General features: G+C 42.5%; 11 protein-coding genes and 4 long non-coding RNA genes across 24 annotated transcripts; 10 read left to right on the top strand and 5 right to left on the bottom strand.

The window, feature by feature from the left end:
- The first annotated feature begins 23,976 nt into the window (after positions 1–23,976).
- Positions 23,977–39,525, top strand: LOC121693748 (uncharacterized protein C14orf132). Its single transcript, XM_042073396.1, has 2 exons — positions 23,977–24,140; positions 36,638–39,525. Exons 1-2 carry the CDS (start codon positions 24,114–24,116, stop codon positions 36,875–36,877), a joined length of 267 nt encoding a protein of 88 aa, XP_041929330.1. The 5' UTR covers positions 23,977–24,113; the 3' UTR covers positions 36,878–39,525.
- Positions 30,152–41,072, bottom strand: LOC121693749. The gene is made up of 4 exons (XR_006025560.1): positions 40,803–41,072; positions 40,031–40,121; positions 31,975–32,084; positions 30,152–30,328 (listed from the first exon to the last, which is right to left on the bottom strand). It is a non-coding gene; the product is annotated as an uncharacterized LOC121693749 (long non-coding RNA).
- A 17,387-nt stretch (positions 41,073–58,459) lies between these two features.
- Positions 58,460–63,593, top strand: LOC121693743 (B2 bradykinin receptor). Of its 2 annotated transcripts, none has more exons than XM_042073387.1 (2): positions 58,460–58,530; positions 59,303–61,761. In XM_042073387.1, exon 2 carries the CDS (start codon positions 59,310–59,312, stop codon positions 60,378–60,380), a length of 1,071 nt encoding a protein of 356 aa, XP_041929321.1. In that variant the 5' UTR covers positions 58,460–58,530; positions 59,303–59,309; the 3' UTR covers positions 60,381–61,761. The 2 variants fall into 2 exon arrangements, with proteins under 2 accessions (XP_041929321.1, XP_041929322.1); XM_042073388.1 differs by lacking the exon at positions 59,303–61,761 and adding an exon at positions 62,251–63,593 and having other exon boundaries at positions 58,494–58,530.
- Positions 63,594–69,311: 5,718 nt separating this feature from the next.
- Positions 69,312–70,662, top strand: bdkrb1 (bradykinin receptor B1). Its single transcript, XM_042073136.1, has one exon. The coding sequence runs from the start codon at positions 69,312–69,314 to the stop codon at positions 70,359–70,361; it is 1,050 nt and encodes a 349-aa protein (XP_041929070.1). The 3' UTR covers positions 70,362–70,662.
- A 5,557-nt stretch (positions 70,663–76,219) lies between these two features.
- Positions 76,220–77,753, top strand: LOC121693364 (G-protein coupled receptor 4-like). The gene has a single exon (XM_042072742.1). It carries the CDS (start codon positions 76,384–76,386, stop codon positions 77,362–77,364), a length of 981 nt encoding a protein of 326 aa, XP_041928676.1. The 5' UTR covers positions 76,220–76,383; the 3' UTR covers positions 77,365–77,753.
- A 71-nt stretch (positions 77,754–77,824) lies between these two features.
- Positions 77,825–91,272, top strand: LOC121693566 (G-protein coupled receptor 4-like). 2 transcript variants are annotated; one of them, XR_006025535.1, is made up of 4 exons: positions 77,825–78,250; positions 81,035–82,421; positions 85,717–85,723; positions 91,263–91,272. XR_006025535.1 is itself a non-coding variant. In XM_042073101.1 (2 exons), exons 1-2 carry the CDS (start codon positions 78,231–78,233, stop codon positions 81,999–82,001), a joined length of 987 nt encoding a protein of 328 aa, XP_041929035.1. In that variant the 5' UTR covers positions 77,825–78,230; the 3' UTR covers positions 82,002–83,296. The 2 variants fall into 2 exon arrangements, 1 of the variants encoding a protein (XP_041929035.1); XM_042073101.1 differs by lacking the exons at positions 85,717–85,723; positions 91,263–91,272 and having other exon boundaries at positions 81,035–83,296.
- Positions 89,996–106,332, bottom strand: kcnk10b (potassium channel, subfamily K, member 10b). 3 transcript variants are annotated; one of them, XM_042073100.1, is made up of 7 exons: positions 106,287–106,332; positions 103,360–103,769; positions 95,696–95,813; positions 94,485–94,645; positions 93,809–94,001; positions 92,529–92,671; positions 89,996–91,893 (listed from the first exon to the last, which is right to left on the bottom strand). In XM_042073100.1, coding segments are annotated over exons 1-7 (1,737 nt in total). In that variant the 5' UTR covers positions 106,288–106,332; the 3' UTR covers positions 89,996–91,182. The 3 variants fall into 3 exon arrangements, with proteins under 3 accessions (XP_041929034.1, XP_041929032.1, XP_041929033.1); XM_042073098.1 differs by lacking the exon at positions 106,287–106,332 and adding an exon at positions 105,652–106,130; XM_042073099.1 differs by lacking the exon at positions 106,287–106,332 and adding an exon at positions 105,652–106,130 and having other exon boundaries at positions 93,809–93,998.
- Positions 106,333–108,017: 1,685 nt separating this feature from the next.
- spata7 (spermatogenesis associated 7) lies at positions 108,018–113,951 on the top strand. 3 transcript variants are annotated; one of them, XR_006025342.1, is made up of 11 exons: positions 108,018–108,186; positions 108,765–108,857; positions 109,252–109,299; positions 109,393–109,508; positions 109,787–110,247; positions 110,432–110,477; positions 110,884–110,987; positions 111,085–111,124; positions 111,250–111,327; positions 112,551–112,608; positions 112,700–112,780. XR_006025342.1 is itself a non-coding variant. In XM_042071658.1 (11 exons), exons 1-11 carry the CDS (start codon positions 108,141–108,143, stop codon positions 113,600–113,602), a joined length of 1,998 nt encoding a protein of 665 aa, XP_041927592.1. In that variant the 5' UTR covers positions 108,018–108,140; the 3' UTR covers positions 113,603–113,951. The 3 variants fall into 3 exon arrangements, 2 of the variants coding, with proteins under 2 accessions (XP_041927592.1, XP_041927591.1); XM_042071658.1 differs by having other exon boundaries at positions 108,018–108,180; positions 111,085–111,135; positions 112,700–113,951; XM_042071657.1 differs by having other exon boundaries at positions 111,085–111,135; positions 112,700–113,951.
- A 733-nt stretch (positions 113,952–114,684) lies between these two features.
- On the top strand, positions 114,685–128,953 carry ptpn21 (protein tyrosine phosphatase non-receptor type 21). 3 transcript variants are annotated; one of them, XM_042071655.1, is made up of 20 exons: positions 114,685–114,824; positions 116,249–116,549; positions 117,102–117,271; positions 117,402–117,499; positions 118,299–118,366; positions 118,587–118,657; positions 119,264–119,351; positions 119,499–119,587; positions 119,802–119,889; positions 120,180–120,259; positions 120,391–120,498; positions 120,891–120,951; positions 121,171–121,249; positions 121,451–122,988; positions 125,264–125,404; positions 125,951–126,169; positions 126,810–126,938; positions 127,130–127,364; positions 127,565–127,725; positions 128,291–128,953. In XM_042071655.1, exons 2-20 carry the CDS (start codon positions 116,370–116,372, stop codon positions 128,417–128,419), a joined length of 3,732 nt encoding a protein of 1,243 aa, XP_041927589.1. In that variant the 5' UTR covers positions 114,685–114,824; positions 116,249–116,369; the 3' UTR covers positions 128,420–128,953. The 3 variants fall into 3 exon arrangements, with proteins under 3 accessions (XP_041927589.1, XP_041927588.1, XP_041927590.1); XM_042071654.1 differs by lacking the exon at positions 114,685–114,824 and adding an exon at positions 114,849–115,045; XM_042071656.1 differs by lacking the exons at positions 114,685–114,824; positions 120,391–120,498 and adding an exon at positions 114,850–115,045.
- Positions 128,954–131,627: 2,674 nt separating this feature from the next.
- On the bottom strand, positions 131,628–140,724 carry fam98b (family with sequence similarity 98 member B). 2 transcript variants are annotated; one of them, XM_042071660.1, is made up of 10 exons: positions 140,713–140,724; positions 134,813–134,818; positions 134,528–134,602; positions 134,043–134,185; positions 133,820–133,945; positions 133,559–133,731; positions 133,346–133,426; positions 133,126–133,242; positions 132,811–132,978; positions 131,628–132,463 (listed from the first exon to the last, which is right to left on the bottom strand). In XM_042071660.1, exons 3-10 carry the CDS (start codon positions 134,563–134,565, stop codon positions 132,146–132,148), a joined length of 1,164 nt encoding a protein of 387 aa, XP_041927594.1. In that variant the 5' UTR covers positions 134,566–134,602; positions 134,813–134,818; positions 140,713–140,724; the 3' UTR covers positions 131,628–132,145. The 2 variants fall into 2 exon arrangements, with proteins under 2 accessions (XP_041927594.1, XP_041927593.1); XM_042071659.1 differs by lacking the exons at positions 134,813–134,818; positions 140,713–140,724 and having other exon boundaries at positions 134,528–134,691.
- LOC121693592 (NACHT, LRR and PYD domains-containing protein 3-like) lies at positions 135,550–148,849 on the top strand. Its single transcript, XM_042073135.1, has 19 exons — positions 135,550–135,630; positions 136,644–136,875; positions 138,477–138,587; positions 138,734–138,799; positions 139,083–139,220; positions 139,417–139,524; positions 139,694–139,801; positions 139,971–140,078; positions 141,539–141,646; positions 141,791–141,847; positions 142,288–142,401; positions 142,746–142,814; positions 143,235–143,263; positions 143,445–145,242; positions 146,088–146,261; positions 146,838–147,011; positions 147,141–147,314; positions 147,576–147,622; positions 148,005–148,849. The coding sequence occupies exons 2-19, from the start codon at positions 136,688–136,690 to the stop codon at positions 148,541–148,543; spliced, it is 4,110 nt and encodes a 1,369-aa protein (XP_041929069.1). The 5' UTR covers positions 135,550–135,630; positions 136,644–136,687; the 3' UTR covers positions 148,544–148,849.
- Positions 148,850–159,031: 10,182 nt separating this feature from the next.
- Positions 159,032–192,129, bottom strand: spred1 (sprouty related EVH1 domain containing 1). Its single transcript, XM_042072314.1, has 6 exons — positions 191,474–192,129; positions 177,232–177,442; positions 173,977–174,145; positions 171,187–171,233; positions 164,774–164,926; positions 159,032–164,295 (listed from the first exon to the last, which is right to left on the bottom strand). Exons 1-6 carry the CDS (start codon positions 191,500–191,502, stop codon positions 163,627–163,629), a joined length of 1,278 nt encoding a protein of 425 aa, XP_041928248.1. The 5' UTR covers positions 191,503–192,129; the 3' UTR covers positions 159,032–163,626.
- A 25,513-nt stretch (positions 192,130–217,642) lies between these two features.
- LOC121693259 lies at positions 217,643–219,591 on the top strand. The gene is made up of 3 exons (XR_006025441.1): positions 217,643–218,755; positions 219,300–219,395; positions 219,493–219,591. It is a non-coding gene; the product is annotated as an uncharacterized LOC121693259 (long non-coding RNA).
- LOC121693258 lies at positions 219,401–220,071 on the bottom strand. Its single transcript, XR_006025440.1, has 2 exons — positions 219,972–220,071; positions 219,401–219,769 (listed from the first exon to the last, which is right to left on the bottom strand). It is a non-coding gene; the product is annotated as an uncharacterized LOC121693258 (long non-coding RNA).
- A 39,208-nt stretch (positions 220,072–259,279) lies between these two features.
- LOC121693293 lies at positions 259,280–287,175 on the top strand. Its single transcript, XR_006025461.1, has 3 exons — positions 259,280–259,427; positions 266,167–266,235; positions 287,052–287,175. It is a non-coding gene; the product is annotated as an uncharacterized LOC121693293 (long non-coding RNA).
- The last annotated feature ends 1,183 nt before the right edge of the window (positions 287,176–288,358 follow it).

Here is a 288,358-nt window from a genome sequence, read left to right as displayed (position 1 = left end):
GCTGTGTTTTTAGCCATATGTAGACTAACAGAGTTACTACAGAAGTGTGTTGTTAGGCCACACCATTGGTGTACCATGCAGGGAAAGCGTAGACTTCAGATGGCATGAAAATGACAACCTGCCCCACCTGGAGAGCCCCTCAGTAGCTGTTTAAACTATATGGTTCCACGTACTCGGCCACTAAAGGGGCCTTTGGGCAAAGTCCAGATCTTTTGTTTGAGATGAACAGCTGCTCTCTCCCCCTCTCTCTGGTGACACTGTCTTCCTATGTGTGGTTGATTATTTTGGCTAGTCCTGGATAGCACTCCTGCCACCATGGTGTGTATCAGCACAGAGCAGCCGTCTTTATGCATGAGAGCACATCCAGTGGCCCTGCATAAAGAGCGGTGTTCGGCTTCAGCTCCATCCCATCCCGGGTGGCGTGGGGAGAGACTATTGTTGTGGTGCGGATCACAGACAAGCAGTCTAGTGCACCAACAGACACAAACACACACACACACACACACACACACACACAATTGTGCTCATTTGTGCTTTCCAAAGAAGAATCTGATGGGAGCGCAGAAAAAATATGTGATGACTTTGTTTTCAGCAGTAATACATGTGATGACTGTGTCTCCATCCGAACTGCACTGGTATGTGGTTCTATATGTGGTTCTCCTGGCAGAGCTTTACATTTTATTCAAGCAGAACACAATTACATTGCCCACCTCTGAGATTCATATCCAATTGATAAATGCTATCACACAACTTACAATGGCAATGTAGAAAAACCTGACTATTCTTTCGAGGCTTATACTAGGTTTCTTTGTAACTCACTTAGAGCTAAGAATCTTGGTCTCAAGGGACTCTGGGATCGGAAGAACCTTTGGGAGGGCATTGACAAAGCCCCACCAGACCTAGAAGGTCACAGATACTTTTTCAATTACACCAGGGGAGGATTTGCAAATTAGCCTTAATAATCTGGATGTCACAGATGTTAATTATGGCAAACAATTGGTTGCAAATGGATTCATACTCATCCAAAGAGGAGGATTTTTTTTTGTCCAGTCATTTAGATGGATGGGTCCTCAGATGCTAACTGAATGTTAAACATAGGCTTACACGCAGCAGGGCACAGCTATGAGTTGCATACACGTATAATATTTGTGCTTCGCTCTAAACCTGGCATCGTGTTACGATCCCTGGTGGTGTCGAAATATTGAATACATTTTCCATTAGTGTGCTGAGGTTATCAATTATTTATTGTATAAAATATAACCCTGGCTTTATGATTACTGTACAACCCACATTTTTTCTCTTGTATTACCACAAGTGTACACAGCAAAACCACTCACTTCTTATAAGTGGGCCAATCCTTCTGGCTGTGTCCAGAATGCGAACCTGCTTGGTGTGGCTTCCCAATACTTGTTGGCCACAGACTGCTGCTGCCATGGTGATTTGCAGGGGCATATTGTATCGGGCAAACCTCTTATCCCGAGAACCGCCAGAGAACTGTCCTCACGATGACTAACGTGTCAGTCAAGTCTGCCCGGTACTTCTGGAGAGCTGGCTCTTTCGGTGTGGTCGGGGGCTACTTGTATGCTTGGTTAACCATCCAGTGCAAATGGAATCAGACTCACTCTGATGTGTCGAGGTAAAACTGAGCTCAATGTAGGACAGTAATGTTGTGACTGCTGTCTTGGGAGAGGAAAACAAAGTAGACTCCTGGTTCTTAAGATAATCAGATTTTGAGTTTAAGTTGTCTTATCTGAGCACATCAAAGTTGCATGATTAGTTGGCAGTTGACCCTGTACTGCAATATTAATTTTCTGTCTTTTAAAATTGAGAGCTATTAGAGGAGTTATTGTTTATACTGGGAAACAGTTAAACTTGGACCTGAAAAAAAGAAGTCCAGATCTTTTGGGAGTTACTTAATTATTTACTTAATATTAATTCATTCATTCATAATAAATCAATGGGATTTAAGAACAATGTCCAAGTGTTTGACATCTTACAGCTTTGGCAAAAAATCAGATGATCATATTTTATTTAGTGGAAGAAAAAACATATTTGATCCACACATTATTGAAAATCTTTTCCACACTCTTAAATAAAACATTACCCTGTAAAAGCTGTAGGAAATCTAATGCAACATGCAAAGAACATCTATGTAGGAAAAACCCATGCCTGCAGAGCTGAATAATCAAATATTATTACTCTAGACAGTGGATTATATTTACATTTACACAGTATACTTTGCAGTTGCACACAGGAAACGATGAGAGAATTCTATGGCTAATGAATGCCTGAATGGCACATCCAGCAAGTGGAAAGCTGGTCAGGATTCCTGTATAAGTTACAGGAAGGTGTAATGTTTGGATCACATGTGCCATGTTAATGATGGCAGTGTGAAGGGAGGCCTTCCTGGAATTCCCATGCCGTCTGTTGGTGTTTCGCTGCCCGTGCTGACGCTCCAGCAAACATGGTGATGCACATATACCTGACGCCCCTCGCAGGCCTGTGTGGAGCGAGAAGCCTAGTGAGATGTCACATGCCTCTAGTGTGGACCATTGGCTGCATTATTTAGCTGCTTTCACACTCTCCCCTGGCCACCCCTGAGCCCAGAGCCATAGTCTTTTTTACTCAACGATCTCTGACAGTGTACAGTATGTGAGCATTACTGTATGCTTTCCTGCCTGTTCTCCACCATGGTTGGGAATTGAGTGCAGATTGTGATAGAGACATATGTAGACTTTTGTTGGTGGTATTTTATGCTGTTGTCATTCAAGGGGATTTGTGAGTCTCATTCATAAGCACATCAAAGGGTTTGTATGCAGCTGCGCGGCCTTATCCTTCATTGTGGATGTCATTTTTTCACAGTCCTAATCTCTGTCTCTCTGTCGATTCATTCTTCTGTTTGTTTGTTTGTTTGTTTGTTTGTTTATTTATTTATTGTTTGTGTCTTTGTTGTTTTCAGCAGATTGGTCTGAGAGGAAAGCTGCAGACTTTTTCTGGGAAAATGGTAAACACTGTCATCAGTGATGAAGAAAAGGGCATCCAAGACAAGGAGGGCAAGGAGGAGTCCATTCTGGCCATGCTGGGCATCATCGGGACCATCCTGAATCTCGTGGTCATCATCTTTGTCTACATCTACACCACACTGTAGTCCCGCTCCCAGAGACCCTTTGCTCCCGGAAAGGCAAAGAGCCCCCGATTTCCCACCATGTCTAATCGTTCCGACTCCAGACTGGCGGTTCAGGACGTTGACTCGCCTGACTGCCACATAGATCTCAGCCAATGCCATTACGGCCAGAGTAACCCGCCGCTGCATCAAAGAGGCCCAAGAGGATCCCGAGTGTTTCCCGTTACTGGGTTACGAGTGTCGTCACTGAACGACCCTTTTCTCCACTGTAAATATGCATGAAGGTACTTTATTGCTGTGATGATGTCCTCATCACAAACATGGACATTTTCCAAGGAGCCTGTAAAACATAATAGACTTGAAGTGAGCGGAATGAGCTTTCTAGCATTTTTTGATGCACTGTATGGTATGCCACTGATGCTGTAGGGTCAACACACTAATACAATCTACAAATGACAACACTGTGCAGTAGGTTGCTCACCTTGTCAAGGACATATTGAGTACAGTTGTAAATGCTTTATTTATACAATACAGTTTGCATGCCTAATCATGCATCTACACCTTGTTTTTTTTTTACAATGACAGAGAATTTATCACAAGGCATTGCTCTCAAAGAAGTTCTTTCTAGGAGTTGATTTTGTCATGGTCTCATAATTTGAAAGCAGCTGGCTGCAAAAGAACTCTACAGGAATCACTAATTTTTTGTCTTGATGATCAACATAACTTCTGTGTAATGATCAGGTCAGTATCTGAGCTAGTGTTCAAGTGTGATGTAAGGATGCCTAACAAAGGCTGTCTAAGTCTGGTATTTTTCTCTTAACTGCATCACTGTGTTTCATTTTATTAGGTTTGAAGTAGGCTTACTGTTTCTAGCTAGTTTTTAAGGTATGATGCATTTGTGTTCTACACAGTTGTGCCAAGCTATCCCAGTATTTTTATGCTTATATTGCCTTATGAAATAAAAAGGAATTTGAATATTATAACCATGGAATAGTTGTATGTAACTTTGGAGGAAGTGTATTTTCTAAATTTTAGATATCTCTTTAATCATGGGTGCAGTTTGCAAGATGTATTTTATTAAGTTTTCAACATATGGATACATGTAAAATGAATTTTACAGTTAGTGCTGTTATTATTGATCTTGTTTGTTTCAGAGGTATTTCATTTTTGTTGCAAATATGTACGTAAAGTTTAAAAATGCTGTTTATAAGATGTAGTGGGTTTCTTCCATATGTAAACACATTTTGCTGTACATTGAAGTAACATTCAGACATTGTAGATTCACTGCAGTCATTGATTCAAGTTGTTGATCCACACATTATGTCAAAATTCTGTCTATTCTTAATCTGACGTTCCAGACATCCTTTAACTTCACAGTGTGCAGCTTCGGCACAACAGAACCTATCTACAACCAAGAGAATGTACAGATTAGTTGAAAATGGGGAAATAAACATGTCTAGGGTGCACCTTTAATTGGTCACGTTAGACATTGACTATAGCATTGACTGGTGGGAAGGAACGTTACCTTTTTGACACGTGTACACATCACATGTACAGCAGAGCCACCCACACTCTGTGACCATTTGATGCTCTAGCTCTTTTGAGAGCGAGAAAATATGTGTCCTTAATTTCAACCCACATTTTTTAGTGTAAATTGCATAAACACTGTGGAACCTACCAGCATTTAACAACATGTTTAGCAGCCATACTGTACCTTTTTTGAGCAGGGTTGTGGTGAGGAAGGACTATAATTGGCTATTTTACATTTCTACATGAATAAATGAGTAATGTCAAATGTCTGCTTAGGGCATTGCTGCCTCTGTCTGCTCATGTTGCACACTGGCTAAATCTTTTGAGAATCGACTACCCCTGAGTATTCATTTTATCCATTTCATTGTACAGACCATTTGTTTTAATGCTTTATTTTGTTATTGCATTGTAGATCATCCCTGTAATTTGGAGACTTTTATTGGCCTAAATTGATTCTGAAGGTGTAGGAGTTATAATATATGGACAGATACCAGCTGATTAGCACGACACAGATAGAGGACACAAAACCCAATTTATGTAGGGTCTGTACGGTATGAATGTATGTTCATTGCATAGGCCTACTGTACATGTTTACAGTGTGCTAATGTGTGTTACTGTGAGAGTCTCCCCTCCTGATGCCTCATGTGCCTGCACTCAAGTCATCACTGTCACTCTGGACACTATACAAAAACACATCACTTAACAGTGTCAGTGTGTGCCCAGAGCACCACAAACTCTTCACATCTTTACATGTGTTATAAGAACTATTTCCAATGATAAGAGTTTAGTATATCCTCTGATCATACACACACACCTTTTGTTGGTTTTGAAAACTATGGGGCGAGTCAAGTAGCATATGTTTGGAGACATCTGTGCCTCTACACTTATAGAAGGAAATGGAGGTCATTGGCAATGCCTAGTTAGTTATGAGAATGTATTTGCATTAACTAGTTCATCATGTACATGGTCCATGTAATCTTCTTTGTGAAACCAGATTGGTTAGATTGTGTCAGTCATTGAAACTAGAACCACAGCCCTAGAATGTTTGCATTGACTGTCGTGATCATTTGATCATCATGAAGTATTGCATGGGGATGCAAGATTTAAATGCTTTCTGTTAGGATTTGTTCACATCTTCAGTCAATTATTTACATACATCCTCCAAAGTTTCAGACTTTGTTTAAAATAATGTGAGGTAAATTATGTATTGTTTCCCTTTGAAACAGGGATTAATCTAGTGTGTTTTTTTTGGTGATGGTCATCAGTTGTACAATTGCAACATAGCAAAGTTTTACAGCTTGCTGATTTGTTAACAACAATGAAAACCAAATAAAAAATGATATACCAACATTCCTTGTACATTCAAAATGTGTATAATTCACTACCTAAAACTGGTGACAATGTGGGAAACGAATGTGTTTGGGGCCCAGGCGCTATTTTTAAGTGCCACAACCACAGAGCAAACATATCCAGCTCAGGTCCTACCTTAGAGGAAAGATAAACACTCTATTCAAGTCACACAGACAAAACTGTGCTTCAGTGACTACACCATTTCACACAATGAGACAGATCCCCCGTCAAATCTCAAATCAATCTGAAGGATGGGAAGAGAGGAGGGGGGGGGCATATCGGGCTGGGACAAAAGAGGCAGAAACCAAACAAGTTTATTTTTGTCCTGTCTCTTTCTTTTTGCCTGCATCATTTAGGTCATATATGTGTCAGAATAATTTTTCTCCTTCTGCAGAAGCCCCTCAAGATTTGTAACAGACTGGAATAATCCTGTTTGGGGGAGAGAAATAAATATAAAAAATAAAACAGCTTAACTCCATATTTTTTGAATATATTGGATTAGGCAGTGAACCAAGTAAACAATGTTGTTTGAAGTTCCACAGCTGTTGGAACTCACACATGCCCAGGAGCCTGTGTTCCATTGTTTCACCTGGATATGGAACATAGCCTAAGATCACTTTGTAGCTCTAACATGTTCACTGGGAGAAAAAAAAAAATTCAGGGTTTTCGTACAATATGCTCAGTTTATGAATTTAAAGAAGCAATTATGCCCCCGTAAGAATCAAATGGACCAGTGTTGATTCTGTGTGTGTGTGTGTGTGTGTGTGTGTGTGTGTGTGTGTTCACTAATACAAATGAGAACTGATATCTAGAATTTTGCTTTTGTATTGTTTCTTATGATTTTTTTTTTTTTTTGCTTTTCAGCAATGATGAATCATATCCTGACCACTACTTCTCTTGAGGTTTGTTCCAGTCTTGTGTATATGCCATATGTGCACAACATCCATCAATACATTCCACAGTTTCACAGAATTTAAGAATGTTATGGTTCTGGCTGACCTAATTCCAGGATCCAAATGTTGAGGAACACAGACCTACATTTTCACTTTGAGATCCTGGTATAGGTAGACTGGTCTGTGGGGAGAGTCTGGCTTATGTGAGACGGGGACTGTTCTATTCTATTGGGCTGTTCTTCCTGTTCATCCCTATGCTCTTGTGTGTCTTGGCTGCAAATCAACAGAGACTGGTGCTTCTCTTTGATGTCATTCCATTTACAAATCTTTTTTCTGTCTGGTCTGTTAAGTATCTGTCAAACCAGGCCTGGAAATTGCTATATGGGACAAAGGCTCATTTCAATGGCAGGACAGCAAGAATTAGTGAGGCACTTAATTACAAAAACATTTATAGATTTAGCTCACTACACAGTTTTTGCTCTGCTTTGCAGGATAACAAGGAATATTAACACTGTAAACAAGCTTGACTAACAGGTCAAATATGTATACTGTATCATATGATTGTGTACATAGACTGTCATTGCAGTTTTGCTTTTCTAAAATAAACTAGCACAGACATATCAGAGAGGGTTGAAGCAGAGTTACTAATCAAGGATCGTTGGATATATCAGGGCATCATACACGATTATTCCAAGGCTGGATTGCATTTGTGCCAAAAGGTGTCCAAGTTCAGCAAGACCATGTACCAAATTTCGTGTTTATTTAGTAAATAACTAGCATTGATAAAGAATACATGGCGAGGAAAGTATAGAGATGGCACAGAGCCTAATTTTGTAGCCTCCATTGGGCTGTGCGCTGTCCATGGTCCTGTCTGTGGAGCGATACACATCAGAGTGTTAATGGGGTGTGTTTCAAAAGCACTGGTAGGCAGATATACAGCATAATACTGTATTGTATGTCAGAATATAAGTCCATTGAATATTACAGCATTGCCTGAATCAAGTTGGTAGGTATCAGAGGAATAGTTTCTTGTTTTAGATTTGTACACAGAGGGTGGCAATCCCATTTGCAAGTGCATGTTGACTTAACATTATGACTGTTTAAACAGACAATTTGGCAGTTTGCACAATGAAGGTAAATCCAGTCAACTCACATGCAAACAGACATGATATATTATGAAAATAAAAAATATTCAAAATAATTGTAGAATATAATATAATTTATTACACGGCTCTCCATAATGCTGCAGAATGCTCCATTCACTTGAATGGGCCTTCCCAATGTTCGGTGGTCTGCTAATTCTCAACAGACCGTTGCTAAGTATAACAGACCGCTGTCAAGGAAAATGGGCTTTGTGCTTCTATTTCACGTCTTTCATATCACTACGCAATGACTGGAACTTCATTCAAAAGTGAAAGCAGACGGTTGATCAGCTGTGTTCTAAAGAATGTTGGATTCAAGTTCAGCGTGTGCTGTTGTCGAACTATTTGTTTCTCACCAAAAGCCACGATGAAACGGTAACAAATAGGCTATAGCCTAGGCTATGTAGGCTAAAGAGTCACATCGTGGGGAGTTTATTGTTTCGTTTTGGCAAGTAGCCGTGTAATAAGCGGGATAATGTATAGAACGCCGGTCATTATTGGGAAAATAAGTCCCTTCAGGGCGGAACAAGGTTCGCCCTGTCGGGACTTATTTTCCCAATAATGACCAGTGTTCTATACATTATCCCTTACATAACATAATACAATTTAAATCATATTGCTTTTTGTGCACCAATACTGTTTGCCATGCTGTGCCTTATGTAGAATTCTTAATATACTACTAGAGTATACTCACCTAAAAGCTAATATACTGTATGCGTTCAGTTGAATACCACTGGCGACAGCTCATGAATATTTGCCAATTACAGTGATCACAACCTTCACACCCTTTTTCTCTGTACTTTGTGTTTCACATCCGAATTATTCATCCTCACCAACCTTGGAGCAGTTAATAGTACGTTCCATATTTTAAAGTATACTATCACCCAGAGCTCTGCATCAGGAGTTCTAAAAGAGTATCTCACATATGTTGCGTTATTCCATTTAATCTATTTTCTCCTCATTAACAATACATTCATTATTTCCTTTGCTCTGTTTTCCAATGCAGCCTTCATCACTGTACCAAATATACCAAGGTCTTTCTTTAGCCGAGAGCTCACTCTGATTTATCCAGCCTGTTTCCTTCAGAAGGAAAATAAAAATGGGCTGCTGTGAGAAAGTGTGGGAAAGAACGGCAGGTTATCTCTTTTATTTGTTTTTCTTCAAAGTGACTTTATAATTAGGAGTTATATTATTGGGTTACACAGACTGTTTACAGGATCAGATCCTAGCACAACACAGCACAACATATCTAAGTCAGCCCACTCTAGAGCATGTTTGGTTTATGTCATTACCTAACAATTACCTGGGTATACCTAATAACATGGACTACAATGGAAAAGTTAGAGTAAAGAACCTTCCAGAGCTAGACAAAGTACCCCTAGAATTCAGGCTTAAAAGCAGTGACTCTGCCTCAGCTTTCTCACTTCACACAAAGCTAGTGTGTGTACTCGGACACGGTGAAATCACAATTTATGTTTATTTTCATTAACACTTCAAAATCATCCCACATGCAGCAGCCAATGAGAAACAAGTATATTCAAGAACCAACCAGCATATCAAAATTCCTCTTACCTCTAGATGCCCTCATATGAAAAGATGGGTATTCCTGTAGTAACGTCATCTTTGCTCAGTCTAATCCTTTGAGGGGAAAAAAATCTATGTGTGAGGATTTTTTGTGCATGAATAGTTATCCAACTTCACAGGGTTATTTTAAATCTCTTTGCAAAAATTAAGGATTTCATTAAATATTTTCTGCTTATACAATTTGAGATTTTAATATCTTATTTTAAAACAACCTTTTTGTTGTTATATAAATATACTGTTGATAAATATCAATCAGGCATATTTGTTTCACACCGGTCAAAGATTCATTGACCCATCAGGGGGGACTCATGAGGGTGAAGAATATGAATGGCAATAAACACATGGAGAGTTTTGATGAACTTTTTATTGTCTATCCCACCATTAGATGGTTAAACAAATCACCCCATGGCACAAACACTACCCCAGACTAGTATCTTACACAAATTTCATAGATGTTGCTCAAATTTCAGCAGGATCCAATTTTAACCAACTTCTACTGGAGCATTACAATAAATCCTGTGATCAAAACGAGTGGTGCTAAGACCCATGACAAATCCCAATGCAGCCCATATGGAGGAAAAAATATGAATATCTAAATAAAATCTGGATCACCGAAGTTACATTGTATGTCAGAGTCCAGACTTAGTTCCTGTTGTGTCCCTTGATATTTACTTGGAGATTTTACTCCTCATCGTTCCCATAAACCTTCAGGTCCTCATAAAACTCAAATGTCTATAAAGTGATATTAATTTTCTATTTTCTTTTTTATTTACCATACTACATATATTAACACATCCAAGTACCATAACTTTCAATAACTTCTTCTCAGCAAAGAATATATAGTACTAAACTGTGTTGTCCTGCTGATTGAGCTAAAATAACGTTTTAGAATAATGGTGTTCCATACATGAATAGAAGGCTACAGAGCAACTAAGACTGTTAACTGCTGTGAGCAGACTCCTGCTGAGAGTGGACTGAACTCCCATCGGCTCCGTGGATCCGTCTCCGGAGACGTGTCCGTTATTAAGAGGAGACAAAACAGCCCAAGTCATTAAAAGTTGCCTTTCATCAAAGTGCTGCATTATGCATTCAGAGGGCCTTGCATGTTTCCTCCAACAAGGATGTAGAAATGTGGGACACTTTTATTAGAATGTGTAAATTAGCTCAAGGGAAGATGTAAAATTAATACATTTGCTTGGCATGTTGTAGAAACAGATTTTTAGTCGAGGCGGTCAAAACAAATAGCTCATAATAAGACATATGGTGTGAATCAACTTCTGTTTATTTAGCTGCCTGAGCCAACCACACTGCTAATTGGAACAAAAAATCTCTAAAACGTGTTTCCCAAGTCAGTTTGTTTAATGATTAAAAATGATTACCAGTAGTGTGTGAGTGTGTAAATGTTTATTATGACACATTAGTAGAGACGAGGTGTTTTTGATCAGACCCACCACATAGAACCCTCATGTTCACTGCGGTAAGGTAAAAAACTGCCAAATATGACCTTGACTAATTACATCCTGCAGGAACAGGCCAGGAGGGGGGGATGCTTGAGCGCAGCATGGGGAAAGTGTTTGCCTAATCTCAGGGGGGAACTCTTTTTAACGTGACTGACGTTTGGACAATGATTAATTATGTTAATATTTACTCAGGACCATGTAACGGAGCGAGATGATTAAAGAGCTTTCTTTTCATCCGTCCGCCCAGTTCTGCTTTTAATCTGACTAAATCTTCCCCTCCTCTCTGTTGGCGCACACTGCAGACAGGAGTTAAGGATGAACATGTTGGGTGCGAACAACACTGTGTGTGTGTGTGTGTGTGTGTGTGTGTGTGTGTGTGTGTGGGATGTGTGTGTGTGTGTGTGTGTGTGTCTGGGGCTTTCAGCTAAGTGGCTCTCACTGAAATGTGTTTTCTCAGACCAATTTGCCTCAGAGTTCACATTCAAGTTCAACCGTTTGAAAAAAAGTTTATCTTCAAGTTTCAGGGTTCACACAGCACACTCAACCATTTGAAAAATAAACTTGTGTTTGAGTTTCAAGTCAAGCATGGTTTTGATTTTTGTTGATGGATAAAATTCAGCTCCATCCCACAACGCAATTCATTTGATTTTATGCTGAATGTTGTGGGGTATGTTACTAGATTAAATGGTAGGTACCACAACAGCAATAACAAGCACAGTAGACACACACAACTAGCCAAATGGGTACAGATGAGTTTTTAGCTACTTGATAAGTCTCATTGGAGTCTACAGAGAGGCAGTTTGCCATTAGCCTCAGGTTAAAGTAGGCTGATGCACATGGAAGAACCATTGTTAGGTAAATGTGTTCCTCTCAAGAGTATTGAGATCTGCTGGGTTGCAAGAAGACCATGATTTATTTATGCTGTGGGTTATTTGTGGGTGCGAGCCAAGGAGAGCTCAATATTGTCCAACTGGATTATTGCAGTCACTTTTTCCTCCTTTACACGTTTTTATTATCCTCACTTTTCTCCTCTGCTTGTTCAGAACAGCAGGCTGCTTGGATGGGTAGACAAGCTGAAGTCGCAGAGTTTGCACAAACTAGTTAGCATGACGGCTATTAAAACCCTACAACCACACATCCCTTTAGCCCGTCCTTATTTACATCCCAATATAATGCATCACTGTCAGCACCCTAAATTGATACAACACGAGTATCACATGCATGCGTCCAGGGGTGTCTCTATTAATCACCATTTGGGCGGCCGTGTCTGGAAAGCAAAGGACAGATCTCAGCAGGTGAGTTTTTAATGAGGAGGGGAGGGAAGCTGGGGGGGGGGGGGGGGTGCTCCCTCAGCTTCTGCTCCCCAACTGGATCTGTCACCAGAACGGCGCAGCTTCAGCGTTAAAGGAAGCGCTCAGTGTCGGCGCATCAAGCGAGTTGACCCCTGACCCCGGACGTGCCTCAATCAAGCGACGCGTGGAAAGAAAAATGAGTGCTCAGCATTTTTTTCTCAGCTGTTGAAATGAGGATTGAAAATTACCATACATGCTGTGGTGTTGAGTGTGTGGATGTGCACGTATGGTTTGGATCCAGAATGTGGTTGTTCTTAGCGGAGGGAAATCAATGGCAGATAGCAGGGCACGAGGCCTGCGTGTTTTTGTGCTTACCAGTCAATTAGCATGTGATTAACACTTGGAACTGTAGATTGGTCAGCTCTGTCTTGCGCTGATGGAGAGGTAGTCCTATAATGATAGAAACTAAGAGCTGAGCCAGAGAAAGGCTTTATGTTGAGAAAGAGACAATTAAAAAACAGACAATTCAGGGAAGAAATCAAATAGGAGGCCTACCTATAGGTACTACTCTTCAGTCCTTTAGTGATCATCATCTCTCTATTTGGGTATTTCAGTGCATGACTAACATGTTTTGATGTTTTGAGTACTGGAGAGTTGTTTTGAGATTGGTAATATTAGACCAAATATTTAAACTTCAAAGAATGACTTTGTGTAGCTGTAATGGCAGGGAAATGTAACTACTTACCACCATCTCACAATGCATCTATGATATGTCTCACCGTTAAATGGACATTGGGACCCACCAAGCCAGCTCACTGGTCACATATGGAAATCTGTGATGGATGGATTCAGCACTAGGGAGGGATGACCACCACTTCATACAGTTCTGAATTTGTGGCCTATGACTTTTTAGTGTGTGCCACCACTGCAGGTCAAAATGAATTTGAACTAGTCGCAATAGAATTCAGGAAGTGAGTTTGACTCCGCGTCTGAACTTTCTCACTTCGTATTCATCACATTAGATGCGGATCAACGTGGAGAGGAAGTCTGTCTTAATTAATGCCGGGGAAGAAAAAACTGCAATACAGCCCCGCGCAGTTTCTCATTTAGCCATGAGCCATGTTGTAATGAGGTCAGTACGCGCGTAGCTGGGCTCTGTCACAGGCTGTGCTGTGCGTAAATCCAGATCCTTTCAAGGAGATCACAGCGGGGCTGGTTTCTTTTTGGGCGGGATGGGGAGAGCGCCGATAAAGTGTATTAAGTAGGCACACGCGGGGGAAGCGAAGCGATGTCTTACTTTGAACTGCCAGAGTGATTTCTCAGCCTCAGAGACAAGCCTATTCTTTTGCCAGGATTGTAAGAGCTGGCAGTAAACAGCATCTTTAAAAAGCTATTATCTGAGAAAAGAGGCAGTAAGCTTGTTGTATAACACACTGCCCTCTACTGGGTATATTTAGTCACAATATTAGTTTGAATATTTTCAGTTCGGAAGATCCACCATATTGGACATGTAGGCTATAGGAATATCACAGAGCAATTTACACATGTATATAGCTTACTGACAGACATAAATTCCTCTCTAAAACTGCATTTTTACACTCGTTTAATAAATTCGTAGTTTATTAAGTAAATGTAACGATTTTTTGACTGACATAACATTCCAGCTTACCTCAAACTTGTGTAAATTAAAACTACATTTATTATTCTTTTCTATTTCTATAATATCTTATTTCACAGGACAATAGGTGAGTCGAGCAGTTTCAGGCCCTCATGAATAAATATCTGGCATAATAATAAAGCCACTGCTGACCTCTAGTGAGAGACATTGTTATGACACTTTCTTTCTTCAGCTGATGAGATTGACCTAAAAGGCACAGTGAGACTAATGACGGCAAACCCAAGGAATATTAGCTCAATTTTTAATTAGCATTGATTGTTTTAAATGTGCCCACCACTTACATGTTACTTTATGCACCTCAGTGCACACTATGCAAGCAAACTTTGTGGGAAGACAGCCAATGTACAACCCACCCTTTGAATGACAATATATGAACTTGATATACATTGTATTGTATGTATATTACCATCCGTATTTAATGAATGATGACACCATAATGTTGCTGTGTGGAATGCAGAGCCAGTGTTCTCTCTCTCTCTGATGGGTTAAGTCACATTGTACCAGTAGACTGGTTGGCAGGTGTTGGTTTTGGAGGTTGTTGTTTCTGTTGTGCACAGAAATGCTGCATTATCAGTATAGGCATCCCCTGTTCAAGTCAAAAACAATAACAAAGTCCTGGCACTGTAAATGAGAAACAAACACCGGGCCACAAACAATTTAAGCCAATGAACATAGCTTCAGAAGCATGGTATCATTTTTATTGGTTGTCATGCTCAAATATCCTTCTGCAATACTGAATTGCGGACTGTACCTTTAAGTGTTTTTGCTCGACAGTTTGCATCTGAAGAACGCGTGCTACACAGACAAAAATGTGCCACACAGATAAAAAACATGATTTTTGACAGGAGAGGATGGAGAGCCTGTAGAAGAGAAGAGAGTGGGTTATCCCTTAAAGGTGCACCGTCACATCGGTGTGATGGGACTGTTGGAAAATGAACGTTCTAAAGAACATCTGGGTTCATTGAATTCAACATAGAATTTTAGAACCTTGAATTGTTGCGGAACGGAATCTTATGTTAGAATGTTCAAAAACCCACACCTTTAAGGGTTGGCAAAACTAGTAGACTTGTTTACTTGTTTACGTAGACTGGAGCAAAGGCTGTCAATAGAGGAAAACAAACAGAGCAAACTAAATTTTAGGCATTTCTCTGTCTGGTGAGAAGCAAAGGCTCTGGCTCTCACAGAGGAGGACCTGTCTGCCCTTCAATGTGTGCAATGTGTATCAAAGAGCATTCATGTAAGGTCAGCACAGGCTATTTTAAGTAATTCAATTTTCCTTCAATGCCGCATCTAAACAGGAGGGAAATTGGTGAAAAAGTAAAGCTCTTTATAGCTGCCTCCCGAAAACAGCTACTAAGACCTCCTACTGTGGGGACAATATTTATGATATCTGACACTAAACCAGAGAAAGATCACACCATGGGCATGTTAGTTCCAATTCCACAGTTAGGATGGTTGGAATTACTACGGATACAGCTGGATTACCATTTGAGGAATCCCTAATTCCTTATACGAACACACACACACACACACACACACACATACACACACACAGAGTAAGAGAGAGAGAGAGAGAGAGATCATTTGATGCACACACACAGCTGATGCACCAAGTGAACTTGGTCTATGCATTTTTTAAGCAAATGACAATTTAATCTGTAGAGAATCTGGCACCCTCTAGGCTACAACTCTGAAAACCTGATGGATTAGTTATCCTCAATGCAAGGGTAATTACATCTTTAAATGCAGTTAATCATCCTATTGTGTCACCTTAATCACCTGAGTCATGTCAGTCTCATTTTTCTGCATGATATTAGAGTATTTTCCAGACCATGCTCATCTTTTCCACGACTGATCAGCTGAAAAATAGCTGTATTGATATTCCAGATTACTGTATCGTTGCAAACAAAAATACAGTAAAGGTCAGTAAAGCGCTTTGAGTGTTGAGGAAAGCGCTATATAAATGTAACGTGTTGTTGTTGTAAAGCAACTGAATTATTAATGGAATCTGTATCTATATCTATATCTTCACTCTTTATGTATTCATATCCATAGTGTGTTCTGTGGGATCTGTCATGGGAAGGGAATGAAGATCAGAAGGGCTTCATTCAGCACATGATGATCCATCTCTGGCACCAGCTATCATATGCTGGAGCCGACCCCGGGCTGGGGAACAAGAGAGGGCGTGACCTTATCAGTGCAGCCATTCCGGATTAGCTCTGACAGCCTTTTAGGCGCCACTCACCATTCATCTTGCCAATCAAATAAGCCGCTCCAACAAAACCCCACCGTGATTGAATCACTGTGTGCATGCCTGCCTTCGACATCTGAGTGATCCTGCAAAAAATCAATATTTAACCTTAGGACACACATGTACAGTGATACATTCTTGGCTTTGCTTGTGAAGGAGATACTGTATATGGTAGGAAAAGAAAGCTAAAAAAAGCTAGGAACAAAATAGTTTGTGTGTCTGGAAGCAGCCACATAGAAAATAGAGGATGCTGAGGGAAACAGAAAGAAAGGTAACAGAGAAAGAAAGAAAAAAGGAGAAAATGTGTGTGTGAGAGAGAGAGAAAGAGAGAGAGAAAGAGAGAGAGAGAGAGAGAAAGAGAGAGAGAGAGAGAAAGAGAGAGAGAGGGGGGGGTAGAGAGAGACGCAAAGAGGAAGGGGGTGTGAGAGGTAGCGGAGCTGTTGCGCTCTTCTCCATAGCCTACCTGGGCCAGCATCCGTCTTCCCGCGGTGACGTTGAAGGTGACACGGATTGCTTTCTCGCTGGCTGTGTAGAGGCGCATGTAAGTTTGCAGAGAGCTTCTCAGTCCCACTCATTTGGTGGCTCGTTTTATGCACCAGTGGAAGGAACACAAGAAGTGCATACCGGCACCCAATCTAGAGAGTACGCAAGCAGCTGCTCCAGGGTGGGAGGGCACGCAAGCACTCGACTCAGCAGAGACAAGCTCTCAGCCACCCGCTGCCATGTTCACAACATAAAATATGAAGCAATTACACACCACTGCCCGGGAAACTCTGACTCCACCACACGTCTCAACAGCGAAAAAAGAAAACAGTGGAGATTCCCATCATGACTTATCTTTTTTTAGTATAAGGAGAACTTTACAGATGACTCGACGATAATGTCTATGCAGTGGCCATACTTTTGACACTTCCCATATTTTTTTTTTTTTTTTAAGGTGAGAGGATCTGAGGATGAAGAACTTAGCTGTCAAGATGTGCGTTTGAATGAATAAGTTAGTGTGCAAACTGAAGGAATGCATTTGCATCCCGATGAGATTAAGAGCCTGACGTGGGCTCATTACCGGCCTCTTCTCCTTCCACTAAATATCATCACCGCTCTCTTTCCCATAACTCATTCAAGGGACACATCCGGTGCCCACAACAACGAGTATACTGGAGAGATACTGTCATAAATCAAGACCGCCACAGGCAGCTTGATAGCTTGGGGAAAAAACATGTAGCAAGTGCTCAAAAGGTTAAATTGCATTGTCACAGCAACCCTTTGTGAGCTTGATAAAACGCTGATTTGTCCCCTGGGCTCTTGGAAACGTTTATATAAAGAGAGAAAACAGGGAGCCCTGGAAATCGATCAGTTCTAATTTCCCCTATATATCAATGTATACATTACATCGGTTATCACACAGCTGTGTGAGCATGTTTTTTTGGATTTGAAGATCAGCAGCGTATGTCATTTACAGATTTCCTCTGATTACATTTTATCACATGACGCAAGTAAACAGCCAATAACATTTCTATGAGCGGATAGATCTACAGATAAGGTCAAGCAAGACCTGACAAGTTGTAAACAGATGTTACAGAAATATTGGATTACTGACATATACTATTATCCTCTGAATTAAATCTGTGTCACATAGTGAATCGTGCTTTATGGCTTTCAATATTACAACATTTAGTCTTTTACAAGTTATTTTCCAAGCTGAGATGTATTGAACTTCAGTAAAAGTACCACTCAGAAATACTCTGACTTGGGCAAAACATCACATCACACCACTGACATCAAACAACCAATTAAAATGGAATAGAATTAGATGAGACACTGTCCCATAAAAGGCCTTTAGCCAGTAAAATGTTTAAAAATAGCAAGTCTCTTGTTTGTGGGGTAGCCTGAGGTGAAAACTCCTCACCTCACCTCAGCTCACATTCCCCTCCACCTCCCCTCTCCCTCATCTCCATTCCTTCATCCCAGTGAGGTGCACTTTGCCAGTGTGCTGCGCTCAGACACGTTACCGACACGGTCATGAAGAAAAAGATGAAATCCTCTTTTAGCCTTTTAGCTGCATCTGAAACCCTAATTGAATTGAGAATGGAGGGGGTCCTTGGAGAAATCTCCTGTGAAACACAGAGATTGACTCACATTCTGCCATCCATTATCTTAGCGCCCCTCTACAGATGTCTGCCTGTCAGTATGAAGAACACACTGCCTCACGCCTACAGCTCTCTGGATAGAAGCATACTGGTCAGACACAGATGACCTCTAACAGCCCGTATTTGGCCTTGCGTCCTCAGGATGGCTTGGATTGTTTGGATATTTCTTTGGCAGACCACTGGAAGACCATGTAGGACCATATGGAGTGAAACAGTATGCCTGTCTTCTCTGAATCAGAACCAACCCATCATCATAGGCGCACTGAAGCCATCTCCTGATCAACGCGCTGGAGAGTCTGATGGTTTCTGGGTGAATTGCTATCTTCTACCTCCACCTCTTCCACATCATGTTCATTTCATATTGGACGTGCTGAATAAAGGGTCCCAGGTGCCGTACGAGGTTGGAGGAACTGAGACACAAAGGGAAAAAGGGCGCCTGCGCTAAGGACATCTCCATCATTGTCCTCCTACATATCCATAAGACATTTACTGTCATGACCGATATAAAAAGCATCCGCCAAACCAGCCGCAAGTTCTGTGCAAAAACAGAAACATGTCATGCCAACCGACGCACCGGCCGAGTCAGCAGACAGTGATGCAGGCCAGAGAGGACAGGAGACACACACGCTGAATACAAAGTGAACTCAAAAGTTGCTATTGTCTCGCAAAAATTTCAATAGAAACTTTTGAATGGATCTCTTACCCGAACACAATTCTGTCAGCTTTAATCATCCTGGGAAGCAATGGTTCACAGGGAATTACATTTTCCACCATCGAGCTGTGAAAAAGGCTGATTGATATCATAGACTTTCTAGCACTCTTTATTTTTGTCAATGGTGCTTCAAAACAGATCTTAAATTTCAGACAGCAAAAAGAACATATGCAATATTAATCTAAAGAGGTGGGCCTATAGACCCGTAAGACAAGGTGTAATAGGAAGGCTCTTTGAAACAAGAGTGGAAGATGTAATGTGCTGTATAATGTTGCGGAGAGTGCATAGACAGGTCAGGCCTGTGTTACATGGCAGCTCTCCTTATGTGCATTGTACATTTGTGTCCTCAGCGCTCATGGTGTTGTCAGGTTATATTTAGAAACAACAAACAGTCTCTCTATCCAGTTAAAGATAAAAGACCATTTCTGTGGTTGTCGTTATGTTGACTCACTAAATCCAGTACAGTACACATTATAGTTCTAAAATCTTTTGATGTTTAATTAATGTGTAGAGGAGGACATAAATCAAACATTTAATTATTTTCTGTTGTGAAGGAATTATTAATGAATGCAATTAATTGCTTTACTTACTAAATGTGAGAGCACAGTCATATTGAAATTGTGACAACCTTCAAATTTCTAAGATTCAGAACAGTACAGTTCACATACAGTTACCTTTCCACCCATTTGAATCAGGTGACTATGAAATGTATCTTTTCTGTAGTCTAGCTGTTATCATAACTTATTTAAGGAAGTGCAGACACCCACAAAGCAGAAGTGAGAAGTAGTGTTTGTTTAGTTTTGTGCAAAAGCATACATGTGGAGGTTTGCAAAATGTATCAAGTCATTGACAAAAATAGGTACATTTACAATGACATACTTTTACATGGCATTAGAGTGACCTTTCCTGCATGGCCTAGTCTTACTCAGGAACCTAAAAAAACAATCTGATGTGATACATCTCACAAGGGACCATATGAGTGACAAGTCACCATATTATCATAGGAAACATAACCTATTCCAGTCATTCATTCAAAATATCCATATCCGAGATACACGTAACCCGTGCAGATTACACGATTTCAGGGCGATTTTGTCGTAGCCGACAAATGTCCAGTGTCGTGCCCGAATATGATAGGTCAGGAACGACACCGAAGGAGGAACGCTTCTTGTAATGTGACTTATTCAATGACCAGCGATTTATTGTGTGGTAAAAAATCTTAAACACAAGGCAACACAGACAGGAGTGAAAAGGGTCCCATCTTTACTCACAATTGGAGATGAAAATCACGAGTTTTCTGGGGCCCAATCTTATACAGGTTCAATTACATTGTTTCCAGGCAAAACAAAGTTTTCTGGGGCCCAATCTTATACAGGTTCAATTACATTGTTTCCAGGCAAAACCCATGACTGTCATGCTGTAGTTTCAGCAGAAACAATAGACAAATAGACTCAAGCAAAATACCACATATTCATCTTTTCTGATGTTGGAGACCATCACATGATCATCTGCAGAAGTATAGTCAATGCATATCACATAGTCACGTGTCTGCCTCAGGGAATTCCCACACTACTGTAATGGCTGTCGCATGATCTTTATTATACTAAAGAAGAACATAAATTCTTCCCAAACATAATACATTGTATGTAAACCATATCCTATACTATATAACATAACAAATGAAAATGTAATGTTCAACACATTCAATTTAGGGATAGTCTAAACATTTCTACCACAGTATGACGACACGCCACGAGTAGGTCACGATGGGCTACATGATCTAGTAATGTGGCCAATCTCCCGAGCAACACGCGGCAAGAATTTATGTTTCTATGATTGCCTAGTCTGACATGGTCAATCATAAAAGACCATCATGGAAGACAAAAACATTGTGTAATCTGCATAGGCCATAAGACACACATGCCTTTATACTTCAGAAATACATACTGTATTGACAAATACATGTCATATGTTAGTATAAAGGTGTTTGCTTGTTTGTAAAAGGATCAGATCTGAGAATCTGACTGACCTTTTGAATCTGATCTGGCCTTTGGACAAGTGCATAGTCCTATCATTTGCTGAGAAGGCCCACCTGACACACACCCTTTCTAAGATGGGAAAACATACAAGTCAGTCCCTAATTACACAGCCTCCTACATGTGTATGTCCCATGTCTGTAAGGACTCCCAGTCAGTCACTTAGTCATACTGTAAGCATGGCCTAGATCAGGATGAGGAGTGCATCTCTATTGGTGGAGCTCTTTGCTTTAAGCAGTCACACTCGCACAGTATGGGTCACCGCCACAAAGAGAGACAGGCATGGCGCATGACAAAATGCCAACCAGAGTGTGAAATCCAGACGCACACATCAGTCTCACATCACGTGTGGGAGATACAGGATATCTGGAGACAGGCTAAAGAAACAGCCAGGCCTTTCACTCTGAGATAATGGCCATTCATAAAGGCCATAATGCCCATCCATAAAGGCACACTATTGCCTTAAGGATGTGGTGCTAGGGATGTGAGCCGTCCTCTGTTGATGTACGGAGGATGGATGAGCCACAGAGAGCACCTCATGGAGTGTCCACGACTCGGGATGAGTGGAAAGGCCAAGTGGGCAAGGCCCACTCCAAGGAGACTTCGATGCCCGCTTCTTTCACATGCAATGTCCTACTCGTGAAGGATGACAAATGGGGCAGCGGAGTCACCCATGCACTGTGACGGTCAGCGGGTGAGCGATGTCGCCTCGGAGCACGGCTGCCAACGGGAAACTGCTGCGTCGGTGGTTTTCCGCTTTTCGCTCCTCGTTAAGAGGAGCGGAAGAAGACGTTCCAATCCACAGGAGAATAGTTATGACACATACTTTGACATGTACAGTACATGTGCTGTACATCACACACACACACACACACACACACACACACACACACACACAAACACACACACACACACACACACACACATACACATACACAAACACACACACACACACATACATACATAAACACACACACACACACACACACACACACACACCATCATCACTTCACACAGCGGAAACTGTCCATAAGGGAGCTGCAAATGATGTACAGCACTCTGATGTTGTCCTCCTCATCTAAGACCCGGCAAATGCAAGCTGATGGGACGATGGAGAAGGTCAGACTAGAGCGCTGACCCATGGTTTCCTCACACAAACCACCTCCAGCTGAGAACACCCCATCCCCATCTCCACCCCCCCCCCCCCCCATGGTGGAGAGCACAGGCCCAGGCACTCTGGAGCCACAGCGGCAGCCGCATGTGGTTGCTTCTCCAGTGGCGGATGGGATGGAGCCACACTGCGTCATAAAGGGCAGCACCAGTAGAGTACAGGAGCAGGAACCCTGTGCTCTCGGCTGCCTAGGATGCACGAGGCTGTGGCTTATACAGCCATCCAGGGAGAGATAGGAGCGAGATGGTTAATTTAACCAGCTGCTCTGCAGAGCGACCAGCAGAGGAGAACTCCATGAGCCAGCTATTACACTTTCAAAGCTGCCCACAACCCAACAACAACCTGATACCTACACACACAGAGGGAGATAGATTAATAAACAATATCATGTCACAAAAAGATTTTGTGAATATGGTTACATATAATAAGCAAAACTGGAAATTTCTTCAGTAGAATCCAGTTTTTGGCTATAATGCATCACTTAATATTTTGATGATGCATTGATGCATTAAATATGCATAACAACAACCTCTTATAAAGGGTTACTTCGAGTGACTTGTTCCAGTGACTTCCAAGTGAAATATGTGGATTTTGCATACATAAGTCTTCAGTAGGTTCATTCTAGTTCATTTAGTCAGTTCATTCTAGTTCTCTCAAGATGCTGGAAGCTGTCTACTGTCCCTCAAGCCGGTGCCATGGAGGATTAACAGTAAATTATGCTAATATACAGTAGCCTGAATATGTATGTGTACTGAGGAAGCTCTAAGTGACACACATGGAATAAAATGCATAAGGTTTGAAAGAGCATTGTGATTATTTGAAAGACAAATATGACAGTGCCACAGTGACCCTCATTCTCTCTCTCTCACACGTCACTTCTCACATGTGCGCACATGTGAGAAGCTTGCTATGCTTTTTGAACGGAATAATAATAAAGCTCCCCATGCAGGGAGTTTTGAGGATGCGCTCTTTCCCTTGTGAATTTTTAACTGAGTTGTTCTTAGTTGAAGTCAGCTCAGTTGATTATGACTATGTCATTTTTAACATTATCCAATTGCAAACAAATGCAATTATCTTGATTCAATATTGAATCATTTCATTAGAGGTAACATGCTGATACTGTTCAAGCCATTTAGCAATGGTTAGGGGAAAATATAGCATACCTGGTATTGTAGATTGCTAGTCCTTCAGTAGCCTATAACATGAAAATAATGTTTTGTTTTCTTGTTGAAAGGAAGATTTGAATATTTCTGACGGGGCTGAGTGTAAGGCTAAATGCATTTAAGTTATTATGATTTAAATCGAACCCAAGGAGTGTGAAGTGTTAAGTATCCTAGAATTGATTTGGTCGAACTCCTGCCATAATATTCTCACACAAACTTCAGTATGAAATCAATTAATGTTCGACACAGCGTGGCTGATCGACAGAGAAGATGGGGAAAGAGGGAGAGAGAGAGGAAGAGAGAGACACAAAGAGAGAGAGAGAGAGAGAGAGAGAGATTAAGCGCACCCACTGACTGCTGACTCCCGCCTCGGCATCCCCGCCCGCTCTCGGCTCACTCGCCTTCGGGTTGTGCTGACGAACTGACGCCCGTCAAAACTGCTCTTACTACGACATAATTTCCATGGAGCGAGGACCTTTAGAGATTCGTGGTCGTCGATGTTGTTTAGAGGAGTAAATCATACTAAGACATCTTCAAGCACCCCCACGTAACTTCTATTCGGGTTCTCCAGTCAGTAAATATGGATCTTTCATTTATGGCAGCACAGGTAAGATACACGTTTGTTCTCAAATCATTTCCCCCCCAGTTCGACATGGTGCAGACTGGAACATAACTTTTGTATTTTTATGTGGGCGTGGTTCGAAAGAGTTGTTGGACACTATCTTTCTTGTAAAAGTCTAGTCTACCCTTATTGAGTAAATACCAATGATCAGTTATGGTAATTCTGAGGGAAATTTAGAACAGGTTGACTACTTGTGGTTTAACAGTGTAGCCCATGGTTGTTTGGATACTATCGAATGAAAAGTTGTATGGCATGACAAGCTAGAAATAAAGTTAAAACCAGCACAAAATGTGTTTTTTAAAAATGGCTTCTTGTGTGATACCTAGGCCTACAGTTTGTCTTTAACAAAAACAATCTCAATTTTTTAGACTGTTGAACATTGTGCTACTGAAGCCTATGAGGAAAAACGCCCTCTGGCTGCTGTAAGCGGTTAAAGGAAGTTATACAGTACATTACAGCATCATCATGTGCACAGTTGTTTCATTGATATTGTAAAGGATGGCGTTTTATTTGGGATTTTTCTGTGGAAGAGGGTCTTTGAGTTTTTTTCAGCATTCACAGTTAAGGGAGGAATCTATCTTTGATGGTACTTATCTTCAGGTCTAGGGTATCACACACACACACAAACACACACACACACACAGAGAGAGAGAGAGAGAGAGACGCACACAAACACACACACACGCACACACAAAAAGTTGCAGTCAGTGAGCAGATATTCACTACCCCACAGATCACCAAAATGACCCACAGTTGATGGAACACAATTCAGAACCTGGATATCTGGAAGTGTATTCAACAGGGAGAACACAGGTTTTATCTCTGTTTATCCACCTCTGTCAGCAGAAGCAGCATGCTGACTGATGGGTTCTCTCCACATGCCATGCCTGAGAATATCTCCTCGAGCCAGTGGAGCTCCTGTATTTGTTCTAGAGCAGAATGACTTTATATAGGCCAACTCAGACTTGAGATGGGTGGGCTATGGGGATACTGTATAGATTCTGCCTGAAGGGCCAGCTGCCAGTGTGTTATTTGGCCAATAATCTACGCAGGTGTGTTAGCATTCAGGTCAGTGCTGATGTTTAGTGGAGGAGCACCAAAGTTTCTCTTTTTTTATTTTCTTCTTTGCACTTTGTGTTTGGAGAGCATGCCTGACCACACATCATTGAACTAAACCAACAGTTCATCCATGTGTTTTGATTACCAATTAAGACGCCGAAGCAACACTTGAGTGGTCGCAAATGAAACAGTCACACTCCATTAAGTTGAAGGCGCACATGCTGTCACATATAGTTGAAGCACAGAGAAATGTTGCCCTCGACTCATGAGTAAGCCCAGTACAGTCTTGGTCACCAGTGTCGCTTGAGAGGCTTGTCATGTCTGTCAAATGCTGTGGAATCGTCTCTTAAGGATGACAAGACGCTTCAAACGCATTGCAAATTATGACTGCTGACATAATGTCTGACGTGTTTTGTATTGTTATGACGTTTGACAGAAGAGTCTCTGACTCATATTTCTCAATATGACTGAACACATGATGGTGGAGAGTTACCTGCCAAAGCTGTTACATGTAACTGAGCAGTTCTTCTCCAAGATTTCTATCATGGTGCTTTATTGTGGTGTATTATGGTGTACAGTGTTGAAAAAGAGTTCACCTAGTGTCCTACTTACAATCCATTGCACAGCAGAGTTCCAATGACAAAGTGTGTTGAATCTGTAATATTAACATAAATCTGATCATATATCAAAATGATGACACAATCATTAAAAAGCATTAGTTGACTTCAAAATCTTTCGTATTGTAGTATTGTATCTCAATTGCTGATACGTGGGTTGTAGTTAGTTTCATACTGGGTTTAGATGTTAGGTCTTTATTTAGACTGAATGTAGAGTTCACGTGTAGAAGCCATCAGTCTGTGGCCAGTATTTTAATGGGCCTGATTTCCTCGAGGCCATCGGATGGTTCAGTGTGTATACACCCCACTATATTCCATGGAGACATCACTGCACAGATGTTGTCCTTTGTGGCTCCAGCATGCCTTTGATTGATGGGCCCATATTTCAATATTCAGATGCGTGAAATTGACATGTTCATCTGTGTTCATGGTCACGTTGCTTAGATTTATAGCTGTATTTGTATTAGACAATTAACTTGTTTGAGAAGTGCTGTAATATGTCAACGAATGGATCTGGCAAAGACAGGTCAAGGAAGACTTTATTCTATGGAATGTTTACTTGGCATGTTTACTCTGTGACATAGTGTAACAACACCCATATCCAGTTGCATGACAGAAAAACAATAATTGTGACGGTAGAAAGCTGCTGTGATTTTGGTAGGAGATAGAAATGCTTTCATTAGAGCGGTTGTGTGCTTCTGGTATTTCTGTTGCATATTGCCATGCCTGAAATAATCTAGGGACGGAACCACTAAACTCAATTCAGCAATTCATTAAGCAATTCATTTATGTCAGTTCAGCAGTTCCTGGATATTTCCTTGTTTGGTTCCCAAAGTTGCATATTTTCTCTCATGATATCTCAATAGCTCTGCATGACAAGGGCACCATACTACACTGGGGGTTTCATAGCATATCCTTTCTCCTCTTCAGAGGAGCATTTCTTCTATACAGCTTGAGAGAAGAATGACCTCAAAGACTTGGCTTCAAAGTATAATTTGATTTGTGCTCTGCTGAAACTGTACTATAGTTTGCTGAAAAAGTACTATATGTGAGTTCACACACAGATGAGCTATCCCATTGTCCATGTTTGTCCTGCAGCTCAGTGGCATCTTATGTAAATTGAATACTGCTTTGGCCAGACATACCAATACTATTTTCAGAATGACCCTCGTACATTCAGTCAGAGCATTGCATGTGTGTAAATTGGCATGACATGAAAAACATGCTGTGATCCCTGCAATCATTGCTGCCACCATGGATATACTAGAATCAAATTTCACCAAGAGATGGAATGGATTTGGATTATTTGTTTGATTATTACATTATATTCTGAGATGACTGTGGTTTTAAGCACGCCATCCACACGCACTTTTGTGTCTACATACGAAGGAGGAAGTGCGAGGCAGGCTGATGTGGCGTGCGTTTGCCCGGGGAAGCTCTGTAAATGATGTGGTACATAGTAAATGAAGGGGTTTGTGTGTGTGTGTGTGTGTGTGTGTGTGTGTGTGTGTGTGTGTGTGTGTGTGTTTCATTCTCATGACGTTTGGCTTTGCATCTGAATATATCATAAACCAAAGTAATCAGACAATAGACACATCATTACTGTCTGTTTAAATGTGTAATTTTTCAACATTGATAGTGTCAATTATGGCTATATAGAAAAACTTACACATCAGATATAGCACGATTAAGCATTTATAATTACTCATATTTATAATAATGAGTATAACATATATAGTTTTGATTTAATTAGGCTAACATATGTGCATTCAATCTGCACAATGTCATTCTTAACCATACGTAATAAGGCATTTCATGCTTTCCCAAATCTGCTCATCTGCACAAATTTGAATAAGGGATGATAATAATCTCTAGTATTAATTAATATATTCACTTCACCTTTCACCGGTTAGCTGTGGCTAATGTGTTATGACACACTGAACCATGTTTGAGCTTAAAGATAGAGACAACAACCATTTTCATAAAGCATGACTACTTATACCAAGTCAGAAAAATTGCAATGTGAAATGGCCATTAGAGGAAGAAAACCCTTTTTCCCATGTGTAGGACAGCCTTGAACTCAATCTGGAGCTGGTGGTAGAGAGATCACGTTGCCTCAGCAAGATGCGCAGGTACTGTATGGGTCATTGTTCCTCAATTGGACAGCTTTCCCATTACACAAGTTCAAAGAGGTTATGTAAGGGGTCTATTTGGGCCCCAGCTGTGGCGCAACTGGCTGGGGCACCTGCCCCGTACACCGGCGACCCGGGTTCGATTCCCGCCTCGTGGTCCTTTCCAGATCCCACCCTGACTCTCTCTCCCACTCACTTCCTGTCATTCTTCACTGTCCTATCAAAATTAAAAGCATAAAAAAAGACCAAAAAAAAGTAAGGGTCTATTTGACCTCACTGTTGTCTGTGTTTATATTACTGGCCCTCTGTGGCCCAGTTGGCCCACCAAACGGCACTCGTCCTCTGAACATATTACCCCGTATCACTATCTGTTCATCATTCATTTCCTGCTTCCAATCTTCCCTTTCAGACATATTTGAATGCAGCTACTAAAGTTAGCAGTTTTGCAAGATGCTCCCTCTGAGTAACCCCCAAATGTAAGCTAAAGCAGCCAATTTCCTTCCTTAAACTGAAAGTTTTACTGAATAACTCCCTGCCACTGAAAGACTAATATCGTTATGCAATGGACTAAATGAGCCTTTCAGGGAAGTTGCTGCTGTCTACAGAAAGCAAGCTGCCACTGAGGGAACACCAGACACCACACTGAAGCATTTCCTTATACCGGTCTCGTAGCTGACGTCCAGGGTATTCACATCTTTGGCACTGTGCTGAGGGTGCATCACTATTTAAATCCAACAGCTGCACAGATGGCAAATAGCTGTGGACTTACTGTGTGAGTCACCACCACTGTTGTGTCTCACATATTATGTGTCTCTCCGTGACTTTCTAAGTGTAATGTGTATGATTTTGAATGTGTGTGTGTGTGTGTGTGTGTGTGTGTGTGTGTGTGTGTGTGTCTGTGTGTGTACTGGATAGGATGTGTGTGGGTGATGGCGCATCATTGCTAAGAGTTTAATCTAAACCAAGGTGGATGAGCTCAGATCATCAAGCATTTGCTGGGACATTTTTCTCAGCAAACAGCTTCATAAGCTGTCTCTCACATCTTCAAATGTCAGCCTCGTCTGACAGATCCCCAAACATCCCCGCCCTCTCTGGCTCTCTCTCCATTCTCCACAGATAGGACTCCTGCTTTTGTAAATAAGATTCTAAACTAGCCCCAATAAACTGATTAGTTTATGTTACCATGTCTGTTTTCTTTTTACTGAGCATCCTGGTTATGCTGCTTTCACTATACCTGGTACATTATACACACCCCCACCAGGAAAGAATTTCTAGCTCATTTGTGACAAAATAAATAAACGTCCATTTCTTTTCACCAGCCAGCGGCTATTTTTCCTGGAAGTTGCGTCGAGGCTGCTGTCTATGCAACTCTGTGCCCTTGGGCAATTCTTTCAGTTCTGGTCATGTCACTCTTTTGTTCATGAACTAGCCACCTAGCAAGCCTGATGATCCTATAAGACAAAGGCTAAGAGGAAAGTACTGCTTTTTATGTTCTCCCTAAGGGAAATATACTCTCTGTACAGTCACTTCTTATGTATGCACACCCAGTAGTTACTTTAAGCCCCCAAGAGATAGTTCCATATAGGTCTGAATACATTCATAATAATAATTCAGAAATTATTATATACTTTAATTATACCTATAGTTCTTTATATAAATTATATGCTAACTACATTCCACTCTAAGGTGGTCTACTATTACTTTTGTGTCTGTAATTATTTTGCAAGTATTTTTGGTTGTTATTTGTGTCCTTGATCATATGTTGTTGAAGATCAAGGTCAGAGACAAACCTACTCCACGCAAAACCACAATGACAGGAATATGTGCTGATGCAATGCTGTGGGTTCCCAGTGAGAAATGAGAAGTCAGAGAAATGGCCAAACACCTGCGTGGGCCCTGTAACTAAATGTGATTGTGCAAATGAGCTAATTATCCCTCATTGGCAGACAGGCAGGACGTACAGTAACGACTCTGGTGTTCTGAGACACACACAGTTTGATGAATTGCTCTGTGAGCAGCTGTGTTGTTTCCTCTTGTTGCTTAAGTTTAATCACTCATTTGCGCCGTGCACAATCCTATAAAAAGACATTCTCCAGACCAGGTTCTAACAAGATCATTCTCATAATATGTGGCTTTTATTCCAGTGTAGTAAATTACAACAAAGGATACCAAGCATGCACTGAATGAACTCTCCACATATCTATTTTTCAGAGCGACTGATTCAAGTCGGATGGGGCCTCTGGGGCTCTGTTCATGGTTGGTGAGTGCTTTAGTGTGGCCAGTGCCTTGGAGCTGTAGCAAGGCAGGATGCTGTTGCTTTCTCATTCCTCTCTTCCCCCTGGCCAGCATGGAGAAGCAAGCAGTTCTGAGTTCAGAAATAGTAAACAACTTTCCTTTAGAACATTAGTCAAGGACACCCAAGGAACAAATGTTTATAGATATTTAAAACAAGAACATCTCAAAAAGCAAATATTTTTAACAGACAGGACTGTCATGAATACTGATGGAGGCCAAATGTATCAGCCTCTCTCCTCTCTTCTGTCGTTCTCTTCTTCTTTCTTGGCCTTGCTTTTCTTTTCTCTGGATGCCTCTCCACCTCCTTTCATCCCTCTCTCCCAGTGGCTACCCCCCACTCTCCAGCACCACTGTTTAACAGTGATGTATGCTGTGTGGGGGGCATTTGACAGGTGTATGCTCTGGAGAGAACCTCAGGCTGGGCTGGCTGGCTGGCTGGCAGGGAGGGATGGAGGGATGTAGGGATGTAGGGATGGAGGGGAGGAAGCAGAACGCTCCAGACACAAAGCCTCCCTCAGCACACCAGAGTAGCGCTGCTCCAGAATGTCCGCGAGGCTCAGCAGGGCAGCGTATGTCACCAGAGACACCCCGGCACCCTCGGCCACCGCCGCCTCCGTGTGATGTGCCTCCCATGGAGCCCTGCAGCTGCATAACTCAAGTGTGTTATCTGCCAGATGCTCGCCAGAATAGCAATGGGCTTCATGCAGCTCTGGATGGGATTGTGGCTACTTTCATATTACCATACCATAGGCATGATCTCCTTTCCATCACTGCTGTGGTATGTTAGGTTGAAACTCGCTCATACCATACACGACCACTTGGATAGGTCTTATGTTCAACTCAGGCTTATGACGCAGAGATTTGGGTTATGTCATTTATACATATACAGGTTTTCACATCAGCAAGATTGCAATTCAGGACTGTTGCAAGCATCCCACCTAAACCGCAGTAAATCTCCGATGGTGAATGGTGATTGAATGAAAGTAAATATGGGGCTTTAGATTTTCTCCCCTAATCTTTTTTGGTCTCTCCATGTGTGGGACGAGTTGAGATCACCACAGTTCTCTAAATGAGATCTTACTTGAGTCCAGGCTCAATATATATTCCCTACCTCAGCTCAATATCACTCTGAGCCCGGCCAGATAAGAGAACCGAATGTGGACTCAGATAAAGGCACACAGAAGACTGTGTGTTTTTTTTTCTTTCTATTTTGTATTCTCAGCATCCTAGGCTCTGACATGCTATACAACATGATTAAATTATCCCTTTCAGTCACTCTATCAAGATACCCCCCATTACATCTCACAAAATAGATCCCTTTTTTAAAAAAAACGTGTACACGGTAAATTAATTATTTGTATTAAGAAACAGGCACACACTGTCTCATGATGCAATCTCCACTTTTATGTTCTAGGCCTTTCTAATTTTCACAATGAAAAGTTGTGTTGCAATTGAGGAGGCAATCAAGCCATTTTCATATTGACCAGTTATAACATATTGCCATGTGTGCCATAAATGACACCAGAAGTAAAATGGCCAGACAGGGAATACCTTGTGCCATAAACTAAATGCTCACAGATCACAGAAAAATAATGAGTTGTCACTGAGGAAAGATGTGAGTTTCAAAGTCATTTCACTTTAAGGAAAAGACAGGTCTTCACTCTTTCCAATGGAACCACTGATACACCAACAATAAAACTTGTAAACAGCACTCACTGATGTATGACCACATTTGCCCATTAGGAATGGATGATGGGGCAATGGTTCTCCCTCTCTCTTAGTATTTCCTAGTCCCATGGACAACATCCTGGATAGGTCATTCTTTTCTGTAAGTGTAAAAGTGTGTATGAATTATTGTAGTATTGTTGATATTGATCTGAATCACTGAAATTCCCTACAGTCACAGGGGACTGTATTTATGAAGACATTGCAGTAGATGCAGGCTAGCTAGAACCAGATAATAGGCTACTTTTAGTGTCTGTATTATGTTCAGCCTATGTGATGTGATATGTGGTTAACTTGATATCATCTTTGAGCATATTAACAATGTAATCCCTCCCAAAAAACACCTTTAAAACCACACAACCTCCAACCAGAAAAAAGGAAGCCCTCAGAGACACAGGCTGCCTTCAATGTTCAGACAGTTTGAAAGGCATCAGAGTTACTCCCACTGGACCAGAAGTTGGAAGCACATTTCAGAATTTCATGAGATCCTTCAAAAAGCAGAACACAAACAGTTTTTCGATATCTCTGGACCCACACCTGATTCAGATATGCAGAGAGCTCTCAAAAAAGCATGTATTCAGAGTTATGGACTCAGTCAAACTCAGTATTTGGTGAGAAATAAGGAGCAGAGTCGGACAGTAACGAGTACATTTACTTGAGTACAGTACTTGAGTACAATTTTGAGGGATCTGTACTTTACTCGAGTATCATTTTTGGGGTGTACTCATGACTTTACTCAAGTACATTTGAGAGGCAAATATTGTACTCTTTACTCTACTACATTTCTATCCATAACCGTGAGTACCCATTACTACTTCTAAAAAAAAAGGAAAAAAGAAAAATCTCGGAAACCCTCAATTTGTTGTTTCCCTCTCAAACGTGATTGGATTGTGCAGGCGCCACTGATTGGGACAGCCCGACAACCCGTGGCCCCACCTCGCCAGACTATTTCAATTTTCTGAACAAGTTAATGATAGTGTTTGCTTCAAGTGTTTCAATTACAACATAGTATTTTGTATTTGAAATACGTATTTTAAATACATATATTAGAAATACTGCCCATCCCTGGCAACATGGTAAAAAGATGAAAATGACTTGATTTTACTTTCAATTCCTTTTGCATTCTCCAAGGTATTAACATTAACATTTTTCATAACTCCATGTAGGACGTTTCTGTACATAAATGTAAGCACTGTGCCAGTAGTAATGCAATATTTAGAAAATGTACTCTTGTACTCTTGATACTCAAGTACTTTTAAAAAACAAGTACTTCAGTACTTTTACTTAAGTAGACATCTGACTGTTGTACTTTTACTTGTACTTGAGTAAAATTTAGCAAAGGGTATCTGTACTTTTACTCAAGTAATAAAGCTGTGTACTCTGTCCGCCTCTGATAAGGAGACGTTACTATTTATTTACACTTCTCAGACTACATAGATCAATATGGAAGTCCATCAGAGTAGCTAAAACCGCTAGTTCTGGAGGTGGTGATAATGGCATCGATGAGCGCTCAGCAGTGGTTACCCACCTGAAGGGAAACACACTCTTCTCTTAAAAATAGCTTGCTGAAATATGTAAAGCTCTGAAGTTCTTCAATGAGCAGACATTTTTCTCCCTGGCATCTTAAGCCCTCTGTTCGTCGGGGTTGTGAAGGCAACACAGGCGCCTCACTGGAGATTAAACTTGGGGCTCAGAATCTTTGGGAAAGCTTAAAGGGCTTTAATTCCCCACTGGCTCTCCTCAGCCTCATGCATTTATTTAATGTTAGTCACCAGCACCAGACCTTAACTGGGTGTGGGCTCCACCAGTATGTTTTGGTAGAGGGGAGTACGGTACAGTCCAAGGTCTGCAGGTTGAATATTTATAGCTACTCAGACACATATGAATTAGTAAGATTAAAGGCATATAGACTAATGTCTATGAGAGTTGTAGACAGTTCTTCACTCCATAACAAGACCGTCTGGGCAGAATGGGAAATCATCTTTAATTGTTTGCACTGTCAATTTTCCATTGTTTTGTTGTCAGAGCTTCACCTCCTCACATAACTCAATTACTCACACAAAACACTTTACCACTGACAGGGATTTCGTCTGCTGAATGTTCTCTCTCTTGTTTTCTCTCTCTCTCTGCACTGTAAGTTTGAGCATAGCATTGGAAAAAAAATCAAAGCGAAACAAATTAAAAGTATTCTTGATAAAAAAAAAAAGAAAAAGAACCACAACAGCCTTCCTTTTCTCTATATATCCTACGGAGGATATGGTTGTCATCTGGATTCGTCTACTCCCCCACTACAGGGAGATTATTGAGTGATCATCAGGCGCAGGCTGAGGAATCACCCTTCTTTTCATGTTCTATCGAATGGCGCAGCTCGCAGCGAAACACTCTCTCCTCTTCAGGGAGAGGAAAATCGATTTGCCTTTGTGGGAGCAGGCAGAACCCAGTTTGGCTTTTCTGACTAATTCAAGAACTATTTCTCATGAATGTTAAGTCTGCCATCTTCCTAAAGTAATAAATGATGTCCATATGCAAATGCAATCTAATGCAGTGCAATAACAGTCATTGTTGCTTTTCACTTTTTCTTTGCTTTTTGCGTCCTCATGTGTATCCATATGAATTGAGCATTTCTTTCCATTGCAGTTTTCTTCATATAGCCCATACTGTGCTTTCATTCTCTACTGAATAAAACTAGATTTGACTGTAGGAACTGTGCATGTAACTCATATTAGTATGATAAAGAATACAATGAAACACAAACATATTTGTGTTTACATAAGCATTGCTTTGATATGTTTTTGTGTAAAAGCATCACTCTAATATGGTTATGGTTTCTCCTGCACAAGTGCTGACACAAATTGCCTTGACTAAAATTAATTTCAATAAAACAAAAAAGCCTGGAATAAAATTAATTTCAATAAAACGTTTTCCTGATTCCTATTTCATAGTTCATAATTCAAATGTAGAGTATGTTACATCCTGTAGAATCAGGAAATGCAATAAGGCTCTCAACAAGGATTTGTTTTTTATTCATAAAGTTTTATGAATCAGATCTTCATTGCTAACATATATTTCTTTGCCTTAAAGGTGCCATGTGTAATGTCCGCCAAAAAAATCAATTCATACTCCACATTCCATAAAAGATGGGGGCAGTATACCTCCAGAAAGTGAGTTGGTCTACCCTAGAGTAACAACCGAGAAACACGTAGCCTATTGCAGTTTGGCTGGTGGTTATGTTCCCCGCATACCGCCTCCCATGGCCGAAACTGGTATTATGACACCTGGCGGGCTGTGGCTAGTAATTTAGCATACTAATTCAGGTTGATATCTCTGCAGCACATTTTTTTAATGACATCATCACCCTTATTTCTTTTCATTCTTTTGATGTGTGTAGCTCATTTTTTGGATATTTTTACCTCAATTCTTACACATGGTACCTTTAATGTTTGCAAATCCATGGTATTGGCTGATCAATGCATTTATGGTCTGCTGAGTTTTAATTTGGGTTCAGGCTTTGTAATGGCTGACATGTTAAACAACCTGACTGCACATAGATGCTAACTGGTAGCACTATAAATATTGATTTTTACAATGAAAACCATCACTATTGTGGTACAGCGATGAAGTTAGTATTAGAGTGGATATTCATGGGCTATTCTACAGACATTAATTTCTTATGGTTGTATAAGAAAATACTTTTGGCAAAGACACCTCCAAAACATTTTGTCATGTCAGCAGCAATATCTGACCAGAATGTCTCCCTATCATGCTTAGCCTACTGTAGCCTGCAGAGAGATGGACATACAGTGTGTCCTTAATTGTCTCCGTTCATAATCAGCTTGGGAATGCAAAGGTTGCCTGAGAGAGAGAGAGAGAGAGTGTGAGAAAGAAAGTGATGTGTAGACAGCAGAGGCATGAGTGTCTCATCTTGCCCTGAGGTATTTTTAGCATTGTTTTCAGCAGTGTTTGTGCAGGGAAGAGGAGGTGGAGGAGGCAGGCAGAGGAAGCGGTTTCTAGTGTGTGTGTTTTCTAGTGTGCAAGTGATGGAGGCTGCACTCAGCTCTCTCATACAGTATGTACAGTAACTAGGAGCGCACGCTCCACCACTCTGGCCACTAATTGTCTTGGGCAATAAATCACTTTACCTTACCGCATCGTCAAATATTTATTTATGTCTTAATTAAGCACAGGTTCCTGTGCCTGACATTGCCCTGGTAGAAATGTGTTCCTGTGGTGGAATCCATGGCAGTTGTGTTCAAAACTATGGTTACGGAATATAACCTCTTAGTTCTATGCATTGTTATTCACTACAAAAGTCATCTTTCTGTTTAGATACAGTACTTTGCAGTACTGCCATACATTTGATACAGTGCTGAACTCTTAGTTCAAACATCTGGGTCTGGGTTTTTCATGCTTGTCCATGGAGCCTGCCTGTCCATAGGGAAAAGTGGGTAATAGATCTCATTAAGCCCTAATGATCATCATATTGTATTGTATACTACCATGAAGCATATACTGAACAACCACCGCACCACCACTGTAAAGTTATGCATTTTTTATGACATAGATCATGTCACAGATCATACATATGCAATATATCTCACCACTCTCGTCTTTTTTCCCCATCTCTCTCTCTCTCTCATCTCTCTCTCTTTCTCAGATCCCTGTGATGACAGGTGCCTTCATGGATTCCTCACCCAACGACGACTACAGCACGGAGCACTCCCTCTTTAACTCCTCGGCCAGCGTTCACGTGGCGACGGCATCTGCCTCCTCTGCCCAGGCCCCGCCTGACGACCAGCAGCAGATGTCCTGCGACGCCATCTGGCTCTGGATCGCCATCGTGGCCACCATCGGCAACATCGTTGTGGTCGGGGTGGTCTACGCCTTCACTTTCTGAACACCCCCCCCACCCCCCCCACCCCCACCCCCCTGACCCTGAGAGCATACGTGACAGCGACCACACAGGGGATGTGCTATAAAACTTTACAGCACCACCAAGTTCCCTGGTGGTCCAGTGCCGTGACTCTGTCTTGGATCTATGGAGATACCGAGACCCTAATAACCATCTGGCTCCCGCAGATCTTCACTGCCATGCGAGTTTAGCTGGAAGGACTCCCCCCTACCCTCGACTCAAATCGTGTGTGCACACTTTCACTAGAGCGGAGTGTGGGGCTTAAAAGAGGATTATGATGTAGTTAGTGAATTGGACCTACTTAATCGCCCCCCAGATAGATGAGAGGCAATTAAGGAAAGTGCAGCTTAATTATTTGGATGAAGGGACCATGAATCTTGAAATGTTCCAAGTGAATCGGGTCATTACTGTTGCATTGCTCTGCACTTGGCAAACTTATTACATAATAAATAACTTGTAAATTTAACTGCCGGAGGTGGGTGACTTGAAACAACAGTGCTGCCGCTGTGGTGGGTGGCGCTTTTTGCATGAGCCCTGTTGTTCTTTCTTTAATGAGGGTTCGATCTGAGAACTCCATGGAGTGCATTAAGCCCCAGCTCCCGTTCCTTGTTCAGCCACACGACCAACACGGAAGTGCAGCTTCCTAGGCCATCCCCAAACATGTACTATAATGCTCTCCTGATGTTCCTTTGTCACAGGCTATTAAACTATCAGCGCTGAATGGACTTGGGACTACAACAACAGAAAACTGCAGTCATAATTGTCTTGTCACTGTATGCAAATAGTAATGAAATATTTTATATGATAAAGAAACATTCCTCCTCATGATAGAGGTTCTGTGGCAGCTGTTGCCATAGTGATTTTACCTAATATGGCACTTTAATAGTAGGCTATTTCTTCAAAAACAGACAGGGCTCACTCACTGTGGGTGTTATTTTGATCGAAATCAATATGGGTAGCCAGTCATACTTTAGTCAGTTCAGAAAGATGGCAAAAAAATAAATATTTTGGAAAATGGTAACACATCTCTTCAGATTAAGTCAGTTATTGCATCTATTTACAAGGTTAGACCTAAGTAAGAGCTTGAAACATTTCAGTCTATGTTAGTACGACACAACTGCTTCCCAAAAAGATAGTTTGAACTATGGTGGTGCAACTTAGACCTGCATAGTCCGATGCATCGTTAAGCTACACAAGTGTTTCCCAAAACCATAGTTCCAATGAATGTTCGCATACACTGTTGCATACAAGTTATGTAGTTACAACTACACCTCTCAACGTGTGGTAGACCGATGAGTAGGAGCATAGTTCTGGGGATCTTAATGTCAAAGACTTCACTAACATCAAAGGTTTATGGTTGATATTTACACATTTAACCACCATACATCCATATTTTTAAAATGTCTTTTAGGCAGAAAATGCATAATTTAAAAGTCGATATGCAGCAACGTGCACACTAGTCAGTCACACACCTGCAGATAATAATACAAGGTGCGCACTTGGTCAGTCAGTTGAGAATATGTAGCTTTTGATTTGAACATTTTCATAGAGTGGGAGGATAATATGCTCTGCACAATAGATAGACTTATACATTAACAATTGTGAGAATATTGTAGTCAAAATCCCAACCCAGATTCGAACTCTTGGACAGGTGACTGTCAATTGCTGCACACCGCAGGCTATCACCAGCCAGCCTTAACGCACTGCGCCACAGAACTGATGGCGTTGATGAGTGAATAGGGGGTAAATAATAGTACACAAGAGTACACAACTGTTTCACCAGCACATTTGAATGACATATGTTTAAAAGTTAATTCAAAGCATTCGTTAAGTTACAAGGTCAGTCATTTTGAACCAATTAATTAACTTGATGACACTGAATAAAGAAAAACAGAGATGATTCACGGATTAAACTAAGGTAGTCCATCATTAATTCTCTGTTATTTGCAGGTGTGCCAGTCCACGTTACTATACGTCATTAACCACCTTAGTCCAGACTACTGAAGTTTGGAAACTATCATGGTCCAAACTTACAAAGTACTATGTAAGTATGATGGTTTTGGGAAACAGTTGTAACATAGATGTTGGTTAGTTGAGCGATGCATCGTACCATGTTATTAAAAAGGCTGGTTATGTAAGTAAGTAAGTAAACTATATGATCATGTGTGATGGCGGAATGAACATGGACTTATAGTCCAACACCAATAGCTGGATGGTGCTGGTTATTAGAAATGGCCACAAACAAATGACCAGATGTTACATTTTCACCATTAAGCTAATTAAATGACTTGACGTAACACAGAGAATCTACTTTACAATATCTTTGTTGTTTCCTGCTATTTCCACTTTTAATAACTGGCTAAAATGTTTGTCATGCAAAATTATCCTACTTTCATATTTCAATATGTGGCTGTGTAATCAGTGCCAACTCAAAGGGTAGCTCTTAGTGCCAGCTAAGCGTACTGTATATGAATGATTCAGTCATACACTCAAATAGGGTCTTTGAAAGACCAGTTTTTATTTTTCATTTGAAAAAGAGTCTAATGCCTGTATTTGTGCTATATTATGACACACGCATACAAGAATAAACTGTTTTGTAATAAGACACTATTAAGATTCATTGATGATTGCAGAGACCTTGATCTGTGGTCTTTTGGGCCCCCACCATCGACTTCAAGGCAGTTCTGCCTGGAAGGCGCTAGGGTCAGGCAAGGGTTATGGTTAGGGTTAAGGTTACAGTTAGGTGCCTAGTCAGGTGGCAGCAATGCCTTGAATTTGACGTTGGGAGCCCAAAAGACCATCAAGCAGTGATCTCAGATGTAGTGCGCACAAATTATGAGGTTCAAACAGTAGTTGGTATTTGCTGACCAGATATTAACTAAAAAAAAAAAAAGACACACAGCTTCATTCTACCAATAATAAGGGCCGGCTTTTTCATTTAAGTCTGGTTCATACAAGAGGTCCACCATCGGAGAGTTAAATTCATTGCTGTCCCAGAGTATTGTAATTGCCACATGTTGCTAACAATCCAAACACTAGCCTAATTGAAAAAACATTATTAACTGAGGGACATACAATTGCACAAGAAAGTATAATATAAACTTATATTAGGCCCATCTTTACATCTTAGTGTTTTACCTCTTTCTCTGCCATGTCCAATCCCTACTGTCTGTGGGGGCGTGAGAGCTGGAGGCAGTGATGGTTTGTTGATGGTGCACATCACCAAAGGCTGAAGGTCATAAGCAAGGACATCCATTTTATGTCATCACAGGCACATAATCCCCTATGCAAAACACCTGCATGGTCTGATTACATGACTACAATGGAGAGCTGCTCGCTCATTGTACCTCCTGGTGGTTAATTCTACAGTCATTATTGTGAGTCTGGTTATTTTCCATTTCATGATGCTGTTATATTAAGCTATAATGTTATTAATGGGTGTTGCATGGGCAAGTGTGAATAGGAACATTAGTCACCCTTTCTTTCAATTGCAACCATATTAAAGCAAGATGTATTATGGTCTTATCCCCACATCATCTTGATAAGTATTTCATCTTTATTCAGCACTCACACAGTTATAATGTGGTCATATATATGCACATGGAACACTAGTAATAATGCCCCTGGGGTTTATGATTATGCCATGTAATTCCCATACCCATCAGGAAACAATTATCCCTGAATGTACATCTCGTAGACAAATGATATGACTGGATTGTATAAGTGTTCATCATCCTTCAAATTGTGTCTAAGACACACAATGAGGTATACCACTATCTTCAATTGGGAATTGAACTCATGTCAACTGCTTACAAAGTAGTGGCAGTAATCATTGCATCATAAAATATTGTGAATAATACAATTTAAATGTAATTCTCTGATCCTTAATGACTAGCTATGTTGTGCATACTTAGCAATACCACCTCCTCCTTCTTCCCATCGTGTCCTTGAGTATGGCATTCACATGTACTCCATCTGTGAACATAAAAGTGCCTTGTCATGTCCTGGCTTGAGCTTTCCCCAGCTTATCATTATTGCTGGGTCATCTCCAGGCCTCAGTGGCGCTACTGTGAGCCCATCTCTCGCTCCCGTCCAGCTCCCAGGGGACTGGGAGTCTTCAATAGGCCACCAGCACCATCAAACACCACAATGACAGAGGAAGAACCACAGGGGCAAATCAACACATGCTAATTTTGCTAGCTCAGGGTTAATTAGTGCTTGTTGCAGGTGCAATTGGGGGGAGTGGACCCTTCAGCTGCCACTCAACTAATTTCTCCCAGTGGATTCTCACAGATTTTGTTTGCATACATTTTTTTTACATTCTTGGAGTTTCTGGGTGGGTTACAGGAAAGTGAGGTCTTCTAGAGCCTCTACTGTGTTGTTCTAGTTGTTGTTCTGGAGTCTCCCAGAATGCACCTCTGGTGATCTTTGGCTTGATGAATACTGACAGCACGGCAGCGAGGTGTTGAATATGCTAATGATTGTCAAGCAATTTGGACACATCTTGTCAAAGTCTGTCAACTCTAATACTCAACAGAGAGCCACTTCAGAGGCATAATCCGACGTGTGCATCAGCGGAACTCTATGTTGGCTACACTTAACCATGAAAACTAGCACATGTTCTATATTTTTATACACCAAATATTGCAATTTCTTTGCCAGCCTATAGCTTATGAGGATTCTCCCTGAAATGACACATGCATGATATCTGTTGGCCCTTTTTCTCCACTCATCACAAGTTTCTGCTCACAGCGAAGCCTCAGAATCTCCTCCATGATGTGCCCACACAGTCCCTGATGTGTCAGTGGAGAGACGGAGGGACCTGAAGTGCGGCAGACACCTGGAACCAGCCTGTCCTCCCACCCGCTTCCCTGGGGGTGGACAACCAAACTGTTTTCCCTGTAAGGTCTGAGGTGATAATGACTCCAGGTGGTAAATCTTCGCAGCTCGTCAGCAGCAGAGGTGGTGGATGCAATTGAATCTAATGGGCCTTGGTGTCTTTCTGAGGAGCTGTTAGAGAGAGAGGCTCAGATGAGCTGGACGGGGCAGGGGTCACTGCAGCATCTGCCCCCAGGTTGACCACTATAAACAGCAGAGGGTATCTTAGTCTTATGATCTGTACTAGATTTCAGTCTCTCTCTCCCTCTCTCTCTGTCTGTCTGACCCTCAGACCTCACTACCCTTCAATGACCCTTGCTTAGGGTAAGAGTTAGAGGAGGAACCATAATCACATCTGGGCCTCTCTTTACCTCTATATGACTCTCATTCAGATCAAATAAAATATAGATTTTCCTCCTGTCATTCATATATTCATACCAAACCAGAGCAGTAATATCAGCAATGACCATTAAAAAGCATTGTGAACTAAAATCCTAAAATCCAAGAAAGAAGATGCAAGGCAAGACTCACCCACATTGAGTTGTTCAACTTCTCACCACTGGAGGGCACTAAATGACATGTGATGCCCTTCCTGGCTTGGAAAAATATTTACATATTTAGCCAGATCACTAGTTAAGATATCACTAATGCGTCATCGGGTAAATTAAATTTGGCTTGATTAATGGTCAGTCCCTCAAGGATTTTGGCATTGCACAATTTTGTGCAACACTTGCTATGGTTTGTTACATTCTTTCATTCTTGCAACGTGTGTGTGTGTGTAGGCTGTAAAATCTTGCTGTACACTTTCTATGTTGTTCATCCAATTATAGCTTCTTCAGATCATCTTCAGTGTCATGTATTTCATTACAATCTGTGAATGTGAACAGTTGACTTAATTGTCCATAGTGTAGGTCGCTGTGCTCTACCTTTCTTAGCTGCTCTAAGCACCTCCTTATCAAATGTCATTTAGTCAATCAACAACAACAACACATTACATTTATATAGCGCTTTTCTCGATACTCAAAGCGCATCACATGGATGGGGGGACCTCACTAGTAACCACCACCAATGTGTAGCAACCACCTGGGTGATGCACAGCAGACATTATGCGCCAGAACGCTCACCACACACCAGCTTGAGGTGGAGAGTGAGGGAGTGAATAAGCCAATTACAGTGGAGAATGATTAGGGGGCCAGATTGGGAATTTAGCCAGGACACCGGGGAACCCCCTACTCTTTGCGATAAGTGCCATGGGATCTTTAATGACCACAGTGAGTCAGGACCTCGGTTTTTAACGTCTCATCCGAAGGACAGCATCTCCTACAGTGCAGTGTCCCCGTCACGGCACTGGGGCATTGGGATCGATCTTTTTTTTGGCCAGAGGGAAGAGTGCCACCTACTGGCCACCCACCAACACCACTTCCAGCAGCAACCTAGTTTTCCAAGAAGGTCTCCCATCCAAGTACTAACCAGGCCCACACCTACTTAGCTTCAGTAATTCAGCTAAGACAAGGTATCCATTGGTCTGGCTGCTGAGCTCAGAGTTGAGGTTTCCTCTCTCTTACTGTATTTTGACTAATCATATTGGTGGAAGGTGGGATCTGATTCAAATATGTGTTATCCTGCTTTTTTTTTGTTTTTCGTTCATTTCTCATAAAGAGTTTGCACACACACATTGACTTGCTGTTTGACGTCCTACTTCCTTTTTTAGAGGTGTTTAGTCTAGGGTGTTAGGGTGTGAGAGGGGAATCGATGTGCTTTGATTCCCGCTTGGTAGTTGTAGTCTGTGAGATTAAAAAGCACGTGTGTGTGAAGTATCCAAACAATGACACCTTCATTTCATTATGGCATTATGCCAACCACCTTGGCCAATGTCAACCGAGCGAAGCTTGAAGCAGCGAGGTGTTTACAAGACATCACCTCACATTTAGTGAACAAGAAGCACAATATATAGCTTACTACTGTGTGAATACAAATTAATTAAGTTTAATAAATAATGAAAAATAATTCATAATAGTGCCTGACCTGGCACTAACGTTAGCTATCGATAACTAGACTGGCCTAACGTTAGCTTTCACGGGCTAAACACTGACTAATATCTAAGTTTCAAAAAAATAGAAAGTTTCACTAACCATTCAAAAGCATCTTGCTGAATTCTCTGAGTCTTGGGTAGTGCAGGAGACTCCCTCCTTCAGGATCAGATTCTGGCTCGAACATGTATGGTTGAACTACTGCTGCCATGTCTGTGTGAAAGTTAACGTAGTAGTAGTGGTAAGAGTCAGTGGCGCGTGGGCAAAGATTCTAGAAGCTTTAGGCGTGGCCAAATTAGTTGCAGATCATGAATATGTAATGAGCAGCAGAAAACAGCACACTCTGAAAGTGGCTGAAACAGAGGGTAATAGAGGTAGGTAACTATCGTTTCCTACATGCTATTTCCACCAAACAACTTCAGAAACATGTTTTCTGGAACTCAAAGACCTATTTTAACTTGTTGAAAAATAGTCATAATATGGGCACTTTAAGCTACTGTGTAGTGGGTCCCATTTAGAAGTGGCTACTTCATTCACGCTTTCCTTGACTCATGGAGCTGCGTGAATGTTATTACAACTTTTCGCCACGATATGGCAGTTTAAGTCCGCTTGATACTGTAAGGCGTAAGCCATTGGTTTCCAAAGGAGATTTTATTTGTGTCGCCAGCATAGCCTATTGAAAATTTATGTTGTAAATAGACCTACCTTATAGGCCTACCTGTAACTTAGGGAAGCTAACAGCTTTCTATTAGGATCTAGTTTGTTACTTACAGTTTTGTCATAACTCCCTGATGCATTTTTGCATTTAGAATAGCCAGAGCGTGGATATCTCAATCAGAAAATTAAACAATATCGGGTGCCTATGGATAGGCTGGGTGAACCCAGCCTGATCTGCCCGCTATTTATTTTTTGATTTCTTAAAAGATTGAGCTTGGTGTGGTGAAAGCCAGACAAGCCATGGACCTCAGTTACACAATGAAAGGGAACATGAATCAGCCTATATTTGCACGAACAATAACGGACAACAGCGCTTCAACTTTGGCCCGTTAAAATGTGTATGAACAGTCTAGCGACGCATTTCATCAAGGCCCATTTGGACATGTCAGTTATTTGCACCACTGGTTAGATGTAAAACAGCATTTCGTTTCAGACTACTGTTACTTAATTTGTGCATTGACAATAAAGTATCACATGAACTAAAGATGACTAAAATCTTATGTAGAAACATTCACAAAAAATCCATCCATCCAAAAATGACCTTTGTTTTTGATAGCTCTTGAAAACGGCATGGAACTGACAGAGATGTTTTTGTTATTAATAAATAAATAAATAAATAAATAAAAATATAACATTATGCTGATACCTTTTGCTTTTCCCAAATACAATGTAGCCTACAGGTGTAAGTGACCTTTCATCAATCCAGTTGCAATGGATGAACTGTATTGAACTGCCCTACTTGTGATTGTTTAGAGATTTTAAAGGTTTTATAACAATGCTACAACTTCTTTGGCTATTCTACAATCTATTCACCTTTTCAGCGCTAGTAGGCTACTTTCTGTGCAGCCGCACACACACACACACACACACACACACACACAGGCATGCCAAACAACCATACACAAAAGTTTCAAGAGTGGGGGATGGAGTAAAAGATGGAGACAAATTGATTAGTGTGATTTATTTTCGCGAAACGGATGTACAGGACTGAGCGGCGGTCATATTTTGTACTGCTATGCGGTACATCTAGTTATTATTTAAATTACATTGTGTGATCAATATGCCAGGGTAAATGCACAGGGGTGCAAATAGGGGTGCACTGATATTTGTACCAGACGGGGTATTACTGTAATAGAACACATTGCTGTGTGCACTGGGGTATGAATAGCATACACTGCTAAATGTACCAGGAGTGCAAATAGGCTCACCCAAAAAAAAAAAAACCTTAAGGGTGCCTTAACTCTAGGGACCAAATGGATGAGAATCTATGAAATGTTTGTGTGTGGTGGTTTGATTTGGAGACCATGTGCTTCTGGGCCTATTCAAAATGTTGATAGGCCACGTACCAGAAATTGCATGCAAAAAAGTAAAAATGACCATTACACAACTTTAGACATTACAGTAAATGCAGAACTTCTTGCCCCCATGTACCTCAATACATCCTGGAAACATGATGGTGTTACTGACTGGATTTCTGTGACTTCAAATATTTATAAGTTCAGAAATGTGTGATGATTGTTGTCTTCACTTTGCTTCACAGCTGTTGCACAGCACAGGGTGGCCAACCCAAAACTGAGGTTGTTTTTTTTCAGTGAAAGGTTGTTACTGACACAAACTTAACATACATGCGTATGTCCTAATGGAAAAAATTGTATGTCAGACAGATCTATTTCTGCCCTAATCCAGACAGCGCTTGTTATACTCCGTATGGTGAAGTGGGTGTACAGTAGTACTTTATAGGCCTGACAAAGAGAACAAATCTCCTCAGTGTACAGTCCAGAATATTCAAACTCTGTCCAAAGAGTGGCCTAACACAGCGTATCACATGAAATACCCCAGAGAAACAAGGTAGAGCTAATGGAGAGTTTGGTTATTAAAACAGCAGTGAGGAGTTTAGGTTTAAGCTATCAATCTCTATCACCCAAAAGGCGGTGATCAGAACAGCATATAGTGGCTATAGACAGCTAATTGGAATGATGTATGTGTTAATTATCCCCCTACATGAGTTTACCACGAAAATGAGTTAGAAGATAATACCAGTATCTATTGCCTTAAAATGCTTCAAAAAGTTATATTGCTGCCTACTGTCTATTCTAGAAAATATAAATGTGGTAATATGAAGGAATATGAAAAATATACTGCTTAAAATGTATATGAAATTTCGTACAGTGAAGTCTTTAAACTAACTGCATAACACTGATGACTTCAACTAAGGTATTAGGCCTACTCTCTTTGCTCATGAAAGTTCAGTCAAAACATTTACTCTGTTTTATTTTAAAATAAAGAAAGAGAAATAAAGAATATAACACATTTATATATTATTCTTTGGAACCATTATTATTTCTATCATGTATGTATAACCACTTTTCCTCTGCGGTTTGGCTGTGACCACCTCTGTGACTAATGTGGGTCTCATTAATGCCACTTAATGCTTCCCTCCACCCACTAGCTCTTGCATCATATAAAGCTTGTGGTTTATGGACTGTTAGTTTACTCAGAACTCCTTGTAAAACCAGAGCAAGTTAGAGTCACTGCGGGGGTTGGCTGGGTGTTGCAATAATGATTTCAGTCAAACATTGTGGTTGAATTGATATGGTTAGTACGAGGACATAATTACTGAACAAGGTCGGGTTTGATAAAACCATCAAAACATCTGAGTGTTTTTTATATTTGTTTTGATCAAGACAGTTATGACATATTGGTTACTGCCAATAATGTTTCAGTAGAAGCAGGTTGTGGATGTAAAATGTATGTGTGTCTTTGGACAAAGTCAGTGCTAATTGTATCACTTTGTGTGCACAGAAGTCAAGTGGCTTTGATACTTGTCAGACACTTGTAAACAACACTGTCTCTTGGACCAATCAGGAGTCTGTGGTTGTATATTTTTGAGGTCAAGGTCCAATGGAAAAAATGTGTGTTTTGTTCATGACGCCACATGTACGCAAAAAATCATTTGCGTGTGGGAAAGTTGTCTGTGAGGCTTTTGGATATGCTCAACAGCCACTAAGATGGGTGGATTTATTTAGGATTCGTTTCAGCACCACCAAAGGTCTTGAAAAGTATCTTTACTGTGACCATGGATAGTCTTTAGAGATTTGTTTTTCACCACCATGGAACTAAAAGACTTATCCTCGTTGTGGCTCTGCACATACATTTTCTGCCCAAGCAGAGGAGTGTGTTAAACTTGTCTTATGGTTATGGAAGACGGGGATAGAAATACAAGTTTTAGGGGAGAAGTTGCCAAACTTCCACTCATTATGGCGGTTACGGGGGCCCAGGCGTAAAGGTCTACCTCTATGGTGAGGGTCTGGAAAAGAGCCCCAGGGACAGAGTGGCAGTGTGGGCATGAGCAGCAGACAGAAAACACCACAAATTAGCATGTGTGACAGGCAGTCTGAGCTGGTCGCCGTGCCGTCCAGACAAGACTAACCACACCCATGCTGCTGGCCCACTGCCAGTCCGGCTGTCTACAGTCACTCTTTCTCTGTCTGCATGTCAGGATAGATATTTGTTATCAGTAACTGTTATTTGAATAATCCTGCAGTTGTTGATATTTGTAGTCAAAGTTTTGGTGTCTATAGTTTGAGTACTTTGCATTATATGAAGAGTAGATTTATGTTAGGCCTATATAATAGGTGTACTTTTAGATTAGAGCCCAAACTCTAATAGACAGATAAAGGTGAAGAGAGAATAAACTCATTTGTCAGTGGAGATTGTTGTGAACCGGTTGAAAGCAAGTTTTACTTCCATGAAATTCAAGGTTGACAGGCAATTAAATTGGTCCAGTATTATGTGATCACTGATGTTACATGACATGATGTAAACATGAGCCTGAGACAGGATGTTGTAGAATACAAACTCAACTGACATGGAATGCATTGGACCCTATTTGAAAGATGTGCCAAATACATCTACAGTACCAAGCATAATTCTCAGTGCCGGCCGGGTAAATATAGCCTATACATATTCAAACATTTTAACTTTTAACAGAACAGAACAATTCAGTTCAGGGATGGATTACTGCACGGGCCTACCGGGCCCAGGCCCAGGGGTCCAAGGGGTCAGGGGGCCCTGAAGCCATGGAATCATTGCCTCAATATCAACAAATCAGGATGTAAGCTATGAATCTGATTGAATTTAGTATTCACCATCCCCAAAATGCACCAGAATACAGGAAATTACATCAAACAAATTAAAAATGTTCTGGGGGAGGACCCCCAACCCCCCCCCACACACACATATACGACAATAACTGGGGGCCCTTAATACAACCCGAAAGTTCATAATCCACCCATGATTCAGTTGCGCATTCGGTGTAGCCCTGTCTTGCCTGTCTACCAAATTAGGGCCCGGCCCATTGGGTTGCACAGTGCAGCCAAATATGCAGCCTTGATTTAAGAGAATGGACATGGTAAGAACTAAAATGCCTTTAACGTTACCATTGTTTCTTTGAAAGAAAACAAAAACCAAGAAGTTTCTCTTGTGTGTAACATGATCACTATCTCAGAGTATTTTTCTCATAGCCAACTTATTTCCTTTGAGGGCATAGCCATGGCTGATTGTCTTTGCATAGGCTATCATTTTGAGAGATTTTTATGAGTCAGACATTACACTAAAAATAGATTTGTCTAAAAGCAGGAACCTATGCGCACAGTTCATGCTTCTGTTTTTAGGTGTTTTTCTGACTGTTCTGAAGATTGGAAAATGTGATCAGTATCTTCATAGATACTAAACACATTTTCACATTGTACAGTAGGCCCATAAATAACCTCCCCCATTAAAATAATGTTGCAATGTTTGACTTCCCTTTCAAAAACGTCAGAGGTATCCTAGCAGAACAATTGAAAAGCATTCCTTTCCGTCTGAGTTCTTTTATGTTAGAGTTCTACAGACCTTTTTAATGAGTCCATTTGTATCATGCAGACTTTATCCGTCTTTCGTGTCAAGCGTGCAAACATCCTTGTGTACTCTATGAAGGAAAATCATCTGAAGTGGAAAAACATTAATGCCATGCGTGTGGAGCTGGATAAGTGGAACACTTACTTTCAAGGGAGGGTGTTTTTGTATTTGGCCGGCAGATGACTAAATTGTTGACTAAGTTGATGACTAAGCTGATTTATTAAGGGTGGACTGCACTATTTTGGATAGGCCTATATCGCAACACCTCTTCCTATAATTGTCCTTACATATTTGTTTTTTTCATATACTAAAACCCACCCTGCCTCACCTGACGCTGAGCTAGTTGCTAATGAGACAGTTTAAAGTAACCTATAGGCATCATTCAAGAGAGCCCAGCTATATATGCAGCATACAGCGAAAAGATGTTAAAGAACTTAAAGAGCTGAATTTAAAGAACAAAATGGCACCCATAACAATATAAGCCAACAATTGTCTCCAATTGTCTCCAATTGTCTCCAGTAAATTGGCGCCAGAACGATCTCATTGTGTGACACAAGACATCATCAATACCACTAACAAATGCTAAGTCCTCTCTCGGGACCTGCTGAAAGTAGCCACTGTCTCTCTACTAGGACAGTCGTCAGTGCAAAGGGCAGCATTTCAGAGGGAAAGACGAAAGGCCATCAGCATCACTCTCGAGACTTGATGAGGACCAGTTTGACAACCTGGGGTGGAACAAAGTCATTTTCTTAGCATTACTCCCAGTTGTAATTTATGTCCAATGTTGTTGATACACTGTCTTAAACTGAAATGAAGGCATGATTAATGATATTTCTGTATAGAACAAACTGTTGGAAATAATCTCATCACTCAACAAATGCTTCTAAAGAAAGTGAAATTCTCATTTTAGGCATGCTTATGTTTCCTGCAATTTATCTCCATGGTCTAAATAGGGATTTATCATTTAAAACAACTAATTTACTGTAGCATTGATCTAATTTACTGTAAACAATTTTATTTGAAATTCCCAGATATGGCCAGTTGATATGACACACAAAGCGGTGAGTGACTGATGCTTTGTGAAGCTGTGAGAGTAGGTATTGAATGAATTGATGAAGCCAATGGTCAGCCATCATGGTTATTCAGCCTCCGGTCATGTCTGGTCCTGAGATGAAAGGCCTGTCCACACTGCTAATGATGACCAGAAAAACAACTATAACAATATGAATATCCACACTGACCAAAGATAAGGAAAGTCTCAGGAGTATTGTTGATATTCATTGATGTTCATTTCAGGGGATTCTGATTGACTGTCGGTGTGTCTGTCATTCACAAAATGCTCTGGGATGCTCTGAGAGTCATCTCAAATATCGTTCCTCATTTCTTGTCATTATATAGTATGCAGCCAGTGAGAATGCTGTCATCCTTTTAAGCAAGAGAAATCATTAAAATGGTAGTTGTTTATGTTACTGTTATAATTATCTTTGGCAGTGTGGACCATGTGTCTTAATGCAGAATCAACAAAGAGTGATTGTTCACATCCTTCACAGTGTGCTGCCATTAGCATTCCTCACTAAAAGGGAAAATTCACACAACAGAAAAGCAATCAGTTACTGTCTCTCAAAGATGAGTATTTCTGCATGGAAAATTAAACATTTTCTGAAATCGTTTCTGTAGGTTATCTCTTGCCAACAAGACAAACAAACTGTGTTTTTGGGACATTTGCCAGGGATCCATTTTCTGACCTTCCATCCTTTGGAATACAGGATATATGCATGTTTTTTCTCTACTGTTTCTTGTTATACAAAAACTGTCTGGAACTAAAGCTCTACTTACTAAACTCTATTCCAGCAAGTAAAATGGTACCTGTTACACTAGATCTGAATCGCCACCTATACAGCACCCTCAATCATATAACATAAGTTATATTCACACTGATATTTAAACGGGGCCCCTCAGTCAAAAAACACAGGTCACGCTATGTGTGATAATCATGCTTTGTAATTGCCATCTTTTTTCACAGCAAGATGCCTAAAATGTGATGATAGTTATATTTGTTAGTCTCAATCTGTCATTTATTTGCACAAAACTTGCCAATAGTCAAAATTTAAGGTGTTATTGCCTTTCAGCACAACCAACCACAACCCAGCTAAAGAATAAAATGGATGCCTATTTTTTCCTCTTCATGTGAGTGGTTTTGTGCAGAAATACAAGAGCAGTAGATAGTCATAATTTGTGTTAAAAGGGGAAGTAAAGGCTACATGTATGCTATAATGTAGCAGAACTAGGGTAACCACCAACCAGACTCTGAAAAGGAGGACAAATTGTCTATTTTTTACTGTTACGATGGAGAAACCTGAAAGACTCAAATGGGTTAAGGAAAATACAAAAATATTTGTATTAAATATTGTTATATGACAAGTTACTTGTAGCAGGTAGAACTTCTCTGCCTGCTATTTCCAATAGCAATACCTGTGAAGACCAGCCCTCCAGTCAACCAGGCTACATGCACCCGCTCCGGATGTGGTGGCGGTGAGGTCACAGATCCACTATACTATAAATACATAGTTAAAATATCAGTATGTATGAACTTGCAGCGACTGTGTTGCATAAACTAACATTAAGAAGCATACCTGAGCTGGCAGGAAATAGGAATACCCTCAACAGGAGTGGTGGTGGAGGCAAACTGTTGTCCTTACATATTTGTTTTTTTCATATACTAAAACCCACCCTGCCTCACCTGACGCTGAGCTAGTTGCTAATGACACAGTTTAAAGTAACCTATAGGCATTATTCAAGAGAGCCCAGCTATATATGTAGCATACAACGAAAAGTTAAAGAACTTAAAGAGCTGAATTTAAAGAACAAAATGGCACCCATAACAATATAAGCCAACAATTGTCTCCAATTGTCTCCAATTGTCTCCAGTAAATTGGCGCCAGAACGATCTCATTGTGTGACACAAGACATCATCAATACGACTAACAAATGCTAAGTCCTCTCTCGGGACCTGCTGAAAGCCACTGTCTCTCCACTAGGACAGTCGTCAGTGCAAAGGGCAGCATTTCAGAGGGAAAGACGAAAGGCCATCAGCATCACTCTCGAGACTTGATGAGGACCAGTTTGACAACCTGGGGTGGAACAAAGTCATTTTCTTAGCATTACTCCCAGTTGTAATTTATGTCCAATGTTGTTGATACACTGTCTTAAACTGAAATGAAGGCATGATTAATGATATTTCTGTATAGAACAAACTGTTGGAAATAATCTCATCACTCAACAAATGCTTCTAAAGAAAGTGAAATTCTCATTTTAGGCATGCTTATGTTTCCTGCAATTTATCTCCATGGTCTAAATAGGGATTTATCATTTAAAACAACTAATTTACTGTAGCATTGATCTAATTTACTGTAAACAATTTTATTTGAAATTCCCAGATACGGCCAGTTGATATGACACACAAAGCGGTGAGTGACTGATGCTTTGTGAAGCTGTGAGAGTAGGTATTGAATGAATTGATGAAGCCAATGGTCAGCCATCATGGTTATTCAGCCTCCGGTCATGTCTGGTCCTGAGATGAAAGGCCTGTCCACACTGCTAATGATGACCAGAAAAACAACTATAACAATATGAATATCCACACTGACCAACGATAAGGAAAGTCTCAGGAGTATTGTTGATATTCATTGATGTTCATTTCAGGGGATTCTGATTGACTGTCGGTGTGTCTGTCATTCACAAAATGCTCTGGGATGCTCTGAGAGTCATCTCAAATATCGTTCCTCATTTCTTGTCATTATATAGTATGCAGCCAGTGAGAATGCTGTCATCCTTTTAAGCAAGAGAAATCATTAAAACGGTAGTTGTTTATGTTACTGTTATAATTATCTTTGGCAGTGTGGACCATGTGTCTTAATGCAGAATCAACAAAGAGTGATTGTTCACATCCTTCACAGTGTGCTGCCATTAGCATTCCTCACTAAAAGGGAAAATTCACACAACAGAAAAGCAATCAGTTACTGTCTCTCAAAGATGAGTATTTCTGCATGGAAAATTAAACATTTTCTGAAATCGCTTCTGTAGGTTATCTCTTGCCAACAAGACAAACAAACTGTGTTTTTGGGACATTTGCCAGGGATCCATTTTCTGACCTTCCATCCTTTGGAATACAGGATATATGCATGTTTTTTTCTCTACTGTTTCTTGTTATACAAAAACTGTCTGGAACTAAAGCTCTACTTACTAAACTCTATTCCAGCAAGTAAAATGGTACCTGTTACACTAGATCTGAATCGCCACCTATACAGCACCCTCAATCATATAACATAAGTTATATTCACACTGATATCTAAACGGGGCCCCTCAGTCAAAAAACACAGGTCACGCTATGTGTGATAATCATGCTTTGTAATTGCCATCTTTTTTCACAGCAAGATGCCTAAAATGTGATGATAGTTATATTTGTTAGTCTCAATCTGTCATTTATTTGCACAAAACTTGCCAATAGTCAAAATTTAAGGTGTTATTGCCTTTTAGCACAACCAACCACAACCCAGCTAAAGAATAAAATGGATGCCTATTTTTTCCTCTTCATGTGAGTGGTTTTGTGCAGAAATACAAGAGCAGTAGATAGTCATAATTTGTGTTAAAAGGGGAAGTAAAGGCTACATGTATGCTATAATGTAGCAGAACTAGGGTAACCATCAACCAGACTCTGAAAAGGAGGAAAAATTGTCTATTTTTTACTGTTACGATGGAGAAACCTGAAAGACTCAAATGGGTTAAGGAAAATACAAAAATATTTGTATTAAATATTGTTATATGACAAGTTACTTGTAGCAGGTAGAACTTCTCTGCCTGCTATTTCCAATAGCAATACCTGTGAAGACCAGCCCTCCAGTCAACCAGGCTACATGCACCCGCTCCGGATGTGGTGGCGGTGAGGTCACAGATCCACTATACTATAAATACATAGTTAAAATATCAGTATGTATGAACTCGCAGCGACTGTGTTGCATAAACTAACATTAAGAAGCATACCTGAGCTGGCAGGAAATAGGAATACCCTCAACAGGAGTGGTGGTGGAGGCAAACTGCAGTTACAAGGCTACAAAACAAAAGGTAAGCCCATAAAACAAAAAGTGTGAAAAGCCAACACAATCCGCTAAGAAAAGAGACCTACCACGCTAGACAGGAAGCCATCTCAACAAGGGGGGAGCAAGAATTACAAAAGCTGGTCACTCACTACTTCCAGGTCTTTTAAAGGTGTTTGGGCAGTGGCTGCTAATCAGGGGGATTGGCAAGTAATTAGGCTCATAGTGATGTGACAAGCAAGGAAAGTTCAGAGTGAGCAAGTGAGCAATATAACCCCACTACAATCTACCCCTGGGTTTTGCATCGGCACCCCGACGATGGACTAAGGGCATAGGAGTTAGGGCACAGATTTGGGAGAGTAGCCCCCAATGCAGCCCCTCCTGCTACCACCTCTACCTTCTTCAGGTCAGCTGAAATGCCCTGGCTGGAGATTACGTGACCCAGATAACCCACTTTTTTCTGGAAAAATGCACATAGCTTCTAAGCCCTCCTGTTGCAAGTGGCCAAGTACCACTTCCAAACGCTGCAGGTGCTGTGAGATAGAAGAAGAGAAAACAACCACATCATCCAAATATAACTCCAAACATTCACTGCACAAGCCTCTGAAAAGTACTAGGGGGATTACAAAGCCCAAACGGCATTTTGTTCCACTCAAAGAGACCGAATGGGGTACAGAAGGCAGTTTTAGCTTTGACAGACTCTGCAACAGGTACCTGGTTGTATCCGCTTGCCAGATCGAGAGTGGAGAACCAGCAGACCCCAGAAAGAGTATCCAAGATTTCCTAGATACGAGGAAGCAGGAACGCATCCTTACATGTCTTCCCATTTAACTGGCAGTAATCCACACACAAGCGGGGGCTCCTATCTTTCTTCTTAACAAGGACGATTGGGGACGCATAGGGGTTGCAACTCTCCCGAATGATCTGTGCCTCAAGCAGCTGTTGGATGTGAGACTTTACCACTTCGTATTCGGACGGGGGAAGCCGGCGGTAACGCTGCCGGACAGAGACATCGTCCACTAGTGGGATCTCATGAATAATGAGGCAGGTGCAACCCAAATCCCCTTCATGAACAGCAAAAACTGAACTGTAATTCAGCAGCAGTGATCGGACCTGGCTCTGGTCCTGATCCGTCAGGGCGGACAAATTTTGGGCCCTCACCGTCGACTTCAAGGCAGCGCTGCCTGGAAGGCACTAGGCAAGGTTTAGGTTTAGGGTTAGGGTTAGGTATGGAAGAGCTGACTTGAAGTCGACGGTGGAAGCGCTGCCTTGAACTCAACGGTGAGGGCCCAAAAGACCATCAAGCCGTATAATTCAGACAAATGGTCACCCTAGACAAACAATGGCATTAGCTAATGCTATCATTGTGGCTAACTATCTTAACTACTATCAGTAGCTAACATTATTTTACTGTTGGACGTAATGTTAAGCTGGAAAGACAATACTGGAAATTTAAATTAAGGATCAATATTTGCCTTTTTATTTTACTTAATTTTAAAATAATTAGCAGACTATACAAACTCACATACTGATAGTTCGGCAATATCAGCACACGATTCAATCATTCCATCGGTCTCTAGTTGTGAGCCTGCTCAAACTACACAACAAATCAGTCACAAACCTGATTCAAAAGTTTGTTGGATCCAACTGATTCAGGGCTACAATCAGGTCAACATCTCAGTGTCTGCCTGGCATAAGTTAGCACCAATTAGCTTCCATGCATAATTCTGTGCTTTTATGACATCACAGAGATTGGCAGTATTTTTAAAATGCAATTAAAAAAGCAATTATTAAAAGCAATTCACAAAAGATTCACTGAACAAAAATGCTGATGTGGTACATGAAAATTTAGCTAAAAATGTGGAGAATGCAATGCAATGAGTCATTTTCTTCAACCCAATAAAGTACAAATTACAAAATAGTATTTTGTATTTGAAATAAGTATGCTGTCCATCCCTGAATACATAACATAGCTCTACATCATGTGGTGAATATACAGTCGGAAAATTAAGATAAACCCAATTTGGAGTAAATGGGCACGGAATATAGAAGACACAATGGCAGTATTTTACCTATCAAGTAGGCCATCTTGCACCCCCAACACATACTCGAAAACACACACAATCAAGGGCCTTTTCAATACACCTTTTTCTCTATCAATTCGTCTGAGCCAGACAAAAAAAGTCATGCTCCTACCTGTGAGAATGACATTACATAATGAAATTAAAGAAGGCATTCTGGGCATGCATTGGTAATTTCAGACATGCTATTCTCCGTACATATCAGTGTAGCATCAAAATGATCTTGATTGAATGTCTTTTTGTGATTGAATGTATTTCATTTTTGAGTTTTTTATCCATCATCCAAAGTCATCCAAAAGTCATCCAAAAGTATTCAGATTACGTTACATTATTTTTGTAATCCAATGGACTACGTTACTATGTTATTGGCATGTAGTACTCAGTAATAGATTACATTTCAAAGTAATCTGACCCAACACTGGAGATATACCACTGAGAGAAATGGGTGGAAATGGACAAAGCGCTGTGTGCAGAATGGAATATAAGGAAATATGATGAAATTTCATGTATTTTCACGTATTTCATGTATTTTTAACTGTTTATAAGCACCTAGCTCAATATCATTGGGAAGTTCTGGTTCTGCTCTTTCACGTGGTTTCTGTGATTTATGTGTGATAAGTACTCTGTGAGCAATTCAACAGAGAATTAATTTAATATAGTTAATATAATATTTTAGGGGGCCTTTGATTATCTTAGGATGGCTTTAGCCCACCCAAAATAGGCCTAACGACGTCCCTGCTCTCCATCACACCAAGAGACAGTGGCTCAGGAGGTAGAGGAGACAGTTGGCAACTGGAGGGTGGCAGGTCTGGGCCCAGCTCCCCCTGACCTTGTTAAAGTGTCCTTGAGCAAGACACTAAACCCCCATAGTGCTCCTGATGCGCAGGTTGGCGGCGCCTTGCATGGGCCATGGCAACCTTTAATCATCAGTATGTGTTCTGCATCCTGAGTGACCATTGCACTTTGGAGAGAAGTACAATACAAATGCAATCCATTTACTTCCTTGAATAAAATTGTTGAGTGCTATTTCCCCATCCTGCTGCAATTCTCCAGCCTGCTATGGGCACAAATCCAGGTCTTTGAATGAAGGTTTGGTTGCAACAATACAAGGAAACAGTCAACCAACCTCTAGCATTTTGAAATAACTGGTTGCACGATCCCTCATGCATGAGGTTGTGGTAAAGATGATTTCCTTTCTTAAAGGAACAGACTCAGGAGGAATATGAGAGAAGTAAGAGGAGAGAGAGAGAAATCAGGGAGAGAGAGAGAGAGAGAACCAAACTGCTCATGCCTAGCTGCAGATTATATTATGACCTGCCATAAAACAAGAGAAAAGTTGTAACTTTCATGTACCGGTATGTGGCATATTGATGAGTTTATCCTCTTTGTGTACATGTAAATATTATGTTACTATGATAATTCAGCTATTTAATTAAAATTGATTTATGTAGATGTATGTGTGTAAGTGTAGGCATATAATATGTGTTTACATATGTTTTTTTGTTTTGTTTTGTTTTGTTTTTCTACAGTATAGCATTATTGCTGAAGCTATTACTGTCCTTTTAATACCATTTACCATTTATCCTTTTAATATTATTATTATTATTATTATTATTATTCATTGATTGATTGTTAACATGTTATAGGCTACTTGTAGCTTTGGCAACAATGACTTTACTCATTCATGCCAAATAAAGCACCATTTGATTTGATTTGATTTGAGAGAGAGAGTGAAAGAGAGAGAGAGAGGCAAGACTGAGAGGGAAGAGACATGAGAGGGTGTTATGTAGGAGGGAAAGGATGTGTTCCGCTGGATGATGTCACACCCTAAAATCCTGTCTTTAAAACCAGTGAGCCTTTCAGGGGCGTGTTTCCACAAGCTCAGAGTCTGGACAGAGGGAAGGCTGCTCTCCACTTGCTCCACTTCATCAGTCTGCTAGGTATGTTTATCGCTGATCTGACTAACCAAATGCCAGCATGACTTTCAAATCTGGCCTTTGAATGCATGAACGATTAAATCAGTGTGCATGTACAGTATACTAACACTTATTGACATTGATTGAATTGATGATGAATAAGAAAGATGTAAAGAAAAGAAGCCTTTGATTGTGCTCATGACTATGTACTGTATAGAATAACCCCAGTAGTCACGTTTTCAACAGGTCTTCTCAGTGAATAAACAGTCTGTTCAGTGCATGAGTAGATGTTTGATTCAACAGGCATCAAACTAATCTCACTAATGTGAGAACAGAAATGTCACTTAGCAAAGCTCACTACATTATGCGTCATGTGATATGTTGCACTGAGCTAATCTTGTGTGTTTATAAGCTGTTACTGTCACACAGTTAATCAGAAAGTGTCTCTGTGAGCTCACTGAGTCCTCTTTAACTGTGATGTGATAAGATGAATTAACACGCATGAGTGAAATATACTTAGGAATTATAAGCACACCTGCATTTAAGCACTTCATCCTGTTTTGTTTTTCAATAAATGTTTGGCATATTGAAACTTCTCCAGCTTATACAGCATGTTTTGGTTGCTTCTATAAACAGCATGTACTAACACAACTCACAACTCACAACTTGTGTTACTAACACAACTCATCTGTGACTGTCTCAGTCATATTTCCTTTTCCTCTTTGTATGGACATAAGGTATGTTGTTTATCTCACCCCGTGAACACGGTTACAATGAAACACCTGTGTCTCGACAGCTTCCAAATGGATACCAACTATACAACACCAGCCCACTCAGTCTTGCCCTTAACTGACCCTGACAACATATGGAGCAATGGCACCAGTAACGGTAGCCACTGTCCAGATTCCGAGGCCTGGGATTGGTTGTACACCATGCAGCCGGTGTACATGGCCGTCCTTTCCGTGCTAGGCATTATGGGAAACGTATTTGTCCTGGTTGTCTTCTGCTTTCATAAGAAGCCGTGCACCGTGGCCGAGATCTACCTCAGCAACCTGGCGGCGGCCGACTTGCTCCTGCTCTCCTGTCTCCCCTTCTGGGCGGCCAATGTGGCCAACAACTTCAACTGGCAGTTCGGCGGCCTCATGTGCCGCCTGGTCAACGCCGGCATCAAGATGAACATGTATGGGAGTATCCACTTCCTGGTCCTGGTCAGCGGCGACCGCTACGTGGCCCTGGTCCACGCCATGTCGCACGGGCGCATGCGACGGCCGCGCTACGCCAAACTCAGCTGCCTGGCCGTGTGGAGCCTGGGGCTACTCCTCAGCATGCCCACTCTCAACTTCCGCCAGGTGCGCTACCTGGCCCAGTACAACGTGACCGCCTGCATCATCGAGTACCCCAGCCTGGAGGTCGAGTTTGCCTGTGACGCCATACTCCTCCTGCTGGGCTTCGTGGCGCCCCTGGCGGCCATCTCGTACTGCACGTACCGCATCGTCCGAGCACTGCATGGCCAGCGTGTGGAGCGCTTCAACGCGGAGAACACCGAGCGCAAGGCCACCTTCCTGGTGCTCGCCGTACTGCTGGCCTTCCTGCTCTGCTGGATCCCTTTCCACCTGCTGACCATCGTGGACATCCTGTATCGCCTCGGCATGGTGGGCGGCTGTGCCCTTGACCAGGCGCTGGACATCTGCAGCCAGCTGTTCACTTACCTGGCCTTCAGCAACAGCCTGCTCAACCCCATCCTCTACGTGATCGTGGGGAAGAACTTCAGGAAGAAGGTCTACGAGCTGGGTAAGCAGATCAGCCTGATTAGGAAGAAGGCCGGCTCCACCAAGTCACAGCTGTCAACGCTGAAAACATTTGCGTCAAATTGATGAGCAACATGCTGAATGATCAAGTGACCTTCAAAGATACATCCAAGCAAAGTGTTGGATGTAGATTACAGTCCTTTGCGCTGACAGGAATCTGCCCGATTGCTGCAAATGATTTGCCATTTTTCAGTATTAATATGATATGATCAAAAGTCTTACATAACAAACACTGAACAGTATTGAATTGTTTTCAAGATGTTGCAAAACATATTGCACTGTATGTAGTTCCGTAAAATTGTACAATTTACATTTAAAAGTCTTTAAGCTGGCTTTAAGAGTTAATTGCACATATTTGGTAACTGCCCTTATGGTTGGCACTTGTCTTTTATGACCATTTTTATGACATAAATTCTGTTATAGTCATCATATCCCTGCTCTGGATAGCCTTTTTTCTTTTAAGCTCGCAATGCCAGTATGTCACCCCGGCATCCCTGTCTCTTTCTGGTCCAACAGTTATTGACCATTTCGTGAGTTGATGATGATGATGATGAAGGTGACGACAATGATGATATTAAAGGGTGTCTCAATCTGCTCTGCCTTTTCTAAACTCCAATGTTACCTCAGTTAACTAGATGTGTGGCCTATTGATATATTGATGCACAGTTTCATGTGTTTTTGTTGTCAGCAATATTAGGATCTTGCATTCATTCAAAATTATATGTGTTGTTGTTGTTTATCACTTTGCTAAATGGACTGTGGAATTGTTACTTACAGTACTAGCGGAAATATTATATATCAGTGTTACTGGTGATTTAATAACAATAATACTGTCTCTGTATATTTTCTATCAAGATTTTCTAAACAAGAGAGTATACATTGATAACAAAATGTTGTTTATGTATGTATTGTACTGTATCTGTTCATGTCAGTTATTTATCATTGCCATTTTTTGACATTTTGAGTTTTAAATAAACAATTTTTGACAGCATGGTAGTGAAATGAAGGAAACCATGATCAGATCCCATCTGAAAAAATGAAAACTCTATACTTAGTGGTGAACAAGCCTAAATGTATCTAAAGACAATATGAGTCATGATGTGGTGTTTTTTTTTCCGGGAACAATTTCCGGGTGTTTTTGCGGCACAGTCTGCTGGTACCTTGTAAAGAGTATGTCGCAGAGTTTCCACTAGTGACACAGACAGATTTTTCTTGTGGGTCTGGAACAGCAAACTTTGAAAATTGTCCTCCTTATTTTTGTTTGTCGGTCAGACAGGCGTCCAGACATGTGGTCGGCCCGCAGATTCATGCTTTCTTGCCAGACAGGAAAAGACTTCTGACTGTGTCAGATTTTTTTAACCAATGTGTGGGCATATAAAAAACATACTTAATCATCTGCCATTGCTTTCTTATGTATTTTTATCTCTAATAAAGCCCCTCTCCAGGAGTGGTGTCACCAGTTCTTCTCTTTTCATTTGACCGTGGTTGTGGTTTAAGTATTTTAATCTTAGATCTGCAGCACTGGAGCAGGGTAACAGAGTGGTCTCATCAGACTGGGAGGGGCTGCATTGTGTAACATGCAGAGCGGTTTACGAACAGACATGGGCCATCTGTTGCCTCTGAGCCTATCTACAAATCATCAGGTTATTTTATTTTAAAAGGTCCAAGGGTGATAGCAACCTCACGTACCACCTCCATTTGCTCCCACTGCTCAGCAAAGTGGAAAAAATGGTCCTCTTCAGCAGAGCATGTAGTAAATTGTGCAGTAAGTCACAGTCTTTGTGGTTGCTCGGTAACAGGCCTTGCACAGGGGTCAGTGCAAAAACAAGTGATTTATTTTCTTTTCTTTATACTGTATGACGGTTGCTGAGGAGTTGTTTATGAGAGGTATGATAGGAGTTGTTTTTTAAAACCCATCATTTCTCTGTTGAAGCAGTAACAGCATGACATTGAATGCCTCTGAGAATGTGCTGTTTGGGATCGTCCACGGCGACGAGGGCGACTGCAATCACACAGAAGCCTGGGAGTGGGTCTACACCATGCAGCCGGCCTACATGAGCGCTATCTGCACGCTGGGCATCGCTGGCAACGCCTTCGTCCTCGCCGTCCTCTGCCTGCAGCGGCAGCACCGCACCGTGGCCGACATCTACCTGGGCAATCTGGCCGCGGCCGACCTGCTGATGGTCTGCTGCCTGCCCTTCTGGATCAGCACCATCCTGCACCACTTCAACTGGGCCTACGGGACGGCCGCGTGCAAGCTCGTGGGCCTACTGATCGGGATGAACTACCTGTGCACCGTGCTCTTCCTGACCGTGGTGAGCGTTGACCGCTACGCGGTGTTGGCCAAGCCGCTGACCCACCGGCCGAGGAGGCGCGTGACCGTGGCCTGGGCCGTGTGCGCCGGCGTCTGGGCGCTGGGCGGCCTGCTCAGCTTCCCAGCCCTCCTCTACCGCTCGGTGGACTTCATCCCCGACCTGGGCGTGGAGGCTTGCCAGCTGGACTATCCCCACCCGAGCTGGCGCATCCGCTTCAACGTCACCGCCAACCTGGTGGGCTTCGTCATCCCCGTGCCCGTAGTGGCGTTCAGCAGCTATCACATCGTGCGCATCCTCAACGACAAACGTGTGCGCAGGAGCACCACGGGTCATGTGGAGAGAAGGGCCGCCTTCCTGGTGCTGGTGATGCTCGCTGTGTTCGTCCTGTGCTGGCTGCCCTTCCAGCTGGTCATGTTCCTGGACACCTTGCACTACTACGAGATCATCTCTGGTTGTCACCTGGAGCACAGCTTGGACATTTGGACCCAACTGGCCACCTACATTGGCTATAGCAACAGCGCCATTAACCCCTTCCTTTACGTGATTGTTGGCAAACACTTCAGGCAGAGGGCTGACACCCTTTTAAACATAGTCCTGAGCTGTGATAACAGACAGGCCATTTTTGTAGACAAATCTAGTGTAAGGTCTAAATACACTGAGTGCAGCACGGTGTGATCTCTGCTCCTTATATTGTTCTGCATTATATCTTCATCACTACTTGAAAAGCATTTCACGTTTTTTCATGACTGTTAATGACTATGAATGTTTAATGACTGTTGACCCAAATACCTTGCAATTCTATTACAGTTTGTGGTTTGTTGGAACGATATTTCCTATCCAAACAGTAAGTTGTAGATACTCTGAGACATCAATGTGATTTTACTGGCATTATTGAATTTGAATTGAATTGAATTAAATCGTAATCAATACTGTAACAGTTGACTAAGGTTGCATAAGTGTAATGTTTCTTAAAGGAGAATTCCGGTGTGATATTGACCTAAAGTGTATCGAAACATGATACCGAGTGTGAACGTATGTCTCATAGCCCATCTCGGCTTGTCCCCTGCACTCCAAAATCTGGCGCTAGTTAGCTGATGCTACCAACATCTTTTTCAATAGTGGTGCTTCGGCATCGGGCTAGCCATGCAAATAAATCACTGTTTTACACCCATTTACGAGGCTCAATGTATCTCCACACTTCATTGGTAGACTTCCGAGGGCCCTGACATTTAAAACGAGACATTGAGAACTTTGAAAAAGCACTGGTAGTTTACTTACAAGACGATTTATACAGACAGTATCTTCACGAAGTTTAGCGTTTGCAGCCATCTTGAATTTAGTCACGATAAGTCGAGCAACGAGTAAGAATGAACAGCTATGATAAGGGATCAGATTCCAAAAATAATTCAGTGGAAATGCATGGATTCCAGTTGCTGCTACTGGAAGAAACTGGAATCCATGCATTTCCACTGAATTATTTTTGGAATCTGATCCCTTATCATAGCTGTTCATTCTTACTCGTTGCTCGACTTATCGTGACTAAATTCAAGATGGCTGCAAACGTTAAACTTCGTGAAGATACTGTCTGTATAAATCGTCTTGTAAGTAAACTACCAGTGCTTTTTCAAAGTTCTCAATGTCTCGTTTTAAATGTCAGGGCCCTAGGAAGTCTACCAATGAAGTGTGGAGATACATTGAGCCTCGTAAATGGGTGTAAAACAGTGATTTATTTGCATGGCTAGCCCGATGCCGAAGCACCACTACTGAAAAAGTTGTTGGTAGCATCGGCTAACTAGCGCCAGATTTTGGAGTGCAGGGGACAAGCCGAGATGGGCTATGAGACATACGTTCACACTCGGTATCATGTTTCAATACACTTTAGGTCAATATCACACCGGAATTCTCCTTTAAGAGACATACTTTTGTGTATATCGTATCTATTATGTATATATTTCATATCGTGTTTGTGCACCCACTGTACACCAAATATGCTAAATAACAGATGGATTATATATGAACTTGAATGTAGAATTAAAACAAAGTTACTAGCTGTTAAATGTTCTTTTCGGTTAATTAGAAACTTGAATGAGAGACTCGCTAGTGTGCATCTCTACACTTTATCTCTGACTCTCCTTAACAACACACATTGTACCATCCCTCCTTTTTCTCCAACTAGAAAGACAGTGTATTGTTAAACTAGGATAAACCAACTAAGTTGGTCATATTAAACAAGCACAGAACAACAAGCACCTCAAACACAGAAACATTAAAAAAAAATCCCTGAGCTGAGCAAGCCATTTAACTACCTGCCCTATCTTCTTGGAACGACATCCATCTGGCCTGTGTATGAGATGTGATGTATGTATACTATATGTTGTCATCCCTACTCTCTTTTACATTACATTTAGCAGACACTTCTTGACCAAAGTGACTTACATATGTCAGCTATATTACAAGGGATTACATTGTCTCCGGAGCAACTAGGGGTTAAGTTCCTTTAAAGGCACAACGGTGGAAGCTGGGAATTGAACCAACAACTTTCAGGCTACTGCACGCTAGCCCAGCTCCTTAACCACTACACTACCACCGCCCATCTCTTAGGTGAGTCCCTTGGAAGTGACCTCAAGGGCCCTATCGTGCACCTGGTGCAACGTGGCACAAAGTGTGACGCAAAGTCCTATTCATATCGTACACCCAGTTAGTGATGAATTTGTTGCCATGTGCTCCACTTTGATTAAACCTTGCACCCAATTAACAACGTAAGGTGTGGTCTGGCACATCCAAAAATCGCTATCTTACACACTCTAAAAATCATTACGCCACTGATAGTGACACATTACACTCTATAGTGAAAGTCGCATGTAAAGCAAAGCTGCAGACACACTGTCACGAGATGTAAGCAACCCTTAGCAACCAGTCCCAAACAATTCCTCTGCAGGATAAATATCCTCAGGATTTTTATTCAGTCATTTGAACATTATTGGCTGGAGTAAGTGTTGCTTTTTTCAGGCTATGCTTTCGATTGTAACCCCTTGCCAGTCAATAGTGAAAGTAAATAACTGTGTAGAACTGTCTTGCCATGAGACAGTGAGACCTTGACTTGACTATGAGGTCACGGTGAATGTAAATGTAATGTAAATGTAAATGTAAATCAGGTTTCTTGGCCTAGTATATTGCGTATACAAGGAATTTGGTCTTTGCATTTATCCCATCCATGAATTAGTGAACACACAGTGAGGTGAAGCACACACTAACTCGGAGCAGTGAGCTGCCTTGCCACAGCGGCGCTCGGGGAGCAGTGAGGGGTTAGGTGCCTTGCTCAAGGGCACTTCAGCCGTTCCCACTAGTCAGGGATCAAACCAGCAACCCTCCGGTTCCAAGCCGGAAGCCCTTACCAGTAGGCCACAACTGCCCAGTGAAGTTAGTTTCGTTTTGCCTGTGAGTTCAAATAATAGCCGAGTACAAAATGCATGTAGGCTATACTCTGCTAATCATACACAGGTTTTAGTAAAGCAACTAACAAGCAGATTCCCTCGCGTTGACTGTCCAAATTTGATATTGCGCTGCTGCCCTTTTAAAGGGAATGACGGATGTCATTCTCATTGGTTTAAACAAGGATGTTATGCCCAAAACACACCCATGACCCTCAGATCGCCAAGATAGGGCCCCAAGTGTCTCTGGTTCTCTCCGAACAGTCTCCGCTCTCCAGTTTGACCATGTGTTGCTGTCCAGCGCCATTACCGTGGCTGGTGTCCAGTGTATAGCAAGTTGCTTCCTACAGCAATCTCCCCTGGCCCCAACTCCCTAGCACAGCAAACTTTAGCAAACTGTCATTGTCGCATGACATGTTGTAGGACTGTTTGTGTTCTTCTGCTTATCTGTGTCTACTGAGTGTGACAGCTACATACATCCGTCTGCCGGAAATAAACACCACCTCTACTTCTGGAGTCTCTCCAGCATTCTTTATAATATTTTGGGTGCACTGAGTGAAGGTGTCTTTGTGGTGGTCTGTTGTCAGGCTGCACCACTATTTTTCTTCCATATGTGTATTGGGGACATTTCTTCATCTCAAACAGTATACAGTAGCTATAAACACATGCCCTCTCTCTGTGGTTGTGAGTGCTCTGCTGACTTTATGCTATCGTCTGACTTGCCTGCGTGCTGCTCTAAGCCCTGTTTCAGAAGAGGACGAGGTCTATTCCTGCGTTGTAGTCCTCCATTCATGTTGATTTCCTTAGAATCACCATATCATTTTCTCTTTAGACCATTCTGCCACTCTGCATATCTGACTGAGGTATCTGTTTTGTTACTTTGTTATGTGATTCTTTTTTTAATATCTGTCAGATTGAAAACTTTCCATCACTTGAATAAATCTCCATGAAAAGGTATTCTCCGCTATTTTAAAAGATATTTGTGATTGTAAAACACATGTACATAACTGTTGATAATAGTCTGTAATGTAATGTACAGGAATACAAATCTAAAAGGACCCACAATGACCACACAGCCCTTTTACATCCATTATCTCCCTCTCACTCACTGATGGTCTTGTAATTTATCACCATGGTGTCTACCATATAATACAGTCTACACTCTCTTTTACCCTCGCCACTGATGCACCCCCTTAGTCAGCCCACTTATCCTCCAGTCTATGCCCACCCTCAGATGCCTATCAGGTTTCCCCCACTAATATCAATTGTCCATTTCCCACTATCCATGTCAGTCCATTCATTCATCATTTCTGATGTCCAACATAACCTCCCCCACTCACATTCTCCCAATTCTTATTACCCCATCACCATTTACAGAGGCCATCATTGAAATATGCCTCAGGTTTAGACTCATCAGTCATATTCAAGCTCTTCAGCGGGCATTCTATCCATTGTTTACTCAGCTGAAACCACCATAATTGTTATGGCAGCAGATCCAGTATCTGTGTCATTCAGGAATTAGGAAAGCACTCTGGAAAGTAATGGTCGCGTGCAAAAATCGTGTTTTCAACAAAAAATCTTTATCTAAGAAAATGTCTATTTCAATTTACATAAACAATAATAAAAGGTTTCTTCCTATTACAGTTCCTTCAGTAAGCTCTCAACACGACAAGCACGGTCCAAAAACTGTGTGCATCCGTGCTCCCCAATCCATCCATCTCTCATCTACCAGTCTTCAAGCCCAAAATGCGTCTTTACACACGCTATAAAAATAAATGTCTCAATTTTTAAATTACTATTAATTTAGACTGAGATTATGCTTTCTTTCATGAAATGATACATAAATTACAATAATACTCATACACAAATAAACAAATATGAAATCTTATCTATGGCTCTAACAATAATAAATAAATAAATAAATAATGACCCAAGGTCATTTCACAAACAGTTTGGTACTAACAAACACACAACTATGTAAAACAAAGCAAAAACAAGCAAAAAAGCAGATCAACCTACCCGTTAACACACTAACCTACAGTACAGTGTGTAGATGTACTTCCATGAACTTTCCTAGACTTACACTAAGCCTTGTGAAGGGAAACAATTCACTGGTGCTTTATGTATCCATGTAATGATTTTGATTCAAAGTCAATGTAAGAATACAGTTAATCAGTAGCCTACAAGACAGCATCCTGTTATATTTCAATGTTAGAAAGAAAGAAAGAGTAGCCTCAAGAGTACAGTAGCATGGCTCTATTTATTAATGATATCTTTCTAGCCAACTCCTCTGTTTGGGTGTGCATTCCTTCACCATGTTTATTCATGATATTTCAATGCTGTATCATAAAATGTATCACTGATAAGAGTGAACCATCACACATACCAATCTTAATTGATATGTCCTAAATATTCTCACATTATGTTAACAACAATCAGGCTTGCCCTGTCTAAAGACTGATATCTTCAGAGGATAACTCCTTAAGTGTTAAAGCGTATGTACCGCCCCTCAAGTGTTTAGGCCACAGTCTCTATCCAGCCAACAAGAAGATACATCTGAGTTGCAAGCAAGTCGAGCCTGGCTGAGGCTTGGGGTGAGGAATGCTACATTGTATACACTGAGCTCCGCTCTGTAAGCTGCCTGAACAGGAGGAATGAATGTGAATTAGAGGCTCTTCATTTTCAACCAAACACTGAACTTTGTCCCCCCAAAAATCTCCAGGTATGCCGCTGTTTGTTTATCATGCATGCTACTTTAGGAACTAGAAGAGTTGTGAGTTGGCTTTTTAGCTTATTAAAATTATGTGGTAACCACCGCATGATCTATCATGGTGTGTTCGAATGGCCCGTAATTTTTTACTTTGTGAGATTCTCTGTGTTGATCCTCACTTTATGATGATGTTTGTAATTCTGTAACTTCAGTGCAGGCAACGGCCAGGTTTTGTTGAGGCATAATTGAGATTTAGAATAGTTTTAAAATCCCAGCACACAAATTAATCTTCAGAATTCACAGATTTTTAAATAGCCTATGTTGCATAATTGAATTATGTCTTCAAATTGAAAAAGATAAGCTGATTTAGTCAGATAGGACCTATTGGATCTAGAGACAACTTAGAGATAGACAAGATTTTGAAAATCCCAGACAGTAGTGTAAATACAGCTTTCACTCAGATTTTTGGAAATGGTTTCTGAGAGCTGCGCTTTGTTTTGCCTTTCTACAGTAGATAGCAGAGCCATTACGGTAAGTGAGTATGGATATGTACCAGACCCCAAACATCAGCATTCCCACATTCCCTACTATGGCAGAGAATGACACTGCCTGGGACCTGGTCCATGCTATCCTCCCACCCTATATCTTCACCCTCAGTGTGGTGGGAATTCTGGGAAATGCCTTTGTTCTTGGTGTGTTCCTGCTTCAGAGGGCCAAGTGGAGCGTCCCGGAAATTTACCTGGGCAACCTCGCACTGGCTGACCTTGTGATGCTGGCCCTGTTGCCCTTCTGGGGCGTCAACGTGCTCAACGACTACAACTGGCCGTTTGGGGAATTCATGTGCATTGTGGTCAGCCTCTCCCTCACCACCAACATGTACACCAGCGTCTTCCTCCTCGCCATGATCAGCGTGGACCGCTACCTGGCCCTGGTGCAGACCATGAAGGCCCGTTGGCTGCGGCGGACATGCTACGCCAAGGCGATCTGCGCCGTCCTGTGGGTCCTCGGCGTGGCCGTGTGCGCCCCTGTGCTGCCCCACAGGAAGCTGGAGTACGACCCCGAGTACCGCGTCATGTCCTGCTTCCTCGACTACCCGCACGACTCCTGGAGGGTGGCTCACCACGTGCTGCTCAACCTGATGGGCTTCGCCCTGCCTTTCCTGGCCATTTCCTTCTGTAGCGTCAACGTGGTCAGAGCGCTGAACCAGAGGAGGGACAACGCGTGCAGCTCGGACCGGTCGGACAGGAAGGCCACGACACTGGTGTACGCCGTCACGCTCTTCTTCCTCGTCTGCTGGGGTCCGTTCCACCTGTTCACCTTCTTGGACGTGCTGTGCGACTTCCAGGTGTTGGAGGTGGCCGAATGGCAGGAGGTGACGGCCATCGGGAACCAGTTTGCGACGTACTTCGCCTTCCTGAACAGCAGTCTGAATCCAGTGCTGTACGTCTGCACCGGGCAGTACTTCAGGAGGAAACTCAGCGAGATCTATCGCAGATATGAGCGCTCCAGAGGATCGGACGTGACAACGCAGCGCTCAGTTGTGTCGACGCTTCTGCACAAAACGGATCACATCAGGCCTGTTGTCTTATAAAGTTATCAAGTGAGCAGGGCATGATGCGAGCTGGGTAGTTAGGGTGGGTTTTCAGGCCAATAGGTGCACAGTGAAAAATAACTTAAAGTTTATTTCAATCTGTGGGCCCTAATTTGAATGATGGGCAAAGTGTAAACTTTTATGTCTAAGTCTAACTGAAGCTAATTTAATAACGAGGCAAAATCCATTTGCTAATGTAAAACCATGAAAAATATCCAAAGCATGAACATCAAGCATGCCTGTTATTTAAATTAGATTCTTGTGACAATTTACTCTTTATTAACAATGGACCCTTCTGTAATAAGGAGTCAGAATAAATATTTTTTCCATCATTTATTATTTTTTTGTTGTGAGTGTTTTTAAGTCTTTCAGGAGCATGCTAGCTTATCTCTCCTGGCTGTTGGAGGGGTGGAGAAGAAGCACAGATGTGTGCGCTTCTGTAAATAGTTTCATTAAAGCCAAAGCTCAGCGGCTTTATGTGACAAAGTGCAGGGCCTCCGAGGGGAAGCTTGCTGTTTGAGCTGTACAGAGATCACGGTATCTTAAAACAGATCTTAAACCTCATCCTATGTTTATGATCACTCCTCCACATCCTGCATATTTGACTCAGTCTCTCTCAAACTCGTGTACTTTCACTACTTGAAAATTCAGATAGGCCAGATTCTCTCCCCTTAATAAACCACAACCATAGAATGATACTGTATAGAACAGATATTCTTGTATTCCTGTCCTGAAAACAGGACACAAGAAGAAACATACAAATTATAATATATAATATATACAATTTGTGAAAATGTATCTTAAATCTCTCTGTATAGGTGAACAGCTGTAAGTACTGTTATTAAATAAAACATCTATGGAGAATATGAAACATTTGTCTCTAAACAAATGTAATGTGTTTAACAGTGTTGTTGTGCTCTTCTGTTTGGACAGATCCACAGAGGCTGTTCAGCATGTTTAACCAGAACGCTGATCAAAGTGTAAATTATAGGTCAAAGGGGCTGCCACCTTGTGGGCAGTATGGTGGAGTGCGCCATCATGCCAATGCTACTCTGCACGTATGTGATAAGAACTTTTCACGTGTTGTTTTATTCTTTTGGGAAGATAAGCTTGTCTATGCTGTCACAGATTAGTTCATACCTTTTTACTCAAGTACTTAGAGTTGTGCAAGATCTCTCTTATCTTCATATACAAAGTGATGTGGTGAGCCAGAGTAAGCTTGTGAGATGTCTAATATTTTAGCTTCCTGTTTCCACTGTCTGTGGTTGCTGAGGCACACAAACAAGAGCATCAGTGCAATAACAGCACAAGAAAACTAGACCAATTAATGGTTTGTATGCTGGTGAAAGGCAACACAAAACACTCAACATAATTGCATTGGGAGAGTTTTTTTAGAAACGGTCTAGTCTGTGTTTGTGTTTCCTTCCTGTGCACTCTTCTCCATTCATCACAGATAAGAGTGATATGAGTAGGGTTTCCCACTGTAGGCGTTCTATGTACACTACTAAAATTACTACCAGCAGTGGTGTAGTCTACGTAGAACGCAGGTATACGCCGTATACCCACCTCAAAATTTTGGTTATTTCAGTATACCCACTTAAAATTAATTTTTCAATATTTAGAATAACACAGCCACGTTTCATCAACGGCCACTTCTCATGGAAGCCTTGTAATTTAACAACACAACGATATTACACTTTACAATATTCATTCGGAGATTGCGGCAGTCAATCTCCCATGGATTCTCCGTCAGTTGTTTCCAGATATGAAACCATGCAGCGTTGACCACTGGCACTGCTTTCTATGGGGACGAATGGCTGAATGTCAGATCACCGCCATGTTTAACCGGTATTAAATATTGCCAGCATCAATCACCCTTCCCCCCGACCCCGAGCTGCCAGGTTAAAGCAGCAGCATAGCAGCGTTCCAGGTTTTTAGTTGGGGACGATGAGGATGGCCAGGCGCAAAGGACAGCAAGACCTTCGGAACTTTTTTATTAAGGTTGCCCGACCTGATGTTTCCGAAGGTAAGTTAAAAGTCAAAAACATCATTCACGCTTTTTATGAGACTTGTATTGCTACCAAGTTACCCTTCTCCCCACTAATTGTCACATATGTGGAAGGGGGGTTTGGGGGTCCTCCCCCAGAATTTTTTTCATTTGTTTGATGTGATTTCCTGTATTCTGGTGCATTTTGGTAGCTTAGAAATCTAGACACACCCTAGCGGCATCAAATTACATTTGCTTCCAGGGCTAGTCTAGCAACTCTCCGTTGGCTTGTGAGCTCGAAAAATTAAACTTCTATCAGGCCAATCAAATCGTCTATAGAGTCGTTAGGGGGGCATAACATAATGATTGATGGCAGAGTTGCAACGGTTTGGCTTGAATTCCCTGCTACTTGAAAACAAAGAAGATGGATATTGCTGTTGGCCAACAGTGTAACACGAGTTAAGCTTGTTTTGAGATGGCAAAAGTTTGAACTAGCCAACTAGCTCCGCTGGTGGGAAAACGCATGGGACTCAGTGCTGTCCTATTGCGACAACCGATTATCCCGCCCCTCGGACTGAGCACTGCGAATGTTTTAATGTGGGTCTGGCTCGTCAGGCTAGCATTTTGGGGATGGCCAATACTAAATTCAATCAGATTCATAGCCTACATCCTGATGTGTTGATATTGAGGCAATGATTCCATGCAAAGGCTTGGGCTTCAGGGCCCCCTGACACCTTGGGCCCCTGGGTCTGGGCCCGGAAGGCCCGTGCAGTAATCCATCCCTGGGACCAGGGTCTCAGAGTTAAATGAATGATTGGTATCAAAGGGATCTAGCCTACTACTAGGACCATGGGTGTCGGAGGCATTGTGAAAGTGGGTGGGACATTTCAGAGAGGGGGTATGGGGGTCCTCCCCCAGAAATTTTTTTTTGGACTAGATGCAATTTCCTGAATTCTGGTACATTTTAACAGGTTATTTAGATACTTCTATATAACAAAATAAAGCCAGCCTACGAAATTAATAAAAAGTAAATCATGCATAATTTAAAACTAACTCAATATAGGCTACTTGGCTACGCAATAAGGTTTCCATTACAGCACCGCAGACGTTCAATGAACGCATGAAAGCAGATGGTTTGTTTGAAATCCCGACACTCTTTCAATTACATGGAACGTAATAGTGATCATCAAATACCTCCCCAGATTTCAGTGCCCATCAGTCCCAACATTTAACAATATAATCAAACAGTCCAAAAGTAAATTAAATATCAAACTAAACCGTGAATCCAATGAAAATGACAATGAAGCACTAAACAGATGCTGAAAACAGCACTGGTATTTCGCACGGCAAAAGTGAGGGGGTCCAAACTAACCAGTTTTAAAAAGTGGGTGGGTGTTTTGTAAGAATTTAAGAAATGTTTGTATATTTTAACTTTTAAATGCATCAATCAGGTGCACTTTCAAAATAAATTCAGAGGTCAGACTTGCTTATTTTTATGGAAATATTTGTGCTGTAGCCTGAGCTATTTTGCACTTCAGAATTATAACCATGCACTCACAGGTGGAATAGTTAGGGTGATATTGCAATAAGTTCACAACCACAAAAACATATGCTACATTTCACAGTTTAGAAATGTTAAAAAATGTGTTGACATTTCAGCACTCCATGAAATTATGCAGAAGTGGTCACCTGTGTTATTCAGCTAGTTTATTTAAGATAATATATTGGTCATTGTAATGGCCATAGCCTATAGCCTACATGCTATTCCTTTTTCAGGATGTACCCATATCTGCATGATGTGAATGTTTGCATATGGCTTATGTCAGGCTTTATATAAATATTTGTGTCTCGTTATTTGATTTTCTTCATATTTTTGCATTAATGTCACTAGGAAGCATGGTAATATAAATATATTCATTTATCTGTAATGGGATTGGCTGGAACCTGACAATATAAGAACCATGATAGTGGGATAATCTATGGCTGAGCAATTTACAAAAATGTATGTAGGCCTACTGACAAATAGTTTACATTAGAATACATTATAATTTCGCCCCAATGAGGCTATGTAGAAATGTGTTGCAATTTCAAAACCGGATTACTCAGGAACCACTTATTGCACAAAGGCATGCTTTACAATATTCGTATTCGGTACGGTTTGCTGTTTATTGTGATATTGGGTTTGCCACGTGTTGTGTGAAGGGTTAGTGAAATATTAAACCGAGAGTAATGGGTGTGCACTGTGTGCAAAATGCAAATATGATTAGCCTAAATTGCACGTCGGTTCAATGTTAATTTTCTCGCGAACCATAAATCACAACTTGGCGCTATATAGCTTAGATTCCGCACGTTCACCTGATGTGTGATATCATATGTACTGTATAGGTTTAGTTTAGTTGAACCTCATCTGCCAGGTATTTGACCTACCAGGTTGACACTTCAGCGTAAAAAATACTCAATAATACTCAAAGCATACCTGAAGCCGGGGAAATGCGGGGGGAATGCGCCTGGGACGGCTTCTGAAGTAGCATCGCAAATGAGAGAAAATTTATAAAATTCCACAGACAGGGGGTGCTCTTGAACCCTCTCACCGTCTCTGAAAGCATAACCGTGTAAATGTAGATGGGGGGTGTGGCGTGTGAGTGTGTGAAACCAATCAAATGCGTGTGTCTCACGGCCAATGCGTGAGAGTTGGCACATGCCTTGTGCAAGGCACCTAACCCCTCAATGCTCCCTGAGCGCCACTGTTGCAAGGCAGCTCACTGCTTTAGGTTAGTGTGTGCTTCACCTCACTGTGTGCTCTGTGTGTCTCACTAATTCATGGATGGGATAAATGCAGAGACCAAATTCCTTGTATACGCAAGTATACTTGGCCTATAAACCTGATTTACATTTACATCTACATTTACACTGTTTTGTAGCTCTAACCAACTCTAATAGATCATAATGGAACATTTTTGGTATAGTTTTAGCTTTCCATATACACATACATCATTGTTTTTGGTATGTTACCCTCTTCCTGCTCAGTTTTTCCAGATATTGTACCTATGGTGACTGTGGACATGAGGATATGGGCAGATCATATTATCAGATCTTTTTCATGAAGGTAGGTGCTGTCATTTGTTTTCTGTGTGTGACAAAACAACTGTATCGCTCACAGTTATCAGCTGTTTCCAGAACAAATGTAAATACCACGGTATACCTAAAGGTTAAACAACCTAACGTCTTATGCATTTGAGGAAATTTCCATATAAATCCTATTGAGCCAACATAAAACACATTTGGTTATCAAATATCTGACCCTGTGTGACCATAGGTCGACCCCATGGTGAAGTAAGGAGGCTAAAACAGTCTCTGAACAAATAAACAGGAAATGTTGTGTAGCCTACTCTGTGGACTGTTGTGTACTCATTGGCACGGGCACATACCATTTCATATAGAGCTTTATCAAGGCATCCAAAGTGCTTTAAAGTGAAAGGGAAATCCCTTGCTAACCCCCATCAATGTGTGGCATGTGTCTGGGTGAAGCACTGCAGCCGTCATGGAACACTCACCACACAGCAGCTTGAGGTTGAGAATGAGGGAATGAGCCAATTACAGTGGGGGATGATTAAATGGCCAGCTTGAATTAGTCAGGTTGGGAATTTTAGCGAGAATTCTACACTCACAATACCCACTAGCTTACTTGTTACCCACTAGGCCCTTGTTTTCACCCAGATGCTTGCTCATTTTGGAAAACCTCTCGAAAGAAATAGCAGAGGATTATGACCTCTGAGACAAATAGACTTGTGATTCACTAAATAAGGGATTGCTGACTTTAAGACGTCACCCCTCCAGTGCGGTTTCAAGCGTGAATTTATGGACTGTATATCTTTGAATGTGTGTGGTCCCTGCTCAATCCAATACAGCTCCTCAGATAACACAAATCCCACAAATGTTTTGGGATATATCTAGAACATGATTTACATGTGTTAGATTTGCATGGTCCCATCCATGCTTGAAATACTTGTCCAGTCAGTGAGAGTCACAGCCACGATGAAGCTGGACGTGTTTTTCAATGCCAGCAATGCCAGCATGCCTAAAAACTGTGACAAAGTGGATTTAGTGGACCGGTTCATGTACCCGACTGCATATTCAGTGTTCTTTATCATAGGATTTCCAGCCAACTGCCTCTCCTTTTATGTTGCCTACCAACTGATGCAAAAGGGCAACACCATAGCAGTGTACCTGGTCAACTTGTCTGTGTCTGACCTCCTGTACACCATCACGCTGCCCGTGTGGATTGAGCTGTCCCTTGGATGGCCAGTGGACAGCACGCTCTGTAGCCTGATCACGCTGATTATGTACAACAGCTTCTATGTGGGAACCGGGCTGCTGTGCTGCATCTCAGTGGACCGTTACCTGGCCGTGTTCTACCCTCTCCATTTCCTGTGGGTGAGGGAGTTGCGCACGGCCACGCTGGTAAGTGCCGTGGTGTGGGTAGCTGAGTTCTTGGTGCATGCCAGCCTCCTGGCCCACTCCGGTGCCCTGGAGTCCTTCTCTGCCTTACGTCTGTGCGAGGAGAGGATGCCCATGCATCCTGCGGATGCCATTGTGGCAATCGTTCGAGCAACGCTTGGGTTCCTTCTGCCTTTGCTCTTGATGATCTTCTGCTTCTGTCAGATCATGAGAGCCCTCAACAACAGTGCCTCACTGGAGAACGACGAACGCAGTAAGATCCGGAACCTGCTGCTCCTTTTGCTCATCACCTACATGGTGGCGTTCACCCCATATCAGCTCGTCATGGTCTTGCGCGCAGGGCTGGAGCCGGTAGGAAACTGTGGCTATGCCACCCTCCTCAGAGACTACTACATGGTGTTTGTCGCCACCACCACAATTAACAGCGTGGCAGACCCCATAATCTACTGCCTTATGAGCCAGAGCGCCAAGACAGAACTGAAAGCCATGCTGAGGACTGGAAGGGTGACACTGAGGAAGCTCCAAACAAAAGACACGTCCGATGCCTCTGTTGCATAACTGCTCTGCCAAAGTAGTTTCACTGAAAGGGAACACTGTCATTTTTGATTGGATTGTTTATCTGTGCATTTGTATGTCTTATAATAATACATGTAAATTGTGAGATACTAAATTAATGAACCACTAAACTATAAGCAACAGACATGGAATTGTCCTGATCAGTTTCCTTTGTTTATAATGGACTTATTCTTGGGTTACCACTGCTATGTAAGGTTACACTTTACTTGAAGGTATCTACATAAGAGTGACATTAGAGTCATGAACGTGTCACAAACATTATCAACAAGTCATAAACATTTATGACATAGGCCTAACGCTTCTGTCATTAAGTGTCATTCGGTTTTTGTCATGACAAGTTGGGTTTAGGGTTAGAGTAAGGTTTAGGGTTAGAGCTTTAGAGCGTTAGAGGTTAGAGAGAGAGGGTTAAGCTTAGGGTTAGGGTTTATGTGTCATGACAGTGTTGTGTTCATGACAGTGTCATGTCACTCTTATGTAGATACCTTCAAGTAAAGTGTTGCCTATTTACTGTAACTATGCTGTTTCCAATATATTGTGATGCAATTAAAATGTTTACTGAGCATTAACACTTTGCTGAGATGTTGCTCCAGTATAGATTATGCCCTTCCTGTTCCTCTTTCTTTCACACCATGAGCGTAGTTTCTTGCCATCACACAAGAGCCCTGCTTCCTGTTTCGTGAAATGCACAAGACAAGCTGTAAAGCAAAGAGGGTGCTACCAGTAGTGCCATAGTTCGAGATAAATAACAAATATCTCAGTGTATGATTGTATCCTATGGTTGCTGACTGGATGGAATACCTGGAACACTTGCATCTTAAAAATTATTTAAGCAGACCACTTATGGTGTGATGAAAGACCAGCTGACAGTGTAAGTAAAACATATTTTAAAATAGTATTCATGAACAGATGACCTGCTTTGTAAACATGTGAAAATCAATTTGTTTACTGATAATCAGGCCTGTTAGGAATATACACATCCTCTATGTACAGGTGCATCTAAAAAATAGAATATCATGGAAAAGTCCATTGCCCTGCCCAAGACTGAAAGATTTTTTGACTTAATTAGCTGATTAGAGCTCTTCTCAGGTTGATCATTTTGTATTATAAATTCTTTATTCTGATATTTTGTGATTCTGGATTTTTGATTTCCATGAGCTGTAAACCGTAATTTTCAAGATTAAATTAATCAATGTTGAAACAAAAAATGCTTGAATTATTTCACTTCATGTATAATGGATATAGATCATATGACAGTTTCACTTTTTGAAATACATTTACAAATTCTCCATTGTTCTTCCATGATACTTAAATGTTTTACATGCACCTGGGGAAGCTACTTGATACACGAATGTTACACTTTGGTACTGAAGTGTGACGTTCCATTTCCATGACGGCAGTATCACTTGATCTAAACAAAGTTTCAAAGTGGCTTAAATAGCATTGAATGTAGACATGTGGCATCATTTCTAGCTAATACATTGTTTTAAATGCAGGCTATAGCCATTTAAATGTGTTTTACCTGCTAGGCAGCAGCTTAGCCACATAACACAGATTCCCTGGCAGGAGTAATTGAAAGAAACAAAATTCCAGTGGATATTTCATGTCTTATCAAAGGCTGACGGCTGTTGAGTGAAGTTTTTTGCCTCAAAAATAAAGACATGTCCATGAATTTAAGGATTTTAACCACATACTGTGCAGTTACATGCAGGTGTCTTTTACGGAGGAAACCCATGCTAAAATAAAACTCTGTAGTAACAAATTTGTTGTCATGAATATATGTTGCAGTATGTGATTCCTACAGTGTAAAAAAAATATAGGCCTAACGTCTTGGAAATGTTGTAAAATTATTTAAATAGATTAAGAAAGCCACCACTATCGTGACTACTATGGTTAGATTGATTTGTTTAGATCCAATGAAATTTCTGCCTTGACAACTCTACGTCATGGCTTCGGTACTCTATTGCTTTTGTTATTTGTTACACAATATATGTAGAAAGTAACACAACTTGCGTTGTTTTTTAACACATCTCTGTGTCCAGATAGGGACGACACAGTTTGTGTTCTTTCAACACATGCCACAGGCCACCCAATAAAATCATACAAATGTCACATGCCATCTGAGTTTACTTGTGCCTACTTGTTCAGAAGTCATAAGTAAACAACAACAAATATTATTTATGGCAAAGTGCAAGGAACACCAGCATGCATTGCCCATCAGACACTTGCCTTTTAGAAAGTATTGTCCAGGCGGGGTATTGTATTAAGCAGGATTTTTTTGTTAGCCTGGTATCTTCTAAAACAGTATGCAAGATGCAATAATTTCTCTATTTGTTCATAGCAATAATCAAGTTTGTTAGCCTGGAGATTCTAGACCCAAATCCAAAAGATTAATGGTCTGGCCACGAATAATGTAATGGCCCAACTCGAGGGGTCGGCACCAAGCATGCATTAGAAAATCTCACTGCTCGCAATTGGATAACACTATACGACCAATGTTTACTGACTGATTCCGGACTTTGACGCAATTGGATAACACTACGACTGTCATCTGTTTAGCTCGCCTCTGGCCCGCCTATATCAGCTACACAGATGTGATTGGTTCCCTGCGATGCAAGGGGCAAAAGTAACATGCATCATTACTCATTGCCAGAGTCTCTCGCTAAGCAAATTGATATTGTGCTCCCGCGAGAACTCTGGATTCCCAGGGTACTAGTTTGTGCATCCACCAAATAAAGTGTGTGGTGCTGGCTGCATACATAGATTTCTATGCAACGTCACGAAAACATGCGTGCGCAACCAAGAGGCAGAAAGCACCATAGAACAGCATAGAGCAATGCAAAAGAGCAAAGGAATAAAATGAGTTTTTGTGCTGAAAACTGCACCAATTCGAAATCATGATGGTTAGAGAATGTTAAATATGTTCAATATCCCTAACGGAATGCATGTCTATGTTACGATGTTATATTAATAATGCAAATGAACGGCAAACTTTGACATATAGTCTGAAATGAAATGTTATTATCATTGAGACAACAGGGGTATACAAAAAAATCTGATTGTAGCTTACAGCAGCCGACTATTTAGGTTAAGTTTATAACGTTGTAGACGGCCATCAAGCGTCTTCTGCCTCACGGCTTCGTGCGCATCTAGTTTTGTTGGTAAAAGGGAAACCCGTGTATAGGCAAGCAAGACTCATTCACAAAGTGAATAGAGTCTGGTCATTAGCGATTGGGAATCGTTTACAATGTTAGCATGGTGACGGGCATAAACATATTGTTAACTTTGATCTCATTGGTCCAAACCAATCACATTGATCAGGGGTTCCTGATGTTATTTCCTACTTCACCTAAACTTTACAAACTGACAAAAAACAGCGTTGGTAGCAGGGCTGTCAAAGGAGTTTCAATTACAGTGAAGATGCAATACATAATTAAGTAAAATTGAAATAAAATATTGTACTGCTATACTACTATAACTGTAGTTTCTGTAGCTAATTGCACAAACATGGAAAAAAATACTCCATTTCCCAGCAAAATGTAATTAAACTGTCAGTTCACTACTCCCAATATTGTTTTTATGTAATGAGAGAGTATTTATTGACAATCAAAAAAGTGAAAGTGAGACTTGTCTTGTCTTTGTCTTTATTTGGTAGAGAAAACATGAATAACTGTACGCTGAATTCCAGCACTGACGATTGGGATCCCCCTGAAGAGATGAAGAAATCCTTTGTCTTTCTGCACATCGCCGTTATAATTTTTGGTTTCCCCTCCAACTGTTTCTCAGTGTTCGTCTCCTACCAGCACATAAGACAGGGCAATGAGCTGGGAGTCTACCTAATGAACTTGGCCCTGGCAGACCTCTTCTTCATCATGATGTTACCCATCTGGACGGACTACTCATTGAATGACGACTGGCGCCATGGGGGCACTGCTTGCACTGCGTGTGTCTTCCTGTTGTTCACCCACTTCTATGCCAGCGTGTCTCTGTTGTGTTGCATCGCTGTCGATCGTTACCTGGCCGTGGTTCACCCCCTGAAGTACCCTTTCATCCGAAATCTGGGACCAGCCACGGGCATCTGTGTGCTTTCGTGGACCTGCAGTATAATCTTCAACGCCGCCACTGTGTCCACACCGAACGTGTATGACGCAAAGTACAACATCTGCCTGGACACCTTCCCTATACATGACACGCAGAGGCAAGTCAACATTGCTCGCTTTTTCATGTGGTTCCTCGTGCCATCTGTGCTGGTCGGGTTCTGCTACTGGAAGATCAGTGAAGAGGTGCGGTCCAATCGCGCCACCGAGAAACAGGAACGTCAGCGCACGTGCCGGCTCCTTAGGTTGGTCCAGCTAACCCTGGTCATCTGCTTCGGCCCCATCCACATCATGCTTCTGCTGAGGGCTTTGTTGGAGGACTGCCAAACACTACCCTGGCTATACTACCCCTATAAAGTGTCCGCGGCCCTGGCCACCCTCAACTGTTTGGCCGATCCTCTGCTCTACTGCTTCATCACCCGGTCAGGGAGAGCCAGTGTCAGCAAGGCTTTCCTGTTCCTTCAGAGGAAGAGCATGGGCAACAGCTCAGAGGGAGAACTGAAACAGCAGTTTCACAACCCTTAATTACAGTAGCAATAGACTTTCACCATGGCCTGGGTGCAGGCCACTAATGGGTGCCATGCTGTGCAGTGGGTAGGTTCTTAACTAACTTGACTAACTTGAGCCTCTTTGTTAGAATGTATGTATCTTCTGCCTTTACATTTGTTTAGCCTTATTCTTTGAATATTTTGGCATCATTAAATAAATATTTATTTGAAGTAAATATTTATTTGAATAATAAGCTGTTGAAAAACTACTGCAATAGTCTCTATTCAAAGAGAGAAACTGCTTTGAAAGAGACTTTCTTCATGAGCTGCAGCAACTTGTGAAAACCAGAATTTTATTTTTTAGCATGTAGCAAGCTTTTTTTCATCATCTTGAGGTCTTTCCGGGTACAAGATGGTTTACACTCATAGTCCAAAAATAGACCCCTACTGTATTGGGGTTACCCTTTCAGATCGTGAAATGGAACATTTTTATCTTCGTCATACCTCATCCTGAAAGGACTTCTTAAAGACTGGCTCTGCAGTATCAAGAAAAGGGTGCTCGGAGCAAATGTGGTTTAATGGTTATGTTGTGTTGGTGTGAGCCCACTAGATGGTGCCAATCTTGCATCACATGCCAAAATAACGCTCAATGGTGTTGTAAGCCCCCACCATCGACTTCAAGGCAGCGCTGCGAACCCTAACTCTAACCCTAAATATAACCCTGACTAACCCTAAACATAACCCTAAACATAACCCATGCCTAACCCCAATGCCTTCAATGCAGCACTGCCTGGAAGACGACGTTGGGGGCTTAAAACACCATAAAACCAAAAGAACCTCTTCCACCTCAACCATGATAGGACCCCAAAAGACTGAAAAACAGCAATGTGTATCATTACTGCATTTCAGTGAACCTTTTACTGCAGGTTACATACATGCAACATCTCATTCTCACAACACGGAGTATCTGAATGCTGAAGTTTTACATCATGAGACAGAGGGCATCTTTTGATGAATACACAAAATTAACATTGTGACTGGCCTTTCAAAAGTAGTGTCTTTAGTACTGTGTTTCTTTCAGACATATTTGTAAAATCATTACAATTTTAGACTGATTTCCTCAGTTTTACTTCTACTTGATCCATTAAACTCTTGCTTCAATTCCAATGTAATGTTTTACCTATTCTAAAATATAAATGTTAAAAGATATTTTTTTCATATATAGAATAATTTATTTATAGCATCACTAAATGTTTAACGCTATATTGTGTATCATGTGGGACAAATACGATCAAGTGGGACTGAATGGGCAGTGCATATGGAGTGAGGATTGTCTCAAAATTATTTAAAAGGATATATATATATATACATATACTTACATTTATAAATATCCAAATACAAAATACAAATATAAAAATGTGGCATACAAATAAATAAACAAATTTGTCTTTGTAAATATATTTTCGAGATTTGAAAATAAATATGCTTGACTTTGTATGTGGAATCTGCATTTGTGAATCTCCTTTTTGCTTTTATGTTGATGACGTAATTTTGAGACATTCCTACTGCACACCAAGATCCACAAATAAATACCACTAGATTTAAATGCGAAGATGTCTGTTATCAACTGATAGTAACTGAATCTTTCCGACGCTGTTTTCCCTAGTTCAGTTCAGTCAAGTGGTCTATGACTAGCAGGATTAACGATATGGAAGACACTGGATTAAATGACTGGAGATGGATATCACTTTGTATCCATCTCCTACTGCGCTCTAAAATATTTGGTTTAAATGGAGATGTAGATCATCACGGGTGCGTTAATAAATCTACATTGCGGCGAGTTGACACGAATGATTCACTTTGACGAATTTATATAGTCGATTGCATTGACTAATCGTCTCAGCCCTAGTTAGTTTACTTTGAGCCATGCTCTTCCTTATTTGAAAACAGAAGATTGATTTAGGGTGTTTGGAAATGAATGTTAGCTCAGATGCTTTTTGAGACTTTTTGTGGTCTTAATGCAACATTTTACAAAGCACTGACAGGGCCACCAAGAACTGTGAGCAAATCAACAGCAGAAATGTCCCAGCCCGGTGTTTAAGATGCATCATAGACAGGTTATCTTTCAGGTATATTTCCCATTAGCAAACAATCGCGTTAGCAAACGCGTTGTGGCTAACTCACTTAGCTCCTGTTAGGCTATGGTCAGAAAAGAATGAGATGACAGTCGAAAGATACAATTACAGTGCTGTTATCAATTTGTTTGGTATAACCGCATTTGGTTTTCCACAAATACACCACCAATCAAACTAGCCTCCATTACTCAACCAATGCTAACGGTAACATTATTTTACCTAGGCTATTCATATAACATTTAGCCTGTATTTGATTGTATTTATTATTTTAACTGTAGCCCTTTTTGTTTTTGTGCCTTCCTGTATTTATTTATTGCACTTTACTGTGAAGCACTTTGGTGTGGCTAAGCCATCTGTAAATGCTCTATATAAATAAAATTGACATTGACATTGACATTAACGTACCTGCAGTAAAAACCAAGCATGTCTGATAAACATGGCTTCAAGAAGAAATGGGAATTACATTTCATGTGAAAATAATCCTACCCTTATTAGACATTCTTTGCCGTAAACAACATAAATCAGCCGGTTTTAGAAAAAACCCCGCACTTCTACCTGCAGTTAGGTCTTGCTGCAACGCTGCGCCATCTAGTGGACAAACTATAACGCCAATACTGGAAGCCTAAATGATGATGAATATTCGGTTTTTCTTTAGGCCTACTGAATTTGTAATTATGTATCAGCCGTTATAATTGCCGATACCGATAGTATGTGCGTGCCTGTGTGTGTGTGCATGAGTATATGTGTGCATGCGTGTGTGTGTGTGTGTGTGGATGTGTGTGTGTGCATGCGTGTGTTTCTGTCTGTGTGTGTATGTGTGCGTGCGTACATGTGTGTGCATTTGTGCATGTGGATGTGTGTGTCTGTGCTGTGGATGTGAGTGTGTGTGCATGCATGATTGTGCCACGGTTCAGGTAGTTAGGAAAAACTGCATTTTTTGCAATCCCTATAATACCTATAATACCTTCGATACCTATGCTAGCGGCAGTCATAATAAATTGTCAGGAGGGAAATGAAATGACAAATATATGCTATTGCAGCAAAAGGGAGGTGTATGATGGATTTGCATGCTGTCGTCCTTGACGATCTATTTGAGTTTTGATGATGTGCTTCAAGAAATAACACACAGAGCTCAGTTCAACAGATCAGTACACACTCTCTATACTTTACCACTGCACTGGGCCGCAAGTCATTTGTGAGGACTTAAAACAGGTTCCCTAATGTATTGTGAAAACAAAGTGGAACATAGACAGGAAGTCTACCGACCTCGACTGCAAAACAGAGCAGACATCTCTGTGGGAATCAAAAAGTGATAAATAGAGGTGCCTCGTCAAAGCTCTCTTGCTCACACTGCTCCTGATAACAGAAAGCATTTGTCTCAACTTCTACCAGAACCAACCTAGATAGTTATAAGGCTGATGTATTAACTGAGTCATCTGAAGAAGTGGGGGCTGTGCATTCCTGTCCAACCTATACAAATCCACAAGATGATATCATGATGTTGCTAGTTGCTGCAGTGGCTGTGCACATCTGTCTGAATACTTGTTCAGACAACTTGTTCAGAGAACCAATTTGAGTGTTTGTTTTTGCCTTATTTTTAGCATCCCACTGACTCAGTTGTGGTGTAGTGATAATAGGTTTCATGACAAGTAAATGATACTGCTTGCACATGAGATGCTAGATGTTTCCTTGTTGGTTCAAGATGCAGTTAATGGCAAGGTTTAGATCACTAATTACAGGCACCAACCAAAAATCCAATCGCCCTCTTAGACCACTGTGTAAAGCATTAAATGACATATTGATATTAAACTATTAGATAAAGACTAATAGAATATCAAGAATGAAAGTTATTTTCATGACTTATCACTTAAGTAAAACCATGAACAAATCTGCTGAAAGAATTACTTCAGCATTAGAATCGCCTGAGCTCCATGTTTCAGTCAAACAGAGTAGAACGCTGAGGTTCAACAGTGTCATGAAATGAACCATGCCGTCCTAAAAGAAATTCTAAAAACAGGGAGCAGAAAGCACCATGCATTTACTCTCTGACTGCGTCCTGTGGGTGTGGGCAGGGGTGACATGTCAGCTGGAGAGTTCATCCCCGGGAACCGCTGTTGTGGCCTCTCAGAGGAGCTTTCGTCAAAAAAAAAGGGGGGGGGGGGGGAGAAATCCTGCTTCCAGGATGAGGTGCGTTGCATGACACCCATCATGGCAGCTGTGCCCATGGACTATAGGGAATTGTCACATGCATTCAGGCGACCACACACACACACGCATTCACACACACACACATTCACACACACACACATTCACACACAACAACATTCACACACAACAACATTGCCACGTGCAACACAGAGACACTGAACCAAATAAACAACAAAGTTATATATGGAAACAAGGCTCTGGAATATAAATGCTCACTGAATGCCCAGGTAATAGTGTTACGTAACTACTGTATACTAATGTGATATAAGCTAAATACAGGAGATTAAAGGAGGCAGACGTGCACGGTACAGTGTGGTGTGTTAGCATACACACATGTATGTTGATGAATGTGAATGTTTGTATCTGTATGTGCATCTCTCTGTGTGCATCTCTGTGTGTGTGTGTGTGTGTGTTTTCACATTTGTACTGTAAACCATGTTAACTGTTACAGTATGCTCTTTAGGTTTATAGACTGGGTAGAACGCCTTAGACCTTGTTGCTGTAGGTATGTTTTCCCCCCATCTCATCCTAGCCTTCTCACTAGCTCCTACCCTCCAGCTCCTTCCCTCCCTGTCTTTCCCCTGCACACACACACAAACACACACAAACACACACACACACACAAACACACACACACACACACACACTCACATACACACACACACACTCACATACACACACACTCACATACACACACACTTTTGTACGGAAGTTCTCCGAAATCAGGCCTGGCTGCTGCTGTGGCTGCCAACATTGCTATTAGATATGAGATGAGTCAGCCCAACCGACAGCTACGTCTGTCACGGCGGAGGCAGAATCACTCCAATAATGACTCACAATAATGATGGAGGGTAGGGGGGCAGGGGGGCAACTCATCTCAACTCATCTCTCTCAAGTACTTCTTCTGCGGTTCAAACCATCCCATGGTGACACAGAAGTCACTTTGAAAATAGACAATGCCTGTTTCCACAGCCAACAACAAAGTGTCTTTTCGAGACTGTTACCGTCGCTGTCACAGGCGTCGCCTACTTTCTCTTCCCTTCTTCGTTGACATGTGTCAGCTGTGCGACTTTCTTTACCCTACATATTTTTTTTTCTGGAAAGTGCATGATGTGGGAACCAACCGCTTGGCTTTTCACAGAACCCGGGGGCCATTTTTTCCTCACCTCTGACCTGGCGCCCGTCACCTCTCGTGTGGCGTTGTGCTCCTCGCACGCACATCGCACGTCCTCCTTCCCCTCCCTGGCCACGCATCTGGCTCCTTTTGAAGTGGTGCTGGGGACGGAAGTCTGTTGCACTGGGTGTCTTTCCCCCCAGGCTCTTCCTCTTTCCGTTTCCACCCAGCAGAGAACGCTTGTTGTAAGATGTATACAAACTTCCAGCCTGCCTCCGCAGCTGCACAAACCTGCACCATCAGCGATTTAACACAGACACACACGCATGCAAACTATCTGTGTGTGTGTGTGAGAGAGAGAGAGAGTGAATGTGTGTGTGAGAGAGAGTAAAAGTGTGGATGTGTGGAGACCATGGTGTTTGTGAGGCCCTGACTAAGTCAGACTTTAGACTGTTTGTCCCTGTGCCTCTCCAGACTCCTACTCCCTCTTGCCAAAAATGTCAACAACATTGAAAAACAGAGTGGGAGGGATATGCGTGGTACGCTTCAAATAAATGACAGTTTCCATGGTGATTCCACTGCAAACTGGCCCCATGTTTTTACGGCATGTTGCAGATGCCCAAGGAAGCTTTTAAAGAATATCAGCTTTTACACTAATGGACTTTTCCTAATGCAACACTGGCTGAGCAAGGATAAATGACTATGAACTCAATCTATCAAGTGGTGTCAATCAAGAGCTTCTTGATCATATAACCAAAAGTGAGCTCAGTGGGAGAGAGCGCTACTGGAAACAGGATGGGCCATGCAGAAACACAATTAAGCTCATTTGCAGCTCACAACTCATTTACACACATTTAATCATACAAGCAAGACAAAGAAAGCAGAGAGAGAGAGAGAGAGAAAGAGAGAATGAGAGAGAGGGAGAGAGAAAAATGAGTAAGATCTATAGGTTTAATTGCTGTATAATTTCTCACTGCTTTTTGATGGTGCATTTGCAGGTATTTGTGGTATTTTGTAAGTAAATGTATGAAATGGAATAAACTGCACAGCAAAAGCAACACTGCTTCAGGTTAAAATGAATTTCTTTCATCCTTTTCAAAATTATTCATCTTCATTAAGAACAATTATGTGCATTGAAATGCTTTTTACAGATGTGCTTTCAGTGAGCTTTGAAGTCTTAACTAACAGGTATGTGAAAGCTGAACATTCATGATGTTTTTGGAGGCAAAATCATTCGAAAAGTTACATGAAGGTTACATTGAATATTAAAAAGGACTGCAAGTGTTCAACCGTCAACTGCCTGCTATTGAAGAGTAAGTAATTCACTCATATTGGTAACATCAGAAATGAAAGAAGAAAGAAAAGAAAAGAAAGTAGAAAGTCAATAATACATCCCTCCCATTTGACAAACACTAATTTGCACCTTACACCATTCTCCGTTCCAAGTCTAGCTAATGCACCTGAGAGAGGAAAGCACTATGCTGATGTAATACTTTCATGTCTATTATGGCCCACATGGGCTTGTTTACAGTCCGACTGGCAGGAGGGCTGCACTGCGGTCTTTTCGTCGTTAACTGCAGACAGGACGTAAACATGCTCATGGCCTGCCCTCCACGTTGCAATGCAAGTTTACGCTGTTGGGGGTGGGGGTTATGTGGGGGTTGTGTGGAGGTTGTGTGTGCTCACGTGCTCCCATCCATCATGAGTCATCAATAAGACAACAAGACGTGGTAGACAGGTGGAGGTTGCATCAACCTTGGAGGCAGCCCTGTTTCTAATAGATAGCTACTCGAATAGAGAAAATGTATCGCTCCTCCTCCCTCTGTCTCTTTCGGTCTTCTCCTCTCTTCCCTCCCTCCATTACCACCCCACCCCAACACTCTTCTCTCTATCCAACTATCTTCTTTCCTCTCTTATCACCATTGCTGTCTTAGTCTTTGTCATTTGGTCTCTCGCACGTGCTCACTATGCTCCTCTCCCTCTCATTGCCTGTGCTTTGATTAATTTCCTGTCGCGTGATCGGTGAGATGGCTTCAGCTCTACGCTCCAAGTCAAATTGTATGACCCTGGCTGACCGCAAAATTATCTGCTGAGCCCTCCACCTTTTTGAAGTTAGGCTGGCAGATAGTCATGCGAACCAACCTTCCAGAGAACCAGGTGTCAGGGAACACTATTTATCATCCATTACATAATGTTGCTTTGCCCAACCCTTTTATACCAGGCTGAGTGGTTCTCGCATGCAACTGTAGTCTCATCACTGCATCCGCTGTTTTTGTTCACACTTCAGTGATCATTACTAAGCTTTGCTCCTCGGCCATAAACAAATGTACTATTAACCTTTCAAAGTCTTTATTTATCCTGATAATTATGGGTTGTTATGAAGTTTGAAAAGCATCTCTGCTTTTCTTTAAAGGTTTAGTCCATTATTTTTGGTATCGTTTTATGAAAACTGACTTTTCATAAAATAACATTTTAGAACTCACTGTGACTGTGGGTGGCACTGGGAGAAATGTGAAAGGTGTGTTCTCAAAGAAGTACGTCTTAGGACAGGGTTATTTAACATTTGGTGTTTTTCCTTTATTTCTCAAAAGGCACTCACTAAGTCTCATGTAATGCCCAACAAAAAACTATTGTGATCAACACGGCCCAAGTTGTGGCACTTTCCATCAGTATTTCAAAGCACTTAGTCAAAGTCCATCAATTTCTACACCTGCTTAGTCTACCAAAACGGCATGCAGTGTTAAATGAGACAGTTTCTGTTGTCACAGGCAATACTTCATAACAATAAGCAGCTGTTACACTGAAGAGAACATTCAGATTAATTAGTATTGAACTGTCCAAGTATATTTTAGAAATTAAAAAGATTTGCCAATTTATTATTAATATTAAATAATTATTATTTGATATACTTGTAACAGGGGAAGACAAAAATGCCACCATTTAGAATGCTGGCAGTCCGTTATTTATCATATTTTTGTGTTTATCTAGAAAGAAGAACCACCCCTGAAACACAGGGAAAGCAGCTGACCACTCCTACAGGCAATTATTAGAAGGGGAATGGACCGCATGGAAATATCTCCCCACTTCTGATATTCTTAAGATTGGACATGATTAAATGTGATGAGATTAACTCTCTCATTCTTCCAAAAATGATAACGGTTGGCAATTCCAACTCCCAAAGGCTTTGATTGGTGATAAACTTTAGTTCCTCCACCAGACAATGTCTGCACCCACCCTAAATGGCTTAGTTTCCAATCAAACTCAAGAGTTGTATAAATCTAAGTGATTGTGATCAAATGTATTACGATGTACAACATTTCTCAGCATGACAAGGATATGAGATATTGTATTCACAGACTGAATACTATATGTTGCATTCACAGATAATAAGTCGGCTGTTGACTTGCTCAATCAGCATGTATGCCACACAGTCAAAGCACAAGCTGACATCATCCATACACTTCTTCATGTATAGTGACAGTTAATGATGATATGCTGCCAGGTCATACTCTAGAGAACCCAAAGCCCCTTTGAAGTTGTCCTTCAAAGGAGCGATAAGCAAGTTGTCATTGGACAGTGTCTGGTGACCTTTTCAATTGTTCAGCAACAGAAATGGTGAAATGTGGGCGCGACTGACCTAATTCATAGTTCACGGTTGTCCAGTCACCATATGTCCAAAAGTAACGATGTACAAAAACAGAAAGGCACATTTTGAGACATGTCTGATCTCCTTGGCCTGAAACCCTTTCACAGTTTGATCTCTATGACATCCCTATGGCTGATGCTCTTGTCTCTTTGGCCTGAGAAGGCACAAAACCGTTCGGCACATTGAGCTTGTCAGTATACTGGGGAACGTCACTGAGGCTTGTGTCGCCCTCCTTCTCCACCCTCTCCTCCTCTTCCTCTTCCTCCTCCTCCTCCATCTCCATCTCCACCTCCTCCTCCTCTTCTTCCTCGCCCCGCTCATCCACCTCGTTCTCCCTCAGCGTGGTGCTGCTGGCGCTGAAGCCCTCGCAGGCGCGCCGCACCTCCTCCGGGATGTTCCTCTGCATCTCGCGGTTCCGGCTGCGCTTGGCCAGCTTGGTGAGCGAGCCGAAGCGGTTGAAGAGGTTGTCGTCGGACGCGGCCTGCGGGGGGCCTCCGCCTCCCCCCGGTGGCGCCACCGCGTCGTACGCACCCGCCGCCGACTGCAGCCCGCGCAGGTTGTTGAGCTTGGACTCGATGCTCTCCTGCGAGCCCGTCTTGAAGCGGCCCGCGTCCAGGCTGGCGAAGACGGCGCGCTTCTCAGGCGAGAGCATGTCCAGCGAGTGGGCGCGCTGGTCCAGGCCCAGGCGCCGGCGCTCCATGCTGCGGATGGTGGCGGCGCGCTGCAGCTTGTCGTGAATCTCCACGCTCAGACGCCTCCGCGTCTCGCGGAACTCTGCCCGTACGTTGGCCTTCCACTCAGCAGCGTGGGCCTTGAACTCCCCGACCTGATGGAGACAGGGGGATGACAATGTCAATTTATTTATAGAGCACATTTTAAAACAACAGCAGTTGACCAAAGGGCTGTAAAAAAAGACCGATAACATAGAATTAACAAAGACAGTAAGGTGCTAGGGGCAAATCATGGATCAATCACAATCAAAACAATGACCAGGCCCCAGCCGTGGCGCAACTGGCTGGGGCACCTGAACCATACGCCGGCGACCCGGGTTAGATTCCTGCCCCTTGGTCCCTTACGGATCCCACCCCGACTCTTTCTCCCACTCACTTCCTGTCATTCTCCACTATCCTGTCAATTAAAGCCATAAAAGCCCCCCCAAAAAAATATATATAAAAAGCAATGGCCAAACTCTTACCTGTACATCGCAAAACTCATTTGTGTCGTAAAGCACATTTTCTATGGCTCTGATTTCATCGGCTCAAGTTAATGGCACACAGCCTCGTTCTTTACTTACTAATTTAGACCTCAATACAGACCACCTTTAAAACTCCACAACTATCTTAGTTATGACTTCCATGCCTTAAGGTCTACTCATGAGACATTACATAAGATGAAGGTCAGAGGACCTTTTCCCAGCAGTCTAATGTAATAATAAAGTAATGCAATCATGGAAGGCCCCACCTCTTCCTTCGTCTTCTTGGAAAGAACTCGGAGCCAGTCTCCAATCATGCTGAGGACAGCTGCGAAGTAGGCCAACCCGACCAAGATCCAAAACCACACCAACGGCTTGTACCACTGCCTGTACTCGGTCTCACGGTCACCACCTGAGCACAAATGGTTTCAGGATTAAGGAGAAATACAGTGAGGAATGAGGACAGCTCATTTAAGATGGTGATTCTAAAAATAGCCTGCTCCTGAACGTTTGTCTCTGCGGATTGCCAGAGACAGTGGAATGAAAATCAATAGCGTGCATTAACGGTAAGCAGGCACAGCTCTGAATTAATGGTGACTCCCCACACAAATTCAATTTGAGTGAATTTGGTTTTTCACAGCCTGAAATGATTCTGTGTTGGTTGGAGAGGCTAGTTAACACACTAAGCACACCTTCTGATATTCTATACTGTATATTTCACTTTAACATCACCAAGCAAATTGCACTCGGGGAGAGACAAATGAAAATAGTTTTGTGATAAGGCCAAATTACATTTTAGTAGTATACAGTATAATGATAAAAAACCGCATCAGGAAATCTGGAGGGAATATAGCATAGGTATAGCCTATGCATACCAGGGGGTCCTGCAGGAATGAATGCTATGGTACACACACCCATCTACAGAATGTTTGTTCAAGTTTACATATGGCTTTAAACAGTGTGTGCGCTGTAACATCAGTAAGCATTATTCAGTATAATTAAGTTGGAATGCTAACGTTTTGACAGACACACCAATTTTGCCTACCTTGTTCTTGCCCATCTGAAATAACTCCTTTAACTTTACTGCCTCTATCCTTTCTGTTTTTGTTGTTTAAAAAAAAAAAACGTTTTATATCCATGATGGCCTTGACAACCAGCAACCATAGACAGTAAAAGAAAGCAACAAGTAGCCTAGCCTACAACTTCTGTAATTGCTGCGTTTGTGCGCTGTTATTCTCTCTCCTGCTCAAACAAAAGGTGTGCGTGTTCTGCATTAAGTTGATTTTGATAATGTGTTTACAAGCTTTACTTAGAAAATTGTAAATAGCCTGCTGTCATGCAGTTAATGGGATACTGTGCTGAGTTGGGAAGTTATGGTTGGCCAACTTGTTGTGAATACACACACAGGGGAAAATCTCTCTCGTTGTTGAGTAGCTGATGGTACACACAGTGTGTACAGCTGTACACCTGCAGGCACGCCTGTTGCATACTGTGATGTTCAAAAGTAGTATCATATGATATAAAAGATGCTTAGGGTACCAGCATTTACCTGCAACATAATCCCCTATCCCAACTGTCGTGAGAGTGATGACTACAAAGTAAATGGCCTCCAGCGCAGTCCATCGCTCATAGTTTTTGAAAATAAGTGCCGGGAGAGCGACGAAGACTAGGCATCCCGCCAGGATGAAGAGTATGGTGGAGGTCACTCGGATCTTGGTCTGGCTGATCTGTCTGTGTCTCTGCTACAATGCGAACAACATGCATGTATTAGTTCAATGATAAATCCAGACATGAATAAATAAATAAATTAGCATTCTACTATAAGGTGTCTGGAATCTGAGAAATGCTCCATGAGTTTATTCTACTTTTATTACTCTCTCATGTCTATTGCAATAACACTACAAGGTGGTATTTTGTTCACTGTTCATCCGCACTGAAGCCTGAAATTACTTAATAGCCTTCACACTCAACATGGAAATCAAAGCCAACCACAATTACTAATTCAAATCAATAGCAAGACAAAGCTGTGTTCTAAAGCTAGTAACCAAAGCACATCAACGGCACCTTACTTTCAATGAACCTATTACAGTTAAAAGGCTCTCATTAATAAATGTTAAAGTTGCCTCTGGCTAAAAGACTCATGATCAGACATCAATGAGTCTTTTAGCCAGAGTGAGTGATGAGATGAAAATAACAATGTTGGTGCCAATTATGTAGAAGCTTACCCTAAACATTCTCTCCACCTTCAAGATGCATTTCACAAAGATTGTTCCAAGCTGGTCACCAATTCCAGCAAGGAGAAACCCAAACAAAGGAATGCCAATTATGGCATAACAGATGCAGAAGATCTTGCCACCTTCTGTGCTGGGTGCAATGTTTCCATAACCTGTAGCAAAGTACATGGAATAGACATGGCAATGTTGCAGTAACATTTGCAACATCACAAAAACTCTATAGTCATACCAACTCAGACATGCAACTCTACAAAACAAAATCCATTTAAGGGGAGGTAGAAATCAATGTATATGCTAAGGGTGTATGCAAATGATGCAGAGATTGATTTGATCTCTCAATAGTGTGGGCTTAAGAGCACATGAAGGACAGACAGAGAGGGCAAACTATGCCAAACATCACTTTTCTCCCATCATTCTAGACATAATTATTATGCTCTTCTACATTATTACTATACATGACATATCAAATTACCGGTAGGTGTATATTTGCTGATCCATCAGCCTTAGGGGTGAGCTACACCAGGCGCGTTACTGAAGCGTTCTGTTCGCGTATAGTCTGCTGCAACAATTAGCTGCCACTATAATCAATGGAAGTAGCTACACCAGACGTGACAGCGGCGCGTACGAAAAAAAAAAACCCCAATTAATTTAAAATGGATTTTACGTGTCGCAAACGGAACGCTTCAGTTACGCGCCTGGTGTAGCTCATACCTAAATGACAAGTGTGTAATTGAGATCTACTCTCCAGATGACATGTCATGTCTTTCTCCTAAAGCTCTCAGAGGCACGTATGTAAGGGCATTCATAACAAATTTTAACATAACAAAACAACTCTCATACAAAAGAGTTTTTTACATTTTACAAGAGACAAAAAGAGCAGTTTTCTGTATTGGGAGCTTGTTTGCTGCATGATTTGTCAACCAGGGCAAGCCTACTCTTCCCATAGATTTCAGTCCCACGAGAGCAGTCTTCTTCTTACAATTCACCCTAACAGATGGCGGGAGCCATTAAACTGAATACAGTAGCAGTGTATGGCTGTGTCTCTCGCTCCTACTCCTCAGAGTGGCGGAGAGGACATGCATGGGTCAGGTGAACAGGCTGTTAAAAAGGCGATCATCTCTATTGATTATCGCTGTGGGTGCAGCCTGCATACAAAGCCGGACACTGAAGGTCAGATGCTTTGGGGATGAAAGAAAGGTTACCTATTGTTGAGATCACCGTCCCCGCGAAGAAAAAGGAACTGCCCAGGTCCCAGTGGCTGGAGTCGTGGGACGTGTTTCCGATTGGACTCACACCGGCACTGACCGCCTCTATGGCATGCTGGAGGAGGGAGGGTACAGGGACGGGGAGAGACAAATGAAAGAAAGTATGAAAACATGAGCCAAACATTAACTGAAAACATGTCTTGTTAGATCAAAGATCAAACAAAAAACGTTCTCAGACTGAGACAAAAAGAGTGGGGGGGGCATTAGGTGAAATTCTCCGACTTCACTTCGAATGTCTGCAGGCCAGGGCATTATCCATGGCTGCCTGGACAGATCAAAGAAACATAATGCTTCTAAAGAGAGTCAGAGAGGGAATGAGACAGAGAAAGAGATGGAATAAACACGCTGTTGTGTGCCTGCATCCGAAATACACAGCACACACCATAAATAATGTTTCCATATTTAAAGTACTGTGTATGTGCAATGACTGTCCATATGATCACATGGATATCACATGATATTGACAACAGAGAACTGGTGGTTGTCACAGGAGGTGTTGTCTTATGTTCTTCAGCTCCAAAGCTGAACCCTAACATTATAATTTCAGCACACAGTGGAAGCACTGTGCAACGCCTGGTAATGTAACCTCTGTGAAGGTTATGAACATTAGGCGATATGATGACCCTCAATTAAACATGTACTTCCATTAGGTAAACTGTCATTGAATAGTATCTAACTATGATACTACATGAAGTTAGATACATATGATATAGTGTATATATCATGTTCAGTACACTGTATAGTTACAATACACTGTTATATGCTACTGTGACAACTTTGTATATGCTATGCCAGGTACCAGTGTGTCAACCGTACCTTCAAAAAGCACAATTTACTCTGTTTCATTTTTAGCACCAAGCCTCCCACTCTCAGATATCAGATGCAGAAGTTGCACCCTGCGGCCTGTATATTTTCACAGCTACTACAGCTTCCCGTCCTAACAAGATTGCACATCTACACCTACATCTCATGCCGGGAAAGTGTGTCGAATCTGCAGGTGTTATTTCCCCTATTTTAGTTTCAGTATCATTTGTAATTCATTTCATTTCCTTTTGTAACCACCCAAACTAAATTCAGATATGGTTAAAAACAGAATCCCGATTAGGTTAGAGTTGAAGAGTTCAGATGCAAAACTCTCTCACCACTTTTCTTTTAAATAAGCATTTTTTTTTATCAAGCTCCTATAGGTTTTTGCCTACAAATCGATATTCCAGACCAGGAAGAGAGTGGTATTTAGCAGATTTTGCAGGAGAACATTCACTCACCATAGTTATCTCATTTTTGACAGGAGGTGGCGTTTAGAGGCTTTTGCATCTAACCTCATCATTTGTTCTTAGATTGTAACAAACCCTTTAATGAATCAGCTGTGAATCTGGTGCCTACAGTCACACAAGTGGCTATTTCTCTAGTTGATCTTGGCATAATTTGAGCATATTTATGCATATTTAATGTCTATACAAAGGTATTTCAGTGTGTGAATGGCAACACTTCCTTCCATGTAATTCCTGTCTGAAAAAACAAACTGCCTGTGCTGTCAAGCACCCCCCGCCTGACTTATAAAATATTAAGCGGTTGCACTCAGTGAGGTGGCAGGGGCACTGCCTCTTAAAGCAGCGGAGCATCTGCTCACACTGATTAGCATGTCCTCCCACAGTGGCCGCCCAATCCTACAGGCCTGTCAGTTTTTCCACAAGGCTGTGGAAACCCTGTTTGTCAAACAGAGATGCTAAATCAATTACATGTAGATGTACACACGTTTATGAACGGAGGACTGTTTAGAACACCTGCTGTTGCAGCCAACTGCAAACATCAGTCAAAATGACGTGACAAGAAGAAACTGCTGCCACCCTCCCTCTCTCTTTTATTCTCTCCCTCTCTCTGTATCTTTTTAACAAAAATTTGATTCCATTTGGCTGTCTTGAATATCCCTGCTTTTTTCCAGAGCCGCTGCATATTTCTGCACATTGCTAAATTGTGTCACCAACACTGCAGTGGCAGCGCGGCTGCTCACGCGGGACAACCGGGAGGTCTCGTTTGGCATGAGCTCATGACGAGGCCCTCGGCAGGTGCCGCTCCCAACCCCTCCTCCTCCCACCCCCTCCTCCTGCGGCTGCTCGCCCTCCTGCTGCCCCGGCACGTGAGTCAGGTGCAGTGATGGTGACGGCTGTTGTCGCTGCTGCTGCCAGAGCGCTCCTGTGCCTCCACTCCGCAGGCTACATCAGCACACATGAACATGGAGGGAGCGCTTGTTTAGAGAATTAGCTCAGCACACCGAGGCCACGAGGCAAGGCCACAAGTTATAATGGAAAAAAGACAAAAGACTACAGCTCCTAGACAATCAGTCTACGTTCACAGATCCATCAAAATGTAATGTTGCTGTTCTGACATCGTCAGACTGAAGAACTGTCTCTCTGACACTGTGATCAGCAGTACCGCCACAGGGAACTGTGCTCTCTCCAGTCCTGTTCACCCTGTACACATCTGACTTCTGCTACAACACCGAGTCATGCCACATGCAGAAGTTTTCTGACGATACTGCAATTGTGGGGTGTATCAGGAACGGGCAGGAGAAGGAGTACAGGAGCCTGGTGGAGGACTTGCAATGGTGCAAACTCAATCATCTCAATGAACTCAACACTTCAAAGACCAAGGAGATGGTGGTGGATTTCCGCAGGTCTAAGCCCACTCTGCTACCAGTTCCCATTGATGGGGTCAATGTGGAGGTGGTAAGCACCTACAAGTATCTGGGTCTCCACCTGGACAATAAACTGGACTGGACAGCCAACACTGATGCACTCTACAAGAAAGGGCAGAGCAGGCTGTACTTCCTGAGGAGGCTGCGGTCCTTCAATGTGTGCAGCAAGCTCCTCAGGATGTTCTACCAGTCTGTTGTTGCCAGCGTCCTCTTCTATGCAGTGGTATGCTGGGGAGGAAGCACAAAGAAGAAAGATGCGAGGCGAATTGACAGGCTGGTAAGGAAAGCTGGCTCTGTAGTGGGAGCTGAACTGGAATGCATCACTTCAATATCTGACAAAAGGACCCTGAACAAACTGATCAACATCTTGGACAATGAGTGTCACCCACTCCACAGCACTATTGTTAAGCAGAAGAGCCTGATCAGCTGGAGACTTCGCTCACTGCCTTGCACAACAGACAGACTGAGGAAGTCATTTGTCCCCAGGGCCATTGAACTGTTCAATGCTTCACTTAAGGGAAGAGGAGAGATAGACTTCTCTGCATAGTCTGTCTGCCTCTTCACCCCCTCCATTTTGGATACTGTCTTACCACTAGCCACTTTTTACCACTGTCTTTCTGCCTCACTGTTTGCTTGCTATATTAGCACATTAGCACATATGCATAACCCCTCCCTCCATGCCACAGCCGAACTGTGGCCACACTTATACCTTTTCTTAAAATAGTGATATATATATATAAATATAGATATATAGACTTATTCTTGCACTGTTGCACTGTTGGACTCATTTGCACTATGACCCCTATCACCATTGCACTATCACCGTGACACTCACTCACACAGAGCACCGTACCTTACCTTACTATGCACAGAGAATCACAGGCTCAGTCCCTGCCTCAGTCATTGCAAGCGCCTCTTGTTTGATTAATCACCACTATGTGGATACTGTTTTTAGAATTGATTTAGATTAAGTGTTAGTTAGTATAATTTGTATTTTAGTATAGTATATTTAGTATATTCTTTATCTTCTACTGTCCTTATTGCTTAGTTGTGTTTTTTTATTATATACTTTTAATTACTTTTTCTGCTGTTAGTGAATGTGTGTGTGTTGTCTGTCTGTATGCTACTGAGACCTTGAATTTCCCCTGGGGATCAATAAAGTAGCTATCTATCTATCTATCTATCTATCTATCTATCTATCTATCTATCTATATTTGATTGCAGACTGAAGAGACCTGAACTAATTAATTCCTTGTCCAGTCCATTGAGTGAGCTAAATTATTGAATGTTACAAAAGATAACATATCACACGGAAACAGTAATAGTGAAGATGCAACAACAGTGGATTGAAGCCACTATAGCCTACATGCAACGACCTGTGCCTTCGCAGTAAATACACTAATTTTAGACCTACTGCAGGGTCTGAATGTGTCAGAAATTAGTCAATGTCACTGTGAAAATGAAGCAATTGACTGGAGCAAAGCCATCTATGGCACATGTGTGGGGCTTTCAACTGATTTTGGCTACAGAAACTGGACTTGGCTGACTTATAGTTTGGCCCAGTCTTAGAGGTTATGCAGAGCACAACCCACATGAAACGGAATAGGGCCTGTCTCTTCCTAAAGTGGATTGCACTTACCTTCCATATTAAATGGACATGCTTTTGCTTACCAGAAAAGAAAAACAGTGTTGCAACTTACTCATGCATCACATTGATATTGAGTTACAAGTGCTACATGACAATAAGCCCCTCTCTTAGCAGCAGAGTTCGCTGTGTAAACACATTGATTAGCATCAAGCTGAGGGTTCTGAAAGGCACATCTTAAAAAACATCTATGATTGTATTAGCGCGATCCGCACTTAGTCATCGTGGCTGTCAGAGTCAGGTACCCATGTGTTCTCAGCAGGCTGGCAGAGCCTTTGAGTCACCCACACTCCGCAGCCATCAAAACCGCCACCCCCGATAGGGCAGCCCCTCGGAACTGCCTGCTGACGGGCAGGCGTGATTTCAGCTGGCCCCCTGCCCAGCGGTGACGGACAGCAACATGACAGCGTGACAAAGCACTAATGCAGTAAATATGGGACCTGCTGGAGAGGGTCCTATATCAGTCATGGATATGCACAGTCAAGGGAGCTTTCAAAACAAAAGGAAGCTTCTCAGATCCGAGCAGAACATAATGTTTTCTAAACTATATTTATACACTACCGGTCAAAAGTTTGGGGTCACTTAAAAAAATATTTTCCAATCCATTATAGACAAAATACCAGCTGAGATCAGTTGCATTGTTTTTTTTAATCAGGGCAGCAGTTTTCAGATTACATGATGTGCTTACATAATTGCAAAAGGGTTCTCTCTCTATGTTTTCTCAGTTAGCCTTTTAAAATGATATCAGATTAGTAAACAGAATGTGCCTTTGGAACATTGGATGAATGGTTGCTAATAATGGGCAATGTAGATATTGCATTAAAGATCAGCCATTTCTTTCTACAACAGTCGAGAACCCTTTTGCAATTATGTAAGCACATCATGTAATCTGAAACTGCTGCCCTGATTAAAAAAAACACAATGCAAATAATCTCAGCAATGAAATGGAATGGAAATTTCATTTGTGACTCCAAACTTTTGACCGGTAGTGTATATACATATTATATACAAGAGAATGTGTATGGATTTGGTTTGAGGGACGATGCTATGGCAACAACTTGGCAAGTGTTTTATCACGCCATGAGAATTCAATCAAGGTTGAGAAGGTCCATCACAATCCCTAACCAAGAGTCCATGTTGAGGCGGGGGCATGCTTGAAGCCAGTGGAACATCCAATGAATTTTTAAATTGAATTGAACTGAATTGAATGAGTACTTGATTTCCCACGGAACCAGTTAGCACACATTGTATTAAAGGGTTTACATCAGTCCCCTTCCTTCCAGGGAAATAAAAGCCATTGATTTCCTCAAAACGTCCAGTTTGTGCTACTGAAGTAATGAGGGCAACTAAGATGTTCTAAAGACCAGAGGGAGAGAGGGACATGTGCTAGGTGGGCGTTATTTTGCACCACATTAGTATTACAGACATAACCAGCAAAGGAAAATTGGAGCAAACCAGTTACACATTCTCCAGAGATGCTATAAGGCACGTTTACTTGAGCTGACAAGCTGAAGAATAAGAGGCAGAGACTTTTTACAGCTCTAGGTGATGCATATGGCAACATTTCATCAAAGAGCACTGCATGCTGTTGGCCCTAGACACCCATATCTTGTCATAAGTGGGATTTGAAGATGACAGAGTCTCATAGAGAGGGTGTGCTACGGAACAGACTGTGTCCATCTGGTTCCGGAGCTTTATGGATCCCTGGGCCCTCATTGGCAGAAGTGCCCATCATCAGCGGCCGCTGTATAAATAACTTTTCTGAAGGGGTGAAACTGTCAGTGACACTGAAGGATGTTGCAGGGGCCCATAATGTTCTGTTTTGATTATGAATCAGCATTATAAAACCATTAGTTTCGGCTCTTATACAACAATAAAAAAGAGCACACTGTGACCAAGAAGGCAAAGAAGGCAAAGTCAAATAATTAATACTTCATGTAAACGTGTGAACAATTACTGTCCGTGATTTTTCACTGCAAAAGTCTTCAGCAGCTTTTTCTGCCAGTTATGTAAAACCAGCACTATCCTTTCCACGTCAATCACACCCTCAAGACATTGTTTAGGGTGCGTGGTTGTAGTGTGTGCCGGAAAAAAATCAATACAAGACTTGAATTATTCACACAATCAGGGGGGTAGTGTTAAAATAAGAAGTGGGTAAACTATGAATTCTGTGACCATGGTAAGGTGGACTGCATCATGCTATCAGATTTTTTAAAAAGGCATTCAGAACATTTGATGATGGTAGAGATTATTGTTCAATGTTTATAACAATACCAGTGGTATTAAATTGTTCTTAGTGTGTTGATGAGTGTACATATTCTGGATGTGGATAATACAGTGTGGTTTTTGAATATTAAAAGTTGCAATTGGTGAATAAACTCTTTTGAGAGGTGGATAAACTATTTTCATAAATTTCAGAGGAAGATAAACTATGTTTACTTGCGTTAAACCTCCACTACAGCCCTGCACACAATAGTTCCATGCTATTGCTTTTGGTACTGTTCTCATGTAATAAAACACAACTGGCTGATGACTGCATTGATCAAGGTTCATGTCCAAGTTGGGGCCTGCGAAGCGCTTTGAGGCGTACTGTTATGGTGTGATATAAATAAAACCAAACAGAATTGAAAATCGGAAAGATGACAATGAACTCTTGCACTTTTTGAAGTGTCTCTGCAGCCCACAAGTTTTTAGTGACACTAACAGTAATTCCCTGCAGACTTGGAGCACTCGCTGCAGACTGATGGAGTGGTTTGTGAGCTGACACCTGACATTTCCTGATTAGCTGCTGCCCATGGTCTCTCGCAGTAGGCTGTCAGCAGGACATCCATTCTAATGGACAGCCTAGAGACAGGGGGTCCCTAACTGACACCACAAGACTCAGGGCCACAGCTAGACAAGTGCTAATTATCTAATCAGATGGCTGAAAGTGTAAAAGTCTTCTAGTGGGCATTTCTGTTTCCATCATTGTCAGTTTTGATGGCCTTAGCTGTAGTGTTTTGCATTCATGTGAAAGATAAGCATTTATATGATGTGGTAGTGTTAACTCTTACTGTGTTGTTTTTCTAAAAGAGCTTTGAGCTTCAATTGAATACTAGTCAACCTCTGAAGCTCCGGACAGGCATTAACAGGCAGGCTACACACATTGCTTGACGTCAACGTGCCTCTCAATTGAGAAAGGTAGTGAAATGTTAGGATATGTGGAGATTCATGTCTTGACTTAGCAATGTCACATGACGCTGTCGGTACACTATGCATTACCTTGATCAGATCCTCCAATTCGGCAGGTGAGACACACGAATGATTCTGCAGGAACATGGCCTTCTTCAGCGTGATGCTGTCCTTCTGGTTGGTCTCAAAGGGCCTCTCGAGAGCCTGGAACACCAGCCCTCCACCGATGAGGTAGAACATCACCACCACGAACACAGCAACGACGGTCTTCCACTTCATCACAGAGTGCAGGGCCGAGCCATCCACACTGGCGTCCAGGCTGGCCACGACGCTGGCCGAGCGCGAGGAGATGGAGAGCCTGGGCAGTGGGCAGTGCCCGCTGAACTTGACGTCGCAGCCCATTGGGTTCTGCATGGCCGAGACGCTGGCATGAACGAGGGAGGACTGAACCACATCAGGATCCTCCTTCTTCGGAGGCACCATGTTAGTCTGGACCGCCACTGGAAAGTAGGATGAACAGAGGGGTATTTTAGTTGCCATAAAATAGGTACACAGGGCCAGCTATTTGCAGTTTAAAGAAAAAAAAGAGCAAAGGTGCAGAGAAAGGGAAAGAGAGAGAGACAGACAGCGAGAGGGAGAGGCATACGGTAATAGTAGGCATGCCTGTATGGCTATAACCCCAGGCAACAACGGAATAGAGACGGAATAGAGACAATGTCATTAGTGTGCAATGCACTGCCATTACAAAATAACTGAACTGTATCCACTAAAAGCACATTATACCAGACGAAACTGCTCTTGCTCTTACATGATCAGCAATCATGTGCTATGCAATACTTTCTGGCAGATAATCGAGAAAGCACATACACCCTCTTGACAAAATCCTCAAATGAATGCAGCAGAATCTATGAATAACGTACAGTGTTCAGTATTCCCATCCACCTCTCTTTCAATGGGATTGTGCAAGAGGACCATTGATTTCCTAATGGACCAGATAATAAAATTTAGTGTCTGGCTCAGGATGAACCTGGGTCATGGACAGAGTCAAGGATGCATCCATACTTTCTAACACACATTACGACCCACTCCTATCTACCTCTGATGAAACATCCGCCTTTGTGGGGGACAAGGGGGCGGGAGCCATAGTCCTAGAATGATGTAATCCCCTTTTTGTCTATGCATGACATGTTTCAAGAGGGGTGCTGTCTGGCCTACTGTTTTTATAAACATCTTCAAGTGTCCTGCTGTCTTTTAAACACTCTGAAATCTGACACCAGATACATTTACATGATAGGTCTGCGGAATGTCTCTCACATTGATTGGATTCAAGTTACAAGAAATGTATAAAAACATGTCAAACTGTTTTGCAAATTAGGTTTGTTGTCTAGTGGTCCTAACCACCTGGGGGGTTCAGTTGATGGGAAGTCTATATGCCCTGCTCTTAATTAGTCATACTGGCTGAGCTTGATGACTCACGGGTGTCCGGGAAACCAAACTGCTGCCAACCCTTTTCTAGAAGACATAAATATTAAAGGAAAATTACTAGAAACACCTAAGCATTTTGTCAATAATTAAATGATGGGTTTTATCAAGACAAATAGCTACCAGTTTGCCAAATTTCAGCTTCACAATATGGAAATAAGGAAATAATTCCAGGATATTCAAACCTAGTAGTTTGTCCTAACCAATCACAACTTCATGTAACCGTCATTTGAATTTCAGTGACACACTAGTCACCTCCCTTTCCAAGATCAGTAAGTATTAGTAAGTATTATATTTTTTAAGGGAATGTGGGATGTGGGATTAAAAGGAGGTATTGGTGAGATTGATAATTGTGGTAGTGATTACAATGGTGATGGTGCTGATGATTGTAGTGGTGGTGGCGTTGATGATGATGATGATGATGATGAACATGATGATGAGGAGAGTGAGTGAGACAAAGTGACTATAAATCTCAAAATAGGTAGCACAACGATATGGCTACGGCTTTTGAAAGCAAACGACGAAATGAAAGTGCTATGACACAACATAACCTGATCAAACGCGAGTCTGAGCTCTAGAGCGTGGTCAAGACCCCACTCCACTTCCCGGCATCTCTCTTTAATTTCATTCTCCGAAGACACGTAATTTGCCTGCACACTGCTGCAAACCAATGTAATACTCCATCTCATCATTCTGCCATGTTTAAATAAAATTCCGCAAGCAACCAGTATAATAGAATTTCAAAAAAACGCAAATGGATAGTTTGACGTTGATAGGGTGTGTTGCCAGATGAACCGAGTCTCCGGTTAAGTCCCCAGAAATGAGAAAGTAAATAAAAAACATGCAAAAACTTAAATGCAACCGTGTAAAAAGATTTATTCACTAAAACAATGTACAAACCTTGTTCGGGATCCCAGTTTACCTGTTTCCTTGGATTGTCTATCGGAAATTTCATCGTGATTGTTTCAAATAACAAAGACAATAGAAATCTCTATAGAGTAGAGATGAAACAAAACAGCAAAATACTTTTGTAATTCAGCGACGCCCTTCAGTAACCTTTTTCATTTTGTGGTCACTGGCAGAAAAAAAATCTCGTAGTAGAAGCACAACCACATTGTCTGCATTCGGTTGGAGACTAGCACTTGGCTAGGTCCGCGCATAATGGATGCGAGGCGCACGAGACAAAGTGATGAGCATAAGCGTGCACATCGTGCTGTTTCTCAGTTTAAGTACCACCCGACCCGACCCGTGTAGAATACGGTCCACTTCGTCACTTGACACCACCTTAAAGTGTAACGTTAACCTAGGACGTGCAGATTTGAGTAGCCCACTATAACCATTGATTAATTAATCCCAAGAAGATTGCCCAGACTTCCAACCCCCCACACGTTCTTCCAAGCACCGGTCTTTGTGTAGGCACAAAACGAATTTCGTGAGCTTGTATTATTAGCCTACGTCTGTCATTTTTGTATGGCCAGTTGATGACCAGTTCCTGAAGGCAGTTCCAAACTGATGAAACACACATAAACACTTACTGATAGGTGGGGTCCTCTGCGTGGTTTGGATTTACTACACCTTTCCCTTGTGCAAATGGCTAAGAGGGGGGATCTCCTGCATGCCCCAGTTAACCAATCATTCCTGTGGAATACTGAAATTATTAATGATTTATCTCACATGAAGATTCATTTTTCATGACATAACAGCTGAAATGATGGGAGAGTCTCTAACATTTAGGAATAAATGCAGAGTGAATTATTTCAGGAGAATGTTTAATTAAAGGAGAAAATTTAAGAATTCTATATTACATTGTGTGAGTAACTGGACTGAGAGAGGATTGATCAGTCATCCTCCCAAAGTCAATACTCTACATACAAGGAAGCAAATTAACTCCCGCTGCCAAGTGTTAGGAGCGGCATGACGGCAACATAACTTAGGTCTGTATTGACTGTTGACCATGAATTGAGTAACCCAACTGGACATTTAAAAAGCCTTGGCGAAGCCCTACAGTGTCTATTGATGTGATTGGCAGAGGTGAATGTCTATTTTCTGTATCAGTTCTGCAACATCTGAAATCACGAAGACAGTGAACATGTTGGACTAGACAGTGTTCACTCTGGACCATTAGCCTAAAATGAACTGAACTGCACTCATCAAAGAAGCAAAATGCTCATGTGTGTGTGTGTGTCAAAGAAGCAAAATGCTCCTGTGTGTGTGTGTGTGTGTGTGTGTGTGTGTGTGTGTGTGTGTGTGTGTGTGTCAAAGAAGCAAAATGCTCCTGTGTGTGTGTGTGTGTGTGTGTCAAAGAAGCAAAATGCTCCTGTGTGTGTGTGTGTGTGTGTGGTGTTGTCACAAGACATTTGCAACATCAACAAGCCTCACATGATGCAGGGAGTGAGGTTTACTGATCACCCACTGGTCTGAGAGAGTCACCCAAAACCTGAGCATTGAACGTCCTGAAACATTGTGAGAGTCCTGCTGTGGGACTGTTATAAAAGTATATTAAGAAGTGACATTTACATGCTTAAGCATTGGAAAAAACTGAACTGAATTGTTTTTTATTTTATTCACAGCTAGATGTTTTGATATTAGCCATACTGATTATGACTCAGTGGATGGATATTGTCTCCCTGGTGGCACTTAGTCTGTCTAATACATTTTAACTCATCGGACCAAGTTGTTTAATGCATATGCGACATAAATGGGTGATAGGGGAGGTGATGTCATTCCTGCCAGCATGCCACACTTCAACCAATCAGTGACATGCCTTGTTTAAATATTGATGATTTCTGCCCTAGCCCCATGCATGCATGTATTAATAATAGAATGGTGTTCAAGAAATGACATGAGACATGCCTTTCTGACCCTGTGGCAGTATATTTCCCCAAATATTGCGAATAAATCACATTTTACTAGTAGACATCAAGAAGTATCCTACATCTCTTTGTCGCATTTATTTTTATATTTATTTATACACAGGTTTAAACCTGTATTCTTGCATACTACAAGTCCACCTTCATTTCACTAGGCCTAAATAAAGTCCCTGAATCTTTATGAAAATCATGTAAATACCATGCAAAAAAAAGTGGAGCAATAGACAAAGCATGCCAACTGTAACGCGCCAATCAATTCTTTTCTTAAAGCTTAGGGTACCCAAATATAAGCACATTTCAGCTGTTTGCCCCCTGGATCAGCACCACCAACCAACTACACCAACACCTGCTTACAGGAACTACGCAGTCCAAGCACGTAAAACGTCATGACGCTAGCCTAGCAACCATCATGGCGACGAGGAAGCCTAAGAGAGGTTACAAAGACATGTCAGGCAGTTTAGCTAACATTTGTTCTCTCTGAGATGACTATGGAAGTGATAAAATAGTATTACAACAAGTATGGGATTTAAAAATAATACCACCATGGATGCAAAGAGAGGTAAAGGCAAGTAGCCTGTTAATAACAGGCACCGTTTGTCGACTTTGTTGTCCAGTAGGTAATATGTTAGCTTGCTTATGCTAGCTAGCTAATGACCTGGGCTTGCTTGCTTGCTTGCGATGGTAATGCATACTGTTGACTTTTGTACACACTTTTAGCTTCACAGTTAACTTCAAGTTAATTATCGTTTTAGTCACAGTCAGCTAAGTAACGAATTCCCTGTATAACAGAGAAGAATGCATTGAATCTTATTTAGATAGTTAAATTGATTGTCTTTGCAACATTAGCTATTGAGATAGCTAACCTCAACGTTAACGTATAATCCGAATACGAAGCTGCTGCTGTGCAAGCAAGCCACACTATATTTTCTGCATTTTGTTGAGGATTAGGGTGAAAGGACCACACATTCTATTCTTGAATAGTGCCTTTTAGCCTAATTGTTGAAGTTAATGAACTAGTATTCGTTTATTGGGCACCAATAATACTGCCATGTTCCTAATGTAACTGTAGTTAGCTTACTTGTATAGGATAAACATCCCATTTGTACTTTAAGTAGATATGTAACGATTTGCTTTATATTCTAGCATACTGCCCTGGAGCCTCAGGCAACTTGACAAAACAATGTCTCGTTCAAGACCACATGTTTGCACATTACAGGAAGGTGTATACTGCTAAGGGTAAGGGTTATTGTTCATTTTCTGTCTCTCTGAAACGTGGCCTGTGAATTCTGTGAACGTACTCCTCTGGAGCCCTCTTTTGCTTTGTGTTGAAAAGTCATACAACATGCATCTAACCTGACCTAATTGAAAGGGAATGACAGTGGTGAAAAAACATCAACATAGCTTTTAGTCAGGATCAACAATACATAATCATGAATCTTGTACAAAACAGCCAGAGAGACTATGGAACTTTGAGATTCAGCTTATGTATTTAACTGAGAAGTCAGTTCTGTCATGCTTGATTAAGTCAGATTTAGATGAGATATACAGTACTTCCAACTCAGTATTTGTAAGGGCACACACATACAGCATACCTCTTTTGTCACTGATATGCTGTGCTTTCTTTTTTCAGCTGCTGTGGATACCTCAGCACCAAAAAGCATGCAAAGTAGCATCAAATGTAAGAGTTCTAATTATGGGCTGCAGTATCAGTGTTGTATACATTTTATAGAATCAGCTTGTATGTAATTGGTGTCTGCCCTGACCCTTACAGACTCTGACCAAAAGCGTCGAGAGCGGTTGAAGAGGGAGGCATCTCAGCGTTCATTATCCTCCAGGTCACTGAGGAGCAGACTGGATAACACCAGAGAATCATGCTCCTTAAAAGCTGTAAGGGATCTCCCAACATCCCTTAAGTCTTTTCCCTTCCACATCTTCTGTGTTATAAATGTTATATTGACAACGACAACAACCATCCACAAAACATCCATAAATCTACACATTTTACATCCACTTATTTTTGTTTTCACATTGCCATACCATAGAGAGAGCTGTCGTTTTTGCAGCAGGCCATGGTATACTGGGTATGTGGTATATGAATGTTGTCCTGTACATTTCTACTCACACACTACAGTGTTTCAGTTCTCCTTTTGTTTATCTTAACACAGAGCAGGACCTCTCTCCAAGCAGACGAGGATGGCTGCCATTACTTGGGGGGCTCTGTGATGTCTTCGCCTAGGCTCAACACTTCATTCCATATCAGAGAGATTGCATACCCGTCCCAAAGAGCGACCACAGCTGGGAGCACCCACAACTGCCATCGCTATGCCTCCGAATTCAACTACCGAGACCCCCACCCTCAGAAGCAGCAGTTCCTCCGGTCCTGTGGTACCACTGGCAGCCAAAGCGCATTCAAAGCTTTCCAGGACCCAGTCCAGAAGACGTACAGCGGAGACCTCATGCTCAAGCACTCCAAGCATTTCAAGCCCGAAAAGCCCTTCACACCCCGCACGTTGAAGAAGGACAGCAAGTCCTACCTGTCCCAGTACCGCTTCTACACCCCCCCGAGGAGGAAAGCGTCAGAGGAGACGAGCCCAAGGCTGGTACAGCAGGACTCATCTCGTGGAAGGTAAGAGTAGCGTATATCCGGTTATCATTCAAAATGATGTAATTATGCCTTTATGCAGGTATACATTCTGTGGTTGTTCTTCAAAGAAGGAAATTGGAAGGATGATGAGATGTGTTTGTCTGCAGAATTTTGAAAACTGTTATCTGAAAATAAAAAATAAAAACTTTATTGCATTCCTTCTCAGCTCTGAACCCAAGGACAACTTTGCTGCAGAATGGGATCTGCCACAGGTAAGTTTGATTAGTTTTATCATTGGACATTATTATTGACAATTAATATTGATGTATTAAAAGGTTGTTTTATATGTGAATATGCCAGATAAACGTGAGAAAGGATTTGACTGATAATGAGATTGTGTTGACTGTGGTTTTGGCAAATGCCTGGATGGTTAAGAATTTAAAGACAGAATGACTTAATTCATTTCTGTCTTTTGCATTCATGTAGATTATTTTGAACTGGCAGGATTTAAAAGGCTGTCAGTCAGGATTTCAGCCAAATTATGTCATTGTTTGCTCAGTCTATCAGTACTGATTGCAAAACCAAAATATATGTAATCTATAAGGAATGTGAAGAGACAGGAAATTAAATACTCTTTTGTTTTGTTTTATTAAATACTGCATGTTTTGTTTACTGAAGACATTTGACCTTGAGTCTGAAATATTTGATGAAGACACCAGTCCAAATGGGAAACACAGTAAAGTGAACAAGACAAAAGGCAGCAGTTTTCTTTCTTCATCCAGGTATTTTTTTTCAGCCTTAATTTTTTTTCAGCTGAATAACGTGCTTACAGTGATCTAATTGGACTCCAACACTCTATTTTCTTACATGATGTCTCAGAATGTCTCCAGATGGAATCAAGTCTCCCATCATGCGGAAGGTGAATGAAGAGTAAGAAAATTGATTTAATGATTAATTTGGTATATGCTCAACCCAGTATTATTAAATGCCATTTATGTACAGGAACTAGATATGTATAATCTCTATCGCTTAAATTTTCCGTAGGGAAGAAGAGTTACTCTACCTGGAGTTTATTGCAGATGTGACAAATGAAATCTTGACATTGGGGCTGTACAATGACCGGTTTGTCCAGATTTTTCTCCTCTCTTTTTATCCCAATCTAAAATGATTTGCCAGTTTATTTGGCTCTTCTTCTAGGGATTTCGTCTATGTGTGCTGCTGAAAAAAACAGGCTGACAAAGGCAGGGAGGTTTAGATGCCAAGCTAACCAGCAAGAGCAATTTAGTTGCCAAGCAGACTGGCATCAACAAGGCAGCGGCACCTTAGCTGTGGGCACGCTTGGGCAGAGCTAATGGCAGCCCATTAACCATCTGGTTGCTTGGTGATATTGTCAACAACTTTGTACTATTTCTTGGACATCCTACGGAGAATCATCCACTATTGTTTATACTGCTTTATCACTGCTTATCAGTGTGATCGCAGCACCTTGACGTGCTATGTGATATTTCAGTGGTTGGAGATAAAAAAAAAAAGAAGAATTTATCACTAAATCAATGGTGTATAACGGTGAATAATCAATCAGCTGAAAAGTCCTTTAACAGATTAGATCAATGCTGTGGCTCATGTGTAATATCAGGACACTGCATTCATCTTACGGATGGTTGGCAACAAAACACCTCCCTCCCTACCAAGTCTGTTGATGAAAAACACAAATCTGTGGTTGCACTGGCCCAGTGTACAAAACCAGTGCAGCACATACCATATCACATGATTAAAACCATCATGGCCTCTGCTTTGACTGTAAAAGAACATGGATGGGGTATGCTTTCCCAAAAGTGAGGCCACCAGAAGGAACTAAACAGTGACAGCTTTAACTAATTATGGACAGTTCTGGACCTGACTGAGCTTCTGTTTGCATGCTGTGGCTGCAAAATCACTTAAACCGTAGACTCTGACCAAAATGTTCCCAATAAGGCCCCCAGTTTTGGCTTAATTTCCTCGTAACATAAGGGCTTGGTGCTATTCTGTCCATGTTCCATGTCTCTGTAGACATTAAATTGTGCACTGGTTAATGGCACCATGTGTTGACTGAACGGAGGACTAAGTCTGGGCATTGCACAACATGGTGGCACTGCCACAGCCTAATTGAGCAACTGCATCTCTCTTTTTTTATTATTAATTGTCAGTGAATGTAGTTGCAGTAGTCAGTGGGATGGCAATTTTAGTCTGATATGACCTGCCATAAGACTAGAACTGCACAGGAATCAACTGTTCTGTACTATGTGTATGTATGTATCATAGTGTATGATACACAGACACCTAACAAAATTGTTTTTGTATTGCAGAGTATTGAGAAGGGTATTTCAGCGTCATATTGATACAAATAAACATCACCTGGATGAGGTAAACCTACCATTAAGTTTTCAAGAGTCATCTGTTAAAATCCAAGCATTGCTGTACCATTAGATGTCTTGACTGTACTCTCTCTTTCTAGGATAAAATGCGCCACCTTCTGGACATTTTGCATCATGATATTCAGAGTCCCTCAAATGCCTCCACTTTTTGTGTACACCCTGCAAAAAAGCATAGAGAGAAGGACACATTTCCACAAGACGTCCCAAGCTTTAGTTCCGATTTAACATCACAGCCTAAATTAGTTCACAGACCTTCCTCCTCCACTATGTTTGACAGAGACCTTGAGTCACTAGGGAAGAGAAATCATTTAATAGTTTCCACTCCTTTGCAGCGCAGCCCAACCAGCAACACTTCCTATAGTCTGCAAGGAGAGACAGAAGATGGTAATTTAAGGTATAGCCTAAGCAGCTACAGTTCACATGCTCTGGATAGAGGGACGGAAGATAGATCGTTCAAATTTGATCCAACCAGCTACAGTTCACATGATCTGGACAGAGAGATAGAAGGTGGACCATTAGATTTTAACCTAGCGAGATACAGTTCAGACGTTCCGGACAAAGAGACAGAAGATGATCTGTTAGATTTTAACCCAGCGAGATACAGTTCAGACGTTCTGGACAAAGAGACAGAAGATGGTCTATTACAATATAGCCCCGATAGCCACAGTTCACATGTTCTGGATGGAGAGACAGATGACTGTCCAAGGAAAAGTAGCCCAACAAACTATGGTCTAGATGGGGAGACAGAAGATGGTCAAGAGCAGCAAAATATCAGAGAAGATGATTTGTCACCTGGAACTGAGCACAACCACCTGACTCCTGAGGAGAATGAAGCTCTTCAATCCACAGAGGACAATAACGAACTCTCTGGAGAGCTTGAGGAACTTGGATTAAACATGGAGTCTTTGCATGTGTCCCAGACACCACCCAAGACAATTAAGGATGAACAAGATTTTAGCATATTTAGTGACGATGAGTTTTGACTAAGGTATTATGATGTAGCAGACATTAGGTCAACTCAACACTGCACTGAAAGCACACACAGTTTTGGAGTTAGTATTTTTTCCCCCACAGTTTTCTGACATCCACAGTACTAGTATAATATGAACCATATTATACACTCACTACGGCCACGAGTAGCCTACAGAGGACAGTGCTTGTATGCAACAACACAAATGTATTGTACATGAACAGTGTGTCATCGTCACAGCTTATTAGTTTTATTTCACTTTATTCACCTTGAATGTGGATCTCTAGCCATCCAAGAGATAGTAGTATTTTTGTAGCCTTTTTCATGTCAACAGGAAAATAAAATATTTTATATTTTAGTTATCTCTGATTCTGCTGCCTTTGGTTTCAACAGAACATACATTTTCAGTAACCACCTAATTAATATATGTGCATGCTTCTGTCGATTATCAGTTAAATATAAAAAAAAAGATGGTGGGGGACTATAGATACAGGGAAAGGTACAGGCCTACAGGTGAAATTATTTTCTCTTGCCATCAGCCTGCACTGCAATTTCTTATATCTTTACTAGGGGGCAACGTCTGCTCTGTTGTCTCAATAGCTGTTTGTAGTGGTGGTGGTGATTCGTTTGTAATAACAATGTAATTCATATATCATGGTCACTTTATCAGATAGTATGGCTAACAAAGGTCTGCCATTTCGGCTATCAACTTGACTATGACACATGTAGTCAATTTTGAGATGTGTATTATCTCTCGTGTAGTAGCTCAAACGTATTTTAATCCCATCAGCTATAGTATGTTGTTATTGTTAATGTATACAGTTATGAGGTTATTCTTAATGAAAACCTGTGAGGAAAGAGTCAATTTTCCAATTAAGCAAAATTCTGACTGCTCTTGTGTACCTAACTTTACCCGAACTTTGCGGCTACTCATTCGATCGGCAGAGCAGCTGTCCCATTCTTTGCATTTTCGCTGCCAGGCATTCCAGCTGTCTGATGTAATGGGCTCTGAATCAGGTTTGTATAAAGCCGCTCTAGAAAATCAATGCTCTAAACTATAGTTACCGTCTGTCAAGAAGGGCCTGAAGTCTACAGCAATATTAAGGAGTTGTCTTTTTGATACCAAACGCTGGCGATAGTGAAGTGAAAATGGAAAATGTCTGACAAAAATAACACCGACGAGGAACGCATAAAATAGACCCGCGGATGTGCATCACGCGCCGGGTTTATTGCTGGTAAGCCTGTCCTCGCAGGAAGTGAAGTTTGTGAGCTCCGAGAGTGACCCGAGGAATATCTCGGCATGCATTTACCTAGCCAGGCTAGAACTAAAACTAGCTAGTTGGTGAAGAAAACTTTTTGGATTACCAACACAACTTTAAAGTCGTTGCACATTCGCTTTCGGATATAATTGTATTACAGTGGTTTTGTATCGACCGTGCATGGTCTCTAACAACAGGTAATTACTATGATATTCCTGCTTACTCAAGTTTAGTCATTTAAAAGGAACGCTAACGTAACAGTTTTCTGTTGTGGTCTTTTTGCTGGCTAACATTAGCACGAAAGCTAGCTATTGCTACGTATTTAGCTATTAGTTAGCTCGATAGTTTGTTCAGTTAAATGAAGCAGAGACGGTATCGATGAGTTAGCCATCCTTAGCCAGTGCTTTCTGTTGGCATTTTGTATTTCGGATTTGTCATATTTAGGGTTATCCGTTCCTCACTACGAGTACTTTTAAAAACCTATTTAGACAGCTATTATTGTACAGTAAGAGTTTGGAGGAGTAACCCAACCAAGGGGTACGTAACGTTAGTAGCTTCTACCTAACGCCACTGTTTATTCAAACAACATTGATTTGCGAGACCAAGCTTGGCACTTGTTGCTCCATTGCGAGTCAGGCATAGCCATTTTCCCAGTTAATATTGGTAATTTATGCTGATTGTTTCGCTTGTTTAAGTAAGTTACATTAGCTCTAAATACATGTACTGTGAGTATCCATGATTCCTGTTTCCATGTAGCGTTAGTTGGTTTGTTACAGTATTGGCTGTTTTAATGACAGCAATGCTGTCAGGCTTTGTGAAGGTTGTTACATGGAAGGTTTTGGGGGCTCCTCAGGCCAACTGATATGAACGTGACTTATTCGCAACATGAAATTGGTCAGATTTTGCATTGCATTTTACAGTCCTGTGTTGCGAGCAGTTCCATTGTTTCAGCTTGTTATTCTGCAACGCTAATCTGTTCTGCATTAATATGACTTTATCTAGGCAGATAACTTGCTTAACCTTAGCCAGTTAGGAAAGCAGCCAAAACGGATTTAGGAGTGGATTAGTTTACTAACTAAATCAATAGTGATGGTGGTCAGTAACGTTACTGTTCACATTTGTCCAAAGCTCAGTTAACGTGGGTGACTTCTGGAACTTATCAGATCTGTGGGCTAAGTTGTGTTGCATGTAACGTTAGTTATGTTAAATTCGTGTAAAGCTTTCACACTATTGAACTGTGAACTTCAGTTAAACGTTAGCTCAGAGCTGTCAAAGGAACTGTCAACACTTTAAGTTAGGCCACCACATGCTTCGTTGGACTCATGGTTGCATTTTGTTACCAATTTTCTTACCTGTACCTTTGACTTCTTACCTGTAACCCCCCCCCCCCCCCCCTTTAGGAATACATGCATCAACCTTGGACCCTTGTCTCTTACAATCTCAGACAGATGGGCATTATTTGATAAGAAAATACATCAAAATTCTTTCAAGTATTAACACCATCTCAAAGGACTGTAAAATATGCCATTGCCTTTTGGCTTAAAACTAAAAAGAACGCGAAGATACACCGTCTCCAGCAAGAGCTGCCTTGTCACACGCATTCAGCTGTTAAATGGCGAATTCGTCGAGTATACACTTTCTGTGGAAGGTACCGGCCAGGAATGTCTGGAAGCAGTTGCGCAGAGACTCGAATTACGAGAGGTACGTATTGTTTTGAAGTGCTGTTTTAAAACAGAAAGTTTGTTTCAGCATCATGTAATAACAAAGTGGTGTTCATGTAGCTTGCTGTTCAGTTGCATTAGATGAATGAAGTCATGAGATTGAGCGTGCTTTGTCGGCTATCATGGGAAGAGTCTACCACAGTGAATTGTTCAGAATGGTACTCCAGGGATGTACCATACCAAATGGCTTGCATGATTTGATCCCTATGTGAATGTCTCAAAACTGTTAATGATGTTTGTGTTGAGGTTAGAACTCTTTCCTTTTAATCATCTCACCTTAAATAGATTTATCTCCCTATTGTGTACCATTTTCCAACCAGTAAAATGTGAACTAGTGGTTAGACAAGCCTGACACACAGTGTGAAGAGTGTATGTTTTGCCTGTACAGTCTCATGACTAATATGTTGTAATATCATTTGTTTCAACAGAAGCTTATTGCACGGAATTGCAACCCGAATAAGACATTGAATTACTCGTCATCCTTTAAAAATAGCCGCTGTCTGATGAAATTGCGTCACATGGTCTGTTTCAGATAACATACTTTAGTCTCTGGTACTTCAACAAACAAAACCAGCAGAGATGGATCGACCTGGAGAAGCCTTTGAAGAAACAGCTAGACAAGTATGGCTTGGAGCCCACGGTTTACTTTGGGGTGGTGTTCTACGTGCCGACTGTTTCCCAGCTTCAGCAGGAAATCACACGGTAAGCAGTGGTTATTTATTCTCAGGGAATTGCTTGTGTGACTAATGACTCTAAGCAGTGACATTCTTTTATCTGTGTCACTGTAAGAAGAAGTCTTATAACATTTGTGCGCCTCTTTCCATCTCTGCAGTTACCAGTATTATCTGCAGCTGAAGAAGGATATTTTGGAGGGAAGGATTCCCTGCTCCATCGAACAGGCTATCCGGTTGGCTGGACTAGCCGTGCAAGGTATGGCAAAGCTGTTGATGCTCGCACAACCTAAACCAGGCACACATCACAAGGGGGGAGGGGGGTGGCTGGAGTTCTCTCACCAGAGTGCAGGAGTGTTTACTGGACCCGTGTTCCAGCCCTCGACATGTCCGCCTCCAGCAGAAGAATCTCAGACGCCGCCGGCAAAGATATATCTGGCAGCCGGCATTACTGGCCCAGTGTTAGCATTGCAGAGCCACTGAGATCACCCACTCATTGCAACCAGGCCTCATCTGCAGGCCTGCCCGGGATCTCACGCAGTCGACAAGCATGCAACGCACGCAGCCACACTCGCTCCCCTTACGCGTGGCGGAAGGCAGGGACCCCTCTGGCGGTCCAAGAGCTGTTTTCAGCCTGGGGCCCCACCACCACTACCACCACCGCCCAGGATACCCTACATAGCTGTGAATATTTCTGCCAGTCAGACCCAGTTTAGTGCTAATGTTGGATTACATGCTGAATCACTTTCCAGCCATAGCAAAACCACCACCTCTGGTTGTCTAAAATTAGCCCCTTTGGTCACTGTACGCTGAGCAGCTCTCCAGAAATGTGTCATGCTATTCCAAACACGAGTGGCCAGTTTTAGTCAACCCTGCAGTGCGACACTGGCCACCTGCTCTGCAGTCCTGTTCGTTGCCCCCATAGAATGGATCATTGCTGATCATCAAATCATTGATCATGAAGTCTGCCTTATGTGTTCATGGCAATGAAATAAAGTTTGTGTTTATTGAAGAAAATGGCCTGATCATGGATGCCTTTTTTTCCCCCTCTACCTTAGCTGATTTTGGAGATTATAACCGCTATGAGTCCCAGGAATTTCTCCAGAAGTTTGTTCTATTCCCCATTGTAAGTAAACAAGATCTAACATGAAGCACTTTGGCATTTTATCAGACAACAAAAACGTTTTTATTTTTTTGTTAGTGTTGCGTCTGTGTAGGCATGTTATGTCTATGTAGACATTGTTGGCAGTTTACTTGAGTTCTTATAAACATGTCATGATGCCGCTCCATACTCTCTGATGTGGTTTTTATGTTGCCTTGTGGTCTAACTACTTTGTTTCTCAAAGGGATGGATTCAGGATGAGCGAGTACTGGAGGAGGCCACTCAGAAAGTTGCCATGCTCTATCAAAACTATCGGTAAGCTCATACACTGTTCATTTCTCCCTTGAGATTCTTGTTGTTACATGTAAGACACTTAGCATTTGGGCATTTTACATTCCTCTCTCTTATAAGCATGTCGATGGGTTATGCTCTGTTCCACTGGGATTCACTGCAAACCACCTCTAATGTTTTCATCTGGCTTCATTTAAAACAGTGTAGAAGACCATCTGTTTGAGTCACTGGGCTGATTTATTACTCAGGCAGATAAAACAAATCAATATGAGCATCAGGCCAGAAGCTGTGAAGGGATACGGTTCAAAGACACCTGCTTCTTTCCATGGCAAACTCTTTCTTCAGATTCATACATTTCTCAATCCCATGTGTCTGGAATGGGCATGGCATTGGGCATTATTGGATTGAGTCCTGCCCAGAAGGGGTAGAATACTAGTGTAACTGTGTTGGGTTTCAGGTGTGAGGTGACTGAGTTCAGAGAAGCACTTGCAAATCTAGATTGTGTGCATGAAATGGATTCCTCACATTTCTTAGTACGACAATGGATGATTGTGACGTTTCAGTGATGACAGATCTGATAGTGGTTCAATTGTTAGTGGTTTTTGACTGTCTGTGTCTGTGTGTGTGTAGAGGGTTACCAGCCCCGGAAGCAGAGCTGTTGTACATGCAGGAGGTGGAGAAGATGGAAGGGTATGGCCAGGAGACCTATCAAGCTAAGGTGAGGAAAAACTGACCCCTTTGCTGAGCTCAGTGACTGACCGCTTTTCATCTACAGAACTTTGCCTGGTCCCCTTCTTGTCTGTATCTACCCACTCTCAAACACTCTATTCACCCATGTGCTCTTCTACTGTTATTCCTGCCACAGGACAACCAAGGCACGGACATATTCATTGTGTCGTGTCTCGATGCGATCATTGTCAAACATAAGAATGGCAAGCCGCCTCTCATTTTCAGGTAAGCAGATACACTTGGGTGTGGGTTTGAAAATAAAATGGTAGGTGTTGAAGCTTTAACCTCAAATACAGTGGGTGTGACATGAGTTGTGCCACAGCTAATTGTCAGCCTCCTCCACGTAGGTGTACCCTCTATTTTATTTGCTTGGTGACATCAGTGTTGCTGTATGCCTACAGTAACACTCCTATTAATTATTTTCCAATTGCACGTCTAGGTGGAATGACATCAACAACATGACTCACAACAAGTCGTTCTTTGCATTGGAGCTAGCCAATAAGGAGGACACAATTCAGTTCCAGACTGTAAGTCTACAAAAGCCTTAGCTCATGGTCTTCATCATCCTGCTTGTTTTTGAATTCTCTTTTTGGGACTTATAATAGTGCAAAGATTGAATTAGCCCTTAGCTAGGCCTTCTAGTGGTGTCTGCTGAGTCCATGCGTATGTGTGTTTATTTATAGGCAGGCTGCTGTTTTTGTGTCTGTCTGGCACAGAGATCCCCACTAGTCATATAAAACCCTCTAGTGTTGCTTTGTAGTTTACTTCAGAGAATTAGGTGAATAATGCTGCTTTTGTTTTGTTCTTGAATTTGTAGGAGGATATGGAGACCTCCAAGTATGTCTGCAGAATGTGCCTGGCACGACACAAGTTTTACAAAATTAACAAGAGCAGCCTGTAAGTTGTCCACTTTGCTCTTTCTTTCCTGTGTCTGGACGTAATTTTTCTTCTATGTGTGTGTGTGGGTGGGTGGGGGTGTGTGTGTGTCATGACCTGTCGCCTCACTCCTCTCCCTTTCCTGTCTCCAGAGAGGAGGGGGACTCCACGCCTCCCGAGGGCTGGCAGAAGTCCATTCTCACTCTCTCCTTTCCTCGCTTTCCAATGCTCTCTCGTCCCTCTCTGCCTTCTAATAAGGGGTGAGCGCGGCTGCCTCCACAGCCTCCTGTGCGTAGCACACCTGGGCCTCTCCTTAGCACAGTAGAGGAAAGAGAGGGCTCTCTTCCCACTTTTTGGATCCTCTAGATCCACTCTTTACATTTAAGTAAGGCAGTTCAGTCAGCCCAAGACTTTGTAGCTCAATGGTAAACCAAAGTGGCTGATGTACATCCCAACCATGAGCTCTATATTATCAGGATAAAGTAATCAAGCATAAGCATGGTTCTCAGGATGACTGAGATGGCTTCAAGTCAGCCACGTGTTGATTCCATACACAAGATTTGTTCTCAGGAATGCTTTTGGTGTTAAGAGAATGCTCTGGATACAATGTGCAATTCAATTCAATCTAATTCTTGCCTGATGTGTTTGACAGCCAAACACAGCCTACCACTGTGAATCCAGTGCGACGGCGATCTTCCACAAGAATGTCTCTGGTGAGTGAGGTTTTTTTTTTTTTTTTTTTCTCTCTCTCTGGCTGCTCTGCTCTCATTTTGTGGAAGGAAGCTCATAACAAGCGCTCTCTCCGTCTACTCTTGGTTTTATATTGAATTCTCAGTTCTATTTCTAAAATGGGTCATGTGCACCACAGCCCAACATTGCTGTTTTGTGTTGTAAACATGGTTTCCATTTTTTTCCCCCTCCTCCTCTTAAAGCCAAAGCAGCCCTACATGATGGCGCCCCCACAATTGCACTACAATGGCCATTACACTGAGCCTTACACATCCTCCCAAGGTAAAGCCCTCAACCACGAACACTGAAAATAAGAATGATCTTACAAAGCTATAAAAATACTTTGGTCGTGGTGTCTTGACAATACAAGTTTACTAGATGACACATCCATGGAAACATCCTGGCTTGTTTTACTGCCAGTTCCTGGTTACCACCCTTAACCTTTGACTTGTTTATGTTGCTGGTTTTGTTTTCGTCCTGCAGACAACCTTTACATGAACAACCAGAATGGCTACTACTATCACTCCCAGACCAGTCTGGACCGCTCCCCACACGAGTACAACGGGCGCCTGCGCAACGGCAGCGTGTACAGTGCCCACAGCACCAGCTCGCTCAACAACCCGCAGCACTACCTGCAGCCCTCGCCCATGTCCTCCAACCCCAGCATCACGGGCAGTGATGTCATGCGGCCCGACTACGTGCCCTCGCACCGCCACAGCGCCCTGCTGCCGCCGTCCTACCGTGCCACGCCCGACTACGAGACGGTCATGCGGCAGAAGGGCCAGCCGGGCGGCGGCGGCGGCCCGCGCCACATGGGCCACGGCGTGGAGCGCCAGAGCCACTCCATGCGCAACCTGAACATCGGCAGCTCGTACGCCTACAGCCGGCCCGACCCGCTGGTGTACAGCCAGCCGGAGATCCGCGAGCACGTGCCCGGGGGCCAGTACCCGTTCCACCTCAACTACAGCTTCCACAGCCCGTCGCACCCGTACCCGTACCCGGGCGAGCGCCGGCCCGTGGTGGGCGCCGTCAGCGTGCCCGAGCTGACTAACGTGCAGCTGCAGCAGGCGCAGCAGGAGTACCAGGCGCCCAACATCATGCGCACGCAGGTGTACCGGCCCCCGCCGCCCTACCCGTACGCACACCCGCGGCCGGCCAACAGCACGCCGGACCTGTCGCGCCACCTGTACGTCAGCAGCAGCAACCCGGACCTGATCACGCGGCGCGTGCACCACTCGGTGCAGACCTTCCAGGAGGACAGCCTGCCGGTGGCGCACTCGCTGCAGGAGGTGAGCGAGCCGCTGGTGTTGCCGCCGCGCATGCACCCGCGCATGCAGAAGCGCAACTCCATCGAGATCGCCGGCCTGGCCTACGGCCTGGAGGGCATGCGCATCAAGGAGCGCACCGTGTCCGCCTCGGCCGCCGACATCCCCATGCCGCAACAGGTGCAGGTGCCCGCTCCGAACCCAGCCTCCTCGGCCTCCGAGCTCAACGCCCTCCTGGAGAGGACGGTCAAGGACGAGGAGGAGGCCGGGAGCAAGGAGGACGTGCGTTACGGCCACAAGAAGTCCCTGTCAGACGCCACCATGCTGGTGCACAGCAGCAGCGGCGAGGAAGAGGAGTTTGATGACGAGGGCGGCCGGCACACGCCCCGCTCCCAGGATGCCGTGGTGGGTGTGGGAGTGCCGGTGCAGGTGGAGCAACACCTGGCGGCCCTGGGTGTGGGACAAACGCCGCGGGAACCCCCTCCCGCCTACCCCTTCCCCACTGCCCTCGACCAGATCCTGTCTGGCCCGATGAACTACCAGCCCCACCCTCCCATTCACGAGGCTGAAGCCGAGCCGCTGTACCAGCCCATGGATCGTGTCACCATGCGGGACCCCACCGCCATGATCCCCTCCATGTCTGATGGAGACCTCAGCGGCCCTGGCAAAGGCAAAGCCAAACGTGACGTCCCCAAAAAGCGCCCCGTGTCGGACGTGCCCGCCGGGAGGAGACTGATCGAGGGCCTGCCGCCTGCGGTGAGCCGCCTCTTTGATTGTTTTCCCTGTGTCGACAGTGTAGTTTCCATGGCAGTCAGGTCTTGTGATGGCGGAGAGAACAATTGCGTAGTGTGTGTTTATGTGTATGTGTGGGAGCTTCATCTTCTTAACATTCTAAGAATTGCATGGTTTCAGTTGCAGATTAGTTTGTCTGTCTACACACAGTTCTCTGGTTCAGAAAAATACTTGCTGCAGCTGTCTGGCAGTTGAGTTTTTATTTTCATACTTGAATTTGAGAGGCATCATTGTGCAGAATTCTTGGCCCTATAACCCTCCAAATATGCATAATGAAGATCGTTGTGAAGTGAAGGGACCTTATATTGCAAGGGTCGCGTCTCCAGAATGGTGTCCACTGTAATGCAGACTAGATTTAGCCTGGCAGGCTGTTCCCCTCTTTCCTAACCATGCCATCTGGGGTCTTGGCAAGGGGTGGGCAATCCTCCTGGAGGAGACAACCCTCATGTGAGGCACTGAGGATCAAATGCCTGTGGTGGGATTGGATCAGCAGGTCTGTAGGGCTGTGGTCACACTACTAGCTGTGGACATGGTTGGTTTGGGTAGCCTAGCCTGGGTTAGTCAGCAGAAATGGAACAAGTAAACTGCTGGTTGATTTAAGTATTAGAAAAGGATAAGTTAAAATGATATTGTGGAGGGGCAACAGTGTGAAAGAGCAGTGTAGTGTAAATTTAAAATGCCTTCACTTGCACAATCACTTGCATGCATCAAAGTACAGTAGTCAAATCAGACCAGTATTGTAATCAAAACCTGCAGTGCAATTCGGCCTATAGACATTTATGCTGTCTTATTACACTGCTCTTTATAATGCTGCAGAATGCTCCATTCACTTGTTCAGAGGTCTGATATTTCTCAATAACAGACCGTTGCTAAGTATAACAGACCGCTTTCAAGGAAAATGGGTGTTGTGCTTCTTATTCATGTCTTTCATATCACTCCCCAAGTAGTCCGGTCACTTCTTGCAATGGAACTTCATTCGAAAGTGAAAGCAGACGTTTGATCAGCTGTGATTCTAAAGAATGTTTGATTCAAGTTCAGTGTGTGTTGCGAACTATTTGTTTCTCAGAAAAAGCCATGATGAAACGGTAACAAATATATGTATAGTCATATCATGTGGAGTTTATTGTTTCATTTTGGCAAGTAGCCATGTAATAAGCGGGATAATGTATAGAACGCCAGTCATTATCGAGAAAATAAGTCCCTTCAGGACGAAGCAAGATCCCTCCGCTTACGTGTGGGGGTCCTGTTCTCCCTGTCGGGACTTATTTTCCTGATAACGACCAGCGTTCTATACAAGTTGTTTTAAGATGGGCGCTTCTGGTGTAAGTTGGGTTATAGACTGACCATCTTTCATAGCTGTCAGCATGGACATTATGAAGTGTTCCTAATTACATTTCACATTTTAGTGACATTTGGGTTAAGTGTGATGCCTTAAATGCTTGGATGCATCTGATGGTCACAAGTGAGGCAAATTAGTGTAAACTTGTGGATATTAGATATTGTTAAGAAATGATTGGCATATTAGATGGAACGGAAGAGAACAAGGATGCCATTGATGGCTCATCTGATTAAACGGTTGGACCTTTACAATCACAATGTACAATGTATGCATTGCACGTGCATGTAACATTGCTTGTTCATACATACGTTGCTCGGTGAAGTAATATCCTGAAACATTTGCAGAATTGATGAATTGATAGTAGTCAAGGACTTCTTGAGGACATTTATGATCATGACATTTAGGCTAAGTGCATTTATCTCCTCCATTATGTTAAATGCTCTTATTACATTATAGTAGGAGTGTAGGGAAGTAGTAGGAGTACCGTAAGCTAATTTAGCACAAGCTTGATGCATTGAGTTTGTTTTGAATGGCTACATCTGTGAAAAGAAATCAGTGAAATTCCATCAGGTTAGTCAGTCTGGTGAGTTAGGACAAAACATAAGTGAACTATTTTTTTTCTTTTCATTCTGTCTTTATTTGTACATTGTGCGCCTGTCACCATCTGGTGTGATGAGCGGTGCAGACTGGTTCTCTTGTCTGCATGACCGCAGCAGGAATGTGACGGCCAAACCTGTTGGGCAGGACTGTCCACATACCAGCAGGGGCTGCTGCTTTAACGTTACACCTACCTGAGACACACACACACTCTGTCTCTGCAAACATTATTCAGTGTTATTCTCTCATCACTTTCTCTTACTCTTTCTCTTTCTCTCCTTTTCTTGTCCTGGCATCATGAAGGGCATGAAGAGGGGCTCGCGAACAGATCCAAAGAAGATGGGCCAGCTGAAACTGGGCACGCTCAATGGCCTGGCGCACACCCGCTTCGCCACACAAGACGAAGCCAAGGACGAGCCGGAGAGGGCATCTAATGACGAGAGGGTAAGGACTGTATTCATTAGACAAGCTACTTCTACATGGAAGGGCAGATTAATGTGATTTTAATCTGCTTGAAAATGTAACTGAACCAACTTTGAACTTTAAATATACAGCTAAGGTAGGAAAGTCAACTGTCCTAAATAACAGGGGCAGTTCAGCTGTGTGTGTGTTGTGCATTTGTAGATGAAGCATAGTTGTGCTTTTTCAGTTTGGTTGACTGAGTCTGCACTTTTGGATCAGCAGTGGCTCAGGGTTGTGCACTAGAAGGAATACCTGCGGCCTCGTCAGGCTTGGAAAATGAATGTCCTCATCACGCTAAATGCTTCTTCATGAAATCGTCTTGTTTCTGTGAATTTTGTCCACGGTGTTTACGGATGTGTTTGTTTCATTTGTGTCATTTAGAACAGCATTCATTTTTAGAAAAGCAAACACTTAAACAATAAAAAACGTAATGATAACCCAGGACCATTGTATGTTTGCCTGCGTTGCCTCAGTTGAAGAGTTAAAGGTCGAATCCCGGCCTCCTGCCTTTGATCCTTCCCCCTGCAGTGCAAGCTCCTGGAGCAGCGTCTGGAGCAGGGCAACCTGTTCGCCGAGTACGATCAGGTGCCCAAGCGCCGGCCAGCTGTCGACTGTACCTTCGCGCTGCTGCCCGAGAATGGCGAGCGCAATCGCTTCCAGGACGTGCTGCCTTACGACGACACGCGCGTGGAGCTGGTGCCCACCAAGGAAAACAACACCGGCTACATCAACGCCTCGCACATCAGGGTGAGCCCTGGGATGTTGCCATGCTCCAGGGATGTGAGGGGTCTAGTGTCCCTTTTTAGAGTTGCTTTAACTAATGCCTTTTAATTATTGGTTCTGATTCTAAAAGGAGAATAAGCCTCTTACTACAGCACAGCATGCTTCACACAGGGTGGTCCACAGTTGTGTCCATCATGGCACATGGCAACTGTTTTGACATTGTTAAATTCTGTTGGTCTCCTTAGATTTTGCTTATAGAATGTCAAGACTTTGTTTATTAAGGATGGTAATTATTGGCCTTGTCTCAATAATTCTTTAATGGCTTAAAATGGGTGAAGAACAAAGTGTTGCTAGAATGATAGCAGTGCATTGGTCTATTCACTTCTCATGCAGTCTCTGCCTGGAAGCTGGTAAGAGGATTTACGGTACGTACACTCCAGCCACAGATATTGACAGTAATTGGCTGAGCTCTGCGGGTGGTTTCATTACATAAAAAGCAACAGGTCCTCATTCCAGACTGGTGATGCTTGAACTTCACAGTCTGGAAGTTTATGGGCTATTTATAGCATCTGACAGCCTCAGATGGGGTGTGTTGTGTAGAATTCCCCCTGCATTCCCGGATTGAACTGATTGGCCCGTGTGGCCTGTGTCCCCTCCCCCTCAGGTGACGGTGGGAGGAGATGAGTGGAGCTACATTGCCTCCCAGGGTCCCCTCAACAACACATGCCAGGACTTCTGGCAGATGGTATGGGAGGCGGGTGTGGCCATCATCGCCATGGTGACTGCTGAGGAGGTGCGTATTTCATTTTACGGGCATCTGGAGTGACGTGCTTATTACAGAGTTGTTTATGTGTGTAATGAATGCTTGGGTACATATGACTCACATTACGACACAGTGTATCCTCACCTCACCCCAATTTCTTTGTAACGCTACCCACTATTATGTTTTTTCTGTGCCTCACAACCTTTTGACCTCACACACAGGAGGGCGGCCGTGAGAAGAGCTTCCGCTACTGGCCGCGGCTGGGCTCGCGCCACAACACGGTCACCTACGGCCGTTTCAAGATCACCACGCGTTTCCGCACCGACTCTGGCTGCTACGCCACCACAGGCCTGAAGATCAAGCACCTGCTGACGGGCCAGGAGCGCACCGTCTGGCACCTGCAGTACACCGACTGGCCCGACCACGGCTGTCCCGAGGACTTCAAGGGCTTCCTTTGTGAGTGCGGCTGCCCCAGAACGCCCATTTTTAATTTTATGAAAATAGAGGGAGGGAAACACACTCAGATACACATTTCCTTGGGCCGTATTTTCATGAACACTCAGAATGTGAATGAGCCGAATGGAAACTCCACTCCACAATGGGCTGTGGAATCAAGGCAAGTCTAATCCATCCATTTCCTTCCCCCCCCCCCCCAGCATACCTGGAGGAGATCCAGTCCGTGAGACGGCACACCAACAGCACCAGCGATCCAAAGAACACAAACCTGCCGGTCCTGGTGCACTGCAGCGCGGGGGTTGGCCGCACAGGCGTGGTCATCCTGTCTGAGATCATGATCGCCTGTCTGGAACATAACGAGGTACATCTGCACTGTGTTTTCTGTGGCACACGTTACACCAGCCACACGTGGAGGATGGTGGGGGGGAGAACATTTCGTGGTTAGATGTGGTTGTGTCAAGCACCAGATTCGATTACATAGTTGTCTTCTAAGGGCTGCCGTTGGTTTGGTTTAGATTAGCTGCTGCCAGCACCATTGTCTTTTTGTGTGTCCTCTGGCAGCCATCTTTGGAGTATTGATTCAGTAGATATTTGCAGTTGCACATGTGTGTTAAATATGACTATATGCAAAAATTGTATGCAGATCCCTTGTCTCATAGCTGCCTGGCTGCCAAACCCACTCCTCTAAAACTGTTCATTATATTCTAATTGAAATGAATGAAAAAGGTGATTTAGATAGTTGTCAGAATTGCCAATTTGTGTATTGACAAAACTGGACATTTTGTGACCAGTTCCCATAGAGCGCTGTTCAGGAAAAGCCTTCTCTGTTCCCTCTTCTGTTCTCTGGTAGAACATTGGCCTAGAAGTATGAAAGCCATAAGTTGACCCTGACCATATCTCTCCCTCTTTTTTTGGCTATCGCTCAGATGCTGGACGTCCCGACGGTTCTGAACATGCTCCGCCAGCAGCGCATGATGATGGTGCAGACCGCCTCGCAGTACACGTTCATCTACAAGGTGCTCATCCAGTTCCTCCGAAACTCCAGACTCATTTGAAGCACCGCTGTCACCTAGGGGACGTGCGTCTTGGGACAGTTCCTTGTCCGAAATGACTCGGCCCTCCGAGATACCATCCTCCAGCCTGACGAGACACCTTCCTGCAGCCTGACGAGACACCTCCCAGTGCTTGGTCCAGCTCGGCTGCAGAAGTGCAGCCTGGAGCTCCATGCGAGCATTGGACTGTGGAGAATGGGGGAGCCACTTCCACAGCTGGCTCTCCCTGTCAGTATTAAAGGAAAAGGTGGGACTTGGATGTGAAGTGGGTAGACACAGTGTGTTTTTATTTTATTTTAAATATCAGTATTAAGAGATTTCACTATGGGCGTTTTACACTATACCATTACAGCTGCAAAACACCCAAGCACTTTTACACTTTTGCTGTAAATATCAAACAATGCTGAAGCTGCAGTTCTTAAAAAAATCTATATTTGGATAAATATATTAACACTATTTACTGCAGGACTTTTTTAAATGTTGTTTCTCTCGGATCATGGTTGATGCTTGATATTGGAGGAGATTGAAGAACTGTTTTTTTTTTTTTTTGGGCTTTTTTTTTTTTTGTTTTTTTTTTTGACTTTGTAATAATGGTTCAGATGAAGGACACGAGTGTATATATTTCAGATGACGATGCAAGAGGAAGTTGAGATTTATCTTAAGGTGTGTGTGCGTGTGTGTGCGTGCTCGCGCGTCTGCGTGCGTGCATGTGTATGTCTGCGCGTTTGTCTGCTTGACCCAGAGAGGACTGGCCCTCAAGACTCATGTAGCAGGGCTTGCTGTGTAGGTTGTATGTGTTCTGTTTGTTTTGTAAACTAGAACAAAGCTTCCAATTACCATTTGGACCTCCAAAACAAAGTATTGCATTCATTTAAATTTTTTAATAAATATATATATATATATATATTTTTTTTTTTTTTTTTTTTTTACAAATGCTAATTTGTAAAGCTGTGATCTCATTTTAGGAGTGCTCTTGGACTTAGAACCAAAGAGTGCATTTTGGAAAGTTTGGATGTCCGACACATTACACATGTTCTGATTTCCTAACTGAAGGCCTTAGTGACTAGTCGCATCAATTGGAATCCAAATCCACCAAAGACTCTTGACTGCAGAACATATATTGAGGCTAAAGAGCAGTTGTTGAGATGGTATGGAGCTGTGTGGCATGGTGTGCAGCACACACTACAGCATGGCCTGATCCCAATTTCAGAAATGAAGCGCAGGGTAAGGCTAACGAGAGCCCTTTTGCACTCATCACTCGTGCCACAACATGATGAAGGCTAATGTTTCAAAAAAAGCACTAATCTTTTCCAGCCTTCATTTACCATCACCTTCAATGTTCTTTTAAAAATGTTCTTTTATCTGAACTCTAGTCACACCTCAAAGACCGCTGTTGGACACTGAGCATCACAATGAATCATTAACACTAAAACTCAGACTACAGGTTGCATAGAGAAACCTGATTGTCATAGCACAAGCTTACACTACACTCTGAGATAAAACTGGTGTAATCGTATATAATTTACATGCAGTCTCCGTCTTGAAAAGTGCCTGTTTATTTTTGTATATATATATATATATTTTTTTTTTTTCAAATTTGATTGATTCTCGTACAGACAAAAGATTGAATGACAATCGTTTGATATCAAGATGCCATGTTTTGTGCTTGTATTTCCTCATCGAATCATTCTGACGTATGCATAAAGCAAACACTCATTGGATTTTCAGGGACCTCTTTTAGACTCTAGCACAGAGTCAAATTGTAAGGTTTTAAGAGACTGCTAAAAAATCTCTAGCTACACAGATTTCAGTTTGACTGCTGCTGTTTTGACAGGAGCTGAGAAGGTATGTGCCTTGGTTTTGAGATTTGAGGATTATGATTGGCTAACCCAGCCCGCGTGCAATACGTAGTTTGCTTTACCCTTGCTTTAGTGTACTGTATCGTTGACATAATACATTTTGGCCTCCCTGTTGCAAGTACAGGCACATCTTGTTCAGCCCAGCCTCCAACTAGTAGGGTGGTCTAACTTGGCGCAACTAGTAGGCCATCCTCCTCTGTCTGACCTACTCATACAATTTCCACAAATGTTTCTTCAAAAAATTTAGAACATTGTGAAGAGAGAGAAACCCTCATCAGTTGCTACACAGTTGAATGTGTAATCAAGGTATAGCCCACAGGTGTGTTCACCCCAGTTAAATACAGTACACCTAATCCTACCTAGCCAGCTATTTTGTTTTGTTATTTTTTATTATTATTATTATTATTATTTGAAGGAGTAAATTGATGTTATGTTTGTAATTTGTCATGAGAGAAACTGGAAAAAAGGACTAGCTGAGGGCTAAGAATAACTGGATCCTGATAGTCCATGAGGACCATCCTACATTTTACATTACTTAGAATGCGTTGGTCAGGTTGTTGAATCAAGTCTTACTGAATATCAGCCTTTTTAATTTGCTTACTGACTGCAGAGTTTTGGCTAAGGTCAAGGGAGTATTTCCCCAAAGAGGATCAGAGTTGTTTGGATAACGGCAGAATGGATCCCCAATGCAACCTTTGGCTTTGGTCAGTGTTTTGGATCTCTGTGCTCCACTTGGCACCGTTATTGAACTCCAACAGAGATCCTCCTTTGTGAAATACCCTTGTGATGTATTTGATTTAAGATTCTGTTACACTATAAAAACATCCTCAGCTTTAAACATCACACTAGTGATGTGAAACAATGTACAAATTATCAAATGAACAAAGTGGTATTCTACTGTAAACAAATTTATTTAGAAGAAACTTTTGCTAAAAATAAATATTTGCAGATATGGACTGTGGTGTTTCATTGGTGTCCTTAAGTTGTTTTTTTAACCCTCGTCTGCCATCTACTGGACAATTATGAGACTTCTTCAGCTCTTCTTGTAGAGCACCAACTGAGTTGACACTTGCCTTCCTTCTTGCAAAGCTAGTACTCCACTCATCAAAACACCAAACTGGAACTACTGTCCTCACTATGGAGTTTATTCAAACTTCATCCACCTCATTCATCCCACTTTATCTAATGAAGGAGGTCTACATCCAGTAACATTTAGGCTAGTAAGACCCTTGTGTTGATATAACATACTGCAAATACACCAGAACTCAACACACTTTGCTTCTTTCTCCTCCCCCCAGGTTGTTAAAAATGCTCATTGAAGAATGAGCATTTTTGAGTCAACTTGTCTCTCATAGCCCTAAAAACGTCAATTATATTAGTAAAAACGTACATACATGTATTTAAACACATGAACAATTGCTTGTGAATTCATGAATACCTACAAGCCTTAGACAGTGGACGTAGAAACACTTTTGATGTTCAAATGTCCAAGTGTCTAAGGGGCTGACATGCAAATGTACAAGAGCAAAATCCTCCATGGTTGCAGGATCAGAGCCCAGTGAGGAACAAATGTTTAAAACATTTAATTAACGGAATTTATTAAGCCATTCAGGGTCACTTCTCAAGCATTTAAAATACTGCAAATATGTGTGGTACGTACATACATAAGAAATGGAAAAAATATATAATACAGTAATTCAAGCCATCTAATACCTACAGTTACTTCAAATTCGCATTGAAAAGGAGAAATGACAATGCATGTACAGTATATGTTTAAGTTAAAGTATTTCACTTCAAACAAGTTTCCCCTAGTGTTCATATTGAGACTGGGTGTCTTTATCTTATTTAAAAAATGCACTGAAATATAAAACTAATACCCTCCCTTGCCCCAGTAGCCTTTTCCACCTCCACTATGGCTCCAACCACCTTTTCCTCCACTCCTACCGCCTCCTCCCCCTCCACCCCAACCCCCTCCCCCTCCCCAACCGCCTCCACCTCCACCCCATCCTCCTCCACCACCACCACCTCGGCCTCCGCCCCATCCACCACCCCCTCCTCCATAGCCACCACCTCTCCCACCTCTTCCTCCTCCCCCATCCTGCCTCTTCTGCCAGGGAGGCATCTCTGGTGGTGGGGCCTGAATCTCAGAGGGACGCCCACCACGGTCCGGCACTCTGCCCATCAGGACCTGGGGAATAGAACGTAACACTGAGGGACATGTAGACTAGAGTGTTAAGGCAGGTATTATTTAGGACAAGCATTTAACAACTTCAAAGAATCAAAATGGACATTTTTTGTAGAAGCCTCACACTAGTTTGTTGACATTTTTGTAAAGCAAAGCACTTTTGAAAGACTCCAGTCTTGTTGACGGTCTAAAACTCCAACCTACACATTATTGCCTAATATTTTCATCAACACACTGCATGCCACCAGCAACTAGACAACTTGTAAACATTTCTACATAGTTTTCCAGGTCTGTCTTCTCTCTGCAAAGAGTAGACAGCCGTGATCAAATTCAGCAGTGGCAGAACCTACTTTGTTAACGGCACATGCCGTATTTTCTCGTGACGAGCCACTGCTGGTCTTCACCACATTGCAGATATCCTCTCTTGCAGCGAGAAGGTGAGCCACATCTATTGAGGACTTCAGCTGTAAGGAGTGTCTCTTTGGCTGATAGGCTCTTGCCATACAGTCAACTTTTTCCTTTGACAAAAATAAACAACACCATTATGTTTAAATAACTGGTACTCTAGTTAAGATCTTTGACAAGAAAGGAACATGTTCTGGTGCATGAAAAATGTCCTCTTGCTTTTCCAAGCTAGTCTACATACTTTCAAATACAGATCTTACATTTGCTCTGTCAGACCAGCCAAATGACTGTACAGTGACATCAAGCCGTTTAATCAGCATTCTGCGACGACACTGATACTCAGAGGAAAGAAGCGCATTGATCTTTTCCAACTTCATCTGAAGAAACAGGAAAAAGGAAATGATTTATGAAAACAAATCAGTGCTTAATGGAACTAAAACATAATATGTGGTATGCCTCTTAAGTAGAGCGTAGTCGTACCCACTGTTCATTACTGAAAGAATGTTTGAATACTGGTTTTCCAATGTGATCTTTTGGGACATCTTTAAGCAAAGATTTAATCTGAAATTACAAAAATAATAATGTATTACCCAACAGAGCACCAAATGTCACTAACAAAAACATTGATTCATTAAGATTTTTCCCATGTAACATCGAAGTGACATTGATAACCATTAAAAATTCTGATCTCACCTTTTCTTCTATTATGGAAAAGACATTTTCATGTGTGTCTTGATGTGGCATTTGCAGTGTTTTGCAGATGGCTTGGATATCCCTGGCTGGTGAGTCTTTAAATTCATGGTCTACATGCTTGACTGGTTTGCTGTGGACTATTTGTGCTGCTTGCAGCTCAGATGCCAAATACACTGCGTAATAAGCAGAATTAACATTTAGTACTTACAGCAATGGAAAAGTATATTTTGTGTAAAACTCGAACACATACACAACACATACGCAGGAGCTTTAGGCAATCGTTCTTCTTGCTGAGCTTCCCTTCCAACAACTCAGAGACAATGCCAATGTAAGGGCAGGACATCTCCTTCAGTAGCGCACCAATTTCGAGGTGACGGCCATCTCCACCTGTACAAATATGGAGTTTTAGTACATGTGTTGATGAAACACGAGTAGAAAAATGAGGAGACAAATATATCGTTTAACGATTACGTTGAATGCCTACGTGAAATCAGGGGTGCATCTATCTCTTGAGAGGGTTTCATTCGGGACATCAACCAGACACAAAGGTTGACATACACGGTTGATGACAAGCCTTCCTCGGATGCCATTGACAAAGCCTTCTCGTCAAGGAGAGGTCCATCGTATCTGCAGGCAAATTAAAGAGACTAACTTTATTAACGTTAGTGAAGACAATAAGTCAGGCATTTATCCAATTATGCAAAAAATAATGATGGCGGTCAAAGAAAGGAATAGGCCTAGTAGTCAGTTCGCGAATGAGCAATAATTAAAACCGACAGAATGAATAGGTTGCAAGCTGTAGGCCTAACAGCAACAACTCTTGCTGTGTATACCACAATTAGCCAATCTTAACATAAACTAGCATTTGCCTTATCAGCTAGTAAACATGAGCAGTCATCAGGACACACTCAGCAGCAACCATGCATCGCATACATCATGCAGGTCGGCGTTCACCTATCTTGTCCTTACCCAAGTTGATCAAGAGCATCTAATACATCGCTCTCCATTTCAAAAAGAGTAGACTACGTAGTAAGCATGGGGGAAAAATGAAAAAAAATAAACCTTGCTTTCTATCAAATTATCAGTAACACACGCCACATTTTATGTGTTCGACCAAATACCTTCCGTGTAAAACAGCGACTACAACCGAACGTTCCTACACGGTGTTGTGGGTAGCTTGTCACAGAAAAAATACATCAGCAATAGCTCATTGTGGATCACAGAAACAAATGTGTGACTGAGTGTAGAATCCTTTTCCTGGTCAGTTAAAGTTCCAACCAAAGATAGAATGGAGAGTAGTGGATAGCACTTCAGAATCATTGGTTGGCGCCTATCCTGCAACATCCCAACAGATTGGCCTACATGCTGTATTATTTTGGAAAGTTTGGCAGAATTTTGTCAAATTGTTTGTTTTATCAAAACAAGAACAAGAATGAAGAGTAGGCTAGGCCTACTCAATATAGGCCTGGCCTACAGTGGGACAAGTGGAACTGCCAGTAGGTCAGTACTCTCTTAGTTTTAAGAGATAAGGTGATTGCTTTGATATGTCCAGAGAAGAGAAGTGCACCTCTCTTTAGTCTGTCTGTAATGCAGTGGTCATCTGTATTCATCTTGAAGCTGTTAAAAATTGCTTTGGGACTTGAGGTAGGCTTTTGCTTTAATTTCTGCACACTTTTGTCTGAAGTCAAAGTCTTACTATCTCTGGAACCTTTTGTAGTTATCTGACATTATACCTTAAGGTTTCAGCAGGATTGTTTCCCCCTGCTAGACCAAAGGTTGGTCCCTGAAGCACAGCTACATTACTCACAGTCATATAAATTTGCAGGGGATATCGGTTCACTGAACTCTTCTTTACATTTGTCTCTTTTTGTCTACATACAACACTTCCTGAAACATTCCCACAGGTACTCCCACTTTGATAGACAGACAAACAGACACACCCACACACACCCATGCGTGTGCATGCTCAAAGTTCTCACTTTTGACATCACTTTCCGTAAGGACGCTATATCTTTGTTTCCTAGGTGGTTTATTACTGAAGTAATGGCATAGTGGGTAGTAGTGAGGTTGAGGTAAGAATATCGGATAATTTTTCACAGCATATTGATATTGACGTGTTGATTGAACACGTAACCACTCAAATGTTGTTTCATATACTGGGCTCAATTTATTGATATGGAAATTAAAATGTTTTTCTTTTCAAACTTTGGGAAACAGTCTAAGTTCATATTCACAGTGATCGCTGAGGCTGTCCTTTTTCGAAAGAGATCATCTTAATTATGGGTTGTCAAGATGCCAAAGTTTTGTATCATAGTTAGTTTAGGCCTACTAATGTCTCTATTAGAATTACCTTTTGTGTTTTGATTCTTTGGAATGACAGAATGGGTTCATGTGTGTTGCTGCAAAAACAAAGAGATGATCTGGTAGACAAGTCTGAGATATTTTTCAGTCAGATCACTGCATATATGATCTTTTTTCTTTTAATAGTTTTCTAGGCTATTTGGTCATTACTATGTACATTAAGAGCTTCTGAAGGATTAAGTAGCTTGGTTCATTGACTGGTTAACACATTGATAATTGGGAGAATCTTTACTGTGATTGAGTGATTTTTGTTTGTGGTTCATGGGAAATATAAAAAAGGTCAGTTTATCTAATTTGTATATGTTTTATTTTGAAATTAATATATTCACATGATGTCAAATTAGATATGGGCATCTTGGGATATTGATGTTGCCTCTTGGGATGTTGCCTCTTGTTTGGAATGTTGCTTCATGACAATATGCATCGATGAAGTATCAATATAATTGTATTGTCTTTGTCTTTGCTGTGTCTGTTTTTGGAAAATGGTTAGTAAACTTCTTACAAAGTTTTGTTTAGTTTATTCAGTGTAGCCAAATCCCAATGAGCCTCTAAATCAAGAACTTTTTCTATTCAATAATGTTTTGTGAATCCTCGAATCCTTAAATCTTTGTATGTCATATGATAATGACAGGACACAATAATAGAATTATGTAGCAATACATTTCACAGCTTCCTGGTTTTAAAAGTTATTAAATTATTCACTTTACAATGTGTCTGTTTGCAGACTGTAGAGACTCTGTCCTTGTCCTGTGGAGAAAGAGAGGATAAATGGATCTGGCTGATTCTCTCAGAGAAGTGGGGTCTGGGACTCCCACTAAGATCAGCCTTCCTGGAGACACAGAGGAGGGGGTTGTTTACTCCAGTAGGAAACACGTCTTTGGGGAAAGAGGGAAGACAACAGGCACCTCGAGGACAGACCGTGGAGAATTAGAGTGGAGAGTCCAAGTCGATCAGAGGTGAGAGCAATAGAAAATTGGCAGTGTGGTTTAGAGCCGTGTAAAGTTCATCTGCTAAATATGTGTTAATACATTTATTGTGCATAGAGCTTATGGCCTTCCCCACTAGTGAATGTCTAGCACTCATTCTTGTAGATTTCCATCTATTCGTTTTGTGTCTGTGGAGTGTTATGTCTCTGTAGAGCAGTCTTCTAACTTTAGAGAGGTTGTCTCCCGCACCAGATCTGGATTGGTTATTTTATTGTTTTCTTATGATTAGTGCGATCCTTGCATTTTATGGTGTTTTATTTACATTTTCTTTAATAACAAAGTTATTCAGTTCCATTCAGTATTTGTCAATTGCTGGAGAGGTGCTGTATATAAAACAGATGTTATAAAATATTACAAAATACAAAATATTTTTCATGCTCTCTCTATTTATCTCTATTCTCTCTATTTATCTGGGGTGAACATGACAGTAAAGTGTACATAATACCCCTGTGTTTTATCTCTGTCTGGTCATAACAGATCTCTATGGAATTTGAATAGGGTTTGTGATCACTCTGGTTCTGAATAGTTCTGCACATAACCTTAAGTCTGCTTAGTACATTAGACATACAACCAGTTAAGTGAAACTATAATTTATCTCTGCGTACCTATGTGTCAGTTTTTAGCTTCCAGCAAGACTGTCTGGGGTTTATTTGGCAGTCGGGAACAATACAAATATCTGTTTTATGTTTCTTAGTGATGACCCTGTGATGTCTCAATTTCAATTTATTTCTTTGTCCCAAATGGGCAATTTGATTGCAGACAGGATCACATACCACACAACAATACAACACACTACAATGCAGACAGATATGCACAAAATAATAATTTAGTTGTGATAAATAGGTCTGACGATGCCTAAAAAGATGAGTCAGTAAAACCAAGATAAAAAGTAATTAAATAAGTTAGATATAAGAGGAGGACGTGAAGAATATGAGGTGGGGGTGGGGTCACTAAATGGACAAGTTTATATTTTCCTGTTGAGTGCATTCAGTACTTGGATAGAAAAGGGGATGAAGGATTTTTTGTACCTCTGTTTAAAAGCAATAGGAGGTTTAAAACGCAAGCCAGATGGCAGAAGCACATATTCAGAATACAGGGGATGGCCTGTGTCTTGATAAATTTGTATAGCTTTGTTGAACACCTGCTTATTATTATACAATAATAACAATTTACAATATTCGGTGGGACTAACAAACTTCACTCCCACTATCTTACTGACCACATTCACAATCTTGGAAAGTGCATTTTTGTCTCTGATGGTGATATTTCCATTCCATATCTCTACAGGTAGACATCCTGAATGGCTGAATCTTGCAAAATCTTTGCTTAAAATGGCCTCAGAAGTGTATGCAGGGCACTTTCTGGTCTGTAGTGTTCTAGTAATTAATATGGTCTGTTACCTTCAGATAGACTGAAATAACTTTTAGAATTGCAACTCAAGACTCAGGTCTTACTGCTTATTGATCTAGTGCGCAGATTTGGTGTATTGAGATATACTGAATTGTGTACTGATCAAGTCTACTGTAGATTGCGTGTGTTGTTCACAATGATTTGTCAACGTTGTTCTGCAGAGGCCAGACATATAGGAGAGGTTCAACACTCAGCTATGCATCTATGCAGAGCAATGACTCCATTGAAAAGCCGCCCAACTTCAGTAAAGAACCTGCCACTGACACCACACGGTATGTCCAAAGTGTCTTTGCTTGATAGTGAAAACAGAAAGTTGATATGGGGAGACATGAATTCTGTTGTCCGTGAGACCGAAAGGGAGAGGTGAAAAATGGTTATTATTTTCTTTTTCATTACACTGGTGTTGCTGGACCATCAGAATGGGGAAAGAGAAAATCAGACGGTGGCGCATTCAGCCCACCCGGACCCCTGACATTACCCTAAGGTAATATAATTTTAATAAAATGAATATAAGGTAGTATCCTGACTCCTCCCGTGATTCTCTGACCCCACTTATGCTGTGTGTTCTATATCAAATTGAAGAAGAGTAAAATTGTGTTTTGGTCACAGCGTAATTTAGTCAACTTATCTTAATTGAAGTGACAAAGCTTGAATGACTCAAAACATTTGTTTTAATCTTACATCAAGTAAGACTTCTGTAGTATTCTAGTATATGAAGTGAGACTTATGTAATTTGATTGTGTTTTCATTCCTTTCTGATGTTTCAGTGTTCAGAGACAAAGATATGTATCGGAATCATCCAGCTGCTCTGGTCAGAGTGACATGTCCATAGAGCAACGTTTTGAAGAGCTCCATATAAAAGATGGAAGAGTATGTTCAACATGTGACGGTGCTGATAGTGCCAGGTATGAATTTAAATGTTTATTGAAACACACATACAATACACACACACACACAAACACTGAGATACATGTGGTGTGAGTTGTGACAAGCCAGTGTTGTTGTATTGACCGCTGTGTTAAAGTCGCTGTATTGCAAGGGCACAGGCATAGTACATAACTGCATTTTATGGATGTTGTTGTGAAACTGTGATTTTGACAGTGTGCGGACACGAAGACGATCGCCATCAGTGTCTAGCTGTGTATCAGCACAGTCTGAAGAATCAGTAGAACAGCCTCCATGTTTAGGAGAGAGACCCTCCATCACCAGGTAAGGGCTGTGTGTGTGTGTGCGCGCGTGCGTGTTCTTTTGAAAACATTATTCACTTTGGACAAGCAGGTGCACACAAGCACTACAGTCTTGTGCTAACACTAATAAGAGTGAATGTTCCATGCATATGGACTGTTTTAAGTTAACTGTGAAAGTGTGATTCTGACAGTGTGCGTACAGGAAGACGATCACCATCAGTGTCTAGCTGTGTATCAGCACAGTCTGAAGAATCAGTAGAACAGCCTCCATGTTTAGGAGAGATATCCTCCATCACCAGGTAAGGGCTGTGTGTGTGCGCGCGCGCGTGTGTAAACATTATCCACTTTGGACAAGCAGGTCCACACAATCACTACAGTTGGAAGATCACTCTGTCTTGTGCACGTTAACACTAGTAAGAGTGAATGTTCCATGCATATGGACTGTTTTAAGTTAACTGTGATTGACAGGGTGCGTACAGGAAGACGATCACCATCAGTGTCTAGCTGTGCATCAGCACAGTCTGAAGAATCAGTAGAACAGCCTCCATGTTTAGGAGAGAGACCCTCAATCACCAGGTAAGGGCTGTGTGTGTGTGGTCCCTGTAAAGCTACAAGCTTAGGGTGACCAGACGTCCCGAAAAATTCGGGACAGTCCCGATAGCCAAGCAGTTGTCCCGAATCCTGCCCCAATTGTCCCGAAAATTAGAGCAAAGTCTAAAAAGCAGACTCTCGAGTAGTTATTGTCTGATAGAACACACACACAATAAGGTAGCGACAACTAAGCAGTAGGCAACTACTGGCCCTACGTAGGTGGCAAGGCGCGAATTTTGAAAACACGTATTGCTATTTTTCATTCATGAGTGCACGCGCAAGCAGCCACCAGGAGATTTGATTTGATGTTGCAGCGCATTTCATAATGACATTTGAGTTGATAAAAAAAATAGCTCAATTATTTCTAATTTAGAGTTCTCATGATACAGTCACACAGTTCAGTTTCTGAATAAACTGAATTAACAATTTGTTATTTAAGCTGCCACGGGGAGATTTGATTCGATGTTGAAGCGGTCAGGGCCGGTGAGGCCAGGTAAGGGACTGTGGAACCAAAAGCAGACTTAGAAACTGATTAAAAGGTTAATTAGGTTTTAATGTTGAAGAACACAAAAATAGGCAGCCAGGCAAAACCACTTGGTAGGCAGAGTCAACTTAGTAGGTGAAAAAAAAGCACAGGCAGCAGTATAGGCAGGGCTCAAGCAGATCTCCAGAGTGGCAAAAAACAGGCAGAGTTCGGTACACATGTAGGCCGCAGGCAGTTAAGCAAAGGGGCTAGGCAAGACTCACATGTCAGAACAGGCAGAGGTCGGTAACAAAGAGCAAGCAAAGTCCAAGCAAAGGTTTCCAAAAAGGTTTAGGCAAAAATCACAAAGTCCAAAAACAAGCCTTGGTCAAAAAACAGTAAATCCAGCAAGAACATGAGACAACGCAAGAATCCACACTGAAAGACGTGACGATCTGGCAAAGAGTGTTCCACATGGCATGGCTTAAAAGCCATGGCAGACGAGGAGAGTGGCAGCAGGTGTAGCAGATCAAACACAGGTGATTGGACGCCTCCCTTGTCAGTCAACCAAAAGCCAAGGCAGAAGGAAAACCCGGACCGGAGCAGCAAAGGCATCTCAAGTCACAGGCTAGGAAACGAGGCTTCTGGACAGAAGCGCATTTCATAATGACACTTGATGTATTATTATTTCTAATTTCGAGTTCACATGATACTGACAGTCAGACAGTTCAATTTTGGAATAAAAAAAATGAATCCCCCTGCACCTCGTCCCGAATTTTACCCATTCTCATCTGGTCACCCTATACAAGCTACTCTGAGGTTTCATAAAGCTACATGTAGATAAGTCGCCTTCTGTTTTTCAAAACTATCTGCAAGATCAGTGGAATATTGTTAAGTTGGAGATTATGTTATTTAACCCAAATACAAACATGGCGTGCATATCACTACTTCAGTCCATGCAGTAAAAGTGTGATTTTGACAGGGTGCATGCAGGAAGACGATCACCATCAGTGTCTAGCTGTGTATCAGCACAGTCTGAAGAATCAGTAGAACAGCCTCCATGTTTAGGAGAGAGACCCTCCATCACCAGGTGAGGGCTGTGTGTTTCTCTCTCTCTTAACATTCACATAAGTTAGCAATTGTAAGTCTGAGGATATTGCGCAAAAACTCCATATTGTTAAGGTGTTCTTAATGGGCAAAACTGTACTGAAATCGCTTGTCTCTGTAATATCAGATTGCAAGTGGAAGACCCTCTGAGCAAGGGAGCGGGAGCAGAACCCTATTCCATGAGGTGAGGCCTGTGTTAGTGAAGTGGTTTGAGGTTATGCAACATGGTGTCATTTGTGATAAGGTTTGTTCATATCATAATGCCAATTATTGAAACCAATATCTTTTCAGTGCAAAAACACTATCACTAAAAACAATGTTTTAGTGTAAAGGTTAGTATGGGAAACCTCCTTACAGGACATTATAAGTTCACAGTGAATAGTGTTTTATGCTAAAATAAATCAATATGGTACATGTCTTTTCATGTCTTTCAGTGCATCAAAATATTGTATCACTGAATTATATATACTCCCATATAAATACTATATGGAAATATGGGCTCATTATAAATACTCTATGGGCATAAGACCTGGTTGTGTTGATCAGTCTGTGCAGTTTGTCAGTGTAACTCTGTGGGCTACTGTGTGATTAGTGCTCATATATTCTCTGGTCTTGCTGTGTTAGGCGCTCTAGGTATAGGCCACATTCACCATGTCCCAGCCACACATCTACAGAGAGTGACACCTCCCAGGAAAGGATTCTCAACTCTGACCAACCAACATCACAACATTACCCCAGGTACAAGATCACTATGCTGACTTGTCACTGTGGAAACTATATGTAAACATAAGTTTGTCTTAAGGTAACATAATATCAGCTACTGCACTTTGTAATTGTTATTTGAACATCCTCACGTCTGATAAGAGCTTATTTTCTGTGTATTCTGTGGCTTTGTTTATCATTTACCAGTTATCTGTCCCTTCTTGAGAGTGATTCTTACCTACTAGCATCGCTATGGCTACAACTATGTTTGTGTCCATTTTACAGTGTTACTAAGATAAAGCCAGAAGCCAAACTTGTTTTTTGACGGTGCTTTGCTGTGTCGTAAGCTGTGTTTGTCTTGTATTTCATGTTTTTGGCAGACGTCTGTCCTCTTTGTCTGTTTGGAGTTGTGGGTCCATACAGCAACCTCCTCATATCCCACAGGAAGAGTAAGTGTCCATGGTTACAGGACAAATCCTGAAAATGGTGCTGGTTTAGGTCTAACACTAAAATATGAAACCTGCAATATTGTCGTACATTATTTAGGCTGATTTCATTCAAAATATAATTTCTGAAATGTAAATAATAAAAAAGTTTAAAAAAAAAACAAGAGAAATACTGTCTCTCCAGCATATTTTGCCTGAAAGTCCCTTTATGTTGCAGTGGCCAGTGATGTCTTGTTCTTAGCTCATGTTGAATGTTTATGGTGGGTGGGTAGTTAGTAGAAATAAGGGTAAGATTATGTAGTTATGAGGTAGTTGTCATCCAGATTGGTTCAGACTTCAAGTGATGTGGAAAACTTTGATATCACTTTCATGAGATGGAACTAGAACGGTTTCATATTCATGCTTTTGTCTTTGTTTTTTTAGAAGAGTCCATTCACAAAACACCTCAGCAAGTGAGTGACTTCTGTGCACAAACATAATCCTTTAATGCATTTTATCACACACACACACACACACACACACACACACACACAGTTCAGAAGTAGTTATGTGTAGTTATCTTTAATCTAAGCAATAGGAGAAGCAGTGTAGCCTTTGTAATTTCCTGCCATTTTTCTCTGTGTTGTATTTCAGAAATTAGAGTCTTACAGACAGCCATAGACGACCATAAGGCCAGTTTGAGGAAGAAGTTTGAGGTCCTGTCTGGAGGGTCCAGTAAATCCAGCTGTTCTGTGCCGTTCCATGCCATCTACACAGAGCTCCACATGACAGTAGGAGACAGTCAGGGAATCTGCGTAGAGCACGAGGTCCAGCAGATCGAAATGCTGCACCGGACACAGGCAATGCCTGCAGATGAGGTGGTCAACTGCAGTGACATCTTCAGGCCCCTACGCAGAGAGCAGAGGCCCATTAGAACCGTCATGACCAAAGGCATTGCTGGGATTGGGAAGACCATGTCCGTGCAGAAGGTCATTCTAGATTGGGCCGAAGGGCGAGCCAATCAGGATGTGGATTTCGTGCTTGTGCTTCCGTTCCGTGAGTTGAACCTGGTGTGTGGTGAAAAACATAGCCTCCATGGTCTTCTGCTGGAGCTTTTTGAAGAGCTCCAAGCCTTGGAATATGTGGGTTTTTACAAGGAATGCAAACTGCTGTTCATCCTGGACGGCCTGGATGAGTCTAAATTCTGCCTTGACTTCCTGGAGAGAGAGGTGTGTGATGTAAATGAGGTAACCTCGGTTTCAGTGCTGGTGACCAACCTTATCCGAGGTCACCTTCTCCCCACTGCTCTCATTTGGGTGACCTCACGGCCAGCAGCAGCCAATCAGATCCCTGCACGGTACATTCACCAGGTGACAGAACTCAGGGGGTTTAGTGACACACAGAAGGAGGAATTCTTTAGAAGGAGAATTGCAGACCAAAGGCAGGCCAATGAAATCATTGCCCATGTCCGGGCAACACGCAGCCTTTTCATCATGTGCCACATCCCTGTCTTCTGTGTGCTCATTGCCACCATGTTCCAGCCGATCTTGGACAAAAAGTCCAAAAAGGACACCCCTAGTACCCTGACTGAACTCTTCACAGAGTTTATCATCTCACAGATCAAAACACGACAACAATCACAAGAGTCCAGGAAAGAGGCTTTATGGAGGCTGGCTAAACTGGCCTTCACGCATCTACAGAGTCAGCGATTTAACTTCTACGAGGAGGATCTGAGCGAGTGTGGAATCAACTCAAGGGATGCCTTTTTGTTCTCAGGGCTATGTGTAGAGATCTTGAAAGAGGAGTTGATCGGTCATGGAAAGCGAACCTACAGCTTTCTGCATCTGACCGTTCAGGAGTTTCTAGCAGCTCTTTTTGTGATCCACTCCTTTGTCACCAAGAACACAGAGGCTCTGGAGTCCTTTCATGTTTTCGTGTCCGATAAGAATATGGAACTGTATAGCCTGCTGAAGGCTGCAGTAGACAAGTCTTTACAGAGCGAACATGGACATCTGGATCTTTTTCTCCGTTTCCTCTTGGGACTTGCGCTCGACCCCAGCCAGAAGCTCCTACAAAACCTGCTCAAAGGCAAACGCAACCGACCCTTGGACATAAAAAAGTTCATGGACCAGAGATTGAAGGCACAAACACGTAACAGAACCATCACTTACATTAAAGAGCTCAGGCAGCAGAACCTCTCGCCCGATAGGTGTATCAATCTCTTCCATTGTTTGATTGAGTTACGGGACTTTAGCATGCAGGAGGAGATCCAAGAGTATCTAAGATCTGAGAGGCGCATGGAGTGCCTCTCTCCGGCCCACTGCTCGGCTCTGGCATACATGCTCCTGATGTCCGAGGAGGCAGTGGAGGAGTTAGATCTGAGGCAGTACATCACCACAGATGAGGGCCGCAAAAGACTATTGCCAGCTGTCCGGTGGTGCAGGAAGGCCCGGTAGGACTTTGAGTTGTAATGTTTATTTATCTATTAAAGCAGAATTCTAGCAAAGCACATTTCATGATAGATTATTCATATATAATAACGAGGGAGCACGATACTTTGACTGCAGCTTTAACCGTAAGCACAAAGGGCCGTTCACACCAAGAACGATAACTATAACGATAACGACATAAAATTATCGTTCTTGTTAATATCAGTTAAGACTTCCACACGCAAACTATAATGATGAAGAACGATATCGTTGGGGATCACTTTCAGAGTGATTTTGAGAATGGTAAAAAGCTGACAGTCAATCGGAAACCATCAAATTATAGAAATATAGAAACTATAGAGACTTTCCTTAGCATTGGTCCGTGTGGAAACTTTTATCGTTATAGTTATCATTATAGTTATTGGTCCTGGTGTGAACAACCCTTAATTCTTCAATACATTTAACCACTCAGTGGTTATTTTGCACAAGGCTGCTTCTTTTTCTGCTTAAACAATTGAACTTGCCTATGGAAAGCAGTAATGTGATACCCAGTGTACTTTGAGGTCATGTAATTAAACTAGAAAAACATGTTGACAAATTAAAATGGGAGCATTAAGTAAAGCTATTATACCAACTGTCCAATCCATAATCTTATAAAGTTTTTAAATCATGCACAGTGAAGAAGGGTGTCTGACCCAAAGCGTCTATGGGGTGTTTAAAACGTTTTAACAGAACTGTTTAATGCTGTTTTTGATTTAAACATGTACCTATTTATTACCTGAAGGATTCAGCACCAAATTATGGTGTTGATCATGTCATTTAAATTGTTTTACAATCCTTAATCTGACCATCTTGTGTCCTTCTACAGGCTGGACTGCTGTAAACTGACAGTGAAAGCCTATGAGACAGTGGTCCTTAGTCTGCAGTCACTGGGGTCACCACTGACCGAGCTGGACCTGAGCTACAACAGCCTGCAGGACTCGGGCCTTGGGCTGCTCACTCAAGGGCTTCTGAGTCCTCACTGCAAACTGCAGACACTCAGGTGTGACACGAAAAATACCATATAATTGTGTTGTCACTTCACTTTGACTTTAGCTTTGTGGACACTGGCATAGGCTAAGCATTTCAGGTAATCAGCAAAAACAACAAATAGAGAAGTATTTTTAATTAATTACAAATTAATTTGATCAACCTTTGGCTCATTTATTCCACGAGGTTCATAACCTCAGACAATGTTAAGATGTCTCTTACAGGAAGTCACCTACAGGCAGGGGTGTAGTGGTAAAATAAGAGATGGGTAAACTATGAATTCTGTGATCACGGTAAGGTGGACTAAGGAGGTTATTGTCCTTTAAGTTTATAACGATACAAGTGGTATTAAATGGTTCCTTGAGTGTTGATGAGTGTACATAATGTAAATGTGGATAATACAGTGTGATATTTGAATGTTAAAAGTTGCAATTGGTGAATAAACTGCTTTGAGAGGTGGATAAACTGATAAGAGGTGAATAAACTCAAATTTCAGAGGTGGATAAACTGTGTTTACTTGCGTTTAGCCTCCACTACAGCCCTGCCTACAGGTTTACAGCAGGTAAAACTGTGACTTGTGTTTTTGCAGTTTGGTTGGCTGTCACCTCACAAAAGCATCTTGTGTGGTAATGGCCTCTGTCCTCCAGTCTGAAAACTCAGCTCTGAGAGAGTTGGATCTGAGCGACAATGACCTACAGGACTCAGGACTGGAACACCTCACAGCTGGTTTAAGTCATCCAAACTGTAAAGTACACATACTGAGGTGAATCACTCACACAGAATCAGCATACACTTTGGTACACTCCTTGTGATAAGATGAAAGGGAGAATTTATAGTAGCATGACGGATAAAACTATCTGATGCTCTCTGCCCCTTTCTGTCTCTGGTTCAGGTTATCATCATGTTGTGTGTCGACCAGAGGCTCTGAAGCCCTAGCTGCAGCACTGAGCTGTAATGCCTCTCACCTAAAAGAGTTGGACCTGAGCTACAATTACCCAAGAACCTCTGGGGTGGAGCAGCTCTCAGCTAAACAGCAAGATCCTGACTGTGCCCTGGAGATGCTCAAGTATGTCCTGTCAATATAGTCTATTTTGTCTCCTGGGTTTGCAATAGAGAAACATCAGTTTGATCTGGAGGTTGAAGTCAGCAATGATACCAGTCCTCTCAAAAGGGAAATGGTTGTGCTCCAACATAAGCACATTGTGAGAAGTAATTCCAGATGTATGTCTCTTATCATGTGCCATACGTACAAGATAAGTTGACGAAGTTGTGTTAATGTCATGAATGTTACATTTCTTCATCTTAATTCTGATGTAACTTTTCTTAGTGTGAAGCATGCAGGAAGGTATCGTTTGCTGCCAGCACCACGGAAATGTAAGTATGCTGTGTGTTGATAATAGGTCTAGCAAACTAGGTCTAAAACTAGCAAACTAATTGACAGCCAACAGATTTGCTTTGCAAACCTCAGCAACATTGTCATTGAAGGTAGTTAGTTTGTCTGCTTGTCCCTCTTTCACATGTTTGTATCATCAAAAATGGTAGCTAACAAGCCAACTACCTAAAAGGCAGGCAATGCATTAATTTATTTCTGACATTCTGATATCATAGTATTTCATTTGGATCAGGATTATAGATCTGGGTATGCAGCTAATCACAGGTGTCTGTATGCATAGCCCATCTGCTGTAGGCTATAATACAGTTGTGTGTGTGTTTTCCAAAAGGCTTAGCAGTAAACTTTCTACTACTTTCTCTACAGATTTCTACAAGCTGCATCTAGACCCCAACACGGCTCATAAAAACTTAACACTGTCTGAACGGAACCAGCGAGTGACTAGGACGTCTGCTCAGCCCTCCCTAGACCACCCAGAGCGCTTTGACTGCTGGCCCCAGGTGCTATGCAGGGAGCCTCTGACCGGACGCTGCTACTGGGAGGTCGAGTGGACTGGGACAGCTGCCATTGGATTGACTTACAAAGACATCAGAAGGAAAGGAGGTGGGGACGACGTTGTGCTAGGACACAATCTAAAATCAGTGGCACTGTACTGTGACAAGGACAGCTACTCTGTGTACTATGGTAAGAAGAAGACCGAGATTGGTTTCCCCCCCTTTGGGTGCAATAGGGTTGGGGTGTTTCTGGACTGGCCCACTGGTTCGGTGTCATTCTATAGGGTCTCGTCTGATGACGGCCTACTGCTCCTGGACACAAAGTACACCACCTTTAACCAGCCACTGTACGCAGCATTCACACTCTACCCCTCAGACACAGCCATCTCTTTGTGCAAGATTGAGATGTGAATAGGCACTGAATCATACACACAGTCATCTCTTGGATGCTGGTGTCTCAAAAAAGGTCAGTGCTGAAAATGAGCAATTTGCTTGCAGTGATTGTAGACACATTTCTATCAGAATAAAAAAAAATGGAGGGGGTTATACCAAGGTTGCACCCTTGGTTAGTTTGCACTTTAGTTGTATACACATAATAAATGTAGCATCATGTTATGCATATGTAGCATATTGTGTCATATTCTGTTTTGATTGATGTGATGGTCTACTGTATACTATTGTGTACATTGCACTAGGGTGAAGTCAGGTACATTGGGACAAATACACCGTGTGCACAATTATTAGGCAAGTGAGTATTTTTACCTTATCATAATTTTTATGCATATTTCCAACTCCAACCTATATAAACCTGACTGCTGATTGGATGTATGCATCATCAGTTGATGTGTATTTGTGTAATGAGGGAGGGTGTGGCCTAAAGTGATCAACACCCTACAATCAAGGTGTGCATAATTATTTGGCAGCTTCTTTACCTCAGACAAAATGGGCCTAAAAAGAGATTTAACAGACTCTGAAAAGCAAAAAAATTTAAAATGCCTTTCACAGGGATGCAGCACTCTTGAAGAAACAAAGATATTGAGGCGTGATCACCGAATAATCAAACGTTTTGTTGCAAATAGTCAAAAGGGTTGCAAGAAACATGTGGAGAAAAAAAGGCGCAGAATAACTGCTAGAGACGTGAGAATAATTAAACATGAAGTTACCAGGAACCCATTGACATCCAGTGCGGCCTTATTCCAGAAATGCAACCTACCTGGGGTGTCCAGAAGTACAAGGTGTTCAGTGCTCAGAGACATGGCCCAGGTAAGGAAGGCTGAAACACGACCACCACTTAAGACTCATAAGTTTAACGTCAAGACTGGGCCAAGAAATATCTGAAGACAGATTTTTCAACGGTTTTATAGACAGATGAGATAAGAGTGATTCTTGACGGACAAGACGGATGGACCCGTGGCTGGATCACTAATGGGTACAGAGCTCCACTTAGTCAGACGCCAGCAACGTGGAGGTGGGGTACTGGTATGGGCTGCTATTGTTAAGGATGAGCTAGTTGGACCTTTTCGGGTTAAAGATGGACTTAAAATCAACTCCCAAAGCTACTGCCAGTTTTTAGAAGATACTTTCTTCAAGCAGTGGTACAGAAAAATCTACATCCTTCAAGAAGGCCATGATTTTTATGCAGGACAATGCTCCATCACATGCATCCAAGTACTCCACTGCATGGCTAGCCAGCAAAGGCTTTAAAGATGACAGAATAATGACATGGCCCCCTTCTTCACCTGACCTAAACCCATTGAGAACTTGTGGACCCTTCTTAAATGTGAGATTTACAGTGAGGGAAGACAATACACCCCTTTGAACATCATTTGGGAGGCTGTGGTTGTTGCTGGACAAAATGTTCATCATCAACAGATCAAGAAATTAACAGACTCCATGGATGGAAGGCTCATGACAGTTATTGAAAAGAAGGGTGGCTATATTGGTCACTGAATATTTCATGAAGTGTTTAGTTGTACATTTTGAGTTGTTTATTTTTTATTCTTACTCTAGGAAATGAAAATAAACAAGTGGAGTGGGAAAATTTTAGTTTTTTATTTAGTTGCATAATAATTCTGCACACCAATAGTTGCCTAATAATTCTGCACACATAGATTTTCTCCTGAGAAAGCCAAAACTCACTTTCCCTTTCTTAAATATTCAGGTTTGAGGTTTATTAACATTTTTGATTGACTGAGATCATTGTATTTGTTCAAAAATACAATTAATCCTCAGATATACAACTTGCCTAATAATTTTGCACACAGTGTAAGGTTTTATATATTGGGCTCTTTAACTATTAGAAGCTAATCACTGATCATGTTATTATAAACTTAGCACAAAAAGTAAGGACATTTGTGTTTGGTAGATTATTTCTCTGTGGTAACAATGCTTTTTGGCAATAAATCGTATACCATTGTAAAGCCTGTTTCCCTTTCAAATGGTGCCCCATTTGTAAGGAACATGCATTTGTGGGATGAGCAGCAGTGCTGAGTACTGTATGTGGGTTGCGCCAATGAAAAATTTGCCAAATCTTCTCTGCCATTGCCCAACAGGTTATTTTGCTGTTGCTATTGACACTTGTTTTGAGCTTCTGGTACCCCCAGGTGTCTGCTCCAAGAATCGGCATGTTGCGTTTGAATGATCTGGATAGGGCCCTTACGATAGGGCAACTTCAAGCTTGTGTTCTGCAAAACCAAGTTGCAGCATTATTTGGAGTTAGCCCTAGTACCATCTCCAAACTGAAGACCAAGTTCCATATATAACAGGGGATGTCAAAGACAGGCCGCGGAGTGGGCATCCCAAGAAGACGACACCCCAAGAAGACCATTTCCTCACCCTGTCAGCACGTAGATGGTTCTTCCACACGCTACTGAGGCTCCTGTTTGTGAAATGAATAAATTGTTAGATTGCCAATGTCTTGTTTCTTCAATCATCCAATCCACCAAACGAGTCAATGGCAGAATAAGCTGTTTGGCATTGGTAGAGAAGATTTGGCAAATTTTTCATGTATACAACCCACATACTCAGCGCTGTTGCTCATCAATATATATTTGTATTATCTGCCTTTAATAAATGTCCAAAACATTTGGTAATTTTGCATTGCATTTCATCTCAGTCATCACTTGTAGCCATTGTCAAAAATTGTGTCTCAAAATGTTGCTTTCATGATCAGTCAGACAAGTCATTCCAGCCCACATCTTAACATCCATTGTAACTGTTCTACTAATTCATCTATGATGAAGGTATGTTAGTTGAGCAATAGGAGACCTCAGTCCATTTTAAACAAACGTATAATGATCAGTTCAGTGAACACATTTAAAAGCAAGCTACAACTGATGTCAAGTAGGCTGCAACACTGACCTGCTGAACTTTCCTCACATGCAGGCAGAACTTCAGCGTCAGGGCAAAGATTTTGTGCAGAGTGACAGTGCACATTATGAGGAGCAAGTTCAGACAATCTTGTCAGAATTTGAGAGGCGCTTTAATGACTTTGCATCCATCGAGCCTGCTGTTGCCAGCTATATGTGTTTTCCATTCAGTTCAAATATCGATGTGGATAGTATTGCCTCAAAATTAGTATTACTGTTCCACCTGGAGAGCTCTGCTGTTGAGGATGAGATTCTCACTTTGCTAAATTACATTGAAATCAAATCCAGGGCAACACATGGCAAGAATGGAGAGTTCTGGAATCTACTGCTAGAAGGGAAGTATCACAACCTAAAAAGATGTGCACTGAGTTTGACAGCACTTTATACGTTTTTCATGTGACGTATTTTAGGTTCTATAGCTTTGTTTACATCCACCTGGTAGGCAAGGGGCAAGTTGAACCCATTGAACATCGTTGTTTGCAGCTGCCTCTCAGTACATCTCTGTATTTCAGCAATGTCAACATTTCAGGCATCAATAAAGGTGATGATGAAACGTTATCCCATTGTTCAATATTTGATAGCCTGTCACAGGAACGTTATTCTGCTAAAATCGCCCTGATTTGGTGCATTGATCTGTAGCCTATCGATAACGTTATGGGAGAACCTGCAGCCTATGGTAGCCTAACTTTTTTTCTCTGTTCAAAACTCGGTTTACACGAAGACAATAGACTTTCTTAGAAGCTGTGAAATTTGGCCAGAAAGGAACATGTCTTCCCTCTGAAAGTTGACACAAAATCAAACAATATTTGATCATTTAACTTGAACTGAACAGCGACAGGTTTTGGTAGGCAGTAGACTCAGCAGACGTTAAAACGGTAGCCTACATAGCAAGCGTCAGTCATGAATCCTGTAACATATTATAACATAATAGTGTGGCAGGTTAAGTCCATATTCCAGGACAATCGTTCACTTTGTGATACAAGCACCAAAATCGGCATGAATAATCACTAGAACCTACTTTTTGAGGAAAGCACATTAGCCACCTGAAAATCCAACATGGCGGCCATTTTTCAAGATGGCCGCCACATCAAATGTAAGAAAAACGTTTATGCTGTAGAACTTTAATGGCTGGACGTATTTACATGATCTAGGCATAAATTTGTATGTATTTTAACATGGCAAAATAAATGGTGCAAAGAAAGAAATCTATTTCAAGGCTAGTTCCCAAGATGGCGGCCAGAAATAGTTGGACTGCACTCGAAAATTGTTTATCGAAGCTCACTCTCGAATATCGTTGATCCTCTTTCTCACTTGAAAATCATTTATTCTCTCTCTCAAATATCGATCAAGGCCATACTTCTTTAATTTGGGAAGACTGGTGTGAGAAGAGGCAGATGAAGAGTCCACAGTTTCAATTCTGGGAGCTTGTGATGTCAATGCAATTGGTGATCTCTTTGATCAGGTCTTTCAGAAAAGCAAACTTCACTTTGTATTGTCAATCATTGTCTGCACTCATCCCCTTCCTCTTTGCAAACAATAATGTCAACTATGCTAGATGGCTTTCCATACACCTTAGAGACATGGTCTCTTTACAAGACATCCTCAGTTGGCCAATGAATTTCAGCAAGGGAACTTTGTCGTCCACAAGACCCACAAAGAGTTTTCTGGATTGGCTTTTGATCAAGCCCATGAACAGGCCAATTCAATTGTCAAAGGTGATGGTGGTGCCAGAAGTTGTTTGGTGTGATGAAGGACTTGGGCAACCCTTTTTAGGAGTCCAGAGATCTTCTCACGCTAGAGTCAAAAGCCATTGCACACCTTAGTGCCGCTGAGCTTGTTGGCCCTCATCTTGAGAAAGGTAAGGTTTCTTTCAGACTTTTTCAATGGTTTGGGTGATTAGGCTTCCTTCTACAAACCAATTAAAAAGAACAACACTGACTTCTTTTGCCAAGAGTCAGACTCAGGTACAGGTGACTGTAAGAAGCAAATTCTTTAAGCATGAAAACCGGTCTTTCCCTGCATCATTGAGCGGATCCGGGAAACTCCACATTGGTCAGAAGTCGAAGCTTGTCAACATTCTGGAAACTCTTATTTCTCGTCCAGACAAAGGATGAGTCTTCTCTTGTTTATTCATTGTCTCCAAAGGCATCAGTGACATTTGAAGAATATGCTGTTTAAGAGGTTATTCCAAAGGTACATGTCTATCAAAGTATGCTAGTACAGACATCGTATTTGATGTCTACTGCAATTCCAGTCTGAACGCTGAAACACGATCAAAATGAGGCTGGGCGGCAGGCGTAGAGTGTCTGACAAAACCAAAGTACCACCTAACTGGAAAAGCTTCCTGCGAGACAATGACAAAAAGACTGAACTTTTTGGGTTTCTAGCTTACCTAATAGTGACCTGCTGTCCAGACAATGTGGTGATTGTGACCAAAGAAGAAAATGTTCTTTGCATAAACCTGACAGCCTGGAAGGCGTAAGTCCTTGTAACCATGAAGAGGCTGACATTAGAATCTTTCTGCATGCCCTTCATGCAGTTGTGTATAACCTGCGTTGTGTTGAACCTGCGCGATTCAGCCCTGCACACGCCTGGACTCGAACCTGCGAACAGCAGCACCTCGGATTGGAAGTCGAGCGTGCTGACAATTGAGCCCAGGCTACTAACTCGCATGCCAGCAGCACTCTTGAGGCGTCGGGGAGTGAGGTTTCCCAACGTTCCACACACACAGCTAAGGTAGCTGGCGTCCGTTACATGCGCAACAGAAGAAATCTGTGTTGATTAAGGCCTGTGACACGGATATTCTTGCTATTGCACTCAGTGTTTTTGGGACTTTACGGGATGCAGGCTTTGAGGAGCTGTGGATTGAATTTGGTCATGGTAAGTCTGTCAGATGGCATGCTTTTTGTCCATTCCCTCACTGGTTGTGATGTTGTGTTAGCCTTTCGTAGTAGAGGCAAATGGACTGCCTGGCAATGAGAGTGTGCCCTGAAGTGTCTAATGTCTTTGAGAAGCTCAGTCAATACCCACCAGTAACAGATGATATGGATCTCAGCACACTTGAAGTTTGTCATAGCAATGTACAACAAGAACAGCACTGCTGATGGAGTTGATGAAACAAGACTTGACCTGTTTGCACGGAAGCAGAGGTCCTATGATGCTATTCCACCAACAAGGACATCTCTTGCTAAGCATGTGAAGTGTGCAACCTATCAAGCTGTCTGTATCTGGGTTCAGGCAAGTATATATCAAATGAATATGGAGAGTCCTGCCAACTGGGGTTGGAGGAAAGAAGGTGACATTTGGCAAGTAGTGTGGATGACACTCCCACCAATTGCTGAGAGCTGTCAACAATTGACTAAATGTGTCAAGATTGAATGTCTGGGAAGATGTAAATGCTACCGCATTATTCTTGAGTGTAATCCGTTGTGTGCCTGCAAATGCAATGATTAAATTAATTTGTAATGCAGACATTCTGATATGGCTAGCTACAGAGCAGAGGCATCACTAGACATTACTGGAGCCCTGTCTCTGTTTCCCACACATTTCCTGTTAGTCTTTGTTGTTATATTGAGGTAATATATATATATATATATATATTTAACAGAGGCGAACTGAGCTAGCATGCTAGTTGCACGTTTAAATCCTCACACCCCTAACCTTAAGAACGCTTCTAACCGCTGAGTTGGAAGCCTGGGCTTTTAGCTCAGTGGTTAGAGCGTTCGACTCCCATGCCTGCCGGTGTGTGTTGAGGTGGTGGGTTCGAGGGCCGTGAGCGGCGAACGAATTACGACCTCTGTTACAGTGGTGCCGTAGACCCGGATCATGGGAGTGAGGATTTAGGGAGGTGAGTGTAACGGAGGCGAACTGAGCTAGCATGCTAGTTGCGTGTGTAAATCCTCACACCCCTAACCTTAAGAACGTTTCTAACCGCTGAGTTGGAAGCCTGGGATTTTAGCTCAGTGGTTAGAGCGTTCGACTCCCATGCCGGTGTGTGTTGAGGTTGCGGGTTCGAGGGCCGTGAGCGGTGGACGAATTACGACCTCTGTTACATATATTTAAACAAACACATGCACTAACTTAGCCCTCCTGCCCCGGCTGAAGGTCAGTTTAAACTAGTGATCATTTTCCAACCCAGCCCTGCTAATTTCCTGTAATATAAAGTACATATATATTAAACTGAAAAAAGAACATGCACTTACTTAGTCCTCCTGCCCCTGCTGAACATGCATTTACTTAGCCCCCTGCCCCTGCTGAAGTAACCTAACCAACATATGTTAACAAAAAACAATTTAATTATGCTAAAATTAGTACTAAATTGTGCTATGATTCCCATTAATTGCGTCTATCTTCACAATTTAACACATTCTTTGACAATGTATCGTAGAATTAGAAAGTCCAGACCCTTTTACCTATATTTAGATATCAAGATCATCAAAATGTGATTATCCAATCCTAATCCAAGTCAAAAACCAAGTATAATGGCTTTCAATGGTGGCCATCTTGGAAAATGGCAGCCATATTGGATTTTTTGCATGGCTAATGTGCTTTTTGAATAAAGTGGGTCCCAAAGAATATTTGTGCCAAGTTTGATGCTTGTATCACAAAGTGAACGATTATTTCACTAATCTGCGCACTAAACAGCGATGACTCATTTGAAGACGATCTGCATGGATATATAACCACCCAGAAAAACTCAGAATGTGAGTGATAAAGTTCATTAATTGTATGAAACTTTTTTTACTAGTTCATTGCAGCATCGGCTATATTAGGCTGTTATGCTAGCTCAGCCCATATGCTGTTATTTTAGTCATGTGGACTTGATTAAACGGGTAAAGATAATTCATAAACTGCTTATTTCTTACATGACTGAAGCATGTAGCCTAGGTTCAACAGTGTTTGAGGTTGCTGTGTTAAGTTCAGCTCAAAAATCAGTTTATTTTGACATACGGGAGTTAGCCTAACTGAGCTGTAGGCTATAGCACATAAGCCTATTCTGTTTTCATTTATTTTGTGATTATAATCAAATGACACTCATGACAACTTGAAATAGAAGGACAGAAGATAGGTGATTGATGTCCACAAGCACGAATTTCACGAGACAAATTAGAACAAACTGTTCAGGTAAAAATAATCTTGCCATGTTGAAATGCTGCACTTTTTCCCTTCATAGCATCTCTGGCAATTCATTTTTGGATGACTGTAGATAGTTGTATTTTAGCCTACGTCTTTGTAGGCAGTAGGCTACACCATTAGGCCATCTTGAGAATAAAAGACTTCACAGCTGCTAACGATCATCCTCCACAACCATGAGGATAGGTAGGCTAAACGGTTGTTCGTCGCCTTTTTGCTTCTTATTGTAAAACCAACTGTTAGGGCCTACACAAGCGGTCGGCATCCCGGTCAATATTTTATATAAAAATTTCAATTTTGAAGCTATTTGTAACTATGTGTAGCCTATACAACCCGACTGTTGTAGGCTTGCCTACCACTCTCTGCAGTGCCTTGCCTACCATTCTTGCCTACCACTCTAGTTGTAAACAAACGGTCACATGACATTATGACATAGGTGCAAATACATTAAAATTCCATTTAACTTGGCGGCCCATTCTAGCTGAAATCGCATTGGTAAAACAGGCTACCACGTTCAGCTAAAATGGGCCACGCATTTTTAGTAATTTTATTTCAATATTTTAAGATTTTCTACAACAATTTGGCCATTTTTAAGAAGATACACTTGATTGAAAGCTATTTTGTGAGTTAAAAGATGTAGTAGGCCTATAATATGCACGTACAAATAGACATGCTATAGGCATATCATGGGCTAGCATAGGCTAGCTTAGCATAGCATATCATAGGCTAGTCACACACACTCCTCAAAGTAAGTTGAGTGTGTATAAGATGTATTCAAAATGTATTTAATTACATTGCAGAGAAAATGGCCAGGAGAAGTGGACTGTTATCAACTGGCCCATCTAACATGCGGCTCATTTTACCTGATTGTGATCTGTTTTGCCCAGAAGGAGGCATCTGACATTTAAACACTTCTAAAAAATATATCTATTGACAAAATGAACCACTGTTACCATAGAATTATAGCCAACAAGTACATTTAGTGAAACAAAACTGTTTTGGGGTTTTACATTTATGTTTATTAATATTTGTATGGCTCTTTCTAAATTTTGCTAAAAAGTGGCCCAATTTACCGGAGTTCACCCTACACACTGGACTCTGTTTTTACAAAGTTATTTTATTATTTGTTACTGTAAGCTTATACTATAGCCATCCAGCTACTTGTTGGACTATGTACTGATTACTGAAGTATCACACCTACACACTGGACTCAAAAAAAAAAATCTCCTGTTTTACAATGCAGCCCACTGTGGGCTGCCATGACATGTATTTATGTTTACACTTTCAGTTGAGATTTATATGTTCATGTTCTTGTTTACTATGAAATGAAACAAGGACGTCAAGGGAGGGATCCACAAGTAAACAAACCCAGGACATGAGTTTACATTACTATATTATCTGGATTATTTTTGTGTTTATTGTGTGCATATTAAATATTATCTAAGTACTGGTACTGCTTATGGTTTTATATTTGGCTTGGTAGACTTCAGGATACTGCCAACTTTAAAAGTAGATCTTGGTTCAACAAAGGTTGGGCACCCCTGTTTTAAAGTTTTTGAATTGATCAAGCTGTGCACATAGACAATGGTTATCAGAGGTTTTCCTGATCCAATACAATGAGTTTCTTTACAAAAACAGGTTTGGTTTTGATGCAGTGCTATCTGAGGTCCAAAAGACCACGGCCATCCAATATTGTTTTTCAGCTCTATCCCCCTTGTTTGCAAAGATTTCTCTGGATTCTCTAAATGTTTTATGTCCTCTAGATGAACTTCACAAATACTTCACAATGTCATGTTAAGAAGCAATAGAATTACATTGTTTCATAATTTGTGCACACAGGTTTACACAGAGTGATGGAATACCCATATTCACTCCTACAGTAAGAGACCCTGCCTCTCTGGGATGCTTTTTCATGCCCAATCGTGTTGCCAACTACCATAATTAGTTGTGAAACTAATTTTCCCTCTTTCTGTTGTCTTTATCATGACACAACTTTTACACAGCATTTTGTTACTCCCGTCACAACTTTTTCTGAAACATGTTGCTTGTATCAAATTCAATATTCACATATATTTTCCATGAAATAGTCAGATTTGTCAATAAGGAAGAGGAGTCGGAGTATATCAGTCAGTCAGGGTGCTGATAACCATCTGCCTATTAGAAGGGTCACTAAGTCATTAACGTTGTGTCATTAACAGCTCTCAGTTTTTGTCTCTATAGCCTCATTTATGTACCCATCCATAAATTTTGGTGCCAATCAATACTGCCACACCACCTCCATTATACACTTCCTTATAGATGGGCACATGGAAGTACAATAAATCAACATGTCACTTATTAAATAGTGATACCCTGCAATGTCCTAGCAAAGGCACAAAGACACAAATGTATACATATGAGACCTATTAAAACTCACCATTTTATTATGATAATGTTATTTTGATATGTCAAAATTACAAGTGTGTGATGGAACATAAAAACAGTTACAAACATATGTATGCATATTTACATGACATTTATGAAAAGTAACACGCTACATCTGTAATAAAAAGAAAATACAACTATGATATGAGTTATTGACTATAAATTTTACATCGTATAGTTGGTATTTTCAAAAAAAGGGTGATAGAAGTACCTAGAATGCATATAAACCGTTATAACCGGAAATCAGCACTGTTAAAAGTTTAGATGAACATTACAATGGATGTGAGGCACTTGTTGAGGTTGTCAGGGTGTGAGAATGAGCAGACAGCACTGCAAAAAAAAAAAAAAAGATGCAGAAAAAGAAACAAAAAAATCAGGCAGTGTTTATAGAAGAATTATCAGAAGAGTACCATTTATACTGCATTTTTTTTTTCCAAAAACACAAATGTTTTTTTCCACTACCAAGAACTAACCACGGGATAGTTACATCATCAAGCGCTGGAAGGAGAAGAAAGAAGCCTAGCTACATACATCAGTGCACCCAAGCATCAGAGAAACTGGATAAAGAAACAACTCAACTGCTATGAAAAGTAAAATTCTTTTTCATAAACAATACACTCAAGAAACATGTTTATATATGCATTTCTTTTCTGTTTTTTTTTTTTTTAAACCCAGACAAGTCAAGAATGTATGTCTTTCTGCATTCCATAGTTATGCACAGTTTCCAAGATTGAAGGAAGATAGACTACTGTATAGCAGCAAAGTGGTTAAAAACTGAAGTCATGTTTATGCAAAGTTAACGGATAGGTTTATAATAAAGACAAAATAAAAGAAGACATGAAAAATCCAAACAAAAGTAGACATCTTGCATATAAAATACAGTACACGACATGGAGTTGCACTGTGCTAGATAATGCAGAATGAAACTTTGTGGCATTAAATACAGATTCTGTATAAATATTGGTAGTCCTATGGGTGTCCTACGTTTAGCTTCTCAGCCAGCAAGTTTTGTTATGGTTGCTTAAACCTTGGTTTAGGGTGGATGAAATATGAAAAGCAGTCCAATTCAATCTGGTGCAAGACAAAAGGCATGGGGAAAATGTATGCTCAGAGATGAGTGCACATACAAAACAAACATATCTAGACAGACAGACAAAACAAAAACAAAGAGACAGATTTGTGATCTCAGGTTATATGGTATCAGAGAACTAGGTAATGTTTTAACAGTCTGAATTCTGTATTTTATTTAATATATATATATATTTTTACCCTCAACATAATAAAATTAGTGATTGTTTCTAGCAGCTTCATATATCAAACTTTTTAAAAGTGGAACTGCCACTGCTGTACCCCTCAGTGTCCCCTTCCCACCGCGTTCAATACAAAACTAGAAAGAAACTCTATTTAAAAGCTTACTCCTCTTCTTCAGCTCCCTCTACTTTTCAATGTGAAATAATACTAAAAGGTGACCTATGTACATAGTGCTGTCAATGTCAGCTACAGTAATATACTGACAGCAGTGATAAATACAACTCTATCTTAAAAATTTAGACTGGGATTATTATTACGGTTTAAATATAGTGTTACTTATTTACATTACAAAAAAAAAAAAAAAAAAAAAAAAAAAAAAAAAGAGAGAGTTTGGTACCTGGGGTAACTTTTAAAGTGTCATGTTACTGACTGCGAAAGAGGTTTCGTTTCTTTAAGTGATCATAGTTGCATAGAAAGTAAAGAATGTTGTTGCTTAGGACTGAAGGGGTCTGAAAATAGCAATTTGGATTTCCCCATGCGCAAGTTTTTAAAGAGTCATGGTGGCTTCTACTGTTGTGCAGTCAAGAACAGAAACATTCTAGAGTGAAGATAAGCTCTGCTGGTAAATGCATCAACGGTGCTAATGCATCAGTGGGTTTTGCTCCTGGAGTTTTGTACTGGAGGCTGCAACGAGGTTCACAGAGTTCACATTTAAAGCTTTTAGGCGATCATGAAAACGGCATGCCAAAATCATAGACCTGTCTACTGCACTAATGAAAGAATACCATTATGATCAGAAAATGGTAGCGACATTTCTGAACCAAGGATTACTTTAAGATTACTAGAATAATATAGTTCTATTTAAATGTACAAAATTTAATCACTAAATGATTCTTCTTTTTAAAGATTTTGCCGCTTCAAAGATTTTTTAATAAACAAAAGCCAAATAGCTTTTTGCCATCTGTTGCATGATGCTTGCATGAACTCCAATATGCTTCCATCACTTGTAATATATCTTACAGCTCCAGTGCAAAACTAGGTGGTAAATGTTTGTATTCCAAACACTTTTGGGATAAACTTAATTTAAATGAGAGATAATGGGATTTTATTTGTCACTGAACTATTCCTTTACATTACGATTCTATTACTGGGAGAACATCCATTACTGAAAATGTTTTCACTTATGCGTTAGACCTCTGGTAATCTATACATAACACAGACCAATCTCATTGGATTTTTTCCCCCATTTTGTGTAACTGTACATGACAGTTGAGAGGGGTACTTTTAGAGAGGTTCTCAGGGGTGAAACTGTTGTCCCTACACACAAGGGTTCCCACACCTGAGTCATCATTATGCTTTGTGTGTGTGTGTGTGTGTGTGTGTGGGTGGTGGGGGGTTCTGTATGACACACAGTCAAACACAACTCACATATCACAAAAGAAGTGCAACACACATAAACTAGACATGGAAAAATTAACGTTCCGAAGTACTGGGTGACTCAACAGTGGGGTTCAGGAGATGCATTATATAAGGCTATACACATTTCAAACTAAGAAATGTTTGTTTAAAATTACAGTTGTTTATTCTTTGTAATGTGCATGGTATATTATTGTTAGGTGCACAACCAGGCACAGACAAACCATAAAGGTGTCCACAACGGCATGGAGTACTTAGATTCTCCATTTCAATCTAGGTGCTTTGATGAGGGGAGATTAGACTACTTAGAAGATCTACCATCAGCATGGCTAATGCTGAGGGAGCAACAATAGTCAGATTCTCTCAGATAAGCCTAATTGTAAGTGCCTCTTTTACAACAAAGGGTGTGTGAGGGTCTCCTCATCTTCACCCAAACAATAACAATGACAAATAAAAAATAATAATAATTACTCCTACAAACAATTTGTTCAAATGAAAATCTAAAATTAAAAACTTGCTGGTTGAGCCAACTTTTTGTTTGGAAATGGTCTCTGAGCACAAAAGCTGAGGGAGAAAACAAAATGTTTCATTCTGAAACGCACGCGCAACGGGGCAAACAACACTGACAGCACGGGGCAAACAACACCAGGAGAGCTGCAGCTGGGAGGTTGGTCTTGTGAATATTGGGCAACGGGGCACTATCTTCATTCCTGACAGTAGGACATAACTGTTTTTCTTTTTTTTATATCCCCCTTAGTCTTCTGAGGGAGGTGACCAATGTGTTACCAGTTTCCCTTCAGTATTAAATAATCCAATCATACTCCACTGGAATGCAAGTAAATGGTCCAAAACTATGTTGTCAATACGGGGATGGAAGTCCATTCGACATCTAAGAACCGTCAAAAAGCTATTTCAGACGACACCCTTCAAAAACAATGGTGTTACTGTACTTGAACGGTCATTGAAAAAGGCGAAACAAGGAAACGTATGTACATCCACCATAGACATAAGAAAGGATAAAACATCTCTGCACAGCTAAAACACAAGAAGGGACTTCCTGTTAATGTATCACTAGAAGCCATTTGGGTTACCTTATATGGAAGGGAGAAAAAAACATACCTAGTGCACTTTTTCTTCTGTCTAAATGATTACACTGTCAGCGAATGCTTAAGTCAGAAAAGAAAGGCCACGGTTATCCAACTGCAAAGTCACAAGAAAAAGCAAGAACAAATCCCTTTTAGCATTTTAACTCATACAGTATATTTTTCTGTAAGCACAACTGGGTACGGAGTTCCATTTTTTGTAATTATCTTCATATGTTATGTTTTTTGATCTCTGTACAAAAAGGAAAAAAAGACAGTATTCCTTCACGAAGATACACATTACTTTCATGAGTCTGAAATGGTGGCCTGTTTGTTTCCATGTTCAAGTTTATGCAAGTGTGGATGTTGAATGAGTGTGTGTAAGCCTATGTGTGTGTGTGTGTGTGTTCAGAAATATCTCCACATCTGGTAATCCTGGAGCTTCTCCATTGCGCGTTGAAAGCCTCCGTTGACACAAAGAGCCTTCCAGATCCACTGAAGCCTTTCCTGTTGGGGCTTCCGCTGCGCCCCCCAAACAAATCTCTAAAAGCCTTCCCGACGGCCTGGAGCGGGAGAGAGGAGACCCCTCTCCCTCAACCCGTTTTTCCAAGGCCAACGGGGAGCAAAGAGGAACACAACTACAAAGATGCTGACGTTTTTTTGCTCTTCCGCACCACTCAGTCCTTTTTGTCGTTTGTTTTTTCCTAAATTCCGAGAAACAAAATCCTCCGTGGTTGCATCGTTGTTTTTTTTTTTTTTATAATTCCCATAGGTGGGCACGTGGTGACTTTCCGCGGGGGGTGGCAAATGTTGTTGCCGCTCAGCCGGCCGCCTTGTGCTTGCCGCCGCAGCAGTGGCACGCCTCGCCGCAGTGGTGGCACAGGCGCAGCGGCAGGTAGCAGCACATACACGGCGCCACCAGCGAGAGCGCCAACAGCGCCGCCCAGCGCAGGCAGAACTGCTCGTCGGACGTGTCGCACGAGCAAGGGTCCGAGAAGTCGCCCTCAGAGTCGGACATGCAGTGGTAGAGCAGGCTCTCGGCGCACAGCATGCAGCTGACGCGGTGGATGCACTGCCGGATGGGGTCCGGTGCGTCCGGGCACTGGCCCCGCCGGTTGTCCTGTCGGTTGAACATCTCGCGGCAGTAGAGGCAGCGCGAGCGCTCGCCCTCCTCCCGGCGCCGCCGTGACGCCTTGCCCTTGAGCAGCGGCGACGGCTGTTGCGTCTTCACTGGCTCCTTGTGCCCGTGGCCGCCCCCGATGCCGCCCACCCCGCCAAGGCCTCCCCCCACGCCGCCCAGGGAGCCCTCTGGGTACAGGTAGGAGCAGGGCTTGGACTCGTGCTCGTCACGCTCAGTTTCCTGCCTCCACACCACCGGGTGGCGGTAGTCCTCGTAGCCCCGGATCAGCACGTCCTTGCGGGGGTTGATGCGCACAATCTCCTCCTCATCTGGGTGGAAGGTGACGTGGCGCTGGGAGCTGAAGGAGACCTGGAGTGTGTGAGAGAGAGAGAGAGAGAGAGAGAGAGAGAGAGAGAGAGAGAGAGAGAGAGAGAGAGACTCTGAGCTGATGGTGCAGTGCAGACCGATTTGCAGAAGACACCCACACAATGATGCTATGAACATATGGCCATAACTCATCGCAGAACAATAACAAAGCTTTTTCCCCGCAGGGGCCTTTTCTTCTAGCAACACAGAAGATCTTAAATGTAGCTAGAGGTAGGGATTTACATTTAAGACATTCAACAAGTAATCTGAGAATAGATAAACAAGCTTAAGTGCTTTTGAAACTGTGCCCAATTATTATTTACATAGCCTACTTTTTAAGACTAGCCTACACAAACACTTCCTGATAAAGAGTTGGATCGATACGTTTTAATACAGTCTACTCCAAACTGACAGAACACCAACAGGAAAACGCTCTTCAGCATGAGCAGGACGGAGAGCTTTGTGAGGAGGGATATCAGACCTGGGGTGGCAGGTAGCGGCGGTGGGAGGTGGGGAACTCATCGAAGGGCTGGGCGCGCACGTAACAGCCGCGGAGCTCGCTGGGCATCATGCCCCCGTGGGGTGAGAAGGGCTCCTTCATGGGGCTGCAGATGGAGGGTGGCTCTGTGGGCACCTGCAACACGCACGCACAAACAAACAAACAAACAAACAAACAAACAAACACCCAGTGAGAAGTGTGAAATCACTACACTTCAGACAGAACACACATGATTGTAGCTAAACCTATTACTACAAATTACCCGGATATATTTTTATGTTTTGTTAACATTTTACTATGAAAGATTCCACACCCCACTTTACTAAACCAAACAAAAGCAGCACAAACAAATAAACACACTCAAACGGAATAATGAGGAAAGGGCAAACTAATCTACAGCAGTAATTAAACAGGTCAGGGAAAGCTAGGTACCAACACCATCAGGGTCAAATTCTTCTTTATAGGAAAGTTCTACTCATGTCTAACTTCAATGAGCACTGAATTGCTTACACGAAGCTGGAAAAAAGGCTAATGATGAGCGTATTTGAGATGAAGCCTTCTGCTGCCCACGGGAGCTCCCCAACTGTCCACAAGGTGGAGCTCTGTGCCTAGGAAACACATGTGCTGCTGGATGACTCCACACCTTCTGTGTGAAGAACTTTCGAGTTCATGTCGTCCTTGCACACGTTCCTAGCATTTCTTTTTCCTTTTTTTCCCTTCTCCGCCTTTCTGTGGGTGGGTGGCAGAACTAGGGAGCTGTGACTGATGTACACCGAGAACCTTTGAACGTGCCAAATGCAAGAATCCATCACTCCCGACACCAGCGCATTCCTCCCAGTGACAAATCCCTTCTTCACCCGCTCCCAGACATCATTATTCTATAATACAGACTTTATCTAAATATGGCTGAAAGGACGAGAAAGGTCAAATTACGCACGCCTCCTAATATTCTGATATTTCATCGCACAGATGAAGGGAGGGATAGTGAGGAACTAAAAAGGAGATCAAATGCAAGAAATTAATTTTGTGCATGCACATGTGCACACTCAATATGATTTTGAATATGTAACCTTGATGCATAGAGAAGATGTGAAGAGTTGACTGCACTTGACCAGTGATGGTGGATACCGGTCAACACACACCCACCCACCCACCATCCTTCCTGACCAAATGTTCACTCTGTCAATGACAACATGGGTCAGTGATGACTGCCCTACAGGTGAGGCATCCGGCATCATGAAGGACACCCATCTATAGATTGTCCACTTTTTTTCACAGTTTCTGTGCCGACTTCTCTCGTGCTGCACCAGCGCTAGCTAGCATCAGAGGGAGGCCCTGTGTGTAAACATGTGCCAAACGGCTTTGTCTTGGCCCCCTCGCGCCGTATCTCTTGCACGCAAACACATGCAAACCTACTTGCGCACGTGTACGTGCACACTTTCACCCTTTCTATCTTTCTTTCGCCCCATCACACACACACACACACACAGACGCCCACGCCACCCACGTCCTGGCTTCTCTGCGCTCCGTGTGGAGGAGGCTGCTGGCACTGGTTCGTCGCTGCCGTGCTTTGTGTGTGTGTGTGTGTGTGTGTGTGTGTGTGTGTGTGTGTGTAGTAGCCCACGCCAGTGTTTTTAACGCACAGCGGAAATCTGGTTTGCTCCCAGCTGCTGCTACAGTAATTACTGTCCTGTGGTTGCTAAGAGATGCTTCCTTCGACTTCTTTTTTTTTCACTCTCCTATCTCTCCCTCCCCCTTTTTTTTCTTCGTTCTCTTTTCCCCCCACTCCGTCGTTCTCTGCCATTACTCCGTATACGTATCTCTATTCCCACCTATTCTGGAATGCAGCATGCCGTGTGAGTGTGCGTCACAGACAGAGCAGAGAGCATGGAGGGAGAGAGAGGGAGAGGGAGAGAGAGAGAGAGAGAGAGAGAGAGAGAGAGAGAGAGAGAGAGAGAGAGAGAGAGAGAGAGAGAGAGAGAGAGAGAGAGAGAGAAAGGAAAACGTATGGCCACTGAGTTAAAGCGAGAGCATGTGTGAATGAGCACATGAGTGAGTGAGGGAGAGCGTGGCCAATGAGTCTGCCGGGACAATGTCATAAACCAGATCCAGCTGGAGAAACGTTGCCCAGAACTTAAAAAGCCAGATGACAGCTGTGTGTGTGTGTGTGTGTGTGTGTGCGCGCACAAATGTGTAGGAGTTTAGGGAGAAAAAAGAGAGGGGGGGGTATTAAAATGGGAAACAGACTTGGAGCTCTTCTAGCAGTCCAGATTCTTGCATGGTCCTACCCCTATATCAGGCAGACAGCAGTGAATGTGGACACTCAAAAATAGCCAGCTTGTGGCTAACAGCTAACAACTCACAGCTAGCATCCTGGACATTATGGAGAAAAGTAGAGAGGCAGTCCAAAGCCCACAGAGCCTGGACACTCACATAACTAGCCACACTTAAGCCTCAATCCTATGACAACAGGTTGTGAAGTAGTTGAGCAGATGTGAATCTGTGGTCACACAGGAAGAGACACGAAAATAGAGAAGTGATTCAGGCTAAAATTCTCTCTTTTCTGTGAAAGACAAAGAGGCAAGTTAGAGGGGTATTGTATGCGTGTGGTTTACAGGATTTGCCTTTTTGATGAAAATGTTTGGAGACTGATAAGACCGGCATAAACACAAGCTTAACTTTGGCTCACCACTTCCTAAACAGGGTCAGAACATCCAGCTTAAAAATCCCTCAAAGGTTAAAAAAAACACAGGTCTTGACTGCGCCAATTAAAATGATCACTACCTCCCAAAACAAATTGATGAAGTCTTTACAACATCCAGAACGACAGAAAGAGTAGCAAAGGAGTTTGTGAGAGACAGAAACAGGAGAGAGAGAAAGCGCTGAAGCCAACAGGGCCCCTTGGCTGCAGTTAAGATGGCTGCAATCACACAGGGAAGAGAAGGGAAGAGCGAGACTTAACGCTCCTGTTCCCAGTGGGCCAACCTTCTGGCTGCTCCGTTGGTTCACATGTGTGGGGCTATCGCAGGCATTCACACAACTCTGTGGCATTCCTGCTAAATAGCCCATGTGTGGCTCTTTCAGGCCAAGAATCCGCTGCTTGTGAATTTATCCAGCAGCTCATGGAGTTCCATGGGAGAAGCGTTCCTTCCCCCTTACTCGCGCTCTCTCTCCCTCACATTAGACTAGATTGTGGGCTCACTCTCCTCTCTCTGTGCAACTTGGCAGCAGAAGAAATGGCTTTATCAGAGAGCAACAATGCCAAAACGGTGTCAGAAACAGGCACTGTGTTGCACAGTGACATGTTAAATCACTGTGTGTGCATGTGTGTGTGTGTGTGTGTGTGTGTGCCCTTGATGGTGTAGTGTGAAAGGGGGGGGGGGCTTAGGTCACTGCTGGGCTGTGGGTGTTGAGCAGGAGGAAGACTGTGGTCTGCAGTCACAAGGAGACAGCAGGATGTGGGTCTTGGTGTGTGTGTGCATGTGTGTGTGTGTTCCGTGGGGGGGGGGGGGGGGGGGGGGGGGGGGGGGGGGAAGTTATTTGAGCCTTTGCTGCTCCAGAGCTGCAGCTGGACTGTGAGACAATGTGTGTGTGAGTATAAGTGTGTACGAGTGTGCATGTTGGAGGGGGTGGTAAGGCTACGGTTCCAGATGCCAGGGCACTAACGTCTCGGAGCTGTGAAAACGCGTACCATACCAAGGCCTGGGTCAAATCAGATTACACAAGTCTCTCCCAGTGACTAAGACAATATGAGCATGAAGCTGCCTACCCTTTTAGTATGCCAAGTGATTTTTTTTTTTTTTTTTTTTAAATCACAATCTTCAGGAAAAAATGTTTCATGATCCATGTTTCATATACCATGAATATGATCTGATTATTAGAAATGAGAAAAAGAGGAACTAGGAAACCACAAACACCTTCACACTTCTAGAGGGCAAGATAAAAAAAGAAAGCCATTTTAATTAGTTTACGGTCGAATTTCGAGAAAAGGGCTTTGGCTTTGTGCCAGCTGGTGCTTGTGTCGTTTCGTGGTCTGCCTGTGTGCGGCTTTCACTCTGAAACACTGCAGCGCTTCGGTGACTAAGTGTTTCGTCCGTTCCCAGGCCTGCAACCCTGCGTGCAGTCTGATGCCATGTCACCATGGCGACACTCTCGGCAGCTTCGCTGCCGCTGCCTCCCCCTGCCTGCTCTTCTGCCGCCTAGCAACAGTCGAGCCACTGGGCTTCCTGTATCATTGATCTCAGGTGATCTCCGCAGGAGCAGCTTTTCCCAGCGATGTCTCTGCGAGCTCTGTGAATGAAGAGAGCAGGAGGAGGGGGATGGCTACCGCTGCTGTTGCTAACTAACCAACACCCCCTCGCATTCACATTTTCTGTAATACATTCATCCATTTAGTACACTACTTACATCTTTGTTTCATAAACACTGCTCATTGAGAAGTAAATCAAATTCCAGCCAGAATTACTGTACACCGATAAGGATCATACAGTGTTTATTTCAAAACAGGTCTTGTCCAAATGCCAAGGGTCAACACATTGCAACTGAATGTACTCCTCACATTCAATTGATATGCTAACAACTTGAACTATTATGGCAATTTCATTAGCACAGAATTGTGGTGAAAAACAAAAACAGATAGAAGGTTGTTATTTCGTACTAAGATGGCAAGTGATGAACGTTTTTTGATGGTGCCTTAGTCCCTCTCTCCTGCATTGATTTGACATCTGTCTTTTAAATACAGTAGACAATGTGTGTCAAAGCTCAATCACACTAAACCTCATGAGTTTACAAATAACAATATGACCAGGGTTTATGATAGCCAGTAATTGCTAGCTTTAAATATCCAGTAATAATACTTATACCAAACTAAACAAAACAGAATGTATCCAATCATGTTTCATTTTCTTTGAAGCTTCAGGTTGAGCTCCACCCTACAGAGCCTTCAGCACCACATCAGAAGTGGCAACAAACTGAAAATCTCATTTGGATTGTCAGAAACATCAGAATCCAGCTAATCAAATGGTTCTATTTCTACAAGGTGGTCTAATCTATTGGAAATATCAGCAGCTCTCCCGATTTGTTTGAAAGAAAAATTCAGACATCTATCTATTCACATATTCACAAATTTAGCTGCCTATCCTATATACACATTACAGTTGCATTTGTAACATAGATTGCTATTTAAACACTAGATTACGGTACCCGAAAAGTTTTGGATTTCGAGAACTCAACAGGACACACCAGATGCCAGAGAAACTAGTTTGTGACACAACAGATCACAACAGCGTGTTTGTGTTCTGAAGGCCAAGGAGAGGCAATGTGCCTATGGCGCCAATGCACTGGTCAAACTGCAGTCTGAGAGCACTGGGAAACTAAAATGCAGCCAATTTACTCAAGATACCAGGTTAAAGTGCCGCGTCAAGCACAATCTCACACTGTATCAGATATCACCCACAAATCTTTGATCATTTTCATATTGAAATAAAACCACGCACTATGGGACAGAAGCCAAGGGGATGAGTAGACTTCCCTTACTAAAGGACCAATGGTTGAGTTTTACTTAAGGGACGTGGAGGATTGCAATGAAGTATTCTGTCAGTTCAGACTTATTTAACAAGTCCATGTATTGACCATCCTGTTGCTAACCATTTGGGCAAGAGCAAGGTAAAAGAGAGTAAATTATGAGAACTGTTTAAATTCAACTTTAATATCTCCAAGATTAAAGTAAATCTCCACATAGCACTTTGTATAGACCTCTCTAAACCTAATGTGGCATATTAAAGTGTAATTCCAGCGAAAATTGACACAAGGGTGTTTTTCTGCATTAAAATACATCAAATAAGCCGTGGAGACCGTATTTTTTGTTGATCAACCATTACAGAGCTTGCTCCGGTATACGCTATAGCCCCAAATAGCAAACAGTGGATTAGTTAAGGGCCATGAGCGAAACGGGTTCGGGTCCGGGTTCGTTAACTACGTTGTTGGTGCTTCATTTTATGTGTAGGGACCTTGAGCAAGGTACTGACTAGGTTTGATGCTGTTTTGAACAATATTACTGGTTAAAAAAATGCTATTTGGGAAGCGTTTTAGTCATGGCCCTTTAGCTAATCCAATGTATGGGATTTGGGGCTATAGCGGATACCGGAGCCAGTTCTGTAGTGGTTGATCAACGGAAAATACTCCGTGGCCTATTTGATGTGTTTTAATTCAGAAAAACACCCTTGGGTCAATTTTCGCTGGAATTACACTTTAACATTTATTGGTGATTTTAAGTATTTGGGGCTCCAGTGACACAAAACCCAAAATAAAAAAATAAAAACAGTTCTCTCATCGTCTCCATCTGCAGTGAGTTCCAGGAGGACTAGACACACAAAGCCATGAGTCTAAAGCCTTACCTGTAGTCCATCTTCAGGAGTGTCTGAGTCGCTGTACACTGGACAACCTGTGGAGGAAAACATGCACAGAGTTAGACATGACTTTAGCTATTCACATTTAAACATAGCATGGAAGAGCATCAGGACTAAATGAGAGACGGCTCAAGTGACTGACTCTGGAGTCTCTGTGACCATTTCAATCTGCAGTACATCACATTCCTCTCTGAGGGTGAGTGAGGGGAAAACTATCCCAACATTCTTAGTAACATTGCAAGCAGGCTGCACAGAGAAGAAGTTGCCTGTATTGTAGCATTTCATGTTCAGAGTTTAGGCCATGTTGACTGAGTGGATGGTTAGCAACAACAACAAAAAAAGAGGCAGGGAGAGGGTCAGTGGGAATTTTGCTAGAAAAAGAAAAGTAGAAAAAGGACAATATCAGGGAAAAAAACAGTTAGTGGTTTGTCTGCACAGATATGCCTTGAATTTTAGACCATATACTTGATCTTGTGCATTGGCAGAGAAAGTAGTGAATGAGGGGGGAGAGAAAAGAGAGAGACAGACAGACAAAGAAGAGAAAGAACGAAAGGCTGAAAGATCGAGAATGAGAGAGAGGGCCAAGAGACAGAGCAAGACAAAAAGCAGTAGGAAGAGAGAAAATGAGTGAGGGAAGGAAAGGGAGGGGTAGAGAGAGAGAGAGAGAGAGAGAGAGAGAGAGAGAGAGAGAGAGAGAGAGAGAGAGAGAGAGAGGAGAGAGACGAGAGAGAGACGAGAGAGAGAGAGAGAGAGAGAGAGATGACGAGAGAGAGAGAGGAGCGAGAGAGAGAGAGAGAGAGAGAGAGAAAAAGAGAGAGAGAGAGGCTTCAGCTTCAGGCTCCCTGCAGCACGACTCCTCCAATGCCAAGCCAACTGTTCTGGATGAGCCATGTGCGCCGTTGCCGTGGTAACAGAGCCGTGCATAGCTGACACACACTGCGGGTCCGGGCAGCGGTGCGATGCAACAGGAATACAGAGGAACCTGCTCACTCTCTCGCGTTCTCCCTCCCTCTCTCCCTTTTTCTCTAGCTTGCGCGCTCGGGCAGCATTACACAACACGCCCGTGCCTTAACTACTCAAGAGACGGACACTGGTTGCCTGGCAGGCCCGCAGCTCTATGCTGAGGTGCTCCAATGTGGCCACTTCAGCGGACTTGGCCCTCGGGAAAAAAAAATATCACAACAGAAACGCCACATTGACAAAGTCCAGAGGATAAAATGTTCACTCCAAAACAACCCCCTCAGCACACGTTTTTTACAACTAAAAGCTGTTCAAACTCAAACATCCCTCCTAGTGCAGATTATACAAACTAAGATTTTGGAGCTAACTAGGAAAAGAACTAAAAATAGGCTGTTTGTGGTATACGAGTCTGAACCCCAAACAAATGTTGTAAGTAGACATAAATGTGTGCTAAATATCTATCTATTTATTTACAAGGATGTAGAAACATTTGTTTTCGACACTAAGAGTAATTGGCCATCCCACCACAACAAGATTGAAGATGACCTCATATGTCCCAAGTCTGTCCAGCTGATGTGATATCCATTTCAAACAAAAGGGCAGCATCATCAGGTCCAAAGTGTGAGTGTAGAGGAGTCCATGGCCTGGCCAGATGTTGTGCAACATCGGTGTGGTGCAGGGGGTCTGCTGAGCAGGCTGTTTCCATGCTAACCACTAGCCTCACTGTTTCACTTTCCTACTCTCAATGCTGTGAGCACCTGACAGTCCCATGACATACTCTTTCCCTTTCCATGTTCTTCTGCTGATCGTTCAACTGATGGGCAACATCAGACATTGATATAGTCCAGTGGTCTCAAACTCCTGGCCCACAAGACAGCCCCTTGGTCAATTTGGATTTCTAAAGAGATTCAGCCCGCACATCAATTTTGTGTTCCGCTAAGCTACTGAACTGACGAAAAAATATTCTAAAGCACCATTACACCACCAAACCTAAAAGAGCAGCTTATGAGAAAATAGAAAACAACATCATGACTTCAGACACGTCTCTCAGTAGAATTATTCCCAAGAGCCAGAAAAGAATGTGATACAGTTGTGAAGCTATAATATGGAAAGCAAAGCCATAGCCAAATTAATTTAATTAGGAACACTTTCTGAAAGACTGAAAGTTACTGTTGCAGGTTGTGGATATTCTGCCCAGAAAAGGCATGTTATTTAGAAAGTAAACATCAGTCTCCAATAACCATGACAACAATGGCAGAACATACAAATTGATGGACAGGTGTGCACTAAAGCAAGAGTTGCTAACATTCATTCACTTAATAAAAGAGACATAGGCTAATGTCAAACCTATACTAAGAAAGACAAGTACAACAAACCTAGATCAAAATTAAATTATTGAAACATCCAATAGCCTGCATTGGTGCCAGTAAACAACTGACAAAGTTAAATGTTTTGCCATCCTAAACATTCAACCTGTTTGGTATTTGTAACTACCCAAAAAGAGATTCCCAATACTTTGAACACACTTTGAATCCCAAAACTGAGGCTTTGTATGACTTCTGGGGGACAACTTTCTTCATTCTTGCCAGCCCAGTCTAAAGAGGCCATTTTCATAGATCACAGACTCATTTCCATCTAGCATATGCAGAAGATGTAGCCTCATGAAGATTGCGGCCCCAATCAAACAATTACCCTTCATATCCTCTTGCCTAACTTGGGACTTTGTTGCTTAGTGTAGATTGACAGAATGACTGTGCGTCCCTGGTACCAGAGACCATAGGAAACGTTACTTAGAAGTTCAGCATGGTAAAGACCCACCTTGCTTAATGTCCTCCAGGGCTCGGCGTATACCCCTGTCGAAGGCTCGCGCGTCAGCTGGACTCTGAAAGGTTAGGCCAAACTTCTTGTTGTCAATCCGCCAGTGGTGGAAGATGGGATTGACTTTGTTGTAGACCAAGTCCCTCTTGATGTTACACTCCAGCACAATCTGAACATAAAAAGGGACATGAGGCTTACACTTGGGCCTTTTCATGATCAGTCACCACTCAGTTATTGGAGATGGAATACAAAAAACATGTGGCGGACACATTGTAGATTACAGTAAAGGTATAATTTCATTAATATGTTACACAGTAAAAAAAAGACAGCAGTCTGTGCAATGTTACTGATACTTTCATTGTGACGCCTGAATTCTAAATTTGGAATTCAGCATTTGGAAGTCCTCCATATGCCACACTACTGAGGAATATTAATTGTTAAGTCTCAGGCAATGGTATGGGGCCTATGAAAGCAGTCAAAGTCTGCGTTCAAAAGCCCATTATTAATAAAGACCTTTCAATTGGCTCCAGGCCTTCCTATGAGCAGATGAAATGAAACCAGAGATGCCTATTAGTCTTTGGGGCTTAGTGTGCGAGTGTGCGTGCCTGTGGTGTCGGTATGCAGTTCAATGTGTATATGCATGTGTGTGTATGTATAGCATTCTCAAATAGAGCAAAACAACCCCTGTGTAGCTTTCTCCTCAGAGTAAAGCATGTCATTCAAAGCAAAGTTCCCTCCCTTTTTGACGTTGACGCACAACATACTTTTGCATTTGTCATAATTCAAACCCAAACAAGGAGCAACTAAGCCCAAAGCCCCAGAGGGGGTGGCTTTCAAACAGGGCCTCCAGAGCATTTCTAACTTCAAAAGCCGGAGGTGTCAGGAGGTTGGCTAACCCCTCAAATAAACTGACTGTAAGTGGATTAGGGCCAGTAAATGCCCTAATGCAAGGGCTAGGCCAATCTGCTTGTAATGTGAGCTGGTTAGTCCTCTGGGCGCGCACACACACACACACACACACACGCCATGCTAATCTGCGTCGCCGGCTAAAGCTAACTGTGCAGGTGAGCTGGGTGCTGCCAACAGGGGCAGGTGCACGTGCACGCTAACAGTTTTGCTCTGGTGTTTTTGGAGTGTGTGTGTATGTGTATGTGTGTGTGTGTGTTTGAGTGTGTGCATATGTAGCCTGTGTGGCTGGGTGAGTTGAGCCCTATGTTTACTCAGTCGCGCACAGGGCCGGGGTGTGTGGGGCGAGGCTGGGTAGTTTACGGGTGGGGTGGGGTGGGGGGGGGGGGGGGGGGGGGGATCTACCAGGCAGCCTGATTGTGAGGGCGAGACTGAGTGGAGCCAGGGAGAGTCAGGTGAGCACAGGCACAGCAGAGGAGGAAGTATCCCCGTTACAGCATACGAGGACGACACTCTACACCGCATTCCACCAGGCGGGGAGAGCCACGGCGCAAAATGAGGAAGAGAAAGAGAGAGGGGTGGAAACACAACAGCAGAAACCTTGACTGGGGTGAACTAGACATGGTGTGCTTTGGAGGGTGTGTGTAAATAATGTATGCATGTACGTGTGTGTGTGTGTGTGTGTGTGTGTGTGTGTGTGTGTGTGTGTGTGTGTGTGTGTGTGTGTGTGTGTGTGTGTAAAAGAGGGAGCGAGAGAAGCAATGGAAAAGACAGAGAGACTGTAGCTGAATGGGATTCCAGCTGAGTGTCCATAGCCGCTGTGTTCAGCACTGGGATGGAGGGGGGGGGGGGGGGCTCACCGAGATGAGTGATGGCCAGTGGACCCACAGTCGAATCATGGAAGCACAGGACCAGCAAGGACTCTCCCATGCTGCTACACCATCACTCAGAAATCACAAGCATCCACAGCTCAAATGATCATTCTCTCTTTTTTTCTTCTTTAACTTCCTTATTTCAATACCCGTTATGGTTGCATCGTTTAGTGCTCCAATCTGTGATGGACCCCCCCCCCCATTTCCCATTAAAAGCTATTTGACATGTAGTAATTGTGTAGCCAATTAAGCTCGAGTCCTTAACATGGGAACATTAAGTGAGTGCAGGCACACTGGGAGGCTATATTTGGCACCAGCTGACTCATCAGTACACCCTGTACCGCATCGTTACACACGTGTAGGCAGATCGCCCCTCCGACACTGTTGTCATCGGCTCTCGCTCTCTCTGTCCCTCTCTTGCACCGTCTTAGTCCTTGAGTCAGGGTCTGTCTTTGCATATTCAAGTCTGTTCTTGTCTTCTTGCTGGTCTCTTTTTTTTGTATGTCTTTGCCTTTGTCCCTTCCATTATTTTGCTCATTCTCTCCTGTCTCTTTCACACCATCCTCTAATCTATGCCTGTGTGTGTGTATAGTTGTTTTCCCTATCAGCAAAAAATGGAAGCATTTCTAAAGGAGAAAATGATCGTAGTCATCTGAGCACATTCTCTTAGAGCTGGTTTGCAGCAAGACACCTCATGAGTAACCTCAGGCTCGGTAAATAAAGTGCATCCAGCATGTTACCACTAGTGTTCACACCCGCCCTTTCTTCCTCCCTGGCCCTTTTTGCGTGACTTTTGCGAGTTTTGAGTTTAGCTAGATGCCGTCCTAACTGGGAAGGCTAATGGAGAGGCTAACCCCGTACACTGGGCTATGTTTGTAAAGGGTTACAATACATTTCCTGTGTCCTCTTCTGCAGCTCCACAACACTTAAATACTGCGGCAGAAGCAGGGACGAGGCAGTGAATCATCCTTTTTGAACTCCCCCGTGAGCCGTGCAGAACAGAAACGCAGTGAGCTCTATCGGGGGCTTGTGAGCGTAAAGAAACAGCTACTACCGGGTAAATCTAATCCAGGCCTGGATTCACCTCATGCGTCCAGCCAGCCCATGAGCAGTCCTCAACCCCATGTACGCACATAAATGCAAGCAAGCGCACACACAAATACATACACATTCTCACACACTTACATTCACACAGGGAGTCTCGTTTGCTTGATGAGATCAGGCTAGTTTACCCAGGAACTGGCAGCAATTCTCAGGTACCTGTGCTGTGGAAGAGAGCCAAAGGCTCACTTCCTCCGGGGGTTGAGGATATGACGCCAGAGCGTCACCCTTATGGCTGTGCAACACTCCCCACTTAACAAGCACACTTTCGACTGGGTGTAGATCTGGAGTGGTGCCTGCATGTGTGAGGTAGGTCATGTGGGACAGCGTGCTGAGGTATGTGTGAAAGTTGTAGGCACGACTCGGCGCAGCTTACCGACTTGTCTTTGAGCCGCTCCCCCTGGATAAGGAAGTCAGCCCCACCGCCACTGCCATTTCCACCAGTACTCCCATTGCCGCTGTTGTCGTCAGGCCGACTGACTCTGTGGACAGTGACGCAGCTCAAGCCTCCACCCCCCAGGGGGAGCCACCCTCCGCTGGAGTCGTCCCGTGTCATCACCACTGCTCTCACACGTGCGTAACTGTCACTGTGGGGAGAAAGACGGAAAATATATATATAAATTATATATAGCGCATACAACAACTACATGCAAATGTGCACGTCTAGGTTCACATGACAGTAAGAAGGATCGATGACAACTCTAAATGCCATATGAACACAATATAGTTTCCAGAGGGAAACATAAACCTCACACAATTTAGGCCTACATCTATTGTGCTCAACAAGACGTAAAAACATTGAGACATTTTTATTTTTTTATTATTAAGGAATGGTACGCAGGGGTCTTAAGCAACTAGTTTTGGCATCATAAACAAATGTATCTTGATATATGGCCATGTGAAAGACACACCAGTCGTTCTCACCAGCTGCTGAGGACGTGACCAACAGAATTGCCAAAATAGACTCATTAGCATGCTAACAAGCTTTTATCGGTGTGGTTGTTGGTGTTTGCATGGTTTTGCATACCTTTTAGATAGTTGCCTGGCTAGTTTTATACCAAACACTTTTTAGTGCTACGTTAAGCCTGATTTCCAGCATTGTACTAAACTGCTGTATGACTGACTGGAGAATTTCACTCATGTGCCACTGGAAAACGGTCAAAGTTCACAGCAAGCAGCCTTTTACAGATCCCCTAGTGACACATTAAGGAAGGTGGGCAGGGAAAGGAGGGGGAATTTGACCTCTGAAGACATCCTATGCAACGTGCCACTAATGTTACATCAGCTTCTTTTTTATCTTGTAGAAAATTGATGGTGACAGCAGGATGCACCCCCCCCCCCCCCCCCTTCCGTGGCCAAACCGGTCAGAGAAGCGCTAATTAGGGAGGTCAATAACTCAGAGGCTAGTTTCCAATAGTGTGCTCAACCATGTGAGAAACTAATGCGAATGAAACAAACTAGCTTTTATGTAACATCAGCACAGTGGCACAGGGACGAGGTTCCGATCGGTTAGAAATTAACCTTGCTTATCCGCCTTTCTCTTATTCCTGTCCTATAAAAACTGCTACTTGTCTGGTGACTGTTTACCAACCTTCCGCTCAAGATCAATGGCCTGGTTAATAAAAACAGGGCAGTTGTTCTGGCCACCAAAGTCAAACAGGGTCACACAGCCTTAAAACACCCCAACGACAACAAAAAAATGACGGGTGTGGAGATAGTTAGCTTGGACTAAGACTCTTGTTCTGACACTTCAGAATTGAAAATACAGAGAAAAATAAATATCCATTCAAACTGTTTCAGTCTTAATCTATTTTGCTACAACATAGGTGTGTATCAGTGACAATGCCACGTTGTCCACAGTTTTGAACAGGACACCATTTCCAATGTTTCCCAAATCTTAGCTAGACTGAGTGTGGATCAGAGCAGCTAAATAAAAAAAAAAATGGAAAAAAAGTAGTAAATTAAAATACTATCGATGAAAGCATCATTCTTTAAATTCATTCTGAAATGTGCTAAGCCTCTCCTGGAGCTGACAGCATGTTCCTTCACATTCTTCCTTTTCAGGTGGTCGAAGAGATTTGTCATTTTACCTCCGGAAGTGTCAACTTTTTCCCAAAAAAGTTCACAGATAAATTTGCTTAGAGAAATATGTGACTGTGGCCGAACTATTGCCCCACTACTTACTATTTTCTGGCACCGGCTCCTCAGCCTATGAATGACACGTGACATAATTTGCCCATTAGATGGCTATGCTGGCCATCATTCTGTTGGTTTGTCAACACACCATGTGTCCTCTAAATGTTTATGTGACGCTTGAATACATTAGGAAGCCGTAAAATGTCACAATCTTGCCTGAAAAATAGATTGTGGACGTCTGCATGACCAATCGTCCACACTCTCTTGTGACTCATTGTTATGCTCCACTGTATGAACGAAGGAAAAAGATGGACAGATAAAAAAAGTCAGGCCTTTTTCTTTTTTTTGCTTTGGGACTCTTTTCTTGTTTAGTAAGCAAAAGATCCACTCTCATATCCCCCTTACAGAGAGAAGTTCACCTCAGGGAAGAAGGGCTGAGGGAGGAGGGAGGGGTCACTTCCTCCTCGAGACCTCTCACGCCTGCAGTTTCTGACCGACGTGCCTGAAGTCACAGAGACATGAGAACAGGGCGGGAGAGTCGGCGCCGGGAGCCTCGAAGGTAAGGCTTGGCTGGGTCTCCACACACCAGCGAACACAAACACTCCCCTCCCCACCAAAAAAAAAAAACAAAAAAAAAACAAACATACCACATACGGCCAGTCTAACAAGAGAAGCTGTCACTCACACAGCAGGGGAGCGGCAGAGGTGCTGCTCAGCCATGACCAAGGAACAATGACCATGACCTGGCTGCTTTAAACATGCGCATGTAGATATGTGCATACACACACACACGTTGCTAAGCATTCAATCACAAAAAAAATTACCAACCCAAATACATGAAAGGGTTCCCCTACTTTACCATTCTCTATATGCCCTTGTGTAGCTGACGCAAACACATTAGAGGAGGGGGAAAAAAAACACAATCCTGTGACTCCAACTGAGTCTCCATATTGTGCGCTTCCTGGTTTTGGCATCCACCATCTTTGACGTCAGACTGGAGGTTTATCAAATCATCATGGTGGGACAGTCGCTTCTTGTGCCTTAAAATAGCCCGATTTCCAAGCACACACGTGAGCATCTGTGGCCTCGCTGGTGGCTCGACACGGACAAGACCGCGAGCTGACAGATTAGGGAGCGGTGGGATGCTCGTGCGCTGACGTCACACACACGGGGGTTTCGTTCTCTTTGCATCCAAGTCACCATGACAATGTCTAAACCCTGTTTCTTCCATATTAAAGAAGCTGAGGCACAAAAATAACCAGCGTGTCACACCTACCCTCCATTATGGCCCTTGTTTTCCATTTTGGCAAACCGAGATCCCCTCTTTAACTGATCTGCCACCATCTGTGGTGCCCTGCAGCCTGGCTGCGAGAGTGAGCTCCATCTACTCAATCTACTGGTACCAAGGTCATGGTCCCTAAGGACACTCATGTCATATACCCACACATTTATTGTTTTTTGCTCTGCAATCTGCTCTGGAAAACCTATTGATTAAATGTAAGGACCTATATGACTTTAGACTAATATCTTCTTGAGAGCTCCTTTGCATCCTGGGAATGGTGGAGGCTTTCCTGCTTTAAATTCATCCCAGGAAAGAATGAATTCGTAGGAGACAAAAGGTTTGGGAGCCGTGGCCCCCGGTCCTCACTGAGAGAGCACAGTCCAGTGGTCACACAGCCACAGGCCGGAAGCAGGATCAGCTGGTTGGGAAAGCTGAGGGTCAGGGCCCGGAGGGGAGGAGGGACCAAAGCCCCCCGGCATCCCCTCCCTTCCCCCATGTCAAATTATCCTAAGTTAGTCTGCTGGAAGACTGACTTCATTTCCGAAGGGGAGGGACAGATGAAAACAAAGGAGTGGGAGATGTGTGTGTGTGTGTGTGTGTGTGTGTGTGTGGGAGTGAAAGAGAGTGTGCTTGGGGGGTGGAGAGTGTGGCTGTTGTCATTCATGTTCAATGCCAAAAACAGTTCAGTGGAAGTTGCCAGTCTTGCCAAAATATATCACAAAAAGGATAGGGGAAAAAAAAAACACACCAATATTTCATTGGACCGATACAGTCAATGATGCTTAACCCTTACCGTCCTGTTGGACACAGAAAAAAAAGCATTTACACCTTTACTCAGAGTCCAAGAGTTTACCGAGATGACCATCCAACAGCCACCAACTGCCTTCTGTCTAGTTGTATACAGGATAAAAGCACTATCCAGGTGCCTTTTCAGGATGTAAATGTAAATCAGGCTACTCTGCCAAGTATACAAGGAATTTGGTCTCTGCATTTATCCCATCCGTGAATTAGTGAAGCACACACTAACCCGGAGCAGTAAGCTGCCTTGCTACAGCGGCACTCAGGGAGCACTGAGGGGTTAGGTGCCTTGCTCAAGGGCACTTCAGCCGTTCCTACTGGTCGGGGGTCGAACCGGCAACCCTCCGGTTACAAGCCAGAAGCCCTAACCAGTAGGCCACGACTGGATTATGTGCTTCAGGGGCTTGAGCATGGCTACATTAGCTTAGTCTCCTTAGCTGCTACACTGGGGTGCAGGAAACCTGAGGAGACATGGCTGCTGGACCTTGCACTGTGTTTGTAATGGTGGGATGAGTGGCAGTAGGATGTGGCTTGAGCGCTGATTTCTCGCCAAGTCAACCCCTCCTCCTGGACCCTCTCGCTATACCACCCTCCCGTCCCTACCTTCAACACACAATGGCTGCTTCTCTGCTGAAATTTCACGTTACTGGATCCCCGAGCCCGGAGTTTTGTGCTCTCACAATGTCCAGGCAGTGGAGCATGTAGCCGGAGAGACACGCTCTGCAAGCTAAGGCTAGAGAAACCTCCCCTGGTCATTACCATCTCAAAAGAAATGGGCAAGGGGGTGTGGAGTGGGAGAGCGGGATATGCTGCTCCTTTCCACCATTCTCTCCTTCACCCATCCAGGGGAGGCCCGTCAGGCTCCAGTGGGGTCCTTAACTTTAGAAACAAACATTTCTTTTTTGGAGGATGAGGAAAAAGGACATATTTTTGATGGCACAAAAGGGGAGAAGGCAAGTACTTCAGGCATAAAACTAGCCATTCTGCACCATATTCACAGTATGGACGCAGCACCAATATTCAAGACACAAAGAATAGCCTACATTAAGACAAGACACGGTGAAGGAATGAAATGTGTGAGCTAATCACAATTTTGCTAGGCTAATCAGATTACCAATAATCTAGGGGATCTGTCCACCAGATCATACTCTATCCCCCAAACAAACAAGCAACATAAGGCTTGTTTATGTAAATGATAGGCAAACTGTCAGTATGAAACATGCTAAACAAATTTACAGGGAGATTATCCTAACACTAACAATTTGACAAAAGTCCAAGATAACTACATTTGTGACTATATGACATCAACAAATTATTTAAACAAATGGCTGCTATATGGGCCTAGAAAACATATATATTCTAAACAACTAAAGCCAACCTACACAACCAAGGCTACATTACACTTGAACAAACAATAATTCCATCCATCTTCAAGTTCATCTCTGCCTAAGCCACCTTAGGAATGAACGAAAAACAATATCCAAAATCCACTAACCGAGTAGGCTTTCCCACCGTTTATACTTTCAGTGCTCAAGGATGACCTTACCAGTTACTTTAAATAATAGCCTCCGCAGTCATGGTTTTGGAAATTAAACCCCTGGTTTGCAGTCCCTCCAAGTCACAATCAACCAGCTGCAGCACTGAAGGCCTTTCCAAGCTGCAGAGTATAGGTCCATGGTTGACTTGTACCCCCAATCCCTGTCCCATCCTACAGAAATACTTGCACCAGGACCAGGTTGCCAGTTAGGTAATTAGGCATCACCATCATTCTGCAACTGTTAAATGGGCTTTGGGAGAGGAGAGCTTGATTTGTTCTAAAAGCAGTGAGGATTTCTGTGATGCCTTGTGTAGAGATGTACCTACACCGATGGCCGATGACTCATTTCCAGCTCACAAGTTTCCATCTTGAGCAGTGCAGGCGACACCAAGCAAGGCTGTGTGAGAGTCAGCTTCAGACAAGAGACATGGAGCAACCAGCTAAAGAAGCATCTCCAGTAAATGATATCTATCTATCTATCTATCTATCTATATATATATATATATATATATATATATATATATATATATATATATATATCTCTATATATCTATATATAGTAAACAATCGCCTTATGCTAAAATTGACCAACGTTGCCAAAAGATTTCCAACCAAGTTGATTATTTACAGCTGCTGTCTGATTGCAGGCAGAATTCAGAACATGGAAAATACATGCGTGTGTGTATACATAAATGTGGGAGAAAATTAGCACAGGATGTAGGCTGCTTGAATACACTGCCACACAGAGCAATAGGAATGGGATGAGATAATCCACAGGGACCTTGGATTGTAATGCCTAAATTTAAGAAGACAAAATAAAAGAGTTTCTCCTCTACACCAATGCTAATCCTGCGAGTGTTCGATTTAAAATGGTTCTGGTACGCCATGACTGTGGCACCACTGTAAATCTAGGTCTCCCATCTGCATATCAAATGCAGAAATGAACCATTCTGAAGACATCAATCATGCCACATATTGAGATGATCTTAATTTCCACCGCAAGCATTTGGAAAATTAAAACCTTGCGCTGCAATTACAGGAAAGAGAGCGAAAAAAAATGAGAAGAGGAACCGCAGATTTGGACTGCAACAGCAACGCTGGGAGGCTTTGATGTGAAGAGTCTCCAGGGACCCTGCTCTTGTTGGAAGGAAGGAAAAAAGGAAAGAAGGAGAGAACTCAAAGCAGGAGGAAAGAGGAGAGAGATGAGGGCTTGCTGGGTGAGCCACCATTACAAGTCAGTGCTTTAGGGGGCTGGGGCACAGACACACATACAATCACAGCTCCCCTTACAGAATCATCTGGCTGAAACCCCTGAGATAAGACATACTTCCTGGCCTAACATTATGATGGAGATGACACAGCACAACTTGGTTCCTCAAACTAAAGCAAGGACCACAAAAGCTTCAGGCCATCTTGTTCTGAAAACACAGGGCTTTACACACATACACACATGCATACAAACACATGCACACACCCCTTAAATCCTCATGGTTTCAAAGAGTTGGGGAAACTCAAAGACACAGGGCTTGGGGTTTACATCTGTACCCTGTTATGTTTGTGGCCTCATGGGGGTGGCTGTGGGGTGCAGCCATTCTCACAGCAGCAGTCGTATACTCTACCCCATATGCCCCAAACAAAACCATGCCTTCATCAAACAGTTTGCAACATTTCTGAAGTAATCTGCATCTCTACTGTGTCCATTTTTGACAGCTATGAAAGAATGACAAATATATCTAACCTAAGTATGAATTTGAAGGAGGGTTAAAGGGGAGAAAAATAAACAATGCCTTATTATGGGTAACACATGAAAGCTTGGGTGGTCAACAATCTCCCCCTAGGGCTGTATTCTTTTTACCCAGATCATCATGTTGCATCAAGAACAGGAAATGAATGAGTCAAAGCCTTTCGATTTTGCTACCAAGCTGTACCTGATTCAATATCATGAGCTAATACTGCAGAGGATTGGGGCTTTAAAAAAAACGTCTCACTACAGAAATACCAAAGGGAAGTGAGAGCAACAACATAGGAACTAGGCTAGCTGAAGGTGTGTATAATTTAGCACTGACCACGGGAAGCAGTACCGATTTCACATGGTCAACGGAACAATGCATCTCACAGGGAACAGTTGCATGCCTGAACAGGCATTTCCATCTAAAACAGGCAATTTCTTCAACAGAACCTCAGAATCTCCAATTATAAACTAATCTAAAACCACTTTTAGTTTTTTCAGAGGTTTACAAACAGGACTTGAAAAACAAGGAGCTGGTGACGCCACCACAGGGTTGAATATTAATGTGACAATCTCTGTCATTTTGTCACGGATGTTAATTTTTGTAAATTGTACATACACATTGTTACCACCTGTAGGGCAGAGATAATAATCTACACCAAAGATTACAATCAACATGTATTCTGATTAGTGTTGTCACGATACCAAAATTAATGTTTCGATACCGATACCAAGTCAAGAATTGCGATTTCGATACTTCTTCGATACTTTTTAAAAAATTTATTTGATTTGGGGGCCCCACCACCTTGACATCATCATCATCAGTAATACTGAATATACTGTATTGTGATCATTCACAACAGTGGCCATCCCAGATTCTGCTTGACTCTCTCCACACAAACACACATGGAAAATGATGGCTTATGTCATATTTCATATATTCTACATAATTACTAGTAAATATATTTAGCAATTTGAAAACTATTCTAAAACTATAACTATTTTTAAACTATTACACTTAGGCATATCTTTAATGTGGTGTGTAGGTCTAATTGAGTGCACATTGATGATGTGTAGGTGTAATTGAGTGCCTGTCACTTTAAGAGATAAGTGTCTTGCAATGTTTATTAATGATTTTAGCGAGCACCATGGTTGCTTAGCCTATTTCTAAATTACATTGAACCCAAATAGTAGGCCTAAATGACCAAAATCCCACAGCTTAGGTAGGTTAGCAACACAAACTTGAGATGCAAGTGAGCAAATCAACTTGATATTAGCCTATTATTATGTGTTACCATAGCATCACTTGAACTAGCAGCCATCTCTCGCTGTTTATAGCACGACAGCTGCACTTACGTGTGTGAGGAGAAAAGACGCACAGCCACAGGTTAGGGGAGGAGGCGCTAGAAGCATGCCTTGTGCACACGCATGTTACTTCAAAAGAACACGGTCATTCTCAAAAGTATCGATACTAATAAAATTAGGCATCGTGACATTTTTAATTTCAGGGTATTGCGATACTTTTGTAGTATCGGTGCACCGTGCAACACTAATTCTGATGTTACTGCATTTCTGCTAGTAACAAACTCAAACTTTGATTCCAACTAACTGCCAACAACTTTTGGTTTGTTCTGGTTTTCTACCTTAGCTAATTTGTCCCAGCTTGTTTTATAACATTAAAGATATTTACATTTGGGTCATTCTGTGAGGCTTTCATTCAGCCAATTTAACATTCAGTGCACTGTGTCCACATAGCAGTTACTGGAAGAAACAAAAGTACCTACTGCAGATTAAGTACTAAAATGTCCCTTGAAATAGGTTCCTGAAAACAATACCGTCTGCAGTTCCTGTGTTGGAAACATACAAATAGTCCCTAATGTCATCATATAGGCCTCTGATCCTCAATTAGCTCCACCTAGGGATGGACATTTCAAGGCCTAGGTCTAATTTTGTAATAATCATGCACTGTAACACATCACAAAATAAGTCAGAGGACAGAGGCTACAGGCATATTAAAAGCAGAGTGAAATTAATATTATACTTCACCTGCACCTAGTAAGTTTCTTAATGATCCTAATGAACCATCACACGGACAGTTCCATGTTTGGCTAAGCAGGGTTAATCTCCCGGTACTGAAATCTGTATATTGGAATGGATGGGCTAGATATTTCGGATGTAAACCCTTGCCCTTGCTTTCAAGTATACCTACTTGTTTTTGTTTTTCAAAAGCATTAATATTGCCTGATTAATCTTGCAAAGACATACTTCCATTTATGGTAGATTTATGGTAGCATTTTGGGTCTTTATTCCTACCACTGTTTGGAGTCCATATCTGAAAGGCTCCATTTGGAGGGGTTTGGAGGCCTAGATGACCACTATCCCTCAAATCCCCAAAAGAAATGGGACACACTAGGGGCCTTTCTAATAGTCCCTACCTACTCCCCCTTGGTTATGGCGTGCATTTGGGTGGGAATCACCCTCACAGCTAAATAAAGTTCCCTTGATCAGCACGTAGGGTATAATTTCGCACTCCACTTTGGGACGAACTTCATTCTGCCTGGCAACAACATGTTCTGACATAACCATGGATTTGTTTACACAGGTGTACTCACATTTAAACTGAACACACATTTGTATTAAGCGTTCTCCATGATGTGCCACATTAATTGACGCACACCCTAGTCAAGGGGGCATCGATGTTCACTTGGCGTTGGAGGTCTTATAACACACTACCACTTAAAGAAGCCCTATGCAGGTCTGGTTATTCCTTCGCTGTTTCTGGGTTTTCGCCTGATTTGGGCTCGCATTTTTCACGACATAGCTCCCCCTGCAGCTTCGGTAGCAAGTGACTGCTACGCTAAACCAAGCTAAACACATAGGGCTCAGAAGCACCCACCAAACGACCCAAAAAGTGTTGTAGAACCATCAGACCAACTCTCAACCTGCATAATTAAGGTCATTTTTGCTAGAATTGTTGCATAGGGCCTCTTTAACAGTAATTGGTTTCGGATTGTCCTTAATATGGCGGACCATCCACATGAAAGTGCCAACGGAGTGCAAGAGGCTAGGGAGTGGGCGAAGTAACTATTTTCGGAAAGGCCCTAGGTGTTCCCAATCTCAATAACACACAATGATCCATCAGTTTACCGGCACTGTATGAATAAGGCTGATATGTGGTTTCTTGCTTGCTGGCTTGATCTGTGCACCACTATCACTTATGTGGGCAAAAATGCTGTTCATCATGGATGTGATGTGATCAATGTATTCCATCTGAATGCATGCCACAATTCTACAATGTTATCCATTTTACTCCCTGAAATCAATCCATAAGGGTTATAAACATTCTATATGTTGGATTGATATTGCCCCTTGAATCAGTGGTGGGCACAAAGAGCAGAGTTTTTTTTTTTTTAACCATAATCTCCATTGTGCAGTGGGAACACAGGACCATATGCATAGCATCAGAGTAAAAACTTAGTTTTTATAGAATTAATACAACATAACAAAATATGCATCACACCAATCACGATACTCAAGATCACATCAAGGCATTCAGTATGAAAACAAGGAAAGACGTCTGCTCCCTTACAGACATACTTGTGACATGTGCATTTAGAGGCTATAAAATATGTCCCAGGTGTCCCTTTAAATTCAACTGATGTAACTGCAGCAGTGCCATTCTGCTAACTGGCTGGCTAATGAAGCCAACATTTCCCAAACAAATTGCAGGGTAAGATGTGAAGGTCACAGAATATGGCAAAACATGCAAGTTGTGGTGAACCTTTCAACATAAGCAAATGTGCCAAAGGCAATCCACATCCTCACGAAACAACTAATTAGGGCAGTGTGGCTTACTCTGGTTCCCAGAATCCCAGAATTTGCTATGCTGGGTGTACTGCAAGCTACATCTTCCCCAGCTAAAAGTTCCCCCTGTACTTCCACATTGGATTTTTGCATAACAGTTAAAGTTAAGAGACACATACACCCCTACCACCACAACACACTCTTCCAACACAAATACTAGGCTAACTGCCATATGAAACATGTGCTCTGTATCAGATAAAAAGCAAAATCTCACAACAATTTGTAACCTTGTAAACATCTCTATCTTTTTAGAAAACATAAATTCAGCACAGCTCAGTCAGCTAAATTTAAAGTAATTGCCAAAACCACCATCACAGGAAATACAGATGCTTAAATATAGATGTGTGAACACCAAGGCCATATTAAATTAGTGTTGCGGGGAGATATGGTTTGGTTACAGTACACAGCTCAAACACACCACTCAAATATGAAAATAAACAGCTCTGGGTTAGTTTAAGACATCCGTTACATCTAGCTAACAATTTACTCTAAATAAAAACTGCTGGACCTTCTCAAAGCCCCATCAATAGGACAGATTACATATTTCCTAGATCAGGTTCACACAATTCTGGCCTAGTCTAGGTCATACATTCTGTATTTGAGATTTTAAAAAAATGGATATCAAAATACACGATTTGAAATTCTGAATGAAAAATTTAAACACTACTATTTTAAATGATTCCTTAATGTATCCTCACGGTCAGATTACACTAATGTTTTGTCATTGATCATAAATCCTCATGACAAATGCAAAAGAAAATCCAGAATAAACAGCATGCAGAGCAACTAGTCTAGGCCCTAATTGATCAGTGACCTAAGGTAGAACAACCCTCACCTTACCACACAACAATTTCACAATAAGGTGAGCATAAAACATAGCATGTGTCACTCCCATCATTCAAGATCACTTGGCACAATGGGCATTTAAATTAGCCTCAATTTGTTTGTACACCACAACAATTATGATGTAAACTGTAACTGATATATATAACTGATATTATATTATATATATATATATATATATATATATTTTGTAAACCATACACAGGATTATTCATATTAGCCACTGTAAATGTGTTTATTTTGTTTATCCATTTCAGCAATCTTTTCCAAGAGGAAACACCCTCCTTTTATCATCGCATCAATCTCCTTTTCAGACAATAGCAATACTTATTCCTGATAAAGAATCTATGTGTCTAATACTGGAGATACATCAACAAACATCAAGACATGGAAAATAAAACAGAGCGACGATAGCCTGTCAGCAAAGCGATAACAATCCTTGCAAATGGGGTTTCATAGGACATCACTGCAAAAACAGAAGAAAACGAGCAGACAATGTCCACCTTCCCATGAGAAGGAAGGAAAAATAATCAAAATGGCATCTTCAAAGCCCATTAAAAACAACTCGCTTCTTTGTGCATGGCTTTGTCATCAGGAGCATGTGCTGTTCTTGGGTGTTACATAAAAGGGCTCCCCATGCTGGTGGGGGGCATCAATTGAGCATCAATATGCAAATGTCTCATCTCTACCGTTTTCAAATATAAATGAAAAAAGCTCCAACACTACTTTCAGATCTACTGGTTTAGTTACAAAAGAACAAAGCAGCTACTATACCAGATGCTCATGAGTCATACAGGAAATAATGCCACCAGGAACATATAGGACATATTCAAGGACAAAGAAACTGTTCAATGAAGTAAATGAGACTGATATGCAGAGAAAGAATGGCTACGTGAAGGAATGGTCGTTTACTTTGTCATAGGGCGAAGAATGAACCAGCTCATTCAAGTCTATCGTGGCCTGTAAAACATTGAGCTTCATGAATTACAGCGACAAAAAACCTGCCAACAGTATACAAATACTCAAGGAGTGGTAGTCGATCTACAAGATTAAGCTGAAGATTCTTTGTGCAATCCTGCGGGCGGTGCATAGACACACGCCACTGTACAGCTAGCTGTGAATGGGCAGCCAGGTACTTTATGAATGGAGGCGGTCACGTGACAACAGCACCTCCCGAGCAGATATTTCTCAGTGACTGTCAACAAGCGCACGCAAGCGATCACCCCATTAAAACAACATGGATTTACAGCGATAAATAAACCGATTGCGAAATAATATGTCGCCTTTCTACTTCCCCTTTCGTAAATGATCACTAAACTAGCAAATCTTTCGATTCATATTGCGAGCAAGAGTGATTTTTTATCATTTTTATGAATGAAGATTGTGATATGCAAATTAGTGTGATTGAGAAAAAATGGCGTCTTCAGCTTTTTTGAGTCAAACATTGCAGTAACCATATTTTAGCAATGAACTGATTGATTGAGAAACATTGCTAGAAGCATCTGTCAATTTGAAGGAGAACAAACGTTATGGTGACGTTAGATTAAGAATACATTAAGACGGCGTTACATACCATACAATCTTCCAGCACCAATAGACAAGGGTAAACTCTTGCTAGTGATTACAACATTTTATATTATCTCCAAGTTTTCAGAATGTTTTTTCTTAATATATAAGCTTTTCAGTAAACGTTGCTTTTTAACGTCCTATGAAAGGGTCTTCAGAGACAATGCATCTATTTCCCCATATTAAAGGTTGAAGGGACTAGCCTATGTGGGCTAAACTATGGCGATTTACTTATTGCTCGTTTAGTTCCAGTATTAAAACATAGAACAAATAACACTTTATGGCCTAATAAAATATGGAGTTTAACATAAGACACTGCATCACGCAAAAATAATCATCATCTAATTACGTGACAAACTGGATAAAGTTAGTTTATGACCCTTCCGTTTCAGTAACCTAGGTTTGAAATTGGGAAAAATAAAATAAAATCCGTGGTTGTCTCAAAGTAACTTAGAGGAATAGCAGCTCAGGCTAAGACCCTAAATGGAATTACAAAATCAAAGGCCCAGAATTATGACCTGATTGTCAGTTCTCCATAGTCATAATGATAGTAGCCAAAGCTTGATGGATGTGACAGAAAGAGAACTGCAGCAAAATTGTTGTTAGCGTTACACAGACATAAGAATGATGTTTGACCAGATCATCATATCTTTAGGCTACAAGAAAATAATATAGCTCTACCCTAAAAGGAGGCACATATTAGAATGAGACATATTGACATTTTCCTGCAGCATAGCCTACCTCAAACGACTTTCTTGGCTAACTTTGTTACATTGAAATCATGACAAGATACATGTTAGCCGGACCCCAATATTCTAACGTTACGCACAACGTTAGGCTATAGAAAATGTCACACTACTTACTCGTTTGGATTTGTCGACTCTTCGCTCATTTTTTTCTCACGGGGATCCAAATACTGGAAATAGCATCGACGACGCAGTCACAGCGGAGAAATTATCCGCAAAAATAACCATTTTTTTTTTTTTCGAAGAAAAAGCCAGTTATTCGAAATAAATATAGGGTCTACAATGATGCATGCCGTGTAGCTCTCAGAGGAAAGCGAAGAACTGAAATTAGAACGGGAAAGGCAACCGCTGATTCATTGTATGTTCCACAGAAGTAAAATCCGACTGCAATGAAATAACCATTTTCACCATTGTCCTCTGCCACGACGATAAACAAATTCCAATACGGTCAATCAGTTACAATTGCAGATGAAATTCGACATCAGGCTCGTAATTCTTGTTCCAGCTAGCCATCGAGCTATTCCCTCTGCAACTTCTTGGGGACAACACTTGAAAAAGGCAGCAGCGTTTCTCCGAGCAATTTGTCAGAACTGTCCAGACGAGGCTTCCAGGGATCGTAAGGTGTTTGGACAACTATCCTATTTTGATACACCAAACGTTATCACGAGAACAGAGATAGGAGATTTCCTAATTGGAAGTTCTGAGCATCTATCTCACACGAACTCCATTTTCAACTCGGGCAATGCATATAGCCTATCTAAAAACTGGGCGGAAGCGTTGACCTCAGCTCTAGAATAAGATCCTTCCGCGAATAGCTCGAAAAGCAGAACAGCTCCAATCTTTCAGATATCACACGTGCTCTAACGTGAGATACCTCGATCAACAGTAAAGCACGTTTATTTATTATCATATAAAAATTAACCATGCAATACCAGCAAAAACGTTTTTTCCGCTCAGTTGTTTCAAAATAGTCCCGGCACTTCCCAAAAGAAGTTTCCCCTCAATAAGGCTAAGTGGATTGATACATAGAAGAGGGAAGAGCCAGTGTGATAGCACGCACCGTTGAGGGGGGAAAAATCTGCAAGACAGGACATAGAAAAAAACTTCCCCAAACACTGGTCTGTCCTACCTCAAACATTCCGAATTAAGACCATATGAGGAATATTTAAGATATTTGTCAACCAAGTTTAAAAGATGATAGGAAATAAATTCGAGGAAGACTGAGCTCACACTGGTGGCTATAGCACGTGGAATTACATCATATTGCTTGTCGCTAGGTACACAGTGAGGATTCTGGTGTGTGTGTGTGTAGAGAGAGAGAGAGGCATGGGGTATGAGTGTTGGGAAGATGGACTTTAAATGCTGGAAGAATCATCACTGTGGATCAAATATGGATGTAAAATAAACATGTATGATGCATACTAGCTATATTCAATGAATAAGTGCCATGAAAAGGTCTCATATAGGCCTAGTGTAGGTTGCTACAGGCCTGTTAATGCAGCTGCAACGCTTTCAGCATATTTCCAGCACATGTAGGCCTATAAAAAACATTAAAGTCAGACAGGGCTACAATATGTAGTGGTGGTAAAAACTGTTTAATCTTAGATTAACACTAGACCGTTTGGTCCGGACCCGAATTCGTTTGGACCGATGGTTCGATGATTTTTGCTAATGTGAGATTACCGAACCCGGGTTCGGACCAGGGTCCACTAGAAATTAGGGGTCTGGGGTACGCGATATTAGTAAAAAGAAGCTAGTGTTTATGACATAAACGGACCCAGGTCCGCAAACAAAAATGTAATGTGAACGGAGACCAGCTGGGTCAGGGCTAGGGGGGAGAAATCACACTCGGGTTCGGTCCAGTTAAACGGACCCAGTGTGAATGTGCCCTTAAGCTATATGAAAACTTGGGCAGGGCTACTAGATAGATAGATAGATAGATAGATACTTTATTGATCCCTAGGGGAAATTCAAGGTCACAGTAGCATACAGACACACACACACATTCACTAACAGCAGAAAAAGTAATTCAAAGTATATAATATAGCCTAAAAAAAAAAAACACAACTAAGCAATAAGGACTGTAGAAGATAAAGAATATACTAAATATACTAAAATACAAATTATACTAAATAAAACTTAATCTAAATCAATTCTAAAAAACAGTATCCACATAGTGGGTCATTAATCAATTAGGTGCGCTTGCAATGACTGAAGCAGGGACTGAGCCTGTGGTCCTCTGTGCATAAGGTAAGGTGCTCTTTGTGAATGAGTGTCATGGTGATGGTGCACATGAGTAAGTCAAACAGTGCAACAGTGCAAGAATAAAGTCTATATATCTATGTATAAATAACTATATTAAGAAAGGTATAAGTGTGGTCACAGTTCGGCTGTGGCATGGAGGGAGGGGTTGTGCATATGTGCTAATAAAGCACGCAAACAGTGAGGCAGAAGACAATGGTAAAGTGGGTAGTGGACAGACAGTTCAAGACATGGAGGTGGTGAAGAGGCAGACAGACTATGCGGAGAAGTCTATTTCTCCTCTTCCCTTAAGTGATGCATTGAACAGTTCAATGGCCCTGGGGACAAATGACTTCCTCAGTCTGTCCTACTACGGTACTATTCAACTATTCAAAAGTTCTGTACTATTCAACCATTGCAAAACTGAAAGATCCTGAGATGTTTTCAGTTTATACCATAATCCCCGGTGAAATCAGCGGTTGCGCAGGAAGTCACATTTGTTTATGTTTATGTATATTTAAAATGCTTTTGTCCAAAACAACATTATATTGTTTATATTATATTATGTACATTATATTTTAACCAAGGACCAAATTAAACATTCCAGAGAGGTAGCTCACCCCTACCTTTAGCATTCCCAGAGAAACTTAACACAGGGTTTCGTTTTTGTTTGGGGGATAGGCTGCCCCCACTTTGTTTTCGGGGCCTGGGCTACCTAAAGAGACCAGGTTTTTTTTTACAGTGAACTCACGGAATGGGCAGCTAGCGGATGTAAGGAGATGATTGCTAATTGTGAATTTGCATAATCACTGCCTGTACCTTTAACTGAGGTCTATCAATTGATTTAGCAACATTTCTTCAACTATGAGGTTAACAGGCCTACATGGGGGCGGGCTATACATGGTAATGCATTTCATTTTTCTTTTGGATTAAAGTACAACCTGATTCATTGATTATTGGGCAACATGTGTACCGATATGTATGTCCTATGCACCACAGCCACTTTAGTTTAATGTGAAACAGTTAGTTTCTGTAGATTTTACTCATTTATATCTTTCATGTGATTATTATGAAAGTGATAGTGCCATTTTACATGGCCGCGGTTATCACATGAAATGTATTTTTACTACAGCAAAGTAGTGTTTAAAAAACTGCGGTCAATACACTTTTTTTTGTTTAGCATAATACACTGTCCGTTTTATACATGATGCACCTAATACTCAGGAAATTATTCCATAACAGTCCACAAAGTTTTACAGAAAATCCATAGCCTCTTATTTTTAGATTATCTTCGATAAATTAAGAATATGATAATAAAGGACATTATGAATGATTGTTTAACAATAGCTACCATGTTAGAGACAGCGTGTAAAGTTCTAACTGTTGTTTCTTCAACTTGTGTTTAGCAGGAGGTACACTTTTTGGTGTCTAGGCCTACAGTTGACCTATAGCCTGTGATTTCCAATACCCACAAAGGCAGGCTATGAGAGCAATTTTTCTTTGAAACACATGAAAGATTTGTGTAGGCTATATTAACAGAAGTTGTAGAAAGGATATGTCAGTGGATGAGTCCAGCATATGTTAGTGTTCCATACTCTGTATGTTGTATGCACAGCAGCCAGTAGGGAGGTTATGTAAGAGTAATGTGATTGGATTTCTTTGCTATGTGGAATGGAGAGAGATCAGGCTGAATGATTCTGCTTGGTTGTCATAGTGACAGTATGTTGTGTGAGAAGTTTCTTTGTGTTCCACTGGCTCAAATACAGTTTGTGCCTCAGCCTTAGTTGCATCAAGCATTGCCGGCTATCTTCAATCAGCATGTATACATCGGCCTAAATGGTTCAATTACGTATGTTTTGCTAATGTGTTTCGATTCGGATTTGTACTTTTGTAGGCTAATGTCTTAAGGATACAGCAGCTGTATTCAATGTCAGATAGGCATCAGATGCTAGAAAAGTATAGGCCTAATTGCCAACAAGGTTGATCAAGTAGGCCCACTACTGTCATTTTGCTATTAATGCATATTATGGAAAAGAAAGTAAGGTTAGTGAGTAGGCCTAAATAATGGAAAAAATGTATCTATAGTTAAATTTATCTTTAACTATATTGGAAAGCTATGTAATGACATTATACACTCTCTCTTTAAGTCGTTTTTATTAGTTCTTCAAATTTACTGTGAGATGACTGATTCCAATGGATCCGACTCAGTATGGCTCTGGTTTTCTATTTTAGAAAATAATTTCCTGATCAAGCCCACAAGCCCATAGAGTGTCCCTTGTCTCATTTTTGTGTAACAGAACAACAATGACCATCTTTGAGATTTCAAAACAACATGCCTCTATCCTTTGGAGTATTCAAAGTTCAGGAAGTCAGTCAGCTTTCTCATCTCACAAATATGGATGTCTCAGTGCATTTCCTGTGTTGATCACTCAGAAATGTGTACCGAACACAAGGGCAACAGGATGTTTAACTCAGAGGAGTCTCAAGCTCCCAAACTACGTACACTCAGGGTGATCCATCAAATGTACATGACTTCAGAGATAGTCGTGTACTATTGACAGTGACTGTTGTCCCTTTACTGCAACACCCAAGTATGATACAGTATGTGAATAGCATTTTTTACCAGGGTATTCAGTAGTTGGATGGATTAGAGCACTTTTGGCCAAACTATATTCTCTCATGCTGTAATGCTGATTATGTTTAATCTACACACTTAACAACACCATCAGGGTATGTCTTTACTTTCTCACCTTATGAAAAGAGATTGTGTGTTTCCTCTTTCAGACTGATAGCCACACCCTGAGACTTGCTAATGAATTGAGGTAGGCAAAACCTTGTTGAATCCTTCTACACTGGCTGATAGTATTAGCGAGTGAGGAAAGGGAGATTACTGTAGAAATCAGGGTCCTTTATGAACACCATACAATCTGTGGGTGTAGTCTGCCTTCACGTTACATCGTTGTCATGTGAGTTGATCCAAAGACAGCTGTACACTGGCTAATGTGAACACACGAAAACAAAATCAGTCATAACCATATGAAATGTTTAAACAGCAATCAATGGCTTGACCTTCCTCTGTAAGTACAGTTAAATGAGTACACAAAGCAGCTTTTGTCAAAGAGTAGGGTGAAAACAATTGGAACAGCGTAGCACCATCACACCACCCTCCTTCTCTATGTAGACATCATTCAAAGACTCGTCTTCATATTCATAACCTTACACATTTTCTCTCATGAGACACAGTTTGGGTGGTAATTGTCAAAGGTAATTTCTCAAGAGCTATGAAAACACCTTTGTTGGACAAGACCAGGCAAATCATTCCCATGTCTAACTGAGATCCTTCCTGCCTTGCAAGACAGTCCTATTCCTTTTAGTGATGTGCCTTTATACAACGTGTATAACAAAGACTCCGGCTACTCATTTTGAAGGGTGGAGTTGGTGCAAGGTGCTGTTTATAGCATCGTCACCTGATTGCAACAACAAATGCCTATGATTAGACCCGGTCCAGTCACGGAAGCGGGTGGCTGTCAGGCATGCTAATTGCAGGTTGACAAGAAGCAATGCAAGGGTGTAGTAGCTTGGGGGAACACATGGCCTTTGGGTACGATTCACACAGTCTCGCAACGCACTGTGCACAAGGAACAGGTCCGTCAATGTAGTTGCACTGCGCTGTAATTCATTTGACTCTCTATCTGCTAGCATGTGACTAAATGTTTATGAATCTGAAGTAGACTTGTGCCTCCAGGAAAAGTACATTGCCTTGAATGACCCAGCGCTGATGATAGAACAACAATGGGCAAAATGTATTGGAATGCCAGCAGTGGTCTCATGATGGCAAGGTTATGGGTTCAAACTGGGGGTATGGTGCTGTTTTCAGACCTCCTGGTAGACCCTTTGTGTGTCCTCCAAGAGTAACCACACCACCATGTTTTATCATTTCAATTTTAATAGCTTTATGCTATGTGTTATTCATTAAAGCAGGTATTGTATTAAAATTGGTGCAGACTCTTAAAGTTTTTCAGAAAACTAAGATGAAGAGAATGAGCAGGTTATGTGTGGCCATGCAAGAGCTACTGAGAAGACATGGATATTCTTAACACAAGAGCGATTCATCCCCCATCAAGGTGGAACACAATGGAGCTCTTTGGTGGCGAGGGCTGGGGAGACCGGAGGAAATAGCTAATCCCTTGTGAGGGAGTGTCCATCTGGGAGGCGTGACTTGTGTTCCCTCTAATTAATGGAAGCCATGGGATGAAAGGGATTAATGCACAGGTGGCAGAGGAAGTCGCTGATTACTGTTTTCCACCATTCCTGAGACTGCCAGTAATGGTCATCTCCCTGAGTGTGTGTGTGTGTGTGTGGGAGAAAGAGAGAGAGAGAGAACTGTTTGGAGTTTGGAACTCTGAAGTACATGCTATTGCTTACAGATGTGTGTAGCTCTTGGATCAATTCAACATTTATTTGTATTCATATTCTGAAAAAAGAAAATTGTACACAAAAAGGAGACAGAGACTGAGAGAGACGACAGAATAATAAAATGCTTAGGAAGTTTATTTTCCTCTAAAAGTTCGCTGAAACAATACGACTGCCATATTAAAGCGAAGCATCTTTAAACTATTTAACGTGATTTCTCAATATCTGGGTTGTTCTTTTCCCCCCTCTGACTAAATGGAATTGTCTGATTGTTTTGCCCCCATGGTAACCATTAAACTCTAGAAATACTCCTCTCTGAGAGAATAGTATTAAGTGCGGAAAAAGAAGTTTCTCTTTAGTCTATGTGCTGCCCCATTGACACACCCCAGCTCCAGTCTTTCTTGGGAGGCAGTAACAATGCATCCCCCCTTTCTCCTCCATGTCTGTGTGATCCGCTTCTAATCTTCCTCGCCTCATCTGGAAGCCACCGGCAGCCCCTCTCATGAAGAGCTGCATTGTGCCCAGATTATTTGATTGTTTTCAGATGTCGGAGCGTTCTACACAAAAGGGAAGGACAGGGTCCTTTCCAAAAAAGTTTCCCAAAAAACCCCTCTGCACAGACGCCGGACTGGGATGGGAAGGGGAACGGGGGTTGGGGGGGGGGGCGTGGGATTGGAGTGGGGCGGGGGGAAGTCTGGGGTGTGTGTGTGTGTGTGGGGGGGGGGAGTCTGGGGGTCTGTAAGGGCTTGGGGAACGGACATACAACTCAGGAAGTGACCCCTGCGATGAGAGATTACAAACAATGTCCTCTCTCAACTTCTGCAGTGCTGGAACGTACCACTGCTGCGCCGCTCAAAGGGGGTTGCTCGTGACTGCCTCGGCTTTCCCCCTGCTACTTCGATTAAAAGCGCGGGGGGGGGGGGGATCGCTCGGCACTCCACTGATGAAAAGTGGCCATATGGAAACGGGGGAGTGGGTGGGGGGTACGTGGGTGTATGTGTGGGTGGTGGTGGGGGTGGTTGTTGGCCTGGTCCCCTTTGCAGACGTGTGAGTAAAAGGGAGGGGGTGGAGGGAGGAGTTGGAAGCGTGAAGGGAAGGTTTAGTCCAGCAGGCTGCAGAATAATGGGCCTGATTCAGGCTTTTCAATCACAGAGTCTCGTGCCTGTGAAATAGCATGTACCAGTGGACCTTCTTCTGAGTGTGTTTGTGTGTATGTGCACTTGTGTACGTCTGCATGCCTCTTGTGTGTGTGTGTGTACGGTATGTATGTATGTATGTATATGTGAGTGCGTACGTATGCATGTGTGTGTGTGTGTATGTGTGTGTGAGACGAGTAGTGTGGAGGGGAAGAGGCTGGACATGCTGAATGGCGCTTTTGTTTTCAGGCCGCTGTGGCTTTTTCACATTGGGCAAACCCTGCAGATACAACTGCCTCGGCATGAGAGGAGCATTGAAATGAGCTCTCTCGCTCTCTCTAACACACACACACGCTTCTCCCTCTCCCCCTCCACCCCCATCCTCTTCTCTCCTTCATCCCCTCCTCCTCTAACTTCAGTCACTTGTGGCACTCTTGTGTGCATGTGTGTGTGTGTGTGTGGACTGTGCTCACTCCGTATCCTCTGCATCTAGCTGTCGGAGCAGATGCTGAGCAAAGCTGCTAAGGACAGAACAGAAAGACCTGGATGGTGCCCACGACCAATCCGCCGATCCACCCACCCATCCGCTCTGTCCGTGTGTGAGTCACACACGCAGAGCTGCGGCATCGAAAGAACTTCAAAAATGAAGCCTCTCTCTGGCTTCCACTGCACATCCAGCAGCCAGCAGCAGGCTTTAAATAGCCGCACCTTTTCCACACACAAAAAGGATGAAAATCCATATATTAGAAAGGATTGAATCATACATGAGTGCATACAAGCCATAGAGAGCAGATTCTTATGCAAATCTTTGTCTGAGGAACGCTGAAACTGAACAATGGCAGTTTGTACCTACAAACCATGTGTGTGTGTGTGTTTACATTTATTCATGTAGGTCTATTGGGTGTGTCCTAGAATTATCTGAATTGAAGTGATCATGTGCTTGTTTATATACGTGTGTGTGCGCTTGTATCTTTGTCCAGTTTGCAGACTGTGTATCTGAAGTGTGTTTGTTCATGTTTGTACAAGTTTTTGTGTGTGTGTGCTTAGCTAGTTAGTGTGTGTGTGTGTGTGTCTGTTTGGGTACACCGTATGTGTCAATGTGTTTCCTTTCAGAGTGTGTATGACCGTCTGTGTTTGTGTTCAGTGTGGTATGCACCTGGCCTGACAGGCAGGCAGAAGAATGCTTCAGGCTCAAGGCCCGCCCAGGAAGACAGGCTGGAATGTGGCCCAAGCTTTCCTCACTCTTCACTGCACAGAAACCTGTGTGTGTGTGTGTGTGTGTGTGTGTGTGTGCAACCATCACAATCAGGCCCACGTGTATGAACTTCCCCCCTTGCCAGCAGGGCTTGGGTCAGCAAGCAGCCGGAGGAGCAATGTGCACCTGTGTGTGTGTGTATCTGTGTTAGTTTGTGTGTGTATGTGCCTTATACCAGAGGTGTTTTCTCATGTGTGTATGTGTGCATGTGCGTGTACATGTGTCTGTGGTTGTTTGAAAGAGGGAGAAAAATCTGGATTACAACCTGAGAGCAATTAATTTGTCCCTTGAACTGGAACCTATGTAATTTTCACTGCTTCACGAATTGTTATTAAAAAGTTCTACGGTGCTGTGAATTTCACCCAAGTAAGCACACTTCTGGCTGCAAAGACAGCAATCCTCTTCCACTTTCATGTCACGAATACTGAGGCTTTTAGCCTACATAACCCACAGGTTGACACCATGAATAGCACCTCCAACCACGGATGTGTTTGTGTGTCAATATCAACAAAAGACAAGCATGTCTTTGCCAAGATCCTATCTTGAAAAGTACTATTTACACGGGATATGTTGTTGTGTGCCAATAGGGTGAACTGACAAGACCTGACTGTGCTTGAAGACAGAAAAAAAAAAATCTTTGGTCGCCACAACAAATAAAAGCTCCTCTCCTCAGTGATGTTGGAAGACTGAAGTTGTTTACAAATTAAGTTGTTTGGTATGTGATGACAAATCAGCAAAAAGTAAATGAAAATCCCACAAAAGAACAGCGTGTGCTCAGAAAATTGCTGAGATGCAGTTCCTCATCCTACAAACCTACATTTGGACCTCTATTTCAATCAGGAAGAAACCAACAGGTTTGTCTACAAAGCAGTTATCTTGCATTGCAAGGGAGAGAGAGTAATTTCTCTAAACAAGAGCCGGGGAGGTGTTGAATCAATAATCTTTCTTATGTTTGTCATATAGAAGACATGATGCTGAATATTTCAATCTTGTTCCACCAATCTGTACATAGATTCTCAGCAGTATGGTCTTTCCATGAAATAATCGAGTTAATCGTTTTTTGCATGGCCAGTTGTAATGTAATAGGCCGTACAGTATTGACTTGACTTGACTTGATTTGCACATAGCCTTTGCTTCTGAGAGCCTGAACTGAAATGTCAAGCCAACACATGCGCATGCCCAGATGGCATGAAAAGCTTTCCTTAACATCCTCCTCACATGTGGGAGGTTGTGTGTGTGTGTCTGCATGTGTGGGTGGGTGTGGGTGAGCGCTTGGTGGCGGTGGCGTGTTTGGAGGCCGTCAGCACTTCCTGTTCCTCTGCTGCAGTGAGCCGCCCCACAGGATGCCCTCCAGCCCAAGCTTAACACACATAGCACAGATCAAAGAGCTAATTAGCCAACCTGGGAAACTTAGGGGAAGTTTGGGTTCCATGGTTTATGTGGCTGACACAAACACACACACACACACACACACACACACACACACATACACACACACAAACTGCATGCACGTACAGACATGTGCATGCAAAGGCAAGGCACATAAACACAGAGACGTATTCCCATACAAACTCAAAGAAAACAAAAAAAACATGCCAGACAAGTGAAATGAAATTACAAACTGTCAGGGAGTAATTAGTCCATTGCCTCTGGAAAATCAACCATGTTTCAAGGTCAAGGCAAAGCAGATTCAGTGATTCCTACCCTCTCCCAACTGTTCTCTATGACATTAGATTCACCCGACAACCCAGCTTAAGTAACTAGATAGATGTGCAGCGCTGTGAGTTTGATGTATATTTGAAGGGGAACATTAGGAACCACATCTGACAATGTCCTCCATGTATAATCTCTCCAGAGTGGGTTGCAGGAAGGAGAGCTTTTAAACCTTTTATGAAATAAGTGCTGCTTGGAGAGACACAGAGATAGAGCCTACGATCTCATCATAGTGCTGTCTTTCAGAGCCAATTTGCAGCATGCCTGTCTTGGGACTCACAGAGCCAACTGAGTTCTGCTTTGTCTTTCATTGGTATCTCTTGCACACTGGCTTGGGATATCAGGATCTGTTTTCACAAACAGTTACAAATAGTTGGGTAACTGTCTGTTTATTTGAGTTGGGCACAAGGCAGTTAAGTGACCACAACCCAATGGGAACTCAACTCTGGGACCTGTTGCACTGACTTTCAAGCGTGGCCAGAAAGCTAAGGCAAAACCCTCCCTTTCACATTTAAAGCAGCCTGTCCACCCCAAGGATTGGCAATAGTCTGACCAACTGAAAAGTGTGGGGTGCGGATAGGGGACAATCCCCACGTTTTAAAGAAACTTTGAATATGAAAATGATACTAACATATCATGTGAGGCAGACCAGTTAAGTAATCAAAAGACTTTTGTATTATGGATGCTGATTAACATTCAGTACTATGGAGATAAATGTGAACTGCTTTGTTGTTTTATGGTTTCTATCACCACCTGCTGGTGAAAAGAAATAAATTCTTTATCAATCATGTGAATGGGAAATTCCTTTACACACAAGATAACAAGGAATCAGAAACACAGCTTCCTTAATCACTCTTACGTGGATGTTCCTTGTGGCCTAATGTGAAAGAAGAACTATTTCATCACAAACAAGCAAACACCAGGAGTCATGGCAACACAGTCATGGCGAAACATTGGCCCATGTTTTTAAGAGGCATGCAAGTCAATATGAATGTTGTCAATATGTTACCACACTGATTGATCAAAAAAACTGCATACAAACACTTGACACCAAAGGTTCTAAAGTGTCACAATGTGATATGGAGACAATAAATTAGAGATAAATTAGAGATTGTCTAGTGGTAGGATATGTTCTGACCTAATTTGCTGACACACTATATATATATATATATATATATATATATATATATATATATATATATATATATATATATCACAATTTTTAAAATATAATATAACAAAGCGCTACTGATGAGAACAACTGCTGATGATAGGTTGCACTCCCAGTCCGTTGCGCTTCTGAGGAAAGATACAACCAATCGACTTATCAATTAGGCAAATAAAGAATAAACACAAGTCACACCTAAATCACCACCTGTTCTGGGACTGAGTATTAGTCCATCTCTCCAAACTGGGCATGTGGTGAAGACAAGTGTCTTTTGAGTACACTATAAGAGAGACATGTGGTTTGGAGGGCCTCCAGTATTGATTAATAATGCATGGCTGGGTTGAGCTCATTATCTCTGCTGATCTGCTCTGCTCTGTGGGGCTGTTGTCTGCCTTAGTGAGTTTCGTCTGCATTCTAATCTACACTACCCTGAAGTGTCTCAGAGGGTTTGAGATTGGAAGTATTTCTAGCACACTCCCTTGGTCAGGATGAATCTCCACAGAGATGTCTAGACCAAGAAACCATACTTTCTCTGCTTTCCCAGTATACAGTCTGTCATGTTAGTTGCTGATATATTTGTGTACTGTAGTCTGTACATACTGTGCATGTTTTAGCTGAACTGACCTTATAGGTCACAGTTTTTTTTTAAATTAGATTATGTTACTTTGTCATGACAGAGTGTGATCTTACACATAATTTACTGAGTAGATGGAAAACAAAAAAGACAGAGAGGCCGCTAGAGAAGCCGTAGAGACGCGTTACTTTAGTCGGAAGACCCAGCAAAGTAGGGCAGCAGGATCATACTCTCAGCCTGCAGATGAAGTCATAGAACCACGTCATATGTTTTAAATATTTAACTAGTGTTGATAGTATGGACTGAATCAGTACCACTGGCACTGAAGACAATTTCATAGGGAAGGAGCAATGTCACTTTCAGCAGTGTGGACTATCGGTGGCCTATTAACACACACTTGGAACTCTGTCTGTTGTTATGCAGCCATAACACACACTCATGGCCAAGTGTGTATATCTATGAGCAGACATGCGTTTATTAAGTTATGAAACATCATGGCAAAGGAAAAAAGTATCCTGTAAACAACAATCTCTGACCAAACCCTTCATGGTGGAAGAATAGCTTCAGCTGGTCTCTAATGGTTGGGTAGGCTAATCACATTCTAGTTGTGTCATTCTCTTTTATTCATAAATCTATTGCTTTGTAACCCAGTTTACATAAAAAATACAAAGAAAAATGTGACCCTTAATTTCTCCCAAACTATTCAAATTCCCCTCGAGGCTATACAACAGCTGTTGAGACAGCTTCAAAAACTCCCGTAGAATTTAAATGTTCAACTTCCCCATGTTCTCAGAATGAAACTGAGAGGTTAAATCATGAGTCATGAGTCAATGCATAATTGTTCTAGGTGCTGATTTTCTTCTGAGTAAATGAAACATGCAGTCAAAACAGATGATTTGATGGTATTGCTACACTGGTTTCCTATTATAGTCAGCTTGAGAGTTATTGATGGTCAGAACATGCTACATTGATTCCCTCACAGGATCAAAAGAGTATATAATATATATAAATACATGCCCTAGCCCTTAATAATACTAAATCATAATTATTTCATGCTGCAGTCTGTTTTTGAGACCGCCTGACAACAAAATGTTTTACATAATATGTTCATTAAGTGCATATTAAAGTAATATAAATACACACACACACATTTATCATGAAATATGTCATGTTATGTCTTCAGTGAGCAAAATTAGCAACAGTATGTTTCACATGTAATCTATATTGAAAGGGAGAATAATAGCTTGGTCTATGTACAATTATGTCCTCAAAAAGGCTTACATTAGGAACAGCTCCACCAAAATAACTAAATAAACCTGAGGTTTAAAACTGACAAGCAAACAGCTATGCCCACCAGACAGTTGATGATAACAGGGCCATCTGGTGGAGAAGCTGGATAATGCATGCCTTGTCATGCCCTGAAAAGGACCTGTGAGTGCAACACACAGTTGAAATCAGAAGTCCACCGAAGCAGTAACTATCCCATAGTTGATGAGACACATTGAAAATTTAAAGGCAGGGTATACAATTTACATGTACTTCAGAACCATTATCTGTTATATCTCTTATTTAAATGTAATCTTGAATAGATAACTGCTATCCTGATTCCTGCATATACTGTAGTGGCAGAGATAATGCGCCTCCACCCAATCCATTGATAATACATAGCATAGCCTATAATATTGCGTTTTGGGTGAAGAATATACATTTAAACTGACTTAAAGGCTACCGTGGTGGAAATTCTACAGATTAAAGATTAATATTTATCTTAGTTTTGAACCTGTGCCTCCTCTAAGGGGAGGTTGTGCACCTTAGCCCACTTAGCCATGGAGCTGACAATGACAGTTAATATAAATATCAATACTATGGACCCTTTCAAGAGAGTTCCATTATCAGCATCATAGTTGGCCCCACAAGACTTCCTTTTTAACATTCCATATGTTATCTTAATGGAGAGGAAGTAGATTGGGGCCCAAATAGAACGTTCAAGCATTGTTTTTGTTTTTATTGTTGAAAGGGTCTATAACTATTTCATGTAAATGTTCAAATTACAAATATATAACATACATTTTCCAAGGTCAGCCTATATGAACAAATAAGTAAGCCCGAGATTTTCTAATGAGGAGACAGAGCACTCAAAAAATCCTCCATAGAAAGCATGGGGTTAGTTCGTAATGTCAATATGGCAGTTGTCTATCCTGCCCCTTCCACAGCCAAAAGTCGACATGTAAATAGTGAATACATCGTGCCAATCATGTGATGTGAATACATTGTACCAATCATGTGTTGTGATCTCGCCATTAGAGCAAGGTTGGTGTTGTGAAGCCTTGCGTCCACGTAGTTCTCCCCGAAATACTATAGATTCCCGATAAGTGTCCAAAATGCGCTGCAATATGGCCACCAAGTGGGCCTGGCTCTTTGGCATTGTGGTCAAGCCGCAGGGTTAGTACCCTAGATTACCAGAAATTTAAAAATGATTATTGACAAATGAAATGTAGCCCAAAAGTCTCTGTGGGTTTGCAGGTGTGCTTGTTCATGTGCTACTATATGTCATTACCCACTGTACTGTAGTTCAAACTACAAGGTGTGGTGTAAACTTATAGTACTATTGTGGTTGGAGAGCTTTGGGAAACAGTTGTACTTTAGCTGCAATATAGTTTACCAATACATCGTACCATATAAATTCAATGCTTAGTTCTATGCTGAGTGGGGAACTTATTCCTAGTCTCCACCTGTTTGACCTGCTGTCAGCCAGGGGTTAGTTTCCATAAAAAAAAACACAAAAGTCATTGCTGAACCACCTTGGTATAACACAATCTTCACTCAAACAACCTAACAACTATTTCTAGAAAGTGTCCTAGTTTGGTAAAAAATTGCATTGCAAGTTCAAACCACTGTAGTGGCAACAAAATTGTTGATGATGTCATGTTGAGCATCTATGGTGATTTATTATTTACAATAATTACTATGAATGAACAACTAACTTATAGTTATGTTGTGTCCCAATATTTTCTAATTACATCCTCTGTTCACGTGCAGTGGCTCTGTGGTAAGAAAGTACCGGTAGGTGAATTAAAAATTCCACTCATTCACTACATAGCCTAGTCACTGTCAGTGAGTGATATATATTTATGGGGGTATATTTGTCCCATACAAATTTGTAAATGCCGTTTGTAATTTAAAAAAATATACTTTGGATGTGTTTGCATAAAATGTCATTTGTAAATCTGCAGTTCTGCGTGTGAAGTGTTGCTTGCGCATTTGTGGATCGCCGATTTCACGCATTCAACATGTGAAATGTCGTCAATTTTGAGATATTCTTTTCACACTGATCCGGGGTGTGTTTCCCGTACAACTACGGAAGTGCATCGTTCAACTAACCAACACAAAAATTACAACTGTTTCTCAAAATGGTCATACTAACATAGTACTTTCTAAGTTGGAACCATGTTGGTTTTTACCAAAATCATTCACACTGTTTCAAGATGTTTTTGAAGCATGTCCGACTGTGTCGGTTATAGTTGAATGCATGAAGTCTAAATGGTAGGCCCCCTATAGGAAATTTTACACTGACTGTGATCAGTTATAATAATAGCCTAATGTCACAGCATAGCATAACCTATTGAAATAGCCTTAACAAATTATATGATCAGCTTTATAAATTGAAATATTTACTGAAACACACTAAAAACCTAGGCCTATATTCCTCTGAAATACTGACAAATTTGTCATGATATTGTACAGCAACAGAGTGTTTTTAAAGAATAGACGCATGCCCTGTAAGTTCTGAGTGCACTTGTGGTTGTAGGTTCGCGACTGACTTCTTTTAGAAATTCACAATGGTAGGCCTAAACTATGCTTAGGCCACCTACCTTTGGTCTACAGTAGCCTAGTTCTGTGGTCCAGTGGAGAGGGATGCTGATGTATCGGGAATAACTGTCAAATTGTGCGAATTGATACTTTTGTTGCCCATTAAATTCATGCCCATTAAAGGCAGTGCATTTGTGGCACTTGTTATGTTTGTGTTCATTGTGACATTGTATTGCTACAACATACACATATTAGATGTAGGCCTAATTTGAAATGAACAGTTCATGAAATGACTCATCCATTGTACTTCTGCAGTTCTGTGTTGAATCACAACCACAAAATGAGAAGTGATGAAAATATAAGCTATGAAAAGTTCACATAGCACAAATGTTGGCATGCTGAAAGGGTTTAAGGATCTGCACTAGTTCACGGCAACACACACACACACAAACAGTATTACTGTAGGTGTTGTTGCTGCTGAGATAGTAGCAAAGTCTATACTGTTGTTTTTAAAAGTCTATATTCCCTGAGTGCCATCAACCCATCAAAATTCCATCAACCCTCTATGATAACACACTTTTTCTGTTTGCAGACACAAGCATGGTTACCAAAATAAGCTTGAATTCTTAGACCTACACAGGTAACTATGAGGCTATTGCATATTGTTGCATAAGTAGAATAACACCATCTAGCACAAAATAAGATGGATGATGTAATTGTAATTATAAAACATCTCTATTGACCCTTTCCCCTTTCATATAAAATAAAATCAATTAAGGATAATTGCCACACAATGTGAACATTTTATCTTTTAATTTCAGCTCACAGATGTAGACACATGTGTCCACCAATGACAACTGCCAATCAATTAATTCCAAGCAGTCCATGGGCCATTTCCTGTTCCTCATAAAAGGTGTGGCTACATGTGAGGCCTTTACACAAGATGGCAGCTCTAGTTCTCTAATTGAATCATCGTCGTCGGAGGTGAAGAAGTGAGGTGGTGTATATGAATGTCCACATTAGCACTACTTTCAACCATGGAGGTATTATACATAACTGATGAGAGTGACTAATTCCCACCCCCATTCATTTCAATGGCCCATGCTAGGCTAGCTACTTCAGCCAAAATAGTTTGAAATGGACCGCAGCCATCTTTAGGAAAATGCCGTTTCATGGGTGCTGGTTTCCGGCACCAGCTAGAATTAGCCTATTAGGTCCCACGTTACAGACGGAGACAACGTAAGGTACAACGATATGTCGTTGATGAAGACTGGATATTCCCTCAGAGGAAAAGAAGTTATTCAGAAATGTATTTCATTGCTTGGGATAACATTTTGGTAGCCTGACGTTGTCATACTCAAATTCTAGTCAGAATATGAGTCTGATACTGCTCCATTGGGACGTAGTTATGGGGCGTGTTTCAACCGATACAGGGGGGGAATGCCTCTGCACTCAATTGGATAGACCTAACCAATCAGAGCAACAAAATAGCTTACCGTGAGGTGTAGGAAGAAAACACATAAACCATCCTTCTGCTCCTATATCCCCTCCGTTTTTAAAAATAATTCTGTTGAACAGTGATATGCTACAAACATGTTAAACAGCTGGGAAAGGCTGTCGCAAATCCCTCGAACAGGTGGTCAATCAGAGATTTCAAACGAACGAGGGAACATGTCGCAATGCAACAGCGCTGTTTTCCCTTGATGAAAGTGAAACCAGTTTTCCCACATCTCAACTTTGGCCAAAGTTTTCAGAAATAATTGTTTTCAGTAATATAAACTCATTAAATAATATGAATTTTCCATATGGGGTCTTAAAAGCCATGTATCCTTCTAGCCACAGTTTTTGTTTCAAACATAAGTCTAATCTAAGCGTGCTCAGATGATGTGATAGACCAGGCGCTGTTGCTCACCTGTTCATCATCGTAAAGCCTGATTTGATTGGTCCATTGGAGCATACTTGCCCCACAATGGAGCAATGCCAGACCGGGCATCTGTCAGCAGAGCCGTGACAGCAGTCACACAGATTCTGTTTCAGCTCACTGGGGGACTTTTCCATCTTCTCCTGATGACATCGCCCACATCAGCAGAAGCTTTTATGCTATCGCTGGCATAAAGAGAGTGATCGGAGCAATTAATAGGACCCTCATCCGCATCAGGAGCCCAACAGAGAATGAGCCCCGAGTCTTCCCGGACATCGTGGTGAAGTGGCCAGAGAGCACACACCACTACTTCGTCTGGGCCAACTCTGCCAGGTGGCAGAAGGTGGTGGGTTTGGGGTATGCTGGCTCCTCGGGGACAGTGGTTACCCTTTGCGCCCCTTCCACCTGTCCCCCGGGAGCCCAGCAGCGAGGCAGAGGAGGGATTCAACAACGCCCACAGCCAGACCTGTGTTGTTGTGGAGAGGGCCCTGGGCATGTGGGAGCAGCGCTTCAGGTGTCAGCAACTCTGCTGGTGGCCTTAAGCTCCATCATGCAAAGTTGTGCCTGTAGTAATCGTGACCGCACTTCTACACAACATTGCCCTTCAAGACAACATCCTGTTGCCGGGTGATGAGATGTTGGTAGAGTTGGTAGACGGTAGCAATCCAGCTCCTGCTAAAAATCACGTCGACGGCCTGGAAGTGCGACGGGAGATGCACAAATGTTATGACACTAAACATTAATTTCCTCCACTATTCCCTGCTCCATCTGCCTTTTGGCTCTTTTACTTTTTTAGGCCTCTTACGACCCTGTGGGTCTTGTTGCATATTCTTTGTGTTTGTTGCTTCTGTTGTGTGTCTTGCAGGCAGATTGGCGCAGCTGAGTGGTGGTGTGAACCCATTGGACGTCAGGATAGCCCGTCCCTTTAAAAGTGGCTGACGTCATTCAGAGCTCTCTCGCTCTTGCTCGTTTTGGGATCACTTTCGAGTAATAAAGAATAATTAGTAAGCAAAAACAAAGGCAAAAGTAGTAAAAAAAGTAATAAAAGACAAAGTAGAATAATTATCGAGGCAGATTCAGAATTTGTAACTCGGCACAGTTAGCAGAAAGCGTCTGAGAACAGTTTGGTCTTAAGTCTAGATTTAAAACTGGCTACACTTGGGGCCTTTTTAATGTCATCCGAAAGTTGGTTCCACAGCTGAGCCGCATAGCAGCTAAAAGCTGCTTCACCATGTTTAGTTCTAACTGTAGGTTTTACTAGCAGGTTTTTCACCTGGGACCTGAGAGGACGAGAAGGTGTGTACTGCTGAAGCATGTCTGACAAGTATTTAGGTCCTGCTCCATTTACTGATTTATAAACAAGCAATAGTGCTTTAAAGTCAATTCTGTGACTTACTGGAAGCCAGTGCAAGGACTTAAGAATTGGAGTAATGTGGTCAGTTCTTTTAGTTTTTGTTAGAGTCCTAGCTGCTGCATTTTGTATCACCTGAAGCTGTTTAATAGTCTTTTTAGGAAGGCCTGTGAACAGTCCATTGCAGTAATCAACCCTGCTGGAGATAAATGCATGAATGAGTTTTTCTAAGTCATGTTTTGACATCAGCCCTCTGAGTTTGACAATATTTTTGAGGTGGTAAAAAGCTGATTTAGTTATCGCTTTCATGTGGCTGTTGAAATTTAGATCACTGTCAATTAATACACCAAGATTTTTAACAGTATCCTTTGCCTTCAACCCTTTTGTGTCAAGGAGAGTGGCAACCCTAAGTCTTTCCTCATTTTTACCAAATATAATTACTTCAGTTTTTTCTTTGTTCAGCTGAAGAAAATTTTGAGACATCCAGGTGTTGATTTGTTCTATACACTGACACATAGATTCAAGAGGACCATAGTTGTTTGGTGATACAGCTAAGTAAATTTGTGTGTCATCTGCATAGCTATGATATGAAATCAAATTATTTTGAATGATTTGTCCAAGTGGGAGCATATAGAGGTTGAATAATAGTGGCCCCAAGATCGACCCCTGGGGAACACCACAGGTCAAGGACGTTGGTGTTGAGGTACAGTTTCCGATGGCAACAAAGAAGCTCCTTTCTTGTAGATATGATTTTAGCCAGCTGATAACTATGCCTGTAAATCCAACCCAGTGTTCTAGTCTGTGTAGTAAAATATTGTGATCAACAGTGTCAAATGCTGCACTAAGGTCCAGTAGCACTAGGACTGATGTTTTACCTGAATCTGTGTTGAGGCGTATGTCATTGGAAACTTTAATGAGAGCTGTTTCAGTGCTGTGATTTGCCCGAAAACCAGACTGAAAGTAATCAAAATACCCATTTGATGTTAGGAAGGTGGTTAATTGATTAAAGACTACTTTTTCAATAATTTTGCCAATAAAAGGTAGATTGGATATGGGCCTGTAATTGTTTAGCATGGAGGCATCCAGGTTATTCTTCTTGAGAAGTGGCTTTACAACAGCTGTTTTCAGTGACTTAGGAAAAGTGCCAGACAGCAATGATACATTTACAATTTGAAGGACATCCGCCGCTATGAGGTGAAAAACAGTTTTGAAGAAATTGGTAGGCAGAGTGTCTAAGACACATGTGGAAGGGCTGAGATTCTGTACCGTTTCGTAGTCTATCAAGCTGAACTCTGACATCAAGTTTAGTTTCCCTCTGTTTGTTGCTGGAAGTTCAGGTTGTTGAATTTGTAATTGAGCAGATATGTTGAGTCTGATTTTGTCAATTTTACCTTTAAAAAAAGATGAAAACTCATTGCATTTATTAGTTGAGAGAAGTTCAGGCGCTAATTGTGAGGGGGGATTTGTTAACTTATCAACAGTTGAAAATAGAATACGAGTGTTATTTGAACTTCTATTGATAATGTTAGAAAAGAAAGACTGTCTTGCTTTGCATATTTCAGAGTTATATGTGCGGAGCATCTCTTTATGGATTTCATAGTGGATCTGAAGTTTGTATTTACGCCATTTTCTTTCAGTCTTCCTACACTCTCTTTTTAGAAGTTTAACTGCTGGATTTTGCCTCCATGGTGCTTTCTGTTTGTCCTTAACTTTCTTGAATTGTAATGGAGCAATGTCATCCATAATGTTTGCCATTTTTGCATTAAAGTGATCAAATAAGTCTTCAGAGTCTGACAGTTGACTTGACTTTAGTGAAAGTGCTTGCTCAAAGAGAGCACTTGTCTGATCATTTATGATTCTCCTTTTTACCATCATAGCTGTGTTTTGAGTGTGTGGGGACATAGACACATCAAAGAACACGCAAAAATGATCAGATAAGGCCAGGTCTTTAACAGCTGTAGAGACATCGAGACCCTTTGTGATAACAAGGTCGAGGGTATGGCCGAGAGAGTGTGTTGGCCCCTGTACATGCTGTGTTAGGGAGAAAGTATCGATTAGTGCAATGAATTCCTTGGCATAATTGTTTTCAGGATTATCCACATGCAAGTTTAGATCCCCTGATATAATAAGACAGTCATACTCTATGCAAACAACTGATAGCAGTTCACCAAGCTCTTCAAGAAAAACTTTAGCTGAATGTTTTGGAGGCCTGTAAATTGTCAGTAATAAAATCTGAGGAGAAGACTTAATGCATGCACACAGATATTCAAATGAAGTAAAGTCACCGAATGACGACTGATTGCACTGAAAAGACGTCTTGAAAATTGTGGCTATCCCCCCACCTCTTTTATTTGCTCTGGTAGCACTCAAGAAACTGAAGTTTGGGGGAGCTGATTCGATGAGAGTAGCAGCACTGTTTGCTTGATCTAACCATGTCTCAGTTAAAAGTAAAAAATCAAGGTTGTGTGTGCAAATTAGATCATGAATTAAGAATGATTTGTTTGAAAGAGATCTGATATTTAGGAATGCTAGTTTTGTTAGTTTAAGTGTTGGGGAAATATGATCCATGGGGGAAATCTGAGGTTGATGTGGTACGGGTAGGAGATTGGACTGGTTTACCCTATAAGCTCGATGCATTTGTGTTCTATTTCTTGTCAATACAGGAATAGAGAATGTCCTGGGCTTACTGGGTCCCGGCATGTTCTCAAAACTACTGTCAGTACCATTTATATTGCAGGGACCCTGAGAATATCATGCAATACAGTCATCATATAATTGTCCCCTGCTGCTGCCATCTGTATTTTCCACTGCACATTCCATGCTATATGCCGGCTGAGAAAATGAACTAAGAGGTTGCTGCTGCATAAGAGATCCTTCTAAACGGGGAGGGGGAGGGCGAGGGGGTGGAGGTGCCCTTCGCTTCTTTGGTGCTAATGATCTTCTTTGGTGCTAATGAGGGCTAGTAAAACTCTGCATGGCTACTGGTAGCAGTCTCTCCATTCTTGCAGGGAACATCATGTGCTTGGGTGGGGATGGTGATGGGTATTCAGGGGATCCTGTGGAGTTTGAGTGGGTGGTGGGATGAAGGGGTGGGGATGGGGATGGGAGATTAGGGGGGTTTGTGTGGCCTGGGGAGTTTGATTGGGTGGGGACGTGATTGGGTGTGGGTGGTGATGGGAAATCAAGGAGGTTGGGGTTGAAAATTGATCCAGAGTCTCCATCTGCCTGCTGAGGCCCTGGGGAGTTTGTTGCAGACGCTCCGCTTTCAGCATGTATTCCAGTAGTGTATTCTAGTAGTAGTGTCAGGCAAGTTTGCTGGCCAATTAAGAACAGGGATACCATGGTCCTTAAACCAGGTACTGGTAGCTTTGGCACTGTGTGCAGGTGCCAAGTCTGCATCTCCATAAAGTTGGTCAGCAGCAGGAAGCATGAAGTGCTCTAAAACTTCCTGGTAGATGGCTGCGTTCCAGAGTTCCAGAGAAATCCAGAGTTCTCGTGAGAGCACAATGGAATTGTCTCTGCGAGACACTCTGGCAATGAGCAATGATGCACGTTACTTTTCCCCCTTGAATACCGGGGAACCAGCTAAACTGATGAAGACAGTGCTGCAACGTTGGAGGACAGTAAACATTGTTCGTAGTGTTATCCGATTGCGTCAAAGTCCGAAATCATTCAGAGTAAACATGTCTAGTGTTATCCAATTGCTTGCAGTGAGATTTTTAAATGCATGCTTGTTGCCGCCCCTCGAGTTGGGCTATTACATTGTTCGTGGCCAGACCCTTAATCTTTCTAGATTACCAGGGTCTGGATTTTCCAGGCTAGCGTTGACCCTGGACCTCAGAAAATACAGTGGACCAACACCAGCAGATGACATGGCACCCCAAACCATCACTGACTGGAAACTTTACACTGGACTTCAAGCAACGTGGATTCTGTGCCTCTCCTCTCTTCCTCCAGACTCTGGGACCTTGATTTCCAAAGGAAATGCAAAATTCACTTTCATCAGAGAACATAACGTTGGACCACTCAGCAGCAGTCCAGTCCTAATTTTGTCTTTAGCCAAGGCGAGACGCTTCTGACGCTGTCTCTTGTTCAACAGTGGCTTGACACAAGAAATGCGACAGCTGAAACCCAAATGCATACGTCTGTGCATGGTGGTTCTTGAAGCACTGACTCCAGCTGAAGTCAACTCTTTGTGAATCTCCCCCTCATTTTTCAATGGGTTTTGTTTCACAATCCTCTCCAGGGTGCAGTTATCCTATTGCTTGTACACTTTTGCCTACCACATATTTTCCTTCCCTTCGCCTCTCTATTAATGTGCTTGGACACAGAGCTCTGGGAACAGCCAGCCTCTTTAGCAATGACCTTTTGTGTCTTGCCCTCCTTATGCAAGGTGTCAATGGTCATCTTTTGGACAACTGTCCAACTGTCAGCAGTCTTCCCCATTATTGTGTAGCCTAAAGAACTAGACTGAGAGACCATTTAAAGGCCTTTGCAGGTGTTTTGAGTTAAATCTCGAGATTGAATTTGGGGTTTTCATTAGTTGTCAGTTATAATCATCAGAAATAAAAGAAATAAACACTTGAAATATATCAGTCTGTGTGGAATGAATGTATACATTATACTTTTTTTCACTTTTTGAATGGAATTACTAAAATAAATCAACTTTTTCTTTATATTCTAATTATATGACCAGCACCTGTATATCGTCAGCAAGAGTGATACCTTACATATGTTAATGTGCAAACATATCCCTGTAGCTAACAGTTAGCTAGGCATGGTCACTTTTGCCAGTACAGACTAGCGGCAGCAACATTGATTGCTGACATTAAGTTATTCAGTGACTAGTATACCTCACCAGTGTTATTCTTATATTAATAGAAATTTGGGAATACTCAACTCCAGACATCCCAAGTCTCCCGGAAGATCCGGGAGTCTCCCGCATATTGATAGCGGCTCCCTGATGCCCGCAAATTACATAAAATCTCCCTGGAATCTAGAGCGAGCGTGCACGAAACTGAGACTTTGAATCCTGATTGGCCTGTTTCACTAAATCAACCAATCAGTTTTTAGTGTAGACAGGCTTTTATCTCTTTTCTTTCAAACTAAATGAATCAGTTAAGTGTATCTAGGAACAGGAGAGTCATGGCAGAAGCAGTGCCACCAAAAAAGGAACATTTAAGATCTATTTCACATCAGACTACACGAAAGTGAGTGTACCCTTGTCTCATAAGAGTAAAAAATAATGATAGTCTTGCACGCTGCACTGTTTGCAACAGTGACTTTAGCATTGCCCATGGAGGGTTAAATGATTGCAAAAGACAGTGCCATTTCATGTGCATATTATTCAGGGGGATTTTATCTAATTTGCGGGCATCAGGGATATGTTCGGGATACCTCCCTGAAATGACTTTTTGCAGGTTGGTATGTCTGCTCAATACAGAACAGCGAACAGCAAACTCAAATGGCACTTATTAATTAAACTTATTATTTAAGTATGAAACATTAAGTATGTTTTCATTTTTGTATGACGTTGCTCTTAAATAAATCAAATCAATGTTATCTTTTTATTGAAAAGCCTGACATTTCTTGAAAAGCTTTACTTTCTCTCACCAGACATATCCTATTGTTTTTGCTTTGTAGGAATCATTGAGACCACATGTTATGGAAATAACAACAGGCTGTCACATGCTCTTCAGCAAGAACCCCTTGATCCAGACTATGGAATTTGATATACACACAGGGAATGTTTTTTCTTGATGTTGTGTCACAGCATGTTCCAGTGACCCAGGATGTTGTAGATAGGTTAATGGAGTTAACTTGTGCACTGAGAGAACATCAGGAACTTTCTTACAAGACCATTTAATTTTGAAATACAGCATGGAGGTGGACGATGGTGGAAGATGTTAATATGCAAAGAACATCTTAAACACCTACTGGAACTTGGACCTCCATTGGTTACAATTACACATTTATTTGGTGTTTCTTGTGCTACACTGTACAGAAGAATGGCTGACGACAACGTCTGTAGAGGATTGTACAGATGTAGAGCTTGATGAACTTATCAGAAATAAAACAGATGATGCCACATTCGGGGTATAGATTAGTGAAGGGGTACCCTGGTTCACTACCCATTGGTGCCTATTTCTATATTCCAGTCCACAAAAGTAACAGGTAACAGTTTTTTTCTTTCAAAGAAGAGGGTACGAGTACAAAGTTCTCCCCTTTGGTCTGTCCCTGGTCCCTTGGACCTTCACCAAGTGCATGGATGCAGAATTTGTTCCACACTGTTGTCGAGGAATTTCTGTCCTTAACTATCTTGATGATTGGTTAATATGTGCAGCAGGCAGGCAGACCTCTTTCCTCCTGGCCTCTCCCTGGCCCTCTGCTAATGAGTGGGTGGGGCCAATCATTAAATTAGACCAACCATGCACTACTTAAGGAGCTCTACAGCAAGTAGCTTGGTAGGTTCCATTGGTTGTCCCTTGTTTGAGCACTGGGGTCTACCGACCGTCAGGTATGTTGATGCCCTTATGTTGTAGACTAACCATGTGTAGCTAAACTCCATTTCTATCTGTAGCCCTGTAGATGGATGGATATGCTGTCCTCATCTGTTGCCATTGGGAAAATTGGTATAGAGAAGAGTATGGGTAGCACGGCCTTTCCATCCGTGTTGCCCTCAGTGTAGGCTGTGCTGCTGTCTTGTCTTAGTTTTGTCTTGTTTCTGTTTAGCTTTGCTTGCACTTGGCAACTGCCTGCATTGTACTTGTACCCTTTTGTTTTGCTTTACTTTATTATCTTAGTTATCCAGTGTCTGTCTATTCCATAGAGTCTGGGGGCAACAACTTTTAACTGTTTGTTAATTTGGCAGGCAGGGTTCTCGCTGGCGGGAGGCTAGTCAGTCACCTAGTGGTGGTGCAGTAAAGATGCACATTTTGATGTGAATTATCAGAATGTTTGCTGTGGTCTGCGGTGTTACTATTTTATCTTTTTTGCTGTGCGTGTGCATGTGTGTGGGCTCTAGGGCACATTATAAGTAGTCTGCCTCCCCCAGGTAAGCCCCTGCCTTGCTCATCCTGCTCCCCCAGGTAAGCCCCTGCCTTGCTCATCCTGCTCCATCGTGCCTCCCCTATGGAACCTGTCTGTGATCATTTTTAAAGGGGTCATAGAATGCAAAACCGAGTTTACCTTGTCATAGATGAATAGCGATAGTTCAGTGGGTGAAATGGACATACAGAGAACTTCAAAACCCCATCGACACCTCCTTTCTATGCAAATCTCACAATTCGAAACTCCCGCCATAAAATGGGCGAATCCCAACGAAGCTCCGAGTTTACGCAAACTCGCAGGTGGTACCTTATTTGGCTCTGGCCTGTACATTTGTCACGCCTCAATTTACATACAGACCAGCCCACTGGTGCTCTGAGCCCAGGAACGTGAATGGAGAGCGAAGATGAGACAAACATTAGTTTAGCTGCCTGCTCGTTTACTTCCACAGAAATGATAAAGTAGACAGTTCTTCAAGGATATCGAAAATGAGCCACGGTCGTAAATGCAGTGTTCCAGGCTGAAACTTAGGCTACAAAGAAAGCGGAGACTTTCCATAGTCTTCCCAAGGATTCAAAAGTTCGAGGGGCATGGATAATGTTTTTATACCAGAAGATCCCTGCAAAGTTCGACACTCCGTTATTAATTTGCCAAAACATTTCACCGAAGGCAGTTTTCAAAACCTTGGACAGTTTAAAGCAGGATTTGCTACGCTGCTGTTACTGAAACGAGGGGCTGTTCCGACCGTAAGGTCATCACAACCGCATGCTGTAAGTATTATTTTGTCGCTAAGCAGTTATTAGCCATGCTAACGTGTATCTAGCAAGTAGAATGTGTGATTTTAGTTCATTGGCAAGGCTATTTAATTTTCCTGTGTCTCATTCGGATAAAACCTGTGTTGTCATGTTAACCTACATTTTACTATGCATGTTTGTCGATCTCTGACAGGTTATGTTCTCAGCAAGATAGCTAACTGAAGCTGAGTAACACGATAGTTTGGTTGCTAAGCTGTAATATAACCCACATACGTTTTGATGTCAGAAGTGGAAACAACTTCATTCAATCAATTCAAATGATATCTAGTCTATGTTGAAAACCGTGTTGTCTAAATACAATGGGTTTATTTGCACGTTCTTATTTTAGAACATTACAAGAACGACAACATGACAAACGCAGCATGCCAAACAGATGCTCCAAGTGTGGCATCTTGCTGGGCTTAGAATATTAGCTAATGCTTTTGCTGTGAGTTAACAGCTTGGTGTGTGCATGCAAAAGTGACTTTCACTTGTGTTACAACATTTCTGTTTGGTTTAGGTTTTATCTTGCAGCCATGCACTTCAATGCGAATGCTGAGTCCCCACAACAGAAGACAGCCAAGGAGAAACTATGTACAGACTTGCCAAACAATTTGTAAGTTTAATAAAATATACTTTTTTATTACAAACAACAAATCAAAATGTGCAACAGTATAGGCACTAAAAAGAACTTATCGATTCACACACAACAGGCTGACCCCTCTACCTGATTGGGATGCCGTCCAGCGGATTCCTGTGCCCCAGGACTTGTGTGCTCAGCTTGACAGACCTTCCATGGAGGATGCTGTTGCTGAACATGAGTCACGGTTCAGTCGACAAGGGGTCTGAATCCAACGTACTGCCCTGAAGTATCCGGATGCTCCCTCCATATGCGTAGCACCACACACGAGGGGATCATGACACGGACGCTTCTTCTAAGGAAACCCCAGCTCCTGCTCACAAGACCTGTAGGCCAAGTCACTTCATTGCCTGCAACGAGAACAGGGTTACTATTTATTTTTTAATCTTTTACATTAGAGTATCACTGGACGATTGTTGAAAAAAAAATAAAGTTTGTCATTTTGTGGTGTTGATCAAACTGTGTTTTTGCAATATGCTGAACCAATAATGAATGTGTATTGGTTAAAAATATTTTATTTATATACTGTGCTAACGCTCAGATTGTCCTCACCTTTCCATCCCTCTGATTCTCAAACGGCCATGGTCAGCTCTGTAAATATTCATTGCATTTTGCAAAGAATAAATATAGAGGCACAACAGATCGAGGCCATGATGGTCATTCCTCAGGATTAACCTTCTTTTCATAACCTGTAAAAACAAACATAATGTCCCTGCTGTTATTTCATAATTTTGAATGAGCAGGAAGCACAAAGTAGCTTAAGTAAATGTCTCCAGTTTTAGTTACCAGAGTTGTAAGATCACATGGAAAGAAGGTAATAATCTCAACCAAATGTCAGCAGGATAGCTACAAGATTACATTAGACCTACTGACTGTACCTACTGTATTTTAAACAGTGATATTTATAGGATTTTTGATTATTGTACTCTACTCCATGGTACTATGTAAATTGCCCCTTGGGGATAAATAAAAGTGTTTTTGAATTGACACAAACAAGAGTAGGCCTAGTAATATTTTCGTTGACCTCGTTTCACTTCAGCCATAAGCTACAAACTGCACATAGCTCCTGCCCAGCTAACTGGACGTCCCGTTGTAAGATCATTCATTACTACATGGAAATAAAGTAAAAATCTCGATAATCAGATGACTTAATCAGCAGGATAGTAGTTACACGAGTACATTAGACCTACTGACACAAACGTAATATTTTCATTCACGCGAGCAGTAGGCTACTCGTTTCACTTCAGCCATATAGCCTACGAACTGCACAGAGCTCCTGCCCTGCTAACTGGACGTCCTGTTGTAAGATCGCATATTACCACTACAACTAGATGTACCGCATAGCGGTACAAAATATGACCGCCGCTCAGTCCTGTACATCCGTTCCGCGAAAATAAATCACACTTCAATTTGTCTCCATATTTTACTCCATCCCCTACTCTTGAAACTTTTGTGTATGCTTGTTTGGCATGCCTGAGTGTCATGAGCTCTCTATCTGCCTGGTAACACACGCTGATTGAAGTCTGATGACCTCCACCTGTTCCTGCTCTGCTCTGCCTCACCCTCGTTACCTACCAGCTGCACTGCATTCACCACTCATCATGCCCTCTATATAAAGCCTTGCTTTTCAGTCCACACTTGTCAGATCGTCTGCAACCAGCACCAGTTACCTGTCTGTTTTAGGAAAACGCCTCTGACTCTTTGCCTGTGATCCTAGACCCGCTCGACTACTTCTGTGTTCTCCAGCCCCGGTAATCTTGACCTGCCTTCCGTCCCTCTTCTACGAATACCGCCTAGTCCTTGACTGTACTGCTGCTTCGTTTCAATTGCTGTTGTGTGTGTGTTTCCCCCAGGACTTCCCGGATCATCCAGCTCCTGCCATCGCTGTTCGGCTACTGGGGGAACACACACGCAGACTCTTGGAACTCCTGTACCCCCCCCCGGAACCCCTGAAACCCCCAACCCTTAAATAAACTTTTGAACGTGACGCTTTTGTGGTCCTCGTCCTGTTTGGTGTCTGACAGTACGATCTGACCAAACATGGACCCAGCGCACGGTCGAACCAGCATGGAAACCGACGAACCAGAACCACCCACCGCCATGCAACGCCTGGAAGAGACAGAGAGAGAGGTAAACCGCAACACTGCTGACATTGCCTCCCTACTTCAAGCCGGCTACCAACAGCGTCAGCAGTTCCAGCAGCAACAGCAACAACTTGCAATGATCATTCAACTTCTCACGAACCTTTCTCCTCTGCCTGCTCCCACCGGCCCAGCCCCAGCCAGCATGCTCACCGGCCCAGCACCCGAGTCTCTTGCCCAGTCCACTGCTGCCGTGGCTGCCGGAGCCCCAGAACCCAGGATCGGCAATCCAGAGCGGTTCAGCGGCGACCCAACCCAGGTACGGGCGTTCCTGACGAGCTGCCGTGTCCAGTTTACCCTGCAACCCAGGACTTTTGCCACTGAAGGGGCGAGGGTCGGTTACGTGATCACTCACCTGACGGGCCGAGCTCTACTCTGGGGAACGGCGGAGTTCGAGCGCCAGACCCCAGCATGTGCAACCTTCAACCTATTCGCAGAGGAGATGCTCAAGGTATTTGATTTGGAATCCACAACAGCCGAGGCATCTCGGACCCTGATTAGTATTCGCCAAGGCAGAAGGACTGTTGCGGATTACTCCATTGACTTTCGAACTGTGGCAAGTCGGAGCTCCTGGAACATGGAAGCATTGGTGGATGCCTTCCTCCACAGCCTGGCGGACTACATAAAGGACGAGCTGGTTTCCCATGATCAACCCCCCACTCTTGACGAAGCCATTGCTCTGGCTGTCCGCATCGACCGCAGGATCCAGGCCCGCCGTCGTGAGAGAGGGCGCCAGAGTCCATCCACCAGCACACGGAGTGTCCCAACTGCCCTTCTGTCCGCACCTGCCACACCATCTAGCCAGCCGGACCAGTCTGAACCGATGGAGATCGGCCGCGCCTCCCTAACCCCTGCAGAGCGCCAGCGACGCATCACCTCCAACTTGTGCCTGTACTGTGGTGGTGATGGTCATCGAGTCGCCACCTGTCCAGCAAAAGCCGGAGCTCACCAGATGTAGGAGGAATCCGGATGAGCTCAATGAACATTCAGCCCTCCATCAGCCGTAAACCCCTCATCCAAGTCTGTCTTCACCTGTCTGATTCCACCCACACCCTGGCAGCCCTGGTGGACTCTGGCGCAGAAGCAAACATTATTGACACAGGACTTGCTCGTCAGCTGGGCTTGGAAAGCCATCGCTTGTCCACTCCTGTTCCAGCCCGGGCCCTGGACGGTCACGTAATTGGCACAGTTACCAGCGTCACAGCCCCCATCTCAATGATGGTGTCAGGAAACCACCGAGAGACCATCCGCTTCCACCTGCTCAGCTCTCCAGGCCAACCCCTAATCCTGGGCTACCCTTGGCTCCGTCTCCACAATCCTCACCTCGATTGGGCCTCCGGAATTGTGAAAGAGTGGGGAAATGCCTGCCACCTGACCTGTTTGCGTGCTGCCGCGCTGCCCCCCGGCTCAGTACCCCCCAGCACTGCCCCCGACATTTCTAATGTCCCTGAATGTTACCATGGCCTCCGAGAGGTGTTCAACAAGACCAAAGCCACATCTCTGCCCCCACACCGTCCGTACGACTGTGCCATTGATCTCCTCCCTGGGACTGCTCCACCCAAAGGTCACCTCTACTCACTATCCCCTCCTGAAAGAAAAACTATGGAGGATTACATCAGGGACTCCCTGGCAGCTGGACTCATCCGCCCGTCTTCCTCTCCTGCTGGTGCCGGGTTCTTCTTCGTGGGAAAGAAAGATGGTTCTCTTCGCCCCTGCATTGATTATCGAGGTCTGAATGATGTCACAGTGAAGAACCGGTATCCTCTGCCTTTACTCACCTCTGCTTTTGAGTTGCTCCAGGGATCCACTATTTTCACCAAACTGGACCTTAGAAATGCTTACCACCTAGTGCGAGTAAGGGAGGGTGACGAGTGGAAGACTGCATTCAACACCCACACCGGCCATTATGAGTACCTGGTAATGCCATTTGGCCTCACCAACGCCCCAGCGGTATTCCAGGCGCTGGTGAATGATGTGCTGCGGGACATGCTGAATAAATTCGTCTTCGTGTACCTGGACGATATCTTAATTTTCTCCAGAACTCTGTCCGAACACACCCGTCATGTCCAGCTGGTTCTTCGACGGCTCCTGGAGAACTCGCTCTATGTCAAAGCGGAGAAATGCGAGTTCCATGCTCAGACTGTGTCATTCCTGGGATACATCGTCGCTGAAGGCAATATCCAGATGGACCCCGCAAAGGTCTCGGCAGTTACCTCCTGGCCAGTTCCGGGGAATAGGAAGAAGTTGCAGCAATTCCTCGGTTTTGCCAATTTCTACCGGAAATTCATCCGGAACTACAGCTCCGTCGCCGCTCCCCTCACAGCTCTGACCAGCATCAAACACCCCTTTTTCTGGACCCCAGAGGCCAACACAGCCTTTCATACCCTCAAGGCCCGGTTCACCACTGCCCCCATCCTCCAGATGCCGGATTCAGACCGGCAGTTCGTTGTCGAGGTGGATGCCTCAGACGTGGGAGTCGGGGCCATACTCTCTCAACGGGCAGAGGAGGACAACAAGTTGCACCCCTGTGCATTTTTCTCTCGCCGGCTTTCACCTGCAGAGCGCAATTATGATGTTGGAAACCGTGAGCTGTTGGCTGTCAAGCTTGCCCTGGAGGAGTGGCGTCACTGGCTGGAGGGGTCCACAGTTCCGTTCCTGGTCTGGACCGATCACAAAAACCTCGAATACATCCGCAATGCCAAACGTCTTAACCCCAGACAGTCCCGCTGGGCCTTGTTTTTCACCAGATTCAACTTCACCCTGTCATACCGCCCAGGTTCTCGGAACACCAAGCCGGACGCTCTCTCCCGTCAGTTTCATAAGGATGACGCCCCTTCCCAGGAACCTGCATCAATTCTGCCCGATCCCTGCGTCGTAGCTGCCCTGACCTGGGATATCGAGGAGGAAATTCAAGAGGCCCTCCGTGACCATCCCAGTCCCAGTGCATGCCCAGACGGTCGTCTCTTCGTCCCAGAGAATTTGAGGTCCCGGGTCATACAGTGGGGACACAACTCCCGCCTTGCCTGCCACCCGGGCTCCGCCCGCACCTGCCATCTCCTTGCCCAGCGCTTCTGGTGGTCTTCTTTGAGAAGGGATGTCCGAGAATTCGTCCGTGCCTGCCCCACCTGCAATCAGAACAAGTCCTCCACTCGGCCCCCCGCTGGTTTACTCCAGCCCTTGCCTGTGCCCACACGACCCTGGTCCCACGTCTCCTTGGACTTTGTAACTGGCCTCCCACCATCAGGTGGGATGACGGTCATTCTCACTGTGGTTGACCGGTTCAGCAAGATGGCACACTTCATTCCCCTCCCTAAACTGCCATCTGCCAGAGAGACTGCCCAGGCTGTTCTTGATCATGTCTTCCGTCTACACGGGCTGCCCAGGGATGTTGTCTCTGACCGAGGCCCGCAATTCACCTCTACATTCTGGAAGGAGTTCTGCCGTCTTCTAGGGGCCACAGTGAGTCTCACCTCTGGGTTCCACCCCCAGTCCAATGGTCAATCCGAGCGGGCAAACCAGGAGCTGGAGAAGGCGCTGCGGTGCATGGTTTCTCGCAAACCCCAGGCTTGGGCACAACAACTGATGTGGATAGAGTATGCTCACAACTCCCTCACCTGCTCTGCCACTGGTATGTCACCTTTCCAGTGTGTGTATGGCTACCAGCCCCCCCTGTTCCCCAGCCAGGAAGGAGATGTGTCCTGCCCGTCTGCCCTCGCCTATGCCCGCCGTTGCCGTCGTACCTGGTCACAAGCTCGTGCCACGCTACTCAAGTCAGCTGTCAGCTATGCCACTGGGGCTAACCGCCGAAGATCGCCGGCACCCGCCTACCGTGTTGGCCAGAAGGTGTGGCTGTCAGCCAAGGATCTCCCACTGCGGGTGGAATCGCGTAAACTGGCACCTCGATTCCTCGGCCCGTTCCCTATCCAGAGGGTCATCAGCCCAACCGCAGTCCGGCTCCAGTTGCCAACCTCCATGAGGGTGCACCCTACTTTCCATGTTTCGAAAGTCAAGCCGACGCATGAAAGCCCGCTGGTCCCCGTGCCGCTTCCTCCTCCTCCTCCTCGCCTCGTTGACGGTGGGCTGGTGTACACCGTTCGACGCCTGCTTCGGTCCAGACGGCGAGGTAGGGGCCTCCAGTATCTCGTCGACTGGGAGGGCTATGGACCTGAGGAGAGAACCTGGGTGCCAGCCAGTCGGATTGTGGACCGGACACTCATCGCCGACTTCCACCGTCTGCATCCTGATCAACCTGCAATCCGTAGGGGCCGCCCCAGAGGGGTCCCTAACCGTCCTGCCCGCCCGGCTTCCTGTCCTGTGCCTGACCCTGTCTCGGTACCTGTCCCGTCTTCTGTCCACGACCCTCCAGCTCCCTCCGAGGATGAGGATGTTCACTCGGACCACTCGGAGGAATTCTAGCCCTCCACCGGCTCCCCTCCGCCCTCCCGACGTGGTGTCACTCTTGGGGACTTCTGGGGCCGTCCCTTAGGGGGGGGGTTCTGTCATGAGCTCTCTATCTGCCTGGTAACACACGCTGATTGAAGTCTGATGACCTCCACCTGTTCCTGCTCTGCTCTGCCTCACCCTCGTTACCTACCAGCTGCACTGCATTCACCACTCATCATGCCCTCTATATAAAGCCTTGCTTTTCAGTCCACACTTGTCAGATCGTCTGCAACCAGCACCAGTTACCTGTCTGTTTTAGGAAAACGCCTCTGACTCTTTGCCTGTGATCCTAGACCCGCTCGACTACTTCTGTGTTCTCCAGCCCCGGTAATCTTGACCTGCCTTCCGTCCCTCTTCTACGAATACCGCCTAGTCCTTGACTGTACTGCTGCTTCGTTTCAATTGCTGTTGTGTGTGTGTTTCCCCCAGGACTTCCCGGATCATCCAGCTCCTGCCATCGCTGTTCGGCTACTGGGGGAACACACACGCAGACTCTTGGAACTCCTGTACCCCCCCCCGGAACCCCTGAAACCCCCAACCCTTAAATAAACTTTTGAACGTGACGCTTTTGTGGTCCTCGTCCTGTTTGGTGTCTGACACCTGAGTGTGTGTGTGCGGCTGCACAGAAAGTAGCCTACTGTTGCTGAAAAGGTGAATAGATTGTAGAATAGCCAAAGAAGATGTAGCATTGTTATAAAACCTTTAAATTCTCTAAACAATCACAAGTAGGGCAGTTCATCACAGTTCATCCATTGCAACTGGATTGATGAAAGGTCACTTACACCTGTAGGCTACATTGTATTTGGGAAAAGCAAAAGGTATCAGCATAATGTTATTTATTTATTTATTTTTATGTATTTATAAACAAAAACATCTCTGTCAGTTCCATGCCGTTTTCAACTGCTATCAAAAACAAAGGTCATTTATGGATGGATTTTTTGTGAATGTTTCTTATTCTACATAAGATTTTAGTCATCTTTAGTTCATGTAATACTTTATTGTCAATGCACAAATTAAGTAACAGTAGTCTGAAACGTTATTGTTAATGCACAAATTAAGTAACAGTAGCCTAGTCTGAAACGAAATGCTGTTTTACATCTAACCAGTGGTGCAAATAACTGACATGTCCAAATGGGCCTTGATGAAATGCGTCGCTAGACTGTTCATACACATTTTAACGGGCCAAAGTTGAAGAGCTTTTGTCCATTATTGTTCGTGCAAATATAGGCTGATTCATGTTCCCTTGCATTGTGTAACTGAGGTCCATGGCTAGTCTGGCTTTCATCAGACCAAGCTCAATCTTTTAAGAAATCAAAAAATAAATAGCGGGCAGATCAGGCTGGGTTCACCCAGCCTAGTCCATAGGCACCCGATATTGTTTAATTTTCCGATTGAGATATACACGCTCTGGCTATTCTAAATGCAAAAATGTATCAGGGAGTTATGATAAAACGGTAACTAATAAACTAGATCCTAATAGAAAGCTGTTAGCTTCCCTAAGCTACAGGTAGGATTATAAGGTAGGCCTATTTACAACATAAATTGTCAATAGGCTATGCTGGCGACACAAATAAAATCTCCTTTGGAAACCAATGGTTTACGCCTTACAGTATCAAGCGGACTAACTGTCATATCGTGGCGAAAAGTTGTAATAACATTCACGCAGCTCCATGAGTCAAGGAAAGCGCGAATGAAGTAGCCACTTCTAAATGGGACCCACTACACAGTAGATTAAGGTGTGTTGCTAAAGCAGCCATAATGAAATGAAGGTGTCATTGTTTGGATACTTCACACACACGTGCTTTTTAATTTCACAGACTACAACTACCAAGCTGTAATCAAAGCACATCGATTCCCCTCTCACACCCTGCACGCACTTAAAACAAAATAAACAGGCGTCTCAGTCTCACTCATGTATAGGCAAAACTGTATCAGACCGGTGTAACGTTGGTAAATCTTCCATTGCACAGAATGATTTTGTAGCACGTGCAATAAATGACAGTCGAAAGATACAAACAGTGCTGCTATCAATTTGCTTGGTATAACCGCATTTATAGTTTTCTACAAATGCAATCAATCAAATGCCTCCATCACTCAACCAACGCTAACGGTAACATTACCTAGGTCCTTATTGATATTACAAGATTAATGTACCTGCAGTAAAAACCAAGCATGTCCGATAAACATCCTCAGATTTATTTCGTTTAGGGTTCGGGTGAGTGAAATTATATGGGGGGGAACTTGGTGTCAATTCCTCTAATGCTGATGTTTAAAATAAATCTGCACCAATACCTTGATCTTCAACTGTAGCCTTGCTGAGCATACCTGTCATCACTGTTTTTCCCGGGTTTCTCCCGTATTTCAAGGTCATCTCCCAGCACCCTCCCGTTTTGTTATTTCTCCCGGAAAACTCCCGTAATTTGCATGGCCATCAAACTTCATTTTAAAATCATTGATCCATTCAGGTTGCCAGATTGTGTATGAAATACACCATACACATACACGATCACTTAGTTTCAATTTCAACCGTTTTGTCATAGGCTAAAACCTGGCAACCCAAAACCCAAATAAGGAAGCGGGTGCCGACTGAGCAGCCTGAGTCTCGTCGTAAGCAAGCGGGCTAGTTGAATGGCCTACTCCAGAACTAGCTGTTGTGAAATTGTTGGGAATTTAATTGATTAACACATCACATAAACTGTTATTGAGTGTTGTTGATGCACTGAACTTGTGCCCTCGGAACCAAATCTGACAGCAAGCAGCTTTGGAGTTTTGGAAGTAGGCCTAGGCTGCAGGCAGGCAGCTGGTGGATACATAGGCTGGCATGCGTAAGGCAATGGTAAGGTAAAAGCAACGACCGAAATGCAGTGTTGAAACATGTGTATGAAATGTATTAAATATGCCAACACAGATCCGGTATAAACACCCCCCCCCCCCCGAATTTTTTTTTCTCCCGTTTTTGGAAAGCTAAATGTTGACAGGTATGTTGCTGAGCTCCCTGCATCTTCGCAGTAGGATAAATTCCTTTTTTCCAGATTCATATGGCATTCTTATCATAGTAAACAAGCTCATTAACAGGTGTTTAACAGTAACACAGTATTTAGTATTACATATTTAACATTCACTATTAAATATTTAACATTCAAGTATTTATGTAGGAAGGTCGGAAACATCTTAAACTAAGTTCTACCCCCACTAAATTGAACACGGCCTTTCCAACGGTACCAGTCTTGAAATTGTACGATGTCGGGAAATGTGCGTACTGGATTTCGTTTTTTGGCATTTTTAAATAAATTGTATCTCATGAACCGTATGCCGCAAAACTCGTGGGTGGCACTGTTGGAAAGCCTGTGGTCGAATTGAGTCTGGCGGACATTGGTTTGAAGTCTCTACGACCTTCGGTTCTCGAGGCAATGACTGACATACGAACAAAAAACAATTTAAGCTCTGCGACCCACCAGAACAGTTCCACGACCCACCAGTTAAGAAACACTGGTGTACAGTATATGTTTTGCTGTGCATTTCAATAGAGGACACATGCAAGTGGCGATGGCAAATCCTGAGAGATCGCTTCAAATGTGAGCATATTAAAGACAAGGAGGTCAGGAGAAGTGGGGCAGGGTCTGTGGGGGGTCCGGTCATGGAAATAGATGGCCGTCACGTTAAGGCCATCCTTAAAAATATTTTTGTTTGCAGTAACAGCCAAAAACAATTAAAAATGGGTCGGTAGGTAGGTCAGTATTTTTTTTTTCAAGATTCAAAGTAAAAAAAAAAGTTCAATTTTGGTCATGGTGATTACGTAGGAATGAATTTACACAAATGTGCATATTGTGACGTAACTGACTGGGTCTTCAACCCGTGCCTTCAGGCGCACCATTGCAAACCTCATTCTGATGCAGGTTATATAGACCAGCCTTTCTCAAACTTCTTTGACCTGAGGCCCGGTCATGGCAGACTTTTGGGTCATAGGGCTCATCTACATGTACGCAGAAAGAAGGCTACAATAGCTCTTTGCCACGTTATATTGACATTTGACTATACAATACTCAATGCTATACAGTGTATTTTACAGTCTCTGCTCTAAGAAAGTTCCAAAAAACGACGCCGTTCTATTAAGTTTCGTTAAATAAATAAATAGCCTTCCAACAGGTTGAAGCGGAGCTTTGATACCAACGTTATCGATTAGTTTCAGTTTCTCTCGCGCAGACGCACATTGAATGAATGCTCATACCACCACTTAATTGTAGGGCTCCATGTTTAATGACATCGATAGCAGAAACGTTTGTTTTCTTTTTTCGTCGATCCGCGGTTTCTTAATCAACTGCGCAGCAAATTATCAGATGAATCACCGGGCCTAATTTCACTCCACGACTCCGCGGACCAGCAGTCTCCATGTTGCGGACCCATATTTTGAGAAATGCTGAATAGACCACAACCAATTTCAATACTCCGACACGGTCACCGCTAGACTAGGGGGAGAAGGGATGAGAAAAGATCAGGCCACAGTTCTTCCAGAACTTCGTAACAGCGTTATCAGTTTGTGTGAATGAAACGAAGCGTAGGCCATAGTGTGACATGCGTAAAACCAATGGTGTAGAGATGACGCCACAGGTTTTTTTTTTAAGTGAGCCACGTTTGCATGTAGGCAATTTATATTCACAATACTTGGGCCTACTAAAATAAATATTATTTTATTGCATTTGTATTGGTTGTTTAGAGTAAAAAAAACAATCGGTCGGTATTAACGCAAGTTTACAACCGGCAAGTCGGTCGGACTAAAAGGGGAAAAAAATAAATATTTGGGTCGGTTCTAAATTGACAGGGTCGGTCGGGTTACGGCAAACGAAAATATTTTTAAGGATGGCCTAACTCTGAACTCTCTGAATTCTCAGCTACAACAGCCAGCAGATGCCAGCATCAGCCAGCAACCGGCAGGGGGGAACCAGATGCTAGGCTGTAGCCAGGTCCCAGGTGGTAACCAGGAGGCAAGTTGCCCCCAGCCAGCACAAGGTTGTCACCAGCTAGCCTCAAGTCATTCACCAACCTTCATCTATCCAGCCTAAAAACAAGATGGGAGAACAGAGGGAGAGGAGATGAATCGGGAGAAGATGCCTTTGAGAGGGCGTTACGGTGACGGTTTTACAAGGTAGGACAACTCGACATGACACCGCCATCTCCCCCATGTCAGCCTGTGCGGCCTGCCCAGCTACACCTCCACCTCTGCCTCAACAGGAAGATGAAGATCAAGTTTTTTTTAGAAGCCTCCAGCCCTCCATGTGGAGAATGTCCGTAGCAAGGAGTGCAAGAGTTCGTTTCCAGATGCACCAGCTTATTTATGCGGCTGAACTGGAGGAGGATGGACTTTAGACATTCTGTTTTTGATTTGCCTTTTGTTTGTTTGTTTACCATTTTCCCCAAACTCACTGACCTATACATTTCTTTTTGTCACACACACTTCACACAACTCACTCACTATACCACAACATGTATACAATAAAGTAATTGAGTTGACCTTATGGCTGCGTTTTCAATTGGACAGTACCACTCAGAAATTGGGCAACCCAACTCTGTATTTCTACAGAATACAACAATGTCAAAACTAGGGCTGAACGATTTATTGCATTTGTGATAATATCGCGATATGATGAAACACGATTTTCAAACCGCAAAGGCTGCGATTTGTAATATGTGACGTCACCAAAACGCATTTATACTTGCGCTTGCCGACGCGCCACCGACTCTTCTCACGGACCACTGAAGAAGCAAAAACCGTAATCAAGAGGACCAGCTAACAGTGTCAAGAAAGGTCTGATCAGTAGAGCTACTTTGGTTAAAAATAAACCTCTTCATTACCTTTTGCCCGAACCTGCCATGTCCCTGGTTCTAGTTCATAATTCCCCTGTGCTGCTACTCTGGCTGGTAACTTCGTTCACTTGTCCAGCTGACGATTAAAACTCCACGACTGTTTAGGCTGCACAGCAGCCATTCACCTGTGCACTGGGGACTTTGTTTACTGGAGTACAGTGACAATGGGGGCATTTGCGATATCCAAGGGGGTTGGCTGCACAAACATTTAATCTCACAGGTAATGCATAATGTTATCCGCAAGTAGTTGACACAGCTAACCACCAAAAACCCAGCTGTTCTAACATTAGCTTACCAGCTAAGGCTCTAGGCCAGCGGTCCCCAACCACCGGGCCGCAGGACATTCCTAACCGGGCCGAGTTAAACCGAGTTTAAAAAAAAATGCATGCAAACTAAACTAAATTTAATTCGCAATAATGTCACGTTTTTACATGGCATAGGCCTATATGCAGTTGTTTGATTGCACGCATGTTTGCATTTTGCAAGGTCTATTTTCTTACGTCTGTCTGTCCCGCCTTCAACACTTTTACATATTGCCTTCAGCACTGTGCAGCCTCAGGTCAGCTCACTTCACTTGATCAGTTCTTGGCGAACGGTAGTGTCACACGAAGTTAGCTAAACTGCTAGAATGAGCAACAAAAAACAAGCATCTTTAGCAGGTCACTGGCCAGAGTGTTTGAGTTGCGAGAGCAGAAAAAAAGTCACCGTTAGCTGCACATTTTAGTGATGAGGACTGGGTGTCAAAACTCGCTTACCTGTGTGACATATTCGGGTTGCTTAATGACCTCAACCTGTCACTCCAGGGGAGAATGACGACTGTCTTTAAACTGGCAGATAAAGTCGCTGCAGTTGTAGGGACGACGAGTGGACCGGGGTGTATTTGATATGTTCCAAAAAGTAGTGGGGGTTTTGGGAGAGACTGAGGCAGGGCCCTTTCTCTCGCAGCTGGTGCGCGATCACCTTGTTGCGCTCTCAAATGAGTTTGAGCGTTACTTCCCATCCTTCAAAGATTCACGGCAAACCAATGAGTGGGTCCGCAACCCATTTGTCAATATCCCGAATAGTCCTAACTTGTCAGCGCAGGAGGAAGAGCAGTTGATCGAAATTGCAAATGACAGTGGTCTTAAGAGTGTGTATAAGGAAACCTCTCTGGCGGGTTTTTGGATCAAAACCAAAGCAGAATATCCTGAGATAGCCGTAAAAGCGCTGAAAACGTTTCCCACCACATATGTATGTGAGGCCGGGTTTTCGGCAATGACTGCAACTAGACAAATTGCACAATCGACTGGACATTTCAAACACACTGAGGGTGTCACTGTCTTCCATCACCCCCAGATGGAAGCTTCTTGTTGCAAGGAAACAAGCAGGGCTCCCACTGATTATATTCGTAATGCACGTTTAGTTCCCATATTTTGTTAAGCATGTTCACACTTATAGATGTAGCTTCAAGTTGTTCAATATTCATAGTTCATATTGTTCAATTTTCACTTCTTCAAGTTCACGTTTTTCACAAGAGATCGTTACCTTCACTGTTCATACATAACTGGAGCTAGTTCTTTTCACTTTTAGTTCTTCCCCCCCGCCGTTAGCGATTCGTGAGCTAAGGAGTGTGTGGGTTTTGTTGTCATCTGCTGGTACGTAACTGCCCTATTACCTAGCTCCCATTTCAATTGTAGGCAATTATGTTTATCTTTCCTGCATTGCTCGCATCTGCCAGGTTTCATGGTCAGATTGGTCACCCAGTTCAATACGCGTCCATTATTGCAGGGAAATCGCATTTCATCAGCTGTTGTGGTACGTGGCTACTTTGATAAATATGTTTTAGTTTATAGTCTAGTTAGTAGCACTGCCCCTCAGACGGTGAGAGCGTCTGTTGGCTCCTCATGATGATCCCCATTGGTGTGATTGTGTCTGTGTTTCATTGTTTCCTTTTGTTACAGAAGTTGGGGCCTTACCGCAGGGAGGCTTGTCCCCTCGTGGTGGGAGTCCTATTTTGCATGTGTGTGTTTCACTGTGTAGCGTGCACCTGGGTGGTTGTGGTGTTTCGCTGTGTGCATTCCCAGTGTAGCGTGCACCTGGGTGTGTTTCGCTGTGTGCATTCCCAGTGTAGCGTGCACCTGGGTGTGTTTCGCTTTGTGCATTCCCAGTGTAGCGTGCACCTGGGTGGTTGTGGTGTTTCGCTGTGTGCATTCCCAGTGTAGCGTGCACCTGGATGTGTTTCGCTGTGTGCATTCCCAGTGTAGCGTGCACCTGGGTGGTTGTGGTGTTTCGCTGTGTGCATTCCCAGTGTAGCGTGCACCTGGGTGTGTTTCGCTTTGTTCATTCCCAGTGTAGCGTGCACCTGGGTGGTTGTGGTGTTTCGCTGTGTGCATTCCCAGTGTAGCGTGCACCTGGGTGTGTTTCGCTGTGTGCATTCCCAGTGTAGCGTGCACCTGGGTGTGTTTCACTGTGTGCATTCCCAGTGTAGCGTGCACCTGGGTGTGTTTTGCTGTGTGCATTCCCAGTGTAGCGTGCACCTGGGTGGTTGTGGTGTATTCCTGTTGACACCAGTCCAGGTAGCCTGCCTCCCCTGGGTAAGCCCCACTTCATGTATTTAATTATTTGTTTTGTCCTGTCTATGGGAGTATCCATAATGTGAATTGTTCTGTCTTGTCAAAATAAAATGACCGTATGACGTATCCTCTAAATGCCATTCTCTTCAGGTTGATGTGTTCTTGAAATACAATAAAGACAATCATTTATAGAATTCCGTCTCTGTCTCATAATTGCAACGAACCTGTGTGCCTGCCAATCTGATAGCTAGGAAGTGTGTGCCCAGGCTGCATTTAAGCACACCACCTTACTATTTAATTCCTGGGGGAGCATAACTCCTCTAGGTGGCGTAGTCGACAACTAAAACTTGAAACTCTACCCCCGCCTCACTACATCAATATTCCGTTTAACCTGTTTACATGCAAATAGAATGTCACGTTTTGAGCATACAGTATTCCTGTTTACATAGCAATCGACGACAAACGTCAGCACAGCTACAGCATACACAGCTACAGCAGATACAACATCTTCAGGGTCTTTCACCTGTATTTTACTTGTTCAGGCGTATGTCGATAGCCAGCCTCATTAAGTTTTTCACAAATCTTTGTAAAACCGTCGCTATTACGACATTTTCTCCCGTCGATGAACTCCATGACATTTGCATGATTGCAAGACATAAGTTGCAAAGCAGCACACTTATTGTTCTTCTTAAGTTTTCTTATTCCTGTAAGCCCGATTTTTGGCCAGCTCCTGCTCCAAGACCTTTTGAGAAATCGCCACCGGGTCCAACTCTGGAACGTCCGGCCGGAACCGGTGTAGTGTGGAAATTGAAAATTATGTCACTGACCCTTGTCATTCTTCCGCCATATTGGATTGAATAGAAAGCGAAACTAAAGTTTCACAGGTCACAAATTTGGTCCGAACTTCACGAAACTTGATGTACTTGATCCTTGGACCAAGCCTCACAAAAGTTACAGAAAGGATTTTTGATTCTCAGAAGCGTTTGCCCGTCACAGCCAAATGAATTCGGCGGCGAAGCTCCGAAACAGGAAGTCGTCCATATCTCAGGAACACTGTCACATATCGATACCAAATTTTGTATATGAACTCGGGACTCCAATGTGAGGGTGCATAAGCTAAAAAAAAAAAGAAATATTCCAGCATTTGGCAAACCACCCACCCGTATTTGGTAACTGCCACCTTGCACCTTTGCAGTTGCACTCCTATCACAATGCCTTCCAAGTATGCACAATGTCTCTGGCCAGCCTTGCCCAATCATGAAATCCTTGCTCAGCCATGGGCTAGTATGGACTTACGAACTGAAATGCGAAAAAAGTTGCAGTGTTTGGACAAAATTGCGAGGTCGCCCAGAATTCACGAGGATTTGCTGAATTTGCGTTAATTGTTGCGATCGCAACATCGCAAATTCCTGGAGGGACTGGTTTAAGGTTACAGAAAGGATTTTTGATTCTCAGAAGCGTTTGCCCGTCACAGCCAAACGAAATCGGCGGCGAAGCTCCAAAAAAGGAAGTCGTTCATATCTCAGGAACACTGTCACATATCGATACCAAATTTTGTATATGAACTCGGGACTCCAATGTGAGGGTGCATAAGCTAAAAAAAAAAAGGAAATATTCCAAAAGTTTCCAGCATTTGGCAAACCACCCACCCGTATTTGGTAACTGCCACCTTGCACCTTTGCAGTTGCACTCCTATCACAATGCCTTCCAAGTATGCACAATGTCTCTGGGCAGCCTTGCCCAATCATGAAATCCTTGCTCAGCCATGGGATAGTATGGACTTACGAACTGAAATATCAAGGAGAACATTAGCTATTTATTGCTGACGTAGTAGTTATTTTCACATTAACGGTATTCAAATAAAATTTTTCATTATTGTTAAATATCATGATGGGAGAGTATTATTAAAAATGTCACAAGTATGCAAATTCATATGTTTACGGGCATTTAGGTTTTACTGTGTTGTTTTGTTGTAAAGACATGCAAGGCATTCTGAGCCATATAATGAACAGTGGTCGGCAGCACTCCATACGTATTAATATGAATAGGTGTTTCTGTAAACCTAGGGACAATAAACAGCTATCTCTGTTTGAGATCAAAAACGAGCTGGTAATCGCTCATTGAAGAGGGAACTAAAAAAGATTGTTTTCCTAAAAGCATGGAGTTGACGAAAGAATAAGCAGGAAATGTCACGTTAATGTTAAATACATCTGAACGCTAGGTGGCAACGTTGTATTACATTTCACTAAATAGGCCTACGGTGTGAGCTTCACAAGTAAGGAAGGTGCAAATATTATGTAATTTATCATAAGAAATTATTGGAAATGTTATTTCTTGTTTATTCTAATTGCAAACCACACACATCCATTCGTAATCACATGTACACTTTTAATAACCTACCTTGAAAAGACTCTCATTTCGTTTATTTGATGTTGCCTAGCAACGCAAAGATTCTAGAACAGAGCTTCAGAGAGACGTTTTGAGTTTGTGGCCAAGTAGCCTACCTAAAATATCGGTTTCCATGTGTATGTGCTGGATGGTGTGCGTCCTTTATGAAAGTAAGTGTTTTATAGAGTTACAGACATAATGAGTCATGTTGTAGTGGTCAACATAAATGTGCCCCTTCTGTTATTACAATGCTAAGCGGACAAGCATGCTAAGCAGAGATTTAGTATCATTCATTTCTTGTGTGGCTAGCTATAGGGAGGAGATGTTTGTTGCTAATTGGGATTTATGTTGTTTAGCGTAATGCCATGGTCATTTGATATGAGATGCTTGCACTCATAACTTCGTCACTTGTAACTTTAGGACTGCTATTTTTTTTACTAACAGTAATTCACGAAGCACTTTAGCCTTAAAAGTAGTGCCTAAGTCTGTGACAGCTTAAAAGAAGTGGCGAGGACTCCTAACGCGATCAGGGGCGGAGCTAATGGTTCACTATAGGGGGTGCGACGATCTTTAGTGGGCCCCTATACTGTCGGTGTTTATCCCAACATCATGTTTTTATTTAGTCCACTTCATATTGTGCTTATTAGAGGCTGAGGCATTTTGTTTATGTCCTGATGACCTAGCCTACTGTTCAGTCTGTGCATCGGGGCAGCTTAGGCCTGCGACGATGCGAACTGTATGATCAGGCTCGCCTGCAGGTGTAGGCCTACGGCCGTACGCACTGTGCGTACCATCAGGCAACTCAATGAGAGAGAATTTCCCCTGTGTGTGTTCACACAGTTAGCCCACCATAACTTCCCAACTGCTTCACAATTGTGCAGTATCCCATTAACTGCTCGACAATAGGCTATTTACAATTTTCTTTAAAATTTGTAAACACGTTGTCAAAATTGACGTTAATGTTTTGTTTGAGCAGGAGAGGGAATAATAGCCTAACAAACGCACGTAGCAATTACAGAAGTTGTGGGCTAGGCTACTTTCTTTTGCTATGGTTGCCTGTTATCAACACACATATTAAGCTAATTCACTAACTCAAGACTTCAAGGCTATCATGGATATAAAACGTTTTTTGGAAACAATGAAAGGGTGGAGGTAGCAAAGGATGGAGGCAGCAAAACTAGAGGAGTTATTTCAGATTAACAAGGTAGGCAAAATGCTGGTCAAAACGTTAGCATTACATCTGGATTATAGCTACTGAATAGACCCCTTCGCAACGGTGGTGAAAACATAAACATTCGGGTGGGCGTGACGTCACTGGAGGCAGAAACAATCGTTTGGATAGTGAGGCGGCTATTTGAATAGTAGATAGTGAATGCATATAACTATCTCCTAAATGGTCATGTCCAAGACTTACAATAGGCCTACAATGACGTGGTGAGTTTTGTGTTTGCCGAACCGACATTTTACCGAGCCAGTGCCCGCCCATGTCACAAGGCAAAGATGTATTGCAAACATGCTAATTACCAACCATTTCGTTTGAAAATTCTAAAACAACAATGTTTTTTAATACTTCAAAATAACATTTGATAAATAAACCTCACATTTTTCATGTCTAGATTTGAACAAAATCTAGTTTGTTTCTTACCGGGGCTTTTACTGCCTGAAATATCCAATTTTGTTTACCACGCTCGGAGTTAGTGCTGGGCCTTACACAGTAGTAGCCTAGTAGCTAGTAATCAAGGATTTGGTTTAGCTCTTCGAGTCACAGTAAAATTAAATTTTTGGTAGGCTACATAGCTTATTTAGATACACTTATGGTGTGGGCGCTTGCGTTTTTTTAGGAATCCGCAGTCTTGGTTTGTATAGAAATGAATAAGTGACATACATGTAAAGAGGTTGGAAATACAGGACGATTGGTAGGCTAATATGTGAGGTTCCGATACAAGGCTTGGGTTATCGTGAGTCAAACGAACAACTACGTTCTCACTGGAAACTGTAGCCTAGGCCTACTTATTTCAAATTTAACCGATGACTTTTTCGGTTCTGGCACCCGACAGCACAGCAAGATGAGACCATGATAACCATAGCCTCCCGAATATGACTGTTCGTTTAGCTTCCCAGCTGAGGTGATGGTTTGTTTTGCCTCCAGTGAACGTAATGACGTAGGCTCAGAAGGTACCTATAATGTTTACTGATGTTAAAGCGTGAACGCTGTTTAAAGCCATGCACAACGGTAAATTAGAACAAAACTAAAGATAACTTTACCCTTTATAGGGCCGTATAAAGTTGTTCAAATGAATAGGTCGTTATTAGGCGTTGTTGTTGTATATTGCATATGGATTTTGTACTAGGCTACTTTTTAGGTGACCAATGCACGAACGAAACCGGGAAACGGACAAATATTATTAAGCCTTTCAATGTTTTGTTGCGCGCGGATGGGTAGATGGTGCGCTTAACATTCATTCCTACTGGCGCGCCTGATAGTGACTGCTGTTGTCGCGGCAAGCTTAAGCCTATGCTCCTGTCTCTAAATAGGCCTAGTGTAGACTAGACCTACATGCTATGTCACTGATTTTCTGTAATAAATGCAGCCTGTAGCATAGGCTACTTCGGCAAACCCAGACCGGTCGTGGCATCAGTTTCACTTTTAAAACGCAACAGTGTAGCGAGAGGGAGAGTGCGGGCTATTTGCAGCATGACAGACGAACTCCCATTGTGAGCGCAGTGGCATCTTTAGTAGGCCTAACATTTTTCATTATTATTTCCCCCCAGCAATCAGTACAAATAAGCATCGGGAAATATAACAATTAATCAAGATAGATTTGGCCAAAAGTGGGCCCCCTTTGCGGTCGTGGGCCCGGAGCGACCGCCCCCCCGCTCCCTCCGCTTATGAACGCGATGTTTTGAAATGCGTCTACTATTCTCTACAGAAGCTTCCAATCGCGAGGGAACTTGCATTGTAGGCATAACTAAGGGATGCAATAACACCACCAACGACCAACACTAGCCTACTCATTGTCAACATGTACATTAAATGTAACGTTTCATGTGAATCAAATTAAAATGTTTTCTTTGCAAACGTAGGCATAGGCATATTTGTCAGGGAGGTAAAAAGGGGCGGGCCTTTGACGTCTGGCATAGCACAATGAGGGTCCTTGAATTTAAATAGAGGCGCTGTTGTACTAATTGGCCCATATCTGGCTACCGAGAGCCACTCACGATGCAGCCACCTGAGCTTAAATGAAAAGTGGGCACTGTACCACTACATTCTGCTACACATGCTTTTAACCAGCAAAGTTATAAATGTTTCTAAAATTAATGAAAATGGCACGAGGATGTCAGTGATATGCATTTCTATGGACTTGATGTGCTGGAGATAGAACATGAATGCAAAACATTGTTTCCAATCGTTTTCTCACTCATAATGGCAATCGATTTGTTACTTTGTCAGATGACAGAAAAAGCAACCCAGGTGGTGTGGCAAGGTCACTCACAGCAGCAGGTGAACTTGAATAAGGACATGGTGTTTTTTTTAGTTAGTTATAGACCTAGTGAATACTTGGACCCTGTTCAGACTGCAGGCAAAAGTGGCCCAAATCTGATTTGGGGTCAAGTGACCAGGTCAGTGTAGTGTGAACACTCAAATCTTACCCAGTTCTGATTTTTTCAAATTAGATTTAGACCACTTCCACATGTGGTTTCTGAATCAGACCCAGGTCTTGATTCTACATCGACATTTGTGACCCTGCAAGGCGAAACCAGTCGTCTTGCGCACAGTGCTATTTTGAGAAAATCCACGATAAACAAACGTACGGGTTAAAATGTCGAATTTCACGTTTTTGCATAATTCGACAGTATACAGTCTACACTTTCATATTGTGAACAAATTTCACGGATAAACATACGTTTTGATTGTTAAACCCTGACTTTATTTAGGTGAAGATTAATCACATTAGCAGTCATTCCATTTGTCCATGCCGCTATAAGGTTTTACGATAGAACTAAAATGTAGCCTACTCATTAGGCTACTCGTTACTCAATGTGTAAGCTCTCTATCGTTCTTGGCAGATGTAACCGAATATGAATGTGAAAGACTTGCCTTTCAGGGCACGAACGGTCAAAAGCACGAACTTTTAGAAATATCCTGGCATCATTTTACGGACCAGGAGAAGTTTTCCATTGATCTGTGTACATAGAACTTCTTCTCCTCTTACTTCCCCCGAAATACATTAATTATATTCTATAGTAACACCTTATGACCGTCCCTGGTATTAACTAGGGGGCAGAAAAAGACACTCACTCGGTTGATAAAACTGGACATAGTCAGTCATCTGCTTCAAAGTCACGCTACTGTAAGGCTAATAATAGCTGTGTCCTCACACTATCGCACGTGACAATTTACTTAAAAAGGTGATTTTCTCCTCTTCTGGCGTATCGTGACAGGAGAACCATGCCAATTTTGGACCCTCAATATACATATCATTGGAAAGCTTAGTCAATGGCCGTTCGTGTGAGCACATTAACTTAATTTAGTAAATTTTACCAGAACGACTGGTTTCGCCTTGCAGGGTCACATTTGTCATGCGTACCATAGTGTGATGTTCCGTTTCCATGACGGCGGTGTTACTGGATCTAAACAAACTTTCGAAGTGCATTGAATGTAGATGTGGCATTACGGGATATCTTCCCTAGACTACGCCACCCCAGGAATTGCCAGGGGCCCCAGGGACACACCACACATGATAACAGGTCACAGGGCAGAGACGTGGTTTACAAAAATATAATATGATTTATTAAACAAACAAGAAAAGTCTACTCAGGGCTGAGGCTTGTTTCCAGGGAACTTAAGGAGGGATGCAACATCCCCAACCAAGGGGCAAGTCAGAGTGCTCCACAAAAGACACACCAAGCTAGGTGAATTAACAGTACAAGTCAATAGGCACGGCAAAGCACAGCACAGAACACAGTAAACGCCTTAAAAGGAGTTCCCCATTTAGCCTAACCACAGAACAGAAAAATAAATACAACACACTAAATGATATAACAAACAGACTGAACACAGATGAGTCTGGATGGTGCAACAGGTCTCGGCCTCTGTTGTACAGCTCACACCTTTGGAACAGCAGGGAGAGACTGGAGCCGCCCAAACCAGCCTCATCAACGGAACCACCGAACCAGCGTTGCCCAAGCACAGGGAGAACAGACACAGACATCACATGAACGGAAGCAAGACAGTATGAGATGAAAACCAGAAACAGAACAGCCTCGTATGTTGGCCACCACCCGATGTTCAGGCCTGCAGGAGTGGAGAACAATAAATAAAATGAGCTCCAATAGATCATTAAAAGATGACTTAAAGGTGCCATGTGTAATGTCAGCCAAAAAATCAATTCAAACTCCACATTCCATAAAAGATGGGGGCAGTATACCTCCAGAAAGTGAGTTGGTCTACCCTAGAGTCGAAACCGAGAAACGTGTATTACAGTTTGGCTGGCGGTTATGTTGCCCGCATACCGCCTCCCATGGCCGAAACTGGTATTATGACACCTGTCGGGCTGTGGCTAGTAATTTAGCATGCTAATTCAGGTTGATATCTCTGCAGCACTATATACCTTGTCATTTTATTAATGACATCACCCTTATTTCTTCTCATTCTTTTGATGCGTGTAGCTCTTTTTTATTGGATATTTTTACCTCAATTCTTACACATGGCACCTTTAAGTTGGGCAAAACTGAGACCTACCATATAGTCACATAGAATGTTGACAACCATTCAGCTGTAACCTTAGAGCAGTTTGTGGCCAGCAGTCCTTTACAGACCTACAAGGATCCAGTGCACAGGCGAGTGAATCCAAAAGCATGGCCACTGCTACTACCGTAAGGGACTGTTCGGTATTTATGGAATGGACCACTGGAGGAAAATAAGGGAGGGTCATGTCTTTTTATTCTTTGTTGAGGGGAGGGTCATCCAACTTTTTTTTAGTCTAGGAGGGGGGGGGGGTCATCCAACTTTTGTATTCATGAAAACAGCAACATTTCAAAGTGGCCTGTTTGGTGCATATTTTTCCATGTAGCTCTCAGTCTCAGTCTTCACACTTCGGGCACCCCTCTCTGCACACCACGTTCACCCCTCATTTCCTTCTTTCTTGAAGAGTAGCAAGATAAAGGCCTCGCGCTGCGGCTTTCGTAGAGACTCAATGGAGACTGAGGGACATCTAGGCACTAGCAAAGGTTCTAGAGGGTGATGTGATTTCTGGCGCCATATTACGTTCTCTTTCGTTCCATAGCTGTTAACATTGAGCATTGAAAATAAAGGAGATGCCCCAGGTTTCTCACACAAAATACGGGAAAATGTCAACATTCATCCCCATTAACGTCGGAAGGGTTGCAGTTGTAGCAACAAAGTAGCCTACTTTATTCACGCCTAACAGCCTATATTACAGTAATTTGATCAACTTTACACAGCCCTAAAAAGGCTACATTTACCTTTAGCTTACTTTTAGTATACCGTGTAACGTTAAACAGTATATGCATGCTTAACATTAGTAAAGCATACTTGTGCTTCATTCAATCACATTCAGCTCCTAATGTTTTGACAAGCATATCTACCAATTGACCTTGTTCCTGCCCAATCTCTAGCTTTGCTGTCTCCATCCTTTGTTTTTGTTGTTTGCAAAAATATATAGTATTTATTGGTAACCAGCCACAAGTGCAATTTGTTAATCGCCATCATTCTCTCTCCTGCGCAAACAAAAATGTGTTCCAAGTAGCCTAGTGCGTAATTCTCCTTCATAAAGTTGAACAAATAGCCTATTTGGTTTATGGTCTACAGTGCAGAGTTGGTAAGTTATGGTAGGCCAACTTGGAGTGAACATACAAACAGGGGAAATTCTTTCTCTAGTAGCTGAGTAGCCTGATGGTAGGCAGGTGTGCAGGTAGACATACGGCCGAACACTATGCAAGCGCCAATGAAACGTGCTCTCACGACAATCTCGCCGTTAAACTTAAATAGGTTAACATCACTCTTAAGTTCGCCTTCAAGCAAGGAAAACGATATTTGAAGACATCTGTTTCGTTGGAAGGGCAAGGGGGTAGCAACAGGGCAACACAGAGACAGGCCCGATGGAAGGGCTAATGTTATGAGAGTATTAAAATATGGGATATTCTACGGGAAAATATTAAAACGGCAAGACAGCGGGGGGGGGGGGGGGGGGGTTAAAATACGTGATAAACACAGAAAAGGTTGGCATGCATGTTTCAGTCCCTGTGCACAGGGATTGTCATATTATTAATCACATGATTATTTGTGAAATTGTGAAACCAGGTGCAACACATTTGAAAAGGAAGGACTGGTAGCATGCAAGCTCCCGGGAGAGATTGATTTAAGAACGTTATCACAGTGTCTTCATGGCGCAAAGCAGCACGGGCGGAAGACAGTGCCAATTGGCAGGGGAGGGTCATGTCTTTTTTGACAATTCTGCCGGAGGGTCATTGAAAAATTTCTGGCAGGCAAGGAAGGGTCATGCAACTTTTGACTGAAGCACTGAAAATCCCTTCGGTGGCCCCTTCAATAAATAACGAACAGTCCCTAATCGTACCAATTTGTTGCAGTGAGATTAAGATTGTCTTGGTAGTGTATAGGTCTAATTGAATGCCTGTCACTTTAAGACCCCGTTTACACGAGCATGTGTATTTTTATAAACGAAGACATTTCCCTACGTTTGAGCCTTTCATTTAGACGCAAACGGAGAATTTGCCCCGTAAAACAGTTATCCAAAAAAACCCGGGCCAAAGTGATTTTTTAAAACTTCGTTTATGCGTTTGGTTGTAAACTGTGGTAAACAGAGTTTTGGGCAGCCAACGTCCAGAAGTACACCAAATGTGCGACCAATGTTTACATTTACATTTACATGTTCACGTGCGACTTTTCAGGGTTCTGATTGGTTAATGTGAGCTTGAGCTTATCGTTAGACTGCCACTGTGGTTTGGCGTGCTCATGACAGCATGTACTGTATGTACACGGGTTCGTGTAAACACATTTTAAAGAAAGAAAAAAAAAAAACGGTCTCGTGTAAATGCAGGTTTATTTGCAAACGTAGATGGCCAGATATTCGTTTAGGAAAATACCCTGCTTCTTGTAAACGTAGTCTTTTGTGCGGGAATCCTTGCAATTGTAACAGTTAAAAGGCTGCTGATGTGTGGTTGCAATTCATAACGTTTCATAAGGTTTGTACTTCTCCTTGGGACTTTCGAGTCTTGGAAAACACTTTTCCATTTACATCGGGATTTTGCAAACATTCAGTGTCAGAGCCAATAAAATGAGCCCTGCATGAGTAACGAAATTGACAAGCAGCTGTAGTAAGCATGCTAAACTCGACATCCAAATCCTATTCTAACGTTAACTTTGAGATACTGCTTGATTGCAAAACTTAACTTAAGACATTAACAAGGTTATCACAACATAGACTAACTTTAATGCAGCAGTTTTGAACAAATTTGCACAGCATGGTCACAATGCTAAGTTGATTTAATTGCAATTTAGCCCGCCGTCTTCTATGCAATGCTTCTATGTGGCAACAACGATCCTTTAACAATCGTGAATGTTTTGTTAAATGCACATGCAGAGGAGGGGCAGCGGGCTCGTTATGAGGGAGAGCCGGGCAAGGAAAGGCTGCGTGCGTTAAAAGTGCAGCTCAATGAAAGGATTTTTTATCTTATCTTTAATTTAAATACAACATTAATGTGTTTCAGCCAGTTTTGATTTCGTGGCGCCCCGCCACAGATTAGTCAACGTATGGGAAACACTGATTTCACGTCTTAAGTGACGTTTTTTACCTCAAAAATAAAGCCAAGGCACGTGTGAATTTCAGGATTTTAACCGCATGCTATGAGGTTACATGCTGGTCTCTTCTACGGAGGAAACCCACGCTAAAATAAAACGTTGTAGTCACAAATTTGATCGTGGTATGCATATATGTTGTAGTATGTGATTCCTACTGTGTAAATAAAATACACAAACGTCATGGAAACGTTGTAAAATAATTTAAATAGATTAGAAAGAATGCCACCGCTGAATACTATGATTAGATTGATTTGTTTATGTGATACAAGCAATGTAGCTCGACTACGCCACCCAATTGGAGAGCTAGGACTATTAAATAAAATAACCTTATATTTCTCACAAGTTAGTTTAGTTTGGTGGGAGCAACACAACAGATTTACCCAGACAACAATTTGTATAAAAATATTTATTACAATCTCTAATTACAATAATAAAAAGGGGTACACCAAGCACACACACACGCACTCAAGCTTAAACATCAGATTCAAAAGTCCACTTGAAGTTCGTAACTAGGAGCCCACAGTCCATAAGAGGTTCCTCTAACACAAGTCCGTCTCACACCAGGCAGTGACGTCTACACAGCAGGCCACCTGTCAATCACTCACACGCACCGGCACTCACACAAACAAAGAGAAGGCCGCCAGTGTCTCCATAGATAATAAACACAGCACCACACTAGAAGAGCAATACCAAATTAAAATCACTGCAATTCGTAAATATGCATAGGCTATATATATATATATATATATGGGAATATGACTACGGCAGACAGTCTGGAGCACTCCGATTTAGTGAGACGGTGATCTTAACCTCAGACGAGGGAAGACAGCATAGCCTGACACAGGGCGTCACTCACCAATAAACTGGGAGCAGACGAATCTGGCTCCCAGTCCTGTTGAACAGCGCTCCACAAAACCACAGGCTCAGGACGGACGAGGCAGGCTCCGGACAGCACAGCAGAGGACGGCAGCAATCTTAGCGCAGCAGAGGGGAAGACTTGATTGAAGGCAGGACCGGCACATCAGCAACTTCAGGCTTTGACACAGGCAGACAATAATCCATGCAACGATCGTAGCAAACACTTAAGACAATCGCGACTACCCAACAATAAACGTGAGGAACAGGGCTGCAACAAGCAGAGTTCACGGGATATCAGACACGCACTGTTGCAGTTCATTTGCTTTTTTAAACAGTCTTTGATTTGGTGTGGCAATTACCAACAGCTGTTCATCTCCTAATCACCTGTGGTTGGGCATTTAAGAGAAAACGGGGGCGTTGCCCCACATTCTAAATCACGGTCAAACAATCACTAAGATAATGCATGCATAGTAAAATAAAATCACAAAAGAACACCAAATCAAATTAAGAAAAAAGGAAAACAGTGCCAAATACACACATGAAAACATGAAATAAAGTAGACCATAATCTCACCATATGACATCTAGATCCAGTGAAATTGCTGCCTTGACAACGGTCATGACTTCGGTACTCGGCGGGAGGTAGCTGATGCCATTTTTGTTCTTTTGCACATGCGGGTCAGTTCGGAACCACAAACAGTTCACACTGAAAATCTGATGTAGGCCACATTTTAAAAGGTAATGTAAACAGCTAAACAAAAAAAATCTGAGATCTGAGCAAAAAATATAAATTGAGCATTAAGACTTGCGGTGTGATTGGGGTCTTGGTCATCTGCCAACCACATTCTTCTTGTCACTATGCTTACTGTATTTACATGTCTGCCTTTCCTCTCCAAGCCATAGACTGTATTTAAATAAGCCCACCGATTTTCTGGTTCCAGCTCTGCACCAAAATTGTTCAGTTTTTTGGTCGAAATATTTCGAATTGTTCACAAACAGAAACCAGAAAGGCCAGCACCAGACCCAAAGGCACAAAAGAACTTGTCTGCCTGTTTAGTGCCCAGCTTTAGGTTCCTTGCCTATTGCATATGTAGCAGGGCGGAGGTAGATGTTTGTATGTAAATTGTCGACTACGCCACCTGTGAGGGTTAGGTCCTCCCAGGAACTAATTTAGAAACCTTTTGGTCTGTTTAGACCCCATTGGGCGCACAGGTTCATAACACTGAGACTGGAGACATGGTTCTACAAAAATAATAATTATAATTTATTGACACATAACACATACACTACATGGACTGCACTTCAATAAGCAAACAGACATCCAACCACAGGACACAATTCACATATGGTACACACAGGGACCAACTGCACTCAGATATTGCACAAGGTCCTATAGGCCTAGAATTACCATAACCTAGACAAGGAGCAGGGCTGTGGGCTTACCACGGCAGCAAGAGGCTGACAGAAAGGGGAAGAGTCTGGGCACAGCATACCAAATGTGAAAACAAACAAGACACACAATGCACAGCAACTGAAAAGGACAGTGAAAGGACACCACCACCTGGAGATCAGCCTGCCACCCGCTTTGGCCCAACAGCTCCTGTCCTGCGCAGAGAGAGAGAGAGAGAAACAGGTCCCTTTGGTTTTGGTTGGTGACAAGCACAAAGAAGACATACACACACACAATAAACAAACATTGGGACAAGGGCTAATGCTGCCAATCACTTGCCCCCAACAGTAAAATCAAAGGACTACAAGCACTACACAACACCCTCTGTAGGAGTAGGAACACAGTACAAATATAAGACACAACAGTACTATAAAACCAGCAGTAGGAAACAGGGCGACAGCATCAGGTGGCGTGAGAGCAGCAAGCTTGAAGATGGTCAATCACAAGTTCCGGGTTCGCTGAAGTACTGTTGTCCCCTGTGAGTGAGGAAGGGGCACGGCCCCAGTTCTACACTGAATTGGATATGAGGCTGCCTTAATCAGAGGCTCGAATCAGAGCAAATGACTCACCGCTGAACCACGAGACAAACATACTCAGAATTGTTCCTCAAACACCCAACAGTACAGCACCAGCCCAAACAGCCTGCTGCTCCCACACCACTACCACAAAGTAGGTTCTCCACAACAGGTGGAGAATTGGGAGACATGCAGTCAGCTGCCTAGATATAAGGTGGCAGGTGCCACCTGGTAATTAGCAAGATGGTCTTCGCTAGTCAACAATTAAGACCAAAAAGGGGCGAAGACCTATCCTGCTACAATCTACCCCCAACTTTTGCATCGTCGCCCCGATGATGGACCAACAAACACAGTTGGTCATCCCTACCTTTACGGTGGAGACACCAGCCATGGCTCCAATGCCTGGGACAGGACAAAGTGGGTGGCCAACAGCCTAGTCAGTAGGCCAGACCAAGACCAGGGGAAACTAGCAGACTGGTCAATAGTCCAGGCTCTGCAACAGACAGGACCTGGGGAAATCTACAGGTATGGTCAGTGGCTCAGACTCTGCAGCCTGAATGAATTACGTTACAACACCAGAATTGCGCAGTGGCGGCGTGCATTGCATTCTGGCGGTGCCAGCGGGAGCCCCCAGAATCTGAGAGGTGGACCGGTGGCACTGCTGCTAGTCTCAACCTGAACTAAAACCTGTAACAGAGGGCAAATATAAACAGAAAATGGTTGTCTACATGATTCACACAGATTACAGAAAGCACGCAAGCAAATACAGCCTACACACGATTTGAAGTCCTACAAGCAATTAATGACCTTAAAGGAACCGTATGTAAGAAATGTATTTCAATTAATCATAAATGTCACTAGACATTAAGAAATCATGTTCATTTCAAATACTTATATCACTGACAACAGTAGTCCGGCCAGGATATTGTCATTTAAAAAGTGAAGTTGCAGCCCTCAACTGATGTTGATGTTGTGTTTTATCATGTCATGTTGTGTTTTGGCCTGATGCGCCACCCTCTACCTATCTACTAATCACAAAGTCAGTAGTGTTTCGGCATCCGGGTTGGCAACCTCGAGTCAGGGGGGAGGGGATACACCACTCTACAGTAATTTGAAAGTGATTGCAGTACCATTTTTGGCCACAATCTTGGTTCCTTTAACCCATTTATGGGCCGAAGCCGCGTATCTGTTCAATTTTGAAAAATGAGAGATGGATTACTTTTTTTTTTTTACTATTCAGTAGGATACATTTGTTATTAGCAATATGCCACTTGTTGCCACTGACGTTCGTGGCGCAGAAACGTGAAATATTAGTTTTAATAACTCTTGGTGGTACAGGCGAACGCTGTGGTCGCCAATGTCAATCTACCAATAGCATAGTACAATACTGACATACGAATATTACAAGCCAATCAGATTTGGCTATACGAATCAGCTGTTGGACAACAACACACAAACATTTTTAGCCACCGACATAGCTACCAGAGTATGGACATCGCCGAAGAGGATTGATTTTGTGGAGGTAAGTATCTTTAATATATTATATATGTATCTTGCTATATAGCATGTTGATTTCGTAGTCAGCGATGGTCAAATGTGTTTTGTCAATGTAACGGCAATCTTAGTTAATTGTCAATTGCCGTTATATTCTTGGTAGACGCTATAGGCTAATGCTTGTTGCTAGCTTTTGTCGAGCTAAAACTGTCTTTAGGTAGCACTACATTTTATTTGAACAACTCCTTGTACAAAACGGCTGTGATAAAGTTAAAATGCAGTTGTTGTTAACACGGAACGAATCATTTTTTCTACAGTACCTGTTAACTTACTTAAAATTGGCAGGCTGTATTGACAACATAGCTATTTAATTGGCACATGTGCGGTATGTGTGGTAGAACTGTTGACGTAAGTGACAGTCGTTAAGTAAATCTTATGTCAGTGTTGTATGCATGAAAAAAGACATTGCAAAAAATATTGAATTAAAACGTTTAATTAACATATGTTTGATAACTAACTAAACAGAGCTAATAGCTCAAGAGGGGAACATTATTCAAACAAACAGAGCTAATAGCTCAAGAGGTGAACGTCATCCAGAGAATACCACTCTAGTCAGTGCTTGGCCTGTTCTCACACATTAAGCACTGGCATAGGTCTGTACATGGTAGATCATGCTGTTTGCATGTACATCTGCTCTTAGTACACTGTGTTTTTTGGCATCCACAGTGTACAAGTGCCAGTACAGCCTCTGGAGCTGGTGGCAGTGACATCCACTCCACTTCGTAGCCATCTCCAGCCATTTTCCACCCATGGTTCACTGGAGGTGGAATATCCGGCATACACTCAAGGCTTCGGCGGTGTACTGCAGCCTGATAACTTGCACGCTGAATATGTTTGTGCAAGCAGTCTTTATTTGGAGGTAAGTCCCTCTCTGAACATTTTCCTGCCTTAAAAAGTTTGGCCCTTGCAACGTTCACTTCTTTACAGTTTTCTTGTTCATACAGGTGACATGTGAAGACCTCCAGTGCTTCACAAAGGTCTGAAGATGGGGTGAAGCTAGCTCCTAGGTCTTGGAACAGACGCAAGTACTCTGGTTTTGAGCATAATTTTTTGTAGGCTTTTGCTTTCCCAACTTTATACAGAGCACTCACAGTATCACATCCAGAAAAGGCATGCAGACCTACAAGGGCATGACATTTGTCCTCACCAAGATGGCTGTGTAGTTTGCTTATATCTGTAATGTGTGTTTCTCTTCCCTTGGCTGTGTGGAAGTACAGATGACCGTCTATTTGTGGGCAAAATGCTAGAGCCAGCACAAAAACATCTGTGTCTGGACTCCTAATCACCAGGTCACTGCAGGACTTGGATGCATAAGCGGCGTGCAGCAGAATTCGTGTATCTGCGTGTGTCTCTGTATTCTTTGTTTTTAAGTACAGGTACCTAGTGTAATCCCTGAAACAAGTGAAGTGGTAACGTGCTTCGCTGGCAACCAAGTCCCTGTCTCTAATATGAAGGAGGAGAGCCTCATCTTTTCTGCCTTCAGCGGCAAGAACCAGTTTCCCAGCATGCAGTGTTTCACACAACGAAAGTTTCTCCTTTAACCTTTTCTTGCTGTGTTTTTCCTGCTTGTATTTGTTACTTCTGCAGATAATGCACTGCACAGGTAGTAGGTGTGGTGCTCGTTGTGATGTAGAAATACCACTGGTGTGTGACCTTAGAGCCCGAGTTTTTGATGGACCTTCCTCACCATCCTCTAGCTCTGCCTCTACCTCTATCCCTACACATTAAACAGAAGACAACAGATTTAGGTTGTGTAGCCTACTCTCAACAATAGTGCATTAATTGACAGATACTAGCTGTTGGATCAAATTGTGTGGGCAGTGCTTATGGGAAACTAAAATAGTGTTCCTCTTCATTTTAACATAATCCACTGCACTGTTTTCAAATATCTCAATCTGAATGTATGCCATCTCAACATGGAGTAACCATTGACTGTACATGGAGATTACACAGTCAGTACAGTTTATGATGTGATAAAGCAACGTAAGTTAACGTTATATGAAGCATGGACCTCATCAACTTGTCATATTAATGTAACTACTAGCCAGTTTACCAACGTTGCATTTTAAATTCTATTAAATTCATTAATATCAGAATAATTATTGGTTGATACTAAATCAATTTTGAATGTTTTTATTTATTTTGTTTGAAGTATCATTCAGAATGCCGCAGCACGCCTGGTCTTCAATCAGCCAAAGAGGACACATGTAACCCCTCTCCTAGTTACTCTCCGTTGGCTCCCTATAGTAGCCAGAATTAAATTTAAATCTCACACTTTGGCCTATAGGACACTGACTGGATCTGCTTCTTGTTATTTTGATTCAACAATCAAGATGTACATCCCCACCGCCCACTGCAGTCTTCTGCTGAGTGTCTGTTATGTCGACCAGTCTTAAACGCTAGGTCAAATTCAAGACTCTTTCCCTCAGTGGTTCCATGTTGGTGGAATGAGTTGCCCAGTGCTCTTCATTCCTGTGATAGTTTTTGGTCTTTTAAGAGGGGTCTAAAGGCATATCTGTTCAACATGCACTTAGTTCATTAAGCGCTTCTTAAGTGTTATGGTTTGTATAGTACTGTGTTATTTTCATTAGGCTGTTGATTAATTTGACTTTTTTTTATTTTATTGATATTCTCCTTAATGTAGTGTTACCATGTTATTGTTATATTATTGATTGAATGGGCATTGTTATTTATTATTGCCCCCCCCCCCCCCCCCCCCCCATTTTCATTGTTTATATTTAATTAGGCTATTGATTGATCCCTGTTAAATTTAAGTATTATATTGTTTTGTATTTGTATATGGCTTTGGACAAAAGTGTAACCTAGCCATCATAATGTGGTATTTTCTTATGCACTTGAAGCAAAAAATAAAAATGTTTCTTTAAATGTAGTACCACTTTAAACACATGACTCACTGAACAGCAAAGTAGCTTCCTGATTATGTGTAAAATGTCTACAGAGTATCCTGATGTAGTAGGTCCATGTTCTCATATTTTTACAGCTGACATGAAGGCTGCAATATTACATTTTTGATTTATAATGGAGCACCCTCTCTGGTGAAAGACTAGTACTAGCAACCCTGTGGTAAGAGTCATACGATTACAGACATATTGAGGGAGCCTATAATGAGTTGTCACAGTTTTCAATTTAGACATATTGAAATGTACGTCTACGGGAGGATTTACACATCACTGGCAAGACCTGATCAAATCATACCAATGCAAAATGCTTCTCCAGCAGTGCAATCGCAGGTAACAACAATACCTTAACTCAGCATTTTCAGATACCGCTGTTATGAGCATACTAAGCAAATTGTCCATTTGTAACTTTGAATCCCTCCTCACGTTAAGCTATGGTCCAATATGTGTTCACTAAAAAACAAGTAACGTTATTTGTCTGGCTTATTAATAAATGGTCATACCGAGGTTGTCGACCTAGCAGGCTAGGTGACGTTTACTGCCATTCGTGCAAAACTAAGCAAGAGTTAACGTTAATGAAACTTAACATCGCCTTCTCCCAGTGACTTAAGTGTATTCAAATGAAGTTGCAACGGTGGTGGCGGCAATCACTGGTCACATTAAACCATTTGAAACAAGTAGGACTGTAAATGATCGTGACTATGGCTAACGTTACTTCGGATCAATATAGCAGAGCCCTTTTACTTTACCTCTCAACTGGCTAATGCTAGCATGATTTAGCATGCTATAAGCTAATATACTTAGCATCTACGAAAGAACAGCACATATATTTTTTCACTAAGAATCTGTCACAACTAACAACGATGTCTCTTACAAACAATCACACAATGTATGACTATCAATATGTATTTAATCAGACTGTGATAAGATATAGCCTAATGATAATAACAGCAACACTTATTTAGGTTAGATTAGGTGTCGATATCAGGTGTCGTTAAAATAAGGTAGCGACAAAGCGTCGAGTCTGCTGCCAGCCAGCTGTCAATCATAGATGTAAACACGCCCTTTTTAGATTTGTTAAAATAACATTAAAAAAAAATTCATCGAGAAAAAAAAAAAGTGTGTATTGAAGCATCTTGAAAACTATTTTTTCGAATAAAAAGTTGTAGATGCAAAAATAGTTTAAGGTGAGAAAAGTGACACGGAAAGTTGGCTACTTGCCCATTGAAATACATGGAGATGGGCGGAGTTACGCATTGTACTGCAACCAGCCACCAGGGGGCTCTGGATTAGCGCTCGCATCACTCTTAACAGACGGCACACTGTCCAGTTCTATATATACAGTCTATGGGCATGATGATTACCGCTAATTTTAGTTCGTTTTAAAAGTTTGTTTTGTTTCTGTTCAGCAGTTCATACCCAGTGAACACAGAACTATGTTTTTAAGAGTCTGTCTTTGTGTAGATTTAACATTAACATGAGCAGTAATTGTAAGTTAATGTTAGCTAACGTTAGCTGGCTTGAATGACACAATTCTTAACCTGCTTAAGGCAGAATGAATTTGGCAGGCAAAATATCAATTCATATCACGAAGGGTATATCTCTGGGTGGACTTTTAAAATCCTTCTGAATAATCTGGTGGCGGGAGGGGGAGCTCATACTGAGTACCAGACAAAATCCTTCAGAAATTACAACAACAACCGAAAGACATGGTCATGTTCACTGACATGATGGAAGGCTGTCTGAGAGCGGTCATTTCAGTCCTTGAAAGACAGTATCGGGAATACTTTGTTGATACATGGACAGTAACGGAGAAAATAAAACAAGAGACAACCTCTGCAAGGTCACACAACATGGATGCTGAGGAAGTGATGGGAATGTTCAGCGCATTAAAGAAGAAGGCACCAAATGCCACCATCTGTTACATGTCATGCAAAATGAGAGCGCAGAAAAACAAGACCGTTGAATACTTAGACAGTTTAGACAAGAAAGAGCAAGAAGTGGTCATCAAGAGGGCTGTGAGGCTGGGTGTAGTACAAAGAAGAAAGAGGAGGAAGAAGCAAGGAGAGCTGCAGGAGGAATTACACAAACGTCAAGCCACGAAAGAAAGAAAAAGAAGCCAACAAGAACGGAAAGTGTTGGAGAAAAAGATTGAAGAATTAGGTGCAGACAAAACTGAGGAAGCGTTTCCAGAGCTCACAGAGGAGAAAGTGAGCTTGATCAAGGAGTTATTGGGTGGCAGACGGGTGGGGGCATTTCTATGTCATGCGTGGGATTTGGATGGCAACAGGGTCATTTTCAATGGAAAAATTGAGACTTTTCATGCTAAAAAAAAGAAATACACTGTTGGCTATTGGTCCGTGAACGAGGAGGGTTATGAAGTTGATGCACAGGACACTGATGTGTCCGTCTATGCAATGGCAGCAGATATCATCTTAGATGACTTGGTTGTGCAATAGCCTGTCTGAACTAACTCTTAAGTCTGCACAATCACACAGAGAACTCGTACAGTATATTTGTTGTACTGATCATTCATTGTTAGTATGAAAAAAAAAAGGAATATGTGAACTGAAGAAAAGTAATTAAATTGTTCAACTCTTGGGGAGGAGGAAAAAGGGTAAATTGAACACATGAATTAACAATTGATGTGTATTGTTTTGTCTTTGTTGTGTCAAATAAATGTTTTTGAATATGAATGAACACTTATAGGCTATTAATTATAGTTGTTTTCAGTGAGGTACAGTGAGCCTGATGCCCATTCCAATTAGAATGGTAAGTTGTAATGATTTCATTTGAAAGAACAAAAATCTACCTTCTGTTCAAATTTCATGCAAATATCTGATAAAATGAGGAAGTTACCAGCAAAAACATCTAAATAGTATGAATTTCCGGTCACATGATTTCTGTTGTAATTAATGTATTATACTATAATCATCGATATTATAAATATCATAACTTTCTCAATCCTCAACTGATTTTCACAATCCAGGTACCATTGTAAAGGGAATTTTCAGCTCTATCTATGTGATCCATTTTGAGTTTAGGGATGTTTGAAAAATTTGTCATCATATCATACTCAGTTTTGTTCCGGTCATCATCTGTCTCCAACAGTTCAGCATGTGCATTTAAAATCCTGTCTGGGAAATGGCCCATCTCCCCCTGATAGTCCATATCTGACCCATCACTATCACAATCACTTATAATGGCTTTCTTTCTCATTTTGAGGTATGATTGTAATGTTGCATGCCTTGTCTGGGCCGTCACCTACATCCAACATGTCAAGGACTTGACTTAAAGTCAAGCTAAAATAAAGAAAAAATGTAGGTAAGATACAACAAAAAAATTGTTTGTATGGAAGTTATGAGTGCATCTAGATACTATTGTGACCGTTAATATGTTTACTCATTCTGCAAACACACTAAATAATCAAATAAACAAACACACTAACCTTTTATTACAGAGCTTTGAGGCAGCCATCCTCTGCTCAAGGTGCATCTAGGAAGTAAACAGCTCTGGTCATGTGACAATTTACTCAAAACATTTGACACTGCACACTTTTAATTGAAACACTCTATTATTTCAATATTTACTGAAAGAGTGTTGGGAAATTCCCCAGAAATGGGTTAAGATAGGCCTATCTTCCCTATCTATGTAACTTGGGCTGCAGCCGTTTGCTCAATTGTAGCAAAGTTTTTTACACATTTTTGTCCTAATCCAGGGCTATTGCATTTCACACACAAAGGCAATACAATGCACTTTACAAAAGAGAAAGGCGGGAATATAGCCTAGACCCACCCCTTTCCACACAAATTCTCGAAGGGGAGCAACACAAATAAACCAACAAACCAGTTTTTGCCCATAGAAGGCAAATCCGTTAAACATAGACTGTTAACTCATTGAGTGCGATGCGTTGAGTGCCAAAAACGTACTATTACCGCTTTGGGTCGAATCAGTGACGCATGCACGTCAACTCAAAACCAGGCCATTTTCGTGGGTCTATCACTAGGTGGCAGTCTCGCCAGGTCTCGCTGATCACTTCCTGGAAAGTTTACAGGCAACACTTCATATTTCATGAAAGACGTTATATCTCCATTTCTAGAAAACTAGCCACTGTTTAGCTTGGGATTTCTCAGGAACAGAGGCGTGTAGAAATACACGGTTTGCACCCACTGAGAGCTTAAAGTCTCACCTTTTAAATGGACACCAGGCAACGTTTTCGTGTTAATTATTCATCTTCGTAAGTCGGTATATGGTTAAATGACTCATTAAGGGGCGAATGAAGGCTCTCTCGCCCGCCCCTACTGCCTGTAGGAAGAATATCCCACATGCAAGTTCGGTGTATCCTACCCGCCGACCGAAGCAGGATCAGTTTACAGCACAGAGGCAGGCTAACGAAACGCTAGAGATTGTTGCAAACGTGTGTATAATGGCAGAGCCGGCGAAGAAGCAGCGAAAACCCTTGACGGAAGACGCAAAGAAAAGGAAAAGAGCTTCAGACTGAGCGAGGGGGAGTTTCGTAGAGAAAAAGCATCAGGCTTGCCTGGTGTCCCTTTAAACGAGCCATTGTATGTGTTCATAGCTATAACACAGAATATGCTGTGGCTGTACAAAAATCATCAACAATGGTCTAGATTGCTGGCACTCTAGGACAAAGCTTCCGAAAACAGCTTGGCATTCAATGAGTTAAGCATCAAACAGTCATTTGATCTGGTCTGATAGGGACCAGAATTCCAAACAAGCATGTTTGAAATATAACCTGGTAATTTTCCAACCTTACCTTTGTAAATAAAGAGATACCAATGGTTATGTCTCCTTTCAGTCAAAGATGACCAACCCACTTTACCATAGAGGACACAATGATGAGTGATATGGCCATCACTAGTAATGAACCTCAGGGCAGAGTGGTAGACTGAGTCCAGGGCTTTAAGTGAGCAAGCAGTAGCATTTCTATAAATCACATCACCATAGTCTAAAACTGACATAAAAACTGCTTCAACAACTTGTTTCCTACATTCCATAGGGAGGTTGGCTTTGTTTCTGTAGAAGAAACCAATTTTTTGTCTCAGTTTTTTTTCCCAGGATGGCTATATGGTAATTAAATGTGAGTTTGTCATCCAGCCATATACCAAGATATTTGTACTCAGAAACAGATATAAACAGAATTTCAAGAAATTTAGCAAAATTGCTTTAGAACTTCCTACCCTACCATTAATATGTCACAGCCTTGTGGATTTAGGATATCTGCCTCAGTAAAAGGAATGATTGAGGTAAGTAATAAGATCTGATAACCAGGTGGAATACAGCCAAACTACTCAATCTGACGGAAGTGCCTGTCAGACGGTGCTAGTCAGAAGGCAGACTGCTGTCAGAAAAACATAAGGTATTTAGAAGACTAGACATCAATGCGCCCACACTTTCTGTTGGGAGCCTTCATTTTACACAAATCTATCTTTATATGTGGTATAGATGGCAACACATACGTTATTCTTTGTAGCAAAGTATTAGCAGTACAGAACATTGTTAACAGTAGGCCTATTAAACTAGAAGGGCACTCAGAGAACGCATACCTCCACCAAGAACATATAGCTGTGTCTATTAGAGATATTGGTGTGTAATTGGCTTTTATATGTCAACATTAACACTGTCTAATAATAATCACAAGATGCACTGCTTTTAATCTGATATGAAAATGCTACACTGTTGCATTAATTCCCTCCGGGAGGTGTTACAGGTCTCTCCACGCCCGAACCAGCAGGTTCAGAGGTTTCTTCCCTGTGGCTGTCACCCTACTGAACTCTAGCTCTGCATCCTGGTGACAACCAACCAACTAAGCCCCCATTGCCCCCCACCCCGCCCAATGCCTCCTTGCCTGTGCCTGTTGAGGTGTCCACATCCAAGGCAACCTCCCCCCCCCCCCCCCCCCCACTGCTAATACACTGCACATATTTATTTTTAATTTATATTACTCTAAACCACCTTCTGTAAACCAGCTGTATACTACTGTCTACATTGCACTATATTTTCTTGTCCTGTCTATGCACCACCTGTCTATACTTTGTATATCACACTGCACTTTTCTGCTTATTTTGCACTTCTGGTTAGACACAAACTGCATTTTGTTGTCTTTGTACTTGTAGGCCTACTCTGCACAATGCCAATAAAGTTTAATCTAATCTAGTCTAATTAATTAATTCATTTCATATAATGGGAAAACTATTTCATGAACTCAATGTTATGAGCGAGACTGTCCATAAAGAATGAATTTCCTTTCTTTGAACACTAGAGGGCAAACCAGACATGAATAGCACATGACACTAAATCGCAACAGTTGGCCTTGGATGTGCTCCAGAATGTTATGGGTTCGTCCCTTAATGGACCATGCTACACCTTTTCACCAAGTTTAATGGAAATTGGGCCTGTAGGTTTTGCGTGATCCTGCACACAGATGAAGGGACAGAACCAGAACTGAAAACATCTCTGGGAGAGGTAATAAAACGAACTTTAGACCTGTTAACATCATTATTGGAAAATGTAGCCTGGTGAACTTGATTCTTGCTAAAGCATGAGCTACAATCCAATAGCTAAAACGTTAGCTCCCTCTCTCATACCTTTTGTCTAGGATGACAAGAAGTCCTCTTTCCCCCAGACATGTCCTCCTTTTGAGACCTAATAAAATGCGTCAGGCCGGAATTTTCAAAATTGTCCGGTATTTTGTTCAAAATTGTCCGGTAGTTTTGCAGGGGCGTCACTAGACAATTTTTACACGGCCGGTGCCCCAGTAGCCTACTGAACTGCTATGCATAGAAAAAATCTCAAGTCCAGGTTTAACTAGTCTAAATTTATGGTGGAGTAGGCCTACTGGTCACACAGATATCATGTCATGTGAACAAGTGGACTCTAAGCTTTCCAATGATATTAGCGCCAAGTTGCTGTGATACTGTAAATGAACATTGAACTTGCATGGAATTTAACATAGCCTAATCGTAGGCTATTTGCATTCAGTGAAATATCTTACGAACTCTTCACTCAACACGTGGCAAACCGTATATCACAATACACACAACACAACAGACCTTACCCAATACATGAAAACATGCCTCTGTACAATAGCAGTTTCCGAGTAATACAGTTGTATAGCCAAAACTAGCCTAGGCCTACTTTTCATCTCTTAAGTAGCATCTCCTAGCCAACTGAAGCAAACAAACAAACATTTGCTTGCAGTAGGATGATTGGATAGAGATTGGGCTGATGTATTTGTCATATATATATGAATGATGTTTCTGCCTAATTGTTTGCACGGCGTGTCATCAGATCTGGACGTCGCCATATTGGAGATACTCCCCTCATTAGAAAGCATTAGGCACTGAAGTAAATCCCTAAGATTGTCAAGGAAAATGGTTAATTATTGCCGTGTTTTAGGTTGTACCAATAGGTCAGACTGTGAAAAACATCTGGTGTAGGTATTGACTTCCAAAAGTTATTAAAAAACCAGGGAGAAAGGAAAATAATGACAGAAGTTATCAGAGGAAGGGGGGCGCTTGTGGTTGAACTTGGTACTCCATTGTACTTCATTCACTGCTGCGCGTGCTGGGTTACCATGGTTACCGGCCAGAACGTGACTTCCGTGCAAACCCTTAATATCTGGGTTCCTACACATTTTACATCTCAAAATTCCATACTTTTTCCATACTCAAATATTCAAACTTCTCGGTAGATTTTTCTGACCATATTCTAGACATTGTCAATGGAGCGTTCTATTAGCATTTGAAGAGCTGTATAATAATGTTTATTATTAACTTGTTAGCCCTCAGAAAACACCTGTCCATTGTTGGATACTTTTCATTGGGGAAGTGCTGTGTTGGAAGGTGCACTCACATTTTTAGTTCTCTGTAGATACAGCATAGCCTACATACGTATGTATGTTGGAGACTATGCACTGCTGTTTCCAGAAATTTACCGGAAATTTTCCGCCCCTTTGCAACCCTACTTGTCATGGGCAAAGTTTCAAATTATGTAAAGTTTCGTTTTTGATAGGAGTAAAGGAAAAAAATAGCCCCATTGGGGTGTATTGTTGCCTGGCCTTATTGGCACACATCTCGGATTGATGAGAATTTAACATATTTCCTCAACTAGGATTTCTTAGGACTTTTAGTATGTTGTTCTGGACACCTCATAGAAATGATCTAAGCTGCAAAAAAATATTTTACAATTAGTCTGTCTTAAAATGCTTCTTTGCCTGGACTAAAGTGATGCTGCTGGTTGTTGCTCAGTTTATTATTTTGACTTCTTCATTTTTTTCACTTTATGTATGTTTTTTTTAAGTGGCTGATACAGGCGTCCATAGAAAGAAGACACAGTAAACCAAAATCTCAAAATCAGGGTTCCTACGCAGTATGGAAAACCTGGAAAAGTATGGAATTTGATTTTAGTATTTTCCAGGTCTGGATAAGTATGGAAAAAAGAAACAAGGGTATGGAGAAATATTTGTGTTTCCAGACTATTGCATCTACAGTGCCAATCACTTCACTCAGGTCATAATTAACCATTCCTACTGTTGTGTAGCTTAAGTTGTCAGTCCACATCATCAAGATATAATTGAATAGGCTCCTCAGAAAAAAAATCTCTCCCACAAGGGGACCCTGGTACCAAAACCAAACCGAGAACCCCTGTTCTATGCACGTGCCTATATATACCATTATACCATTGTGCACTGGTTTGTTTGCGTTGCTCTGCTATTTTCGGCTAAAACACTGGTAGACTTTTTTGATTTTGTAAAAGTTACCAAGACATGGATACTGCATTATCTGATAAACTGTTATTGCAAACAAATAATACTGTTTACGGTGATTTCTGAGGCCTCTGCCAGCAGTGCACTAGTCTCCCAACATATGTAGGCTATGCTGTATCAAATGTGAGTGCACCTTCCAACACAACACTTCCCCAATGAAAAGTATTCAACAATGGGCAAGTGTTTTCTGAGTGCTAACAAGTTAATAATAAACATTATTATACAGCTTTTCACAATGCTAGTAGAACACTCCATTGACAATGTCTAGAATATGGTCAGAAAAATCTAACGAGAAGCTTGAACATTTGAGTATGGAAAAAGTATGGAATTTTGAGATGTAAAATGTGAAAAAAATGTGCAAAATTGACCAGTAGCCTACATGGGAGAAATGTTGTTCCTGTAGTATACTGCATTATTTTAATTGTAGGCTCCTTACCCAATAACTAGGCCTATTCATTCTACTAGTTTGTTCTTTGCCGATAGATCTTCATCAATACGTTATATAGACAGCCCTGCCTTACATGTGAAAGGGGGGATTGTATAATACTACTACTGATTAAGCTTATTTTGTAGAAATAGTGTTAAATAGTGTTAGAGTGTTAAATATTTGCATGTGAGGGTATATTTTAATAAATCGGTGTGGGAATGGTGTTTTTGGTGACCTGGTAAAGCCTGTTCAGTGGCAGAAACACAACAGTGCTCTTCAGCTTACATAAGAGGACTATTTATAACAGCAGTACAGCTGGATGTGCTAAATGCTTGCCGGTTACTTATATTTGACTTTGATGTCTGACTCATCCTCCGTCTGATGTCCAGCTAACACCCTCTCTCTCACACGCACACACATAGGTCCTCCTTCAAAGTTCCCTTTGTTGAGTCTGAGTTGTCTGTCTCGAGAGGGAGACAGAGGTGTAGCTGTCACACAGTGGTGCTCTGTGCCAAAACTGTAGGCCTGTCTCTGACCCCTGTTCTCACCTCTCTCTCACCTCTCCCAATCCCTTCCACTGGTCTCATCCATACTGATTAGTCAGGTAGTAGTTTGTAGAATAAGAGTGTTAGTGTGAAGTAGGATACGGATGTGATTTTATTGCTGAAAAATGATGTTTCAGGGGGTGTTGATTTGTAATCTTTTTTGACACACTTTTTTAAAGTGACATCATCAGCCATGCTCCTTTTTACCTCTTAAAATCTACCAACAATGTAGTTTTGTTTGGTAGCAGAATTGGTAAGCTTATATTAAGAACATGTATTTAGATGTGAAATATAACTACAAGACTAAGTCAATCAGATGATATAGTGTTTCACACTTAAAGTGAGACACTACAGGTAAATTAGGTAAAAATGTTCATGAATAGTTACCACTATGAACCTTCCTCAGTTGTTTTCTGACTTTAAGAATGCTATGCTTTAATATGTATGTGAGGTAAATAGTCAATCATTTGCCAATTTTCCAAATAAGTAATCTGGAAAAATGAAGATAAGAAACCTCTAGATTTTTTATAGCTATTTCTGAAAGGCCAGTAGAAGCACATTTTTGTTTGAGGAAAAGCCTCACAGCAGTAGAGGACTAAACAGCACCGTCATTTTATTGTAAGTCTGAATTTTGACATTGGAATAATTTATATGAATGAGTTGTTTGATGCTGTTTGGAGTTCATTAGACCTTCACTAGAAGCTGATTTGAACAATAACCATATATACCCACTAGGCGGCACCATTGGCCATTGTACAGACGCCATCACAGGAAATATTTTTAGATGTCAAAGAACATGTAAAATTCAATTGAATATTTAGCCCATGCACTGTATATGCATTAATATACTCTTATTCACTAAATAACATTTATTCTTTATGAACATTATAATCCACATACAATAGATAAAGTTATTGGTGGTACTGCCACAACCTCCATTGATAGATGGAATTCTAATATGTTAACTTACCTTGACCATTGTGCACAGACAAGCTCTGTCAGATAATCATTTTTAAAAAGTCTGTATGATCTAAACCAATGAATGTACTTTTGCATTTTTATTGGGATAACTAGTTTTTCCTGCCTTTTGTGTTAATCAACTGGTTGTAAAAGAAAGAAGAAAAAAAGTTTTTATTTTTAACATCCAACCGGATGTAAGGAAGTGTAATTAAACGCATGAGTTAGTATGTGTATCCTATTTACAGCAACACTTTCATTTGAGGAAGGACTGACTGAACTTCCATTGAGTTTGCATAGAGAGACTCTGCATCTCAGACCCTGAGTGTCCCTGGTACACAGTCTAAAGATCACGGACAGGTTCCAAATCACCATTTATTCTCACAACACAAACACAGACTGGAATTGAAATGCAACTCGAACCATAGGGAGTCAGTCAGACAAGGCTGCTAGTGACAGCATCTTAAGTGATAAAGAAGTGAAGCAGTATTTTATCATGATTTAGCAAAAAATAACCTAAATGCATTCATAATGGCATTGGCTTACATGGAATATGGATTTGAAACATATTAATTCTGCTCTAGAAAGAAACAACATTAAAAGAAACTAACAGTACAGTGATAAACAGGAAGATTTCAGATGCCATTGACCCCATGAGCCCACCTTCAAAAGCGCGTCAGAGGCTTACCCAGGGGCCTCCTCGCGTCTGCGCTCAGCCTGCTCCCCTTGCTCTTTGTGCTCCTCTCACCAGCTCACCTAGAGGAAGGAGAAGTATGCCACACGGAGGAAAAAAAGAGAAAGAGAGTGAATGAGAGTTCCTGCCCTTTGATAAACACATATCTGTGCTTCCCACCGGACCCTGGCGTGTGGAGGAGCAGCCCCCCCCCCCCCTCCCCCAGCTTAAAGTGCGTTTGTCTGAGCATGGGACTACAAGGAGACGCCATGAGAAATTTATGTTTTGTCCCTAGGTTGTTCGTTTGAGTGTTTGGAAGATATCCGTGATTTTTTTTTCTGTATTCTCCCGGTTTCATTAATCGTCTCTCCAGACACAAAGCTTGGTTTCGGAGAAAGACATGCATGATATTGAAAGGGATTTAAAAAAAATGAGATGTGTTACACATACACACATGACGCTTGATGCCGTTTCCTTTCAGGTATTCTTTTGGGTGTTTTCAGGGTGATTTTTTTGATTTTGTGAGCTGTTACACACAAAGGAAGTTGTCTCGACTAAGCACTTCAAAAGGCCTGCACAATCCCGCAAAGACAGTGTTTCGGAGGAACACCAAGTACTGCAGAGTGAAGTTGTGCTTCCGTGAGACCTGCCACAGCTTCTCATTAAGACTCCATCGCTTCCCCCTTCCACATGGCTCTGAGGAGCTGGATGTCTCCTCACACTCAAGCACAACAGGAAAAAAAATATCTCATGGTGAACAGTGGTGATTGTAGTTGGTTGGAAAATTGGAAAATAATTGAAAAAAGGGGAAAATCTGACTTTGAAAACATCTGATATAGAATATTATGTTATAAGAAATGGAGAGCATTTGTATTCATTCTTGCATTGCTCCTTCAAAAACATTTCGAATCAATGAAGATTTTATACCCATTTTTTCACCAAATTAACATTAAACCAGATTTGACACAATTTTATCCAGTGAACCACAGTTCTGGAATGTAACAACGGCTTATATATACATGTAGAACGTGTATTTGTTGACACGTTAAGCCATAACCCCAGTGTGACGCCATGGGTGACATGGAAGATGTACGTGCTTAAAATACGAGAAGAGAAAAGCCGTTTGGGAATGCTTCCCGATTGTCTCAAGAGCCACGCTACATGCCCAGTGGACAAGTGGACAAATTCCTACACACATGTATCTGCTGGGTCGCACTTGAGACTGTCGCACTCAAATGCGTCGCTGAGGGCTACAATATGACTGACCCTTGACCCTTCTATCAGGGGCTGTGCGTAGCATGCCCTACAGTCACACTCGCTCACAAAACACTACCCCAATCCCACATGCACTCCCACCCTGGGGCAAGGCCACACGTTTGAGTGGGTGCAGTGACTTTCACAGTTACTAGTCCATTTTCTGTTTGTGCGACTGAGTAGTAAATGTTCTTGACATTCCACCACTGATACCAACCTAGGGTGTACTTCCCGAAACAGTTGTTGAACTACCACAGTTAAATGTTAGAGAGAGTATAATTATGGATGGACGTTGTCTCTCCATAGTGGTTGCTCAGCGATGCTTTCGGGAAACGCAGTCCTTATCGACTGCTTTATTTTTCAAAAGCAATGTCAGTGTTCGTGTATGTGCATTTGTTCATATTGTAGTGATTCATATATGTAGGTCTCTGGGGGGGTGAGACTGCAGACCAGGGTGAGCTGTATCTCTGAGAGTACTTCACCCTCGCCTCTGAAGCACAGCCACTTAGAGGCTGCTTGAGGGGTTTAGGAACACCATTCTAGCACCACTCACCTGCTCTATCTCTGCTCATCCCTTGCAGGTCTCTTCTGCACAAGAACCACTCGCCGATTTCAGAGCGCTGAGAACATGGAGGGACCTCCACAATCAGGTGATGTTCTTTCTCCTTCATTACGGTAAACCGTTTGAAAAAGCAACTCATCTAAACCAAGGAAAACTGCAGGAGTCGGTTTGCCTGTTTGAAGTAATTGGGGAGCCTTTGGCCCATGGTGGAGCAGTGATGTTCAACATAGTTAGTCCTCTACTAGCAGGACATTATGGCTGGATGACAGCCCACATAATAAGAGCTCTTCTCCACCATGGCAGATTTCTCCCACGTTGTTCTCTCTCTCTCTCTCTCTCTCTCTCTCTCTCTCTCTCTCTCCCTCTCTCTCTCTTTCTCTCTCTCACTCTCACACACACACATACTCTCTCTCTCTCATACACACACACACATACTCTCTCTCACACACACACTCACATACTCACTCTCTCTCTCTCTCTCTCTCTCTCACACACACACACACACACACACACACACACACACACACACACACAGATAGAGAGAGCGGAATGGTGGAAGATAGATGGATGAAGAACATGCAGACAAACAGAGAGGGAGACAGAGAAGGGAGGTGGTAATGTGACCTGGGCTGTGTGTGTATATGTAGTGTGTGCATAAATAAAACACTGTAGTATGTCATTATCTAGGTCAACCATGCTCTCTCTCTCTCTCTTTCCCCCTCTCTTTCTCTCTCCCTCTCTTTCTCTCTCTCTCTCTCTCTCGTCACTGCTACACTGCCACTCTCTGTCACCAATTGACCTGATTTGGAGAGCCGTATGTGACAGGCGCTGTCCAGACAGAGCTTCCCCTCCCCTCTCTCTCTCTCTCTCTCACACACACACACACACACACACACACACACACACACACACACACACACACACACACACACACACACACACTCATCTGTCACATCCGTGTAGACATACACACATTTTAAAAAACTTATTCATAAATAGACACACACTCACAAAATCAGACACACACACACACTAACCAACAATAATGAAAAAGAAAGAGTAGTGATATGACATGCATCCTGTACAAACCTACCAGAGATATACTTAGATACTAGTGTACTTCATATTACACACAGTATGACTAGCAGTGATTATGAAGTTATGACATACTGTATGTCATGATACATTTGCTTTACATTTCACATTTAGACATTTAGATTCAGAAGTCCAATTATGAGATATAATTCAAACAAGAATAAATTTCAAAAAATAATTTAAAACAATAAAAATAAATAATGAAAAAAAATATTGCAGGATATTCTATTCTAAGAGCATACCTGAAACCATACCTTAAAACTTAACATCCACATTTTGTATGCAAGAAATGTCCAACCAAAACAAACAAATAAGCAGGAGACTTGCATTTAATACCGCTTCCTAATCCTGAAAATAAACAGAGCACATACACTACTACTGTATCCCGCCATTTCCACAAATACCACTTTTAGAGGTCAGTTCCAGCAGTGACCACTGGATGGCACTGTCTGTCTGCTGTAGGGCCCCCGGCCCTTGGCTCCTCTCACTGCCTCATTAGAGCTGCGACCAGGCTCCCTCTCACACCATCATAAATGTCAGCGCCGATACAGCAGGGGACGGCTGGCCTGCGTGTAACAAACACAGACACTATGAAAGTCCACTATGTGTGTCGAATCAATCACCCACCGGGACTGCCGGAGTTTCACACCTAAGATGAGAATTACCTTTGCTCCCGTGCTTCGTGTTTCACAAACACACATGTATAAATACGTGTGTGTGTAGGGCTATTTAAAAATATATGTATGTGTGACCTTTTTGTTGAAGAATGTTTGCATATTAACAACATTTCTAATTCAGCTGCAATAGTTAAACAAAGGTGGGTGTTGTGGGTTCATCCTTTATTGTGAACTGGTATTTTTGAGTGTGTGTGTGTGAGAGAAAGAGAGGAAGGTCCATATGTGCATGTGAATGAGTGTGTGAATGCAGGTGTGCATTACAAATGCTTCCATAGTCTCAGACTGGCCACCTCTTTCACTCTCATACACACACACACACACACACACACACACACACACACACATATATACACACACGTGGATACTCACACACAGACACACACACACACGCTAGCCCCAGCCTCTTCACTCTTCCCTCTCCCTTTATCAGGGTGCTTGTGTAGTTCCTCGACTCGCTCGCCTTTTTCTATTCCCATGCAATGCAATCGCCCTGGCGGAGCAGGTGGATGCGAGATAACTTGTGCCGCGCTTTGTTTTCGTCCTGACACTGTCATTAATCATCCCGGCGAGCCGCGCTTCAACTTATAATAATAAGGACTGGCTGCTGCGGGGGAGCTGCCGCCCAATTGCCTTTCTTCGCGCCGCTGCCAAATTGGAGGTGAACGGCTATAGCCAGACACTGCTCCCATGTCCCCAGCCTGTCTCATCATTTAGGTATTTATCCATCTCGGGCTTGTCCACCGCCCATCTCACTGCTCTCCCGGGAGGCCCGCAGATTGTTAGGGGAGGAAAAGGGGGTGTGTGTCAGGGCTGTTGGGATGTGTGTGTGTGTATGTGCTGTGGGAGTGTGTGGGTAGTGGGGTGGTTTGGAGGATCAGATTTGTTGCTCAGGCTTTTTGGCTTTGATTGTGTGCCTATAAGTTTAGGATTAGAGGCAAATTTCCCACAGGGCAGTGCAGGATTTGCTGGCGTTTAACTGTTTAACCTGGCTTACTCTTCTGTGGCTGGGCAAAAAGGGGGGAGAGAGGTAGAGACAGACAGAAGGAGAGAGAGAGAGGTGGAGGAGGAGAAGTTGGTCAATGGGTCCATAGAGACTCTGGGATGCTAAGCCAGACCCGGGCCTGCATCGATAAGAACTACGATCTGATTCTACAGATCACATGCATACCACACCCTCTTGTGTGTGTGTGTGTGTGTGTGTGTGTGCATGTGTATGTTTATTTGTGTGTGTTTGTATGCATCTGAATTGATTCCCTTGGAATTGAACAGCATGATAATTCTATTTTAAGTCATATAGTGCAATAACGCCACACACACCGGTTTCCATGTCAACATGTTTATCGATGCATCCGCTCCACATCCTTAACATGAGCACCTGCTAAAACCAACCTTTTGACTTCTGTCTTTTTTTGTGTCCTTAAAATGAACACCTGCATAAACATACCTTTTGACATCTGTCTTGTTCTGATAATATATTCAAGAAGGGAGACTTACATTCCCAAAGCTCTGGTGGGTGAGGTGTTTGAGGGAGTCCACTGGAAGCTGTCGCTAGCCAGGTTTAAAATGCTAAACTCCAGATAAAGGGTCCAGGTCTGGAAACTGATTACCAGTGGGCCGAGTGGATCAGGCACCCTTTGTTAGGTGCGCTCCGAAAATGCGGGAGGTGCACATCGAGGAGGGGCGGTGAGGTTCGCCAAAGCAGTGTGAGGATCGCTGTCCTGTCAAGCACGATCCGCTCGGATTAGCGAGATCTGAGAGGAATTTTGCAGCCCGGAGTCTGAAGGTGTGTGTTTTCAGCTTCTTCCACCTCCAGCACTACAAACACACACAGTCCAAAGGTGTGCGCTTCAGCAGAGTGGCCGTGCTTTTGATCAGACGCCAGGGAACACTGACTGCCCGTCATCTCACACTGGACAGGAGGCTAGAGTTGTGAGTGTGTGTGTGTACGTTTTGTTTTTTTGGAGGGGGGGATGGGGGGCAGCAGTGAGGGTACATGACTGCACTGGTCAGAGTGTTGTGTTTGTATGATGAAACTATCACTCAAAAAGTGAAAATGCCTTCCCTTTACAGCTTTATAGATGACCAACTTGAATAAAAAAAAAGGTAGTGCCAGACCAAAGCAAGTGACTAAATGTAGACAGGGCCATCAAACATCCACCAGTAAAGCAAAACAAAAATAAACACCACACAGATATATGTCCCTGACAAAACAGAGTAGATCTAAGTACCGAGAGCAATTATTTAGTGTTTTGCATTTCCGCCATGATGAGTTTCACAGTACCTCTGTGCTGGATCCATCCTCCACCTACCAACCCGTCAGACCCCAGCCACTCCATCTGTCTCGCGGCGGAGCGAAATATACGGCCAAAACAGTATTGATCTTTAATTAAAGAAGCTCTTAACCTCAGCTGAGAGGGAAGACCCCCTGGGCACGGGAGTTAATTCATGTACTAGAAGTCATAATATTTGTGCTCTGCATGGGGAGGTACATAAAAAAGTTATCTATTGTCTGGGCAGTTTATCAGGGCAACGATGGCTCAATGCATACAGCTTAACCACCTCCTCCCAGGCCTGGCTCCCACCAACCCCACCCGTCCACCACCCTCTCACCCACCCGGCTCGCGTGTGCCTGACTGTAACTCAACATTATGAGTCAATTTGCACACGTTGATGTGAAGGTGACGTGGGCTTTTAGGGGCTTGCAGTTGGCAGGGTGGAGAGGGGGGGTTGGTTGGGTCGGGTGGTGCTTCTCATCCTTGCTCAGTCATCCTAGGTGATGGTGTCAAAGAGTCTCCCTGTAAATGTGTATTTTTTACTGAATACTCCACACATCATGCCTAATGTCTAAGCTCAACATTATAAGGCCCCAAAAAAACACACCCTTTTTCTTTCTTGGCCTCTTTCATCTCTCTCTCTCTCTATCTTTCCATCCCTCCATCTCTCTGGTGGGTTGAGGCATGTGTCAGTATAGTGTTGGTGGAGGAGTGATTGAGTGTCCTGAAGTATTCCTGGATCCCTCTGACCCTCTCCATGACACCACCAGGCATCAACGGCAGCCTAAGCTGTGGCTTTGACGCCCAGTATATACACCCTCCTCTGGGGGCAGAGAGGCAAAGAAAGGAGGGATGGGGGGAGGTAGATGTGGAGAGGTAGAGGGGAGGTAAGGGAGCGAGGAGGTGGAGTGGAAGGGAAGGAGGAGAAGGGCTTCCAGACACTGTGATATCACCCTTTATAGGCTTATTGATTTCTTCTCAGGATGCAACTATTAACATTGAGCTGTGTTCCAGAAGAGCTCCCCGCAGGTTGCTTTGCTCACACCCCATCTCTCTGCACGCGCACGCGTGCGTGCGTGTGTGTGTGTGTGTGTGTGTGTGTGTGTCTACGGGGTGAGGCGGGGAGGTTATGGAACGCAGGCGGCATGCTTTTATAATTAAGGTCAGCTGGGATGCATTACGGCATTTGGAGGTGTTAAAATCTGCCCTCCTCGGAGAGCAAGTTGGCATCGCCCGCGCTCGTAAATTAGCCACGCGCTCCCGCTGCTCGGAACAGGGCGTGGGGGTGGTGGGGGGTGGAGACGAGGGGGGGTTCAGTATGGGCGGACCTTCTGATGTCTTTTTTTTTTCTTTCTTTCTCTCTCACTCTTTTTTTTCTGCCGAAACACAAGACTGAGGGCTGTTTGACGACCAGTCAAACAGCCACACAGTCTAGTAGGCCCCACTGGCTGTCGCCTTGCACTGCTCACCAGTTTGTGGTGTGGTGACACAGAGGCAAGCAAAAGTTATCAGTGTGTTTTTTCTGCCCCCTGGAGGCCATTAGCTGCTTTGCACCACAGAGATGAATGTGATTGTACTCTGTACTGCTTGTGTGTGTTTGTGAATAAGATTAGGTACTTTTGGCGATTCTCAGTTTATAATAGTAATGATTTTATCTCACTATGATGTCCATCCAGAAAACAATACATCCAATTGGAAATTAATTTTGTATTTGCATATGGACACTGTGCTTTTATATCTATTTGTTGAAAATGCCTATTTTCTTCAAAGAAATTGCTTATTATCAGGACCACACAAGCTTTCTCAGTTTCAGTTCGTGCTGTGTATCGTGTAAGTGTTTGTCCCAAGAGCACAAGGGTAGTAAAAAGCTCATAATTTACTTCAGACTCTTATTGACCTCTCAGGCAGCAAGCCCAAAGGAGAGAAAGAAAGAGACAAAGAGCTAGACAATGACAGAGAGAGAGAATAAGAAGGAGAGAAAGAGAGAGACAAAGGCCGGGGGGTGCGGGGGGAGGGGTGGATGTCAGGTACACTCAGAAGAGAGGACATGAGGTGAGAGAGCCATTGAGGTGAATGATGCGTCTCTGGACGAAGCAAACCAGGCAAAAGGGCCGCGTGTCAACATAGATGGACAGAGGAGGGACAAACAGAGCCAAGTGGGGTTTTGTTTTCTGTGGACAACAACCTGTCAGGAGGCATTCAGCAGAAGGGCTGGGTTAGGCTGGACCGGTGAGCTAACAGTCATCTAGCAGGGGGTGTGGACACAGGGTCTCCTCTCAAAGGAAATATACCAGCAGATCATAGGACTGGGCAGAGTAGGGGGCAGTGGAGACAGAGAGAGAGAGGAAGAAGGTGAAATAACAAATGTGTGACCCGGTCACTACTGCGGTAGTTTATGTAGTCGTTTTTAAACATTTGATTATCACGCATGATAATGATGAGTGTATTTCAGGTAATAACTTGCAATAACTTGTAATAGCAGGAGGAATAACTTGCTGTAGGTGAATTGACATGTGCCCTGCTAATATCTGGTAGCACTCAGTCATCCTTCAGACTTAAGGATTTGAAGAATTTGAAGTTGAGGTCTACAGTATGTTATTGACTACTCATACCAGGTCAACATGATGGATATGATAAGACAGAAAATGTTCAAAAAAGATGTACTCAGACACTCATGTTTAAGTGCACACGTCTGGCTAGACTTAAATTGTTTAACACGACTTTGTTAAGCGTTGTGTACCTCCTTGTATGTGCCTGTTAGTAAGATGGCAGGCTCTTTGTGGCACCTGCACGGGTCCTCCTCACCGGAGAGGGGCCAGGGGAGTGTGACAGAGCGCTGACACAGGGACACCTCCCTGACCCCGAGCGGCCGGCTCTGTCAGTGTGCCCCAGGGCCGAACAAATAGCCTACAACACTCATTTAGCAAACACATTCCTCCTTCTTGACCTGAATGAGACTGGGGGGGTTTCTTTTTTTGGAGGGGAAAGCAAAGCTGGTATGCGGTCACCTGAACCGCCACTGTTTACCCACATGCACCTTGGGCCAAGTGAAGCTTTTCTTTCTCGAGCCCTCTTTTGAAGTTTGTGCTGAATTGCCTGTCTTGCTGGACTTGATTTAGTGAGAAGGGAAACTCATTCACACACACACACATACACACACACGCACACACACACAACACACACACACACACACACACACACACACACACACACACAAGTGTACAAAAGGTAGAGCAAGTCAGGTTTTGTATAAAGAAAAAAGTATCCCAATCGCAAACAAAAAAGCCTTGCACGTTTGTCTAAACTCTTGGCTTAAACTGTTGAGCCTGCACACTTCACGTACCCTCCCTTCTCTCTTCCTTATATTGAAATAAAATATTGATTTTTGATATTCTCAGCTCACTGAATTGAGCTGCGGGTATAGTAAACTTTTGCTCCTTGCTGAGAAAAACATGCTGGGCTACATGAAATCAATGGAATCACATCATTCGATCTGCCAGACAAAACACCTTGTACACCAGTGCAGGGGAAGCAGGGGAAAATCTGTAGAACACTGTGAAAATGTCACTCAAAAATATGATAATGGGCTTCCCGCTCCCACTAGTGTGCACAGGTGTTTTTTTTTTTTAAACTCCGGTATTTATTTGACCATTATGTTAAATTGTCCCCATAAAGCTCGACTTGACAGCTCCATCTCCACAGACTCTCTGCAAAGCACTTAAGTGTACCAGAGGGGGCTTGTGTATTCAACAGACCCAATAGGCCCGCTTTGCTGTACAAATAATCCTCATCGAGTGGCTTTCTCTGCGCCTGCTCGTTTTGTGGGCTGCGGTGATGAAGTTTTTACTCGGCCATTCAGCTTGTCCGTGGTGTCTTAACGGCCGATAATGGCCGCGGTGATCAGGAGAGAGAACCGAGGCTTTAACCTTGGCTTTGAGCATATTTCTTCGTGACTTTTTTTTCTGTTTCTTCTATTGTACTTGCAGTTGCTCTCTTTTGTACTCACTGGTGCTGCATATACAGTATATATTGCTCCCTAAATACACACCTTTCCCATTGAATGAATTTAATATGAAATGTTTTATGTAATGTGATCAAGAAAAGGAACATTTGATTATTTTATTATAATGGGGGTCACGCTGGAATTTATAGTACTGAAATTATCTGTGGGTGAGTACAGGGAGAGGATGAACACACCTAACCCCCTCCCCCCCACCCCCACCCCCACCCAACATTACTTACACACACACACACACACACACACACACACACACACACACACAGTCACGTACACACTCAAGTTTGCTAAATGCCGAGGGGGGATGTGGACTTGTTTGGCTCGGGTGGACCTCTCCGTAATCCTGTAAAGCTTTGGGGACCCAGGGCCCTGGCAGAGTGTGTGTGTGTGTGTGCGGGGGAAGGGGAAGAGGGGAGGGGAGCTCTGTTTAGACCACCTCTATTCACTCTCCTCCAGCCCTCCGGTTCCCGATGTTAAATGGCAGCCGGAAAATCACAGCAGCGGGGATCAGCGCACGGTGCATTACCAGCATGGCCACAGAGCAGGCTACAGTAGAGCGGCCGCCACAAAAGAGTTAGTTCCTCTCTCTCTGGGTCACGCAGAGCACCGCGCTCCCATCCAGGCCACAGCCACACAGCCACCACCGCGGCAGGGAGGGTAGAGGCAGAACTGAGGAGGCTCAGGAGCCTCTCTGGAATCCTGACTCACAATGGGGAAGGGGCTCAGGAATTTCAGTGAAGCACTGCCACATGGCATTGAACTGGAAAGGGGAAAAGGTGCTGTTTCGAGGTCTATGTGAGAAAAAGTCTTGTTCATTTGTTGTTTTGACAATGAAATATTATAATCAACTCTCTCAAAAATTATTCAAAATTATGGGATAAAGTAGAATTTTTCAACAACTAGAAGGTCAATCAAATCATAAGTCAGCAAATGACAAATGTTCAAAATAATTTCTTCAACCTGTGGGCAGGTTTGATTCTATCATTCTATCATTCTATCATTGTTACCCATTGGAAATAGCCATCTACACTAAAATATTGAACACATTTTTTTTAACAATTTGCTCTCCCACAATTACCTTGCTCCAGTGAAGATATAGTGTCCTTCCTATTTAGCCGAATCCCCTCCTGCCCTTTTGCAACGTTGGCTGAGAGAGTGTTCACTGATTAACGGGGAGGCGAGACGCAACACCCCATCCTCCGAGAGCGAGGTGAGTCTCCCAAGACTCTTTATGGAAATTAACTGCAAAACACGGCCAATTAGAGGTGTGTTATTTAGAAGGACTTTTGCCTCGTCTCCCGGCTGGTATAATAACATGGGAAGACATCCGAAGCCTCGGCGGCAAATTAGTGCCATGTTGGGCTTATGCCAACTCTAAGAGCACATCCATCCTCATAAGAGAAAAGTTATACACATGCAGCAATTTCTGACTTAGCTTAGACTAGTTGAAGTATAGGCCTAGCAAGAAAATTAGAAATAAATATGCCAAAGACCTAAACCTCAGCGCATGGTATAAATTGCACAGGAGGTGCTTTCAAATGAAAATAAATTTAAACTGGAAAATTATATTTGGGTGAAAGGGGAAATCAACCTATAATTCTTTTATATCTGATTTTATGTTCCTAAACCTTTGCCAGCCAGGAGACACCACCATAATATTTAGTCCACACTTTTGCATTTAAAACAACAGAAAGCTGAATATAGCGAGCTTTACTTTGCCTATCCTGAACTTTCCCAGGTTCAGTCTTTTATCCACCAGCGGGTGAAAACAACTGGGAATTAAGTATCTGTATAAACTTTTTTCTCTCTCTCTCTCCCCTTTCCTTTTTCACTTTATCTGAGCATGATACGCTGTCTTAATTTTCCTTTATGAGGTCAGTAGTTGAGAGGGAGCAGGGAGCCGTGGCATTAGAATGGGTAGGAGGGACCCGATTCTGTGCACAAGAATACACTGTGGAAGTTGCAAAGGGCAGAGTCTCTAGGAAATCTACTCTTTCTTTGAAAAAATGTCACGGGAGAGATAGGAGATTGGCACCACAAAGAGCTGAAAATAGCACGGGTTGCTACGCGTTGTCAGACGAGATTTGGGCTGAGACACTGACTTTTGTTCTGCAAAGTGTCGGCCCCTGAAAGGGAGATGGAAGGTGTAGAAATTGCCATTTTTTTCTCCCCTCCTCCTTCTCTGCTCCCGGTTGTGCAGGCCCCGTACGCAGGACCTAATAACGTATGCCGAGACATCCGCCGTTAATGTCACAATTATTCATTGTCTCACAAGCTGGCGTTGTGATATTCACGTTTTTAGGGGCCAAAGACAAAGTCTGAGTATCCTGCACTCCCTCCACCCCCAGCACCAACTCCCCACCCTCCCAAAGTGACTGGCAACAGCGGTCCCAGGGAGGAGTATTCATCAAAGGTGTAGGGGTCTGGTCAAGAGATTAGAGCCGTTTTGCCAGGGTGTCTCCATTCCCAGAGCTCCGAATGGACCCACATTCAGCCCCGGACCCATTCTCCCTCCCCCACACAACAAAAGCCTCAAATATTTAATGCAGGTTTGCCCCTGGGCCGCATAATAGGATTAGAAATAATTTCTACAAATTTACAAAAACAAATCACATGGCAAGGCTTAGAGTTTGCTAATAATTTCTCCATAGCTGATAGATCAAAGCCCGGCTTGGACTCTCGGAGCCAGGCAGTAGTTTGACCCTGGTCAGGCATTTTTAATGAAAGGGTTAATCTTCTCAAAGGTGACCATTCAGGAGCAGGCGGTGTGACCAAATGAAGAATTCAGGTCTGGGATAATCTCAGAGAGGAATAGTGGCCAGGGTGCTTTTGGGTGACAGTGAGGAAGCCCTGGGAGAGAGTTCCACGCCGCCTCTCCCCCCATATGAGAGCAGCAGAGGCCTCTTTCTGGCAAAAGTGCAGGAGCCCAACAAGTGGAGAGGTGTAGAAAAGGACGGGGTGAAAGAAAGGAAGCGGCTGAGGTGGGGGCACTGGTGTTGTGGTGGTGGTGTTGTGGTGGGGGTGGTGTGGGGTGGGGTGAGGGTTTTGGGTTGTTAGGGAAGTGGATTTTTGTCATTGGCTCTTGGCCACTATATGGAAGGCAACACACAACACCTGCAATGTCGCCCCCACCTGGGAAATTAATCACTGGACCCTCCACTCCTTGATCATCCATGAGGATATACGGTCACAGACACACACACACACACACACACACACACACACACACACACACACATACACATACACACACACGCACACACACACACAAATTCAGGGGAGAGACACACACACAAACACACACATACACACTCCTAGAGTGTTCACCCACATAAATATATGGGAGATTCTTTCCTCCTTCCTTTCAAAAAGAACCCCCAAAACAGCAGCTGAAGATTGCTTTTGCAGATGAATGTTGCTTGGCAAGCCGCACTTGTGCTACTGTAAGCACACATGCCTACTTGTGAGTAATTAGACTTGAATTCCATCCAAAAGTCGAATGAGGGAGAGAGAGAAGGAAAGAGAGAGAGAGAGAAAGAAAGGATGGCTTTATAAATGCATTACCCCTGGCTGGTTAAGTAGGTTTGGAAGGCTTGTCGTGACTGCGGGAAAATGGGCCTTTCGGTAATTAAGAATAAATGAAATTGCTTATCAATTAGTAAGTTACGGTGCACACCATTTGGCTGGCTTCGGAGGGATTAATCAGAGAACTATTGACATTACATTGTTCCATAATTATCCTTCATACGTTTTATGGTAATTGGTGAATTTTTCACTGAGGAGCAACAATGCCTCTGAAATACCAGGCGGTTATTAACACACCCAAATATAAACATTAATTAATTTCTAAAAAGGCGAGAAGGAATGAGATCTATCACAGAGACTGGTAATGGTGAAATCACAGTCTCACACAGAAACCTGTAAACAACATTAATGGGAAACCCCACTCTTAATGATCTGATGCAGTAATGAGTGTATATCCATCAAATACATAATAAGACACAGAATGGGGAAAAAAAAGTGATACACATATCTGCAATTGCTTGACTGGCAGAACCGTTTGGCTTGGGTGGAGGTTGAAGTGGTGGAGGTAGAACTCGGGGGATGGAGGGTGGTGGGGAAAGGAACCTCATCATATCGCTGTAGACAAATAAAGGCAAGCGAACGCCAACAATAAAAGGAGCCGTAATTTCATATTTACATACACAGTCATGAATAAATAATGCTGTGCATCACAAAGAGGTTTTCATTTCAGCGTTCCAACCCCCCAAGACTGTGCACATGACACAGCTGTCACTCGCGCCACACAATATGGCTTTAAACACAACTCGGGCAAACAGTCTCATTCACTGGCCCCCATTAATGAGGAGAAAAGACAAGCCAGAAGAGGAACGACAGAAAGAAAAGAGAGAGAGAGAAAAACAAACGCTGTTTATTCCCAGGAGGGCTGACCTCAGTGTAACATGTCCAGGGCTGTGCTTCGAGGTCACTCTGGCTTTGCCTCCTTAGCTTCTCGCGCGAGCAACAGGCCACGGTGTGGTGAGGCTCAGGACGTACTGGAGCGAAAACCTAATGAGGTAATTAGTCAAAGGCCAGCCTGACCCCTAGGAGGCTAATACCTGTGAACTTTTTACCCCGGACTCTTGACACATGTCTCCTGAGATGGCACGGAAAGCGAGGTGTTGGTGGCGGCAGCAGCAGTGGTGCCTGTGGCAGTCATTCCTTTTCTCAAACACCACCGGAATAAGCAGCGGCATTTTTTTGCCAGCCTGATGGACAAGGTGTAATGTCCTTATTTCAGCCGCTGTGGATGTCAGGTTCTCCGGTCGGCAGTAGCGGCCAGCCTTTCATTAGGGATATTACAACTGCAGGCCAAAACAATCGACCCCAGCACTTCAGTGGCTTACCTATGGGAACTTCTTCATGTCTGCAAAGAAATGGGATACATAGGTGGAAAAAAAGCTAAGAAAGCGAAAAAGGCAAATGGGTATCTCTCTCTCTCTCTCTCTCTCTCTCTCTCTTCCTCTGTCTCATCCAACCGGCTTTTATCCATGCCGTGACTGGCGGCATCGTTAATCACAGCCTCAGCAACCTTCAGTACAGAACTAACTGCATTTGGGCCAATTAAGAGACAGGGAGAGACAATGTAGGATGTAGAAGTTGCGTCTCCGAGGCAGGCGTAGCAGTGTCCCAACCTCCCTGTCATTATGGCCGCCGTGGAAAAAAGGGGAAAAATTAACCCTAACAGCTTAGCCGCTCTCCTCCATTGATCCGAGGCTTTTGTGCCAGCCTCAGAAATGTGGCAGACAATTACAGATATTATTACATCTGCATTGATTTTTCCCTTTCTTTCTTTCTTTCTTTTTTTACCAATTTCTTCTTCTTTTTTTAAAGAAGGAGAGATAAGTGTCTCGAAGCAATTAAAAAAAATTACATTTTGGAAGTGGGCCAATTAGAAAGCCCCTGGGCCCGGCAGCGGGATGCTCGCGCCTCGACTGTCAGAATGTCACAGTGTTCTCACTTGGCAGTTTTTTAGATGAGCAATGGTGCACACTGCACTACACACACACACACACACACACACACACACACACACACACAGCCACACACCCACACAGCTGAAGTTTATTAGTTTCCCAGCTCGAGTGCTAGCCCTCATTTGGAGCTGGACAAGCAGCAGGAAAGCAATCAGCATGTGGCAATAAGCAACGGCTGGATAATTGTACTGAAAAGTAGGGAGGCATGGAGAGGGAAAAAGCATGCTGGGACCACGGGTCATAAAATTTCTATTTACATACTTATGTTCTTGGTTTATATTTATGTATATTAAGGGCCATCTTTGCAACACAAACAATCACACAGACCAACTCAATATTGGGCCGCCACAGATAAAATGAAATGACATCTCTGGCTGTTAATGGATATTTTCTGTATTTGTATTCAAGACATAGAATAAAAACGCAGTGGAAATGTATATTTAACACTGAACATTTCGTCTGATGTATTCTATTACCAGAGACAAATGCAGCGTAACCATTGTTTAAGCTGCCCAGTTGTTGATCCTATCACTGGCTCGGTGACACATCCATCTTTATGGTTAATGCACGCATGCTCATACACTCAATCACCCACATTGACACACACACACACACACACCACACAGTAGACCAGACACTTCCTCTTCAGCCATCTTGCTTCGGCACATTCTCTCTGCGTCTGTGGCTCCTCGAGGGAGCTCTTGGCCCTGCTTTGGTCAGCGCGACACGGCAGCCTTCCTGCAACGGGGAGCGGAAGCGAATGCTAATTGGTGTTGTGGAACGACAGAGGAATGAGAGGAGATAAGGGATTGATGTGATAGAACAGAAGCGGGGCCTCCATTTGCTCAGAAGTATTGTCCAGCTCCTTGTTTCCTACCACTATCAGCAGCAGACAGGAACACGGCTGGACAGCTTCATTGTTTTAAAGCAGCACAAACGGGCATTAAACAAAACACGGCCTTGTTTGTATCCCTCCTTGATAGGAGGGGGATTTCTGTTTTCTGGGGCCCGTGTTTGACAATGAAATCGTGAGGTGTTGGCTGAGTTGTTCAACACCGAAGAACTGAAAACCTTTAGAAAACTCACCTCCTCTGGCAATGAGCACTGATTAAAACACACATACACACACACACACACACTCACACGCACACATACTATGTATAAAACTTTATCATTTTCAATGCTCCTTGTGTTTGATGTTCGTAAACTGGCACCATTTCTTTAATCCCTAAAGCATTCAAATGAATTTATGTTTTCCTGAAATGGCAACAATGGCAGAGTTTCAAACAAACAAAACGCAAACAAATAGTCTGTGTGTGTGTGTGTGTGTATGTGTGGTGGGTGGGTTAGTAGACAGCTCAGAATTAAGCCTTGTAAACCATGCTATTCGCTCCCATGGCTGGGACTAGAGTTTCTATTTATCTATTAGGGGCTGATAAATGTGGGGCTGTGGCTGTTCTTGGATTACAGCGCTATAGGGTTTCAGAGGCGGCGTACGAGCGCACCGTAATCCGTGGAATTTTGCTGAGAGGTAACGACAACACCCGGAAGAGGGGAGGAACAGGAAAAAAATGGCAGCACAGTTTTCAACACAGGAACACAATGCCACGGCTGATTAAAGAGGGAGTTGTATTCAAAATATCATCAAAGGAATAGGAGTTTGTGGGTTTCACAATTCATTCATCCTCTCCAAACTTCCCCCTCGGTGCACCCCCACCCCACCCGCACCCCAAACCTGTGCCCTGTGTAAACTGAGGTCATTTTCAAATATTACTTCTCCTAATGCCGAGAGATCCCCTACAGAACCTAGTCCAAAATAATAATTTGGCTCAAGCAGCTTTTTGGAATCTTATCTTACATTCAAAATACAAAAATCATAATGTAAAAGTAAACAAAACAGTAAAATTGTATGACTGCTAAAATTGTATGCTGTGTCCTCTCTCTTCTTTCCTCACTAACTGTATGACTCTTGAGGCCCTTGCTCCTCTGCTGAACCCAGATTGAGGAAATGATGTCTGGTTTGGCAAACGCACAATGTGTGCCTTCCCTCTCACGGTAAAGATGATGAAAACTGCAGTTGTTTTATTTTCCAATATATTTTTTTAAGATTTTTTTTTTAACTGCTTAAAAATAGCAATCCATCAGCAATAAATGTGGAATATGTATCAGAAAATGGCCAAACTATCCCAGACTTCCTTGGTTTGAATCCAAAAGAGACATGACCACATGCCACGCTACCATAAGGTCAGGTTGAGGATACATCCACAGTTTTGGCAAAGAATGAACCAGCAGTATTCTGTGGAATAGGATTGGCAGTATGCCTGATATTCATAGGTCCCAGTGCTACTTAGATCATTACTTTTATGGTTATGATCGTTATGGTGTCAACTGTGGTTTGTTTTCTTGTTGCCTAAATAGCATCCATTTAAAAAATGATAAACAACAAAGGCACATCAGACAAAAAACAATTATGGTCCAATAAAATACCCACTCAACCCACGTTTCATTTCTTTCAACAATCATGACAGGATAGCCAAAAAGATAATCTCAACCATTTTATCTGATGATAAAATGTGCAGAATTTCAGAGGTCCATCCTAGTGTATCAGCCACAAAGCCCATGACGCAGTATAAATAACATCCTGAGACTTCAATGACACGCAATCAACTCGCATTTTGGGGCGTCCAAACGAGGCAAAACTGAGCGACCCAGACACATGCATGGAAGAAATGGGAAGCTTGATTGTACATGGGTCACGGACTGGGGGAAACAGGAGGTTGAAATAAAAGAGTGGACAGCCATAGGGGATTGTCATGCAGATGATTAACTCACGGACACACCATGCCACTTACATTAGGGGGACTGTTGCGTCAAGGGGCGATGTGAGGGGGCCTCCATTTTCTCCTGCACTCCGGGACTTTTTGTACCTCTTAAATCCTGTGAGAAGCAACTGGCATGGTCCGGGATTGAGCTGCTAACTCATATTATGGAATCAGTGGCTAGATTGGATAGGAATGGCCCGACCAGAGGCAAACCCCATTCAACACTTCATGGAAACCTCTCAGTAAAAAAAAAATTAAATGAAATATATATCCCCCACCCCACCCCAAACTTAAATCTATTCCAAAGATGACCCTTTACCTAAATATTCACTGTTTGTTTCTATTTGTTATTTTTTATAACATCCAAAGGGATTGTCAAGTCAGTGACCAGGTCACACTATGCAGTTGTATGTCAATATCATTACATCTCGGTGTTTCGCAACCTCTTTTGACCGCTTGACATGCCTGATCCTTGCTGGGTGGGGACAGGGTGTGTGGATAGCTATTGAAATGGCCGGGTTTGCTTGTTAGCCTGTCTCTGAGACACCCAAGCAGAAAGGTCAGTGAATTGGATTTCTGAGCTGTGGGAATACCTCCCCGTATTTACCTCAAACAAACCAGGTTTCAGATGGCTGGCTCATTGAGTTCACCTTGTCCTCATGTGATTCTCCCGTGGTTCTGAATTTCAAATCACAACGAGATACACACACACAACTCAGTCTGACCAAATATATATTCTGGCCTGTTCATCTGTGGTACAGTACACAGAGAGAAAGTTCAATGGCGGATGAACATACTTACAGATCATAATCTTCAACCATCTTGCTTCTTCCAGAATATTCCATACATGAGCTTCACAGCTGGATGCATAGACATAAACACTGATAAGAAAACTCAGGTACATTGTTAAAGGAAAACACAGGCTCTGACTGAGAAGAGTCACTTTGGTGGGGGGAGGATATACTCACATCTATCTTTAATCAAATCTCCTTTCTGGAAGGAAAAAAAGTCAGTTGTCAGGTTTGAGGATACATACAAAACATTTCAAAGCTGCTTTGATTGCAGCTCATGTCATTTATCAGAACAGCAGACAAGATATATACTTTGATGATACGCTACTGGCTTGAAGCATGCATCACACAGCACAGATCCTATAGTGTTAATATTTTACTGAAATTGTCTATAAAGTTATGCATCTGAATTGTGTTTCTTTTGTTATCTTGAAACAATGGAACACAAAAAGTGAGGCCCAGCATGCTGGTTTGTAAAGCAAAACACTTACACGGGAAGTATCAAGCACTACCTAAACCCTTGCCATAAATGACATGAATTTCGTGGCCCGTAAATCATAACATGCATGTGATAAGATGGGTGAGGGAAGACAATTACTGCAGAGTGGAAGACAGGGTCAACCGAGCATCTTAGAGCAGTACCTCCACCTCTGTCAGAGAACACAAGATGAATTACAATGCTTTTAAACACCGGTGACACAGCGCAAACAAGGGTGTGTGTGTGTGTGTGTGTGTGTGTGTGTGTCTGCCCTGAGACATCCTTCATTCTTCACTTAAGCCCCCTGTTTGTAGCCCTCAAGACATGGCCTTTTTTGGGATGGGTGATGAACAATGTCCTGTGCATCCCTCTTTAGAGTGCAAACAAGCTTTTTGGCCGAGAGGACGCACCAGAAAATGCAGGCAATTTGCATTTTCTCGCCTTCACCACTGACACGTTTCCGCCTGACTGGGCAGGGCCATTTATTTCCATCTGAAGGGGAAGCCATTGGGAAAAGTGGTCCCTAAAAGTGAAGGGAGACCAGACATATGGGTAGCCCCCAGTACCAGGGGAACACGTCACCCCGATGACCCAGAAGGCCATCCTCTCAAAGATCCAAATGACACTGTGACAAACCCCTTTCTATGACCTGGGCACGCAAATGGACTCCTCTTACTATTATTTTCCCTATGCCTTGATGGGCAGGCTCCACCCCCTTTCAGAATTATCAGAGCACCATCTCAGCCTGCACATATCCAGGAAAGATTAGAGTAATCACAGACCATGCTCCCCCCGACCCCATACCAAGGTCAAACCAGCAGACCAAGAGTTATACCTTTCTTTACCCCCCACCCAATCACACACACACACTTTCTCTTTTTTACCTTTAAAAATGTGTCTATTTACAAGAGCACGCATAACTGGTCGTCAGGGGGAAGAGAAGCCATTAGGGGAATAAAGAGAGGTGCCGACTCACGCGTGTGTGTCATACACCACTGGAGCACAGCAAATTGCTTCTTGTTCAGTGGCGCTCTGGTGCGCGGCACAGAAATCTCAGGTCTCAGGCTGCGTCGTGTCAGAGTTGGTGGGATTGGGTGGGGGTTATGGCTGTGCTTTGGGAGAGAGTTGGGACAATATGGGACACGTCCAAACAGGCCCAGGGACAGAGTCCCTTCGCTGAACCCAAACCCTTCGGGACATAGGTGAATACAGAGGGGAGCAGTCAGTTACCTGATAGTGTGTGTGTGTACGTGTCCTTTTCTCTCCTCTCTCTCTCTCTCTCTCCCTCTATGTGTGTGAAAGAGAGAATCCCCGCTAGAAATGGTTGAGCAGCTCTTTGGCAGAGCTCAAAATTCATTGGCAATAAAATCTTCTTGATGGCAAAAAATAATACCACCGCAGAGATGAAACTGCGATCGTTCATTCTCCCTCAACCAAGCACTCATTTTTACACTTCAGCCTTGTTCAAACAAAGGGATTAAACAAATGAATTCAAGGAAGGTTTCGCACACGTAGCCATTACACGGGGAAAAAAGCCATCAGAGCCCTTTTGACAATGATCCATCTCCTGCACTCCCACATCTCGGTCTGATTTACACAAATCATCTTCAACTTTTACGGCTGCTTTTGAATGGCAGACCTCTTTGCCAGAGACTCACAACTGTACAAAAACATTCAATGTTCGGCTTGACAATCAAAACAGCGTCAAATATTGCTGGAAGTACACACATCTGACAGAGAGCTTATTCATTTGAATGGTCTCCCCAGAGGGATCCAGTCTGATAAAACAGTCCAAATACTCAGCTTCTGAAATGCTCTAAAGCTTCTAAATGACACCAAAGTTATTAGAATTCTACAGCCCGGCTGAATAATAGGCAAAAGATTGTGGAGAAAAGGCACTAAAGCTAATTAATAATGGCGGCGGGGATAATTTGAACGCCTCAGTTTTAATAGAAATCCAAGGTAGAAGCACAAAACCACACGTACCTCAGTGTTCCCTACAATTGATAGGATACCAAATGCCTTTTGGGGACCATTCTTTTATGGTGCAAGAGAGAGAGAGAGAGAGAGAGAACAGGTGGCAGAAAAATATATAGGATACCAGGACTTTGTTCAGTTAATCAAAGGGATTACTACAACAAATCACTTTTGTTCAATTCATTACACAATATCATAAAGAAGGCTGAGATGTGATGGATGGTTGTCTGGAAATGGGCTTGTGGTTAACAGAGAAATGCACAGGGTTCATTAAGGCCTGAGACAAAGGATGGATTTGTCATCTCTTAATGTTGAAGTGGGCATGGCTAAACGCAAAAAGGATTGATTGACATTTAACACAATGTAATGTAAAATGCATCCAAAATTATCACTCATTTTTCAAAAGAGAGTTTTGTGTGTGTGTGTACATGTACTTGTTTTCCAAAAAGTTTCTCTGTGAAAACACTATTGTATTTCTATTTAGAATATCAATCCACTGAAATCCACAAATGTCAATGGCTAGAACAGCTGCAGGTTCTGTCCATTTATCAGTCTTGGTCTACCTTTTTGTTGAGACTGGGTGCAGCGTTTGACTGACGCTGCTACAGGTGTATGATCCATCTAACTGTGAGTGGACAGACGTCCGCTTTTCTACTTAAGTGCAAGGAGCAGGCTGTGCAGCCGGCCATCGCCGCAGCTGGCTACATCTAGTTTTTGACATTTCCAAGGAGGGCCTCCCGTAGGTTTGCTGCTGAAGCTTGAAAACGAAATGAGAGTTTTTTTAGAAAGCGAGAGACAGAGAGAAAGGGAAAGAGAGAGAGAGGGAGAGAGAGAGAAAAACGTAGCGGAAAAGAAAATGGCAGAGTGGAGCGGCTAAAAGCTGCATTTTACCCCCAGACATGCTTTCCCCCTCTTGTCTTTTTTCCTCCACCCGTCAGCCCTTTTCAACTCCACTTCACTGACACAAATCCTATGCCACTACTTTTGTTTAACGCAAGCCATTAATGAAGAGCTCTCCAGCTAAATACATCTTTATTCTGCTATTAACTGTAGCGTTTTGAAGGAGGCCTTGGAGGAGGGGGGTAGGTGGGGGGGCTGAAACCCTTCAAAGTCGAGGCATTTAGAGGCACTTTCCCATCAATCAGACCTTATGTCCAGTAAGTGCCGCTTACATTTACATGAAATATTCATAAACCATTCACTTCTGCTTCCCTCTGCCCTAATCATCACTTTTAGGCACCCCCTTCAAAAAAAAGGAGGAGACAGAAAAAAAGAAGGGGGGGGAAAAAGCCACAATCATCTCGGTGAGGGGAGGAGAATTATGGGATGCCTCCCCTCCTTTTGTGTGGCAGGCGTCTGGTAGGTGGACTGTTTTTATCTAATATGAAAAGCACCCAAGACCAGCAAAGGTCTTCCCCTCTTTGCATGATGTTTCCATACCTTTTAAAGGCATGACCCATAATGGTTCTCCTGCATTTATGTCATATGCTCCTTTTTCTCAGCAGGCATGAAAAGATCTGATGCATCAGAAATAAATCAAAACAAAATGTTCTTGCCATCAATTTTTCTGTAATTATGCTGTCATTGCATACATTCCGACTTGTTATTTATGAATCGGTGCAAGTAAAAGATGCAGGACTTGGCATCCTTGTGTTTCTGAAATGGCAGTGAAATTGGGATGTAGCCATTTAGGCTGACTGGTTTTCTAGGCCCAGAGGAGCCTGATGTCATCAACAAATGAAGCTACTGAATTAAGAACACAAAATATTTGCCCAATGTATTATTTCCAAAATGAGAGAACATTTATATATAAATATAGTAGAAGCAATTGATCTGGAGAATTCTCTGGACCATGACTAAAAAACAATCAACTCCAAACCCTCTGTTTGGAGATTTCTGTCTTTAAAGAAAATATAGTGAAGAAAAGGTAAACCATCTCAATACAGAGGACATGATATGGTGGAGAAATGTTATACAGTGCCAATGTTTTGTATTCAAAGCGGTGATGGTAAATTTAAACAAAACTGATGACTGTTATTTAAAAACTGAAAATGCAATGTACTCATATACATCTCAGCAAAGAAAAGACTGCAGAACACAGCAGAAGACAACTGAACTAACACAGATTTATTACCACAGTTTATATAACTCATATTAGGAATTCATGGACCTGGCAGAGGGGATTATAGCGTTTATTTCAGGCAGGGAGATGATCCTGTCATTAATGGTCGATACTTTCATCATCGTTTAAACCGAAGGAATTTGCCCGGTGACGAGTCGTCACGGACATATCAGGGATGTGCAGCTGTATTCGTTATCTGCCCGCGACCCGCTCTGCTCACGGAATGTGGACCAGCACCCATCAAACGTGGATTAGGCTGTCAATCAGCTGGCCGCTCCGGATATTGTGTTACGATTTTCCTCAAATGTCACTAAGATCAGAGTCATTTCTTGGCTAATTGCGTCTCGTCCCCCCCTTAATGCTGTGCATTTAATGGTTTTGTTACATTGTGTGACAAGGCTATGTTTCACTCCGCCAGGAT

The sequence above is a fragment of the Alosa sapidissima genome, chromosome 19 (genome assembly GCF_018492685.1).
Source record: "Alosa sapidissima isolate fAloSap1 chromosome 19, fAloSap1.pri, whole genome shotgun sequence".
NCBI lineage: Eukaryota > Metazoa > Chordata > Actinopteri > Clupeiformes > Clupeidae > Alosa > Alosa sapidissima.
Note: the sequence above shows the minus strand (reverse complement) of the source record. Positions and strands in the feature narration are given on the sequence as shown.

Bases quoted from the DNA above. Each gene is read 5' to 3' on its own strand.
- LOC121693566 (XM_042073101.1), top strand. From the start codon at position 78,231: ATGAAAGACCAGCTGACAGT. The intron at 78,251-81,034 runs GTAAGTAAAACA...TTTATTTGGTAG, and splicing joins ATGAAAGACCAGCTGACAGT to AGAAAACATGAATAACTGTA.
- LOC121693364 (XM_042072742.1), top strand. From the start codon at position 76,384: ATGAAGCTGGACGTGTTTTTCAATGCCAGCAATGCCAGCATGCCTAAA.
- kcnk10b (XM_042073098.1), bottom strand. From the start codon at position 105,706: ATGAAATTTCCGATAGACAATCCAAGGAAACAGGTAAACTGGGATCCC. The intron at 94,646-95,695 runs GTAACCTTTCTT...ACTTTGCTACAG, and splicing joins GACGGTGATCTCAACAATAG to GTTATGGAAACATTGCACCC. The intron at 94,002-94,484 runs GTAAGCTTCTAC...TTCGCATTGTAG, and splicing joins AGGTGGAGAGAATGTTTAGG to CAGAGACACAGACAGATCAG.
- LOC121693748 (XM_042073396.1), top strand. From the start codon at position 24,114: ATGGATCTTTCATTTATGGCAGCACAG. The intron at 24,141-36,637 runs GTAAGATACACG...TCTCTTTCTCAG, and splicing joins TTTCATTTATGGCAGCACAG to ATCCCTGTGATGACAGGTGC.
- spred1 (XM_042072314.1), bottom strand. From the start codon at position 191,502: ATGAGCGAAGAGTCGACAAATCCAAACGA. The intron at 174,146-177,231 runs GTAAGCTGCGCC...TTTTATGTTCAG, and splicing joins AGCGGCTCAAAGACAAGTCG to ATTGTGCTGGAGTGTAACAT. The intron at 164,296-164,773 runs GTCTGATATCCC...CACACACTCCAG, and splicing joins GCCGCTACCTGCCACCCCAG to GTCTCCTTCAGCTCCCAGCG.
- fam98b (XM_042071660.1), bottom strand. From the start codon at position 134,565: ATGGAGAGCGATGTATTAGATGCTCTTGATCAACTTGG. The intron at 133,946-134,042 runs GTAGGCATTCAA...ATATTTGTACAG, and splicing joins AGATGCACCCCTGATTTCAC to GTGGAGATGGCCGTCACCTC. The intron at 132,979-133,125 runs GTAAGATCTGTA...TTTTTGTCAAAG, and splicing joins GCTGGTCTGACAGAGCAAAT to GAAAAAGTTGACTGTATGGC.
- LOC121693592 (XM_042073135.1), top strand. From the start codon at position 136,688: ATGGATCTGGCTGATTCTCTCAGAGAAGTGGGGTCTGGGACTCCCACT. The intron at 140,079-141,538 runs GTAAGGGCTGTG...TGATTTTGACAG, and splicing joins GAGAGACCCTCAATCACCAG to GGTGCATGCAGGAAGACGAT. The intron at 145,243-146,087 runs GTAGGACTTTGA...GTCCTTCTACAG, and splicing joins CGGTGGTGCAGGAAGGCCCG to GCTGGACTGCTGTAAACTGA.
- bdkrb1 (XM_042073136.1), top strand. From the start codon at position 69,312: ATGGATATGTACCAGACCCCAAACATCAGCATTCCCACATTCCCTACT.
- LOC121693743 (XM_042073387.1), top strand. From the start codon at position 59,310: ATGGATACCAACTATACAACACCAGCCCACTCAGTCTTGCCCTTAACT.
- spata7 (XM_042071657.1), top strand. From the start codon at position 108,141: ATGGGATTTAAAAATAATACCACCATGGATGCAAAGAGAGGTAAAG. The intron at 108,187-108,764 runs GCAAGTAGCCTG...TTTATATTCTAG, and splicing joins GGATGCAAAGAGAGGTAAAG to CATACTGCCCTGGAGCCTCA. The intron at 110,988-111,084 runs GTATTTTTTTTC...ATGATGTCTCAG, and splicing joins AGTTTTCTTTCTTCATCCAG to AATGTCTCCAGATGGAATCA.
- ptpn21 (XM_042071655.1), top strand. From the start codon at position 116,370: ATGCCATTGCCTTTTGGCTTAAAACTAAAAAGAACGCGAAGATACACC. The intron at 118,367-118,586 runs GTAAGTAAACAA...TGTTTCTCAAAG, and splicing joins AGTTTGTTCTATTCCCCATT to GGATGGATTCAGGATGAGCG. The intron at 120,499-120,890 runs GTGAGCGCGGCT...TGTGTTTGACAG, and splicing joins TCTCTGCCTTCTAATAAGGG to CCAAACACAGCCTACCACTG.